At 37.9% G+C, this 277,318-nt stretch overlaps 4 protein-coding genes across 8 annotated transcripts; 3 read left to right on the forward strand and 1 right to left on the reverse strand.

Moving 5' to 3' along the window:
- Positions 1 to 18,870: 18,870 nt before the first annotated feature.
- On the forward strand, positions 18,871 to 40,716 carry PFN2 (profilin 2). Of its 3 annotated transcripts, none has more exons than XM_028103028.2 (3): positions 18,871 to 19,055; positions 21,173 to 21,365; positions 40,547 to 40,716. In XM_028103028.2, exons 1-3 carry the CDS (start codon positions 18,924 to 18,926, stop codon positions 40,609 to 40,611), a joined length of 390 nt encoding a protein of 129 aa, XP_027958829.1. In that variant the 5' UTR covers positions 18,871 to 18,923; the 3' UTR covers positions 40,612 to 40,716. The 3 variants fall into 3 exon arrangements, with proteins under 3 accessions (XP_027958829.1, XP_027958828.1, XP_027958827.1); XM_028103027.2 differs by lacking the exon at positions 40,547 to 40,716 and adding an exon at positions 23,389 to 24,710; XM_028103026.2 differs by lacking the exon at positions 40,547 to 40,716 and adding an exon at positions 23,067 to 23,475.
- Positions 27,628 to 183,149, reverse strand: RNF13 (ring finger protein 13). 3 transcript variants are annotated; one of them, XM_028103024.2, is made up of 10 exons: positions 182,939 to 183,149; positions 157,097 to 157,226; positions 151,432 to 151,512; positions 119,905 to 120,030; positions 96,715 to 96,802; positions 90,207 to 90,297; positions 78,871 to 78,976; positions 68,998 to 69,091; positions 29,330 to 29,410; positions 27,630 to 29,051 (listed from the first exon to the last, which is right to left on the reverse strand). In XM_028103024.2, the coding sequence occupies exons 2-10, from the start codon at positions 157,208 to 157,210 to the stop codon at positions 28,687 to 28,689; spliced, it is 1,146 nt and encodes a 381-aa protein (XP_027958825.2). In that variant the 5' UTR covers positions 157,211 to 157,226; positions 182,939 to 183,149; the 3' UTR covers positions 27,630 to 28,686. The 3 variants fall into 3 exon arrangements, with proteins under 3 accessions (XP_027958826.2, XP_027958825.2, XP_027958824.2); XM_028103023.2 differs by lacking the exon at positions 182,939 to 183,149 and adding an exon at positions 182,316 to 182,462; XM_028103025.2 differs by lacking the exons at positions 151,432 to 151,512; positions 157,097 to 157,226; positions 182,939 to 183,149 and having other exon boundaries at positions 27,628 to 29,051; positions 96,705 to 96,802; positions 119,905 to 120,007.
- A 12,587-nt stretch (positions 183,150 to 195,736) lies between these two features.
- ANKUB1 (ankyrin repeat and ubiquitin domain containing 1) lies at positions 195,737 to 229,502 on the forward strand. The gene is made up of 6 exons (XM_028103048.1): positions 195,737 to 195,826; positions 197,402 to 197,545; positions 210,610 to 210,826; positions 220,881 to 220,995; positions 225,830 to 226,768; positions 229,373 to 229,502. The coding sequence occupies exons 1-6, from the start codon at positions 195,737 to 195,739 to the stop codon at positions 229,500 to 229,502; spliced, it is 1,635 nt and encodes a 544-aa protein (XP_027958849.1).
- A 6,818-nt stretch (positions 229,503 to 236,320) lies between these two features.
- COMMD2 (COMM domain containing 2) lies at positions 236,321 to 243,618 on the forward strand. The gene is made up of 5 exons (XM_028103194.2): positions 236,321 to 236,438; positions 236,530 to 236,607; positions 237,287 to 237,369; positions 238,121 to 238,294; positions 243,028 to 243,618. The coding sequence occupies exons 1-5, from the start codon at positions 236,372 to 236,374 to the stop codon at positions 243,223 to 243,225; spliced, it is 600 nt and encodes a 199-aa protein (XP_027958995.1). The 5' UTR covers positions 236,321 to 236,371; the 3' UTR covers positions 243,226 to 243,618.
- The last annotated feature ends 33,700 nt before the right edge of the window (positions 243,619 to 277,318 follow it).

Raw genomic sequence — 277,318 nt, forward strand, 5'->3', positions numbered from 1 at the left:
GCTTGTGTTCCCTCTGTGAAATAAAAAAATAAAATCTTTAAAAGGATATATCAGAAATTGACTCAGAGATGGTTTCTCTGATTTTTTGTTCAATAAAATCCTTTCCAATATTAATATTGCTAATACCTCTATCAATGACTTATTTGGATAATGTCTTAATAAAATGCAATTTGGAGTTCTGGTCCTGGTAATGGTAGAGAAGCTTATGTCAGACTGCTCTTCCTGCAGATAACAATGGTAAACTTTAGACAAAATATGAAGAACTGCTATATATATATATATATATATGCATATGTAAACATATATATGTGTGTGAATGTATATATACATTCCTCCTGCAATGAGCCTCCAGCCTTCTCTACTAATAAAGCTTCACATACTAACTCTATAAAAGAAACAAAGAGTCCATCCATTTTCACAGAGCAGATACTAAGGGATGAATTTAGAGTTAAGAGACAATAAATTGGTAACAGGCACAATGCAAAGAAATAAAGTGTGCTCTAAAGCTAAGAGGGCAAATGATCAATAGAAGTCAAGCCTGGAATTAAATTCTTTTTTTAAAATATTTTGTTTATTTATTCATGAGAGACAGAGGGAGAGAGAGAGGGAAAGAGAGAGAGAGAGAAGCAGAGGGAGAAGCAGACTCCCAAGGAGCAGGGAGCCCAATGCAGGACGCGATCCCAGGACCCTGGGATCATGACCTGAGCTGAAGGCAGATGCCCAACCATCTGAGCGCCCAAGCCTGGAATTAAATATTGGAATTGGCAGACAAAGACTTTGCAGCAGCTATTATAAATATGTTTAAGGACTTAAAGGAAAAGATGTCATAATGATTGAATAGGTGGGAAATGCCAGCAAAAGAAACGAACACTATAAATAAAGAACCAATGAGAATTCTAAATCTGGAAAGAAACGAACACTATAAATAAAGAACCAATGAGAATTCTAAATCTGGAAATGAAATCAGAAATGAAAAAAATTACTTAATAGCATTTTGGAAGTAGGAGAAAAAAGGGTCAATAAACTTGAAGAGAGATTGATAGAAATGATCGAATCTATAGAACAGAGAGAAAAAAACAAGAAGAATTTCAGTGACCAATATGGCAATACAATATCAAGGGATCTAATATATGTGGGATTGGAACATCAGAGGGAGAGTAGATAGAATTTTTCTGGGACAGAAAACTATATATATATATATTTAAAGAAATAATGATGAAAAACATTAACTTGGAGATCTAAGAGTCTCAACAAACTTCAAGCAGATAGATACAAGAGAAACTGCACCTAGTAACATCATAATCAACTGCTGAAAACTGAGGATAAAGAGAACACCTTGAAATCAGCAAGAAAAAAAAGACATATTACAGACAGGAGAAAAACAACACAAATGACAGCTCACTTCTGCTCAGGAAAAAAAAAGGAGGCCAGAAGACCATGGAATAACATCTTTAAAATATTAGAAGAAAATAAAAACTGTCAACTCAGACATTTTTAGATAAACAAAAGCTGAGAGAATTTGTCACTAACAGACTTGTACTATAGGAAGACTAAAGTAAGTTTTTCTGGCTGAAGTGAAGCAGCATCAAACAGGAATCTGAATCTGTGGGAAGAAACAGCAAACACCAGAAATAATAAATATTTGGATAGCTATAAAAGACTACTTGTTCTTCCCTTAATTTATTTAAAAGACAACTGATTGTTTAAAACAAAAATTTGTAACATTGTATTGTGAGGTTTATAATCTACATAAATGTAAAATATGTGATAATAGCACAAATGATGGGATGGCATAAATGGAATTTTACTGTTGCAAATTCTTTTGAACTGTGAAAAAATTCAGATGCAGATTGTAATCTTTAGAGCAACCAATAAAAAATTACAAAGAGATTTATCTTTTTTATTGAAATATAATTAACATACAATGTTATATTAGTTTCAGGTACGCAACCTAACGATTCAACAATTCTCTGCATTGCTCAGTGCTCACCATAAGTGTAGTCACCATCTGTCACCAAACAATGTTACAATATTACAGTTGTACAATTACAATCTTATTGAGAACATTCCCTATGCTGTGTGTTTCATCTTTGTGCCTTATTTATACTGTAACTGAAAGTTTGTGCCTCTTCATCCCCTTTATTTATTTCATCCATTCCCCCACCAACCTCCCCTCCGGCAAACATGAGTTTGTTCTCTGTATTTGTCTGGGTTTCTTTCTTTTTCTTTCTTTCTTTCTTTTTCTTTCCTTCTTTCTTTCTTTCTTCTTTCTTTCTTTCTTTCTTTCTTTCTTTCTTTCTTTCTTTCTTTCTTTCTTTCTTTCTTTCTTTTTCTTTCTTCTTTCTTTTTCTTTCTTTCTTTCTTTTTCTTTCTTTCTTCTTTCTTTCTCTTTCTTTCTTTCCTTCTTTCTTTCTCTTTCTTCTTTCTCTTTCTTTCTTTCTTTCTTTCTTTCTTTCTTTCTTTCTTTCTTTCTTCTTTCTTTCTTTTCTTTCTTTCTCTCTCTCTCTCTCTCTTTCTTTCTTTCTTTCTTTCTTTCTTTCGTTTCTTAAGTTCCATATATGAGTGAAAGCATATGGTATTTGTCTTTCTCTGTCTGACTTATTTCATTTAGCATTATACCCTCTGGCTCTATCCATGTTGTTGCAAATGACCAGATCTCATTTTTTAATGGCTGAGTAATATCCCATTGTATATAATACCACATCTTTTTATCCATTCATTTATTGATGAAGACATATATCTTAAAAATAGAGAAATCTAGATGGAATACTCAAATATATTTGATTAACTTGTATGAAGGCAGAAAAGGAGGAATAGATGTTGGGACAAATAGAAAACAAATAGCAAAATGTAGACCTAAATCCAACCATATCAAGAAGTACATTGAAAGGCATGGAACTATGGGCTAGATTTTTTAAAAAGCAAGACCTAACTATATGCTTTCTACAAGACATAGCTTAACATCCAATTTATCACTGAATAGATATTTCCTAATTTGTACATCATGAAATTGGAAATATTCCTCTTTTTAACTAAATGTGTGTGTATATATGTGTGTGTGTGTATCTGTTTCAAGAAAGAGAGAGTATGTGAGCCAGGGGGAGGGGAAGAGGGAGAGAGAGAGACTCTTAAGCAGGCTCCAGGCTCAACGTGGACCCTGACACGGATCTCGATCTCATGACTCTGGGATCATGACCTGAGCCGAAATCAAGAGTCAGATGCTTAACCGACTGAGCCACCCAGGTGCCCCTTAACTAAATATGTTTAAGATGTTTAATAGTTTGATTAAAATATTACAGTTTGCTCTAAGAGTCACAATCCACTGAGCAGATGGAATTTGGGGATCTCATGAGACAATTTTGTTTCTGCTGCCAATTGATTATTTGCTCATGTAACTTTCTGCTCCCTCTAAAACTATATGCATCAATATGTCACATTTAAACTTCAGACATGATCTAATATCTAAAACTTCATTTTCAGCAGATAAAGTAATTCTAATAGTCTTTAATGAAGACAGAAGTGATTAAATATACAAACCAAATGATATTAGCAGCACTTCTTGCTAATTTAGAGAGACAATGTGGAGTGTTCGGAGACAGGGGGGCACAGGGAGTCCACAGACCTTGCTTTGACTCCTGCCTCCTCCTCCTCCAAGTAGCTAACTTTTGGGTTACTCACCTGTTTCCTCTTCTGGTTAGAAGGATGACTAGGAGCCAGACTGTTTAGGTTCTAATCAAACCACTTCCTTCTAAGTAATTTTGGGCAAGTTACTTAGCTTTTCTATGCCTTCCGTTCCTCATCTGCAAAATGAGTATAATAATAGCATGGACCTTGTACAGTTTTTGAGGATGATTGAGTGCGTACTTGGAGAGTGCTTAGAACAATGCCTGACACATAGCAAGCATTATAAAACTGCTAAATAAAATAACTTCCTCATTGAGTTCTTATAACAATTAAGATGAGTTAAATAAATCACTTAGCACTATGTCTGACAAATAGTAAGTGCTCGGTCAACAATAGTTGCCATTAGTGTTACCGGAGGTGTTATGGGTGATCATTGTTAACTATTAGCAAATTGTCTTCCTAGTACACTTTCTATCATGCACTGGAAAGAAGTCTCTGCTAATAATGAGTTGGTGATCTTTAGGCATTTTTTATAGACTGCACAATCAAGTATAAAAGTGGAGGTAAGAAAAAATCTGTGTGGAGGGGCGCTTGGGTGGCTCAGATGGTTAAGCGTCTGCCTTTGGCCTGGGTCGTGATCTCCAGGTCCTGGGATGAAGCCCCGAGTCAGGCTCCTGGCTCAGCAGGGAGTCTGCTTCTCCCTCTCCTTTTGCCTCTCTCCCCTGCTCATGCTCTCTGTCTCTCTCTCTCTGTGTCTCAAATGAACTAAAAAAGAAAAAAGAAAATATTTGTGTACAAAGAGATACCCTAAGAAGTTAAATAAAAGTTGGGCAGGTGAAAATGCTGATTTTTATAAAGTTCTGCCCACACTGTTCCATGCTGATGAACATGTTGGGGGAGAACTAACGCTTTAGGAATTACCACCTTTGGAGTGGGTACAATTAATGGAGGAGGAAATCAAGCTTTCAAAGACTGGCAGCAACAGTATCCCCTGGGAGCTTGTTAGAAATGCAGAATCTTGGGCCCTACCAGAATCAGACTTAACAAGATCCCCAGTTGATTCTTATGCAAATTAAAATTTGAGAAGCATTGTAGAATATTTTCACTTTCCATGTTTTTCCCTGGAGTTTGTTTTAATACACCCTATTAATAATATTGAGATTTGGGTAATATTATGTCTCTTTAGAGTGACACATATTTCTCTGAAGATACGACTTTAAAATTTGGCTACATGCATAATTTTATCATATCCGGGGAACAAATTTTTCTAATCAAAAGCCACTTCCGGTTTTATAATGCAAATCAATGTGAGAGGAATCACCAAGCAGGTTTTATAGTAAATGTCATTGGCATTTCTCAGTTTTATTACATGAGAGATGCATGTATTTTAAAAATCATCCTTGAATCACCAGGGTTCAGAATTTCATCACTTCCCACAGTTCACCTTTGCTCAGCCTGAAGATGAGAAATGAAAGATAAAACACGTCCCTGATTCATGCTTTTTCTGTTGTCACGAAGTCATAATTCACCGACTTTTAAAAAAGAATGTCTCAAGACCAAATATTTTATTTGGATGTATCTGAACACTAAAATATTTCTATTGAAACTCTGTAAGAAAACATTCTAGGTATGAAACGTCTGTTTTTGATCATTTCTGTGAAAGACTAATCTTCTAAACTTTGCACAAGTCAAAGAGGCCCCTGGGGTATTGTGTTATCCTAAGTACAGTACTTCTGTGATGTAGTATTCCTCAAGAGTTGGGCAGCAGTAATCACCCTGTAACATGGTTCAAATGTTCCTAACATATTTGGGAATATGTATATCTGCAAATATATAAAACTAGCTTTCTCATTTCCTCCTTCTTTCTTCTTGGGGATAGAGGGTAAGAAGGGCGTGGGTAGATTTTGAATACAGCTATGGAAACACACTAGGGGCTCAGTATGAGAGGCAAAGTGCCTGGGAAGTGTCAAAGGAGACAGGAGTATGGGCCTCAGTATTTCTCAGGTGGGGTCATTACCACCTGTGCCCCTTTCATATGATCCCCTGGCCCAGAGTGAATATGACCAAGGGACCTGCCAGTGACTTTAGTGTGGGGCTGGGGGCCATCCATTCACCACCTTTTGCAGAGTGAAGGGTCTGAGAGTTGCATCCTGTAGTCTAAACTTCTTTGTGCAGGGTACGGGAGCACGAGAACTTGTGGACAAACCTTTACGCTTTCAACCTTGGCTACACTATCAGAATCACCTGGAACAGCTTTTGCTTTTTTTTTTTTTTAAGATTTATTTATTTATTTATTTATTTATTTATTTTTGTTTGTTTATTTATTTTTTGAGAGAGAGAGCACGAACACAAGTGGCAGAGGGAGATGGAGAGAGAATCTCAAGCAGACTCTGCATGCCCAGCACAGAATCCAACATGGGGCTTGATCTTATGACCCTGTGATCATGACCTGAGCAGAAACCAGGGGCCCCTCACCTGGGAGAGCTTTAAGTGTTACTGAAGCCCAAGTCTCACTCCCAGACATTCTGATTCAATTGTTCTGACGTATGCCCTGGCATTGAGATGTCTTAAAGCCCCCTGGTGACCGATGTGCAGCAAGGGGCTTTCTGTACCACAACCCTTAGGGCTCACTCCTCTCTCGCCTTCCTCAAGACACTCCCTCCTGCCCAGTGTCAGCTCCTCTGATTATTCAATTCCTTCTCTCCCCCCCCCCCCCCCCCCGCTAGAGTTGCCACCTCAGCAACTTTTCAAGGCTGGGTCCTTCTGCCTGCAGTGAATGAGCCCCCAGATTCTTGGGTTTTAGAAATTGTTATGGACTGAATTCAGATGTTGAAGCACCTCTGAATGTGACTGTATTTGGTGACAGGGTCTTTAAAGAGGTAATTAAGGTAAGAGGAGTTCATATGGGTGGACCCTGACCCAACGCAGTGAAATTTATAAGAAGAGGTGATTAGGCCACAGGCATAGAGGAAAAACCACATGAAGACAGAGAGAAGAGTGCCCTTCTCTACAAGCCAAGGAGGGAGACTTGTGAAGAAATCAACACTGGGGACACAACCCGATCTCAGACTTCTAGACTCCAGAACTATGAGGAAGCACATTTCTGCTGTTTATACTACACAGTCTGTGTCCTTCTTACGGCAGCCTGAGCTGACGAAGATAGGAAGCTTCCTTCCTGGTGTACAGGGTGTCTTCTCTCCCCAGAGGTGGATTCTGCTGGGCCTGTGGATTAGTCTTTAATATCTGAGAGACTTTTATGCACAGAGAGGAACACCCACAATGATATGAACTTGACTTAATGCTCAGTGGATTGAGCATTTAGGCATTAATGTAAAATTTGATTAAATTCCCTTAATTTTAACTGAAATTACAAATCTAATATGATTTATTCTTTTGAATACTTCATTACCTTAAGTAGCAGACAACATACAGAAATACAACAAAACTTATTACATTTAACTTTATTCTATATATCGAATGCCATATATTGAATTTATTTCTTCATTAAATTTGTTTTATACATTCCTAGGGTTATGGATGATCTTGTTTTGACATCTTCCTAATGTTTCAGTAATATTAGTTTGATACATTCTAGGTCACAATTCTCAGACCCCAAAGCTCACTGGGGTTCTGGATTTTTTTTTTTTACCTTTTCTTAGGGCACAAAACTCAGTTTTTCCCCAAGTCATTCAAATCTAAGCCATTAATTACAATGCTGAACCTCTTTTTCTTACAGCAAAATTTAGTTGTTAGGTTACTTAGACTTTATGAGTCCACTCCCTTCCCTAGAGTTAAGTTTGTCACTAGAACTTGGTGTTTGCCTCTAAAAATAATGTATTTTAAGTCTTGGCCAAGATTATATAATGTATTGCCCTATATTGGGATAGACCGATCTGGTCTGATTAGGGTTATGAACAACATATGTGTCTTTACTGGGGTTTTATTATTAGGGGAACCACCAGCATTTCATTCCCCAGGAGCTGAGTCTATGTGCTCAGCAACCCTCGGCAGGATATTTAGGAAATTTATTACCTTGGAATACACTACCAAACCCTCTTCATATTTGGCTTTTGTGACTGACCCCTCGTGCTGATTAACTGTTGGGCTCTCTGTCCATCTAATTATTTTACACTTTCTGTTAACTCATTGATTAGCAGCTCATACTCCTCCAAGAACTCCACTTGTTTCAATTGACCTTAATATTATATTTTTTATGCTGAAATCATCACATCACGACCAATGCCTGAGCTTGAGTCACATGAAAAGTATCTTCTAATTAGTTACCCTTGAAAAGTGCCTTGTTCAAAGATTTTAACCATCTAAATCTTCTTCCCAGCGTCACTTCAACCATGGGGAGCAGGGAAAAGGGTAGTCTCATCACCCATGCTTGGGATCTTTTTGTGATTAGCAGATAAACAAAAAAAGACAGGATGATTCTCTTCTCCCTTGGCTGATTTTGGATCACTCTGGAGAGGCTAAAAGCAAACACAGGTAGTCAGGCAGGACTTTGTGAGAATGACCTGAGCGGATCTGCTGTGGGAGCTCATGCAAAAAAGCATGGCCCAGAATTGGGAGGAAGACTCCCCTTGCCCATGGTAACGATGACGATGACAGCAATATCGATGAATTAGTATCTATTACTTACTTGTGGCCAGCCCTATGCTCTTATTGTATATATATTCTACACACCATCTTATTTAATAGTCCTCAAAACAATCTTTTGATTAGGTAATATCCACTCAATTAGTATGGCAGGAATTTTATCTAATTGCCAAATGTTGTTTTTCTTTTTTAAACTTTGTCATTAAAGTAAAATATATAAGCCGAATAGTGTTGTAAGTGTACAGATTGATGAATTATTGCAAAGTGAATAACCCATTAAAAATAACCACTGTGGATGAGGGAACTACAATGTTCCCAGCATCCCAGAAGCGTTTCTCCTGTCCCCTCTGGATCTCCAGCCTTCCTCCCCAAAGCTTGAGTACTACCTGGAATTCTAATACCACAGATTTATTTTGTCTGTTTTTTTAACTTTCTATAATCATGTCACATAGTATGTACTCTTTTGTGCCTAGCTTCTTTAATTAAACATCATCTTGTGAGCTTTTTAGCCCTAATGTGTGCAGTGATGTCTCATTTATTATGTTTACGGTATAGTATTCCATTGAGTATAACTATTCTACTATTGATGAGCATTTGGGCTATAACAATGCTACTATGGAGACTCTTGTAAAGGTCTTTTGGTGCGAAATATATGAGCATGCCTTTGTGGATGGAATGGATAGATTCTATACCTGTGGATGGAATGAATATATTCCAGGGTATGGACATGTTCAGCTTTAGGACATTTCATATGCATCACATCATATCAGGGAGTACATGATAGAAACATGACTTATTATTGGTGATATTAATTTCAACTAGCTTTTAAGGTCTTGTCTGCCAGTTTTCCCTACTGTGAAGTTACTATTTTTCCCTTTCCATACCCTATTCAGTAAAAGTGAGTCATGAAGTCCAGCCTGTACTCAAGGGGAGGGAATTAAGCTCCACTTCCTGGAGGAAGGGATATGAAAGACTTTGTAGGCTTACATTAAAACCAAAAGAATTAACAAATTAATAAATATTTGGGGGAAAATAAATATTTGTGGGGAGATACTTTGAGGCTAAGCAAATACCTTGTGTCTTCTAAAAGTTTCATCCCCTAATTTTAGTATTCATCAGTAGATCTTGCTTACAGTAGTTATTATTGTGGTTTAATGGTAATTTTCTATTTCCTTCATTCCTTCTACATTTAAGTACTAGAAATTTTTGTATAAGGAAGATTTGTCCCTTCTTCCTCATTTATTTATTTATATCAATAGGGAGGCATGCATATTTTAAGAGTTATAATACAACACTATCATTATTTAATTTTTTGGCTCAAATTGTTCCAACTTTGGCCATTGGAACCTCTTTTAAATAGTTCTTGTACTTTTAACATGTTCCATCCTTTCTTCTTCTTCTTCTTTTTTTTTTAGCACCTTCTTCCTAAACAGCTTTATTGAGGGTATAATTTATATGCCATAAAATTTCCCTGTTTTAAGGTTATGTTCATGTTAAGTTTTAGGAAATTTCATGCCCATCACATCACATGGTAATTCTATTTTTAATCTTTTGAGGAACTGCCACACTGCTGTCCACAGTGGCGGTACCACTTTACATCCCCACCAACAGTGCACAAACGTTTCAATTTCTCCACCTTCTCGCCAATGCTTTTGTTTTGTTTTTGTTTGTTTTTAAGATTTTATTTATTTATTTTGACAGAGAGAGAGAGAGAGAGAGAGAACACAAGCAGGGGGAGTGGGAGAGGGAGAAGCAGGCTCTCTGCCCAGCAGGGAGCCCGATGCGGGGCTCGATCCCAGGACCCTGGAACCCATGACCTGAGCCAAAGGCAGCCACCCAAACGACTGAGCCACCCAGGTGCCCCTGTTTTTTGTTTTTTTGATGGTAGCCATCCTAATAGGTGTAAGAAGGTGCATTGTGGTTTTATTTACCTTTACTTGGTACTAATGCAGTTGTGTACCTTCTTCTGCCATTATTTAACCTTGGGAACCCCTTTTATAAAGTGCATATTCAAGTCTTTGCTCACTTTTTTTTTTTTTTTTACAGGTTGTCACTCTTTTTCTTATTGGCTTATAGTTTGTTTATATATTCTGAATGAATATTTCGCTAGATATATGCTTTGCAAATACCTTATTCTGTGGGCTGCTTTTTCTAGTAGGAGGGGAAACTGTAGCTTGTGTTTTGTCCATGATTTTGAAATCAAACCTCAGTCCCACCCATTCTTTAAGATTGAACAGTAGTTGAATACCTTTTCTATGAAATACCCTTTTATTACCTTCTTATAACTCCAACCTCCATTAATTTTTTCCATCTCTGTCCTTCTAGAATGCTGTCTGATTTTGTGATCTAATGGTTTATAATCCTACCCTTGCTTATCTCTTACATATCCTCCAGCCAGACCATATTGCTTAACTTCATTTTTTTAAGATTTTTATTTATTTGACAGAGAGAGAGCACAAGCAGGGGGAGTGGGAGAAACAGACTCCCCACTGAGCAGGAAGCCTGATGTGGGGCTCAATCCCAGCCCCCTGGGACCACAACCTGAGCCAAAGGCAGACACTTAACCAACTGAGTCACCCAGGAGCCCCCATATTGTTTAACTTCTTCCCTGCCTATACTTTAAAAGAGAGGGCAGGGACCTTCTTTTATATTCTTAGCATATACCAATATGTACAACCATAGCAAGAGCTCAACACTTGTTACAGGAATTGAAAAAAAATTAATACTGCAAGGAATATCTACTATTCATTAAGAAGAATTGCTAGCAAATAAATTGTTGAAATTAAATACATTGTGTTAAAGAGATTTTAAAAACAGAGCCACAGAAGTATTCACGAAAGGAGTCTATCTCTACAATGTAATGGAAATCCTCAAATCCTCAAAAGGAATTCCTCAAATCCTCACAGTGTAAAGTAATAGTATTGGGAGTGTTCCTCTTTAACTGCCCTAGATGTTATTTGGAATTCCAGTCATCAGTGGTTCTGAATACCACATTCATTATCATAGTCTTGTTTATTTTTTCACCTCTAAAAACACTCACTTTTCACCTAGAGTTGGTATAATTATCCTACTCTCCATTTGTTTTTTAATGCTTTTGTTCTGCTGTTGGTCTCTTGGTCAAAGTTCGCCCATTCATATCATGAGTCTGGATAAGCCTGAACTAGTAAGGTAGCTGGTCCCAGAAACAATTTTCCCTAAAAGTGAAATCTGAGCTTTCTTAGAGGAAACACAAAACTTTAAAGCCTCATTTTAATGCTTTTTTGGAAGACTACTTAATTGGAAAAGGACCTACTGTGAGCCCACTTACATAAAGCTCAAAATTATTCTATGATTTCTAAAAAGTCAGAAAAGTAAATTTTTGAGAAGAGAGTAGTGACTTAAAGTAGGCAAGAAGCGGATCCCTGGGATCCTGATAATCATCCTATTTCTTGATCTGGATCCTGGCTATCTGGGTGAGATTACTTTGTGAAAATTCACCAAGGTATATATTTATGATTAGTTTACTTTTCTGTATTTGTATCGTGCTGCCATAAAAAGAAGAGAAAGTTACAATCATATACTGATGTTACAATGAAGGTGTCCCATCTTTTGTCTAAAGGGCAATTCTATCCAACCATGCTTTGGATCCCAGGCCATTTTTTTTTTAACTGTTCCAGAGCCTTGAGGTATTATTTATCTTCTTTCTCCTATATCTTTAACATCTCCTTCTCTACTAATGCCATCCCATCAGCATTTAATCATGTTTGAGACTCTCTAATTAAAATAACCACCACCACCCCCTCCTCTACCCATATGTTCCCTTTGGCTAATTCTCTCTTTATTCTCCTTTACTGTCAAAATGCTTGAATGAAGAAAAGTCTCAGCTCTTTTGCCTTCCATTTTTTCCTTTACTCATTGCAATCTGGTTTACTTCCCCATCGTTCACCTAATTTGTATTTGTCCATTTCCAAAACAGCCTCTCTGTTGCTAATTTAATGAACACCTTCCAATCCTCCCATTTGACTTTGTAGCATTATTTGATATTCTTCAACCATTCCTACCATTTGGAAAAACTCTCTTCCTTGGACATTTATGACCTAGCTTGCTTCTGATTCTCTACCCAACTTCTCTAGCCACTCATTCGGCTTTCATTGTAAACTTCTCTTCCTCTACTCATTTTTGAAGTGTTATCTCAAGTCCAGATGTCTCTCCTGAACTACCGAGCTGTACATGTAACTGCCATGCAGCATTTTTACTTAGATGTCTCGCAAGTACTGAAAAGTCAACTAAGCTTACATTTTCCTCCTTGATGTTGTTCATCTTGCTATATTCCTTGTCTCAGTGAATAGCACCAACCGGCACCCGTGCCTGAAACTCAAAGTGAATAAAACACAGAAGATTCACAACTGTGGTTATAACTTCTGCTTCTGGCATCATGATTGAGCTAGATAGTGTAGGGGATTTCTCCTGCTTCGAAACAACTACATACTGGATCAAAAACATTTTTTGGTATTTTGCTTGGCTCTCAGAAATTAGAAATCTCTTCAAAGACCCCTCTTCCCACCAAATAAAGAGAAATAAATCTTGAGCAGAAACTAGAGCAAGGGTCTGTATGCAAGCTGGAGAGATGGGGTTGGTCTAAGTGCAAATGCCAGTAGCAGCTCTATGTGAGGAGGTAAATCAGATACTCCTGCATTTAGGGGACATGACAGAAAGGGTTAAAGTGGCCCAGGTTGCTAGTACTCCTGGGCACATAACAGAAGCAGATGTGAATCATCTTTGAAAGAAAGTGTCCTCAATTTAAGCTATCAGAGTTCCCACATATTAAGATCAAGGAAATATGAATTCACAGTCTAAAATCACCAAGTATACAGGAGGCAAGCCACCATGGGTGAGAGAGAGAAAAACGTACAACTTATTTAGATACTGGATTGTCAGATACAGAATATAGAAAAACTAGGTTAAGAGATGTTTGAAGAAACAAAGTATGGAACCACAAAGATAGATAAGCAATTATAAAACCATCAGGAATAAGAAAGATCTGGGTAGCAATAAAATGGAACTTCTGAAAATGGAAAATAGATTTTAAGAAATGAAAACTCAGTGTAGGGGTTTAACAGCAGATGAAACATAATTGAAGAATGAACTGGAACATTTGGCTGAAGAAATTACTGAGAATGCAGCCCAGAGAGAAGATGGAAAATATGAGAGAAGCTAAGAGATATGGAGAACAGAAGAGGAAAAGGAAACAATAATTCTGAATCCCAAAAGAAGAGAGAGAACTGAGGAAAAGGAATAATTGAAGAGATAATGACTGAGAATTTTCCAGAAGGGATCATGGATATAAAACTATTTTTCCAAGGAGAGTAGAGTAAAAGAAACCTAGATATAGATACATCATAGTGAAACTGAAGGACAGAAAAGACAAAAAGATGCCAAAATAAGCCAGAAAAAAAGAACAGATCATTCATAAAAATACAACCAGCAATGCTGTAAGCCAGAATGAATGCCATATTTTCAAAATGTTGGTCTTGTATTGTAAATTCAATCTCTTTTTTAAGAATGAAAGTGATACAAGAACATTTTCGAATAAACAAAAATACAGAATTTACTAGGAGACCTCTATTAAAAGAACTTCTAAAGATTTACTTCAGGAAGAAGGATCATAGAATAATGGTCTGAGATATAAGAAGGAATGGTAAGTTAAGTAGCAAATGTATATGTATACAGTTGACCTTGAACAACACAGGGGTTGGGGCACATACCCCTCATGCAGAAAATCCACGTACAGGGGCTCCTGGGTGGGTCAGTCGGTTAAGCGTCTGCATTCGGCTCAGGTCACGATCCCAGGATCTTGGGATCCAGCCCAGTGTCGGGCTCCCTGCTTAGCAAGGGAGCCTGCTTCTCCCTCTCCTCCCTGCTCGTGCTCTATCTCTCTCTCTCAAATAAATAAATAAAATCTTTTAAAAAAAGAAAGAAAATCCATGTATAACTTTTGACTCCCCAAAAACTTAACTACTAATAGCCTACTATTGACTGGAATCATTACTGATAACATAGTTGATTAACATATATTTTTAGTTTTATGTATTATAAACTGCAATCCTGTGGCAAGCTAAGCTAAATGTCAAAGTAAGAAAATGTCAGATCATAAGGAAGAGAGTACTGTACTGTAAAAAATCCATGTATAAGCGGACCCATGCAGTTCAAATTCATGTTGTTCAAGGATCAACAGTGAATACATATGTATAAACAAACATCTGTGTGAAACAGTAGCCTGAAGAGGAGTGACCAGATTTAAAATGTTCTAAGGTCCTTGGATGGTCTGCAGGTAGGGTTTAAGATATTATTTAACTTAAAGCTTTGTTCTATTAAATATGCATGGTAAAATTTTGAGGGTAACACTAGAGGAATAGAAATTGAACACATAAATTGAATGAAAAATTAAAATATTGCCTATTAGACAAAAAGCCAAATTCCAGTGTTTATAAGAGACATCTAAATTTTAAGTACCGGTAAGGGGGGTGGAGGGGGAAGAAGCAGAAAGAGGAAGAGGGGATGAGGAAGTGGGAAGGAGAGAGAAAAGATCAGATAAATACCAATAAAAAGAGAGCTAGTATAGTTACCTCACTATCTGACAAAAATAAAAATTTTTAAAAGATTTATTTGAGAGAGCAAGCAAGCAGGGGGAGGCAGAGAGGGAGAGGGAGAGAGAATCTTAAGCAGACTTCCCGCTGAGCACAGAGCCCCCACGGGGGGCTCTATCCCAGGACCCTGAGATCATGACCTGAGCCAAAATCAAGAGTCGGCCACTTAACTGACTGAGCCACCAAGGGGCCTTTTAACAAAATAAATTTTAAGACAAAACACATTATTGGTAATAAAGAGGGCCACTACTTAATGTAAAGGTTAAATATGTCAGAAAGGAAATATAACAATTTTTAACTTGTATGCATCCAATTAAATAACCTCAAGCTATAAAAAGCAAAAAAATCACTGAATTTCAGGATAAAATGGACAAATCCAGAATTGTAGGTACTCCATGTTCTTAACTATAAAAATCATAAATAAAACAATGAGTGAATACATTCGAAAGACAACATTTGTACTGCTTGTGTGATTTTTCTCCATTTTTCTAAATTTTATTGTTTTGATACTTTTACAATTAAAACACTTTTCCCAAAAAATAAATATGGGGGTGAAATTTTAGTTAATTGTGGGCTTGGGGTGGGCTTAGTTAATTGTCATTTTACTATATTTGGGGTAATTATGTAGTTTTAGTCTATACCAATGTTTAACAGGGTGAATACATTTTAACACAACTCCTTTTTCTTTGTATTTTTACTAAACTGTCAAATGATTTACTCATGGACTTAAAAAGCTCAGACATTACTTGACTGATACATTGAAGAATCTGATTTACCACATAGTTTTTGTTTTCCTAAATAAGAATTTAAAAATTTTGGAAAGAATGCATAATAACTCACTCCTAATTTAAATATGCTACCACTGATTGTTAAAGGCTGTATCATTCTGGATATTTGTATCAACAGAGCTATGATTTTTCTCTACTTCTGCCCAGACTTTGGTATTATCACTGTAGGGATCAGTTACCCTGAAAACACAACAAAACAAAACAAAAACATACACAAAAAATACCTAGAGAAAGATACAAATTGTTAATTCTTTTTTTCATATCGATACTCCTTTGGACTTAACACATTGCTATTCCTAAAACTCAGTGTTAAGCCTCTATTTACGCCTTTTGAAATGTGTGTGGTACGCAAGTTATATGAAATAGTAACAGATCCTTGTATACAAATAGAAAATAAGACAGCATGCTGGGAAGCTGGTTCTAAAGAAAATAGGCACATGATTATTTTATAATAGTACAGATCTTCCTCAATTTACAATGGGATTACATCCTGAGAAACCCATTGTAAAGTGAAAATATCCTAAGTGGACAGTGCATTTAATATACCTAACTTAGAAACGTCATAGCTTAGCCTTGCTACCTTAAATGTGGTCAGAACACTTGCATTAGCCTACAGTTGGGCAAAATCATCTAACACAAAGCCTATTTTATAATAAAGTGTGGAATACCTCATGTAGTTTATTGAGTACTGAAAGTGAAAAATAGAATGGTTGTATCAGTTGTTTACCCTTGTGATTGTGGGGCTGACTGGGAGCTGACTGCTGACTGGCTGCCCAGCATCACCAATATCACACTGCATACCACTAACCTGGGAAAAGATCAAAATTCAAAATCTGAAGTACAGTTTCTACTGAATGCCTATGGCTTTTACATCATGGTAAAGTTGGAAAATAATAAATTGAACCCTAGTAGGTAGGGGACTGTCTGTACTAAAAAGCAGACAGTAAACAGATTCCTTTGAATATATTATCTAAAAATCTAAACAGTAAAGCCTCATATAATCTATTACACAAAATATGTTTTTCATAGTTTAAATTTTACTGGATGTTATTCTGGGAAAGTAATAACACTATGTTGAAAAAGTAAAATGCTAATGTTGAAGTGTATCAAATTTGGAAAATAAGGAAAAATGTTAGAAATTCTAAATTCTTCGGAACGTATTACCCAATAGATATGTTTGAGAATCTTTTTAGAACCTTTTGAGATTTGAATATCCAGAATATTCAGTTGATCTAATCCTTCTGCTAAAGACAACAAAATAAAAATGGAATGCAGTTATTTCCAACTATTTGCTATAATAGTCTAGAAATGAAATCTCAAAAACTCAGAGTAGATTAATAAATAACAATTGCAATATACTTTAAATTATTTTATCTTTATTTTCTCTCATCTTTCCTGTTTAAATTTATTGAATCATAACATGCATACTAAAAGCACAAATCATAACTATACAGCTTGATGAATTCTCACAAAGTGACCATATTCAGTGCTATCAACACACTGTATTTATTAACTTTTAAGGTGATAAACTGCTAAGATTGAAGGATTAAAACCATCAAAACCACTATAAAGCGGTAAAGTAATAAACCAGTAAGTGTAACTATATCAGGTGGGAGGCACACCTGCAAAAATGAAACAATTTTTGGCACACATTTTTGTACCACACAGGGATTCTGTATCATCAGAACACGAGAAAATACATTGTCTCAATCTGATAGGTTCCTGACTTGGGGGTTCTCCTACTGTGCTTTCCTCCCCTCCCTTGCAGAAGCTGATTTCAGCAGAAAAAAATATAAAAGCAAACAGCAGAAAAAATAAAAACCTCAGAGCCAATTAAATTGCTCAACATTTTTGTCTTTTCATGAGCTACAGCTGTGTCACAAATCGTGCCCTTACGCGATAACTTTAAATTTGAAATTAACTTTTCAACGTTTTAAATGAGCTTTCTTCCTTTCCTTGATTGGCAGATCGTTTTTGTTCACCTAAAATTAAAACCGTTGTAGGTCGTCTCCTAATTCCTTGTCTAGTCAAAGCACCCAGAGGTTACTAAAGAGATGAGAGAATCACAGGGACTCCACCTTGTAAATACAAGCCATTCTCAGACCTGGGACCTGCAATTATTTTACCTTTGAATAGCAGAAATATTATTATACTATATTCATCCGGGGAACCCTTTCTTAGGTCTTGTACTCTTTGTATTTTCAGCGATTTCTTTGACCCGCCAGTAACTTTCCCAGTTAGCCAACAAATAGTTTACACAGATCGCTATTGGTTTTGTTCGGAATTTAAGAGCAATTTAGCCACAGGTGATTAGCAATCTTAAGGGGGTTCTTACTGTCAAAGAATCCAGAGAATGCGAGGCCCTGGTACCCAAATGAGGCAACAATGAAAGACCGGCAAAGCTCAGCTATGTTCCTGAGAGCCCCAAACGCCAGCTCAGATTTCAGGTTGCCGGGACGCGCCCTCTCGGCTGCCTGTACCACCAAAGGGCGGGGGGCTCCAGGGAAGAGGGTCCCATTGAAGACGCCCGAGATGAGCGTGGGCGACCTTGCCACTGCCACCCCCACCACAAACAGGAGTAAACGCTCCACATCCCGTCACCAGGGCAACTCGGCAAGCCAACACCAAAGCTCAAGATTCCGCATCCCCAGCCACCGGACGCAGAAGAGAGGCGCATTACGACCGGGCCGCGGGCACCGGAGGCATCTCAGACGCCCCCGTCCCTGGGATGCCGAATGCGACGGAGGAACAGCCCACTCCGCAGGCCTCAGGCAGCCGCCCCCAGCGACCCCACCGCACCCGGACCTCTCTGGCGCACGTGGCGGCCGTGATTGTCCCAGAGCGGTATCCCTCCGCGCCCCCGCCTCAGTCTCTCCCTCCCTTCCCGGGACCCTTCGAGTCGGGGCGCCGCGGAAGGATCGCACGCACGAGCGCGCGCACGCCCGCCCCGCCGTGGCCGCGGAGAACTGAAAGGTGCCGCGGTGAGGAGCAGACGCTGATAGCACCGTCGCCGCTAGCACAGCCGTTCCGCAGCCTCCCGCTGGTGGTTAGCCCCGCGGCTGCGGGCGAGCAGGCAGGCCGGGCGCCCTCGGCGGCTTGGCCCTCATCACCGTCCCCGCGTCCTCCCTCCGCAGCTCCTCGGGGAGGGGGGCGGTCGGTGCCTGCGCAGAGCCGCCTCCTCCCCGCCCCCGCCCCGCCTCCCCCCGCGCCGCCGCCGCCCGCTGCCGCCGCCGCTGCGCCTGCTGCTCCTCGCCGTCCCCGCTGCAGTGCGAAGGGCTCGAAGATGGCCGGTTGGCAGAGCTACGTGGATAACCTGATGTGCGATGGCTGCTGCCAGGAGGCCGCCATTGTCGGCTATTGCGACGCCAAATACGTCTGGGCAGCCACGGCCGGGGGCGTCTTCCAGAGCATTACGGTGAGGACCGGCGGCGGCCCGGGTTCCCGTCCCCGGACCCGAGCGGGGCCGGCCGGTTGTGGGGGCACGTAGGGCCGCGCGGGCAGGTGTGGTAGGCGGCCGGCGCCGAGGATGCGGCTGCAGGGTTGGCGGGGAGGCCGAGGCCCGGGGACGCCCCCTCGCCCGGGGCTGCGCTGACCCGGCGGGGGCGGCGGCCTGGCTGCCTGACTGCCTCGGCGGCCCCCGGCGTTCCCAGTGCCAGTCCGTGAGACGGGGGGAGGGGGCGCACCGGTTGGGATGGGGGGGCCGGCTTTTTTTTTCCCCTCGTGCGGCTCTCTGGGGTTTTCTGCAAGCCCTAAGGTTTGCTTTGCATGTCCCGGGGTGGAAGCGGGGGCTGGAGGGACCGGGCCGGGGCGCGCGTGGCCCGGGCGGGGGTCCTCCGGCGGCCGGGCTGCCCCTCGCTCCGCGGACAGCGCGCCGCCCGCGCCGCGGGCTGTGGGAGGCGGTGGCTGCCCGGCCCCCGGATCCTCGCAGCGACTTTGCGTAGGTTTGCGGGTGTCCAGGCCTTTGGGGCTTGAGAGAAATGTACGCCGACAACGTAGGTGGATTAGTGAATCTCGACTTCGGCTCTGGCTCCATAGGATTTTTTTTTTTTTTAATTCTCCAAGATGGCGAACTGCCATTGATTTCTCTCCTCCTATGGAGATTCATCGATATACCGTTATCCCCAATTACGCAACATAGCTCTAAAAAAGGGGGTGCTTTTATGGGGCTTACAATCTGTGAAAGCTGAGGGGACACTTTACTTCTCCAAGTCCCTCCCTCTTTAGTGAAGATAGTAAAGGAACTAATGCAGATTTATGCTTTACAGTGCCTCATTTTCTTGTGACCTGCTGGTTTTGACTTGGTTGCCACATGTTTGGGGGATAATTGTTACTAAGCCTCCGGTGCTGCTTTATTGTTTTGCCTCTTTCTGCACTTGACGATTGTGTCAAATACAGGGGCATTCCCTTAATTTCTTAGCCCCACGCTCCCCTCCCATCAAACGCCAAAATTCAGGCCCCCTATTATGAGTGCTACTAATTATTCTGTACTACTTAACATGGCTTAAGATCTGTGTGGAACTCAGCCCTTGATACTAGTACTTTAAGGTCTCCTATAACCGCAGTGGACTAGTTATTATAGAGAATTGGCATCTATCTGGCGATCAACTTTTTTTCTGCAGTCCTCTTGTCTTTGTGTGAGTTCCCGCTGTCTGGCTGGGAAGATTGCGGGAGTGTGCTTGGAAATGGCTGGGGCCTGCTATGACTCTGCAGTTCTGATGGGGGCGACGCCTTCCTTCTTATTCAGGGAATGTTAGAATGCACGTTTTCTCCTTTCCGGTTCTGGTGACTACCTCAGTTTCTTTCCCAGTCTCCATTTTCTCGGGGTTTTTGTTTTTTTTGTTTTTTACCGTTATCTACTGCAGTGCCACCAACAGAATCCTCTTTGCATTTGCCCAGAAAGAAAACTGATTACTGAGGTGGGAGGGGAAGGGAAGTTGGAGAGGAAAAAGAGAGTGGCTAGGAAAATAGGAGGGAGATAGGAATTTGGGAATGTGTTGAGGTCTAGGGTTTGAAGTTCATATTATGGGGCATATTTCAAGCTATTTAAAGCAGAGTAGAAGTGAACAGGTGTGTTAAGCATAGGCATTTTTTCAGGAGACTTTCAAGCAACTTTAAGTTTGCAGCATAACTGTAATGTGACTCAGTGTGACAGGCAAGCAGTTGTTAGAAGAGTTTATAGGTGAATCTTTACCATTACATAAACACCTCAGGTACCCCCTGACTTGAAACAGTTTGTTAAGTTTGCGGTTTATTTAGTGTCAACTATCAACTACATAGATTCTTTGCATAGACTGGTCTTTAGTTAGTACACAGTTAACTGACATGAAGTGATATAAAACATGTAGTCATATAAGATTAATTCTTTAGAAAAGACTGAAACTTGATTCTACATTAGTGAAATGTGCATGTCTTCTAGTACAATACAAACTTGGCATACAGTTTTTCCACTTATATGGAGGCATGAAAAGAATTACAACTTAATGTTTTTTCCATTCTTTTCTGTTTTGTTTTGTTTTGTTTTGGCGGGGGCAGCCAGTAGAAATAGATATGATTGTAGGAAAAGACCGGGAAGGTTTCTTTACCAACGGTTTGACTCTTGGCGCAAAGAAGTGCTCCGTGATCAGAGATAGCCTATATGTCGATGGTGACTGCACAATGGACATCCGGACAAAGAGTCAAGGTGGGGAGCCAACATACAACGTTGCTGTCGGCAGAGCTGGTAGAGGTAAGCAGAGTACTCTTTTGGTTAAAAGTTGCACGCTACATTACAACTTATTAAGCAGTTTCTTTAACATTTTGAATTAAAGTGTTAGTCCATAATGGCTATTAAGGTGGTTTTTGTGAACTGCCCAGCACTGAAGGGAGGCACTGCTTTGCTTTAGATTTACCAACTCTACATCAGCTGCATACACAGCCTCCTCTCTGAGATCCTGACTTTACTAAAAAACAGAATATTCACATATTATTCACATATGTTAAATTGTTTGGTTACTTTGATCCTTTTGAGCCTTTCACCTTTGCATCTCTTCCCTTTCTTGCATTTTAATTATTCACTGCTCAGCATAAAGAAGGAAAAATGAACATTCGCTAATTGTTCTGTTAGAAATGTTGGGGAAGGGGGAGAGAGAAATAATTAGAAAAAGGTTTTGTGTAGTAAGCCACCTGTTTATTAAAGTATTTTCAAAGACTAAGTGTGTCTGTGAAATTTAGATTTGAGAAGTAGGACATTATATTTCATGTATACACTTGGTCCAGAAGTTCTGGTGTTTCCTGTTGTCAACATTGCAGAAATTCTTATTAACCTAAATAAGTCTCACTACTTTTTTGCAAAAAAACTTCCAAGATTGAGGTTTATTATGACATCTAATTGATTTACAAATACATTTAAATGTATTATCCTTTGTAAATATTTTGTAAATTAAGAGGGCTGTGTAGCCTCAGATAGCCGACTTGGCACAGCTGATTTTAAGACCAAATCTACCATGTGAATGAACTTGAAGCTCCTCTGAGCTGTAATTTACTGCAGTGGTTCTGCCAACTCCTTGTGATTATCCTGAAGGTGACTCTTACTCTGATGTGAGTTGATGCATATGAGTATTTTTCTGTAGGAAAATTAGATAACTGAAATAGTAGACATATCTCCAAACATTAGCTGAGTTCAGATAAGTATGTTCAAAAGAAATAGTAACTGATGTGACAGAAAACTAGAATAAGATTTTTATACTCTACAGCACTACTGACATCTAGTGGTAGCGAGTGTAAAATCAGCAATGCACATGTATTTTGGGGCTAGACCTCTGAATTGCAACATAGAGGAACCTGTTGTTGGAAATAGTAATCCTGTTTCAGGATTTCAGACTCACTTAAAAACAAAGTACAGCGAAGATATCAATTAAGCACAAGCCTTAAGTACTTTTTATTTGGACTTTTCTGAATGGCACTGAAAATGCTCTTTAAAATTTGGTCTTGGTTTTCCTCTGGAATTAATAGACACATTGAGTCTCACTGGTAAGACATGATAGTTTGCACTTAATCAAGCCTCTTGAAGTTGGGGAGAATTTTGTAAATAATCACCTAAGTTTTGTAAGTTTATATTTGGGGGGCCAGTCTAATAATTTGTCATACTCACCAGTTTTTTGCCCTAGAAGATAAACGATCATACTTCTTTTTTCCTAGCTAGGGTAAAGATATTTTTATGGAGTGCTGCAGCTGCACTGATTGGGCTTCCAGGATGCAGTTTATAGTGTTTTCAGCATATTTCTAGTTTGAAAGTTCTCCTTTTGGAGACCTAATTGACTTCAGTGCTTGACAGTTTGCGGAAAACTAACTTAATGTTAACTTATTAATTGGGGTTCTGTCTGCTAAAACTTATGTGACTTTCTTGATTAACACTTCTTTTGAAACACTTTTCTTCTTTCTCTTTCAGTCTTGGTCTTTGTAATGGGAAAAGAAGGGGTCCATGGAGGCGGATTGAATAAGAAGGCATACTCAATGGCAAAATACTTGAGAGACTCTGGGTTCTAGCTGCTAGGCAGACTGTTAAGTATTAGGGGAAAATTGCTCTTAAACTTTCCTAGCTGTAAGCTTGAGTCTTAATTCTGGAAATTTTATTAGCAATGCAGGGTGATGGGGTATGAACCTGTGTCTCCTTTGTATCCCTCTGTTGGTGGGGAAAGGTCTTTCTTTCTGCCCTCCCCCCCCCTTAAATAATTCTGTTCACTTTTGTTTTGTTTCCCTGTGTACTCCAGCATTGGTTATAGTCATGGGAAAGGAAGGTGTCCACGGAGGCACACTTAACAAGAAAGCATATGAACTCGCTTTATACCTGAGGAGGTCTGATGTGTAAGCAGCCTCTCCCCATCTACCTAGCAACTGTCTTCATCACCACCCCAATTACGGTCACAGTGCTACCAGACTATAGATGGTAGCTAATTTTTCTTTACCTATTTTCTAATGTCATGATTCCTGTTTGCCCAATGGATCATTTGTATGTTAACCACTGTATGTAACCAACCCTTATCTGGCAACATAATTGCAGCACAACAATGATTTGCATGATACCTTGAAATTTGGGGGGAGGGGGCATGCCAAGTTGGGCATCACTTTGTCTTAGCAATTAATGGGATATTGATAACTAAAATAAGTTAATATTAAGCAAGGTGCCGGTTGTACAATCTCTAATTTGATCAATGTCTTTTCAGCACTTTGAGCATTTACTTAGCTCATTTAGTCTTCCTTTTGTAGCGCATGGTTGGGAGGAAAAAGTGCATGCATCTTTCCTTCACTCCTCTTTTCCCCCCCTTTCCCTTTGCATATAGGTATTTGGTTTGCTTCCATCTTTTATGCAGTGCCTGGTTTATTTAACCAAGTAATAAGCCCTTTCGTTGATGAGCTATTGAGAGCTGCAGTAGTTTGCTTTCAGTATTGTTGCACTTGAGTAGAGACAGACCTTCTGTCTTATAGGGTATGTGAAGAGAGCAACTGCAAAACGAGAGCAAAAGGCACTTCCTCCCATGACCTTACAGTAACCATACAGATCGAATCCCCAGGGACATTCCATCATTGCAGTAGCTCAGATTTGTGTTCCTGTCTTTTTCTTTGCACACCAGCTCTACTCTTTAGTAAAATTGTAAAAGGCTGCCATTATGGACATTAGGTATCCCAACATAACCATCTGGAGTGTGTCTAGTTTGTTCTTCATAGGACCAATTTTTATTTGCAGCTTGAGTTTTTATATGAAGTTGCATTATTGTGGACTTGGCTGTCTTGTGATAAATTTTTTTCATATGTGTTCTGTGCCATACTATTGTTAAAATGAACTGTTGCTATTGTGAGATGGATTTTAACTGACCTATTAAAGGTTTCTTTCGAATGGCACTACTTTAGGGACATTCTAGTATTTGCTTCTATTGTTTGGGCCTTGTGGATAATGTACAGATTTAAAAACAAATCTTGTTGCTGATTTGTCCATTTCTTTCCCTGCACTTTGTTACATCTGGGATACAGTCTAACTCATCTGATTTAATATGCATTTAAAAAAATGCCATAACTATTAAACACCTTGTTTACAGACAGATGAAATAAATTTATTCCAACCAAATACTCTAGACTCCTGTTGTTTATGTAAATTGTCTTACTGTCACAGTTGATTTTTGACACATTGGACTATACAGAATAGGCCTATACAGAATAGGCCAGACTCTGTTGTAAGCATAAAATCTTAAAATTGAGCTCATGGCCTACTCCATATCCTGTAGTATTATAAATAAAATGAGTGCTTGGGAATTTCTTTTTAATGGGCTTTTTCTGTTTTTTTTTAAAAGGCTTTTAAAAGTCATTTTGGGCTCATCTTTGGGCTTGTGAGAGGAAAACTGACTTACCCACTAGAAATTATTTTCTCTTGTAGCTGGTCTCTAGCTGTGAAATCTAGTGAGCAATAAGGAGCCCAATACCAAGAAGGGTTTCTGCATTGTGGATTCTTCTGTGTTGAACTGTCCTGTGACTTTAGATTTGGAAGCTATATTGGCATGCTGAAGTCAACCAGCTGGGCCTCTCACATAAGAGAAGATGTTCCTTAGGCAGCATGTAAGAAAAGTAGGATATTTCTGCAGTTTCTCTGGAGTGACCTATTAGCTCTATGTAAGAGTCAAGTTTAATTCTAGAGGTCATAAGGTCTCAGGGATATATTCAAGTTTAGTAAATGTTAGTTTAATACTCTTTATGAACTGTGAGGCAGAAGCTTGGAGCAGGAGTGCTCAAAAGTTGGTGGGTCTAAGCAAAACTGGGGAGCTGGTTGTAATGCAGATTCTGGGCTCTGGATTTTCACCCTAGAAGATGGAATTCCATAAGCTCCAGAAGTCCCTTTAGAAATAATCAGGTCAGTCAGTCTGATTCACTTTAAGTGGTCTATATGCTACCCTTTGAGAAACAGTGGGTTAGGGAATGGGAATCTCCACCTTATTAAAATACACTGTGCATAACATTTTTTTTGACAGTGTTGTCAGGCATTAGTTCTGAATTAGTACGGACAGGGATGTAAAAGTATGGAAGATAAGGAATTTGGGGCTACTTTGGTAGTTGGCCATACCTTCGAAATTGAAAAAAAAACTTCAACTTCCTGACCTGTTAAGAACCCAGTTACGAATAAAAGGTTGGTCAAATGAAAATTTAGTGGTTGGGTTGTGATGATTTGAGATTTTACAGTAATATACATTCACACTTCAGCTGTAAAGAACTGTTAGGGTAACTGATTAGAAAGCAGTGACCAAATTTGTGAAGGCCTTAAGGAACCTCTTAAGTGAAAAGTGTGTGTTTGGGAGTGTGGATAGGGGAGTAGAAGATGGTAGAGGGCAACTATAACACTAGTGTTTAATGAATTAAATGAAACTAGCCATTGGCCCCCTACCCACAAAAAACACTTATGAAAATATATGTAGGTAACTGTTTTATACTTAGTTCTAGCAATTTAACCTAAGGAAATGGGGCTTAAACACATTTGCATACCAGAATGGGATCATACCACATTACTTAAAATACCTAAACTTGGAACACTACAAGATTTAATTTTGAGGATTATGGGTTGAATGAATTATTGTATGTCTAGAGAATAAATAGTCATTGAATAACATGAGAAAATGCTCACCAATAAATGTCAAATAATGAGGTAATGAACAGATGTTGCATACAGTATAAATACATAGTGTATAATATATACATGTATTTTACATAGGTATTTCTGAAGGCAAAATATCAAGATAAATTCATCTCTGGGGTAAGTTTCCATGTGACTACTTTCATATCAAAGGTTTTAAATTAGGGAAGTATTTTTTAATGGAAATTAGATTTTAATTTTATTTAATGTTCTGTTTAAAAAGCTGTATAGTTACACCATGAAGAAATTATAAAAGATTTCAACTGAATATTAGTGTTGTCGACATACATATATTATATATATACACACACATATATGTTGGGATTTTTTTTTTTTTTAAACACAACTAAAAGTAACAGTTCGGAGTTTAAAAAGGGGGGGCAATTTTGCCTCAGAAAAACTAATACTTAAATTTAAAGGAACTCAAGTCCTTGATCTGATTTATAGATTGAGGACTGAGGAGATACAACATTTAATACGTGTTATAGTGACCTTTAACTTTGCTCTTTAAAAAAAATGGGTTTAGGTATGATGTGTTTAATTATTTACCTTAATTATAAAAGCTATTACTGTGTATTTACGTGGCAAGTACTGAGTGTTCTGTCTTCATACCCTACCTTAGGTTAAATGAAATTGTACAAATGACCACCCAGGTTTGCAAAGGTTAGGGCTGTGTAAGTACATCCAATTCCAGAGTCTGCTTCCCTACCATAGTAAACTGATGACCTGTTTCTCAGGCCTGTGTGTGATTTTTATAAGGAGGTTGGGGGAGGGGACAACCTGGTATCAGACAGTGGATACTGAATTCAACCTTTTATTTTCTTAAGTGTAAATACCTTTTTTTGATGGATTATAAGATTTTTTTTCAGAAAGTAAAATTTCCTCAATAGTGTTAAATTTCTTTTAAAAATAAATTTTTCTCTTTTTACATCAGAAGACTCCTATACATCATGTACTTAACTATTCTCTAATATGCTTTTGTTAACTAAAAAATTCCCAGTCAGTATAGCACTATCTGGATATTAACTTTATTCTTTCAAGGCTGTATAGAAGTCTGCTGTAAGGATGTACCATAATTACACCAGGGTACCACAATGTACATTATTGTTGGGATTTTGGCTGCAGTTTTAACTTTTGGGGGATTACCTAATTGGTTGTAAGCACTCAGTTACCTTGTATAAAATTCTAAGGTGGTTTTATATGACCTACATTACCTTAATTATTATACCTTTATAGCACTATATGTGCTATAAAAGTATTTACAGCATATACCTATATGTGCCTATAAATGAGGCTAATCTGGGTAGTAGTACAGCAGAACAAATATTTTGCCAGTTCTTAAAGTGGAAAACGTGTTTATTAACATTCAAACTCCCTTCATACAAGGCCATATAAAAACTCTTAGCATTTTGATTATACATAAGTCTATATTTTCTACATAGTTACAATGATGTATAATATAATTTAACTCTTCATAATACATTGTTTAAATACATCATTAGTTCTGTTAAACATAAGCAATTATTTTCAAATCCAATACTTGAACAATTTCCTCTATACATAGTTTAGCAGGGCTAATTAGCATAAGATGCTCTTTGTTAAGAGGTATATGATCTGAGTATTAACAGTTGCTGAAGTTTGGTATTTTTATACAGCATTTTCTTTTTGCTTTGATCATAACACAAAACCCTTAAGGATACTGAAATTCAGTAAGTTAAGTCCAGAGACATGTTACTTTAGCTGATGAATCAAATTCATACATAACACTATATAGTATTTAAAACTCTTGAGAGAAAAAAAAAACCCTATGAAATCTGCACTAGTATAGACCATTCCTATCAGGATAAGACTACTTGGGAATAGAAAGGAAAAAGACAGCTCTGAGTTTCTTTGTGGTGCTGATAGAAGGAAAAATGCTAAATTGTCACCTCTCATGAGAGATGGCAATTTAGGGGACAAATCTATTCCAGAACAAATATATTCCAACTCAACAACTCTAGGTAAACTTTATGCAAATGCGAGTTGGCTTAGCTCATGCTACATGGCCACAGCACTGACCTTGTGTGTAAAACACGAAACATTTGCATACTGTGATCTTGGTCTTAATTGCAAGCTATACTGAGGAATTTTTAAAAAATATTTTGGCTATATTTCATTCCAAAAGAAGAGTTGATTTGATGCTTGAGTTACAGCACCAGCCTATTACTAGTTACCAGTGAAATGAAGTACACTCCTGCAGATAAATGCCAGATCAAAAACACCTGTTTCAGTAATCTGATTAAACTGTAGAATACTAAAAAATAAGTTATCTCTACAGGAATCTCTGAAGGGAGCAAAAAAATCAAATTATATACTCAAACATTTGTTAGGAAATAACCCAGTCACCCTCTGAAGGTCAAACAGTATTTGCTATGTTGTAATCCCGTTCACCATTAGGCTGCAGTTGGACTACAATACTATGTGCATTAATTTCGTTTTCTGCATCACTACTGTCGGTATCTTCATTGTCGTCATCTTCATAGTCTGAAGATTCTGTCATGTTCTGATGTGAGCGGGACTCCGACAAAGCCCCAAATGACTGGGTGCTGACAGAAGCCAAAGGTCTAAGTAAAGGGGTATGTTCTGACACTTCATTTTCTTCTTGACTACTGTCTGTGTCAGAGTCTGAATCGCCTTGAGAAGGAACAACTTTTTGCTTGCAGACGGGACACGTTTTTTTGGTTTTAGTTAGCCAGGGGTCTACACACTTGCAGTGGTAAGCTGTTGAAGCAAGATACACATCTTTTAGGTAATATACTGCGGTTGAGAACGTTACATTTTTAGTTTCTTACCATGTTTTTTATTCATGTTCTTCTATATGTATCATGTAGGGACAAAAAAATTTGTAAATTTTTATAAATATACCTCCATCCTTTAATGACACCACTAATTACTACAAGACCTGGCTCACAGTATGCTAGTAACTCTTTTGTCTCCTCTAATATTGAGCCTACATATAAATTATACATAAATTCAAAGCAGTGTGTAATTATTCATACCATGGGAACAAGGAAGGATTCTGAGCTTGTCTCCGTCTTCATATTCATCCAAACAAATGGCACATACATCATACTCATCTCCTGTGACAGACGGTAGGAAATAAATTAAAAGATGTAGAGAAGTATCCTTAATCTTCCAACTCTTCAAGTTAGGTCTTCCTCATTCGATTATTTTAAATGTCTTTTGATTGATCTATCTGTAAATGATACCTTTTTCTTGTTTTCTGTCAGATCAGGGAGCTGCTTTAAGTTCAGAAACCTGAAGTTTTAAATAATTAACCTTTTACTTAAATTAAAAATGGATGTCAAATTTGTTTATTGTTTATCTTATTTTATTAATCACTGCAGTGGTGGTTTTTTTTTTTTTTTAGGTTTTATTTATTTATTTGACAGAGAGACAGCGAGAGAGGAAACACAAGCAGGGGGAGTGGGAGAGGGAGAAGCAGGCTTCCCGCTGAGCACGGAGCCCGATGCGGGGCTCGATCCCAGGACCCTGGGATCATGACCTGAGCCAAAGGCAGACGCTTAACGACTGAGCCACCCAGGTGCCCCTGCAGTAATGTTTTATATGACTATTCAAATGCTAGTTTTGAAATATTTTATACCAAAGACAACAAAATTTCACTGTTTAGATTTCTTAAAGTCTTGATAATTTTTAAAGTAAAAATGGAAACATTAGAACATACTCAAATGTTTTTTTTAATGTTAGTGGAGAAACAGTTGGAATGAGACCTACTAGGCTTCAAATCTCCATTCCAACATTTACTAGCTCTGTGGTGCCTAGCAAGTTACTTAGCCTTTGCTATCCAGTTCCTGTATCTGTAAGAAGATTCTGTCTACCTCACAGGTTTGTGACTGAACAATGGGCCAAGCATATAAGATGGTCACTAAATGGTGTTTATTAATACTGCCTTTTTAATTTATTGTTGAACTTACCACCTTTATAAATCATGAAGGTTTATTCATAGCTTATTTTGGAATTCAAGTGTAGTTAATTTTAAAGGAAGTGGCAGTCTTAGAGCAGCTTAAGTTGAGGCAGTAATGGCAGTGACCACTGTGACTGCTTTCGATTCAGTGTTTTCCAGTAAATGTATATATTAGGTAAAAACTTAAAAATCTCGGGCGCCTGGGTGGCTCAGTTGGTTAAGCGACTGCCTTCGGCTCAGGTCATGATCCTGGAGTTCCGGGATCAAGTCCCACATCGGGCTCCCTGCTCAGCAGGGAGTCTGCTTCTCCCTCCGACCCTCTTCCCTCTCGTGCTCTCTATCTCTCGTTCTCTCTCTCTCAAATAAATAAAATCTTTAAAAAAAAAAAATCAGGGAACAGGACAATTCATTGCCTATCCCACACACAGGGTAACAACCTTGGAAGACAGGTCAGAAATAAAGCCATTGTCTGGCTAGTCTGGATGAACATGACCTATAAAGGAGGGAATGATAGTTCTAGCCAAACAATCCCTTTAACATCCTTTAGTCATTTAAAATAGCACATTCAGGAGGAGTCCTAAAAAGAAAGCTTTCATGAAAATTACTACTTTTTGTTCAGTGTTTTGAATTTGGTTATTATAGTATTGAGTATCAAATACATTCTGTAACAAATACAAACTGCTATGTTAGAACCTGTATGTGGAGTTTGGTGAGACTGATCATATATATCTAAAACTATTCAAGACTAAAGGACTCCAATATATCTAATTATCTGTAATTATACAGTTGATCCATTTACATTGACTTTGAGGACAGTTTTAATAAGCAATTCAGTCATTAGGGATTTCTCCTACAAATCAAACTTTTAAATTTTAGGACTTTGTGAAAATGCCCATTAAACACAGATATAGTTACCAACAGAGGAGGTAATCTGGTGGATAAAGGCCCCAGTTGTCTTCAAAGGGACAGTTCTGAGGCACATAGTTCCTCAGAGGAGCTCAGTACCAGCTGTCCACAGTAACCAGCTCAGTAAGATAACACTCATTCCCCCTCTCTCCCCCCACTCCCTCCCTCTGTTTCCTGAGATTATTTCCCAAAGAAATCACCTGCATCTCCATCCTTGGTATTGTTCTCGGAAATTCAAACTAAGACAAGTTTTAAGCATTGGATTTTTAGTAATAATTTTATACTGCTTTCCTGTTGGAATTTGTTAGATCTTCAGCAAAGAGTAATATGATACTCGTATTTTACTACCAAATGTGAGTCCTCAGATACGTCATTTTTAAAAATAACAAGGGCAAAACATGCATAACACATGGCATAAAATCTAAAGGAAATTCAGTTACCGAGAAAAGTGTCATTGGAAACATCTATTACAGAAGCTAAACTGCAGAATTAAAAATATCAGAGGTTAAATTCTAACAGTATTAAGTATATAAGGCCGTCATTGTATCTGAAAAAATTATTTGTGCCAAACCTATTGATTCTGTATAACTGTACTGACATTTATTTGACCATCTCACTGACATTACAAAATGAGTAATTTCCTATGGCCATTTTTAGCCAATACCTCTTATAAATGACTTTTAAAATGTAATTTGTGTTAATTCAGTGTGTTATATAGATGGCACCAATGATTCAGAATTTAAAGTGAAATACCTCATGATTTATTTCCTTATAAAATGCTATACATTTTTCAGGGGGAAAAATGATATAGTTAATATAACTGAACAGGAACGGACTGGTCCAGAGCTGTGCCCCAAGGCTCTCAGCATCGTTTTATTAAGGTAGGAAGGTTATCCTGCATTATCCAGGTGGGCCCAGTGTACTTAAAAGTACAAGAGGGAGGCAGAAAAGTTCATCGTCAGAGAGGGATGTGACTATGGTTACTGGTCAGGGAGATACAGTTGTAAACTGGCTTTGAAGGTGGAGGGGAAGCTAAGTCACAAGCCAAAGACTATGATGGCCTCCAGAAGCTGGCAAAGGTAAGGAAATGGATTCTCCCCTAGAGCCTCCAGAAAAGAACACAGCCCTGCTGACATCTTGATTTTAGCCCAGTGAGACCTGTGTCAGACTTCTAGCCTACAGAACCGTAAGCTGTGTTGTTTTAAGCCACTAAGTTTGTAGTAATTTGTTACCAGAGCAATAGGAAATTAATACAGGTAGTATTGAGGTTAGTCCTAAATGCATGGACTTGATGCTTCAGAGTCCCTGATCTATCTATATGGGTCAAGTTTCAAAGGTACAGTTTGTGATCGTGACTAGACTGGAACTTAGTGCTCTGTAGAGAATTACTCCCCCCACCCCACCCCCACCCCCAGGCTTTGGACTTGTGATGAAATGGTAAAGCACGTGTTAGAATGCCGGGGATTTCATCCTGACCATTTTATTTATTAGCTATGTAACCTAGTGCAGGACACATCTCCATGTTTTAGTATTCTCATTAACATATCTGTATTTTACGATTGTGGATTAAAAGAAGTAACACAAGTAGAATACGTAGTGTTTGGTGCAAATTGCCACCTGATAAAACTGGCTGGAACCGAATACTGACTTAACGACATGGTGCACTGAAGGCTGGGGAGGAGGCTGCGCTCTCATATCCCCATGTGCTTCTCTCACATCGGATGAACTCTGTATGCTTACAAACAGCGGCAGTAGTCACCGAATCTGTTTGTATTACATAGGTAATTATGTAATTTAATTAAATATTCAGCAGTCCTTGAACTGTGAGTGTAAAAGACTGGTTTTATTTGACAGCTAGGTTGACTGTATTAAGAAAGAACACTTAATAAAAGCTAGTTGCAACCCCAGCCCCTCTCCAGCCAAAATGAGATTAAATGAAGTACAGCTGAGAAATCTTAAGAGAGTGGACAAATTTATGTACCAATAAAAAGCAAGAATGAAAGCAGAATCCAATTTTTGTGCCATTTAAAAATGCCTAAAACTAAAAATGGTAGGAAATGCATCACATACCATGACAACTTGGAAATCCAGTCAGTAGATTCATACTCAAGACCATGGCCCAACATCAAATAACTATTGAGCGCTTAAAGGTAAATTCAAGGCATTTATTTTTATGGTTTACAAACCAGCAGATTTTTAAAATAACCAATTTGTGCATTGGTTCTGGTAGCATAAAAGGGTTTATAAATGGTAATAAACGTTTGTTTTGTTACTGTCAGCACATGCTAGAAAGTTTTGCTTAGTATAAACCAGTAGTTCTTAACTGGGAAGGATTTTGCCTCCCAGGGACATCTGGTGATACCTTGAGACAGTTTTGGTTTCACAACTGGGAGATGGTGCTGTTGGCATCTAGTAGGCCAGGGATGCTGCTAAACATCCTACAACGCTCTAGACGGCCCCTCAAAGAATTACCCCATCTAAAATGCCAACAGTGCAGAAGCTGAGAAACCCTGACATAAAACCTGTCCAGGCTTTGTCAAGCAACGACTTTGGATAGGTGTTAAGTTACAGGAGGGGTGAGATTCAGGTCTATTACTTGAAACAGCATGGAAACGCTTCTGTCTGGAATGCTTCTGGCATGGTCATTTGAATAGTATTTTAGAAAAATTCCATGAATGCACTTTTAAAGTCCCATCAATCTGGGAATGTTATATGAGTAGACAGAACTTTGATTTTTCCCCTGTAAACCTGTTCTTCCTTAGTTTCTCTGCTACACCCTGGGTACAGCAAAGGCACAGAGTAGGAATCACACAGACCTAAGGCCGTCACTGCAGTGGCACGAATAGCTGATCGGGCCTGGGCTTGCCCTTAATGTCGCTTCCCTTAGGGCCTACATTCAGTCTGTCACCAAGTCCTGGAAATTTTATCTGTAAAACACATCCAGAATCTGTCCCCTTCTCACTTCTTCACTTACTCTGGTCTGATAGCCTGGATTACTATTAAGAGCCTCTAGTCTACATTCTGTTCTTGCCTCATGTAGTTCTTCTCCCTAACAGCCAGGGTGATTTTTTCTTTTTTTTTAACACACCCTATCAGTCTCATTTAGATGGTTCCCTGTCTCACTTAGAATCATCTGAGCGTCTTATCATGACTTTCATAAAACTACTTATCTGACCCTCATCTCCCTCCCATCTTCTCTCTCACCAGTCTCACCCCCCCTTCACACGTTTCAACCACAATGGCCTTTCAGTCTTGAACAAACTAATGCAAAAGTTAAGTGGAGACCTGCATTTAGCCATGTTATAATAAAAACATTTGGATGTAACATTAGGTATAGAAAGAGGAATCACCATTTCTAGAGATGACTAAAAAAAATGAACTAATTTGAGAGAATCCAGCCATAGCGCATACAAATTGATGCAGAACTTAATTGTTCAATTTAATAACAAGATAGTCTAGGCCTTAAAGTCAACTAGAATATAGGTTTCCTCAAAGTAAAAGATTTAAGAGTGAACATTCAGGGCTAACTAAACACAGGTTTCATGAAAGATAATAAAAACATTTTTAAAGAATTTACCCAGGGAAGATGTAGTATTGCATTCATGAACTTCAAAGCAAAAATTACTGTTCTTGTGGAGAAAATACCTTGCCACTTATTCCCTACTTCACCAGTCAAGAAAACAATGACAGCTCTTTCTAGCAAATAAACTAATTTTATTTTCTCTCCTCCCCTCCTCCATACCAGTTCCCAAGAATTGTGAACAAAAGACAACAGGGATAGAATATTTTTAAAGCCAGATTTGCTTGAGAATTCTTTGATTATTTTTAATCCCTGGGCAAAGGAATATTTACTTTTAAGGTTACATTAAGGTAGTTAAATGTAGTTATAAAAATTAAGCATGTCTCAGTTGATAGAGTAAAATAAACTATAAAAAGTTTTGTTCCACTTTTACATCTTCTGCTTTAAATGTGCTGTTGCTTTTTTCCAATCTCTGAAATCGTATCTTCTGGTTTTTAGACCTATCTTGGAAAATCTCAACGATTAAGCTATAAAATAAATAAAAGTACCTGGTAATTTAAAGTTTCAAATATGAAACCCATCCCCGCCACCCCCATTTATAACTCTAGGCTCTGGCTCCTTTGCATACTGCAGGGGAGATAGCTCCCACAGAGACTGCCTTAAATGCTTAAGGAATGTGAAGTGAAAACAGGATTTTTCATCTGCTAAGAAACATGGTGTGTAGTAACCAGTCTTTATGATTACAGACTTGGAGAAATACATTAACTGAATGACTCAGGAAACTTCAATCGAAGAGCTATTTTTGAGGGCCATAATGAGTAATGAGCTCTAAAAGGAAGTTGGCTGCTTCAGAAGCAAGAAAACAACTAAAAATGCTATTATTTTATATGTGCTAGAAATTACTAAGTATTTAAATCACCAAGTATTAATCAGCACAGACACTTCTGAAAGAGCTGCCAAGTGAAGATCAATACTATAGGAAGACTTAAGGTGATCATGTCCCCAGAGCACTGTAAACCATTGAGTGTTGACCTGTTTTCTGCTGGTTTCTGTGGGTCTGACTGTAGGCCTGTGGAAAACTTCCAAATGCCAGATTCTTTTTGTTTGTTGGCAAGGATTTCCAAAATACTGTTAACTTGCCCTAAAATTAATGTTTCTACTACATTCTAAAGCCTATGAGAGTTCTCTTAAGACTTCGATGGTTTGGTGCTGTGACTCACTGGAATGGTGAGTACCCACAGAGGTGTTCTACATGTCTTCAATCATCTAGTAGTGTTTATAACCATGAGAAAATTGCAACAATTGGGATCTTTTCCTAACATATATGCATACGTTGTCAAAACCATTAGCATACACTAGAATATGCATCATAGGCCTCTTTTTTTTTTCCCTTTAGATGTCAAATTTCATGATAACCAAAACATTTTAAAATAAAACAACTAACTCAGGATTATTGGAAAGAAACTTCAAGTATAATATTTGTAAAGTTACATATTTTTAAGCTGCTTCATGATTTTGGCAATCTTTTTTCACCTATAAAAGAAATGTTTAATGACTATTTTACTGACACTAATATTTTATTTGATTTTTATGTAAGGTTTTTTTTAATTTTTGTAAAATAATTGCTGTCATTTAAGGTGTTGCAACAAATGTGCATATTTGCACAAGTCACACAGCCAATAAATGGGGATCCAGAATCCCAACCTAGGTCTGTCCCAACTCCAGAGTCCATCCGTGGTCTTTTAACCATTATGCCTGTATTGTCTTCTAGCACATCTACTTAGAATTTCACATTTAAATAATCCCCTTTAATTCACAATGTAGAGAGGATAAGAGGTTAAGAAATACTCCTTTTTTTAAAAGATTTTTATTTATTTATTGAGAGAGAGAGAGAGAGAATGGTAGAAAGCGTGAGAGGGAAGAGGGTCAGAGGGAGAAGCAGACTCCCTGCTCAGCAGGGAGCCCAATGTGGGACTTGATCCCGGGACTCCGGGATCATGACCTGAGCCGAAGGCAGTCGCCCAACCAACTGAGCCACCCAGGCACCCCAAGACCTTAAACTGCCACTTATTAGAAATTAAAATGTTTCCAGTTCATAAGCCAGAGCATTTATTTCCTTCAGATTGCCACATATGGAGAAGGAACAAAGATGGTTTATTTCTCCCTCCCATGGTTTCATATTTTTACAAACCCTTCTCAGATGCTAAAAAATAGCAACATTCTAGAAGTTTAATTAAAGGTCAGATCTTTCTTATGTATTCTGATGATGAAATGATAGTGCATGCACAATAAGGAAACAAATGACTCCACTGAAGGAAAGAGCAGTATATTGGCAACTTTGTTTTTGGAAATGTGTTCATGAATTAGTTCACTAATTACGAATAAGAATAAAAAGTGATTGCCTTAGAGGCCATAAATAAATCCATGTAACAAGCTTAAAATCCAAATCCAAGCATTGGCCAAATTCCACTTTGAGTGATTTTCTTTTTAAACCTAAGGTTTCCCTGTGTTAGTCTTTATTGCTTCTAACCTGAACCTGAATGTCATTATCTTGAAGTTAAAAAATCAAAGTTAAAGGGATTTTATAATGACAAATATTGTGCCAGAACTCAAGTACTTAAAATACTTTGGTACTTTAGGGGCACCTGGGTGGCTCAGTTGGTTAAGCGACTGCCTTTGGCTCAGGTCATGATCCTGGAGTCCCGGGATCGAGTCCTGCATAGGGCTCCCTGCTCAGCGGGGAGTCTGCTTCTCCCTCTGACCCTACCCCCTCTCATGCTCTCTCTCTCTTTCAAATAAATAAATAAATCTTAAAAAAAAGGCAACACACCAAATATTAAAAAATAAAATACTTTGGTACTTTAACTAGTAGTTAACTACTTTAACTACTAAAAAGGTTTTGTTATTCTTTTTTCATTATTTCTTTTCAGGCCACTAGGAAATCAGGATGTTACAACACCCTTCGAGAGCCAACTTCAAGAAACTCAAATTTATATATGTCCTTAAATACTTGTGTGTTCTAATCCAGTAATTATTTTTCCCCCCTCATATAAAAGAAATCAAAAAACTTGAGCAGCCTCAGGTACCCTTGGGGTATAAAGTGTACGAGGCACTGGGCCTACATTATTTTTGCATGTAGCAGAATTACCTCTAGATACTTCTGCCTGTTGACTAGATTGGGCTAGTATTTAATTACCACTCTCAATGCAGCAAAAGCGACTGTAAAAAAATCATACATAAAATTTCCTTCTAAATGCATATAACTGATAAGAAAACACTAAGATCCCAATAGAAATGTGAGCAAAGGACAAGACCAGTTACAAAAGCAGAAATATAAATAGGTAATTTAACTTGTTAAGGTAGAATATGATAAAATGAGTATTCTCATATTTCAGTAGACCTGAAACTTTAGGAAATTTTATCTCAAATACATTTTTTCTCTTTGACACAGTAAATAGAGGAGAAGGGTAAGTGCAGGTGAGGGTAAGGAGAGGACTAGAAAAGAGGAATGGGAAGGATTAAAGCCTGGAGGCAATTTATTACAAAATGGTAGTGACTGAAGTGTAGTATTTATTAGTGTTTGAAGTCAAGAATTTGCATTGCAGCCCTGACACTTATGTTCACCCAATTATGCACTCTCAGGTAATCTACTTAATCTTTTTGAGTCTCATTTTCTTTATAAATGGTCACGATAGTACTTTTCTTAATTGTGCTGTTCTGAGAACTAAATGAGATCATGCATGCAATGTACATGGTTTGCCTTTTTTTTCTTATATAATAGGTGTGATACATGCTCACAAGATCTAAAATGGAAAATTATCAGATTTTTATTGGGTATAATGCCCATCCCAATCCAGTTTAATCCCAATTAACTCATTTGGTATAAATTACACTGACTTCTTCAGTTAGAAGTTAATGGACTGAAGACATGGTTCTCTGTGGTAATCACAGCTACAGGCAAATGATAAAGGTCAAGAGTACTAAGATACAAACCAGCCCTCTCAATCCCCTTCAGTCCACCTCAGAGCTACAAGGCAGCAGACCTTGGGATCTCTATTTCTAAACATGAAATAGTAAGATACTTCACCACCTTTAGGCAACTCAGGAATGCACTGATTTCTCAGAAGCCATAGTCACAACAGTAACTCCTACCCAACTTGGAACGTCATTATATTACTGCTTTGTAGCCATATGTAAAGTGCTTCTTTCGAGAAACTGAGAAACAGTCCCTTTTCTGATTTTCTTAAGAGTAAAATCAGACCAGTCTTCCCTTGAATTGTTGAACACAGAACAAATATCAACTAGCATTGGCTATAGATCCTTAGCCTTATGAAGAGATGAACTATGTCTTTTACTCACCATCATATCCCTAGTGTTTGGTATAGTGGCTGGTATAGAGTGGGCTCCCAATAAATACATGCTGAATAACAGATACCACAAAGTCTTTGTTCATTCAAGGAAGCATCTACCTCTCACCCTGGAACATACCACATGGACTCTCCCTGCTTCACTGTCAACCCCTAGTCTGTTCTCCATTCACCAGCATGAGGGATCCTTTTCCACAGTAATTTGAGCATGTCATTCTTTTTTTTTTTTTTAAAGATTTTATTTACTTATTTGACAGAGAAAGACACAGCGAGAGGGGGAACACAAGCAGGGGAGTGAGAGAGGGAGAAGCAGGCTTCCCGCAGAGCAGGGAGCCTGATGCGGGGCTCGATCCCAGGACCCTGAGATCATGAACTGAGCCGAAGGCAGATGCTTAATGACTGAGCCACCCAGGCGCCCCTTGAGCATGTCATTCTTATGCTCAAAAGCTACCCAAGTTACAGCATCACACAATAAAATCACAAGTCCTTGCCATGGCATGATCTGGGTCCCCATCTATCTCTGATCTCCTCTCTCACCACTCTCCCTCTACATTCCTACCATCCTGGCCACATGCCCTTTCCTGTTCCCTGAGTATATCAAACACTGCTGCCTCAAGGCCTCTGCCCTCAATATTCTCTCCCTTTCACCCCTCCCCCCAAGTTTATTCTCTGTTCAAAGTGTCCTTCTCAGAGAAGTCTTTCCTGTCTTTTCTAAAATAGTATTCCATCCCCTCTCCTGTCACTCATCATTTGTTTTTCTTTATTGCACTTAACTGCTATGTGGCTTTACTTCTTATTTGTCCATTTGCCCCCACTAAGCTCCACAGAGGCAGGGTTGTTTTTTTTTTTAATTTATTGCAGTTTTCCTAGCACCTAGAACAGTGCCTGGCACATAGTAAAAGTACTCAGTAAATATTTATTGAAGGACTATATGAGTAACTACACCCCAGTTATTCCCAGGAAATCTTGATCTCTACCTTCAACTACTCATCAGAAGACCTAATCACATAAATCTAAGTACAAGTAGCTAGACATTTTTATATAATGTAGATAAATTCTATATATCCTGACTGATGGAGTAAAGCTGTCCTCAGATTTTACCATCTAAATCCAATGTTGAATATGCCGGCCAACTCTCAGGACAACAGAAGTACTACACGGATTATAATGTTCGCATAGTGGCAATATTAGATCCTGTGCCTACTGACAATCAGAAGATCTACAAGAAGGAAGAGCTTGCTATACTAGGAGATACTGGAGGAAGGCACTAGGGTCAGGCCTTAAGGGTAACCTGAATTTAGAAAAACTAAGGTGGAAAAGATACTACTGAAAAAGTAACGGTTGAAAAGTATTTGCAAAGAAGAATAAACATAGCAAAATCTAAGTTATGCAAGGTTAGCGATAAGGAGCAGTGGAAAGTAAGGTTGGGTGAGGATGGAGGAGTCAAATCATGAAAAGCTGTGAATACTAAGATGAGGACTCTGATCTGACTTCTTAGGACGTAGAGATCAACTGAAAGCTTTCAAGCAGAGGAATGACCGATGTATGAAAACAGCATCTTAACAATTCTTCATCAGTGTGCTGAAGGAACCCAAGCGTGGGATGTAGAGGTGAGCCTGGAGACTAAGACTGACCTATTTGACACTCCCAAGATGCAAGTAATAAACTGAGGACAGGCTTGCATGACACAGTAAGAATGGACAGAAATGATCAGATCCAATGATCATTTTGAAAGACAACGGGGACTAGGCAGAGGTAATAAAAGGGGGGGTAAATGCAAAGATGGTGTATGCAATTTTAAGTAATGGCTGTTTGCTTAAGTTTTAAGTGTTTCATTTGGCATTATTAGGATACAGCTTGTAAAAGGAGCAGGCAAGGGACTGGAAGCAGATTAACAAACTAGTAATTTTTTTTTTTAAAGATTTTATTTATTTAACAGAGAGGCACAGCGAGAGAGGGAACACAAGCAGGGGGAGGAGGGGAGGGAGAAGCAGGCTTCCCCACAGAGGAGGAAGCCCGATGTTGGGCTCAATCCCAGGACCCTGGGATCATGACCTGAGCCAAAGGCAGACGCTTAATGACTGAGCCACCCAGGCGCCCCAGTAATTTTTTAAACTAAGAATGGGTAAATTAATTCTAAATACTGAAGAGATGGTTAGTATTTTGTGAGTATATTTTATCCTAAAATAATGTGTAACTACTACTAAAGACTAATTATAGCCTGAAGGACATGTGCAGCTTATTTAGACTACAGTGTGTCAGAATATACTACATCTGCAAAGATAGAGTATCTACTCTTCCTCAATGGACCACACATTTTATTGTAATATAAGAAATGTTGTATTGTGGGCTCCTGGGTGATTCAGTTGGTTAAGCATCTGCCTTCAGCTCAGGTCATGATACCAGGGTCCTGGGATCGAGTCTCGCATAGGGCTCCCTGCTCAGTGGGGATCTGCTTCTCCCCCTGCCCGCCCCCACAACTTGTGCTCGCTCGCTTGCTCTCTCAAACATAATAAAGTCTTGAAAAGAAATGTTGTGATGGAAAGCCATACTTTCCACTGAAGTATATATTTGTAAATATATAAAAGCAAATAATATATATAAACACACATATTTTAATATGTATAAAAGTAAATTACATTTGCCCTGTTTCCACTGCATTAGAAATTCTTTGAGAATGGGGGTCACATTTCAGATCTGTAAGTTTTCTTAAAATGTCCATTATAATAACACACTGACATTTACTTGGCAAATACAGAATAAGTGCCTGCTAGACACCATGAACTATACTAAAGCAGAGCCTAAAGGAAGAATAGGGACTCCGAGGTAAACAAAGCAGGGAAAGGCCAAAAAAACTATACAGAGGTATGTGGGTGGCGCAGGAAGTAGCTCATCCGGCTAGAATTTAAGATGCAAGGAAGAGAACAAGATGAGGCTAGGAGTATAAGCTAGGGTCAGACCATAAGGCTCTTATTCTAAAGTATTAAGTTTGAGGTTTTTTTTAGAGGGGGGAGCAGGGGTGGGCAAAGGGGGAGAGAGAGAATCTTAGCAGGCTCCATACCCAGTGTGGAGCCCGACATGGGGCTCAATTTCACAACCCTGAGATCATGACCGGAGCCGAAATCAAGAGCCAGACCTGACTGAGCCACCCAGGTGCCCCTAAGTTTGATTTTATTCTTACATATAAGTGATTCTCAGAATAAACCGTAGAGGTTTTCTTGCTGTGTATAATTATGGACAGGAAGCTCCTACTGCCACCACCAAACACAGTGGCTGGTTAAATATATGCTAATGCAGAAGGAGAAACAGTTTTGGACATATTAAATTTGAAGACTGTATAGGTTATCCAGGCAGAAAGGTCCATTAACTGGAGATACGGGAAGATAGGGACTGAAGCTTAAGAGAACGGTCTGAGTGGGACATAAAAGCATGGAGGTCATCAGGAAACAGCTCGCTAGGAAGAGGCAAGAACTAAGGAGAAGATAATCTGATATAAAACCCACAGATCTGTGTCTAGCACACAGAAAGCTCTCAAATGTTTGCTCTTATTATAAGCAGTAAACCAAACATATGGCAGCAAGGAGATTCCTATTTTACAGAAGATGACGACTAAAAGTACTGATGACTGATATGGGCGCCTGGGTGACTCAGTTGGTTACGCGACTGCCTTCGGCTCAGGTCATGATCCTGGAGTCCTGGGATCGAGTCCCACATCGGGCTCCCAGCTCAGCGGGGAGCCTGCTTCTCCCTCTGACCCTCTCCCCTCTCATGCTGTTTCTCTCTCTCTCAAGTAAATAAATAAATAAAATCTTTTAAAAAAATAAATAAAAGTACTGATGACTGATATAAGCAGTGCTCCCAAGTGCCTGCCTACTCACCAACCAGGACTGAGAAACATGCATATAAGAGAAGTTACTGATGGCAGTGAGTCGCATATGTCAAGTGTATGGAAGCAGAAAGCAGAGAAAGGTTGATAATCTCTGGACCATGCTGTACCTTTTTTACCCCTCCAAGGAGCCGTAACCTAACTTTGTGAATGTTTCATTGCTTCTTTCCGATTATGGCCAACATGGAACCAGTTAATGACTAAATGTGTTTAATGACTAAAGTCACACAGGATGATCAGCCTATGAAAATGTGCTGACATAATACTAATTGGAGAAAAACATCTTTAAATAAAAGTCATAAAATAAGTCATGGATAAAGAAGCCAAATAAGGCAATAGATGTGAAAACACTTCCCATAACACAGAGCTCTAAACAAATGTGATTTGCACCATTGGAAAACAATTGATTCTGAGTAATTGAGAGGAATAACCATCTCGTAAGACACAAAGCAGACACTGTCACATAACAACTACACATTTCTTTTTCTAAAGAAGTTAAGACATTCTGAATATCTAACCTGGCCTATGAGATTTCAAAGATTCTATGGTAACATGAGACTAGCCTTACTTGGTTCTGGTCTACAATAATTTGTACTTGAAAAGTCAAGATTTTGCATTACTTTCTTCTCACATCTTAGGGAGGTACTTACTAGGGCAGGTGGTATCAGAGAGGCAGGTTAAGTGGTTTGGTCAAGGTCACACATCTAATGAATAAAACCAGGTCTTTAGGTTTAAAATCTTGTATTTCCACCACACCATTTTGCTGACCTCCTAAAAATTAACTAACTTCCACATTGCCTTGGGATTCATAAGAACTAGGTACATATTCCCACCCCTCTAATTACTATAGGTATGGTACAAATTGCATAAGTTAATCTGTGCTAGAAAAAATCCTAGGCACTAGCTATAGGAAAGGAAACGACTTGTGATTCCAGTGGAATTTTGGGGCTTTCTTTAATTCCTAAAATGGAACAATTCCTATAGGGAAAAGAAGTAATATAATTAACATTCTTCACTGATTTCTACTGGATTTCCACCACCCCTCTTTTTCTTAAAAGTAGGCTCCACGCCCAGCGCAGAGCCTAACACAGGGCTCAAACTCAGAACCCTGAGAGCTGCGATCAAGAGGGAGACGCCTAACTGACGAAGCCATCCAGGCGCCCCTCTACCGGATTTCCCTTTAGACCCAAACCTAGTAAGAATACACCATTCCTTTCTTCCTTTACTCTTTTAGAGAAGTTTTCAAAACATACACAAAATAGCAATGACCGTTAAGACCACCTCATACACCGTCAGTGAGTTTCAATCTACTATTCTTGTTAGATCCGCCTTCTACGTTTTTTCCTTAAGTATCTTAAAGCAAATATCTAGAGGTAACATTTTACCAATGCAAACCTTTATATAATAATCTCTAAAAGATAAGGACATTAAAAGAACATAATCACAATATATCATATCTAACAAAATGAACAGTATTTTCTTAATATCATCCAATACCCAAGGCATATTCAATTTCCTCAGTTGTCTCAAAACAGTCTTTTTACAGATAATTTATTCAAACTAAAATCTAAGCAGGGTCCAAACATTGCATTTAGCTTGGTAACTTGTTTCTTTCAATCAAAAATACTCTGCTCCTTTTGTGTACCTTATTTGTTAAATAAACTGGATCATCTGTCCTGTAAATTTGTCTGCATTCTGAATTTGGGTGATTGCACAGATGATTGTTCCCTAAAATGGTTATAGTGCTACATCAATCATTCTATGTTCAGACCAGAAATCCTCCTGGCTCAGTGGCACCTTTATGCAAATTAGGAAAAAAGCAGTACTACCTCAAGGCACGTTTTTGCTATCTGCCAAAAATAATTATCACAAATAATAAAAATCTGATGACAAAGAATGAATGATAACCTCCCAAAGCTGTGCAGTATACAACCTGTACAATTTTATATTGCAGCCTGGATTTAGAATTTTGGGTAAGATAATTTCCCACAAGAAAAAGTAGGTGGGATTTCTTTTTGATAAACTGGCTTATTACTTCAGTTTATAACTTGAAAGGCATAAAAAAAATCAGTTTTCCACATTATCATTATCCTTTCATAATGGAGAACCTGACAGCCTTTCATATCTCAGACTGTGTTAGCCCCAAGCATCCAGACTGGGTGTGTGTGGGGGGGTGTGTGTGAAGAAATCAAGTTTAAGGTTTTTGGCAAAAGAAGAACTTTTTAAAAAATTAAAATGGTTTCCAATTCTATGTTCATACAGAAACCATTCTGATATCCCTTTCATAATTATGGCAAAAAAAGGAAAGACTTTTTCACAGACAATAACAACTATCAAAATGTGTTTAGTCTGCCACTTCTAAGAGGAAATTAATCCATGTACTCATTGGTTCTAAATTTTTCTTAATTTGGTTTACAGCAGAATCACAGATATGCTAAGAACAAAGTTTTAAATGGTCTAGTCATTTGTGCAAATTAACAACTCCTGTGTGTCAGTGGCTGAAACCGAGGGCCCGTGAGCAAAGGCTGGGACTCTGATAGCTGCTCTAAGTTCAGTACTTTTAGGGCTCGTGTAACTGAACTTAAATGGCTTGTGATTTAACAGTAATTCTGGGCAAATATAAAATCATATAAAAACTATATAAGTAAGTGCCTCGCTAGGTATGACTGTTTTGTAGAAATTGAAAATATTACAACTTATGCAAAGAAAATATCTTCAAGATGTAGGCTAATAAATAATTTTAAAATGAGAGGCCTAATTTTATGTATTAGGAAGTCACAAAAATGGATTAGGTCAAAATGCTTTCTAAACTATATTCAGTAAAGAAACTCAGTGTGAGATCTAAATTTTATAAGAAACTTAAAATATGACCATTCCTTCTTGATTTATATTCACTATTGCATCCCTAATGTTTAGGTAGAATGGTGTGCCTAGAGCATAGTAAGTGCCTAGTATATATTTATTAAATGCATGAATAGATATTTAAATATGGAATTAACTATATAAGGGAAATATTTTTTAGAAGCATTTTTTTTAAAACAATCTGTATAAACAAACCAGTAATATTAACAAATAATTTTACTGGTACTAAAATACAAAAAACAGACCTCATGTAAGATTGTTGGATGTAATCAGACCCTAAAACTTTCTGAGGATATTGGACTGATCTGGAGATGTGTAAAATAATAGCAATTCTCATATAACTCGTAGGATGCTAAATTGGTGTTTGCCTTGGAGTTTGGCACTATATGTTAAATTTGATGACATACATACTCTATGACTTAGCAGTTTCACTTCTGGGTAAATCAGTGATCCAGAGAAACAGAAACATATAACTGAGGTGTGAAGTAGAAGAATGGAGCCGGAGGAGAGACTTCCAGCATGAAAGGAGCTTGGAAGTTTTCACTCCTGTGCTTACCACAAGGAAAAAACTGAATAGACTGAAAATCAACAACTCTTCTTAGATCTATAGGATTAAGGTCACAGAGAAAATTGCCCCTAAAATTGGACAGTCAGATTGATATTTTTTTTCAGAGGAAAAAAAAACCTACGGGAACCCATATGAGGACAGGAGAACTCATAAAATGTAATTGATAAACTGCTGGAGGCTCGCAGTATGGGCAAGTTTGAGAGAAAAAAACTCTAGAGGAGATTTTCTGGTGCAGCTTGGAAGGACCTTAGAAGTCATCACTCTGTTCTCAAAAGTAAAAAGCTGAGCAAACTGAAAAATAAACAATCCTTAGATCTCTCAGAGAAGTAAACTCGCTGGGCAAACTGCTGCCCCCAAAATGGGAGATAACAGACAGGTAGATACAGAGATCATAACTTACCAGAGCAGAAACCCCCTGAGCAGAAACTTCCATGGGAACCAGCACTGGGGTAGGAAAACCTGAACTGTAACTAAAGAATTGCCAGAGGCTCAGTGTGTACAAATCTGAGTTTAAAAATCCAGGGGAACTTTAACATTTCGTTAGTTTTACCTTGTGGAGCTCCATCAGGTTCTCAGAGCGAATACAGAGAATAATCCCCTTGAACTTCTGACAGGGGAGGGAAAAAGTAGCCATTGTGAAATCGGCCGAGCATACAAGCATACTTGTTCTCAACAAGCCTACCCTCAAGAAAAACCATCTAACCAGATTGTAACCTACTGGGATTTTAATCACAATCTGACATGGCAAAAGGCAAATACTCAACTCCAACCTCTATAGTCATCAGGTCCCACCAAAGGCTGGGAAAAAAATGAAAAGCATTTGTGAAATTCACAGCCCAAAGCCACAGGCTCACTAAAAGACAGACCTAGTCTTGGAACTACAGAACACTTCCCCCCTTCCCAACGCCCCCACACACCTTATGACCACACCAACAACGACCTATTTTCTGGAGTTCCTTTCATGCTGAACATCATGTTTGCCTTTCAACAAAAAATTACAAGGACACTAAAAGGCCAAAAACACAGTTTGAAGAGACAGAGCAAGCATCAGAACCAAACTCAGGGATGTTGGAACTATCAGACCATGAATTTAAGACAACTGTGATTAACATGCTGAGGGCTCTAATAAATAAAATAGACAACATGAAAGAACAGGTGGATAATGTAAGCAGAAATATGGGAATTCTAAGAAAGAATTAAATGCTAGTGACCAAAAAACATGAAGAGAAGAGTAACTTTGATAGGCTCATTAGTAGATTGGACAGAGCTGAGGATAGAATCTCTGAGCTTGATGCATCCGTAGAACTCTCCAAAATTGAAAAGCAAAGGAAAAAGTGGGGGGGGGGGGGAAGAGAATACCCGAGAACTGTAGGACAACTTAAAAAGGTATAACAGATGCACAATGGGAATTATCAGGAGAAAAGGTGAGAAAAGAACAGAAGCAGTATTTGAAGCAATGACTGAATTTCACCCATGTTAATCTAAGACAACAAAAGTCCAGGAATATCAGAGAACACCAAGCTGGACAAAGTCTTAAAAAAAAAAAAAAAAAAAAAACCAACTAGGCATAGCATATACAAACTGCAGAAAATCAAAGATACAAAAAAAGATTTTGAAAGAAACCAGAGGGGGAAGAAACACATGTACAGAAACAAAGATAAGAATTACATCCAACTCTCCTCAGAAACCAGGAGAACAAAAAGAGTGGAGTGAATGTTTAAAACCTTGAAGGAAAAAACCCACCAACTTAGAACTCTGTACCCTACAAAATTACCCTTCAAAAGCAAAGGAAAGTAGTGATGTCAGCAAGATGACAGAACAGGAAGCCCTAGATCTGCATGCAGCCATGGAGACACAGACTTAATAATAACAGACCAAATGTCTCTGTGAGGAATCTAAAAGAACAGTTCAAAGGTTTCTGTACCCCCAGGCATGGGGGAAGCCAACAGCATCAAAGCCCAGTAAGAAAATTTATGACCCTATCCACTTCCTCAGGGCAGAGCCCCCCTTTCCTAACATCTATTTGGGAGGAAACCCCTAACTCTTATCTTCTACCTGGAGAGGGAGAGGTGTAGAATGTATGTCCAATGTCAGAATTTTAGAAGGGTCTGCCCAAGGGAACCAGTCTGTCTTCATGTGTCCAAGTACTGACAGGAATGGGGAGCCAGATGGGGGATCTCTAGAAAAAAAGATAATTAACCATGCACTAGAGTCTGCAGTACTACAGGCACACACTAGGAGAGCTCCAGTACCACAATTTACTCTACCAGGAGAGGCTGCAATATTGTACACATACAACAGGGGGAGTGCCTTGAGTAGAAACTGACAAAACTCTTAAAATTGGCGATTACACACACAAGACCAGAGAGGATGCCAACCCAGAAAGGGCTTGAGAAGTCTCCATATCTCTAGTCGAGGAGAAAGTCCTCTGGTGTTAGAAACCAGACTGTAAAATCTAGGAAAGTTGGTTGATTCTTCAAATGCCAAAATCCCAAAAACAAGTAATAACAAGATACACAAAGAAGCAGGGAAACATAACACATTTGAAAGAACAAATTAAATTTCCAGGAACCAAACCTAAGGAAAGAAATACTTAAGTTGCCAAAGAACCAAAAAATATTGTCAGAAGGACCTTCAATGAATTAAAAAGAACAAAGTTAGACAATTAAACAAAATCAGGAAAATGATGCATGAAAAAAATAACAACAAAGAAACTACGAAGAAGAACCAAACAAATTCTGGAACTGAAGAATACAATAAATGAACTGAAAATCTCATAGAGGGTTTCAACAAGGAGATTTGACCAAGCAGAAGAACCAGTGAACTTGAAGATAGGCCTTTGGAAATTACCAAGGCAGAGGAGCAAAAATAAGAAAGGAATGAAGAAAAATGAAGAGCGCCTAAGGAACATTTGGGACATCATCAAGCAGAACAATATATGTGTTACTGGTGTCCTAGAAGAAGGAAGGGAAAGGGGCAGGGAACCTATCTGAAGAACTGGCCAAAAACTTCCCAAATCTGGGGACAGAAATGACCTTACAAATTCAAGAATCTCAATTCCAACAAGGATAAGTCAGGAGAGACCTACACTGAAACAACATAAACTGTCAAAAGTCACAGATAATTTTGAAAGTGGCAAGAAAAATGTGACTTGTCGCATATAAAGGAACACCTTTTCGATTATCAGATTTCTTAGAAGAAACCCTGCAGGCTAGAAGGGAGTGAGATAATATATTTGAAGTACTGAATGAAATAACTGCCAATATTATAGCCAGCAAAAAAGATTTTCTTCCAAGAACAATGGAGAAATTAAGACTTTGCCAGATTAAAACAAAACAAAAGAAAACAAAACTCATCACCACTAGACCTGCCCTATAAGGAATGCTGGAAAGAATCCTACAAGATGAAGCAAAAGGACAATAAAAAGCAACACAAAACCATATGAAAATATAAAATTCCCTTGTAAAAGCAAATATGTAGACAAATATAGAATCCTATGGTATTGCAATTTCAGTGAGTAAATCACATAAAAGTCTGGTGTGGACTTTTTTAAAGTGTAAAAAGTAATTATAAATCAATGTTAATGGATATATGTGATATAAAAACAATCTGTGTAATCAATAACAAAATGGGAGAAGACAGATTTGGAGTAGCTTTTACACATGCTTGAACTTATCAGTTTACAACAGATTATGTAACTAAGATGTTCTGTGTGATTGCAATGATAATCACAAAGGAAATATAAAATATATACAAAGGGAAATGAGAAATTAAAACATGTTACACAAAGCCAACAAAATACAAATGAAGACAGCAAGAGAGGGAAAGAGACACACAAAAAAGCTACAAGACAGGAAACAAACCAAATGGCAATAATAAGTCCTTCCCCATCAGTAATTACTTTAAATGTAAATGAACTAAATACACCAACTAAAAATACAGATTGGCTAAATGGATTTTTTTAAAAAAACCAAGATCCAACTATATGTTGTCTACAAGAGAATAATTTTAAATCTAAGGACACATACAGGGTAGAAGTGAAAGGTGGAAAAAGATATTCTATGTCAGTGGGAGTCTAAAGATGGCAGAGGTGGCCACAGTTATATCTGATAAAATAGAATTTAAGATAAAAACTGTCACAAGGGACAAAGACACTATAATAATAGAGGGTCAATTCACTAGGAAGACACAGCAATTATAAACATATATGGAACCTAACATTAGAGCACCAAATAGATTAAGCAAACACAGACTAAAGGGAGAAAGAGACAGCAATACAATAGTAGTAAGAAACAGTATCTCACTTTCAGATATGGATAGAACCACCGCACAGTTCAATAAGGAAACAGAGGACATGAGCTCATGTCCTCCAATTATACAAAACAGACAATACAGAACATTTCCAACCAGTAACAGTGGAATATACATTCTCCTCAAGAGTACCTGGAACATTCTCCAAGATAGACCACATGTTAGGTCATAAGGTAAATATTAACAAATTTAAGAAGACTGAAATCATACAGACTACCTTCTCCAACACAAGGGAATGAAACCAGAAATCAACAGAAGGAAAACAGGAAAATCCATAAATATGTGGAAACTCAGCAATGTACTCTTAAATAACTAGTGGGTCAAAAAAAGACATCACTAAGAAAATTTAGAAAATATTTAGAGACAAATAAAAATGAAGACACAGCATACTAAAACTTATGGGATGCAGCAAAAGCAGTACTAAGGAAAGTTTATAGCAGTAAGCACTTATAATTTAAGAAGGAAGATCTCAAATCAACAAACTAACCTAACATCTCAAGGAACTAGAAAAGCAAGAATAAACTAAACTCAAAATTAGCATAAGGATGGAAATAATAAAGATTAGAGCAGAAATAAACAAAAAATGGGAAAAAATCAGTGAAAGTTTACTGAAAAGAGCAACAAAATGGACAAACCATTAAGTAGAATTAGAAGATTCATAGCTAAAATTATAAATGAAATAGGAGATATTATAACTGATGTCACAAAAATAAAAAGGATTAAAAGAGACTGCTCTGAATAATTATAGGCCAACAAACTGGATAACCAAGAAAATAAGGATAAACTCCTAGAATTATACAACCTATCAAGACTGAATCATGAAGAAATTTAAAAAAATCTTAACAGACCTATAACTAGTGAAGAAATTGAAGCAGTATTCAAAAACCTCCTAACAAAGAACAGCCCAAAATCTAGATGCCTTAACTATTAAATTCTACCAGACATTTAAAGAAGAGTAAAACCAATCCTCAAAATCTTCCAAAGGATCAAAGAGGAGGAAATACTTCCAAACTCATTCTGTGAGATCAGCATTACCCTGAAACCAAAACCAAAGATGCAAGAAAATCACAAACCAAATTCCCTGATGAATAATACTGACACAGAAATTCTAAACAAAATACTCTCAAACCAAATTTAACAGCACATTAAAAGGATCATACACTACAACCAAGTGAAATTAATACACGGAATGCAAGGATGGTTCAACACATGAAAAATCAATGTAATACACCATATTAACAAAATAAAGGAGAGAAGATGTGATCATCTCAATGCAGATAGAGCATCTGACAAAATTCAATACACTTCCATGATTTAAAAACAAACCAAATAAACTATCTCAACATAATAAATTAAACCATATATTAAAGGCTCACAGCTAACATCATATGCAGTGGGGAAAGACTGTAAACTTTTCCTCTTAAGATCAAGAAGAGGTCAAGGATGCCCATTCCTTCCAAAGCTATTCAACAAAGAACTGGAAGTTCTAGTGAGAGGAATTAGACAAGAAAAAGAAAAGGAATACAAACTTGAAAGGAAGAGGAAAAATTATCTCAGTTTGCAAATGATGCGCTCTTACATGTGGAAAGCCATAAGGATTCCCAAGAAAAACCATTAGAATAAATAAACTCAGCAAAGTTACAGGATTCAAAATAACAAAAAATCAGTTGTATTTCGTATTTCTATACATTAACAATGATCAATCTGAAAAGGAAACTAAGAAAATCCCATTTATTAAAGCATAAAAAAAATACTTAGGATTAAGCTTTAACCAAGGTTAGAGACTTGTACACTGAAAACTACAAAACACTGCTAAAAGAAATCAAAAAAGTTAAAGTAAGTGGGAAGATATCTTGTGCTCATGGACTGGAAGACTTAATATTGTTAAAATATCCACACCATCCAAAGTAATCTACAGATTCAACACAATGTCCATCAAAATCCCAATGGCATTTTTCACAGATATAGGGCAAAAATAGTCCTGAAATTCATATGGAGTCTCATGGGACACCAAATAGCTAAAACAATCTTGAAAAAGAAGAACAAGAAATGGAGGCCTCAGATTCTTTGATTTCAAAACTTAGTACAAAGCCACAGTAATTAAATAATTAAGACAGGGTATACTGACATAAAGATGGATATATAAGGCAAAAGAAAAAAAATAGAGTGCCCAGAAATAAACCCTTGCACAATGACCAAATGATTTTTGGCTAGGGTGCCAAGACTACAATGGGGAAAGGACAGTCTCTTCAATAAATGGTGATGGGAAAACTAAATTTCCACATGCAAAAGAATGAAGTCAGTCCTATATACAAAAATGAACTCAAAATGGATTAAATACCTAAAAGACAGACCTAAACTCTTACAAGAAAACATAAGGAAAAAAACTTTAGGACACCAGATTCAGCAGTGATTTCTTGGATATGACCCCAAAAGCACAGGCAACAAAAGAAAGAATAGACAAAAAAATTAAAATTACAACAAATTTTAAAACTTCCATGTGTCAAAGGAAACAATCAAAAAGTGAAAAGACAACATGCAGAATGGAAGTAAATAACTGCAAATCATGTATCTGAAAAGTTATTATCCAAAAGAATATATATGGAACTTGTACAATTCAACAGTGACAACAAAAATAACCCAATTAAGAACTCGGTAAAGAATATGAATAGACATTTCTCTAAAGAAGATATAAAAATGGCTAATAAGCACATAAAAAAAGATACTCAGTATCACTAATCATTAGGGAAATGTAAATCAAAACCATGAGATAGCCCCTTCACACCAATCAGGAAAGGTAGTATCAAAAGAACAGAAAATAAATGTTAGGAAGAATGTGGAAAAGGTGGAACCCTTATGCATGGCTGGTGGAAATGTAAAATGGCACAGTCATTATTGAAAACAGTATCTAAATTTTACCTAAAAGAAAAAAGAAAAGATTTGTTACATCATCTGGCAATCCCAACTCTGAGTATATGCCCAAAAGAATTCAAAGTAGGGTCTCGAAGATACCTGCATACCCATGTTCATAGCAGCATTACTCACAACTTCAAATGTCCATCAACAGTTGCAAGAATAAAGAAAACATGGTATATACATACAATGGAATATTACACAGCCTTTAAAAAAAGGAAGGAAATTCTGTCACATGCTATAACAGGAATAAATCTAGAGGACACATTAAGCAAAATAAGCCAGTCACAGAAGGACAAATATTGTATGATTTTACTCATATGCAGTCTCTGAAGTATTCAAAAAACATATAAATAGTAGGTAGAAAAGTGGTTACCAAAAACTAGGAGGACTTGGGAGGGGAAAGAAGTGCTTAATGAGTATAGTTTCTGTGTTACAAGATTAAAAAGTTTTAGAAATCTATAAAACAAGATATTTAACACTGCTGAACCACAGGCTTAAAAATGGTTATGACAGGGGCATCTGGGTGGCTCAGGTCATGATCCCACGGTCCTGGGATCGAGCCCCACATCGGGCTCCCTGCTCAGCGGGAAGCCTGCTTCTCCCTCTCCCACTTCCCCTGCTTGCGTTCCCTCTCTTGCTGTCTCTCTCTCTGTCAAATAAATAAAATCTTTAAAAAAGAAATGGTTATGACAGTAAATTTAACACTATGTGTTTTTTACCACGATAAAAACAAGATTTAAGCACACATACGAAAGTGAAGGTAAAACACTTTCTTGGACAAACAAAACTTGAAGGAATTTGTTGCTAGAAGATCTGTCTTGCAAGAAATGTTAAAATAACTTCTACAGAGAGAAGGAAAAGGATGTAGGTCAGAAATTCGAATATACATAGAGGAAGAATACTAGAGAAGGAATAAATTAAGGTAAAATACTTTCATTTTTTAAAAAGATTTTATTTCTTTATTTGAGAGAGAGAGCATAAGCAGGGAGGAGGGGCAGAGGGAGAGGGAGAAGCAGAATCTCTGCTGAGCAGGGAGCCCACTGTGGGGCTTGATTCCAGGATCCTGAGATTATGACCTGAACCAAAGGCAAACACTTAACTGACTGAGCCACCCAAGCACCCCTATTTTTATCACTCTTAATTGATCTAACAGGTAACAGTTTGTTCAAAATAATAGTAGCAACAATGTATTCAATTATATATGCTTATCTAAATGTTTATATTATGCTTATGTATATATGAAGTGAATGACAGCAATGATACAAGGGATGGAAAGGCAAATAAATTAGGAAAATTTTGTTATAATGTACTTCACTACCTGTGGAGGTGTACATTGTTACTTAAAAGCTAATTGTATAGTGCAAACTCTGGGGAAACCACTAGAAAAAATAAAGAAGTATAATCAGTATACTAAGGTAGGAGAGAAAATGCTCAATTGAAACCACAAAAGGCAGAAAAAGAATGGAAGACAAAAATAGGAACAAAGAACGAAGGCAACAATAAAAAATACAGTAACAAAATGGTAGATGCTAATCCAACTGCATCAATAATCACTTTAAATGTCAATGGTCTAAATACTTCAACTAAAAGATTTTCAGAGTGGTTCAAAAACAAGGGAGAGCCAACAATGTGTGGTCTACAGGAAACCCATTTTAAATGTAAAGACACAGATTAAAAGTAAAGGCTGGAGAAAGGAATACCATGTCACTTTAGTTGAATGTTTGTGTCCATCCAAAATTCTTATGTTGAAGCCTCCTCCCCATCGTAACAATATCTGGCACTTTGGGATGTGATTAAGTCATAAGGGGGGAGCCCTCACGAATGGTATTAGTTACTTTATAAAAGAGACCCCAGGGAGCTCTCTGCCCCTTCTGCCACGAGGACACAGTGAGAAAGCTGACTCTGAACCACACATCAAGTCTGCAGGCACCTGTGTCTCGGACTTCCCAGGCTCCAGAACCATGTGGAGTAAATGTTGTGTAAGCCACTCACTCTATAGTATTTGTCATAGTAACTTGAGCAGACTAAGCCACATGCTAATAACACCAATGAAAAGACAGCAGAGTAGCTAAATTTCAGAGCAATTAAGTTCACAGCACAGACTTTGGAGCAAGGAAAGTTATCAGAGATAAAAAGGGGCATTCTATAATGATAAGGGGCTCAATACTCCAAGAAGACATAACAATTCTTGACGTGTATATGCATAAAAACAGAGCACTAAATACTTCAGGCAAAAACTGATATAACTGCAAGGAAAACAGATAAATCCATTATTAAGTTGGAGACTTCAACACCCCTCTATTAGAAATGGACAGATCCAATAAGCAGAAAATCAGTAAGGATATGGTTGAACTCTAAAGTATCATCAATCAACTGGATATAATTGACATATAGAATATGTCATCCAACTAGAAGCAGAACATATATTCTTTTCAAGCTCACATGGGACATTCACCAAGACAGACCACACTCCAAGCCATAAAACACACCTAAAGAAATTTAAAAGAAATCATGCAATGTCTGCTCTCAAACACAATTTAATTAAGCTAGAAATCAGTATCAGAAAGTGGGCTGGAAAATCCCCAAATACCTGGAAATTAAACAACACACTTCTAAATAACACATGCATCAAAGGAGAAACCTCAAGAGAAATTTTTAAATATATCTAACTAAATGAAAATGATAAATATAACTTATCAAAGTTTGTGGTACGCAGGGAGGACAATGCTTAGAAGAAAAGTTATAGCCCTGGATATGTGTGTATGTGTGTGTGTGTTTGTAAGAAAAGAAGAAAGATCTAAAATCAATAATCTAAGCTTTCACCTTAGGAAACTAGAAAATGAAGAGGAAATTAAATCCAAAGAAAGTACAAGAAAAGGAATAAAAATCCTATTTTATTTTTTTGCAGAAATCAATGAAATTGCAAATAGGAAATCAATAGAGAAAATCAATGAAACAAAAAGCCAGTTCTTTGAAAAGATCAGTAAGTCTCTAGCCAAGCTTAGAAAAAAAGAGAAAAAGCATAAATTACTAATATCAGAAATGAAGAAGGGGTCATCACTACTGATTCCATGTATATTAAAAGGCTAATAAAGAAATAATGTGAACTCTACACCCACAAATTTGATGGCAATAAAATGGACCAATTCCTGGAAAGACGGAATCTAACAAAACTCACACAAGGAGAAACAGTCTCAGCAGACTTACATCTGTTTAAAAAACTGAATCAACAACTAATAACATACCAAAACAGAAAGCACCAGACCCATATGGCTGCATGGGTGAATCCTACCAAACATTTAAAGAGGAGATATCAATTCTTTATAATTTCTTCCAGACAACAGAAGCAGAGGGAATACATCCTAATTCACTCTATGAAATTAGCATTGCCCTAATACAAAAACCAAAGACATTACAAGAAAGGAAAACTACTATCTCTCATGAACACCAGTGATATATTCTCAACAAAATACTAGTAAACTGAATCCAACAGTGTATGAAAAAATTATATAGACCGTGACCAAAGTGGGATTCCCAACCGGATCATAGATTCCATGCAATCCCCACTCCCAGTATTTTTTTTCTTTCTTGGATATTGACAAACTTAACCAAAAGTTTATATGGAAAGGCAAAAGGCCAGAACAGCCAACACAATAATGAAGAAGAAGAAAGTTGAAGGACTAATACTACCCTACTTCAAGACTTACTATAAGGCAACAATAATCAATATAGGATGGAATTGGTGAAAGAATAAATATATAAATAAGCAGAACAGACTAGACAGCTCAGAAACAGACAAATACAGTCAACAATTCTTTGACAACAACAGTGCAAGGGGGAAAGGACAATCTTTTAAACAAATGGTGCCAGAACAATTGGACATGCCAAAAAATGAATCTAGATAAAAGAGAACCGTATCAACATGATAAAGAGCATTTTTGAAAATCATACAGCTAATACCATACTCAATGGTGAATGACCAAAAGTTTTCCTTCTTGGATGAGGAACAGAAAACGATGCACATTTGCACCACTACTATTCAACATTATCATAGAGCATTACTACTAGAGCAGTTAGACCAAAAAGCAAAGGAACCCACATTGGAAAGGAAAAAGTAAAACTACATCTATTTACAGAAGACATGATCCTATATATAGAAAATCCCTAAGAATCCATAAGAAAGCTACTGAAGTTCATAAATTCAGCAGTTGAAGGTTACAGGATCATTATATAAAAATCAGTTGGGTTTCATACACTAGCAATGCACAATCCAAAAAGAAAATTAAGAGATCAATTCCATTTGCAATAAATCTAAAAAAAATAAAATACCTAGGACAATTTTTAACAAATGAAGTGAAAGGCTTGTACACTGAGAAATATAAGACATTAATGAAAGAAATTAAAGATGACCTAAATAAATAGACATTCCATGTTCATGAATTGGAAGGCTTTATATTAAGATGGTAGTAATACTCCAAGCATCTATAAATTCAGTATAATCCCTATCAAAATTCCAACAACTTCTGAAGATATGGAAAATGTGATCCTCAAATTCAAATGTAATTGCAAGGGATCCTGAATATCTAAAACATTCTTTAAAAAAAAAAAAAAAGTTGTAGGACTTATATTTCCCAGTTCAAAATATACTGCAAATCTAAAGTAATCAAAACAGTGCAGTACTGGCATAAGGACAGACATACAGACCAATGGAAGAGACTGGAGAGTCTAGAAATAAACCCATACATCTGTGGCCAATTTTTGTGATAAGGGTGAAAGACCAGTGAGGAAAGAATCTCTTCAACAAATGGTGCTGAGACTACTATATTTCCATGCACAATATATATAAAATGGAGCCCTATCTCACACTCTATATAAAAATTAACTTAAAAATATGGAGGGGCGCCTGGGTGGCTCAGTTGGTTAAGCGACTGCCTTCGGCTCAGGTCATGATCCTGGAGTCCCGGGATCGAGTCCCACATCGGGCTTCCTGCTCGGCAGGGAGTCTGCTTCTCCCTCTGACCCTCTTCCCTCTTGTGCTCTCTATCTCTCATTCTCTCTCTGTCAAATAAATAAATAAAATCTTTAAAAAAAAAAATATGGAGAAATAAGAACCCTTCTGTACTGCTGCTTGGAATGTAAAATAGTGTAGTGACTGTAGAAGACAGTATGGGCAGTTCCTCCAAAAGTCACACATAGAATTTCCAAATGACCCGGCAATACCACACTTAGGTATGTACTCAAAACAACTGAATTCAGGAACTCAAACATATACTTTACAACAATTTTCACTGCAGCATTATTCACAATAGCCAAAAGGTGGAAGCAACCCACAAGTCCACTAACAGATGACTAGATAAACAGAATGTGGTAGAAACACATAGTGGAATATTACTCGGCCATGAAAAGCAGTGAAGTTTTGGGGATCCCAGGGAGAAGATGGCAGAGTAGGAGACCCTAAGCTCACCTCATCCATGGTTACAACTAGATAATACCTACATCAGTGTAAATAACCCAGAAAATGACCTAAACACTGGCAGAACAGACTTTCCACAACAAATGTAGTGACAAGACCACATTGAAAAGGGAAGGAAGGGTGGAGACGATGTCAGGAGCTAAATGGGACTGTCCAGTGGAGAGCAGGACACCATAGGTACAGAAAGGGGAGGACCAGACCCTTACACCAAGTACTCCAGGCACAGGGAACCTGCATGAAAACCAGAGGGGCATAATCTTGTGAGTTCTTAAAATCAGCTGGCTTAACACCAGGAACTTTAAAAATCAGCAGGCTCCACTCGGGAGAGACGGGAGGGTGACAAGAAATGGAATCCCCACCTTTAAAGGGACAGCACAAGAAACAGCCCCACAGAGACACAGCATAGAAGCATTAGTTTGAAAAAAAGCTTGGAGTATACAGGAGGGGGATTTGGTTAATAATTTCAGAGTGCATACTGGAAGAGAAATTTCTCCAGGAACAAAGGAGCTGGAAAGCCCCCATTTCTTTCCCCCACCCCTAAGCCTAGAGACATGGACACCTGCGGGAACCAGTGAAGCACCAACATTTCCTATCTAACTGGCTAACAGTGTGCCCTACCCTTGCATTCTCCTACAGACCTACCTCCTCCAATATGCCCTTGGCTGGAGCCCATCCAAAGAGACTCCTGCCCCAAGGAGAAGGAAAAATAACCACACACACTATTCTGACTACACCCCAGCAGTGGCCTGAGGGCAGATATCTGGTCTGACTGCAGGCTCCACCAACCAACAAAAGCTTCTCAGAGGACAACACAGGGAAAGTGCCCTGCAGTTATGTACTACTGCATCTCTGGAGAATGCCTGGTCTAACTCAACTCAAGGCAAAAGGTGGTCTCAGACTGGCCCACTAACAACATAGGGACCAAACCCTGCCCAGAATGGGCAGAGAGCTATTGTAGATGATGGGACTAAAGGCAGAAGCAGCTCAGCCACAACAGTAGGGCACAGGCAACACACATTGGAGAAACCCCTGAAGCACCAGGTTCTGGTGAGCAGGAGATAATGCACTGCAGGGCACTACAGAACCTCTTCTTCATAAGGCCACTATTTCCAAGAGCAGGAGACACAGCTGACATTCCTAACACAGAGAAACAGACACAGAGATAGACAAAATGAGGCGACAGGGGAATATGTCCCCAGTAAAAGGACAAAATCAAAGCAAACAAAACAGAGATAGGTAATATGCCTGCTAGAGAATTTAAAGTAATGGTCATAAAAATACTCATGGGACTTGAGAAAAGAGTAGAGGACCTCAGTGAGACTCTCAACAAAGACAGAAAATAGAAATGAACCAATAAGAGATGAAGAACTCAATAACTGAAATTAAAAATACATTAGAGGGAATAAATAGTAGACTACAGGAAGCAGAAAAATGGATCAGTGACCTGGAAGATAGATTAATGGCAAGCAATCAAGGTGAAGAAGAGAGAGAAAAAAAATAATAAAAACTGAAAATAAGACTTAAGGAATTCAGTGACACCATCAATTTGCTTAATAGGGATCCTAGAAAGAGAATAGAGAGAAAAGGAGGAAGATAACTTATTTGAGGAAATACTAGCTGAGGGCGCCTGGGTGGCTCAGTTGATTAAGCATCTGCCTTCAGCTCAGGTCATGATCCGAGGGTTCTGGGACTGAGCCCCCCATTGGGCTCCCTGGGAACCTGCTTCTCCCTCTCCCTCTGCCTGCCACTCCCTCTGCTTGTGCGTGTTCTCTGTCAAATAAATAAAATCTTAAAAAAAAAAAAAATACTAGCTGAAAATTTCCCCAATCCAGGAAGGAAACAGAAATCCAGATCCAAGAAGCAAAGAAAGCCCCCAACAAAATCAACCTAAGGAGGTCCACACCAAGACAAATAGTAATTAAAATGGTAAAATGTACAGATAATGAGAATTTTAAAAGCAGCAAGAGAAAACAGTTATAAACAAGGGAAACCCAATAAGGCTATCAACAGATTTTCCAGCAGAAACTTTGTAGGCCAGAAGAGAATGGCATGATATATTCAAAGGGCTGAAAGAAAAAACAAAAACAAAAACAAACTCCAGCCAAGAATACTCTATCCAGCAAGGCTATCCATTCAGAATAGGAGAGATAAGAATTTCCCAGATAAACACAAGTTAAAGGAATGCATCACCATTAAACCAGTGCTACAAGAAATGTTAAAGGGAACTCTTTGAGTGGAAAGGAAAGACCATAGGCAGGAGTGAGAAAAGTAGGAAACACAAAAGCAGTAAAATTATCTATAAAAATCAGTCAGGAGATTCACAAAATAAAAGGATGTAAAGTTTGACACCATATACCTAAAAAAGGTATAGGAGTACAGAAGGGGGAGAGGAGTAAAGAATGGGTTGAAACTTAAGCAATCATCAATGTAATATAGACTGCTATATGCAAAAGATGTTATATACAAAACTCATGATAACCACAAATCAAAAATCAGTAATATGCAAAAAATAAAGGAATCCAAGTATATCACTAAACCAGCAAACTGTGAGAGAAAAGAACAAAAAGGAATAGAGAACTACAAAACCATAAAACACGTAACAAAGTGGCAATGAGTACATAAGTACATACCTATCAATAATTACTTCAAATATAAATGGACTAAACACTCCAATCCAAAAGACACAGGGTGACAGAATGGATGAAAAGCAAAACTCATCTATCTGCTGTCTACAAGAGACTCATTTCAGACCTAAAGACACATGTAGATTGAAAGTAAAAGGATGGAAAAGCATTTACCATGAAAATGGAAGTAAAAAATAGCCAGGGTAACAATACTTAGACAAAATAGACTTTAAAACAAAGACTGTAACAAGGGACAAAGAAGGACACTATATAATTATAAAGGGAACAATCCAACAAGAAGATATAACAATTGTAAATAGTTACGCATCCAATATGGGAGCACCCAAATACATAAAGCAGCTAATAACATAAAGGAACTAATCTATAGTAATACAATAACAGGGGACTTTAACACCCCACTTATATGAATGGCTAGACCACCCAAACAGATTAAAATAAAAAAAGGGGGGGGAACAGTGGCTTTGAATGACACATTGGACCATATGGATTTAACAGATATATTCAGAATATCCCATCCTAAAACATCAGAGTACACATTCTTTTCAAGTACACACGGAACATTCTCCAGAATAGATCACATATTAGGCCAGAAACCAAGTCTCAATAAATTCAAAAAGATTGAAGTCTTACCCTGTGCATCTTTTCTGACCACAACAATATAAAACTATAAAGCAACCAGAAGAAAAAATCTGGAAAGAGCACAAATACATGGAGGTTAAATAACATGCTACTAAACAATGAATGGGTCAACCAAGAATCAGAGAAGAAATAAAAATACATGGAGACAAGTGAAATGAAAACACAGTGGTCCAAAATCTTTGTGATGCAGCAAAAGCTGTTATGAGAGGTAAGTGTAAAGCAATATAGGTTTAACTCAAGAAGCAAGAAAAATCTCAAACAATCTAACTTTAAGCCTACAGGAGCTAGATAAAGAATAAACAAAACTCAAAACCAGCAGAAGGAAGAAAATTATAAAGATTAGAGCAGAAATAAAGGACATAGAAACTAAAAAAAAAACACAATAGAACAGATCAATGAAACCAGGAGCTGGTTCTTTGAGAAAATCAACAAAATTGATAAACTTTTAGCCAGACAAGAGAGAGAACTCAAAATCAGAGATGATAGAGGAGAAATAACAACTAACACCACAGAAATACAAAGGACTATAAGAGAATATACAATTTGGACAACCTAGACGAAATGGATAAATTCCTAGAAACATATACCCTTCCAAAATCAGGAAGAAATAGAAAATGTGAACAAAGCGATTACCAGGAATGGAATTGAATTAGTAATCAAAAAACTCCCAACAAGCAAAAGTCCAGGACCAGATGGCTTCACAGGTGAATTATATGAAACATTTTATTTCATTTTATTTTTAAGATTTATTTATTTGAAGCAGGGAGGGGCAGAGGGAGAAAGTCTCAAAGAGATTCCACACTGAGCGCAGAGTCAACCACAGGGCTCCATCTCATGACCCTGAGATCACAACCTGAGCCAAAACCAAGAATTGGCCACTTAATCGACTGCACCACCCAGGCCCCCTATGAAACATTTTAAGAACAGTTAATACCTATTCTTCTCAAATTATTCCAAAAGTAGAAGAGGAAGGAAAGCTTCTAAATTCATTCTGAGACCAGAATTATCCTGATACCAAAACCAGATAAGGACGCCACAAAAAAAGAGAACTACAGGACAGTGTCTCTGATGAACACATATGTTAAAATCCTCAACAAAAATATTAGCAAAACAAATCCAACTACACATTAAAAAAAAATCATTCACCACGAATAAGTGGGATTTATTCCCGGGATGCAAGGGTGGCTCAATATTCACAGATCAGTCAACTTGATCTGTCAATAAAAGGATAAAAATCATATGATGATTTCAATAAGTGCAAAAAAAGCATGACAAAATACAACATCCATTCATGAGAAAAACCCTCAAGAAAGTAGGTTTAGAGGGAACATACACCAACATAATAAAGGCCATATATGAAAAACTCACAACTAATGTCATACACAACACGGAAAAACTGAGAGCTTTTCTCCTAAGGTAAGGAACAGAAGAAGGATGTCCTCTCACCACTTTAATTCAACGTTGTACTGGAAGTCCTAGCCACAGCAATCAGATAACAAAAAGAAATAAAAGGCATCCAAATTGGTAAGGAAGAAGTAAAACTTTCACTATTTGCAGAAGACATGATACTATTATACAGAGAACCCTAAAGACTCCACCAAAAATCTACTAGAATAAATGAATTCAGTAAAGTTGCAAGATACAAAATCAATATACAGAAATCCACTGCATTTCTATATACTAATAATGAAGCTGTAGAAAGAGAAATTAAGAAAATAATCCCATTTATAATTGTACCCAAAATAAAATACCTAGGAATAATTTTAACCCAGGAGGAGAAAGACCTGTACTCTGAAAACTATAAAACATCGATAAAAGAAACTGAAGATGACACAAAGAAATGGCAAGATATTCCATGCTCATGGATTGGAAGAACAAATATTGTTACAATGTCCATACCACCAAAGCAATCTATGAATTTAATGCAATCCCTACCAAAATACCAACAGCACTTTTCACAGAACTAGAACAAACAATCCTAAAATTTGTATGGAACCACAAAAGACCCAAAATAGCCAAAGGAATCGTGAAAAAGAAGAAGAAACCTGGAGGTATAATAATCCTGAATTTTTCAAGATATAGTACAAAGCTGTAGTAATCAAAACAGTATGGTACTGGCACAAAAACAGACACACAGATCAACAGAATAGAATGGAAATAAACCCAGAAATAAAACCATGATTATATGGTCAATTAATCTTTGACAAAGGAGTCAAAAATATGCAATGAGAAAAAGACAGTCTCTTCAACAAATGGTGTTGGGAAAACTGGACAGCCACATGCAAAAGAATGAAATTGGGTCACTTTCTTACATCATACACAAAAATAAACTCAAATTGGATTAAGGATCTAAATGTAAGACCTGAAACCATAAAAATCCTAGAAGAGAACACAGGCAGTAATTTCTCTGACATTGGCTACAGAAATATTTTTCTAGATACGTCTCCCGAGGCAAGGGAAACAAAAGCAAAAATAAACTACTGTGCTATATCAAAATAAAAAAGCTTCTGCACAGTGAGGGAAACAATCAACAAAACTAAAAGGCAACCTACTGAATAGGAGAAGATATTTGCAAATGACATATTCAATAAAGGGTTAATATCCAAAGAATATAAAGAACTTATAAAAAATGCCAACTAAAAAAAGAAAAAGAAAAACAACAAATCCAAAAAAACCCTCAATGTCCAAAAAACAAATAATCCAATTAAAAATGGGCAGAAGACATGAACAGACATTTCCAAAAAAGATAAACAGATGACCAACAGATATATGAAAAATGTTCAACATTACTTATCATCAGAGAAATCCAAGTCAAAACTACAATGAGACATCATCTCACACCTCTCAGAATGGTTAAAATCAACAAGAAACAAAGGTGTTGGGGAGGATGTGGAGAAAAAGGAAGCCTCTTGCACTATTGGTGCGACTGCAAACTGGTGCAGCCACTCTGGAAAACAATATGGAGGTTCCTCAAAAAGTTAAAAATAGAACTACCCTACAATCCAGCATTCACACTACTGGGTATTAACCCAAAGAATACAAAAACACTAATTCAAAGGGATACATGCACCCCAATGTTTATAGCAGCATTATTTACAATAGCCAATGGGGCGCCTGGGTGGCTGAGTTGTTAAGTGTCTGCCTTTGGCTCGGGTCATGATCCCAGGGTCCTGGGATAGAGCCCCGCATCAGGCTCCCTGCTCGGCAGGAAGCCTGCTTCTCCCTTTCCCACTCCCCCTACTTGTGTTCCCTCTCTTCACTGTGTCTCTGTCAAATAAGTAAATAAAACCTTTAAAAAGAAAAAATAGCCAAGATATATGGAAGCTGCTCAAGTGTCCATCAACTGATGAATGGATAAAGAAAATGTGGTGTATATATACAATGAAATAGTGTTCAGCCATAAAAAAGAATGAAATCTTGCCACTTGCAACAACAGAGATGGAGCTAGAGAGTATAATGCTAAGCAAAAGAAGTCAGAAAAAGACAAATACCATATGATCTCACTCATATGTGGAATTTAAGAAACAAACGAGCAAAGGGGGAAAAAAGAGAGAAAGGCAGACCAAGAAACAGACTCTTCACTATAGAGAACAAACAGAGGGTTAACCAGAGGGGAGGTTGGTGGGGAGATGGGTGAAATAGGTGATGGGAATTAAGAAGTACACTTGTCATGATGAACCCCTGGTGATTAAAATAAAAACTTTAAAAAAAAATGCAATTCAAAAACAGGAAAAATTCAATCATACTGTTTTGGAATGAATACATAGGTGGTAAAACCTAATACAAAGACAGTGAAATGATTATCATAAGCCTGGTTGAATACTTCCAGTGAGGAATGTATTATGATCCAGAAGGGTGCAGTTTCTGGGGCACCAGTACTGTTCTATTTCTTGAACTGGATGGTTCCAGAAATATGGATCTTGGATACTTTTTGTATACATGTTATACTTCACATTAAAAAAAAAAAAAGGGATGGTAAGGATAAAACACCAGTCCACACAGATGAATACAGCTAGAAAAAAACATAGTTATGTTGACTGGTTCATAACCATGAACCCTAAAGGGAGGTTCGGGCTGCCAGGTAATCATACATCTGCCCACTAACTCTCCTAGAAATATTTTATACCTTTCTGTTGTGAAACCTCTAGCATCTCCTCTCCCATTCTCATCTTCAGTTAACTATTGTTTCCTACTTCAATGAGAAAAATGGAAGTAAAGACAACTTCCACAGACTTACCACCATAAATAACCCGTGTCCCAGAATTTTGCACCCACATATTCTACCTTCCCTCAAAACTGAACTCTCCCTGCTACCATCCTAAGGCCAGTCCACCTATTTGTGCACCAGATCCCATTCCTTCTTGCCTTCTCAAAGACAGTATTACAGCAACTCTCCCATCTGTCACCCATATCATCAATTTCCTTCAGTAAACGTGCTATTATCTTTTTTTTAAAGATTTTATTTATTTATTTCAGAGAGAGAATGAGAGATAGAAAGCACGAGAGGGAAGAGGGTCAGAGGGAGAAGCAGACTCCCTGCTGAGCAGGAAGCCCAATGTGGGACTCAATCCCGGGACTCGAGGATCATGACCTGAGCCGAAGGCAGTTGCTTAACCAACTGAGCCACCCAGGCGCCCACGTGCAATTATTTCTTAACCCAACTTCTCCACCAACTGCTACCACATTTCTTCCGCTTCTGGTTAAATTTCTTAAAAAATTGTCTGCAGTTACTGTCTCTGGTCCTTTTCCTTCCATTCTCTCCTAAACCCACCACAATCTCGGGTTTTTGGCTGGTCAAAACTGCTCATCAAGATAATCAATAACTTCTTATGGTCAACTGTCGGCTCTCATCTTCCTTATTTATGAGGAGCATGTGACACAGGTTGTATCACTCCTTGCTCTTTGATACATTTGCATCACTTTGGTTTTTGGTAAAGCACTCTCTTCTGATTTTCCCCTTATATATAAACCAGTCATTCCTGCTCCATCTCCACTGCTGGCTGATTCCTCTTCTTCCTTACTTAATGTTGGAATATCCCGGTATGTCTTTGGTATTCTTCCATCCACCTATACTCATTCTCTTGGTTCTGTCATTCAGACTCATGATTTAAATACATCTTTATACAACACCTCCAGTTCAGATCCTTCTCTTAAACTCGACTTATTTATAATGTCTACTAGACATCTGAAATTCCACATGTCCAAAACTAATTTCCCCAGTTTTCCCCCCAAAACCTGCTCCACTTATTAACCATCCTTATCTCTATTTAAGGCAATGCCACCCTGTTGCTAAGACCAAAAACTCTGGCGTCATCCTTGTTTTCTCTCCCCCCATCTAGACAATTAATAAATCCAGTATATTCCATCTTCCAAATATATCCAGAATTTAAGATTTCTTCACCTCCTCCACTGTTACCACTCAGTCCAAGCCACATTCATATCTCACTTGGATTATTGCAATGGCCTCTTATCTGGTCTGTTTATACCTTTGACCCTCTACACCCTATTCTTAACGTAGCAGCAGAAAGACCCTTTTAACATTTAATTTACATATTACCTTTCCTCTGCTCAAAATCCTATAATGACTACTCATCTTAGATGAAAAACCAACTATGCATGCCTAGGACAATATAAACCTTTTCTTTTCTGGGTTTAGGAAGCATAAAAATAAACGTGATTCCTAAAGCCAATCCTCAAACCACTTCTGGCCTATGAATAATTTTTCTTACTCCACACTGAATGAGGACAGTGCACTACATTTTTATAAATGTCTCTGTTTATTCCTTTTAACACGTGGCTTTTCCTATTTTTTGTTAATGTTATATTTTTAATAAAATAACGGTCATTGTAAATGGAAAGTTTTTAAAACACTTTATTACTTGCAAAATAAAGTTTTGGTAGAACTAAATTTTAATGCCTTCACCATTTCTCCTCTCTATGCATTTTTCTCTGAACTAAAAAACAGAACACTTTTACTGGTATATGGAATTGAACAGTCTGGGGCTACTAGCCAAAAGGATTTAATAAGCATGTACTAAAGCATAGGTAGGAGAAATTATATTGACTAGATTATTAGACCCCTCCCCAACTCTGTCAGGACTGGCTGTGTGACATTAAAGTTTTTTGCCTCTCTGATCCTCTTTCCTCATCCATAATGCCCATTAAGTACCCATTTCATAGAAATAGCAAAATTAAATGAGATGATACATTTAAAATATATTGACACATAATAGCCACATGTGTTTTTAGTTAGTGCAACACTATTAGCTACATATTTAGTTAATGCAATGTTAATACAGTAGTGTATGGTGGGAGAGAGAGTGGAAGGAGGGTTAGTGGGAGTGGATCATATTAACACACAGAAGTATTTTATCAATTTAGGTTCAGAACTGCTGGTGTATGGTGATAATAAAAAGCATTTTGGTCAGATTCATTATTGTTTGTAAATTCTCTGCAGACCATTTACCCCCTTTCTTGCCTTCACCAGCATACACCACAGCAAAAGACCATCTTTCACATTCACTCACTATTAATGGAGTAACAGGCATAGTATATGGCAAAGACTCAGAAGGCAGTATTAGAGTAAGGTCACCTGGTATTCTTAAATAAACTAATAGTGATTATTTAGAAAATAAAAATATTCACTTACCTTTTTTGAATTTATGTACGGGGAGTTTCTTAAGTTGATCTTTACGAAGTCTGTTTCTTCTAGCTCTATGTCTGTCCTGGACGAATTTTGTAATCTAAAAATAAAGAAAAACAAATCAGATATTAAACATGCAAATAGAAAATGGCCATTAAAATAATAGACATGTTTCTGGATAGCTGCTGTAAATCAATTCAATTAAACCCCAATTGCAATATCATTAATTGAAGCACTAATTACATAAGTGAATAGTTTACCTCAAATTATCCTTTGAATTTTTAATCATTGACCTAAGTTATCTTTTAAGGTTAATTTTTTTTTTTAGTATGTTTTTAAATGTTTTTTATTTATTTATTCATGAGAGTCAGAGAGAGAGAGAGAGAGAGAGGCAGAGGGAGAAGCAGGCTCCCAAGGAGCAGGGAGCCCGATGTGGGACTCGATCCCAGGACCCTGGGATCATGACCTGAGCTGAAGGCAGACGCTTAACCATCTGAGCCACCCAGGTGCCCCCTAAGTTATCTTTTATCTATTCTAACAGAAACATTATAAATAACATAGAACTATTTGTTTGCAAATATAAATGATAGACCACAGGTTACAAAGACTCCACTGGATCAAGAGGAAGGCAGAGCTGAAATTCCTATAAGTTACAAACTAATAAAGTTTGCAAACATACATTTATTAGTCACTGCACTTTCAGTTGTAAGCAGCAAACTGAATCGAAGTACTACAAAACACCTGTACTATGAATACTCAGAAATGCTGGATAAAATATGCAAAATATTTTCAAATATAAGTGACTCTGCTTGCAAGAATGAAAAGGAAGTCTACAGGGCCAGAGCTAAATGCCCAAAGTGACATCCATAAAAAGAAAATTTTGATAAATTTGACTGTATCAATGTTAAGGACTTCTGTCCTCAAAAGACACTTAAAAAATAAAAGACAAACCACAGACTGAGAGAAAAGATTTGCAAATTGCATATTTGATAAGAGATTTGTATCCAGAATTTATGAAGAACTCAAAACAATAAAAAAAAAAGCAAACCAATAGAAAAAAAATGGACAAAATATCTGAATAAACACTTCATCACAGAAGACAGCTGCATGGAAAATAAGCACTGGAAGAGATACTCAACATAATTAGTCAATGACAAATGACAATTCAAATCACAAATGCCACTATACACCTATGAAAATGACTAAAATTAAAAAATTAAAAAGACTAACTATGGGGCGCCTGGGTGGCTCAGTCATTAAGTGTCTGCCTTCGACTCAGATCATGGTCCCAGGGTCCTGGGATCGAGCCCCGCATCGGGCTCTCTGCTCCACGGGAAGCCTGCTTCTCCCTCTCCCACTCCCCCTGCTTGTGTTCCCTCTCTCGCTGTCTCTCTCTGTCAAATAAATAAAATAAAATAAAAATCTTGAAAAAAAAAAAAAAGACTAACTATATCAAGTGTTGGCCAGGATGTAGAGGAACTGGCACTGTGATATGCTACTGGTATAACCACTTGAGAATGCTGATGGCTTTTTTTATAACTTTAAACACACATTTACCATATGACTCAATCATCCCACTTCTACTTATAGTTACACAATGGAAATGAAAGTACCAATTCATATAGCAACTTGTACACAAATGTCCATGTCAGCTTTATTTGTAATATCCAAAAACCAGAAACAACTCAAATGTCTATCAACAGGTAAATGGATAAACTGTGATATATTTATATAATCAAATACAACTGGGTTAAAAAAAATGAATCAATATACTCAATAAAATATATGAATCTCAAAATAAACATCCTGAGAAAAAGAAGGCAGACACAGAAAAGTACATAGTATATGAGTCCATGTGTATAAAGCTGAAAAAAATGCCAATATATAATGACCAAAAGCAGGTCTATGTTGGGATGGGGGGGTGGGAAAAGGATGAGGATGTGAAGGGGTGAGAGGGAGGGATGGTTAAGAAGCTTGAGGAAGTTTTTTGAGTTGACTGATATTTCAGTATCTTGATTGTGGTAGTGATTTCAAAGGTAAGCGTGTGTGTGTGTGTCTCAAAACTTACCAAATTTATATATGTGCAGTTTATGTTAATTATACCTCAAAAGTGATTATTAAAAAACTGAATAGTAACCACTAGAAGAATAACCCTATAATTTAAGTTTTTAAAGCAGTAGGAGATAGACTGAGACAGAGAGAGTTGAGTAATCCAAATCTGCAAAGAAGAAAAAATAATAAAAAGTAAGCAATAGAAATTATTCCAAATATATGTATAATCACAAAAATATAAGTAGATTAAATTCACCAGGTTTCTTTTTTTTGAAGAGTACATCATATTGGATAAAGAAAAAATTCCAACCATATGCTATTTACAAGACAAAAAATTAAAACTTAATGACACATTAAGAAAAATATAAAGGTAAAAAATAAAGGAATAAAGATATACCACGGCAATACAAGCAAAAGAAAAACTGATGTATCAAGTAAAACAGAATTTAAGACAAAAATCATCATTAGGAGGTCGTCATGACAATGATTTAAAAAAAAATCCCAGAAAAACGACAAAATTATGGGCATTCACAAGCTCAGTAATTTATAGTTGAAGCAGAGAAAAAAATTAAAGACTACAAACCTATGCTGCCCAATATGACAGCCACTAGGCACTTGAAATGTGGCTAGTTATTATTTGAGATTTGCTGTAAAAGTATAAAGTATACACCAGATTGTAAATACTTAGTAAAAAATAAATGTAAAATATATTTTACAGTTATTTGTCTTAACTGAATGTTGAAATACATTTTAGATTTATTAGGTTAAATTTAGTATTTAAATTAATTTCACCTGTTACTTTTTATCTTTTTAATTTGGCTACCAAAAAATTTAAAATTACAATAAATGTGGCTTCACAGTATTGTTCTATTGCCTAGTATTGTTTTAGAAAACACAAGAGTACAAAAACTATAGAGAACTGTGATGATTGCACAATTCTGTGACTATACTAAAGACCACTGAATTACATACTTTTCATGGGTCGATTTTATGTTATGTGAATTCTATCTTGATAAAGCGGTTTTAAAAATATTTTTTTAAAAAAGACTATACGAAACAGTTGCACAAGTGCAAACTGATGTACATACCTAGAACTTTGCACTCCATAATTCTTTTCACATATGTGGTGGATGTTCACAAAATTTAGCCACAAAGCAAGTCTTTGGAAATCACCAAAGAATCTATTAACATACAGTGTCTTCTGACCACAATAAAATTGAATTAGAAATCAATAGAAAAAAAAGATATGGAAAAAAAATATATATTTTGGAAATTTAAAACTTTGTTAAAATAGTCCAGACATCACAGAAGAAATCATAGTGGATATATGATAATGGAGAAATACGATCATGAGAAATAAGATCATGAACTGGCAGACAGAGGCAGGTGGAGTACCTAACACAGCGGAGAAAGAAATACAACTTTTTTTACTGAACTATAGAATTAGATTACCTTACCCACCCAGATACAAACAAAACAACTCTAGAATGGGACAGGCCTTCCCTTCACCCAGTCCCAGAACTGCAGAATTAGTCCTGGATGAGGTGGAGATAGGTTAATCCCAAGAGAAAGGTGGAGCTGAGCAAAACATGCCCTAGGTTGATTCTTTCCAAATACACCACACAGATAAGATACCTCCTCTCTCCTAAGACCAAATGAGTGAAAGGGTAAGGAAGGGCTAGGAGTTATAGTAATTGAGTTCTCCCTTCTTGATGGAAACATCAAGAGTGGTAAAGAAACATCCTATATAACAAAAAAAAATTTTAATGTAAACCAAATTAAAATCCAAATATTCCTTATCAAAAGCTATGAGTTGCAGCTAAAGTAATTGTTAAACAGAAATTTATAACCTAAATGAGTATACCAGAAAGAAAAATATTAATAAGCATTCAGCTGAACAGGCTAGAAAAAGAAAAGCAATCTTATCCAAACAAATAGAAGAAAGAAAATTATGCTAAGAGCAGACATTCATGAACAAATTGTGTTGGGAAAAGTGGACAGCCACATACACAAGAATGAAACTGGACTACTTTCTTACACCATACACAAAAAATTGTACAACATTACTTGACCATCAGAGAAATACAAATCAAAACCTCAATGAGATACCACCTCACACCAGTCAGAATGGCTAAAATTAACAAGTCAGGAAACAACAGATGTTGGCGGGGATGCGGAGAAAGGGGAACCCTCCTACACTGTTGGTGGGAATGCAAGCTGATACAGCCACTCTGGAAAACAGTGTGGAGGTTCCTCAAAAAGTTGAAAATATGACCCCAACAACTGCACTATTAGGTTTTTATTCACAGGATAAAACAACAATATGAAGGGGCACATGAACCCCAATGTCTATAGCAGCAATGTCCACAACAGCCAAAATATGGAAAGAGCCCAGATGTCCATCAAGAGATGAATGGATAAAGAAGATGTGGTGTGTGTGTGTGTGTGTGTGTGTGTGTGTGTGTGTGTGTACACGTGCATGCGTGCGTGCGTGCACACACACAGGAATATTACTCAGCCATCAATAAGAATGAAATCTTGTCATTTGCAACAACATAGATGGAACTAGAGGGTATTACGCTAAGTGAAATAAGTCAGAGAAAGACAAATACCGTAGGATTTTCACTCATATGTGGAACTTAAGAAACAAAACAGATGAATATAGCGGAAGGGAAGGAAAAGTAAAATAAAATGAAAATTGAGCGGGAGGCAAACCGTAAGAGACGCTGAACTCCAGGAAACAAAATGAGGGTGGCTGGAGGGAAGGGGGTAGGTGGAAGGGATAATTGGGTGATGGGCATTAAGGAGGGCACTTGTAATGAGCACTAGGCCTTATATGCAACTGATGAATCACTAAATTCTACCTCTGAAACTAATGGGAAAAAAAAAAACAAAAATTCAGGAGACAGAAATAAAAGAAAGTGAAGACTAGAATTTAACTTCCACTGGAATCTAAGCTGCTTTACATCAGGCATTTTTACCAGTTTGGTTCACTGATGAATCTTCGGACCCCACAGCAGTGCATCATAGATGCAAAATAAATATTTGTTGAGTGAAAGGAAGAAGAGAAAACCCTCAAGGTCTACTTCTTTGAAAGACAAAACAGATAAACTTCTGATAACACTGTGAAAGGCATGGACAAATATGAATAAAGAGAACTCATTTCACATACAGTAGAAATTCTCTTTAAAAAAAATTCTCTTTAAATTGTTATGTGAGTAGCACTTGATTCCACTATACTTGAAAACAGATAAAATAGACAATTTCTTAGAAATATAATTTAGGGGGATCCTGGGTGGCTCAGTCGGGTAAGCGTCTGACTCTTGATTTCGGCTCAGGTCATGATCTCAGGGTTGTGAGATCGAGCCCTACATCAGGCTCCGCGCTGGGCGTGGTAGTAGAAAAAGTAGACAACCACCTGAATGTCCAGGTAACTATGAAAAAAGTCAACAGGCCTAGATGATTTTGTAAACAACCTTCACCAAAAAGTAATATATAATCCCAACTTTATCAAAAGCTGTTTTAGAAAACAGAAAATAAGGGTTATTAGTTTTATGGGGCTAGTTTTATCTTGTCTAGTTATTTATTTGTAACTGCTATAAGTGGACCCATGCAGTTCAAATCCATGTCGCTCAAGAGTCAACCATATGGCAAAATACACGTAACATTAAACTTACTATCTTAACCGTTTTTAAGTGTATGGTTCTGTGGCATTAAGTACGTTCACATTACTGTGCTACCATCACCGCCATCCATCCATAAACCTCTTTCCATCTTGCAAAACTGAAACCCTGTATTCATTAAATAATTCCCCACCCTCCCCTCCCTACAACCCCTGGCAACTACCAATCTACTTTCTGTCTCTGAAATCTGACTACTCTAGGTACCCCATATAAATAGAACTATACAGTATTTGTTCTTTTGTGGCCAGCTTATTTCAGTTAGCATGTCTTTAAGGTTCATCTACATTGTACATGTATCAGAAATCCCGTTGTTTTTGAAGCTAACATTCCATTGTATGTCTATACCACATTTTGTTTATCTGAAAACCCATTTTGTTCATCCACTGATGGACAATTTGGTTGCTTCCACCTTTGGGTATTGCAAATAATGCTATTACGAACAAAGGTGTACAAGTATCTGTCCAACTCTCTGTTTTCAAATCTTTTGGGTATGACCCAAAGTGGAGTTGCTGGATATAATAATTTAATTTTTTGAGGACTTGCCATACTGTTTTCTACAGTGGCTGCTCCATGTGCTCATGGGATTGTCCAGTTTTGACGTCAAGATTATTCTGGAGGTGCCTAGGTGGCTCAGTAGGTTAAGAATCCAACTTTTGATTTCGGCTCAGGTCATGATCTCAGGGTTGTGAGATCGAGCCCTGCTGAGTATGGAGTTGGCTTAAGATTCTCTTTCTCCCTTTCCCTCTCCCCCTCTTCTCTCGCTCCCTCACCCTCTCTCTCTCTCCCTCCCTAAAAAACAAAACAAAATTCCATTAAAAAAAAAAAGATTATTCTGGCCCCATAATACTAAAACTTTCCCTTACCTGGACATTCAAAATGCTAATATTTTATTTAGGATTTTTGCATCTGTACAAGTATAGAACTAACTGATCCATATTAGAAATCTAGAGTAATCCAAAATACAAAGCTAAAATTTATATATTATAATCAAATACAAGGATTTTTAAACTTTACAAAATAATGTAATCCAACATAAAAGAGAGTAAAAGAGAAAAAAAAACAATGATCATTACAAAAGATAAAAGACATATAATTCAGCACCCATTCATCATTAAATAAGGAAAAAGAAAATTTTGGTTTATTTCTAATCCTTATACAGTTTTTTTCCTCTCAATTTATCAGAAAAGACAGCATACTGTTAAATAGGAGGTTCAACAATAAGTAGCCTTTTTTTGTTGTTTCTGACTTTCAAGGGAAGTCTCCTAATAAGTTAACCATTTAATGATGTTCATTTTCAGTTTTTAGTCAATAATCTTTACTGATATAAGGGTATTTACATCTACTCCTACTCTGCCAAGGGTATTTTTTTGTTACTCTTTCTATTACTCTTTGCTCTATACTGAAAACCTCAGGGAATCAATAAATTCAAATTACTGGAGTAGAATTCAGCAAGTTTGTAGATACAAGATTAATATATAAAAATGAAGTCCAGTGTCCAAATCTTGGTTTCTAAATATAACTCTTCAATAAAAGAAATGAGGGCTCCTTGAAGAAATGTCTAATTCTAGGGCTGGGGCAAGAAAAATATGAGTCTGAAGCTTCTTATAGTACCAGATACTAAGGAAGTGCTTAGAAAAACTAAAGGACGGATCAAATCAAAGGGACACATGACCCATCCTGACAGAGCTCTCCATGGCCAAAGTTCAAAATTTGAACAAGATAAACAAGTAACATGGTATTGGATTATAACCCAAAGAATAAAATAAATATACAGGAGTACATATTAATATAAATAAATGATTGAAGAAATAAATAAATGCCAAGAAGAGGCACATCTTTCTTACAAAAGAATTCCAAATAATGTATATAGTAGATACTCTCTCCTACTCCCCACTCCAGATATTGTCTGCCCCTCCCCACCTTTAGGGTGTGCTATACAAGTGCCTCACTTCCGAAGTAAGAATAGAATAGAAAATGAGAAAATTATTAACTTTATAATAAAGGGGGAAAACCTGGCTTAACCAAGGAAGGAATGTTAATACCATTAGTGATGTTATGCAGATACCATGTACACCTTGACATAAGAAGAAGGGCACTTCACCTCTGTTTTTAAAAACTTATTACCTCCTCCCCAAAAAAAACCTATAACCCATTGTAATCATAAGAAAAGCATCAGATTGAGGGTCATTCCACAGGATACCTGCCCAAGACTCCCCAAGACTGTCAAGGTTATGAAAAACAGAGAGAGACTGAAACTGACAGACTGTCAGAGAACAGAGGAGCCTGGGAAGACATGCTAACTAAATAAAATGTGGTGCCCTATTTTGGATCCTGGAAAAGAAAGAGAGTATTAATGGAAAAACTAATGAAATCTATACAAAGTCTAGAGTTTATTTACTAGTAATGTACCAAGTTTCTTAGTTTTGACAAGTGGAGCAGGGTAATGTAAAATGAGGGAAACTAGATGAGGAATGTACAAGAATGCTCTTTTTTGCAATTTTTCTGTAAATCTTAACATTATTCAAAAATTAAAAGTTTGTTTTTAAAAAACTCAATAATCTTCTTGTATCCTAATAATAACCACTTCAAAAATGCAATTTCAAAAGTCTAACAAAAGGGGCGCCTGGGTGGCTCAGTCGATTAAGCGTCTGCCTTCAGCTCAGGTCATGATCCCAGGGTCCTAGGATCAAGTCCTGCATAGAGCTCCCTGCTCAGCAAGGAATCTGCTTCTCCCTCTACCCCCTCCCGCCTGCTTGTGCTAATAAATAAATAAATTTTTTTAAAGATTTTATTTATTTATTTGACAGAGAGAGAGATAGCGAGAGCAGGAACACAAGCAAGGGGAGTGGGAGAGGGAGAAGCAGGCTTCCCGCCGAGCAGGGAGCAGGATGCGGGGCTCGATCCCAGGACCCTGGGATCATGACCTGAGATGAAGGCAGACGCTTAACAACTGAGCTACCCAGGCGCCCCTAAATAAATAAAATCTTAAAAAAAAAAAAGTCTAACAAAAGACATGCAAAATGTTTACAGAAAAAAAGTTATTAAACTGATGGATATAAAAGATCTAAATAAAAGAAATACCACAGCATCACAGAAAGACTGAACATTTCAAAGATGGCTTTTACTCTCCAAATTAATCTATAATGTCCATATAATAATAAACTCATTGAATGTTATTACAAATATCCTTTATAAAAAATAAAGTGAGAATACGGGGATTGTTTTATATGGTTATGATTCTCTTTTAGTATCTATCTTAATACAGAGGTTTTCTCTTATCTGCTTCTGCCTTCAATTTGTTTTTGTATCACAAACCATGTAGCTTTTAAAAACTTCCACTTTAAACCCTAAGAGAATGAGGGTGATAAAAGGCAAATAATATCTTAGTATTATTATGAAAATAATTCTGACTTTACAGACCCATTAAGAGTCCTGGGACCCCCCCCCAAAAAAAGAGTCCTGGGACCATACTTTGGTAACCACTGTTTTATAGATAATGTGTCATCACCCTTAACCTCAAGCATTCATGCTATTCTTTATTTACATTGATATGAAAATTTTCAAATACAGAGAAGAATTGAAGAAATTTTATAATACCCATATACCCACCACCTAGATTCTACAATTAACATTGTATTACACTTTTTATACCTATCTTTCCATCCCTCTATTTACCCATCAAAACACCTCCTTCTCTTCATTTTTTTTTCAATGCACTTCAAAGTAAGTTGCAGATAGTCAGTATATATCTCCCCAAATACTTTAGTATATGTATCATTAGTTAGAGCTTAGTATTTCTTTTACAGTATTTTTTTTCTTAGGTAAAATTTATATACAATGATATGCAAAGAATTTAAGTGTACAGACATTTGTGCAACCTCTCTCAAGATACAGAACATGACTTAGCCCCAGAAAGTTCCCTCATACCCTTCTCAGTAAATCCCTTACCCCCTTCTTAGCCCTCCAGAAGCAATCACTATTCTGATTTTTCTACCCAGATTATCTTCACCTTTTCTAGACCCAATCATATAAATGGACTCATACAGTATGTACCCCTTTATGTAAGGCTCCTCTCACTCAATACAATGTTTTTTAGAACCATCCATACTATTTTTAAAAATACATTTAACATTAATTTACCTACCATGAAAATGACTATCAAGATGAGACAGATGCCCACTATGATAAGGAAGGGGATTAGATAGTATTCCAGAGGAAGACTAAATTCTGGAACTAAGATAATGTGGCCCCTAGAAGAAAACAAAAATTAGTAATTGAGAAATACTAAGAGTTGCCAAATTATAATGTTAATTAAAAACAAAAACATTGTTTAAAAGGCATTTAGACATTACAATTCAATCCACTATACACATCTCATCTTCTAATACACGATTTCTAAAAATTTAAGAGATACTTTCTCCATCTTTGTTTCTTCTACATATTTGCCAAAATAACTTGCCCATATAATTAAAGAAGCTTTTAGACTGGGTACAGGAAATCAGCCAATCAATACTTACTGTGTCCATCCTGGAAACATGTTACTTATTGAATTTAGTAACCTGGGCAAAATTCTGCATATTTTACATGCAAAATCAGCATTCAAACAATTGTAGTATCTTGGGTACTATGTCAACAAAAACCCCCACCCCAATGTCCATATTTATCCTATTCATTGGTTCCTCCTGTGGTAAAGCTCTGAAGCCACTATTAACAAAAATATCCTCCCTCCTCCCTATATGCTTTACATGAACTTCTTATACCAGGTACAATGGACATAGCCCCTGTACTCTATATTCATCTGTGAGATATGGAATACAAAACTGGTAAAGGAATTAATAAGAATTGTAGCTTCCTCCCTATTCTCCACCCTCCCGATTGCTTGACTGGAAAAAGCTTAAGAAAAAAAAAAAAGGTGTATGTTGTAGGGAAAGGATGGAGAATTCTACCTGCCTTGTTCCCCCTTGTTATTAACCATGTTATTACTTACGGTGGAATTACTATTACAAAAATTGACAGGGACTCGGGAAATGAAACTGTGATCAGAATAGGCACGCTACTGGGGCACCTGGGTAGCTCAGTCGGCTAAGTGTCTGCCCTTGGCTCAGGTCATGATCTGGGGGTCTTGGGACTGAACCCCGCATGGGGCTCCCTGCTCAGCAGGGAGTCTGCATGTCCCTCTTCCCCTCACCCTGATCATGCTGTCTCTCTAATAAATAAAATCTTAAAAAAAAGAAAGAACTGGCGCACTATTTTTGTTGTGTGAGCAAATTTTACATGGCTGCAAAATCCTGCATTAGAAAATATCTTCAGTGTGGGGAAGGGCCTGTATAATGGTAATAGGACTGCTTTCTCCATTGTACTCTTGTGCTACCGACTAGTATGGTGCCAGTAACACTACATTGTAACCCACTGCTGGGTGATTTTTAGGCAGTGAAGCCTGCTACTTCATAACACAAGGGTTAAATGCAAAACAAAAATTCTCAATAAAAGCGAAATAAAAACTGGTCAATTCCTTCCCCCACACAGAGATGTTTAGGACACCATAAGACTTAAGAAAAATAACATGAAATCAAATTAAGCAATTTTTAAGTCTTCATGCTATTATTTATTATATTCATATGTAGGGGGCTCTATCAAGCTTTACCAAATACAAAAACAAATAAAAAAGATAATGCAAGGAATTTCCCCCCAAATAAGTAAAATATTTTCCCAAAACTGCTGAGAATGCTAGAATAAAAGTAGCTTTTTATTTCAATCACTTTCCAGCAGAACAGGGGATGACAAAAGATTTGCATGCGTTTTTGTAGCTTTACATAAAATACTAAAATGACTGATCTATCAGGGTAAAAAGAGAAAAGCAGCAGGGCTGGGCTGCTGTATTTGATGCCATATCCTCCAGCATGAGGCCAGGTCTGGAAGTAATGTCCCTACACTTGGCACAAATCTGAAACCATCTGAGCCACTGCTGAGATAGTAACAGTGGTGCCCTTTTAAGCAGAAGAACCTTTCCGTACGATGCTAACCTTCTGCAACCTCCCTACCCGACTCCTACCAACATGCTATAAATTAACATTGTCAGGGGTTAGAAGCCAGACTACTGCATACCTAAATTCAACCCATTATAGAATCTAAATATTTCAGCAATAGCAAACTTTACATCTCTTACATTGGTTTTCTTCTGCTCCTTTTATGTTAACAACTTTCTAATGTACATGTGGCATGGAGGAGATAAACAAATAAACCCTGTCCTATGAGACAAGCCAAAGGGTTGCTCAGAAATGAACAGAACTGCCGGGTGAGAAGGAGCTAAATGAACAAAGCAGGAAGACTCAGGGAACTAGAAATTAAAAGACTTTATTGAAAACATCCTACATATGTGTAACCACAGAAATGAATCAATTCCAAAATTTTCTTGTAAGCACTGTGTTAGGATTCACAGAACTGGGTTCTAAATCTAGTGTTTTTTACGTCCTATTAATGATTGCCTGCTATACCTCAAACCATTTTAGTTTACTATCAAGATGTACTGTGAGAATTTTTTAAGGGTCTACAACTGATAGAAGGTTTTAAGCATCTTAAAGCAAGAGTTCAATGCACATTCAAGACACTGCCACTTCGTAAGCAAATTGCTAATGGTGGAGGGTGGTGATAGTAATGATCCAGGGCAGGGAACTACAAAAGACAATCAGTCAGTCCTCCAGCTTTATTTCTATTTCCTCTGTCTGTCTAGGCTCCCAGAGCTGAGCCTACAGACTTCTCCCTCATGTCCTAACCCGAGGTGAATCTGTATCTGAAGGAGATACTGAAATAGTGTATTTTACCACACTACCTCCACGTCCACCCCTCCGCACAGTATACTCCATGAGCTCTGCAGCTAAGATTTGTCCATCGAAGCAGAGTCCTAAGTAACTCAGGAAATAGTGTCTTATTCTCCTTTGTAGGAGTTCCCAGGCTAATTTTAAACCAGGTGTCTAGGCCTAAACTTTATAACAATAATCTAACTTCCCAATCCCTCTGGGAAATGACTGCAAATATATATATATATGGTTTCTATTTGGGGTGTTGGAAAATTCTAAAATTAGAATGTGATGATGGCTGCACAACTCTGTAAATATACTAAAATCACTGAATTGTATACTTTAAAATTGGTAAATTTTATAGTACATAAAATATGTCTCAATAAAGCTGTACAAATGTTTGTTTGAAAGAACAAGCACACAAGAATGGCTACGAAAACCTGAAAGAGAGGAGTGGGCGTGGGGAAAGGCTCACCCTATCAGATACTAGTGCGTATGATAAAACCCCATAACACAAAACAGAGTGGTATTGGTGGGCAAAAGATAAAGAAAATTCAGTTATGTATGGAAATATGGCAACATCTAAATTGGATGAAGGTACAAACATCTGAAGTAGTAGTGTTGGGATACCTGGATGGTTATTTGACAAAAGATATAATTGGTTCCATTTCTCAAGCTTTAAATAGGATAAATTACAAATAAGACAAATTTAATGTTAAAAATGAAACCATACAAGTATGAAATGTGGGTAAATTCTTCCGTAACCTAGAAGCAGGGGAAACTTTCCTAAGACTCAAGACCAGCAGCCCACTGGAAAAGATTAACATATTTGCATTTAAAAAAATAACACAAGGGGTGCCTGGGTGACTCAGTTGGTTGAGCGTCTGACGCTTGATCTCAGCTCAGTTCTTGATCTCAGGGTTCTGAGTTCAAGCTCCACACTGGGCTCCCCACTGGGTGTGGAGCTTCATTAAATAAATAAAAATAAAAATAAAGAATAAAGTAAAATTAAAATGACAAAGTATTAGAAAGTGCTTGTAATATATCACAAACAAATGGTTAACATACCTTATAAATAAAGAGCTTCTAAAAAGAAAATTACCAACAAGCTATAGGAAAAATGAGCTAAAGATAAATAGTTCAAAGAAAAGCTCTTATATATAAGAAAAGATGCTCAATTTGCTCATATAAAGAAAATACATACTGAAACTACAACAGGAAACCATTCCTCCACTATCTAGTAAAAACTGAAAATTCTAACATACTTTGTTGATGAGGCTGTGGGAAAAGAGACATCGTGTATCGCTGGCACAACCCTTATGGATGGGAATTTATAGTATCTAGAAAAAATACAATACATTTAACCTCTGACCTAGCAATCCCACTTTTAGAAATCCAAAGGTATACTAGCAAAAGCATAAAAAGACTTCTACATAAGGTTATTCACTATAACACTATTTGTTACAGCGAAAGAATGCAAACAATTCTAATGTCCATCAGCAGAGGATCTGACTGATTAAATAGTGGCCCATCTACAAAATGGAGTTCTATGCAGCTGTTAAAAAGGAATGAAGAATGTATCTACTCCTATGTGATCACCAGGATATACTGTTAAGTGGGGGTGGGAGGGAGGAAGTATATGGTATGGTCTTTATGTATTGAGGGTGAAAGATAAGGGACAAGAGATAGGTATTTGATTATAATTTTAAAGAATTCAAGAATAAACTAAAAACTTTTTAAAAATTGTTACTTAAGAGGTGCCTGGCTGGCTCAGTTGGAAGAGCATGCAACTCTTGATCTCAGGTCATGAGTTCAAAATGAATAAACTTTATTTTTTTTTAAAGATTTTATTTATTTGACAGAGACAGAGAGAGAGAGAGAGAGCACAAGCAGGGGGAGGGGCAGAGGGAGAAGAAGAAGCAGACTCCCTACTGAGCAGGGAGCCTGATATGGGGCTCGATCCCAGGAGTCTGGGATCATGACCTGAGCCAAAGGCAGCCACTTAACCAACAGAGCCACCCAGGTGCCCCAATAAATTTTAAAACTGTTACTTAAAAGGTTAGGATGGGAACAGGATGGACAGAGCAGATGATATGTAGAAGCTGGATTTCTCTGAATATATACTGTGTTTTATTGATTTTGACTTTAAGTTTATATATAATAACAAAAATCACAATGGGGGTAAAAAGCAATCCCTAAAATCTAAAAGCAACATGAATCAAATAGGTCTGTGCTTCCAGCTGATAGCATCAGCACACAGAATATTTTACATGTCTTTAAAGCATGGTAATTTGATTTTTAGATCCTTATGATATACCTTAGAAATAATTTTTTTTTTTAAACAGCAGTAGTGTTGGTATTGTTCTGTTATGTGTGTATTGTGGAACTAAAAAAGAAAACAATTACTTTGGTGTCTCTGAGCACAGAAAAATAAAATATAGATGTAAGATCAATGAAGTACAGTAAAAATCCTTCAGTCCTGAATTTAGGTTGGAAGCAATAGTATGCACTCATGATTTTTTGTATCTTTAAAAAACATATTATTCTACCTGAAAGCCTTACCCTGTAAAACAAAAACCAAAAAATAAAAAAACAAAAAGCATATATATTTCTTAGTTTTATCCTCTGAAAAGCCCTAGAAATAATGACAAACCAAGGAGCAATGATCACCCTTCAGTGTCTAAACACCATATCCAATTAAAAGGAGCCAGAGCTCCTTGAAAAAACGACAGGTTCCAAGTCAGGGGGAGGAAAAGAACAAGATGGGCCTGGAACATCTTGTCATACAGAAAACAAGAGGCAATCAAAAGCTCCAGATTTACATCAAAAGAAATTTGGATTAAACTTGAAATTTGAAATGGGAAAATGTGAACATCAATAAAGATAATAACTGCTGAGTGAGATAAGTCAATCAGAGAAAGACATGTATTATATGATCTTACTGATATGAGGAATTCTTAATCTCAGGAAACAAACTCAGGGTTGCTGGAGTGGTGGGGGGTGGCAGGGATGGGGTGGCTGGGTGATAGACATTGGGGAGTATATGTGCTATGGTGAGCGCTGTGAATTGTGTAAGACTGTTGAATCACAGACCTGTACCTCTGAAACAAATAATACATTATATGTTAAAAAAAAAAAAAAAGAAGATAGCAGGAAGGGAAAAATGAAGGGGGGACATCACAGGGGGAGACGAACCATGAGAGACTATGGACTCTGAGAAACAAACTGAGGGTTCTAGAGGGGAAGGGGGTCGGGGGATGGGTTAGCCTGGTGATGGGTATTAAAGAGGGCATGTACTGCATGGACCTCTGGGTGTTATACACAAACAATGAATCATGGAACACTACATCAAAAACTAATGATGTAATGTATGGTGATTAACATAACGTAATAAAAAAAGATAACTACAATGGGCTGAAGCATATTCAATGAGTTTTAACTCATGAGTTCATTATGATACTTTAAACATATACATAAATCATCTTTGGAAGATGCTAGTGAACCAAATCATTTTGAAAAACAGTAAACGAAGGGAAGGAATTGTTTATCCTTTTTTTTTTTTTTTTAAGATTTCTTTATTTGAGAGAGAGAGAGAGAGAGAACACATGCAGAAGCGAGGGGCAGGGGCAGAGGCAGAGGGAGAGAGAGAATCCCAAGCCGACTCCCCACTGAGTGTGGAGCCCGATGCAGGGCTCAATCCCAGGACCATAAGATTGTGACCAGAGCCAAAATCAAGTTGGACACTTAATCGACTGAGTCACCCAGATACCCCTCTTTTTAAGATTTTATTTTTAAATAATCTCTACACCCAACATACAGCTCAAACTGACAACCCTGAGATCAAAAGTCACATGCTCCACCAACTAAGCCAGCCAGGCACCCCTATCCTAGCTTTCTTAAACAGACTGTATATCAAGGTAATGAAATAATCGATAAGGTGCAAGTTCTTTTTATAGAAGCATCTTAGCTAATAAATGAAGAAGGAATTATAAAATTAGATATTTGCAAACCCTAAAGAACTAATGGAACTAGGCAGTTATCATCAATGATTGCTCACCATAGAGAGAGAACCAAATACTATGTGTCTCCTGATGGAAATACATAATAGCATATATAAAGTATCCTTACATTACCTATGCTTCGTGCCCTGTAATCACACTTGAATTAAAACAAACCTCTAGGGGTGCCTGGGTGGCTCAGTTGTTAAGCGTTTCCCTTCCACTCAGGTCATGATCCCAGGGTCCTGGGATCGAGCCCCACATCGGGCTCCCTGCTCAGCGGGAAGCCTGCTTCTCCCTCTCCCACTCCCCCTGCTTGTGTTCACTCTCTTGCTGTGTCTCTGTCAAATAAATAAATAAAATCTTTAAAAAACAAACAAACCTTTAGAACTATTAGCAATTAATAGGAAAAATAAGTAACAAAGGAAAATTCAATACCCCATGGATGCAATCGGAAAAGTTCGGGTACGTTTTACAGAATAACCCAATTTCTTCAATAAATAAATGACTAGGGGAAAAAAAAAAGACACATGGCAAATTTACGGATTAAAAATAGCATCAGCATATGCCCTGATTTGCCTGGGTGAGTTGTGGTTTATGCCTGTTGTCCCAATGTAATTATTAAAAGTAACTCTTTTCACTCTCAACAGTCACCTCAATTAAAAGAAACTTAAAAAAAAAAACTTAAGACATAAAGAACCATTGCAATGTATGGGCATTACTTAGATTCTGCTTCAAACAAATACTTAAAAAAAAGAATTTCAGACAGTTGGGAAAATCTGAAGACTAAAATATGTGTTGATATTAAATTAATGTATACTTCCCCCCAAAAAAACGATAGTACGTTTTTATATGTAAAAATATCTTCTAGTGATATACTCTCAGATATTTACAGTAGAAATGACAGGATGTCTGGGACTTGCTTCAAAATAATCATGGTGTGGGAAAGAAAGAGGTTGAAGGGGGTGGGGTTTAAGGGTGGACAGTCAAAAAAAAAACTGACCATGTGTTGATAATTTTGAAACTAAATGATCAGATTCATTATACTCATCTCTCTACTTTTAAATATGCTTGGAAGTTTCCATAATAAAAAGTAGAATAAGTACTGGTTAGGATGTTAGAGAAAGGGGAACTCTCGTGAACTTTTGGTGGGAATGTTAATTGGTACGACCACTGTGGAAAACACTGTGGAGGTTCCTTAAAAGATTAAAAATAGAAATGCCATATGATCCAGTGATTCTACTATTGGGTATTCACCTAAAGAAAGCAAAAACACTAATTCAAAAAGAAACATGCCCCCTATGTTTATTGCAGCATTATTTATAATTGCCAAGATATGGAAGCAACCCAAGTATCCATCAAGAGACAAATGGATAAAAAAAATGTGGTATGTATGTGTACAAAGAAACACACACAAACATACATACACACAAAATAATATTATTCAGCCATTAAAAAAGAATGAAATCTTGCCACATGACAACATGGATGGACCTAGCGGGTATTATGCTGAGTGAAGTTAAGTGGACAGAGAGACAAATATCAAAAGATTTCACTTATATATAGAATCTAAAAAACAAATCAAACAAAAACACAGATTCTTAAATACAGAGAACTGGTTGTTGCCAGAGGGGAAGTGTGGGTGGTGATGGGTGAAACAGGTGAAGGGGGTTAAACAGACTACAAACTTCCAGTTATAAGTCGCAAAGATAAGAGTACAACATTAGGAATATAGTCAATAATACTGTAATAACACTGTATCATCACAAATGGGGACTATACTTATCATGGTGAACACTGAGTTATGTATAGAATTATCAAATCACTATGCTGTACATCTGATACTAATAGAACATTGCATGTCAACTATGCTTCAATAATAAATTTTTTTAAGAGGCGCCTGGGTGGCTCAGTCAGTTAAGACTGTGCCTTCAGCTCAGGTCATGATCTCAGGGTCCTGGGACCGAGCCCCGTGTTGGGTTCCCTGCTCAGTGGGGAGTCTGCTTCTCCCTCTCCCTCTGACCCTCCACCCCCTAACTTGTGCTCCCTCTCTCTCATAAATAAATAAAATCTTATGAGAGAGAGAGAGAATGAGTAGGGAGGAGGGGCAGAAGGAGAGGGAGAAGCAGACTCCCCACTAAGCCGGGAGCCCGATGTGGGGCTCGGTCCCAGGACCCTGAGATCATGACCTGAGCCCAAGGCAGAGGTGTAACCGACTGAGGCATCCCACAAATAAAATCCTTAAAAAAGTAATTTTTTTAAGTAGAATAAATTTATGGGTGGGTGGGTAGGTAGGCAGGCAAACATGGAGACAGACAAAGGCCAGCTGACAGATGGATGAGGCAGATGTGTATGCACATGTTTATGGTCCCTTATGCACAATTATGAAATTTAAAAAGCCTTAAAAAATAATGTTGGCGGGCGCCTGGGTGGCTCAGTTGGTTAAGCAACTGCCTTCGGCTTAGGTCATGATCCTGGAGTCCCAGGATCGAGTCCCACATCGGGCTCCCTGCTCAGCAGGGAGTCTGCTTCTCCCTCTGACCCTCTTCCCTCTCGTGCTCTCTCTCATTCTCTCTCTGTCAAATAAATAAATAAAATCTTTAAAAAAAATAATGTTGGCAATTCATCTGATAGTCAACCTGAACTGACATGATAAAATACCCATGCATTCACTGCAGATACAGATAATTTGTTTGATTCTGGGATGCTGCCTCAAATTATGTTTGGAATTGTACTTAACATCTAAAATTCCAAAAAAATTTTAATTCTGCAATACATCTGTCCCCACAAGTTAAGATAAGGGATTTTGTGGAATTGTATTACCATGGAAAGGATCCAAATATTAAGTAAATAAAGCATGCTACAAAATACTATATACTGCATGGTTCTATTTAGTGAGCACATCATCATTAACTAAATGTGAGTATTCAAAAATGGGGAAAATTTAAAGTTTTTTAAAAAGTAGTTGCCGCTGTTAGAGAAGCATAGGGACTTCCATTTTAATGCTTTATATTTCTGAATTTTTCCATATTTTACCAGTATGTATTACTTTTTAATTTAAAAAATAATGATTTTATAATAAAAACCAAAAAAGACTCTTTATGACACATATTAAAATATACAGAATTTTTCTAAATGAGGGAACAATACTGAGGCAAAAGTATTAGTTTACCCCTCTACTAACTAAACAAGCATGGTTGACAAAATAGCATCTTAACATAACTATTTCTAAGCACATTCCAGATTACATTCTGGAACTTAAAAAAGATGTTCTGAGCATATAATATGTGAACAATATTTTAAACATCAAAACTGTGTAGGGAAAATGACAAAAACAATTAATAGAAAAACTTTCCCAGGGCATCTGGGTGGTTTAGTCGTTAAGCGTCTGCCTTCCGCTCAGGTCATGATCCCAGGGTCCTGGGATCGAGCTCCACATCGGCTCCCTGCTCCACGGGAAGCCTGCTTCTCCCTCTCCCACTCCCCCTGCTTGTGTTCCCTCTCTCGCTGTGTCTCTGTCAAATAAATAAATAAAATCTTATTAAAAAAAAAAAAAGACTTTCCCTCTTCTTTTTGTGCATTTTCAAATTCAAATGTTCATAGATTCCCCCCCCAATAATTAAAATTGGATTTCATTGTGCCAGTTTCCTCTTTTGAAAAATGTAGATAATAAGAGATAATAACAACCTCCCAAGGGTTGTTGTGAAAATTGAATGGATAAAAAGTGTAAAAGTCTTGCTTTCATGAGTGCTGGCACTTGGCCAAATACTCAATAAACATTATTGCTTTTATTACTAATATTGTTGTTATTATTCCTCTTAGTCAAAAGCCTGCTCCAGCCTACTATCTGCTCCATGGAAGAAGTTCTGAAGTGTTAATTGTAATGTTTTCTATATGACATGAAACAGCCGGGCCTCAGTTAGTTTTGGTCTATGTTAACCTGGTAATGAGATTTTGGGGGAAATTCCATTTAAAAGTTTTTATTCCAAATGAAACTTTTCAAAGTTGAAAACAAACTTTTTGTCTTTGTAAAAATTAAGTGAATAGCACACTGTGTTTTGGATTGTGTTTATAACAAATCTCTTTTTAATAAAATATAAATATGTCTTAATGAAAAGTGTCATATAAATGTAAATCACACTGTTACTAAATACCAATGATTTGACTGATCTATAAAAGGGAAAGTTTGGTACTTTTTTTTAAAGACATTTATTTACTTATTTACTTACTTACTTTTTTATTTACTTATTTATATTTATTTATTTATTTATTTGAGAGAGAGAGTGCATGTAAGCACAAGCAGGGAGAGGGGTAGAAGAAGAGGGAGAAGCAGGCTTCCCGCTGAGCAGGGAGCCCTCGTGGGGCTTACTCTAATCCCAGGACCCTGGGATTATGACCTGTGTCAAAGGCAGATGCTTAACCGACTGAGCCACCCAGATGCCCTGAAAGTCTGGTATCTTTTTGGCAACACCGGTGCCTTAGGCTTTCTAGCATGAGTATATTTTCAAAATGTAATCATGCACAGACAAAATATTACAATACAGTCTTAAAATCATAATGACTTAAGAGGTAATTTAGCACAGCAGAGTTCATTTTAAAACATAACCTTGGTTACAACTAATATAGTTCTACCCTAATATAAAGAATATTAAGCTACATGATTATTTTTTATATCCATTACTTACCCTTTTTCATATGTAAATTCATCTTTCAGGGAATTAGCTGATGATTCCCCAATAAAGACAGATGGAATGTCAATTTTCTTTAGCACATCAACTGTATAAAATAATAATAAAATTATTCTTAAAATCCCATACTCCGTGTACAATCAGCTTTACTTTCTTCATAACAGCAGTAAATGCAACTGGAAACAATTACAATAAATTCAACTTGGTTGATTTTCCTGATTGCAGATTTATACCATCATCAATCACAGTGGTTGAGAAATACTATTACATTTACAGTAACAAAAGCTAACATTTTGCATACATACATTTTCATACTATCAACAGTCCTATGAAGATTAGATATAATTATTTTTAATATTTCCTTTTGATTTATTCTTCTATAGACATTATTAACTCTTAGAAAAGAGAAAGAAATTTTAAGTTTTCTTTCCACATATAACTTAAATGAAAAAGTGAGAAAGCTTTTTTTACATACCCATTCCCAGGAGACATATAAGCCAAAGAATGTAAGAAAAGACCACTTTACAGAAGTCTCAAAAATGATACCATATATCTATGGCTTTCCAGAGTGAAGGGCTGACAGAAGTTGAGAAAGGGCACAGAATAGGAAAGCCGAGTAAATTTCTACTTCCTCCTAAGCCTGGAGTTCAGAGTAAAGCTTTGTTTTGTTTGAGGTCTTAAGAAACTGGACTCTTATACCTATTTATAAAACCAAAATCAAATGCCAACAAAAGAGAAGTTTATAAAAATTACCCATTACTCAGGAAGATCCTCTTAAATTTACAAGAGAAAAAGCAGCCTTATTTTTAGCTGTGAGTTAATTTAACAAATTTGGCTTTAGAGAAAGTCCATTTATTTTCATTATATTTTTCACAATAACTTTGTTCTACATTTCTTTTTTAAACGCAAATTTGTTATTTTAAAAAGGGGGGGGATACAAGAAAACCACACACAACCATTATCCTTCCCACCCAAATACAAAGGTTTTATTTGAAGTAATAAACAGTTCTATGAGTTTCAACACATACAGTTATGTAACCGCCACCACCACAAACAAGATACAGAATGTTCTCTCACCCCCAAAATTCCCTTGTACCTCCCCCTTTATTTTCAACCCCTCCCCTCCAACCTAAGCACCTGCAGTTGTGTTTTCTTTAATCCTTATAAAAACAAGTTTTTGTTTTTTTAAACATTAGCAGGACTCACTAATTTTTTTTAAAGATTTTATTTATTTATTTGAGAGAGAGGGAGAGAGCATGAGCGGGGGGTGGGGGCAGGCAGAGGGAGAGGGAGAAGCATACTCCCCACTGAGCAGGGAGCCCAATGCAGGGCTCTATCCCAGGACCCTGAGATCATGACTTGAGCCGAAGGCAGACACTTAACTGACTGAGCCACCCAGGCGCCCCACAAAAACAAGTTCGAAAGTTATAAAATCTTGGTATCCTTGGTAGAGTACATTTTTTTCATTTCTAGATTGTTTTTGTTTTATGCAAATATAATCATTCATTCCGCTCATTCTCTCCTTTCCTCCCTCTCTTCCCATCCCTGCCCCTCTTTCATATACACATGCCCCCATATAAGCTCCAGGAGGGCAGGAACCAAAATGGTTGGTAAAGGAATATTTAATCACAATTTTTATATCAGTGGGACCACATAATAATGGAAAAAAGTATAAGCTTCCTTTCACTCAATGATACACCTCAGATATCCTGTCATGTCAATAATTACTGGAAGTGACAGAACTTCTTTGAGTTATGATATCTAAAGATATGTAAAAAGTTCCTCACTTTAGTCAGAAGGGAGAAATGTATGCAAATATGAAAAGCCATCTTGGAGACTTTGCAATATTATTTATCTAGTGAAAACAAAACCAAACATGTTCTAGTTCACAAAATACTTTAAAAAAAATGCTAAATTTTAATTCTGATCCACAAAACAACTCTGTGAAATATACACTGCAATAGTGTTGTCACGATCTCGTAGACAAATTACAATGTAGATGGCCAACTCCAACATCTCTAGATTCACATATCCAACTGCCTGTCCAGTATCTCCACTTGATTGCCTAATAGATGTTTTCAACTTAATGTTTTTCAAATGGAACTCTCACTCTCTCTTTCCTCTCAATCAGCTCTACTCCTGGTCTTTCTCCTCTCTGTAAACAGCGTTCTGTATTCACCTAGTTTCTCAGGCTGTACACCTTGGAATCATTCTTGACTCCTCCCTTTCCTCATTTCTTCTATCAGCAGCAACACTCTGACTTGTCTCTTTGTTGGCACTCCTGCCCACCTTTCACCTTCCATCTATTCTTCAAAGAACAGCCAAAGTGATCCTTTTAAAATAAAAGATCACCTCACATCTCTGTTTAAAAGCTACACATAACAAATTCCAAAGTCCTACAAATACCCAACATGATCTTACCACTGGCCCCTTCTCTAACCTCCTCCTCTGCCACTCTCTCTGCCTTGCTCACTATACTCCAGCCACTGTGGCTTTCTGTCACACCTTGAAAACACCAAATATGCTTTATCTTTGAGCCTTTGCATTTGCTTGCTGTTCCCTTTCCTTGGAACACTGCTCCAGAAATCTGCATGGCTCAGTCTCTTGCTGTAGACCTATGTTTAAATGTCAAAGCCTTATAGAAGCCTTCTCTGGCCACCCTACCTAAAATAGGCACCCTCCTCTCATCCCTGCCACTCTATATCCCTTCAGCCTGACATGATTTTTCTTTTAAAGATTTTATTTATTTATTTGAGAGAGAGAGCATGAGAGAGGGGAGGGTCAGAGGGAGAAGCAGACTCCCTGCTGAGCAGGGAGCCTGATGCAGGACTGGATCCCGGGACTCCAGGATCATGACTTGAGCTGAAGGCAGTTGCTTAATCAACTGAGCCACCCAGGTGCCCTGACATGATTTTCTTTATAGTACTTATCACTACTTGATATACAGCATATCTCTTTGATTATGTGTTCATTTCCTCTCTCCCACCCTAGAATGTAATAATAGCAGTAATAATAGCTGAGTAGCCACAAATTATTATTATTGCTGCCATTACATAATGTATAATAAATAGATGATAATATAATTAGATACTAGCTAAGTAACTTACCACTAAGAAACAGGCAATCTTCTAGATGCTTTCTATGTCTGAATTCATTCAATCCTCAACAACAACCCAATGGGTTAAGTACTATTATCATTCCCATTTTACAGATCAGAAAGGTGAGGCCTACAGAGATGTAAGGTAACATTACCAAGGTCACACAGCTAGCAGGTGATCCAATTGCAATTCAAACCCTAGCAGGCAGTACCTAAAAGCCACACTGTTAACTACTGCATTCTGCTACTTCACTGAAAGATAGGAGAGCAGGGCCTTAAACTGTATCATTCCCTGCTATAGTCATGGTGCCTAAAATAGTACCTAATGAAGAGCAGCCTGTCAAAAAATATTTGTTGAAGGAAGACAGCAAGTAAAAAAGGAGAACAAACCCAGACATATTGATAACCTGCCCTGGTTATACAATTAGGAATTTGCACAGCCGAGACTCAAACTTGAGGCTCTGCCTCCTAATCTAGGCTCCTGCAACTCTGGCATGGGATGGCAGATCTTCACAACCTTGTCAGGCCAAATAAAAACTAAAATTACTCACACCTTTACAGATGAAAGTAAAGGGCTTAAAAGGTTAAGTAGCTTTCCCAAAGTTCATATATTAACTAACCTAGAAGAATAAACCCACATTTCCAGTTCTTAAGTTGGGGTTTTCTCCATCACATTCTGCTGCCTTCTGAAGATGATAAATATTATTGGCTCACTGAGTTAACCCATCCTATGTCCTAGCTGAAATAAAAAAACAGACAAATTCCTTGTGTGAAATGTTGGCTGCAAGGGGCTTTTAAGACTTCCTTTTATTTCCAGATACTAGAATGTCTGCTCTTAGGAGAACATGTGCAATATACTTTGTGGTTGTAGACTAAACCTTAAAAAGGGGGATAGATACATGCCTCTTTTAATGAATCCACGCTTTCCTTTCCTCCACCAAGTAAGAGCAAAGATGAAAATGGGAAAGATCTTTACATTTGTTTCTGAATATATGAAATGTCCAAAACACACATACACAGGGATAGAGCAAAATATCACAGAAAGAATCTAAGCAATAAAGAACCAAAATTCTGAGCAATCTTTGAAATTTAATAGCTCAGTTGGAACATTTCCATGGCAACAACAGGATTACATGGCTATGTGCTACTTTTAACATTTAGCATATTTTCCTTAGCAACTGACATGATTACCACAAAAAGGTATCATGGTATTACAAAGACAAAACAGGTGTTAGAGGGAACAGGCACTTTCTGCTTACAAAATTTTTATTGAAAACATGTAAAAAGAGTAAATAGCTTAGAATATGAATCTGTTTAACTCAAAACGCCTGAGCAGGTCTTGAAGCCTGCTAAACACTGGGCTCAGGCCTTCAGCAAAACACACAAGGAGTTAAGTAGCTTGCTTAAAGTTATACAGCTAATACAAGTGAGAGCTTCAATTTAAATTCACACCTATTTCTTGAGTATTCATGCTTTCCATTTTGCTAGTAATGTATATAGGTAACAAAAGTTACTGACCTGTGTGTGTGTGTGTGTGTGTGTGTGTATTTTTTTAAGAGAGATAGTTAAAGAAGAAAATTGTGTCAACTCTGCAGTGCCAACAGAACTAGTTTATTTGGCAAGTAAAGTACCTTCATCAATTCCTCTAATTCCCAGCAGTGATTGTCAAACTTCTTGTGAAATGCTAGAACCTCCTAAGGGTACCTCATGCATTATAATGATTTAATCATCTAGAATGTTAAATAATAATTTTAAATATATATAGAAATTAACAAAGGAACTTATTACCAAGTTTTACTTTTTACAAATTATAATTTTGCCTCAGATTCTACTAGGGGTAAGAAGAAAAGGGTTCTACTCAAACAACAATGACAAATACTGTCTTAAGCTATAAAAAATTTAGTCAAGGGCTCCAAAATATTTCCTGTTGAGGATCTAGTTATTTAAAGTTTTAAATATATTCCAATGTAGGATACCAGTCCATAGCTTTACGTCTGCCCTTTCCTCCAAGCTCTTTCTTGCATGGGAGACTCAATGGCACTTAGTAGCCAGAGGTATTATGGTTATGTGCTAGAAGAAAAACAAAAATAAAATACTCAATCATGAATGCTGGCAGTACGTTTTGGGTTCTGAACCCAATTTTCAGTGGATATGTGGGGGATCTCCCCCACACCATGGAACAACTCAACTCAATTCTGACATTATCTACTTGGAGATAGCAACAGATTCCACAGGTTAAAGTTTAGTCTCACAAGACTGCCCCCAACCCTTCAGACACCAGTTTTAAGTCTAGGTTATCACCTGTGCTTTTGATCCACCAGCTCTAGGTTAGAGGTTCCATTGACAACCCCCTCCTTGGGTTCAATTAATTTGCTAGAGTGGCTCACAGAACTCAGAGAAACAATCTACTTACCAGATTATCAGTTTATTATGAAAGAATGTAACTCAGGAACAGCCAGATGAAAGAGATGCATAGGGCAAGGTATGTGAGAACGGATGTGGAGCTTCCATGCCCGGAAAGGGCATGGAACTCTCCCCAGATCTCCATGTGTTCACCAACCTAGAAGCTCTCTGAACCCTGTCCTTTTGGTTTTGTATGGAGGCTCCATTACACAGGCACAATTGATTAAACCACTGGCCACTGGAGATCTATTCAACCTCCAGTCCTCTGCCTCTCCCCAGAGATCCAGGGGGGTGGAACTGAAAGCTCACAGGGTTGGTTCTCCTGGCAGCCAGCCCTCATCCTCAGATGCAGTCCCAAAGTCACATCATTAACATAACAAAAGATACCTTTATCACTCTCACCAAATTAAGTGAAAGTGTACAGCTTAAAAGTCACTGCTTAAAGCCAGTTATTTGGTTAAAATTGGCTCATTTTTCCCTATAAGCTAAGAGAATAAGGGAAAATATTCCCATTTTGAATGAAAAGCTACAGGCATGTCAATGTATATTAAGAAGCTAATAACCAACTTTTGTAAGAAAGCACAAGTAGGTGGCTTTGAAATTCTATAAGAATACAGTAGCTACTTAGTATAGACATATATCCTAATATTTAATATTGTAAATCTATAAATAAATCACCAGAATTCTTCTCTGGGATCCTTAACTCAGCATGTTTATCTCTATTTAAAGCTTTGGTTTTCTCTTTGTTTTTGCCAAAATACCAACACATCTTCTAAAATGAAACACAAAGGTAAAAGAAAACAAAACAACTAACTATTCAGAAAAGAATAAGTCAATTCCACTTCAGCATGAATAAAATTGTCCCAAGAGGGTTCAGATGAGTTATCTTTCTGAAAGAAAAGAAATTTTGCCTTTTAAACAGAAAATGGGAGGGGAAAAAATCTTAAGTTTTAGTTTCAAAAGATCTGTCAAACAGGAGAGAAGAAAAGTGATACCTGTACTTACTGTCGTTGGATCCCATGCTAATGAGGTCATCAGAGTCAACATTGTGAACTATGGCTGCTTTGTATCCTGCTCTCTGGGCATTTAAAACCTGCAAGTCAGAAAACAATCACAATATGAGGAAGAGAGTGCTTTGTCATACAGTCCCTCAGCTTCAACATAAATCAGCATGTGTCTAGGACTAGATTATGTATATATGTAAAAACGGATCCCAAGTATGTTCTTGAAACATAACATGTTTTACAACTGATTATCAATGACTTTGGATATCTTCTTGATTTCATTCATGGCATGAAGTGAATGAGAAGCAAATAAAGGACAGATACAAGCTAAAATACTAAAAGGATCCAAAGCAATAAACCCATCTAGCTCCAACAGGTAGAGACTTGCTATGATCAGGCTCAAGAGTCATCAGCCCTTGGGCATTCAAATCTACCTCTGATGCTTCTTAGGGGGATAAACTTGGACAAATTATTTTTCTTCATGTGGATTAATCAGAATAATAGTATCCTATCACTAAAAAAAAAAAAAAAAAACCCAGTCTATAGGAGATAAGAGTGCCTCAAGGAATTAATAGCACCTATGAATCAGCCTCAGAGTAGGAACTCACTGAATATTACTCATTCAAGAGTAAACCTATAAAATGTGCACTCAAATTAATAGCCCAGATTATAACATTAAAAACACAAGAAAGAAAATTAGAAATTTTTTAAAAAACTGATTAAAGTAGCATAGTTTACCAACACAGGACCTACTGCTCTAAAGTTAAGAATGCAGCAAGAAAATTAACCAGCCAACAAAACTGTTACAAGGAATGTTTTGCAGTCCTGCAAGAAAATGTCAATAATCAAGAAAGTTTGCTATTTTTTTATATGTGCACTTTTAAGTATCCAGCTAAAATTGAGAAAATGCTAGCTCCAAAGCTTCTTCCACATAGATACTACTGTTTTTTCAAGGGGAGGGAAAAAATACTCTTAAGAAGATATTATAGTTTTTAAATCTTATTTCTTATTTATTACTTATACATTAATCTATTATTTATTCATTCTATTGCCATAGGAGGAGAGACTTTGCTTAGCTTTTAGTTAAACAAAAGTATACTTGGTTGGTGTTCCTATTAGTTTATTTGATGCTTTAGTGACCATTTTAACTGTTCCCCAAAAGCTAACCCAGTAACTGAGGAGAAACGTTTAAGACATTCAAAAAACAACTGTTCCCAGAGATACAATTTAAGAAATATAAAATTTGTATCAAAAGCTGTTCTCTTCTAATAAAAAAAAACAAGTTTTAGCTTTCTTTTTAAATCCAATTAATGCACAGTCATTGAAATTACATGATTTAACTTGTTTCCCTGCAAAATATATGTTTGTGAGCAAAGATACAACATGATAGGACACAAAGAAAGGTGATCTCAGGAACCATGATAAGAGTAAAGAAAAAATTCAATTCAATTAGTATTTGTTGAGTTTACAAAATAAAATTACATAAGGTACTGTGCAGCACAGTGTAGAACTCAAAGGTGAATCAGAAACAATCATTATCCTCAAAGAGATCTCAATACTCATGGATATCCAAAGAGGTCAGGTACTTTCTTGCCTCTCTATTTGCTCATGCTATTATATCTGCTTGGAACAGGCTTTGTCTTCTGAATGCCTATTGGGCCTTCAAATTCCATTATCTCCATGAAGCCTGCCCTGTTCCATGCCCTGCTGTCTGTGTTTTTTCAAGCACCCATGTAACTCCTCCCTGCTTAGAGTATTTATATCAATTTGTTTTCATTTTTCTTAAAGATGATCTTTAGTGCCTTATATTATACTTACGTATACATGTACATCCCATTTCAAAAAAAAAAACCCAAAAACTTTTCATGGGGTCCTTAAATCTCCTGCCGTTGTCTATGTGTGAGCTTTTCTGGTAAGGGATAAAGCCATCATCAATTTTACAAAAGGCTTTCTGAACCCCCAAATGTTAAGAGCCACTAATATAAGTTATTGGATTTACAACAACCTGCTAATGTGTGTAATTAGATCTAGCCATTAGATTCTTAAAAACTTCATGGAGCAACTGAGGAGAAATGTTTCCTTCACACATCCAAAATGCAATTGTTTCCATAAATACAATATAATATTATATCAATATCAAAAGTTGTTCTCTGCCAACAAAAATAATAAAATTCTTAAAATAGAAAACTTAGAAAACCACTAAAATAGGCAGGAATTTTGAACATACAAGTGTGAATTCCTAAAATTAGAAACATGTTTTCAAAATTTCAATAAGAAGTCTTCCCTAAGGCTTTTGTTGTTTTTATTGATCTCTAAAATAAAGTATTAAAATTAAATCAAGACACACATTAACATATGGACCAACAGACTTATGAATACAAACAAGGAAACTATATCCATGTTTATGAACTACAAAACTCGTGCGTTAGTCAAATTAAATTACATTTTTAACTAAACAGCAGCTGGTTATATTTTTAAGAACACGAGGCAGAAATAAAGCCTAAATCATTTAGTAAACATGTGCAAAGTTACACATTCATAAAATGCAACCTCAAACATGGTATCAGATGGAGGCAAAGAACTCAAAGATTCATTAATAAAAAGCATGCACCATGAACAAACCTAAATTCCAAAAGAGACATCAAAACTGAAAATTTCATGGAAAAGCCTTCTGATTTGTATTGCCAATCTGTCTTTTTAAGGAGACTGATCAGAGCTATTAGCTCAAATTGTGGTAAATGTTCTAAATATTTTACATCTAATAAACAAATTAGATACAACTAAATTATGTAGACCAGGCGGCACCTATCCAAGAGTTCTGGAGAAATATGGGACTGCTGGCTTGTTATATATATATAGTAAGTAGCCAGGATGCCAGAAGATTGCAAACTGCTAATGGAAAAACCTTCAGTAAGGTTCTAAAAGGAACCCTGGAAATGACACAATGGTTCATCTTATTTCTAGACTAGACAAATTGGTAATACTAACACTATTAGAACAAGTCCTGTAAGAAGACTGATTGAGCTGTCGAGATCAATAAGTAGAGATCTTTTACGGGATACAAAGGCATGAGAAGTTGGGGGGAAACTATCAATAGGATACATGTAACAAGGCTCCAGACTAAAAGCTATAATGAATAAAGGAAGCTTCTATATGCTAATGGTTTATATATTATTATCTCTAATACCTAATACACCTCAACAAAGTAGGTATTCTTCTCTACATTTTAGAAATGAGGAAAAATGGGTAAGCGAAAGTGCCCTACAATCACATTTAGGCAGAGCTGAGATTTTGAACATAATTTTATCTGATTAGATAGAGAAGCATGGGGTTTTCCAATGAATCAAGAGGAGAACCAAAATTATGAGTCTTACTTAATGTTTTACAAATGTGTGGGAAAGGAACTGAACTGAGAAATCATCAAAACTTACATACACAACATGATTGTAAAACCTGTGGGTCAAATGAAACCTATATGCAAAACAGAGTTTAAGCGAAAAGAAAAGTGCTAAAATATTGTCATAGAGTTTATGGAAACTTAGTGGGGAAATACTTAGTGGGCTGAAATGCCTATCACAGATTTTATGGGACATGAATTACACTTTAACAAAGAGAAGACATTTGAGCTAACAGTAGAAAAGAGTTGGGGGAAATTTCTCATATGATAGGAAAGAGAAAGAACAAAAGTCAGGACCTAGCAAGGCCTATAAAAACAAAACAAAATAAAACAGAGTTGACGTTACTAAATAAAGAAGAATGTTACTGAAAGGAAGATCAGCGGAGAAGTTAAAAATATAAACTCTTGGAACAAGATTACCTGGATTCAAATTCTGACTCTGTCATATACAAGTTGTATAAACGTAGGCAAGTTAACTTCTCTGTAAGATGAGCCTGATAATATACCCAACTTAAAAAGTTATTCTGAGGATTAAATGATTTAATATATGTAAAACACTTAAAATAGTGCTTAGACAGTACCTGGCACATATTAAATGAGTGCTAGTTATGAGTACTGTCATTGCTATTGATTTTATTGTTACTCTTGGAGAATCTGAGGTGAAAAGAAAGAAAACAAAGGGCCAGATTGTGCAATACTACTTTGAAGACCATTCCAAAAAACAGATATGGGGTCTACTCTCGCAGGGTTCACAGAAGGCAACTGAATAAGGGGCTGACATGGCTGAGGCAATATTTTAGAACAATCTGGTCTACTTAGATTGATATGGAAAGGAGAAACTGAAGATCTGGAGCTGTTACGACAAGGCAGGATAGAATGATGGCAATGATATGAAAGAACACTAGCTTTTATTCTTCATAAACTAAGTTTTGAACCTAGGAAACTTGGGGAATATGCTTAAACAAAAATGGGAAAACCTGAGCAGCAGAGCTTGTCTTCACAAGGAAAGAGAAAGGAATGACTCTATATATAGATTTTTCTAGGTAGATAGAATACAACAGATTAAGACTTGAAATAAAAATTTAAAGATTTTCAGCAAATTAATTCACTCATTCATTCAACAAATATTTGGAATAAATCCAGCCACCTGGTTGTTAAAAATAATTAAACTTCTAGCATAATCCATTCACAGTTTTACATATCCTTTTTCTTTTAAATAGCCACTCATTTTTTAAGATTTCATTTATTTATTTGACAGAGAGAGAGGGAACACAAGCAGGGGGAGTGGGAGAGGGAGAAGCAGGCTTCCTGCTGAGCAGGGAGCCTAATGTGGGGCTTGATCCCACGACCCTGGGATCATGACCTGAGCCAAAGGCAGATGCTTAACGACTGAGCCACTCAGGCGCCCCCAGTTTTACATTTCTTATAGTCTTCAAACCCCTTTAACATCCATACGTGAACTAAGTGTACTTCATTTTTCCTCTGAGAGGAGAGACTACACATAAGCAGACCTATGTATATCTCTAAGCTATATACCTGCAAGAATGGTAAAAATTCAACAGAGCTGACTTTCCTTGATGGAAAATAACCTTGAAAAGAACCCAATTATTGACAGCAGAGACACTTGTAACGAGAACTTTTTTTTTATTTGAAACACATTTTAGTTCTAAAGTCTTTATCTGAATTATAGATGTTTTTTCTTGCATGAAGAATAATTTGTAACATTTGAACAACAGTAAAAAGGCAAGCTCAAAACCAGGATTATTTCAGACAGACAGGTAACATTCCATGAACACCATACACGTATCTCCTACAGTGCCTCATGTTTCTAAGAACATCTGCCTTCAAGTGATGGGAAAAAGATGTTTGATTCAAAATAGTAGCCAATTTTAAATACATTCTCTAATTTTAGTGACAATACAACTTTAAGTTTAGTTCATTATTTCACCATTTTATTAAAAGTATAAAAAGGTCATTTATTTTGAACTAGGAAGCTGAAAGAATATACTGAAATATGTCAGACTGTAATTCATTCAGAATGATAATGTGATTTAGAGGGAAATTTCTATGACATGTTATAATTTTATTTACTAAAACGAGTAAAGTAATAATAGAAGTAGAAAAAAAAAAGATGTAATAAAAATTCTACCTGGAAAGTCTACCTGGCTTGGGTATAAATATAAAAAAACACACTTATCTTAAGATGCATTATAAGTGCTTGGCTACTAGGAAGAGAACGACTACATTTAATCATATGATACTTTCAGTGACTTTTATTTTTTTTTAAGATTTTTAATTTATTTATTTGACAGAGATAGAGAGAGAGAGGGAGAGCACAAGCCAGTGGAGCGGCAGGCAGAGGGAGAAGCAGGCTCCCCGCCGAGGAAGGAGCCCGATGTTGGGCTCGATCCCAGTACCCTGGGATCATGACCTGAGCCAAAGGCAGATGCTTAACCGACTGAGCCACCCAGGCACCCCACCTTCCATGACTTTAAAGCATTTTTTATTTTCTTTTGGCTGTCAATCTACTTTCCTGTCCAAGAATGAACTTGAGTTCACATTTTATACTGACATGTTAAAATATTTCTATATTAGTGTTATCTACAAAAAATCCCACAATCAACATATTTTCTGGTAAAACACTGAATGTTTTCTGAATAACAGTAACAAGACAAAGATGTTCACTCTCACCCACACCTATTCAGCATTGTACTGAAGTTCTGGGCAATGAAATAAGGAAGGTGGGAGGCAAGGGGCAGTGGGGGTGGGGAAGAGAGAAAGAAAGAGTGAACATAGATTACAAAGGAAGATGCTCTTAATTTGTAAGTTGACATAATCATTTACTTAGATGAATTAATAAAAGGCTGCAAGAGGAAACAATTTAGTTTAGAATTCTGTATTCAGCTTAAACTTCCTTCAAAAATGAAGGTGAGGAGCGCCTGGGTGGCTAAGCCAATTGAGCAACCGACTCTTGATTTTGGCTCAGGTCACGATTTCAGAGACCTAAGATCGAGCCCCAGGTCGGGCTTAGTGCAGACTCTGCTTGTACCCCGTCCCCTCGTGCACTTGCTCACTCTCTCTCTCTAAAATAAAATAAAATCTTAAAAAAAAAAACAAAACCACGAAGGTGAAATTAAGACATTTCCAGATGAACAGAAACTGAGAGAATCTGTGTCAGTGGCCCTACAAAATATCAAAAGGAGTCTTTCAGGCTGAAATGAATGAAATGAAGAGTAGCCAATAACTTGAATCTACACAAAATAAGTAGCAGCAGTAAATATAACTACATAGGTTTTATGAAAACAGTATAAAGATATTTTTATTGGGCACCTGGGTGGCTCAATCAGAGTTCCCAACTCTTGGTATTGGCTCAGGTTGTGATCTCATGGGTCCTGGGATCCAGTCCCACATCAGGCTCCCCCCGCCCCCCAAGCAGGGATTTTACTTTAAAATTCTCTCCCTCTGCCCCTCCCCCCACTCATGCTTGTGTGCTGGCTGTAAAGTTTTTTTTAAAAAAGGTATTTTTATTTGTATTGTTTTGTTTTTTTAGGACATCTAATTTTTATTATTAGATTCAATAGACATAGGTGACTCCGTGAAATTGCTATGAAAGTTTCTAAATGCATTCTCTCAATTTCTGCATTCTTCCCTCTGTTGACCAGAACAGTGTGTGAAGCAGCAGCCATTCCTGGCCTGCAGTCTTGAGGAATAATGTAGTCCACACTTTTTTTTTTTTTAAAGATTTTTATTTTATTTTTAGAGAGAGAGCGTGCATGTGGGGGGGTGAAGGGGGGAGGGAGAGAGAGAATCTCAAGCGGTCTCCCCACTGAGCATGGAGCCCAACACAGGGCTCAATCTCACTGCCCTGAGATCATAACTTGAGCCAAAATCAAGAGTAAGACGCTTAACCAACCGAGCCACCCAGGTGCCCCTGCAGTCCACACTTTTGATGCAGGCTGGCTGGGTCCAAGGACCCAGAGTGGGATCCCACAGGGCCAGCCAAGAGGGTCCTTGGCTTCACACAGGATAGAAATCAAACACAAGCTGAGAGGAAGTGAGAGAAGAGTTTATTGAAAAAATAGAGAGTATAGATATGGACAGAGTGTCCAGGAGACTCGGAAAGGTAAGGAGAGTGAGTCTCCAAAGATATTTTTATTTCTAACTCTTTTCTGCTCCTATTTGCTTTAAAAGACAGCTGCATAAAAAAAATAATTTGTTAATGGACTTATATAAAGATACAATTTGTATGACAATAATAGTACAATAGCATGATAAAAGAGGTAGGGAATAAAGGTATATTGGACCAAAATTTTTATATGATATTTAAATTAACTCAGTACTAATCTGAACTACACTGTTTAACTTTAAATGTTAATTGCAATAGCAGGACCATCACTATGGAAATAACTAAAAAATACAGAAGAAACAACAAGGAAATTAAAAAGACATGCTAGAAAATACCCATTTAACACAAAAAAAGGCAGGAATTGAAAAAATAAAAAAGACATGAGATAGAAAACAAATTAAGTGGCAGATATAAATCCTACTTTATAATTACATTAAATGAAAGCAGATTGAACATCCCAATCAAAAACCAGAGATTGGCAGAATGGATTAAAAAACATGATCCATCTATGTGCTTTCTATAAGAGAATCAAACTTTTCAAAGACATGCATAGGCTGGAAATGAAAGGAAAAAGATATATCATGCAAACAGTACAAAACTGAAAGATTAAAATTCTTACTAAGACAAAGAAAGACATTTTATAATGTTTTCCATCAGGAAGATATAGGAACCATAAACATATATGCACCTATCACAGAGTTCCAAAATACATGAAGCAAAACTGAAAAAAGTGAAGGGAGAAACACATAATTCAACAATAGTTGGAAACTTCAATGCCCCACTCTCTCTCATGGATAGAACGAGTCAGAAGACCAACAAAGAAATGGAAGACTTGAACAAAACTATAAACTAACTAGACCTAACAGACATCTATAAAACATTCTACTCAACAATAAACATTGTTCTCAAGTGCATATTCTCCAGGGTAAACCAGATGTCAGGGCATAAAACAATCCTCAGTAACTTTAAAGGTACTAAAATCATACAAAGTTCTTCAACCACAATGAAATGAAGTTAGAAATCAGTATTAGAAGGAAATTTGGGAAATTCACAAACATGTCAAATCAAACAGCATATCCTAAATAACCAATGAGTCAAAAAAGAAACCACCAAGGAAATTATAAAATACTTTGAAATGATGAAAACAAAACATATCAAAACTTATGGAATGCAGAGGCGCCTAGGTGGCTCAGGTGGTTGGGTGACTGCCTTCGGCTTGGGTCATGGTCCCGGAGTCCTGGGATCGAGTCCCACATCGGGCTTCCCTTGCTCTGCAGGGAGCCTGCTTCTCCCTCTCCCTCTGCCTGCAGCTCCCCCTGCTTGTGCTCTCTCTCTCTCTGTCACATAAATAAATAAAATCTTTAAAAAAAATAAATTATAGAATGCAGTTAACACTGCAGCTGACAAAATCAATACCCTTTCATGATAAAAAAACACTCAATAAATATCCAAACAGGATGGTACTGGCACAAAAATAGACACATAGATCAATGGAACAGAATAGAGAGCCCAGAAAGAAGCCCACAACTATATGGTCAATTAATCTATAACAAAGGAGGCAAGAAAATACAATGGGGAAAAGACAGTCTCTTCAACAAACGGTGCTGGGAAAACTGGACAGCTACATGCAAAATAATGCATCTGGACCACTTTCTTATACCATACACAAAAATAAACTCAAAATGGATTAAAAATCTAAATGTGAGACCTGAAACCATAAAACTCCTAGGAGAAAAACATAGACAGTAATCTCTTTGACACTGGCTTTAGTGACATTTTTCTAGATAGGTCTCCTCAGACAAGGGAAACAAGAGCAAAAATAAACTCCTGGGACTACCCCCAAGATAAAAAGCTTTTGCAGAGTGAAAGAAATGATCAACAAAATGAAAAGGCAACCTACTGAATGGGAGAAAATATCGGCAAATGATTTATCTGATAAGAGGTTAATATCCAAATACATAAAGTATACAACTCAACACCAAAGTATGTGTTGACAAGGATGTGGAGAAAAAGGAGCCCTAGTGAACTGTTGGTGGCAATATAAAATAGTGCAGCCACTGTGGAAAACAATACAGAGGTTCCTCAAAAATTAAAAATAGAAATACCATAAAACCTGGTAATTCTGCTACTGGGTATTTATCCAAACAAAACAAAAACACTAATTCAAAAAGATATATGCACCCTGATGTTGACTGCCACATTATTTATGATAGCCAAGATACAGAAGCAACATACGTGTCCACTGATAGATGAATGGATAAAGAAAATGTAGTGTATGCACACACATATACAGAGTAATATTACTCAGCCATAAAAAAAAGAATGAGATCTTACCATCTGCAACAACGTGGATGGACCCAGAGGTATTATGCCAAGTGAAATAAGTCAGACAAAGACAAATACCAAAAAATTTCATTTATGTGAAATCTAAAAGCCAAAGCAAAGCAGAAACAGCATAAGTACGAACAAACTCGTGGTTGTCAGAGGCAAAAAGGGGTGAAATGAGTGGCAGGTACAGGTTCCCGGTTATAGAATGAATAAGTCATAGGGATGAAAAGTACAATGTAGGGCACACAGTCAAAGGTATTGTAATAGTGTTGTATGGTGACAGATGGTAGCTACACTTGCAGTGAGTATACTTTAACATATACAGTTCAAATCACTATGTTGTACACCTGAAACTAATGTAACATGTATCAACTATACTTCAGCTAAAAAAAATGAAAGAAAGGGTGCCTTGGTGGCTCAGTCATTAAGCATCTGCCTTCAGCTCAGGTCATGATCCCAGGGTCCTAGGATTGAGCCCCACATCGGACTCCCTGCTCAGCGGGAAGCCTGCTTCTCCCTCTCCCACTCCCCCGCTTGTGTTGCCTATCTCACTGTCTCTCTCTCTCTGTGAAAGAAAAGAAGAAAGAAAGAAAGAAAAGAAAGAAAGAAAAGAAAGAAAGAAAGAAAGAAAGAAAAGAAAGAAAGAAAGAAAGAAAAGAAAGAAAGAAAAGAAAGAAAAGAGAGAAAAAGAAAGAAAAAGAGAGAAAAAGAAAGAAAGAAAGAAAGAAAAGAAAGAAAAAAAAGAAAGAAAGAAAGAAAGGAAGGAAGGAAGGAAGGAAGGATAATCTTCAACAAATGGTGCTGGAACAATCAGATACCCATATGCAAAAAAATAAAAAAGAATATTGATGCAACCCTTGCACCAAATTCAAATACTAACTAAAAATGAACCACTTAGACCTAAATTTAAAACATTAACACTACAAAATTTCTAAAGAAAATATAAGGAGAAATCTTTGTGACCTTAGGAAGGCAAATGTTTCTTTTCTACAACATCAAAAGCACAATTCATAAAAAAAAATAATAATAGGTTTTCATCAAAATTAAGAATGTCTTCTCTTTGAACGACACTGTTAAGAATAAACAAGTCATGGGCTAGAAGACAATGTTTGCACCATGCATATCTGATAAAGGACTTATATTCCAGAATATATCAAGGACTTTCAAAATTTATTAATAAGAAAACAACCCAATAAAAAAATAGGCAAAAGATTGAAGAGACTCCTTACCAAGTAGGCATATTGGTGGCAAATACGGACATGAACAGTGCTCAGAAAAACCTGCTGGCTGGCTGAATGATGGGGTTTAGCTTTCCTGAAGGTATCTGCTACCTGATTTAACTGTTTAGAATTCATTTTGATGATTATTCTAGTAATGAGAACAAGTGAAACGATTCTAGTGCAAACATACATACTAAAGCAAGATAAAAATAAGTTGTAAATATATCTTCGGACCCTTCTAGTAAGACAAATAATTTTTAAAATGTCAGCTACATTAAGATAAATACAATGGAGTAGGGCTGCTTCTTATGGAATTTCTTAATACAAAATGATGGAATCGTGCCAAGTTCATCTGAGTCAAACAATTTGATGGGGACCAATTTTATTTGATCCATGTCCTCAGCTTTCTAAAGATCTGCCCTGATGCAGGGATGGATTTTAGACTATTCAGTTAAGACTGCAAAAATGACAAATTCCAGGGGCGCCTAGGTGGCTCAGTCATTAAGCGTCTGCCTTTGGCTCAGGTCATGATCCTGCAGTCCTGAGATAGAGCCCCACATCAGGCTCCCTGCTCCGCGGGAGGCCTGCTTCTCCCTCTCCCTCTCCCACTCCCCCTGCTTGTGTTGCCTCTCTCACTGTGTCGCTCTCTGTCAAATAAATAAATAAAATCTTGGAAAAAGAAAAAGACAAATTCCATAAAAAATTCTTCTCTCAGGCCTCTGACAGGTACTATCAGTGAGTTCAGTACTACTAGACAAAGAGAGTGCAGATGGACATCCATTATGACACTAACTAATAAGGGCATGTGTCTGAGAAGTCTACCTCACCACCACTTGGCTAGAGTAAGAGTTTCTGCTTTGTTTTAATGCTAACAGTTTATTTCCTCAGCTCTCTTCATCTGCAGAAAGTATCTAAGAATTAAAAGTTGCTATTACCTTCTTTTCATAAAGACTTTGTTAGATGACCATTAGAGGCCTCTGAGATTATGTGCTTCCCTCTTCACCTCTATTATTTCATATTTTTAATTTTATTTTGCAACCTATCTTATGGTAGCATAAAAATCTTAACTAGTCTCAATGAAGGCTTTTTTTTTCTATTTCTTTTTTTCTTTTTCTGAAGTAAAGGCTACTGACCTGTTCCTCAGCCAGTTCCAAAGGATATCAGTTTATTTTAAACAGTTTAAGAAATTTAAAAGGTGGTCAGGCCTTTGTATTTACCCATATGCTCTGAGTACTATTATGAGAGCATGCCAAAGGTCCAGGAGATAGTCTGGCTACTGAATGCAGCTTAGACTACCAGAAGATAAAATTATGTATAGTTAGCCACAGAAGTTCATCTAGCAAGGTCCAAAGCTTGGTCTACCTCCAAACTCTGCTGTCCTTACCACCCAGCTCTTAGGAGAGCAGGGTAAGTCCAAAGTTGCATGGTAAAAGAGGCCATCCTCCAAATATGGGATCCTTAATGACTACTTAGTATCAAAGTTCAAGAATTTAGTGACTTTGGTTCACTAGACAGGATATAAATTGTTGCACCAAGAACTCTAGCTATTGGTGTACTGCCTTTTATTTATTTTTATTTTGTATTTTATTTTTTTTAAAAGATTTTATTTATTTATTTGACAGAGAGAGACACAGCGAGAGAGAGAACACAAGCAGGAGGAGTGGGAGAGGGAGAACCAGGCCTCCCGCAAAGCAGGGAGCCCGATGCGGGGCTCGATCCCAGGACCCTGGGATCATGACCTGAGCCGAAGGCAGACGCCCAACCAACTGAGCCACCCAGGCACCCCTGGTGTACTGCCTTTTAAAAAGCTGCAGACCTTTAAGAGCAGGTAAGCACAAATTCAATTGGAAGCATCACCACCCTTCATTCAATTTCACTACAGGGAGGATGATCAGGATAAGTACATATGAATTAAGGGACCTATCTGTTTAGAGACAATACACAGAAAAATGCAAAGGAGCTAGAGTTTGCTTCTTTTATTGGTAATAAGAAAGAAGTTATTGGCCACAGCTTGCTAGCTAAACTTATCTCATGCTCCAACACGTGTTTTAAGTTTCCTAGAAGAGATTTCCTAGTTCACGGATTTGCAGATATTATTAGAATTCAACAGGTCCTATAGGCACTACTTCAGGTAGGGTTTCTTCACTGCTCCCTATGAGAAATGTGGAGATAATGCTACAATCTATGAAACACCGATTCCTAACGTAGCCATTATACTTAATAATGATAGCTGGAACTGTGTCTCTTGATTTTTTGGCAAACACTTCAGTGCTGGCATGGGGCAGGCCTTGAAAATGCAATGACCACATTTTTCGATGATATTGTTTGATATCATTGATATTAAAATGATATCATTGAATTAAAAAATTAGAAATAGAAGGGAAATTCCCCATCCTAATAAAGAACATCTTGGTAAAAACATTAATTATCAGAAAACTAAGCCTGTTATCGTCTTGAAAAACAAAGATGATAAAATAACATTTAGAGTACTCCAGACACAATTATTTTATGCTCCTTAAGGAAGCAGCTATTTCTAATACTGCCACTAGTTTGAAGAGGCCTTTAAAAAAAAAAAACCTTTGTAATGAACTTTACCAGTTAGAATTAACCACATTAGTTAAAAGTTCCCTAAATAAATTTTTAGAATTGCAATTTAAGTTTAATAGACATACCCATAAATTATTCTCTAGTTACATATGCATATTAAACTGCATGTTAAAATGAAAATTATCAAAATTCGTATTTTTGATACTACTGGGACTCATATTCTAATCAAATCTTAATTATTTCTCATCCTAATGAGAATGAGAAGCTCCATTTCAACCCACCTACCACTGTAAATAAGGTTGAAAGAACTTTTTGTGTAACAAAAAGATAATTCTGCACTTACTATGAGCCAACCAAGAATTCCCAAGTACTGACAGACTTGTACTACACTTGAAATGTAACTGAGGAAACAATTACAAGGAGCATTTTGATGCTCAACACCACCCAGTGGCAGAACTCTGAGCATACACTCATTCATTTTGGTGCTCCAAGCACTGTACTGAAAACCTCAGTACACAGAACTTCATAAAACGTAAGTTCTACTCCCAAGTAGCTGACGTGAGAAAGTACCCACGGGTTTTAAGGCTAGAATCAAGCTAGGGAGAAATAAAATAATAATATATAAAAAGAGAATCTACTGTAAAGAAAAAGGAAATGCACAGTACTTTTGGGGTTTGGTCCGACCTCAGCAAAGAATTTTTTTCATCACAAACTTTTTCAAATATAAGACAGAAAATGAGCAGCTTTAACAAGCAATCACTTTGTGATACACTTAACATCACTCTATTAAAACATTTGAAATTTCTATAAAAATATTCTAAATAGGAAGCTCCCTCATGAAGATCATATATTAATACTAGTTTAATATGATCTGTAATTAGAATAAAACTTAAAAGAAAAAAAATTACCTAATGGAGACTTAAATGGAATTTGATCAATTAATATTAACTAATGAACATTAGTGACAGGTCTCTTAAACTTGCGTAGTATTAGATTGTATATACATACATTATGGATACTTTTAGTGTATGCCAGTTTCAAAACACAAAAAGGTAAAAAGTCAAAACAAAAAAGAAAACCATATATAACAGATCCTGGGTGGTTCTGGAACCTAGCCTCTTCTGACCATACTGGCTATATACTGGGTAGTGGCGGTCCTAGCAGAATCTGAAAAAAACTGGAGCTTCACTTTATAGTCCAAGCTCTATGGGACTTCTATGGATCTTCTGCAGAAAATGTGGTCTAACTCTGCTTCCAAATGCCAACTGAAAAAATTCTCTGGAAAACTGGTTTTCTTTTCTTTCAGAATTGCCAACACAAAGCCACAGTAACTCAACCATCAGCCTAGCACAAACCACCCTTTTCCCAGCCTAGATGTCTAACACAGAAGAAAAAGTTTTCTTTAAAAGGGAAAGAAATGAAAAAAAAAAAAGAAATTAATGGGAGACTTAAGAGAATAAAGACAGTTCTCAAAACCTGCCTATGATCTTCCTTTTTTGTCTAAGGAAGAAAAAGAATCTAAGAAGTAGAATCTCTTTCTCAAATGATCAAAGCAATGCAGATGAGAATGGAGCAGCACTAGTAGATTCAGATGTCAACGTAAAAACTGTTAATTCTACCTACAGGATAAAAATTCCTATAAATGTTATAGCAGGGAACAATCAATGGTTGAAATAAGATCCATAACTATAGCAAGTAATCCTATCAAAATTAAATCCCATTCCAATACCATTCTCTCCCCTGTGTTATTTTGGGATCACTACAGGCCATGTTGGGAAAAGCTATTCCACAGAAGATGGTACTAGGTCTACTAACATTTCTCTTTCATTCATAGAAGTTCAATGATATAATCCAACTTTTCCTCTTCCTTTAGATCCTATCTTTTCTCCCTCTCAGACATCCTTCATTTATAGTGTATCTGAGTAATCTGAACATCTTGATTTTGAAGCAAAAGAATGTGTGGGGATGAGATATGTAAATAAAGTCATGGGCATTACACATTTCATTAGGTTAGGGTAAAGTACATGTAATTTACTATTTTTTAGGTTTCTTTTGATGAATATTACTGCCCTGGTAAAAGAAGAGTATTTTATCATTTTACTGTTGCATAAACATTAAAAAGGAAACATAAATGTGTATAAAGGAAACTAATTTTTTTTTCATTAGGCTCCATGCCCAATGTGGGGCTTGAACTCACAACCCTGAGATCAAGAGTCACATGCTCTATCAACTGAGCCAGCCAGGAGTCCCTAGGAACCTAATTATTAAAATGCAGATATAAATGAATAAATTAATGAGCTGGTAGCACAAAGCTGTTTGAATCATATGTGGGTAGAAATGTTTCCATCCCCCAGGTATCTTTGAAAATAATTCCTTTTGTAGAATTTTTTAAACATGATTCTGAAGTAGATTAATAACAAATGCTATAAGTTACTTTGTAGGAACATAGAAAAGAGTAGGAAAAATTAAATAATGATATTAAGCAACTTTGAGATAATTTTCAGTTTAGTTTCTAGTCAAGGTCATATCTACTTGCTTGGTACTACTGAAATAAAAGTGAAATCCCGGCAATCCCATATCATATATCAGCCTAGAGGCCTAAAAGAGGATAATAAAAGATAAAACTAGAAAGGAAAACTGGAGGACTATTTTATAACATGATAAAATTTCATTTAAAAATTAGTATGTTTATTATAAGATCATCCAAATAACCCAAAAATGTTTATGGTAATTTCTAAATTTTTTCATAAAACATTGGGACCTAAAGAAAAATGTTTATGGGATAAATGAGTATTTGATTTAGAAATACTTCCAAGAACATTAAGTGAAGTGAACATGGAGCCAATAGAAGGTTCCAATAATACTGTTTATTCCTTAGTCCAGTTAAATGTAATTGTAAGTCCTTAAAGTTTTCTAAATTAGTTCATTCAGCAAATACTGAGCATACACCAAGTGCCACACAATGTATCAGACACTAAAACTATAGAATCTAAAACATTATCTTTTTCTCACAGAGATTAAAGAATATATAAAAGAAAAAGTGATTAAATGGGATTAAGTAATATATTAAAGAAGAAGTGATCTATTCAACTTGGAGAAAAATCAGGAAGGGTTTCAAATTACTTCATCTTAGAGCTAAAAGAAGGTCAGGCTGTCCAGATGAAGAACATGGTAAAAATCAGATGGAAAGGGGGACACTGCTCAATGCATATGCAGACTTGTAAAACTCTTGAAGGTCAAGGTGAGAGGGCAGGAAAAGTACAGATGTGACTTGAGAGAAAGGCATAAGTCAGGTAAAGGGGGTTTGTATGCCAGCTAAGTTTTATAAAAGTCACATTCCAACAGAAAATGAGTACCAACGTATTCCTTATCATTTACAATCCAAATGTAATTCCATCCATGTCAGGAAAAAACAAAAACAAAAGGCAGAAGGAATAATATCTAAGTCCTTTCAGCTTCTTGATAACTGGCCTATATGACTTTGCAGCTGCATCATTCAAAAATAATCATTAGAGCATAAAATGGTAATAAAATTCAGAAGTACATACAGTGCACCATATCTGTTTACTAAGCTTCCCTAAAGTTTAATTAAAATAAAAGGACTATTTGAAGAAATTGTTGACTTAGTATTAAAAGCATATGATGAAAATATCTTGGATGGCAATAGCAATGAACAGACTTCTGATAACTAACCTTTATTTGGTTATAAACACAGAAATTTGTGTAGTTCTGAAAAGTTCTATTTTAAGTGATTTTAGTGTTCTTGAAATAACCAGTTATTTTTACAAAATTAAGGGAAAAATTCCTATTTCCCACTGGGATGCCAATTAAAGTCTTCTGAAAACTGCCTCAGGAGATTATATTTTTCTAATTAAAAAATTTAATAACACCTTTATCAGAGCCAGCAATGTTTTTTAACTTCAAATACTCACCAAAAACTAGCATTCCCAAACAATTACATTTTGTCACAGTAAAGAACAGCATTGTACAAAGATAAACGAAACAACATTTTTTAGCTTTTCCTCTAAAGAGCTGCATTTTTCAGAGGATACAGTTTTTGTCAGTGTGAATAAAAGTGACTTTTCAGAATAAGCAACTGGCAGATAATCAACAGTTCTTACTAGCCTTCTGGACATCCTATATATCCAAAAACTAATTCTGAGTATGGGTTTTGCCACATTTCTTTAGAGCAAGATAAATTAAAGGGCTCAGATGGGCTTCTCTCAACAGAAGACAAAAAATTAAAACAGTGCTCTCTTTAACTTAGAATGTTACAAACAGTGCAATTTCCTACCTTCCAAAAATTGCTAATTGCATTTCTCCTATCTTATTGGCTATCTGAGTCAGAAAGCATTTGGGATAGTTTGTATAGAAAAAGTGTGCCATTTTCTTTATTGTAGAACACAACGTCACTTCATCATTGACTTCTAAGGAAGAAATAAGAGAAGTCTAGGTTTCTTCAATTATAGGACAACACTCATCTTAAAAAAAAAATCTAAAGAATTTCAAAAAGTAAACCCTGAAATACCCACCCCATCACCAAGATTACCGCCATCACAATTACTGAAAGATCCTGATGAAATTTTACTTCTTTTCCCTTCTGCTCTCCACAATGGCAAGGGTTCCTTTCTTCAAGGAAAGCTTTGTAAAATACAACTAGCTGATTTTCATCTGTCTGAGATAATATGGGTATCATTTTTAATAGGAGGCATGACAAAAAATATAACCTTGCAATTACTATCAACTGCAGCATTCTGTATAGGGCTGAATTAAACATTTCTAGTACTTGGTCCCGGGACGGTACATTGTAATAAGAAAGTTATTTTTTTAACTAGTTTCTTAAGTCAATGCATTCATACAGAATTGTAGATATATTATGAATGAACCCCTATTTTATACAAAGAGCTATTTTTTTTAAAGATTTTATTTATTTATTTGACAGAGAGACACACAGAGAGAGGGAACACAAGCAGGGGGAGCAGAACAGGGAGAAGCAGGCTCCCCAGGGAGCAGGAAGCCCAATGCGGGACTCGATCCCAGCACCCTGGGATCATGACCTGAACTGAAGGGAGACACTTAATGACAGCCACCCAGGCGCCCCAAGAGCTATTTATTTTCAGTTCAGAAAAGTACTATAACATACATTCTAAGTGATTAGGTTCTATAACATACCTAATAAAAAACTATATATAATCATCAATTTGGAAGCCCAGAAAATAGAGGCATAGGTTTTTGATCTGAAGATTATAGCTAATAAAGCTAACAGTCTATCAACCAATGACTACTCTTAGAAAAAGAAATGCTCTTTGGGATGAGATTCCAGTTGTTTTTCCAGTAACTATGATAAATTTATCCTTATTTCATACTACCTTGATAGGTGATCCATACTTCTTACTCTTGTGTATTCATGAAACTTATATTTTATACATTATATGCTGGCATGACTGAACTGTCCTTTATAAACCACAATAGAAATTTCACACTCAACTGTCACTGAGTTATTGCATCATAGTGTGACTTATCAGTTAATAATTTAGTTTCTGAAAGGTCCATGTGATGGTTAGTTGTATGTGTCAACTAGGCTAGGATAAGAGATTCCAGAGAGCTGGTAAAGCAGTATTTTGGAGTGTGTCTGTGAAGGGGTTTCTGAAAGAGATTGGCATTTGATTCAATAGACTAAAAAAAACATCTACCACTCTTATCAATGTGGGTGGGCATCATCCAATTTGTTGAGGGCCCAAATAGATGGAAACGTAAAGGGAAGGCAAATTCCCTCTCTCTTGCTGATATCCACCTCTCCTGCCCTCAGACATCAAAGCTCTCGATTCTTGGACCTTTTGACTCCAAACCATTAGCTCCCTTGGTTCTGAGGCCTTGGGACTCACACTGAATTATACCACTGGCCTTCCTGGTTCTCCAGCTTGCAAACAGCAGATTATAAGAAACTTCTAGGCCTAATACAAGTAAGCATCTTTGCCATCTTTATTCTTACTCTATTTTACACCACTGATAAGAAGTGTAAAACATCAATGGCTATTACCTGCTGCTTACTTACTGTGTGCAAGGCACTGTTTGATAAGCATTTAACATTGATTATTTCATTTGACCCTCACAACAATTCTATGATGTAGGGAACATAACAATTCCTATTTTACAGATAAAGAAGTTGAGGCACACGGGTAAAATAACTTTCCTGAGGTCACACGGCTAATAAACAATAAAAATGGGATTCAGTTTAGTCAGACAGACCAGAGACACTTCTGGAAGCAACAGCATGATAGCTGCCCAAGGAGAATCCCAAGTCCAATTCATACTTGTATTGGTTGGCGATCGTGGTACTAGAAAAACTATGTTTGTGAAACATCATCTGACTGGTGACCTTGAGAAGTACATAGCCACCTTGGGTGTTGAGGTCCATTCCCTTGTGCTCCATACCAACAGAGGACCTATTAAAGTTCAATGTATGGGATATGGCTGGTCAAAAGAAACTTGGTGGGCTGAGGGATGGTTATTATATCCAAGCCCAGCATGCCATTATAATGTTTGATGTAACATCAAGGGTTACTTATAAGAATGTGCCTATTTGAGAGAGAGAGTGGGAGAGAGTATGGGGCAGGGGGGCGCAGAGGGAGAGAGAGAAAATCTGGAGCAGATCTTATGCTGAACAAGAAGCCTGACATGGGGCTTGATCTCTGAGATCATAACTTGAGCCAAAACCAAGAGTTGGATGCTTAACTGACTGTGCCACCCAGGCGCCCCCAAAAGTCCAGCATGCTTGCCACTTTATTATATAGCTGAGCAGGACTTGTGCTTAATCTTTGGGATGCTGAAGGAGATGAATGGGCTTCGAAGCAAATGTGGCTGTTTAAAAAGTACCTTCATTTTTTGGACCTGCATATTTGGCTGTTTTGGAATGCAACTGTTTCCTTCCTGAGTTTCAAATAAAAGACTGCTATAGTCACATCACAATATCCACTGGTAAAATCTAATTTGTTGCTGTCATTCCCTTTCTTTTTTTTTTTTTAAAGATTTTATTTATTTATTTATTTGAGAGAGAGAATGAGAGAGAGAGAGAGAGCACATGAGAGGAGGGAGGGTCAGAGGGAGAAGCAGACTCCCTGCTGAGCAGGGAGCCGGATGCGGGACTCATCCTGGAACTTGAGGATCACGACCTGAGCCGAAGGCAGTCGCTTAACCAACTGAGCCACCCAGGCGCCCCTCCCTTTCTTTTTAGTTTAGAATCAGAATAAAGCTGTATTTCAAATGAAAAAAAAAAAGGGATTCAAAAGTATGCAGTATGCAGTATTCCAGACCTTAATTAAAATTAATGTGTCTTCCCTGTAAACTGAGGTCTCACATTTTTAACACAACTGAGGCAAGACAGAAACCATTAGGAAAAACATGAGTAAAGAATCTTTAGCCTTAAATGGCTACTCTGTTGTTAATTTGTGAAGGAAAGATAGCAGAGTTTAAAAACATGTACAACAGAGTGGAACCATATTCATTAAAACTGTCTACATGGTGAGGTATAACGAGAAAATTTCTAACATTTTTCTTTCTAAGATGAGAATCCTCAATTTAAACATTTTTACATGTACATGTTTTTAAAAATGCATTATACACATAAGTAGAAGGTTACTACTATACTACATAGCTTGATTTAACAAACCTTTATTGCTCTTCTACTATGCACTATGATACAAATTAGGTAATAACTATAATTAAAACATGAACTCTAAACACAGTTCACAAGTGAAATATATATATAATAAATAATAATAATGTGATAAAGGGTAAAGGAGATATTTACAAAGTGGAAAAGTGGCAAATTGAGCTGGAATGATTCATTCTATCAGGGCAGAAAAAAAGTTAGGCTTCCCAAAAAGATAATATCCTCAGCTAGCACTTAAATGTCATCTTGGACAGAGGAAATAGTATATATAAAGGCACAAAGGTATAGTCAGCATTGTTACAACAAGCTGAGAGACTTCAAGGAGGTGGAATGGCTGCAGCATAAAATTCAAGGCAGGAACTAGGAAGAGATGAGCTGGAGTACAGCTAATCATAAAACTCTATTAGAAGCACTCAGACTCATGATGAGCATCCACTAAAGGGACAGGAGGACCAATAAGCCTACCTATTCATTCCAGAGTTGTGTTTTCACCATCAAAAATAAACATTCAATGACGGTATTTCCTTAAATTTTGCAGTGACCCAACTTCGATCCCCAAAGAAGAAAGTTATTAAAAAAAAAAAAAAGGATTGTAGTTTCTAGTTAATAAAGACTGGACTGAGCCAAAAATTACATAGCATAATAATGCAATAAACCTTAGAATCAGCAAATTTTAGTTTACTTTTAATTTCTTAGCAGCAAGAAATTAATGAAATATTACAATAATGTTTCCTTTTTGTTGAGACAATCTGCAATTATTACAGTTTAGTTCTGGATCAAATCTTAAAATGGCTTAAATTCAAACTACTATAAAAAAGACATATAATTCTGAAGAGCAGGAAATCTACATTTGACTTCCAGCTCTAATTTATTTCCCATTTAAAGGCAACTAAGAGTTTAGGATTTGGAAATGATATACAACAGTAACAACACCTATCATTTACAAAGTGCTCTACATTTCCAAATGCTTTTTCAGTTATTATTTTATTCCTTTAATAAGTTTATTATGGAAGTGTCATTTCTTGACATGAAATGCAAGGAGCAGAGACAAAAATTCAGGCACAACAGGGGTCTGTTCCTACTGAACAAATCATCTAAGATAAAGCTATGTCAAGTCCATGAAGTAATATTCCATGTCTATTCTCTAACATACAGGCAAGAAACTACATGACACTCAAGTCTGAGGTAGTTCAGTAAAAGTAACATCAAGGCTTATTTTATACAGGCCTCAATGTGGCTCTTCGGTCAAGACCATCCAAAACCAGATTTGTAAAGACAGTATTAAAAGTATCAAAAAACCACACCTTTAGAACAGCACTGATGATAGTGAGGGAAGTCCTATGGCAAACTTTGTTTTACTATCTGACCTAACCCACACCAGGAGACAAACTTTGTATAGGTGACAGAGTTAGCTTATTGCAAAAGAGAAATCCCAATGTCAACATAAATATATGTGTAGTATTGGTCATGGAAGAGTAAAGGCATAAAACCGAAGGTTCATGTTTCCATTCATAGATTAGATCAAGCAATATTCTACTATTAAACCACAGTTCAAGATTCCCAACAACCACCTGAAAATTTTTAGAACCAAGAGCAATCATTCTTATCCTTGTCAATTTGTTTACAATCTTGTAAAAACTATGAACCATGAGCTGTCCTCCTTTTTGTACTGGCTGCTAAAAGCTTAGAGTCAATTTTGTAGCAGATGAATAAAACTTAAATAAACCTGTTCCTCTCTTGCTTGCCTTCACCAACTTCCCATTTTCCTTTCGTCCTCACCTTCTTTTTTTAATCTGGATAAACTGTATAAACCTTCTTAAAGCCTTTCTGAAACAAGGGAGAATTTAAGGTAGATAAACTAAAAAAACAGTTTAAAAAAAAAGGAAAAAAGCAAACATTACCTTTACATCAAAATTACAATCAAGTCTTCTAATTAACACGATGAAAGTGCCAGATGAATTATCTTTTAGTGGTGGAGGCACTATGGGTTCACAGGCATTCTCCGGTTTTGAGTTAATCAAAAAACCCTGAAAAAGAATTGGCAAGAAGTTTTTTTTCTCCGTCAAACTCAAAAAATCAATTCAACTTACTTCTACATCTTTTAAATTTGCTTCATGTATTTTGCATCATGCTAGATGAATTATCTGGGAGCTATGACAGTTCCTACCCTCCAAATGCTAACAATCCCAGGACTTCTAAAGTAGTATTTGATTTCATAAGCACTTAGTTTTTTAAAGTTCATTCCAATTCTCCCATTAAAGTTTGTTTTTGTTTTTGTTTTTAATCACACATAAGCCCATTACCCAAAAGACAAACCACTGTTAGCATGTTGGTATATTTTCCGATGATCACTGACATTTCTAAACCAAGTAAATACTTCTTAAAAATTAACTTTTACATTACTTTCGCGTTATCAAACAATGAAAATGCACAACCTTTCTAGGTATTTGTTCTAAAGAAATATCAGCCTGAGTATATAAAGATATAGAAAAATGTTCCCTGCTACATTGTTTTTAATAGCAAAAGCTGGAAATCATACACATCAATACGGCAGCCATTTAAAAAAAGATTCAATAGGGTGCCTGTGTGGCTCAGTCCATTAAGCGTCTGCCTTTGGCTCAGGTCATGATCCCAGAGTCCTAGGGATCAAGTCCCACGTTGGGCTCCCTGCTCAGCCGGGAGCCTGCTTCTCCCTCTCCCTCTGCCCCTCTACTCGTGCTTGCTCTCTCTCCCTAGTGCTCTCTCTCTCTCTAATAAATTAAATCTTAAAAAAAAAAAATACAACAGAAAAACGGAGCCATTAAAAAGAATGAGGTAAATCTATACACTCTAAATTAAAAAGATATCTGCAAAACAACTATTAATTTAAAAAGTTAAATCAAGTCACTTTCCCAGAAATACAGGATGGTTTGACATCAGAAAATACATTACATAAAATGTTAATTAACAGGAAAAAAAAGTTAAATTTACAGATTAGAAAAGAAAAATCAAATGACTATCTCAACAGATGTAAAACACTGAATAAACACATAAAAAGATCACCAAATTCAGTAAATTTGTAAGAAGTGAACAATTAAAGCTATGACACAGTGCCTTAACAATATGGCATCCTCCTATATGGTATGTGAACTGGTCACACCAACCACCTATCCACAGGATATGGCAATTTCTCCTGCTTAAGCTGCCATTGATTGGCTTGTAATGGGAAATGCTTTTGAATGTTTCAGGAATAAAATGCAGCATACCTTCATTTATTCATAAAATAGATCCCCTTCTTGATTCCACAAAGCACTTGGTTTTTATTTTGCAGAGAAACAGAACTGTGGTTATCCTTCCAACATGAATATTTGCTTCAATTCATGTTAAATTTATACCCTGCTGCCTTTTCTGTGCCTTTCTGTGCACTAACTTTTTGCTTTAATGACAAATCACACAGTGCAGTTCTTTTCAAGATACTTGTAACAGCGATTAAACTCAACCCATATAGTACCAACAAGGAATATAACTCAACTGAAGTGAGAATAATATGAACAGCTATGGCCTAATTTCCCATGTCTGGCAAAGTCAACTCCATTATAATTGCCACCTAGTGGAGAGCAATTGAAAGACACATCCCAATTTCAGATATGTTAAAACACAGGGTAATAAAATAAATGCATTGTAGCATCAATGAATTTATGGTATGTACAGATACAAAAAAAGATCTACAAGTGAAACTGGAAAAGGGGTTTTGCTTTTTAGTAACTGTTTTGTTATATCTGTTATGACAAATGTGTATTATTTTTAAACATAATATTTACAAGGATCAAATAAACATAAGCTAAAAGTCCATAAAACAATCTAGTTGCATTAACAGAAAACTGAATGAAGTCTTAAAAAAAACAGTTCTTAAATTATTAAATATCATCTTTCCTGTAGACTATGCTAAAAGAATAACTTTCTAAATCAACTTACTAATTCTTATCCTTCCCGGAGATGTGAGTCACTTAAAACTAAGTGCAAACTTACTTTGTATCATCCACAAAGTCTACAAGGTAGTGTAATGGGCTTTGTTAATTAATTTGGCACAACTCCCTGGTCCCTTGAATAAGAATGGCCAAGAAGGTGCTACCTTAAGCCCCATCCACATGCCTACTATCACCTCTCAGAGCCAATCTCTTCTTATTGAAAGGATGCTTACTCTGTAACCAAAGATCCTCCTCGTCTCAACCTTCTGACAGGGGCGCTTTATGCCAACATGTGGGAAGCCCAAGAAAACTACCAAGGCCTCGGAGACTTAAACTAGATGCCCATCTATCCTCTCTTCGTTGCTGTAATTCTCTGATGTTTAAACAAGAATGCCGGACAAAAATAATGCATGCAGACTGGCACCTCAATATCATCAAATGTATAATGCAACAGGCCTACAATATATAAATATGTTAATTTCTTTTGAAAACTTTTGTGACTATACATAAAGCAAAGTACACAAAATATAATTTTCCAGCTTGATGAATTTTCACAAACTGAACACACCTGTATCAGGAAATAGAACATTAACAGTACTCTGGAAGTTCCCTTCATCCTCCCTGCCAGTCACTATTCCTCAAACCCCATCCCTAATGTCACTACATTGACTTCTAACAGCTTCATTTTGCCTAATTTTACTTTTGACATAAACAAAACCATATAGCATAGTAAATGGCCTTTTAGACTTCTCTCTCTCAACGCTGTATTTGTGAGATTCAGCCCTACTGTTGAGCAACTATACTTGGCGGATCTTTTACTGCCATTTCTATATAGTATTATATTGTGTGACTATGCCAAAATTTATTCTACTGTTGATGAGCATTAGGGTAATTTCTAGTTTAGGGGCTATTACAAATAGTGCTGCTATAAACATTCCATGGACATTAACACATGTACACATCTGTTAAATATATACATAAAAGTAGAACCATAGGATATCAAACTGGATCATAGGCTATCAAGCTTTAGTAAACACTGCCAAGCTTTCCAAAGTAGTTTGGGTTACTACTTTTTAACTGGAATATTCAAAATAACCTAAACATAAAAATCATACTGAATATAATTTTGCTTTAATGCTTCAGAAGGTATTTAGAACTACAATATTTTAGTAATTTCAGTATTTCAATAAACATTATGGAAAAATTACTTTTGATAAATTACACTGGTTAATAAGTGCACAAGGAGGTAGATAATTTGATAAAGTGGTTTTGTTTAAAAGATTGTTTCAGGCTGAAAAGAGCCTTAACCTTCCTTCCCTTCAGTCTGCACTAAATGTTAAACTATATAAACTGTAAAATTAAGGGGCGCCTGGGTGGCTCAGTAGGTTAAGCGGCTGCCTTCGGCTCAGGTCATGATCTCAGGGCTCTGGGATGGAGCCCTGCATCTGACTCCCTGCTCAGCAGGGAGTCTGCTTCTCCCTCTCCCTCTGTTGCTCCCCCTGCTTGTGCAAACTCTCTCTGTCAAGTAAATAAAAATCTTAAAAAAAAAACCAGTAAAATTAAGAAAAGCATATGCAGTTATAATGTCAACAAAAATGTTGAAAGCAAGGCAGCAGTACATCTTTCCCTTTGTAAGAGTATAAAAGTTAAAAGCAGAACAAGAGAGACAGAGAGGGGTGAGTTATTTTGTTAGTATCTGAGGTTGTAAATTAACTAATTAATTGCAGTAACAGTAAGCAGTTAACATTTGTCGAGCCATGGCACTCAACACTCTGTGTTGGGCACTATGTTCTAATTCAGTTAATCTATGCAATAACCCAAGGAGGTAACTACTATTACTATCCTTATTTTGAAGATGAGGAAACTAAATCTCAAAAAGGTTAGGTAACTTGCCCAAAGTTACACGGGAGGCATGCAATACCAGGAAGTCTGACTCCAGAATCTATGTTCTCAACCGCTATGCTATACTACTTTCCATAAGATGACAAGACAGAATAAAACCCCACTAGGTGAAAACCAAAATGGGCAACAAAAACAAGAATGAACATTTACAAAAATGAACAAGCCAAATTGTTAGTCTAAATGGCAATTAAGGCTGATTCCAAAATCTGATACAAGTATTTCAAACAACGAAGATGTCAAAGGAAACTCTGTCATAATTTTTACATTCAAACATAGACCAAAGAGTTACACTGATCAGACTTTATTAGCTAACATTTTCCTAATGTGAGACAGATGGATTTATTTATATCAACAACTTTCTACGATTTTAAAAATATCCACTGCTCTTTTCCCTAATTTTTTATCAGATCATTCTGACAAAATGTACCCATAATTTTCACATACAGGACACATTTAATTCCTTTTTCACAAATAGCTGGAAATTATGCTCTTCTTATACAGTAAAATGGCCTTTAACCACTACTCATGTTACTTTAAGTTCCTTTAACACTATGCTCTGAATACACTGGTCTCATTTCCTAAGGGCTCTTTGTAAGAGGATGAATAAGATTGAGTTCTTTCCAATATTAATTATTTGGCTAAGGACTAACAGATCCAATAAGAGAAAACAAAGTATAAACAACATGCAGTACAACTGCACACAACAGAGCAAATCAAACTATGGGAGGCAGTAACAAAAAAAGTGGCATTTGACTTGGTTCTTAAGCCTTACAATATTTTAATTTGGGGCCAAAACCCAAACATACTACTATAAATGATCTGACCAATATAACAACAGATAGCCAGGATTGGATCCTGGAATACAAGAAGGTTATTAGTGGAAAAACCTGTGAAATCTGACAGAAGTCTGTACTTTAATATATTGTATAAATTTTAATTTCTTAGATTCGATAAAGGCACCATGGTTATATAAAATTTTAACATTAAAAGAAACTGAGTAGGGGCATCTGGGTGGTTCAGATGGTTAAGTGTCTGCCTTCGGCTCAGGTCATGATCCCAGGGTCCTAGGATTGAGCCCCACATCTGGCTCCTGGCTCGGCGGGGAGCCTGCTTCTCCCTCTCCCTCTGCCTCTCCCATGCTCATGCTCTCTCTCTCTCTGTATCAATGTGTCTCAAATGAATAAATAAAATCTTAAAAAAAAATTAAAATTAAAAAAAGAAACTGAGTAAAGAATATATGGAAACTCTCTGTACTATTTTTTGTAGCCTTTCTATGTCTAAATTTATTTCAAAAAAAATTTTTAATAAATCAAACACATCAACAACAAGAAGGTAACAATAGGAACTATCACTCTTTAACCTGCTCTTGACTGTACACTTCTTTTGATGCACTGTAACTGATGTATTGATGTTTCTGGCAAACACACTGCAGTTTTTTTTAACAAATTTTTGACAGATGCTGCTACTAAGCTATTTTTCCCCTTTTTTCAGTACCTATCTTTTAGGACTCAAGGGCAAAACATTAGTATTTTAACCATTCCAAGCTTCATGCCATTTGCAAATTTAATAGTCATACCTTCCATGTCTTTCTGCACATCACTGAGGAAAGCACTGAATAAGACAGAAATTTGAGGGTTATATAATAATTAAAGGTTAAGCCTTTAACTAAATTATAAGAAAAGGTTGTTTTACAAAAAAACAAATGCACAAATCTAGATATTACATTTGTGGCATTTTTTAAATCACTAACCGATTATCTTTCATCTCAAAGTTACATCTCCCCTTGTATACTGTTAGAATTCTCCTCAGTAACCTTTTTCGGTTATATATTTTACCAATGAGTTAGATTTTAGGTCTTAATAATATCTGATTAAAAGATGTCAAAAAATACAATAAGCCCATAAATAACTGAAAACATTAAATACTTAAAAGTGCTAAGTCAGCAAATACTATTTAGACCAACTATATAATTTTTAAAACATATTATTTCTCAAGAAGTTCAAAAAGCATTAAAAACAAAATTTGGCTCATATTAATATTCTAGGAATGCCAAACCTTAAAAAAGAAGTCCCAGACTACTATATTTATTAATTGCACTGAGATTAAAAACAAAAAAAGAAAAAGCATAAAAATTTATACAATGTCAATACAGTTCTAAAATCACCCATCTTGAGAATTTATTCCAGTAAGAATTTTTGAGTGATTTGTTTTAAAAAGATTTGATAATTAGCATGTATAATTACCTACTAAGATGCTAAAATTACTTCTACTTCCCAGCCATGACCAAGTAACAGGGACTAGTTTTATCCTCTTGGTTTAAATAACTAGAAAATTAAACAGAGTATGAAATGTCAGCTTTCAAAGAATGGATAACAACACAAGACAGCAATTGCTGAGAAGAAAGAAATAAATGCAATGAGCCTTGCAAATACCTCAGCTCACTGCCTGGAAAAATTCCAGGCCTCAGAACAGGGCAGGAGAACCCAGAGTCTCGTGGTCTCAATGAGTTGAGGAGACAGAGTTCAGAGTATGGAGAGGCCAAGGCAGCTAAGGTTTTCTGGGACACCATATTGGGAATAAGGGAGCTACAAAGAGAGAACTCTAGATACATGCAGAGGTGTCCACTCAAGTCCTTGGCTGAGTAATAATCTGCATTTTGTGGGAGGGAGCTACCAAAACTGAGAAAGAAAGGAGTAAGCAGAACAACCCCTGGAGTCTACACAGGGCTGGGAATTGTTGTATTCTTAACAGCCAGAGTGGGAAAGCTTTCTAATACAGAACACCAAATAGTCCTCAGAAAACTATTGCCTCAGAAATGGGCCAAATGAGCCCTAAACATTTGAAGTGAATGAAAATAAAAACACAACTTACCAAAATTTGTGAGACACAACTAACATAGTACTTATAGCACTAAATATTTATATTAGAAAAGAGGAAAAGGTCTCAAATCAGTGGCCTCAATATTCATCTAAAGAAACTAGAAAAAGTGGGGGAAAGCAAACAAAACCCAAAATAAGAGCAAGAAATAAATAACAGCTATTTTCCCTACCCTAATGCTTTGGATATGTATTACCACAGACAAGTGGACAGACTTAAAGAAGTTGAAAAAAAAAAAAAAGTTGAATAACTCGTCCAGTGATAGTACCGTAATTTGAAGTCTAGTAACACTGACCCCAAAGCCAATGTTCTTCCCATTTTAGCACAGTACTCATCTCCACAAATATAGGGATTAAACCAGCACTAAGTTTCAGGTTTCCACATTCTCAGCCTAGCACTCTAATAATTTTATCATTGTGCTAATATAATCACCACCTTTATGGCAAAAGTTCACATGCACTTATTATTAAAATTATTAGCAGTCTAGGTCACCTTTTTTTCTTCTTCCTCTTATACCTTTCTATTATCCTATTAATCCCATCTTTCACTGTATTACATAGAAGTTTGATATGTGGTTTATAGACAACTGGTTTTTCGACTCATTTGTGGCTGTTGAAGTTAACTATCATAACTAAATTGAAGTCCTAGAACACACAGACAGCTTTATGCTCATAACTGAGGATCAGAAATCACAGGTATTATCATCCCTGTTTTAGAGAAGAAAATACTTAAGCTTCAAAGAAGATAACACACCCAAGATTCAGCTGCTAATTGATGGTGCTGTGAGTCACACTGACTCAAATACTCCTAAATGAGACATATAAAACAAGCTAGTCATAAAGGTGTGAAGGTGACCCCAAGATGTTGGTATATCTCCAATATACTTCCTACTTGTCAGATAGCAAAGTAAACCCTAAAGTTGGAATTTTTATCCTCAAGTTTTTTTCCACAGAGCTTCTGAGGGCAAGCAGAAAACAGATGGCATAAATCATCCTAAAAACAGCAAACATCAGGCTACCAGATTCTTAAATATGGTTTTTCTTTCTTTTTCTTTTCTTTTCTTTTTTTTAGATTTTATTTATTTATTTGACACAGAAAGAGACAGCGAGAGAGGGAACACAAGCAGGGGAGTGGGGGAGGGAGAAGCAGGCTTCCTGCTGAGCAGGGAGCCCGATGTGGGCTCGATCCCAGGACCCTGGGATCATGACCTGAGCCCAAGGCAGACGCTTAACGACTGAGGCACCCAGGCACCCCTTAAATATGGTTTTTCATGCTCACTGAAGAACACTAATGAAACCCTGAGATGGCAAACTGCTCAATATATTTATGGACATTTTGGTTATTTCCTACTTCATAATTTATTCCCAACAGGTCAACCTGAAACATTAATTGCCACATTTTGATTATTTTATTGATACACTGGTTCACTGAACAAATTTGCTGAATCCCTACTATAACTCAGGTACTCCCAGAGATAAAGATTATGCCTTCAAGAAATTTACATTCTAGGGCGCCTGGGTGGCTCAGTTGGTTAAGCGACTGCCTTCGGCTCAGGTCATGATCCTGGAGTCCCGGGATCGAGTCCCACATCGGACTCCCTGCTCAGCAGAGAGTCTGTTTCTCCCTCTGACCCTCTTCCCTCTCATGCTCTCTATCTCTCTTTCTCTCTCTCTCAAATAAATAAAATAAAAAAACCTTTAAAAAATATTAAAAAAAAAAAGAAATTTACATTCTATGCCAGACACTGTACTATAACAGAAATGAGTATGATAAAGTATCTATTGCTTATGGAGACCTCTAGTGTAACATTCTCCTTCCTGGTTTTACATTTATCAACTTTTCAATTTGTAAATTCTGAATATAGCTCTTATATCTATACATATTGGTAAAATTGCTCAGACAGGACTGAGAAAATACTCCCACAAAATTGCAATCATTTTGAGTACACATACTTCCCCAATATTTAACATAAAAACTGAGAAGCTACCAACTATAAGATAAATCATATAAGTAAGTCTCAAATTAGAAGTCCTCTTAATAACCAAACAGTATCTCTATAAAAGCAGAGGATATAGGGGCACCCTGCATCGGGGTCCCTGCTCAGCCAGGAGCCTGCTTCTCCCTCTCCCACTCCCCCTACTTGTGTTCCCTCTCTGTCTCTCTCTCTGTGTCAAATAAAAATTAAAAAGAAAAAGCAGATGATATAGAAGAATATTCTTATTATCAAAGAGATTATTTTAAAAGACTAGGAGAAACTGTTCCTTCAAAACAACTGCTCTGTTAAACCAAGAATGGTAGTTATTAGGTTGATGAGAAATTTATGCTAAAGGAGAGCTAAAGTAAGAAAATCAAAGTTTGTGGCATTTGAGCCACAACCCACTTCCCCGACACCATTAGGTCAGTAAGATGGAAGCTCCACTCTGGACTGCAGTGGCAAAGACCACAGGGCTCCTTCTCCCCTCAGCTCCCAGTTGAGGAATATGGTATCTCAGCAGGAAGGGAAGGTCACCACCATTTGTCATCCTCTCCAGCTCCAAATTGCAAAGGCTAAATCCTGGTGAATATGGCAAAGCACACAAAACCAAGAACACTGGGGCCCTGGTCAGTCACCTTCACCCTAGCTCACCTTCAGGACAAAGGATCCATGCTGAGAGGGGCAAACAGTAGATGAGAGACAACTATCCCCAACCAGCACACTGCACATAAAGCCAGGGAGTCACCAAAAATGAAAACGTGGTTTGTGCTAGGAAATGATTCAAGAGATACATAGATTTTAGTAATAAAGAAACAAGCACAGGAAACAGTAAGTACACAGTCATTTCCTAGATTAGAAAACCAGTGAGGCTGATGCATTTTGAACGGAGCCAATTCCAGATCAATGGTTCAGAAAGTCTGCCCAGTAAGAGAGGCAGTCTGTGAGAAAAGACCTCCAAAGTTCTTCCTAAAGAAACTTACTTTATTTGAAACAGAGTGTGGGAGGGGCACGCCTGGGTGGCTCAGTAGGTTAAACGTCTACCTTCAGGTCAGGTCATGATCTCAGGGTCCTGGGATCGAGTCCCAGGTCAGGCCTCCTGCTCAGTGGGGAGTCTGTTTCTCCCTCTTCCTCTGCCCACCACCCCCCACTCATACACTTGCTCTTTCTCTCTCTCAAACAAATAAATAAATCTTTAAAAAAGAAAAAGAAAGAGGGAAAGAGAGTGAGTGAGTGTGGGGTAAAGTTCAAACCTAAGGGCATTTAAAAGGAGGTAAAAGAAGAAATAGCAAGGACAATTAGAAAACACCTTGAGACAAATGTAAATGAAAACACAACATACCAAAACTTAGGTGATGTAGAAAAAGTAGTGCCAAGAAAGAAATGTATATCTATAATTGCTTACATTGAAAAAGTAAGAAATATTGCAAATCAACAACCTAACTTATACTTTAAGAAACAAGAATAAGAAGAACTAAACCCAAAGCTAGAAGAAACAAGGGAATAATGATTATTACAGCAGACATAAAGTGAAATTATAAAAAAAAATATTAAAAAAAAATAGAGGGGCATCTGGGTGGCTCAGTTGGTTATGCATCCAACTCTAGTTTTTAGCTCAGGTCATGATCCCAGGGTCCCGGGATCCAGCCCCGTGTCAGGTTCCCTGCTCAGTGGGGAGGCTGTTTCTTCCTCTCTCTACCTCTCCCCCTGCTCGTGCTCTCTCACTCACTCACTCTCTCTCAAATAAAGTCTTTAAAAAAAATTGGAGTGCTATATGTGTGGCCCAACTCTTTGCTTCTCAGAAGGAAGCTGGGAATTAGGGGTTCCCTCTTGATTGTATGACGCTGTAGTGAGGGTAGGGTTTGTGGCAAGAATAAGTCTCAGTCTTTCCTGTAAAACTATGTCAGTATTTTCTTAGTTGCTTGATGTATAGGAATCACCTAGCTAGTTTCTGGATTTCTCTCAGAGGGAATTACTCCATGTGTAGCTGTATATTCTGTGCGTTCATGGGAGGAGGGAAATCCAGGAACTTCCTATGTCAACATCTTGGTCTGGAGTCTATATTCATATCGTTGTACAAGCATCACTACCATCCATCTCCAGAATTTTTTCATCTGCTCAAATTTAAACTCTGTACCCTTAAACAATATCTCCATTTACCCTTCTTCCTACCCACTGGCAACTACCATTCTATTTTCTGTCTCTATGAACCTGATTACTTTAAGCACCTCATATAAGTGGAATCATAGGGTCCTTCTGTGTCCAGCAGGTTTCATTTTACAAAATACCTTCAGGGTTCATCCATGCTGTAACATGTATTAGAATTTCTTTTCTTTTTAAGGCAGGATGTTATTCTATTGTGTGCATATACCACATTTTTTTTTTATCCACTCATCCATTGATGGATACTTTGCTTGTTTCTACTTTCTGGCTATTGTGAATAATGCTGTTATGAACATGGGTGTACTAATATCTGTTCAAGTTCTTGCTTTCATTTCTTTTGAGTATTCGCCCAGTAGTGGGATTGCTAGACCATATGGTAATTCTATATTTAATTTTTTGATGAACTGTCATACTGTTTTCCACAGTGGTTTTTTCATTTTAAGTTCCCACAAGCTATGCACAAGAGTTCCAATTTCTTCACATCCTTGGCCATATTTATTATTTTGTTTGATTATAGTCATCCTAACATATATGCAATACAGTTTTGATTTACATTTCCCTAACGATTAGTGATGCTGAGTATCTTTTCATGAGCTTGTTGGCCATTGTTGATCTTCTTTGGAGAAATGATTGTCCAAGTCCTGTGTGCATTTTTAAATCAGGTTAACTTATTTTTATTGAATCCTAGGAGTTCTTTATATATTCTGGATATCTGATATATGATTGAAAAATATTTTCCTTCATTCCATGGGTTGTCTTTAGGGTCTTTTGCCCTTTGATGCAAAAAGTTTTTAATTCTGATGAAGTCCAACCATCTATTTTTTCTTTTGTTGTCTGTGCTTTTAATGCCCAGGAAATCATTGCCAAATCCAATGTCATGAAGCTTTTCCCTTATGTTTTCATCTAAGAGTTTTACATATTAGCTCTTACATTTAGGTCTTTGACTCAAATGTAAGGTCTTTAATTTTTTATATGGTATAAGATAAGGGTCCAATTTTATTCTTTTGCATGTGGTACATGTGGATATCTTGTTTTCCCAATACCATTTGTTGAAAGAACTATCCTTTCTTTGAATGGTCTTGGTGCCCTTGTCAAAGTCATTTGACTTATATGTGTTTATTTCTGAGCTATCTATGCTATTTTATTGGTCTTTGTGTCTGTTTATGTTAGCAACATCCTATTTTGATTACTGTAGCTTTGTAGTAAGTTTTAATTTTTTTTTTGGAAAGAGAGAGCAAGGAGTAGGAGGACCCTGAGCTTGTCTCAACCCTTGAACACAGCTAGATAGTTATCAAATTATTCTGAACACCCAAGAAGTCAATTGGAGGTCTGAGAAAACAAAAACTGCAATTCTGCAAGTAGAAAAGCAACCACCTTTTGGAAGGTAGGAGAAGCGGAAGTTCACCTGGAGGAGACATAGCTGTAGATGCTGCAGCAAGGAGGGAGTCTGCTTACTGAGGCTACCACAAAATATTAGGAGGGGCAGAGCGTGAAAATCTGAACTTTTAAATTTGCTACCATGGGGGACATGCCTGGATTAAAGGTGCTCAGCTGGCGAAGAGGGGCAGAATCCCAGGAGCGACAGGGTGGTCTGAGGATCCCCTGCGTTGCAGGAAGAATGGGTGGCACCAAGTTGCTGCACTGTTCCCAGGCATAGGAGCCAGGAAACCAGCAGAGAGCAGCAGATCTTGGTGCTGGCTTTCTGCTATAAACTGCATACCGCCGCTGGTCATGCGACTGCTTTCCTGGGACAGGCGACAAATGCAACAAGACCCTGCCCTGGAGGGAAGAGTGCTGGTCAGCCACGTAGGCATCCCTAAAATTTGGAGTTCTGAAACTCAGTCACATACCTGAGATAAAAAGGCTCCACTGGGGCAGGGTGAATGCAGGGTTCAGATGGAAACTGGTAGAAACATTGATTGCTTTTCTGTGAGGGTTCACTAAAGAATAGGGGGCGAACTTTCAGCTCCCAGGTTAGACAGCAGGACACAGCCATTTTCATCCTGCCCATCAGGGCTGAAAGCCATCAGGGAGCAAAACAGCCCCACCTAGTGGAGACCAAGCAGCATACACCAAGCCCCACCGGCCTAAGCACTGGAGAAGCATTTGGGCTGAAACAAGTCAGCCTGAGAATCAGTGCAGAAGGTCTCTCCCCCAGAAGGCCAGCACAAACAACTAGCTTACACCAAGTTTATTGATCATTGAGTGCTACAAAGCTTCAGCTCTAGGGAAAATAGGATCAAGTTTCTTTTTTACTTTTATTCTCTATTTCTCTTATTATTTCATTTTTCTTATATTTTCTAATTTTTTTAATTTTTTAAATTTATACATATATATATACACATACTTTTCAGATATAGTTTTTATTTTTGTCTACTTTTATTTCATTTCATTTTATTTTGGGATCTAGATTCTTTTAACAAGCAGACCAAAACACACCTAGGAGCTAGGGGGTTTTTTTGGTTAGCTTGTTTTGTATTTTTTTTCCTTGGGTTTTTTTCTTTTTCTTTGTTTTGTGCTTCATTTTTGTTTGTTTGTTTTGGTTATTCTTTTTTCTCTTTCTTTTCTTTTCTGGACAAAACGACAAGACTGAGAAATTCACCCCAAAAGAAAAAACATGAGGTAGAACTCATGGCCAGGGTTTTAATCAATACAGATATAAGTAAGATGTCTGAACTAGAATTTAAAACAACAATTTATAAGGATATTAGCTGGGCTTGAAAAAGGCATAGAAGACACCAGAGAATACCTTACCACAAAGATAAAAGAACTAAAATCTCGTCAGGCCAAAATTAAAAATACTATAACCAAGATGCAAACACAAATGGAGGCCACAAAAATAAGGATGGACAAAGTAGAGGAGCAAAATCAGTAATACAGAAGATAAAATTATGGAAAATCATGAAGCCAAAAAGAAGAGGGAAAGAAAAGTAATGGACCATGTAGGCAGACTTCGAGAACTCCATAACTTAGTAAAACGTAATAACATGTGAATGATAGGAATCCCTGAAGATGAAGACAGAGATAAAGGAGCAGAAGGTTTATTTCAACAAATTATAGCTGAAAACTTCCCTAATCTGGGGAAGGACACAGACATCAAAATCGAGGAAGCACAGAGAGCTCCAGTTAAATTCACCAAAAGCCAGCCATCACCAAGGCATATCATAGTCAAATTCACAAATACACAGACAAGGAAAGAATTCGGAAAGCAGCAAGGGAAAAAAGGTCCTTAGCCTATAAGAGAAGACAGATCAGGTTTGCAGCAAATCTGTCCACAGAGACCTGGCAGGCAAGAAAGAAGTGGAAGGAAATATTCAACATGCTGAATGGGAAAAACATGCAGCCAAGAATTCTTTATCCAGCAAGGCTGTCATTCAGAATAGAAAGAGAGATAAAGAATTTCCCATACAAACAAAAACTGAAGGAATTTGTGACCACTAAACCGCCCTGCAAGAAAGTTTTAAGGGGGATTCTTTGAGTGGAGAAAAAAAAAAAGACCAAAAGCAACAAAGACTAGAAAGGACCAGAGAAAATCACCAGAAACACTAACTCTACAGGTAACACAATGGCCCTAAATTCATATTTCTCAATAACTCTGAATGTAAATGAACTAAATGCTCCAATCAAAAGACAAGGTGTATCAGAATGAATTTAAAAAACAAGATCCATCTATATGCTGCCTATAAGAGACTCATTTTAGACCTAAACACAGCTGCAGATTGAAAGTGAGGGGATGAAGAACCATCATGCTAATGGACGTCAAAAGAGCCAGAGTGGCCATACTTATACCAGACAAACGAGATTTTAAAACAAAGACTGTAACAAGAGATGAAGAAGGGCATTATATCATAATTAAGGGATCTACCCATCAAGAAGATTTAACAATTGGGGCGCCTGGGTGGCTCAGTCGGTTAAGCAGTTGCCTTTGGCTCAGGGCATTATCCCAGGGTCCTGGGATCGAGCCCCACATCGGGCTCCCTGCTCCGCGGGAAGCCTGCTTCTCCCTCTCCCACTCCCCCTGCCTGTGTTCCTTCTCTCACTGTGTCTCTCTCTGTCAAATAAATAAAATCTTTAAAAAATAATAATAATGAAGCAGCAGAGAGAAATCAGGGAACTGATCCCATTTACAATTGCGTCAAAAACAGTAAGATACCTAGGACTAAATCTAACAAAAGAAGTAAAAGATCTATACTCTGAAAACTATAGAACACTTATGAAATAAATTGAAGAAGACACAAAGAAATGGAAAAGCATTCCATGCTCATGGACTGGAAGAACAAATATTGTTAAAATGTCTACAACTACCCAAAGCAATCCACACATTTTATGCAATCCCCATCAAAATACCACCAGCATTTTTCACAGAGCTAGAACAAACAATCCTAAAATGTGTACAGAATCACAAAAGATCCTGAATAGCCAAAGCAATTCTGAAAAAGAAAAACAAAACTAGAGGCATCATGATTCCAGAATTTAAGCTCTATTACAAAGCCATAATGATGAAGACAGTATGGTACTGGCACAAAAACAGACACATAGATCAATGGAACAGAAAAGAGAACCCAGAAACAGACCACAACTATATGGTCAACTAATCTTTGACAAAACAGGAAAGATTATCCAATGGAAAAAAAAGCAGTCTCTTCAACAAATGGTGTTGGGAAAACTGGACAGCAACATGCAACAAAAGAATGAAACTGGACCACTTTCTTACACCATACACAAAAATAAATTCAAAATGAAAGAAAGACCTTAATGTGAGAAAGAAAACCATCAAATTCTTAGAGGAGAACACAGGCAGTAATCTTTTTAACATCGGCCACAGCAACTTCTTACTAGATACATCTCCTGAAGCAAGGGAAATAAAAGCAAAAATGAACTATTGGGATTTCATCAAGATAAAAAGCTTCTTCACACCAAAGAAAACAATCAACAAAACTAAAAGAGAGCCTATGGAATGGGAGAAGATATTTGTAAATAACATATCTGATAAAAGGTTAGTATCCAAAATCTCCAGAGAACTCATCAAACTCAAAACCCAAAAACAAATAACCCAGTTAAGAATGGGCAGAAGACATGATTAGACACTTTCAAAAAAAGCTATCCAGATGGCTAACAGACACATGAAAAGATGCCCAACATTTTTCATCATCAGGGAAATACAAATCAAAACCACAATAAGAGACCACCTCATACCTGTCAGGATGGCTAAAATTAACAAGTCAGGAAATGACAGATGTTGGCAGGGACGCAGAGAAAGGGGAACCCTCCTACACTGTTTGTGGGAATGCAAGCTGGTGCAGCCACTCTGGAGAACAGTATGGAAGTTTCTGAAAATGTTAATTTAGAACTACTCTATGACCCAGCAATTGCACTACTAGATATTTACCCAAAGGATACAAAAATACAGATTCAAAGGGATACACGCAACCTGATCCTTATAGCAGCATTATCAACAATAGTCAAACTATGGAGAGAACCCAAATATCCATCAGCTGATGAATGGATAAAGAAGACACACACACACACACACACACACACACACACACACACACACACACACACTGGAATATTACTCAGCCATCAAAAAGAATGAGATCTTGCCATTTGCAACTACATGGAAGGAGCTACAGGGTATTATGCTGAGTAAGATAAGTCAGTCAGAGAAAGATAAATACTATATGATCTCTCTCATATGTGGAATTGAAGAAAAAACAGATGAACATATGGGAAGAGGGAAAAGATGAAAAGTAGAGAGGGAAACAAGCCATAGGAGACTCTTACCAATAGACAATAAACAGGGTTGATGGAGGGGGTTGGGAAGGAGAGGGGCTAGATGGGTGATGGGTATTAGGAGGGCACTTATGATGAACACTGGGATGAATCACTGAATTCTACTCCAGAAACCAATATGCACCATATGTTAACCACCTAAAATTATAAATATATAAATAGATAGATAGATAAAATAGGCAACAGATTTGAATGGACATTTCTTCAAAAAGATGTATGACTAGCCAATAAGCACATGAAAAGATGCTCAGTATCACTAATGATTAGGGAAATGCAAATCACAACCACAATGAGATAGCACTTCACACCAACTAGAATGTCTATAAAAAAAAAAAAGAAAAGATTAAGAACAAGTCTTGACAAAGAAATGGGAGGACTTGGAAACTACACACACTGCTGGTGGGAGTTGAAAATGACGCACCCACTTTGGAACAATCTGGCAGTTTCTTACGGGGTTACAGAGTTACCATATGACCCAACAATTCTACCCTTAAGTATATACTCAAGAGAGAAAAGGGGCACTTGGGCAGCTCAGTTGGTTGAGCATCTAACTTTTGATTTTGGCTCAGTTCATGGTCTCAAGGTCATGGGATCAAGCCCCACAACAGGCACTACACTCAGCAGGATGTCTGCTTCTCTCCCTCTCCCTCTGCCCCTCCTCCCACTTGTGCTTGCTCTCTCTAAAAATAAATGGGTGAATCCTTGAGAGAGAAATAAAAACAGACATAAAAACATGTACACTGATGTTCATAACAGAATTATCCATAATATTCAAAAAATAAAAATGCCCAAATGTCCATCAACTGATGCAGAGATAAACAAAATCTCATATACCCATACAACAGATTAGTTACCATCAAAAGGAACAAAGTACTAATATATGCTACACAACAGATGAACCTTAAAGAACTAAGTGAAAGAAGCCAGAAACAAAAGGCTACATATTATATGATCCCATTTATAAATGAAATGTCTAGAATAGACAACTCTATAGAGACAAAAAATAAATAATTGCTTAGGGTTGGAACTGGAGGGGTTGGGAAGAAATGGAGACTAACCGCCAATGGGTATGGGGTTTCTTTTGCAGGGGAGGAGAATGTTCTAAAATTGACTGTGATGATAACTGCTAACTCTGAATATACTAAAAGCCAATGAAACATACACTTTAAATGGGTGAACGTATGGTATGTGAATTATATCTCAATAAAGTTGTTACTAAAAAAAAAAAACATGGGGTGTTTGGCTGGCTCAGTCAGAAGAACATGCAACCTTTGATCCTAGGGTCATGAGTTTGAGCCCCAAAATGGGTATAGAGATTACTTAAAAATACAGCAAACTTTAAAAAAATGAGGGTATGAGGCTGGTCAATGAACTAGATGGTTTTTAGTATAACTCCAGGTTGTATCTTAAATATTCCTGTTTTTACTATTAATGTTGTTGGTTAAATTCTTACCCAAAAAAGTATTATCTGTTGAATATATATGTATTACCTAATACAAGGTCATCTGGAAACACTTGTTTCAGGAATGCTCTTGAAGGGGACAGCCTTTTTGCGCAGGCTCCAGTCCACTGTAACTAGTATTATTTTTGCAGACAACAAGAAAACAAGCTTTTATCTTATGGAGATTTTTTTTGGTTTTGTTTTTCTTTTTCTATTGTGTTTCCTAGATCACACTGGGTAAGTGGAAATATATTCCAAATGCCTATCTGATCACCTCTTGGTTTTAGAATACTGGCTGTCCCATCTAAATATAATTTAACTTGTTATATATCTACTATACCTTTCTTTATATGATCAAAATAAGATTAACTTGATTGCAAATAGAATTTCACATTTATATGTAAATTAACAAATGTCTTCTCCCTAAATTTACCCCTTCACAGTAATCTGCAGACATAATAGCTTACTAAAGAAAAGGGGGGGGGGGGGAAGGACAATAAATCATGGTGTCCAGGATAAAGCTAAGAAAGGAGATGAATAATTCCCTTTTCACTCAAATTCATGTTGAAATAAATAAAGAGATATTTTAACAGATCAGGTTGACAATCCTTTGGTTTTTCTATTATCAAATCTAATTCCTAAAAACAACATTATTGATAAAGATTTAAAGATTATTGCCTTGAGTTTTAACACAAAACTAGTTGTCAGGATTCTGACTTTCTGATATTCAAGCTCTATGAAGAAAAGACATCTGTTATGTGTTTCCCATTCAGCACACACAGATAATGCTTCACTCCATAAACCATATCTTAACATTTTAAAAAACAAACTGTGCCCTCTGGTGGCCAATGCCTTTTAGTAAATTTGTTACATGCCACACGACCATCATAACCACATCATTGTCTTAAGAAAAAAAATCCAGTCAAACACTGTCACTCCAATCTAAACACTGCACCAAGTAAAAAATCAAAAGCTCAAAAGACTATGGTGTACTTGTAGGATCTGCTACATACAACAAGACAGAATTCCTGTTGTTTTTAGAGAAACTAAGTGGATTGAGCTGACATTGGAAATACATATCCTCTAAGATCACCTTCTAAATTGACAAATCATCAAAACAAGTCAGTAAGGTATATTTATTCATATTTTATATTCTGTAGTACTTTACAGATCCTCTAAGAACATAAAAGCTTTAAATGTGTTAATCAATTACAAAACTCCTAACAAAATCTTTGATAGCAAAAGAATTCAGAAATAAATACAGAAAGTAAATCTGTGAAAACTTAAGAGCCAGCAGAGAAATTCCTCAGTTTTGCAAACAAAAGTGAATCCTGACTAAAAAGAATTCTTTGATAATGAAGCCAAAAACATACGGTTTTGTTTTTTTTTAAAGAAACAGACCTTCAATCATTCATAACTCACATTGTTTGCCATTTGCAACTTCTCATAATAACTCAGTCACTGTTGAACATAATCCGGTTAACTGAAGTTGAACACAAACCGGTTATCAATCTGATTAAGGGGACCAGAACTTAAAATTACTAATGAAAATGGTCATATCCTAGCTACAGAAATTATTTCAGTATTAAGTATTCAAAGAGAATAGTGACTGGCAAAAAGGGATTGGATCGCACAGGTAAACAGATAAAAATAGAACAGGACAAAGTAATAAGGGTGGTAATACTGGTAATTAGTTTTTCCTGTTAATTTCAAAGACAATGATCACAGATTCATTTATTAAGCAAGAAATATACTGAGTGTGGAAAAAATGAATTATTTCATTATGGCAAGTTATCACTCAGAAAAAAAAGGTATTATTACCAAACTCTCCAGAGTGGTCAGACACTCATATACCAGCAGTATATAAGACTACCTGTTTTTCATATCCTTGCTGGCCATCGACATTGTTAGACTCTTTATTTTCACTAATCTGATGAGTGTGAAATGACATCTAATTGTAATATACACAAGGAGAAATTTTTAAGATATAACAAAAAACTGACATCTTACATATTAATAAAATATTGAAAAAATGATATATTCATAAAATGAAGTACTATACAATAGTCAAAATGAATGCAGACAATATAACAATGTAGATAAAATTCAAATATACTGTTGGGTAAAAAAAAAGCAAGTTTAAAAACAAGAATAAAGAAAATTTAAAAGCAGGTACAACAATGTTTATAGATTCATATAAGATAAAATATGTTTTGTGACATAAATGGGAAAGATCTAAATTTCAGGATAATGATTATCTAGGAGGAGGAAGATAGGGAATGGAATCTGGAAGGGAAAAAAATGTTTCAATGGTACTGGTAACATTTTATTTCTTCTTTAAAAAAATACAAAACATGAACATCCAGGTGGTAGGTATACAGGATGTTCTAGTACTCCCTTACTCTGTGTTTGAAATATTTAATAATTTTTAATAAGTGAAAGCAACGTAGGGCGCCTGGGTGGCTCAGTCGTTAACCGTCTGCCTTGGGCTCAGGTCATGATCCCAGGGTCCTGGGACAGAGTCCCACATTGGGCTCCCTGCTCGGCGGAAAGCCTGCTCTCCCTCTCCCACTTCCCCTGCTTGTGTTCCTGCTCTCACTATCTCTGTCTCTGTCAAATAAATAAATAAATCTTTAAAAAAAAAAAAAAGAAAAGAAAGCAACCTAAACACAATGACAACCAATGACACAGAGGATTGGTTACATTATGATGTAATTCAAGTATTTTAAAAACTGCGTGATGACATGAATACATATATATTTACATGAAAAGATATCCATGATATTGGATATGCCATGATTTTGCCAAATTTTAAGCTGCAAAATAGCATAAACACTTAAAATGAAGGCATAAATAGGTCTATAAAAACTCAGTTATACCCAAGTCTACCACTATAACCTCTTCGTTGTAGAATTATGTATGATTTTCATATTCTTCTTTATACATGTCCTTTATCATCTTAATTTTTATAGTAAGCATATATTGCTTATAATTAGAAAAATATTTTTTCACGGGAAGAAAAATTAAAAATTACTTTTACCATATCAAATTGAGAAAGCCAGCAAGGAAATCTAATGAAAACTACTAAATGAACAAACAACAAAGATGCCCAGTAATGAAACAGGGAAGTGCAGGGAGTGTGCGGAGTTAGATCAGACATCTTCGTCTTCTTTGACTTACAATGTGGTTGGAAACTAAATAGGACAATGTGGGTGGGTCCAAGGATGATGGAAGAGACTACCCAAACTGTGGAAGAAAAAGAGCCAAGGTTGGATTTGGGGAATTATACATAAGATGGGAGGGTAGACTTTCCATGCTTTCCTTCAGGCCCTCCTCCCCCTTACTCTCTCTCCCTACCTTCCACACTTCTTCTCCAAGTAATAAATTGTCATAATGAAATAATTCATTATTTTCCACATCTAATGAAACGCTCTACTCCCTGATAAAGGTAAGGAATGAACGAGCAATCATTACCTTTGAAATTAACAGGAAAAGATTTTAAAAGCTCAAAATTCACTGAAGATGCATTCTTTTTATACCTTCGTGCATTTGAAAAATGTCTTTTGATTTTAGAATTCCTATTTTATGTATAAACAGGTGTGGTGTTACTTCTTATTTTAATGGTTCCATTTCCTATTCATCCTTTGAAAAAGGAACTCTAATCTTTGCTTTAGTCTACAAATTTAAGGTGATATTATGACAGTTAACAGTTCCTAGGAATGAGGAAGCTAAGTATATTCAGCCTAACCAAGACTTCATATCATAAAACTATCGAGTGTTTTGGGAGGGAAAATACAATAGTGCTATTAAGCATCTTCCTTACAAAGAAAGCAAAGGAGGCATTACAAATAAGGCATCCAAACAAGCATATTTCCTTGCTGTATTTGCATTTTCCTTCACTAGAGAAAAAAAAATTTCTCTTCTAATCTCAAGCCTTTGTATTAAACAAAATCATTTCTTCTGAAAGAATCCAGAAGAAGTTACTAGTAAATTTTCAAATAATAAGTCTAGCTTGTGGGAAGTTAACTAGTGATAACACAGGGTGCTAATTTAAAAATAATGATTAAGAGAAATCATATATAAGGATACATATCATAAAAGGTACAAATTATCTAGAATACATATTAAGAATGATACAGTCCAGGACAAATCTGCATCTCATGACCTTCATCCTCTGTCTTCTCATCAACATGAAAAACATACACTAAGTACTAGATTACAAAAACATCATATACAATGATCATGATATATCTAGCCCAAAAGGTATTTTGCTGAAAATAAGATTTGCCGTTGATAGCTATACTCAGGAAATCTGATGCTAAGCTTATTGATTAAGGCTTCCTTAGAGATAAATCTGGTTTTCAATTTTTTAGTAATCATCATTATGATGAGGGAACAGAAGGCAAGCTGAAGACAAAGCACAAGCTGACACCCTACAATCCCCATCCCCACCCCTGGATGGGATATATGTGACATTCCTCAACCACTTCTGGTTGCCCTAAAGCTAAGGGAAGGAAAAACAAATGGTTAAACTTCTAGAGACTATAGTCCTGCAGGACCTAAGTCTCCCTCAGTTTACAATTTTTTTTTAACAAGAAAAACATTCTTATCAATTACCTACAGGAAATGTGGATGAAACTGGATGTCCTTATAACCTACAGCCCATTAACAGATACTCAAGGCAGGCAGAATATAAGGTTCCCGGCCACCTGGGTGGCTCAGATGATTAAGCATCTGCCTTCAGGTCAGGTCCTGCTCTCCAGGTCCTGGGATCGAGCCCCACCTCAGGCTCCCAGCTCAGCAGGGCATCTGTTTCTCCCTCTCCCTCTGCCACTCCCCTTGCTTGTGTTCCCTCTCTCTCTCAAATGAATAAACTAACGTCTTAAAAAAAAATAAAATAAAAAAATAATAATGTTCCTCCAGGAAGCTCCCAGTGGTCTTCACTTTAATGCCTTGCTAGAGGGAAAAACCTTAGCTTGACAAGGGCAAGGCCTCTGGTAACTTGTAAGTCCTCTTTAGTGTATGAAAGTTTTTTTTTTTTTTTTAAGATTTTATTTATTTGACAGAGAGAGACACAGCAAGAGAGGGAACATAAGCAGGGGGAGTGGGAGAGGGAGAAGCAGACCTCCCGCGGAGCGGGGAGCCCGATGTGGGGCGATGTGGGGCTCGATCCCAGGGCCTTGGGAACATGACCTGAGCTGTAGGCAGACGCTTAACGACTGAGCCACCGAGGTGCCCCATGAGAGTTCTTTTGAAAAACTCCCTTTTCCTTACCTCCCCCAACTCCCAAGTATATAATTAGCCACCCCTCACAACCCCAGTGCAGCAGCTCTTTCTGCCCACAGGTCCTGTCTCTGTGTCTTCATAAAACCACCATTTTGCACCAAATACATCTGAAGAATTCTTTCTTGGTCGTCGGCTCTGGACTTCACCCCACCGAACCTCACCTATATTCCAAAATCCATATCAATTATCTCCTCTATTTATCAAGTCACTTCTGAAAAGTATATAAATAAGAAACCTAGATAGGTCTGATCCTCCTGATGATGTGGTATTGGAATACAGATGAAGTTTGGTGTTGAAAAGGGTGTAGAAAAATGGGTATTCTCATGCACTGTTAATGGGAACAAATCAGTATAGCCTTTTTGGTTTTTTAAATTATTTTAATTCAATTAATTAACATACAATTTATTATAGGTTTCAGAGGTACAGGTCGGTGATTCATCAGCCTTATTTAATACCCAGTGCTCATTACATCACATGCCCTCCTTAATGTCCATCCCCCAGTTACCCCATCTCTCCACCCTCCTCCCCTACAGCAACCCTCAGTTTGTTTCCTAGGATTAAGAGTCTCTTATGGTTTGTCTCCCTCTGTGGTTTTGTCTTGTTTTATTTTTCCAGTACAAACTTTTGGAAAGGTAATTTAGTATATCTATGAAAATTTTAGATGTATAAACCCATTGACTCATCAGCTATACTTCTAAACCTCTATCTTAGAGAAATAACTTAATTGTGGATAAGAAACAAAAATATCTGTGAATGGGAAATGACTAATAAACTATGGTCCTTTATATTAGAATACCATGCAGTGCTTAATAGGAACATGCTAGATCTATAGGTGCAGCTGTGGAAAGCTATCAAGACATAATGCTAAGGGTGGGGATGTGCAGGGAGTCAAATTACAAAGTTAACACTGATGAGGGAACAGAAGGCAAGCAGAGGACAAAGCAGAAGCTGACACCCCAAAACCCCCCCCTCAGGGGAACTGTGTGACATTCTGCAGACACTCCTGGCCACCCTAAAGGAAAAACAAATAGTTAACTTAATAGAGTCTCCCTCAGTTTACAAATGTATTAGCAATCTACAAGAACAAAGCATTCCTATCATCAATAACCTAGCTTCCAGAAGGAAATGTAGATACAATTAAATGTCTTTATAACCTGCAGCCCATTGATAGATACTTGAAGTGGGTAGAGTATAATGTTCCTCCAGGAAGTTCCCAACTATCTTAATGTTAATGCCTTACTAGAGGGGTAAACAACCTTAACTTCAAAATGTACGGAAAGGCCTCCAGTATCCTGTGAGTCTTCTTTAGCATATGAAAATTCTTTTGCAAACCTCCCTTTTTCCTTACCTCCCCCAACCCCATAGTACCTAAGCTGCCACCCCTCACTACCCCAGTGCAGCAGCTCTTCCTGCCCACAGGTCCTGTCCCCATGCTTTAAGAAACCACCATTTTGCATCACAGATGTCTTAGTCATCGGCTCCGGACTCCACCCCCCTGAACCTCACCTATATTCCAAAACCCCATCAACATCGTAGTGCGTATCTGTCATTCATAATGCCCCAAATTTTCTGAATCCACTTTCCCCACACTACGAACTCCACCTTTACAGAGCAGACTAAAACAACAAAAACAACAACAACAAAAACTACAACTATATTAACCAGCTTCCATTATAGCTAGTATTTCACTAAAGTATGTGGCTTGTTAACTAGAGGGCCTACAGTCAGAACAGTCAAGGTGTGAGATTTGAGAAAACAGTCTGGCAAAGGGTATTTCTTCAGCTTGGGTGGCAGTCAAGGCAGAATGTTCTGAGGTAAGATCACAGAGGCTTCCTGATGGGAAAAAGGTGCTATGTTTTGGGGGTCAATGGCTGCATCAATCCCTTATCAAACAAGGAGGTTCTGTGTTTCGTTCCTGACAATTTGGAAACTGCTTCTCCAGGATATGATACTGAGTAAGGGACAGGTGGGGCTAGGTAGGGAGAGACAGGGAGGAGGCCATGGGATCAGGATGACAAAATTCAAAAATGTGGGAGAGGAAAGGAGACCAGAGCTAAGGGAACAAACCAGACCATGCTGTCCTAGGGGTCAGAGGTGGGCCTTGTTATAACAGCTCCTGTGACCAGCAAAATTACTGGGACCCTAAAAAGGTAGTAAAGCCATTGAAGGTGTTATCACTAGTCCTTGCTCAATGGTGCCATGAATAGAGATGTTAAAAGGACTTAAGTTCCCTGGTTAGCTTTCTATAAAAGACCATTCCCAAAAGCCCCCGATGACAACCCTGTTAGGACCCCTCTTACTTCTGAGAGCTTTTTCTGTATCCTCGCTTAATAAACTTCTATTGCTTTACTCACTCTCCTTTGTCCATGAGATTCATTCTTCAACTCTATGGGATAAGAACCTTGCTCTCCTGCTTCAATACTCTAGACACCTGTATCCCTTCATAAATCCCTTTCTGGGTCAATTAGCTAGAATTGATTCCATTATAAAAAGTAAGAAACCTGGACTGCAAGGCTGGTTCAACATCCTCAAATCAATCAATGTGATACACTACATTAATAAAAGAAAGGACAAGAACCATATGATACTCTAAATAGATGCAGAAAAAGCATTTGACAAAGTACAGCATCCTTTCTTGATTAAAACTCTTCACAGGGTAGGGATAGAGGATACAAACCTCAATATCATAAAAAGTCATCGATGAAAAACCCACAGCAAGTATCATTCTCAATGGGGAAAAACTGAGAGCTTTTCCCCTAAGGTCAGGAACATGGCAGAGATGTCCACTATCACAACTGTTGTTCAACATAGTACTAGAAGTCCTAGCTTCAGCAATCAGACAACAAAAAGAAATAAGAGGCATTAAAATTGGCAAAGAAGTAGTCAAACTCTCACTGTTTGCAGATGATATGATACTTTATATGGAAAACCCAAAAGACCCCACCCCAAAATTGCTAGAACTCATACAGGAATTCAGTAAAGTGACAGGATATAAAATCAATGCACAGAAATCAGTTGCATTTCTATACACCACCAACAAGACAGAAGCAGAGAAATTAAGGAGTCAATCCCATTTACAATTGCACCCAAAACTGTAAGATACCTAGGAATAAATCTAACCAAAGATGTAAAGGATCTATACTCAGAAAACTACAGAATACTCATGAAAGAAATTGAGGAAGACAGGGGCGCCTGGGTGGCTCAGTCATTAAGTGGTTGCCTTCGGTTCAGGTCATGATCCCAGGGTCCTGGGATCGAGCCCCACATCAGGTTCCCTGCTCAGCCAGGAGCCTGCTTCTCCCTCTTCCGCTCCCCCTGCTTGTGTTCTCTCTCTCACTGTCTCTCTCTCTCTCTGTCAAATAAATAAGTAAAATCTTAAAAAAAAAAATTGAGGAAGACACAAAGAAATGAAAAAAACATTCCATGCTCATGGATTGGAAGAACAAATATTGTTAAAATGTCTATGCTATCTAGAGCAATCTACACATTTAATGCAATCCCTATCAAAACACCATCAACTTTTTTCACAGAACTGGAACAAATAATCCTAAAATTTGTATGAAACCAGAAGAGACCCCGAATAGCCAGAGGAATGTTGAAAAAGAAAACCAAAGCTGGAAGCATCACAATTCCGGACTTCAAGCTCTATTACAAATCTGTAATCATCAAGACAGTATGATACCGGCACAAAAACGGACACACAGATCAATGGAACAGAATAGAGAGCCCAGAAATGGACCCTCAACTCTAGGGTCAACTAATCTTCAACAAAGCAGGAAAAAATGTCCAATGGAAAAAAGACAGTCTCTTCAACACATGGTGTTAGGAAAACTGGACAGCCACATGCAGAAAAATGAAACTGGACCATTTCCTTACACCATACACAAAAATAGAGTCAAAATGGATGAAAGACCTAAATGTGAGATAGGAATCCATCAAAATCCTTGATGAGAACACAGGCAGCAACTCTTCGACCTCGGCTGCAGCAACTTCTTCCTAGACACATTGCCAAAGGCAAGGGAAACAAAGGCAAAAATGAACTATTGAGACTTCAACAAGATAAAAAGCTTTTGCACAGCAAAGGAAACAGTCAACAAAACCAAAAGACAACTGATGGGATGGGAGAAGATAGTGGCAAATGACATATCAAATAAAGGGCTAGTATCCGAAATCTATAAAGAACTTATCGAACTCAACACCCAAAGAACAAATAATCCAATCAAGAAATCGGCAGAAGACAGGAACAGACATTTCTGCAAAGAAGACATCCAAGTGGCCAACAGACACATGACAACATAACTCGGCATCAGGGAAATACAAATCAAAACCATAATGAGATACCACCTCACACCAGTCAGAATGGCTAAAATTAACAAGTCAGGAAACAACAGATGTTGGCGAGGATGCACAGAAAGGGGAACCCTCCTACATGATTGGCGGGAATGCAAGCTGGTGCAGCCACTCTGGAAAACAGTATGGAGGTTCCTCAAAAAGCTAAAAATAGAGGGCACCTGGGTGGCTCAATTGGTTAAGCGACTGCCTTTGGCTCAGGTCATGATCCCAGAGTACTGGGATCGAGTCCCACATCAGGCTCCCAGCTCAGTGGGGAGCCTGCTTCTCCCTCTGACCCTCTCCCCTCTCATGCTGTTTCTCTCTCGCTCGCTCTCTAACAAATAAATAAATAAATAAATTTTTTTAAAAAAAAAGCTAAAAATAGAGCTACCCGATGACCCAGCAATTGCACTACTGGGTATTTACCCCAAGGATACAAATGTAGTAATCCAAAGGGGCATGTGCACCCCAATGTTTATAGCAGCAATGTCCATAATAGCCAAACTATGGCAAGAGTCTGGATGTCCACTGACAAGTGAATGGATAAAGAAGATGTGGTAGATATATATATATATATATATATATATATATATAATGGAATATTATGCAGCCATCAAAAAATGAAATCTTGCCATTTGCAACGACGTGACTGGAACTAGAGGGTATTACGCTAAGCAAAATAAGTCAATCAGAGAAAGACAATTATCATATGATCTCACTGATATGTGGAATTTGAGAAACAAGGCAAAGGATCACAGGGGAAGAGAAGAAAAAATGAAACAAGATGAAACCAGAGAGAGAGACAAACCATAAGAGACTCTTAATCTCAGGAAACAAACTGAGGGTTGATGGAGTGGAGAGAGGTGGGAGGGATGGGGTGGCTGGGTGATGGACATTGGGGAGGGTATGTGCTATGGTGAGTGCTGTGAATTATGTAAGACTGATAAATCACAGACCTGTACCCCTGAAACAAATAATACTTTATATGTTAATTTAAAAAAAAATTAAGAAACCTTTCATATATACAAATGGTAATCACTTATGAACTTTTTGAGTTCATAAATTTATGAACTAAAAAGCACCACATATTCAGAAAAATAGTTCTGAAGGTCTATAGGATCACATAACACCCTGATATTTAATGCTAAAGAGGGAAGTAGGATTGACATGTATAGATGAAGAGGAGGTAATGGAAGGCTTTTCCTTTTTCCTCTGTATACCTCCTTTCTGTTTAAGTATTTTTACAATGAGCAACAGTCCTACAATGCTGGAAATTTAATAATTTAAAATCTTCAAAAAATTAAAAATTAATATGCCCCTCCGAAAGGTGCCTGCCATCCTAAATGATAATAGTAGTTTTATGGAATTTTAAGAAAGAACAACCTGAAAACATTCTGTAGTACATACACACAATTTCATGTATTCTAACTTATATAACATAAAAAATTCATCTTGCAATGGGGAAAGACTTTCTAACCGTGACCCTAGATGTAGAAGGAAAGCATAGTAATTTTTAACTACATAAACAAAATTACTGAAACCTTAAACAAAGTTAAAAAATGAAAGACAAACCAGAAAAAAATGACCTGAAACACATATGATATGGCAAATAATAGATTAATATTTCCAGTATATAAAGAATTCTTAGAAAGCAATAAAAATAGACATTTTAATTTAAAAATGGGCAGATAGGGGCCCCTGTGTGGCTCAGTCAGTTAAGCATCTGCCTTCAGCTCAGGTCATGATCCCAGGGTCCTGGAACCAAGCCCCTCTTTGGGTTCCCTGCTCAGCTGGGAGTCTGCTTCTCCCTCTCCCTCTGCCCCTCCACCCCTGACCCATGCTTGTGTACACATGCTCTCTCAAATAAAAAAAAAATCTTTAAAAAAAAAATTAAATAAAAATGGGCAAAGAAGCAATGTCCACAATAGCCAAACTGTGGAAAGAGCCAAGATGTCCATTGACAGATGAATGGATAAAGAAGATGTGGTATATATACACAATGGAATATTATGCAGTCATCAAAAGGAATGAGATCTTGCCATTTGCAACGACGTGCATGGAACTGGAGGGTGTTACGCTGAGTGAAATAAGTCAATCAGAGAAAGACATGTATCATATGACCTCACTGATATGAGGAATTCTTAATCTCAGGAAACAAACTGAGTGTTGCTGAGTGGTGGGGGGTGGGAGGGATGGGGTGGCTGGGTGATAGACATTGGGTAGGGTATGTGCTATGGTGAGTGCTGTGAATTGTGCAAGACTGTTGAATCACAGATCTGTACTTCTGAAACAAATAATGCAAGATATGATAAGAAAAAAGAAAAAGAAGATAGCAGGAGGGGAAGAATGAAGGGGAGTAAGTCGGAGCAGGAGACAAACCATGAGAGACGATGGACTCTGAAAAACAAAACTGAGGGTTCTAGAGGGGAGGGGGTGAGGGGATGGGTTAGCCTGGTGATGGGTATTAAAGAGGGCATGCTCTGCATGGAGCACTCCATGCTCTGCATGGAGCACTGGGTGTTATGCACAAACAATGAATCATGGAACACTACATCAGGAACTAATGATGTAATGTATGGTGATTAACATAACAATAAAAAATTTAAATGGGCAAAGAGCATCAACAGGCGCAATTCACTCTCGCATTCACATGCATACATTCAAACACACACACACACACACACACACACACACACACACACGGCAAAAAGTAAGATGTTCAAGCTCACTAGATTTTTTTTAACAAATAACTAAAATTTGGTAATATCTAGTATTGAAGAGGGTGTAGGGAAAAAAGACAGTCTCAGACACTATTGGTAGGATTCTAAATTGTTCCAAACTTTCAAAGGGCAACCTGGAATATACAATAAAATTTTAAACATGTATTCCATATACAAAGCAATTCTACATTTGGAAATGTATCTTTTTTTTTAAAGATTTTTTATTTATTTATTGAGAAAGAGAGAGCATGAGAGGGAGGAGGGTCAGAGGGAGAAGCAGACTCCCTGCTGAGCAGGGAGCCCGATGTGGGACTCAATCCTAGGACTCCAGGATCATGACCTGAGCCGAAGGCAGTCGCTTAACCAACTGAGCCACCCAGGGGCCCCTGGAAATGTATCTTATGCAAATAAATAGACAAATACACAAAAAAGGAGACATTCACTGTAGCAGTGTTTATAAAAGAAAACACTGGACAACCTAAAAATCCACATGAAAAATTAAATAAATGTTCAAAAACCCATAGTATTTCACAATATTGCAAAACCATCCAGCCATTGCAGATTCTTCTCTAATACCATGAAAAGATGTTCTAGATAGAGAATTAAGTAAAAAGGCCTGGAAACCAAGTAGCATGTTTCTATTTAATAGTGTTAAAATATAGATTCATTATATAAGTAAACACATAAATATATGCGTACATATATATCTATAAACACACTCACACACACACACACCTGACATACAGTACATATCTTAGAAAACAGGTCTGAAATACATACCAAAATGTTAACAGTGGCTAGTTCAGAATGATACAATCATAGGTGATTTTCACTTTCTTCTTTATATCTTTTGAATAGTCTGAACCGCTTACAAATGAATGTGTGGATTTTATGATAATAGTAAGAAATATTTTCATTCTTCAAACAAATAAAGAGCAATAAAAATGACCTTACTAAATACCTTGTGCTTTTACTACATATTACTATTTGCTTACCTTTAAACCTTCAGCTGGAAGTCTGTAACCAAATCTTGCTGGAAGGTCATCAAATGTCTGAGATGCATTTTCAAAATTATACTAAATATAAAATTAAAAACAATCAAGTTACACTCAATTTACACATAACATTAAAAACAAAATGTTTATTACTTACGTTGTCATTTCCACAATTCTGATCCACTATCACAGCTCAACACAAATCAACTTTGTAAATGTATATTCACTAAAATAGCAAGGAATATATACAATTTACTACATATACAACTGTTTAGATTCTAATTTCACATAATTATTATTAAACAGCAGCAATTCTATAACATTAAACCACTTACTGCTTTCTGAGTTTTTCCCACAATTCCCTAGCAAAGAATTTTCTAATTAGATTATTTTCCAGCAAGAGTTCCATTTGACTTTCTCTAAAGGGTCTGATTTAGTAGAAGAGATATACAGGATTTCTGGCCCTAGCTACAAAAGATGCCTTTCCCCAAAGAAGAAGCATCAAATCATTTTCTATATAATCTGGACATTTTCATCCACAGCTGAACAATGAAAGAAGGAAACTCAATATATCCATATAAAGAACTGAAGGCATTCAAACTCAACTTTCCCCTTCCTTATAGGTATAGATTCCTATGCTACAGGATTTATTAGTTCCCTACCAAAATAGAGCAAAACAAAGCAAGGGTTCTCTGTAATTGTAGAAGATAATATTAATGATAATTGTGAAATGAGTTTGTTGTATTATTTAAGAATGTTCAATCTGCTACACAGAAGAGAAACAAGGAAGATAGATGAAACTAAGCAAAGATAGTAAACAAGTAACTTCTGAAACACAGGCAAAGCTTACATGATGTATTAGAAGTGAAGATAGCTTTTTGCAAACAGTAGGCCAAAAGTACAGAAAAACAGAACACAGTGTTTTGAAGATAGGTAAAATGGATGACACAAAGCAAGAGTGTTACGTATAGATAGCAAAGGACAGTACAAAAGATCAAGCAAATTTTAAATATTCACAAAGCATGGATTAGGTCACAAATCCAGATTGAGAGCTTTGTCATCCCTCAATCAAACGCCCACTGGGGATACCCATTCTAAACTCAAGTGTCATCTGCCAGAGACAAGCAGAAAAATAGCTCTGCAGGTTAACAGCAAGTTATAGCTGTGTTCAAATGTAAATATCCGGAGTCTCAACAACAGAGCAAATTTTGGTTCCGAAAACCTTCCATGTTAATTCCCCTTGCTCACCCTCAACTCAGGTCCTGGTAACCACACTGTGACCAGAGAAAGCTGATGCAGCACTGAGAGAGACTGGACAAACTAATAATGTGCAATATAGGATTTGGGTGGTATGGCTCTGGCATTTCACTTGAATCTTATCCTGAGTGTCTTAACATAGCCATCCTTTAACGGTACTTGTCATTGTATGTTTGTGATTAATTCAATAAAATGTGTGATTCGAGCATACGAATTTGGTCACTGAACCTAACCATTTTGTTACTTCTGGGATAATCAGCGTGGTAGTATACTTGGAAGCCAACACTGCTTCAGGGTAATTTCCTATTGTAACAATAACTCATTCTTACAGACTACTCTATGGTTTACAAAGTGCTTTGGAGTCACAAAGGGCTTTTTATAACCATTATCACAATGTGTCATTTAATCTCTTAATTAAAACACCTCTCTCTAATTGATTCCAAGTGTTAAACTTGAGAAAGTCACTTAATCTCTCCAAGACCATAGACACTACTGTAAAATAAAGAAATTGATCCAGATCAACAGAGACCAAAGAAAAAGCACAAATGTGTGCAGGCAGTACTTTTTAAAAAACTGTACTTTTAAAATCAGGAAATGGAAAATCTACAACTGTACTAAGTATTTTTTTGTGTGTCACTTCCTATTCCTGAAGAGTTTCACTCTTTTAGCTAAAATTTCAGAAATAAAAGGTCTACCTTGAATAATAATGCTCGCAACACTGGTACTTGGAATAAGTTCTGTTACTGAGTGAGACCCATTTTGAAATTGTTTCATCTTTCCTTAACAGCAAAACATGGATTATCCTACAATGCCTCTTAAAATCACATTGTTTAAAAAGAAAAAAATATTCCAGGGTGCCTGGGTGGCTCAGGCGGTTAAGTGTCTGCCTTCGGCTCAGGTCATGATCTCAGGGTCCTGGGATCAAGCCCCGCATCGGGCTCCCTGCTCAGCGGGGAACCTGCTTCTGCTTCTCCCTCTCCCTCTCACGAATAAATAAAATCTAAAAAAAAAAAAAAAAAGAGAGAGAAAATATTCCTATCATGAACAAGACAAACAGAAACATCTTTAGCATAAAAGTGCTTTTTAGTATTGGAGGGTGGACTGCTGCTCATGAAATTAAAGAATGCTTACTGTTAAAATCCTTGAAGTAGAAAATAAAGTTATTCCTCTATGGAATCCCATCCTCAGTGATTGCCATATAACAGTTTTAATCCATCTCTTTTGAAAAAGGTCTTTTCTTAACTAATTCTCTCCTCCGACAGCAGCCTTAACAGAAGGTTTAATTTAATTTAGAAAGTAACAAATGCTAACAATTATTGAGCATTTATGATATCATGCTAAACACCAGACAGGTGTTCATTTATTTAATCCTTACAAAACCCTATAAAGTCGGCCACTATTTTATCATCCTCATTTTACAGACCGTCCACAAAATGTTGAAAATAACTTGCTCTAGTAAGTAGGAGAAACCAGGATTCTCACCCAGGCAGTCTGGTCCCAGAGCTCTAGCTCTTAACTCATTGCCCCACACTCTCTCATACAGTCTCATTTCATAAGTAACTTAAGAGATGTTAAGCTATTTGTCCAAGAGTGGCAGAACTGGAATTCAACTCACATTCTAACTCCAGTGCAGGAGCTCTTAATAACCACGCTATATAATCCAATCCATTCACACCACTAACTACTGGGTGCTTCTCTCCTACTCTGGCCACTGACCCTCATAACCACCTACCAAGCAACAGATTCTCTGACAAATCCCTACAACAGAATCAAAAGGTAGATTGGGAGTAAACCAAAATTGGGTTGTTTGACTCTCTCTGAAGCTACATTAAGATGGATACTAATTCTCAGTAAGATCATGACACAGCTCAAGGCTAATTAATAATTTCTCATTTCATTTTGGGTCAAAAGAGAGAAATGATAAAATTAGAGATGATGAGGATGAACTACTAACAGAAATAACAATAATCTAAAGTACCAAAGAATAGGTGCTATTAAAAGAAAATATGAAAATTAAATCTCCAAGGAAAAGCTATTAATTGGTTCATTTATTGATTTCTTACTGTATAACTCTCACTAGGCACCAGAAACAAAGTGCAGTAAGACACAGTCCTGCCTTCCAAGTACTCACAATCTAGGGGGCTTACTGACAAGTCAGCAACAAACTATAGTAGCACCTCCATATTCTCTTAGAACTCTAACTAGTTGGACAAACACTGTTGTCAGGGAATTAACAAATGGGAGAATTCAACTGCCAAAAATAAAATCATCTGAATTTTATCTTTTCAAAAGCAGCATCCTAATACCAGTCCAAAATGGAACAACCTGATGCCCAATTTATTTAAATCTGTAATACTACACACTCAGATTTCAGGATGCTCTTATTTAATTAAAAGGAAGAGCTAAACATTTTCTGGCTTTTGACTCACTTCCTTTTAATGCTTGTGTTACCACATCTAGTTCCTCGGCCTTGATATTTAGTTCCCCTTTTTACTAGTTACATGCCTTCACAATCTACTCTCCTCCAGCTGTTTCTACACCGTCAGCCTTCTATCCTTTAGTGTCAGCATAAAGACCCCCATTTAAGCAACTCCCATGCTGATGGTTCCTTCCCTAGATGATATCAACATATATTCCACACATTTACTTGCCTGAAACACGGGGAACACTGCTGGCAAAAACTGACTGTACTTCTATACCTAATATTTTATTTTGTGTCTATATTAAAAAGAAAAAGGGGCGCCTGGGTGGCTCAGTCGGTTTAGCGTCTGCCTTAGCTCAGGTCATGATCCTGGAGTCCCAGGATCGAGTCCCACATAGGGCTCCCTGCTCAGCGGGGAGCCTGCTTCTCCCCCGGACCCTCCCCCCTCTCATGCTCTCTCTCTCTCATTCTCTCAAATAAATAAATAAAATCTTTAAAAAAAAAAAAAAGAAAAAAAACACTTCAGGAAGTCTCATACACTGTTGGAGGTAGTGGGTGAAGGATGAGGAGAATGATAATTATAATGAAGATAAAAGAGATAAAACTTCTACTATGTGTTAGATACTGTTCTAAGCAGTTTATCGTATTTAAAACATTTACTATCTGTTAGATACTGTTCCAAGCAGTTTATCTTATTTAATTATCACTACAACATACCAGTTTACAAATAAAGAAACTGAAGTACTTAGAGTGGCTAAGTAATTTGATTAGGATCACACAGCTGGTTAAGTTCCCAGAGCAGGCCACTGAAACTTATTTAACCCATCGCATAGCTGAACCATAAAATAACAATCCACTTCAGGTAAAAAGAAAAGAAGGAAAACAAGGAGTGGCAGATGTTACAAACAACAGAGGAAGAGGAGGGGAGAATATGGAAGAAATCAAAGGGGAAAAGGGACACACCGAGAACTTCATTCCCTGATCAGTCCATAAATCCTCTATTTCATTTCAAAAGTCATCCCAAGAATATTCCAAGGACTCTGAGGACCAACTTAGAGGAAAATTTGCATGTCAACGGACTGTTAGTCCTTAAAGGTTCTACTTTTACTCCATCTACACTATTCCGGAAAAAAATCTAATCAACCAGTTCCCTACTACAGAGGGTAACAGAGGGTGACAAATTTCATGAATTATAGAGTTGCTATGATTCAAGTTAGGATATAGAAACAAGCCTGGCTCTCCCAAATTGTGCAATGATTCTAGACACTTCCCCAAATACCACAATATACAGAAACATGGCTGAGGACCACATGAAGCTTTGGTCAGCAACAATTCTGGCCCTTCTGTCTCCAGAATGACCTACTGTCATTAAGCAAATCACTTGTACCCAGAAACTAAAAATAATAAATCTTTAACATAGTACCTAGAGTACAGATGTACATACATACACACAGTTAAATTCTTCCTTTTCCGGCTTCACAGAAAATATACACTTCCCAGGGTAGAGGACAGTAAGACAACCTAGAAAGAACTACTAAGGTTTTGAGGAGCAATGTTCTATAAAAACTTTTCTCAAAGACAAGATTGTTGTGCTTTCCTTCTCATTAACACTAATCTGAGCTTGAAATTTTCTATAAGCATCTTACATAATTTTTCAAAATACCGTTATCAAAGTCATTAGAGCTATGCTAATTACCAAGAAAAACAGTAAGATTCTACACAAATACACAGCATGTAGATACATGCGTGCATGAGCACTCCTGAGAGTGCACACAGTCTCAAGAGCAACATTTATCAGGTACCTATTGTGAGATCTTACTTTAGATATTAAGCAATAAAAAGATGAGTAAGGTCCTCCACTTTCAAATAACAACTATGTATACGTGCCTGTATGTTCATAGGTAAATGTCTTTATCATTTAGGACTTTATAAAAGCTTTTCTCTGAAGGATGCTTTTTAAACATGAATAAATTTTACTGTACTTACTGCTAAAATGTCTGCTTCTACAGGTAGTAGGTTTAAGAATGCAAAGAGCTGGACAGTCAAGATGGTATAGACTTGTGTGGCCGACAGCATGAGCATCCCTATGGAGAGCAGCATCTTGCTGTAAAATCACCTAGAAGACAAGTAGGTAACAATGAGCTCTGGTGCTTTGTCCCTGAAAACAAGTCATTTCATATATTAATTCCTGATGTCCAAAAATCTCTTTACTACAAACATGGGTTAACATTAAAATTAAGCCTATTTCAAAAGCCTAAGAATTTACACAGATTTGGACATTTAGGTAAACACCCAAAGTTAGTCAACAACTACCTAACTCATGGTGACTAAGTTCTGTGTTTTAACCACAAAACAAATGTCTTCCCGCAGTTGTCAGTGTACATTACAGCTTGTCTACTAACTCAATTATGAAGGGAACTAGATTTTAATCTAAATAATGGCTTAAAAACACTTCACAATTTTTACAATTTTAAGGAATTTTTATACTTCTTTGAATATAACATAATTTCTCATGTAAATTTACTTATTTATTCTTGCATATTGTACCCACTTTAGAGAATGTAAAAAAAATAGTCATATATTATAAAGTAATATGCTTTGCCCTTTCCCTCTTAACAATATATATCTTTTTCCCTCTCTACATCCCAATGTCAACAGTGCAGCTACCTTTTCCAACCTCAGCCAATTTTCTACGTTGAGTCCTTATCTATCTTGAAGCAAAAAGATACCATTAAGGACTAAATAATAACCAAGTAATAAGTATTAAAACTCTCTTGGTAGGCCTCAACCATTGGTATAGGATATTTTTTTAAAGTTGAGAACAAAGTTTGCAAAGACAAGGGCCTTTATAATGAATTAGTTCATTAAATGCCACCAACTCAAGTAAGACCAATTTTGATGATGGTTACTGTTGATAAGGCTCTGTATTTGGAGACTACCATACAGACTCAAACTGTGACTCTTTGACACACACTGAAAGAGGAAGACCTCTGAATACTTTTTGAACTACCTTCTTACAAAGCCATTAAGATCAAAGAAGAAATAAAGTTGAAAACATGTCAAATGTATAGCTCTATTCCACAGAGACAGAAAGTAGATTAGTGGTTGCGGGGGTGGGGGGGTGCTGGAGGTGGGAGTCAAGGGAGGGGTGGTGGGCAGCTAGGAATGGGGAATAACTGCCCATGGGTATGGGGTTTCTTTTCGGGGTGATTAAAATTTAGATTGTGGTGGGGCGCCTAGGTGGCTCAGTCGTTAAATGTCTGCCTTTGGCTCAGGCCATGATCCCAGGGTCCTGGGATTAAGCCCTGCATCAGGCTCCCTGCTCAGTGGGAAGCCTGCTTCTCCCTCTCCCACTCCCCTTGCTTGTGCTCCCTCTCTTGCTGTGTCTCTGTCAAATAAATAAAATCTTCAAAAAAATAAAATAAAATTTAGATTGTGGTGATGGTTGCACAACTCTATAAATATATAAAAATCACTGTGCTGGGACACCTGGGTGACTCAGTCGGTTAAGCATCTGCCTTTGACTCAGGTCATAATCCCAGGGTGCTGGGATCGAGCCCCACATCGGGCTCCCTGCTACGCCTCCCTCTCCCTCTCCCTCTGCCTGCCACTCCCCCTGCCTGTGCGCTCCCCCGCCTGTGCTCGCTTGCTCTCGCACTCTAACAAATAAAAAAATTGTTTTTAAAAATCACTGTGCTGTTCACTTTAAATGGGTCAATCTTATGGTGTGTGAATTCAGTCTATAAAGCTTTTTTTTTTAAGTATAGATTTGTTGATATTAGTTTCTTAGGTAAAATATATAATACACCTCTGTGCAGAAAAGAATTACCATGGCAGGCCTGAGGCTGCTATCCTTAGAAAGCCCTGCTTGCAGGGTTGGCCCTTCAAAGGCATCTGGGAACTTGGATTTCAGGAGGGTTGTATCATTCCCTCATAAGAACAGCTCATTGTGTCTGAACTCTGCAATGTGATTATGTTGAAAACACATTTTCTTTCTGGGAATCTGAAATTTTAAACATGCTAGGCAGAGGGTATATACAGAACAGTCCCCAATAGAAATCCTTGGCACTGAGCTTCCCTGGTAGACATTTCACATGTGTTGTCATAACTCAGTGCTGAGGAATTAAGCATATACTATATGACTCCACAGAGAGAGGACTCTTAAAAGCTTACATCCAGTCTTCTCTGGACTTTATCCCATGTGCCGTTTCCCTTTGCTGATTTTGCTTTGTATCCTTTCACTGTAATAAATCATAGTTATGAGTACAACCAGATGCTGAGTCCTTTAAGTCCTTCTAGTAAATCACTGAACCTGCAGGTAGTCTTAGAGATCCCCAGCACAACCACGCTAGATAATTTCTGGCCAGAAATCATATCATAACAAATATGCAAATCCTCATAAAATAAGGTACAGTTACTACTAAACCTTGTTAGAATATGCAGTATGTTGACTATTAATGTGTTTGAGAAACTTCATCTGAGTAAGAACTATGACTTTCTTTGTAAAGTTCTGGAATTCCCAGCCAACTTTGGGGGTAAGGAGAGGGAGAAAGAGTTTAGAGGAAAAATAACTCTAAGGGTATAATAACCACAACAACTATTACTGATTACCAAGTGCCAAGCATTTCTCTAAGCATGTTATCAAGTTAAACTCATCTAAACCTAACAACTCCCTTTTCATAGATAGGGAAAACTTAAGTATTGTTAAGTAACTTACTCAAGTTCAAACAACGAATAATGGCAAAACCGGGGTTCAACAAACCCAGGCAGCTTCCAAAACCCACACTCCAAAGGCCAATGGACAATAACATCAATAATCAAGGTTGATGTTCAAAAGGTAATGACCCTATGCTTAAACAGGTACTCAAAGGCTTCGAACCAATGCTCAAGGCACAACAGCCACTGAATTGTTTCCTTCTTTTACTCTGGATATGAGGGGGAGGAGGGGGCTGGGAGAGAGGGAGTGCATATGTGTATATTTAACAATATGCAGTGAGTTTGGTTATACTTATTTTTGCTTTTATTGCCTTTTTAAAAATAACACATTCTGGAGTTTTTATAGTCTCTATTTACAAAACTAGTTCTTGTTCATTGTAAAAAATGTACAAAAAATTTAAACCACTCATAATCACCAAAATAAGGAATAACCAGTGTATTTTGATATATAACCTTCCATTCTTTTAGTTACATGTATGTTCAAATATATATTTAGCAAAATTGGGGATATACGTATGTACATGTTGTTTTGTCAAATGTATTCTTTTCACTTCATATATTGTGAATATTTTCCTAATTCATTAACTATACTTGAAAAAATTAAAAATTTCAAACCCTGTACCACAACATGTCCTGGAGAACCATTGCCGATAGCAGTCCAGGAGGCCTTCTGGGGCTTCCACACCTTCTAATCATTTTTTTTTTTAATGTATTTCATACACTGGGTTTCCACACATGACTTTGTTTATACAAAATGAAAACTATTGATTTAAAACAGTGTATAATGACCACACATCATTCCATATGAATGTGCTATAACGGATTTAATGGAATTTCTATTGTTGGAAATTTTTTTTTACCATTATAAACTGCAATAAATACTCTTGTAGTTAAACCTTATAGGCACACCCTTAGTTTTTTTAAGGTCATAGGAGTAGTAGTATTAAAACTGTGCCAAGAAATAGGAGATCTAGTATTTGACAAACCTAGGTTTATGTCACAGTACTGACACACACTAACACTGTGATTTTGAGACAAAATGATTACTTCATCTGTAAAAGCAGATTATCCAGGATTTAAAAAGACAACTCTGGAATAAATACAAAAATGCATATAAGGACTTAACAGCAGCGGAATATAGGAGGAAGAGAATTTGAGTGGTGCTGCCAAAAGACAAAAGAGGAAATACTAAAGGAGAACTACAGTTAGTGGAGGTGAGTACAATGTGGGAATTTTTTTTGCTTAATGTGTGTGAAATATTCTGGTGGACATGTAAACAGATAGTGATAAATAGAAGTCAGGAGCTCTACCCAAAACATAGAGAGATTTAGGAATCATCAACAAATAGGTGATAACTAAAGTGGTCTTAATGTAAAAGCGAAAATTAAGAAGAGAAGAGGGCTAAAGAAAACCGAAGAATATCTAACGTTAAGGGTCCAGAGAATGTGAAAATAAAAAGAGATTGATTTCACAAAAGTCAAGAAAGAATTTTGAAATCAATGTGGGGGGGGAAGGCAGGCAGTTAGTCAAAAGAGGTAAATTATAAAGAAGTGGCAAAAAGTCTAAAATCTTCAGAGTCTGCCCAATCTAAACAATTTTATTCCCCAGCAATCCAAAAGGTATCCTTACTCTGATCAACTCACGACTTCCAAGAATGCACCCTGCTGTCACCAGCTCTGTATCTTCATTCGTGTTATCCAGAAATTTAAAATATACTCCACTATCTTCAAAGGAAAATTTAGGAGAAAACTAAGAATCCTATGATATCATATGCAAAATTTTATGTGTAAATATACACCATTTCTGTAAAAAAGATCCATGGTTATTAACACACATTCAAAAAAAAAAAAAAAATCACACAAATCTCCAAGAAGGGGCGCCTGGGTGGCTCAGTTGTTAAGCATCTGCCTTCGGCTCAGGTCACGATCCCAGGGTGCTGAGATCGAGTCCCACATTGGGCTCCCTGCTCTGCGGGAAGCCTGCTTCTCCCGCTCCCACTCCCCCTGCTTGTGTTCCTGCTCTCGCTATGTCTTTCTCTGTCAAATAAATAAATAAAATATTCAAAAAAAAACAAATCTCCAAGAAGGCTTCCAGAGAGAAAGGTTAATAAGCTTAAATGCTCAATGCTTTCCTTGTAACACTTAAACTACTGGGTTAAAATATAGACTGTCAAACTGTATTATTAGGCAACATTATTTATTAGAAAAAGGACTTCCTAATTTATGAAAAGCATGACAAGTGGAAAAACTATAAGCTAATTATAAAAACTTGTCACCAAAACAAAAACATTCCCTGAAACATTTTGAAATCAAGTGTGACCCTTAAAGAAACCTGGAAGCTACTCATGGACTATTACAAAAAGTGGTTCCTTTCCCAAAGGAGACTTTCCTACGCTGCCCTGATATACACCCACACATGCTTGTCTCTCACAATCCAGTATACTCTTCGTTGAGTACAAAAGCTGCACCTGGATGAATATAAGGTTCTCAGTGAAGATATATGTTGATATGCTAGGTTCCCAGTCTGTATTCTTCTACAAAGCTAGTGGAACCTGGTGTCAGGTTATGCCCATTTATTGAGAGTGTTAATGTCAACAAGAACCCCTCACTGCTCATGCAAAGTGGGTATTATACCTTTCTTCCCCATTACAATTCTCATCAGCCTCTTATCTTTAAATTAATTCAACTACTGCGGCTTCTAGAGCAGATTTCAATAAAAGTATTGTTTGTTGTGACTTTTATCACCCCCAAATAGAACACATTCTATTGAGGACATTTCTTTAGAACCATGTTTAGAAAGAGTACACAGAAGAGCCTTCTAATAAAACTGAAGCCACCACCTTGGGCCCTCTGGCCAACCAAGTAGTCTTAAGTTTTAGCAAGTACTTTTACCCTGTGTGATTAACTAAACCTTTCTTGGTGCATCTACAGATCATGCATTGTTTTCAGTCTGGGAACCAAACCCTCTTACACAACCTGCCCCACCTCCCATTCCCTCAGGCACCAATACACAACCTCCAGGCACCAGGATGTCTGTAGCTGCACGTAATCTAGTGTTATAGACCACTGTGCTCCCCTTTTACTGATTAATTGCCCTAAAGTTCTTTTTTAAAACTCTTTGGGCCAGGCAGAAACCTCAGAGCTGGTTTTTGGACAAGAGTAAGCCTTCTTCCCAGGTGGTAGGCATCCTGAATAAAGCTCATATTTCTTTCTTCCCCGCCCCCAAGTTTTTTGTGTTTTGTTTTTTTTTTTTTAAGATTTTATTTATTTGTTTGAGAGTGAGAGAGAGCATGATCGGTAGGGAGGGGCAGAGGGAAAGGGAGAAGCAGACTCCCTGCTGATGGGGAAGCCAGGTGCGGGGCTTGATCCCAGGACCCTGGGATCACCACTGGAGCTGAAGGCAGACTCTTTCTTAACTGACAGAGCCACGCAGGCACCCCTTTTTCCAAAGTTTTTATTTAAATTCCAGTTAGTGGGGTGCCTGGGTGGCTCAGCTGGTTAAGTGTCTGAGTCTTGACTTGGGCTCAAATCATGATGGCAGGGTTGTAAGATCGAGGCCCACGTCAGGGCTCCATGCTCAGCGTGGAGTCTGCTTATCCCTCTCCTACCCACCACCGCTTTCGTTAGCTCGCTTTCTCTCAAATAAATAAATATTTCAAAAAATTTAAATTCCAGCTAGTTAACATACGGTGTAATATTTGTTTCAGGTACAGAATTTAGTGATTCATCACTTACATACAACACCCAGTGCTCATCACAAGTCAAAATTTTCCAGTCAAAACTTGTCTCTTGAGTATTGGCTTTTCAAGCAACAAGTAGCTGAACTTCGGTTTTTGGTAACAAACTCTTGCTAGTTACACATACCTACCTCTTTTCTTCCATACCACCCTTTCTCTCCCTTTCCATATCTTTCCCTCTTTCTCTCTTTCCTTCTCCTCTCCCTCTCTCTCGATAATTACCAAAATAGAACACGACTCTATATTCATTCTAAGTATTCCTACGATCAGAGTAAGGCTGCACTTCTTCAAAGGAAGTATATAGTAGAGAATATGCTAGAATTCCTTGAGAACTACCAAGCAAATTTCGTAGAGGTATAGCCATTACCATGATTTCTGATCATATCTAATTGTACTAATTAGGCATAATACTAATTGTGCCTACTACTTGACAGAATTTGGTCATTGGTGCTGTTGAATTTGGTTTACCAGGATTGAGAATTTTTGCATCAATATTCATAAGAAATACTGGTCTGTAGTTTTCTTGTAGTATCTTTGGCTTTCATATCAGAATAATGCTGGTCCTATACAATGAGCTAGGAAGTATTCCCTCCTCTTCAACTTTTTGAAATAGTTTAAGAAGGATTGGTATAATTCTTTTTTTTATTATGTTATGTTAATCACCATACATTACATCATTAGTTTTTGATGTAGAGTTCCATGATTCATTGTTTGCGTATAACACCCAGTGCCCATGCAGAACGTGCCCTCTTTAATACCCATCACCAGGCTAACCCATCCTCCCACAACCCCCCCCGGAACCCTCAGTTTGTTTTTCAGAGTCCATCGTCTCTAATGGTTCATCTCCCCCAGGACTGGTATAATTCTTTTAAAAATATTTGGTAGACTTCACCAGTGAAGCCATTTGGTCCCGAGCTTTTCTTGCTTGGGAGGTTTTTAATACTGATATGATCTCCTTACTAGTCATAAAATCTATTCAGATCTTCTATTTCTTTATGATTCAGTATTAGTAGGTTGTGTGTTCCATTTCAACTTGGTTATCCAATTTTTTGCTTTACAATTGTTCACAGTATTCTTTCATAATCCTTTTCATTTCTGTAAAATTGGTAATAATCGTTCCTCTTTCATGTCTGATTTTAGTTGAGCCTTCTTTTATTCCTTAAGTCTAGCTAAAGGTTTCTTAATTTTGTTGTTCTTTCCAAAGAACCAACCCTTGATTGTTACTCTTCTCTTAGCCTTGTTTTTCAGAACTTGAACACCTATTGTCGTTGTAGTTGTTGTTATCTGTATGTTGTTGTTATTTTCTGTATGGCCAAACAGAGCAAAGATGCCAGTTATTCATCTAATGCTGGTCCGGTATTTGCAAAATTTAAAATTTAAAATTTAAAAACTTCCCCAAGCATCACAGTAAATCCTAACCTCACATTTAAATCTGTGACAATACCATACAATTCATCTACACAAAATTACATCCTAAACCTTCATTTTACAAATGGGGATACATTTAATAAGTTTTTAAGGCCAACAACTTTCAGGAAATTCCCTTCCAAACAACTTTTTATTCTGAAGATAACTCACATCCTGACATCAACTAGTTCAATGCCAAATAACACTCATGAAACAGCTAATCATCTCCATAGGAAAGCCTATGAATAAACTCAACTCTATTGGTTCTCAAGCTACTTTCCTGCGCATGACCAGCATTCCAAAAATGGACCAAAATACCCCACTGCTAAAATAATGGTAATCTTTTCCTAGTTTGCCAAAAGATTTAATGGATAGTAATTTCAATTTGCTTTTCTCTATAAATGTATTTTATATTACAAAATGCATCAAAAGAATATATGCTATAGCAAGCACTAACAAAAGAAAATAAGTGAACAACTGGGGTGCCTGGGTGGCTCGGCCATTGGGTGTCTACCTTCGGCTCAGGTCATGGTCCCAGGAATCAAGCCCCGCATTGGGCTCCCTGCTCTGCGGGAGGCCTGCTTCTCCCTCTCCCACTCCCCCTACTTGTGTTCCCTCTCTCGCTGTGTCTCTCTCTGTCAAATAAATAAAATCTTTAAAAAAAAAAAGTTAAAAAAAGTGAACTAGTTAACTACTTTAGTGCAAAATTTATAATATCCAAATCACATTTCATAAAATAGATTTTTTTAACAAAATGTGCTAATGGTCATGTACGTATATTGTATATATATATGGTACTATGTTTTCTCTAAAATACTATAATCACTTGTCGTATGAATTGAGAACATCAATAACTTCACAGTATTCCCTAAAAAGCATCATGACTTCCAAGCGTTTTAACAGCTGAGAACGACTAATATAAATTAGATTCCCATTAAGCATGGTTTTTTAAAGAAATGGTTGAGAGGCTGTCATGAACAAAAGAAGTGTTACAAAAGAAAAAAACAACAGGCTTAATTAACTTTTTAAGCAAAAATAAGATGGCTAATAGTTCTTTGCAAGGAAACCGTAGGTTGCCCACCTAATTTCTCTAATGAGAAGCTATCCAAACTAAAAAAAGGCTCATCTAAGATTTTTAACCATTACCATCAACAAAAGAAAATTTTTTCAGGTTCCATGATGATGCTCTACAATTTGATTTTTCCCAACAAATGAAACAAAATGAACAAATTTTTAATTTCAAAAGGTTAGTAAATAGCAAAACATCAAGTCTTTCCAACCTCAGGGCCTCATACAAACTATTCCCAATGTTTAGTATGTAGTCACATTGACTTTTTTCCCCATAGAAACAATACTATTTCCCTCCAAATATCAACTATAATAGAATCAAGGATATTTCTACTGTTAAGTGACAGAATTCATGTCCTGTTCTTGCACAACATATACCCTCTCTTAGTCTTACGCAAAAATAAACAATGAGTTCTCCTTTTTTATATTAAACATTATTGAGCATTAGGCATAGAATTAATCAATTGTGGTATGTACATATAATGTAATTCTCTACACCAATAAAAATGAACAACAGCTATATAACACAGATGAATTTCACAACAATAACCCCTAAGCCAATAAAGCCACAAGGAATGCAAACATAACTGCACTCATGTGAAGTTCTTTAAAAAACAAAGCAGATGACATTTTGCAGAGATTCACTCTTAAGAAGTTAAAACAAAGAAAAATGAGGAAGTTATCATAAAAATATACAATGGGTACCTCAAGGGTAAGAAAGGGGACTGTGATCAGGGAAAGGGTGCTTCTAGTATGCCACCAATATTCCATATCTCAACCTGGGCTGTGGCGAGATGGGAACTGGCATTATCATTATTGATTAAAACCATACAGAAATGTTTAATGCACTCTACTGTTTCTAGAATTCTAACCATTTTTTTAAAGAAAAAAAAGAGAATAAAGTAGTCTGCCATTTAAAACAAGACTTTTTTGTTTTGTTTCTCTGGCTACATGGAAATGTTATAAAAGCTGGCAAATAGTAGCTTACCGAGATCACACTCACACTAAGCACGTCAACAAATAAGCAACTATTAAAATCCAGACTCATATCCAACCCCAGTTAAAGCTTCTCCTTCAGTGGACAGGAGATGGTATCTGGTAATGTGTACTACTCATATTATTAACATGTACTCCAGCTGTTTCTTATCACCAAGGAAGTTTGGAAAATAGGCTTTAGTCCAGTACAGCACTTATCACCTAGGGGCCTGCAATAAAAATTTTAAACAATGTCCCCTTGTGAATCCTTAGATCAAGCCAAATTTGGAAAACATGGTTCTCAACCATACATTGGCAACTGGCATACTAAGTCATTATTCATAAACTTCAAGTCAAAGAGGTATGGAATAGAGGGAGTGAATTAGAGGGAGAAAAAAAAAACAGAACAGGAACGCTAACAAAAATACACTTCATAATTCTCTCAAATACCACTGTTGTCACCAGTGCCATAGGTTGCCAACCCAGCCATAAGCCACCCAGCAAACAAGAAAAAGACAACAATGAAATTGCTTTCATGGATATCAGAATCTTAGGCACCATTTAAGGAAACATGGCAGGAAATTGTTTTCTAGGTTATCAAAAATACCATGCTCGGTATACTTCAAAGTATCAATCTCCTGAACCAGAATATTTTTTTAGGATGCTTCACACAAAAGTCACCACCATCTCTATAGATACATCAGTAGAGAACTTAATTTTAAGCCAGGTACTCTGCTGAGTATCCGACAGGACTGTTTTCCCCATCTAAACCTCAGAATAACCTGCTCAAGTAAAATGAATATTTCTTTGTACTATCATTCCAGTTTCCCTATTTTAGGGAACACGATTTCTATATGTACTAGAGACTGAATAAATGAACCAATTTCCATACTATTATCTCAGCCCCTAGCCCTCCCTCTTTAATTTATGCAGAATTTTTGAACAAAAAGCTGAGCACGCCCGCTCAATGACCCATACAGTTTAGATGATAAGCATGAAATCTGGCCAACTATGTTAATTGTGGAGGAGCATGGGACACCAGATTTAAGTTATACCATTCCTCCTGATAACTGTTTCTTTAAAATATCACCCGAGGGGCGCCTGGGTGGCTCAGTTAGGTCTTGATCTCAGGGCCGTGAGTTCAAGCCCCACTTTGGGCTCCACACTGGATATGAACCGACTTAAATGAAATAAAATAAAAATAAATAAAATACCACTCCAGAGCTCTATTCCTGGCCTTCTTTTCTGTACACCCCACTCTCCCTTGGCAAATGCCTGCAACCTGCCTCTGTACCCACCATGCCTCACTTAGTCTCCTCCACGTTTTTTTTTTTTTACTCCTCATAATATTCATTACTTTCTATCATATTATAGTTTCCTTAAATGTCATGTTTATGGTTTAGTGTCCATCTTTGCTGTAAGACTATAAACTCCTCCAAAACAGGAATCTTTAATTTACAACAAATGTATCACAAGTATCTAAACAGTACATGGCATGTATTATAAGTTCAATATTTGTAGAATGAATGCACACATGACCTCCCTTGGTATTATCTTCTACAGAGCCTCTCAATGTGGCCACCCCTTAATCATGGTAAAAAAAAAAAAAAAAATTAAGACCTTAACACTAAAAGTATTTTATGTGTACATTAAAAAGAATGAATAAATATTATAAAAGAAAACAATTTGCTAATATATATATAAACTCTGAGTGATAGAACTCTATATTGTTTTTATTTTCTTTATATTTATCTGCATATTTTAAAATAAAAAAAATTAGGGGTGCCTGGCTGGCTCAGACATTAAGCATCTGCCTTCGGCTCAGGTCGTGATCCCAGGGTCCTGGGATTGAGCCCTGCATCAGGCTCCCTACTCTGCGGGAGGCCTGCTTCTCGCTTCTCCCTCTCCCACTCCCCCTGCTTGTGTTCCCTCTCTGTGTCTCTGTCAAATAAAATCTTTAAAAAAAAAAAATTGAAACTTTTCTAAAAGTCTATTTCATTTATATAATGTATACCAAACAGAAGCCTAAAAGAAAATATACAGAAATCTTAACCAAAATCCATTCCACTTTTTCAAGTTTTCTAAGTGCGCATTACTTTTATACTCAAAAAAAAAAAAAGTTAACGAGCAAGCAATAAGGTCTTACAATTCACAAGTCTATTCACAATTTAAAAATGAAATGATTTCTTCTGAAGTGAAATGTACAATTAAAAAAACAAAAACAAAAAAGTGTGAAGAAAGGGCATATCTTAAGCCAGGAGTTAAGAAATCCTTTGTCGTTTTCTCTCTGTAAAACATTCAAAAGGTTCCATCCCATGCCATAGTCCTTTTAGATATTATTGCCATAAAGTTGAAAAGTAGCAGCCATTTGGGCTCCAAGGAATGTACATCAGTTGGCAATAAATCACGATGAACCACAGGCAATAGCTTAACTGTGATGCCATGGATTACTAGCATCCCACTTCCATTGCCAAGGAGCTCAGCACTGTGTTCACAACCAAAAACACGACCAAACCAATACCAAAACTTCAAATTTTTAGTTCTAGCTCCTGGAACCACTCCAGGGATCAATTTTCTATCAGCAGGGGTTCAATTACGAGACAAACTATAAACAGAGAATAGTTTGACAGAAGTAATTAGTAAACAATGATGGAGTAATTGTAAAGATCTAAGGGATGGCAAGGAGCAAGAGAGAAGGAGTCTACATTTTAAATACGTACAGTTTATAATATGTCAATTATAAGTCAATAAAGAAGTTTTTAATTTTTTAAAAGAAACATAATTATTAAACTATAATGAGAAATATTTTTTCCCTTTTTTTCCCCCTTCTTTTTTTTCCCCTTGGTCCCCTCCCCAAGGCTGGGGTTTCTCATTGGAGAAGGTATGGTTGCAGCACACTAGAGAGAATTTCACCAGGCTATCCAAACCAGAGTTGGTCCAGTGTTGCCAGGCAAGCAGGAAACAATGCTTTAGAGTGCAGGCAAGGTGAGGCTGGTGGGCAGGTGTGCATTGGTACTCAGGACACTGCTGTAGGCACAAGGCCAGGAATGCACAGTATCCATGCCAAGGGAACTGCAGGAAACAATTCCCTGAGGTAAAGACAAGCCAAGACTGGTGGGCCCATATGCAGAGGTAGTCAAGGCACTGAAGGCCCGAGGTGCAAGATAGCCACTTCAGAAGGGCCGTGGCAAATAGTCACCACATCTGAACTGGGGCTGCGAGATCACTGGGGGCCTTTGCATTTTTGGGCACATGGCTGAGGCAATCACTAGATGTCCTCAACCATGTGGACTGCTTGATAGACCATGCAACAAGAGCAAGAAAAGGAAAACACAGTTCACAGGAACATGGAAGAAAAAAACCCTTTTTCTAGTAAGTTCCCTCTAGCACTCTGTCCCCTCCAGCACCCTGTCCCCTTCAGGGCCTGATAAAGCTTGACATCCTGCTCTTTGTAAATGAGAACCAGTCCTTTATTGCAGAGCAGGTATTGATGGGGAAGTTTGGAGCACAGAGAAAATAAATTGGTAACTGACTCAGTTATCTTTCTGTTCATGACAGTATTTAAATAAGGCAGTGTTTCTCTCACTTAACAGGAGAAAAAGGAAAATAAATATATGGCCGTTAGCATGTTATTAAGGCCAGAATCTGAAAGAACACTGACAGTCTCTTTGAAGTATCATTTATTTTTAAAGGCCACACATATTTCATATTTTATTCTAGGCTATTATCCATGTATGTTTTAAAATAAAAATGTTCTCAATTACATAACAATTGATTGTTATGTTATCAGCTTCCAGAGGCAGCCCACATTCCCTGACTGGTGGGCCCCTTTCTCAACCTCCAAAGGCAGCAATGGCAGATGACCCTTTCACATCACCTTATCCTAAACTCCTCTTCCGCTTCTTTCTTCTAAATACCCTACCTGGACAATCGAGGATAATCTTCCTACCCCAAAGTCCTTAACCATATCTGCAAAGTTCCTTTTATCACATAAGATAATATATTCACAGGTTCCAGGTATTAGGATGTGGACATCTTTGGGGTCACTGTTCTGTCTACCACAATAATTATTTCATTTCTCATCAAACCTTCAATTTATTAATTTACATCAGTATAGAATCATGGATTACTATTTTGTTCAACGGGTTATAAACTGTTACAGTAATTATTTTGATGCCTAATTGTCCCCAACTTGGCTCAAACTGGCTTGTGTCTTTTTGATAGGTCTCCATCATTCTTGAGCCCTTCCTTGTTTTCTGACAAGATTTTCCAGTCTCACAGTTTTTCTGCCTCTGCCCAAAACCAGCCATTTCTTCAAGGAGAATATCCTTACAACTTTTCTGGAACCGTGTGATTACTTCAAAATAAAAAATATATATTATTTTATTTTAATCATGCCTTCTAAAGTTCACAATAAATTATTTGAGGCTAGTCTAAATATTAGTAGTACAGAGAATAGAAAAATTACCAGCTATAAAAAAATCACTGTGGGGGTGCCTGGGTGGCACAGTTGGTTGATTGACCGACTCCTGGTTTCAGCTCAGGCAGTGATCTCAGGGTCATGAGATCGAACCCCGTCTCAGGCTTGGTGTTCAGGCTGTTTGGGATTCTCTCTCCCCCTTCCTCTGCCCCTCCAACTCATGCTCAGCTCATTCTCGCTTTCTAAAAATAAGTAAATCTTTTTTAAAATAGAAATCACTGTGGTTTCTCTCAGAAACCCTGACAAATTGAATTTAATTTTTTTTAAAGATTTTTTTTATTTATTCATTTGACAGAGAGAGAGACAGCGAGAAAGGAAACACAAGCAGGGGGAGTAGGAGAGGAAGAAGCAGGCTTCCCGCTGAGCAGGGAGCCCGATGTGGGACTCAATCCCAGGACCCGAGGATCACGACCCGAGCCGAAGGCAGACGCTTAACGACTAAGCCATCCAGGCGCCCCTGAATTTAACTTTTAAAGTGTTATTGCCAAGACTTATAAGAAGAGTTGTAATACAGGGATCAAAGTTCTAATCCTGGTTCCATTGTTTACTGACTTAAGTTAATACCCTTGCAATTAGCCCCTATTCTTTATACATTATTCATTACATTACCATCTACTAAAGTGTTAGATTTTTTTTTTCCTAATGCTAAAAATAATGCTCACTGGAAAGTATAGAGAAAATATAGAGGGCGCCTGGGTGGCTCCGATGGTTAGGCATCTGCCTTCAGCTCAGGTCATGATCCCAGGGTCCTGGGATGAAGTCCCGCGTTGGGCTCCCTGCTCCGCGGGAAGCCTGCTTCTCCCTCTCCCACGACCCCTGCTTGTGTTCCCGCTCTCGCTGTGTCTCTCTCTGCCAAATAAATAAATAAAATCTTTAAAAAATATATACATATAGAGGGGCGCCTGGGTGTCTCAGTCAACTAAGCATCAGACTCTCGATCTCAGCTCAGGCCTTAATCTTGGGCTGTGAGTTCAAGTCCTACATTGGGCTCCATGCCCAGCATTTAAAAGAAAAAAGGAAAAGAAAAAAAAATTGATTACCCATAATGTTAACATTCACAGATAACATTAGTGTTTCTCCTCCTGTGTTGCAGTTAGTTCTCACAGTTGGTTCTAATATATCCTTGATCTCCAAACCTCACTTTCAGCTCTTCTTTCTGCCACCCAGTTAACCCATAATGAACCCCAGATCACCCCCAGATACAAGGCACAAAGGCAAAAACTTTATGATATACTCCATAACCAGTTGCCAGAATTTCTTAAAATCTAATTCCTTATTCTATATCATTCACTTTATTCACAATGGTTCTGCTTCTCTGATCCAACCATGACAGTGTTTTTTCCACGCATATTTTACATCATTTGCATCATGTTATATTATGACTTATATTTTTAGCTGAAAGTTGTATCAAACATTTCCCCTTTGTAATAAAACTTCTCACAACATGTTAATTGTTGTTTATTATTCCATTATATAGCTCAATCATGATTCTGTCTAACCATTCCCCAACTGTTAAGATGAATCCAACTACTGCAATTACAAATAATTCTATGATAAATATAAATATCTTCACACATTTCTGATTATTTTCTTAGGATAAATTCCTAGATGTCGAATCACTACACCAAAGAAACATTTAAGACTTTATACATATTGCTTAACTGCCTTCTAGAAATAATGTTCCATTTATATTTCTAAATAAGTGTGCATTTCATTGCACTAATTATCCTTTCCTCATCTTAGCTGATATTAGGTAAAGTTATATGATACCAATAGCTAATGTTTATTGAATGCTTATTAGATTCTTGGCTAAGTACTTAATATGCATTATTTTTTTAATCCTCACAATACTATCAACAGATAGAGGTCAATTCTACTATCTTTCCATAAAGAAACTGAGACTTAGATCAGTAACATAAAGTGCTTATAACAGTGCCTAACATATAGCAAGCACTTTATAAGTACTCTTATTTTTAAGTAATTTGCCTAATGATGCCTCTTATACAGTAGAGCTAATATTCAAATACAGATCTGTGTCACGAAATCCCAGCCTTTCCAGACGATTTGATTGTTGTATAAATTTGTACTGCTTTAATTACTTATGAGGTTGAAATTATTCATAATAAAATTTTAAGGCTAAATATTTGAAAACTTTCAAGAAAAACAGAGAAAGGTAAACTGATGTATATTAATGATAATTTATATAATCACATTAGCTTTGATTCCAATCTTATTTTTATTACTCATGGATCTCTAAACCAGATTCAATGATAAGTATGGTTTATCCCTAAGGCTTTCTCTGTAACATCAGAATTAAGTCCCCCTCCAAAAGTTTAAAGATAATAAAACATTCTATCTTCTATTATAATGGCCAAGTTTGTGTAACAAGATACCAGGAATTCACTAGTATAATTAGAAAATCATTCAACACTATGCTGGAAGGACACCCCAAACTATTCAGATTTAGGATAATCTCACATCAAAAAAGTAAAAATTCTTTAATGTTCCACTTTCCAATTTCTTATCTATCTGATCCAGTTCACATAGGTAAAAAAGTAAATGACTATTAAAAGCAATGAATATTACATAAAAAAATCAGTTGTTTCTACACATCAGCAATGAACAGTCCAAAGATGAAATTAAGAAACCATTCCACTTAGAAAGGTACCCAAAAGAATAAAATACCGAGGAGTAAATTTAATCAAGGAGGTGAAAGACTTGTACACTGAAAACTATAAAATATTGCTAAACAAAATCAATGACTTAAATAAACGGAAAAATACACCATGTATTAGGAAGACTAAATATTGTTAAGATGGCAATACTGCTGAAAGCAATCCACAGATTCAATACATTCCCTCTCAAAATTCCAATAGCCTTTTATGCAGAAATGGAAGTCAATCCTCAAATTCATATGGTATGGCAAGAAGTCCCAAATAGTCAAAACAATTTTGGTGAAAAGAGAACAAAGCTAAAGGACTCACACTTCCTGATTTAAAAATCTTACTGTAAAGCTACAATAATCAAAACAGTGTGGAATGGGCCTAAGGACAGACATACAGATCAAAGGAATAGAATTAAGATCCAGAAATAAACCCATACATCTACGCCCACTTGATTTTTGACAAAGGTACCATGACCACTCAATGGGAAAATAACAGTCCCTTCAAGTGGTACTGGACAACTGGATATTCACATACAAAACAATGACGTTATACCCCAAACTCAAAATATATATAAAAATTAACTCAAAATGGTTTTAATGACCTAAATATGAGAGCTAAAATGATAGAATTCTTATAAAAAAGTTTTCATGACCTCAGGTTCAGCAATGTAATCTTAGATAGGACATCAAAAGCAAGTGCAACAAAAATAAACTGGGCTTCATCAAAATTAAAAACTTCCTTACATATGAATGTTCACAGCAACAATATTCACAATAGCCAAAAGGTAGAAAGAACTCAAGTGTCCATCAACAGATGAATGGATAAAGTGTAGTATATACATACAATAACAATTACTTAGCTGTAAAAAGGAAAGAAGTACTGACCCATATGAAAATGTTGCTGCAACAGGCAGAACCTTGAAAACAGTACGCCAGATACAAAGGTTACACATGGTATGATGGATTTCTCTAAGATTTCTATAACGAACAGGAGTTATCCAGTACATCCAGAGAAATAGAAAGCATGGTGGCTGCCAGGGATTTGGGGCAGCAGGGAATGGGGAGTTACTGCTTAATGGGTATAGGTTTCATTTTGGAGTGATAAGAATGTTTTGGAACTAGACAGAAGTGGTAGTTGCACAACAATGTGAATATATGAAATGCTGCTCAATTGTTCACTTTAAAATGGTTAATTTCAGGTTATATGAATTTCATCTCAAAAAATTTTAAGCCATTAATATTTATAATAAATGTTGGACAAATGTGTAAATTACAAGCACAGTTCTTTTTTGAAAGTCAAACATGTAAATTACAAGCACAGTAACTAGGCCAATAAAGTATCCTTCAACATGGGTGTTTTAAGATTTTATTTATTTGTCAGAGAGAGAGAGAGAGAGAGAGAGAGCACAAGCAGCGTGAGCAGCAGAGGGAGAAGGAGGCTCCCTGCTGAGCAAGGAGCCTGATGCAAGACTCAATCCCAGGACCCTGGGATCATGACCTGAACCGAAGGCAGATGCTTAACCGACTGAGCCATCCAGACGTCCCTATGAGGTGTTTTATATCTAAGCAAAGTAAAAATTCAATTCCTACTCTCTCATGACTTGATTTAGAAATATTCATCTATCACAAGGTGGTATTTCTCCCTCGAAATCCATTCCTCTTTAAAGTTTAACAGGATATTTCAGTCATTAGAAACTAAGCCTGAACTACAGTCACATTCTATCAAACTTCAACAAATTTCTAGCCCTTTAAGAAAGGATTCTAAATCAAATTCTTATAACTGACCAGTTCTTTTACTTCAATAAGCAGATATCCCAAAATTTGTCTTTTCAATATATATTAATGTGGCTATGAACATTTAAATGTTCTAATATCCAAATATTTATAGTTATTGATACCCTAAAACCACAAAATTAACACTGGTCCTCAGACTTTGTTGAAGATTAAAAAGAGTTAAAAGACTGATTTCCTCAAGTAGGACTATACCATTGAAATAACATAGCTTCCTTGTGTATCATTCTCTTAATAGGAATGTAAAGGTAGATATGCAAATGCCTGATAAGGTTACTTCCTGCATAAAATTCATTAACAGATTAAGCAACTTTCAGAATAAAGTTCAAAACTAAATTGTAGCTTAACAGAGAAAGTTTTTCAAAAATTGCCTTTACGACTCCAGCTTTGTCCCTTGCGGTTCATTGCTCCTCAGTCTTTCTTCTCTAACCATACAAACTTTCTCTTTTCACAGACCCTCATTATGTAAGTGCCTTCTCTATGCCACCACAATGTAACAAAACTCCCATTATCTTTAAACTCTTTGAAGTTAGGGATTATACCTTTTCTGATTTATATACTTAGCACCTGGCACAAAAATCAAAGGCTGTTATAAAATTCAAGTATGAAAGTATGAATAACTATTAAGATCTATTATTAGAGTCTAAAATACTATGGCTTGTTTATCCTACATAATGGCAAAAAGGGAAACTACATATTAGGCTATATTTTGCTTTTTTTTTTTATTATAATGCAGTCACATTAGTAAGTAACATAAATAACATTAATTTTGTAGACATCTTTTTTTAAATATCTAGTTCATTAAGTATAAATTTAGTCTGATCACTAGACAATGGGAGCACAGGATCAGCTCTATTTTATCTTCATTAGTAAAATGAAACATTACTGCAATAAATATTTTGTAAGTCTTAAAAGCAGATTTTTCTTTAACTAGAGAATTCCAACATCATTTTATAAATAAGGAAATGAACTGAGAGGTACAGTTATGTAAAGTCACCTAGCTAATTAGTGGGCAAGTTTGGTACACCCAGATTCCGTTAATGTTGATGCTTACAGCTTCAATATAATCTTATTTCCATTTCAACCTCATAGGCAAGCCAGGCACCTTCTCTTTTTCCCAATCGTCAATCTAGTGAGTACTTGGGCCCTTAATACTTGCTACATTTAACTGATTGCTTTAAGATCTGGCCCCTGCCTTCACACAATTCCATCTCCCTATCATAAACATTAAATGAATACCCACATTTGCTGTGTATTAAATAGATCTAAGCCATTCCATTGGGAAGAAGGGGAAATGGGGAGACAAGCATGAGTAAGAATAATACAGTCCCTTCTTTCAAAGTGCTCTACAATATTAGTTACAAGCTGGTATAGTACTCTTATCTATTTAAAATTATGATTTGGGGGTGCTTGAGTAGCTCAGTTGGTTAAGCGTCCCACTCCTGATTTCAGCTCAGGTCATGATCTTGGGGTCATGAGATCAAGCCTTGCGGTGGAGCCCTGCATCAGGCCCTGCGCTCAGTACGGAGTCGGCTTGTCCCTCTCCCTCTACTCCTCTCCCCTCTCATGCTCTCTAAAATAAATAAAATCCTTTAAAAAATTACAATTTTATAAATACATAAGAAAGATCTAATTACTTTCCATTATTAAAATAGACCTTATTTGTCCCACTAGAAGGTAAGTTCCATGAGGGCAAAGATTTGTGTCTCTGGTTCACTGATGTACTCTGAGTGCCTAGAACAGGGCCTCTATAAAAGGTATTTAAGTATTTATTGAGAGCATAAATGATATAAGTATTAGGATCCAAGTAGTAGGATGCAAGTTGTTTCCAATAATGTGACAAAATCTGTAAAACTTTCCTTACCCTAGTGTGTGTGCCTAACATTCAATTTTTTCATTGGCCATTTACTCAGACCTTGCATTAAAGAGAACTAAAATTAGTTCAGAGATGGATAAACTATACTGTTTAATTTAACATCATGCCCTACCCAATTGCTCCAAACCCTAGTAAATCTGTCAAGAGAAGAAACCTACGAGTCCTTCTACTACTTATACTTTTTCGAGTATAAAGGGTCTCCAGATGTTTCCTTCTTTTTTGCAATAGGTCAGAATCGGTATTATCATCATTTTACAGAATGAGAAACTGAAGCCAGAGAATGGCGGGCAGAGGTATTCATTCACAGAATTTCTATTCTTCCTACACATCATGCAGCCTTCTCCTCTGATCCTTTGAGATTCTTCTCCCACAATCCTGGCTATTAATACAATCTCTCTGGGTCCCCTCATCCTTGCTGCCCCCATAACAAGTGCACAGGCTCCCTGAATTTAAAGGTTTTGCTATTAATTCATGGTAAAAAGATGACAAAAATAACAAATCTGGAGATATTACAACAATTCAGTGTTCAACATGTGTGTATAAATGCCTATACCTGGCACTATATAAACATCACACCATCCTTCCAGGTTCTTACTGTGAGAATCCTGAGCCTCCGATTTACTGCTTCTCTTTTGAAATAATAAATGTGAGCATTGCTAGGTTTCCCAAGTTTTCCCTCTCTACTACCATCCCTCTCATCCTCCCAGGACACAAAATATGTTACAGGGAAAAATAGTGGGTACATCTCTATTAAGTGAGAAATCTGCACTTCTGAGGACCTTTAAGGAGTTACATCACTCCTATGAAACTGACCCACGGGAGGGTGATTGCCTCAGACCACCTCCTCACAAAGGGCTTTTCCCTTTTGGAATACACAGAACTCCCAGCTCCCACTGTATATTTCCAAACATCTGAACAACTCCTCAACATTGAAACTAAAATCCCTATCATAAATTCTCCTCCTAAATTCCCTTCCACCAGAACCTGTTCTTCATCATAACATCCTTACTCTCATAAATAACATCACTATCCTCACCAAAATGTCTTAGGCCCATACTCAGGTCAGTTCCCAATGCTGATGTCAACATTTTCCAAATCTATAGCCTTCCTTACAATCCCACCATCATCACTTCTTGCCTCAACTAACTGTAATTAAACTCCATGGTATTCCTACCTCCAGGCTTAAACTCCTTCACTGCACTCCTGTTCCAGATTCATATCCATAAAGAGGGCTTCTTCTCAGCTTAGAATCATCTACAAAATTCTTATCATGGCATTTAAGATCTCCATACTCTATATCACTCAATCTACCTTTACCAGCCTGTTCCTTAAACATACAACCTTGGCAAATTTTCTCTGCTTTCCTACCTCTATCGCTCAGCTTGGGTAGCATCTTTATGAGGAACAATCTTTCTTCTCCCATCCTCCTCCAACTGCTAATAACCTTTCAAATGATCATATCCTCAACATAAAAGGAAAAAGGCTGAGGCATATATCATTTATTGAACACATTCTGTCTAGTCCTTTACAAATTATCTTAATCCCCACAAAAACATAATGGCTTAATACTGTATTTTTGAGGAAGGAGCTGAGGAAACAGAGGGCCAATGGAGCTAACCAAGATCATCTAAAGAAGCAAGAATCCAAAATAACCCCATAGCATTCTGTATTTTTTTTTAATTTTTTTATTTAGGAAGGGAGAGACAGAGGGAGGAGAGAAGGAGAGAATCTTAAGCAGGCTCCACACCCAGCATGGAGCCCAACATGGAGCTCAATCTCACAGCCCTGAGATCATGACCTGAGCTAGAATCAAGAGTCAGATGCTTAACCAACTAAGCCAACCCAGATGCCCCAGCATTGTTTTTGTTGGGTTTTTTTGTTTTGTTTTAATAAAACATGGCACAAGATGGACAAGCTTTATAGTCAGGATGCCTAGGTTCAAACTGCAGTTACTCCACTAAAAATCTGTATGAACTCTTATGTATTTGTAAGGTCTTCATTTCTCCTTCTATAAGAAGGGGACAATTGTACTACTTACCGCATCAAAAACAGAATTATATGACATAATGTAAAGTGCTTAGAATTATATTTGACCATAGTTAAAAAAAAAAAGTGTTAGCTATTAATACTGTTGCTGTTATTCATATGTTATAATATGTAAACTGACAATACCAATTATATGTTCTCGTTGTTTCCAAATAAACTTTTGGGTAAAAGCTTTGTAAAGTTTAACGATGTACTTTTGATATATACTCAATAAATATTTATAGAATACACAAATTTTTAAACAATTATTAAACCATGCTTTATTAAAAGAAATTCACTTGTCTATTAGTTCTGTTTCCTCTTTTGAGAAAACTAACAACGCTTACTAACTTTCTTCCCTTTTTCAGGTCATATGAAACTACCATATGCAATGCCTTACGGTAGTAATATGTCAAATGGTACAAAATACTCCTTTGACTCAAATTCATTTGTCTTCTGCTAAACATTATTAACTCCCCGGTATTTAAATGTCCAAAATGACACTTTTTATTTAAACACCAGCTATTCTTAGGTCACAGCAACATGAAGTGTATACCATGATATCTAACCAAGCCACTTCATTTTATACATCTTGATGGCAAGAACTATAAAACATAAAATGCTTTAACTCAAAGATACAAACTTATCATACCCTTAGTCCTGCCTTAACTTTGTTAAAATTAGTGCCTGAAAAACTTCTGATAAATATATCAAAACAAGGGTGTTGAATGCTAGTAACAGTTTGAATGCTTTAGGGAAATAAGCTTTAAACAAGGATAGATGAGAACTTACTCCAAACCCTTCAGTATTAAACCTCACAAACCAAGATTATGTCCACATGATTTACTATTACACATGGAGACAGCAAGCTGGCTGGCTTCAAATAAAGACAAGGTAAAAATATGTATTAATAAAACAGTTATCATTTCTGACACAGAAATAACCGGGCTTCTACCCAATCATTTCAAAAACAAAACAACCAAAAAACCCAAAACATTTGAGGCTTAACTATGTAAAAGATATTTTATTTCAAATAATTCCTATAATTCTTCCCTTACTCAGAGGTAATGTCACAGAATACTGCCACACAGTTAAGTGGCAGAGCTGAAGGCTGGACCCAACGAAATCTGGGATCCACTGGTTTGCCATAATCCACAATAATATGGTATACATTTACATCTTCCTCTTCATATACACATTTTTAAAAAAACTGAAACAAAAGCTTCATAAAGTAATATTTAGTCTTACTCCATAGGATGTCCTCTGATTTTTTTTTCTTTCTAACGTTAATGTCAATGCACTAACTTGATTCCAAAACCCATTAATAAATCCTCATGGGCTCCAAACTACAGCACTGTACTACACTTTTTACGGTCTGTTTAAAATTCTTTTAACTGCTATGATTCCAGTTTTGTTTCTCTTCCTTGGAGCTAATCTCCTCAACCCATTAAAACAGGTACTTAAACAGATAAAACCCTTGAAAAGCCCATCCTTAAATCTTGAATTGATCTGTTTCTCTACTACAACCCTCTGGAGGCACACCCATCTTACTTATTTATATTGTATCAAAAACTGCAGATGTTCTCCTTGGAGAACAACAGATCATTGTTGAAAGGAATGCATTCGTTTTCACTGTTCTGCTGCATCACTGAGCAACATTTAACACTCAGGCAAGTTTGCGACAACCGAAACGGACCTAAGCAGCTGCCCACGGTGCTGAAACGGAGGGATGGAACAATAATTTTGGAAATTTACTACTGCCAGATTAAGACAAAATAGAGGAATTCACCAAAAACTAGCAGAAAACATTCAGTGGCCGCCACTGAAGTTGCCTGAGTGCTTCTGGGATCGCTTGGCTTCTGTGTCTGCCCACTCCCTCACTGGGACAGAGTTCTTTCATCAGTGGGGGTCAACTCCGTAAGTGTCCTGGCAGAGTTGCTGGCTTTAAGAGGGCAGGGACATGGAATCTGTCCCTACTAGAGTCACGTCCCACCTTCAACCTGAGCTTCCAGCGGGGGATGGAGGGAGACTACAAAGAAAGGAGGTGACTGCCCTCCTTGTTTTCAAAGGCTACAAAGTCCCCGCAACTTAAGCGATTTCGCCCAGGGACTTTGCGGCAGGTACTTGACCAAGAAATGCCTTCCAAACATCTTCCCAGGCTCTAGCCACCGCAGGATGGGAATGTGAGAAGCAAAACAGATAATACAACAACTTTAGATACATACAAACTTCAAAGAGTGGGGGTGGCGGTGAGCGGGAATCGGGCCCTCCGAGGACAGAGGTTTTTTTGTTTTTTAATCTTTTGCAAAAAGATTTATTTCATCCGCACCCAGCCTGGGGAGGAGCAGCAAAGACCTCAGCAGCGGGGCCGCCACAGAGGGCCGGCGAGGGGGTGTGTTCTCCCGGCCAGGCCCCGAGGGGGGACAATCCCCTGCCCGGCTACCGAGAGGCCAGAGAGGCTCTTACCTGGAAGCCCGACCCCGCAACACAAATAGTCTCGCTCACCGCGTAGCTGCGGAGGTCCCTACCCTGACTTCATGACTGAATATCCGCACCGACCCCCACAGCCGGAATCCGAGTGGGGACGACAACACCGAAGCTAGACGGAAGTCCCGCCCCACACGCCTCATTGGCCGGCACCCGAAGACAAAGAAAAGCCATTGGGCCACAGAGCTGTTTGCTAAGGTCCCTTCCCACTCTCACACCGCGTCTAGCTGCTTGCTCCAGCTGGCAGGGAAAAAAGCCCAGTTCGTGGAGTCGCGTTCTTGGCCGCGTGATCCGTCTTCCCGGGAAGGGAAGAGAAGGGTAGGGCGGGATTCTGCAGCGCAGCTGAAGGATCCGCTTTTTGTCAGGGGAGGGGGGCAGGCTGGCCGAGGGAACTGGCTATGGAAGCCTACCCCCCCCCCACCACCATTTGCTCCCAGGAGTGGAGGCCATGGGGTCTGGAGGGGACCGTACCGAGCGGCCAGGGCCGGCCGGCTTGGTCCGCTCTGGCTTTGGGACGAAGCAGCCCGAGACCCAGCTGGCGGGCTGCCCTTGGGCGGGGCTGGCTCTGGCACCGACAAGGCTCTTCCCTGCACCACACTCACCCGACCGGCTGAAGGAGCGAGGACAAAACCTCATCCCCTCTGCACGGTGTCCAGGCTGAGGTCCGGATGGATGGGACCGAGACCCACCAACGCCTTAGATAAAGTCCGGGTCGCGTTGTTAGAGATGCCAGCAGCCCGAAGGCTGAAAACGAGTACCCGGACGCCCGGCTCGGAGCCGTGCTGACGTCAGCACTCTGGGCCTGACACGCGCCATCCCCGGGACTCAGCAAAAGTCTAACCGTGTGATTAAGCCCTAGGTCAGCCTTTTAAAACCCGAGCCTCCTTTTGGCAGCCAAAAAATCCCGCCCCCTACTGCCCTTCTGATTAACCTTCTGCCTACCGGGTATTCCAATCTTAAACCAAACTACTTTGAAACTTAAATTGCCTGGATTGGAACCACAACACTGATTAACCAGTTGCAAACTAGCCACCTTAAAGAGGCAATGTGGCTTATGTGACGATTGCAAAAAGTCCTGAATTAGAATGCAGGAAACCAAGATTCTGGTCCTGCTTCTGCTTCAAAATAAGGTGCCTTTAAAAGTCCATTACAGACTTCACAATCTTCGACCTTATCTTTTAAACAACGGAGGTGCTAGAGAGGGTTATCACATAGAAATCCCTGTAGAACACCACTGATGTAACTTGTAACCCTGATTGCTCTGGGGATACCTGAGTGGCTGGGACACAGGAATGGGAGGAAAACTTTCCCTATTGTGTATGCTTTTGTGCCCTTTGAATTTTGAATATTGTGAATATCATGTACTCAGATAAAACTTAAACCCCCTTATTTTAAGTTTAATAAAACTTAAAATAAAATTACAGTAAAATAAAATTCAGTAAAGGCCAACAGAGGTACTTTGCCCTCTTAATGTACCTTATGACTGTATGTACTATATATTCTTAGGTTTTCATCAGTTGTGAAGACATTCAATACTTAATACACAGACCTGCCTTTAAGAAAGTCAAAAAAATCAGAATTAGGAGGGAAGGGGAGGGAGGAGCAAACAAAATCCGAATTGGAAATATTACATAAAGGCTAGTGTAATTAATGTAAATATAAGTTGCAATATCTCTATAAGCATTTCATTCAATCATCTCAAATTGGTTTTATGTTAAATCAGATTTTTTTTAAGATTTTATTTATTTGACAGAGAGCGAGAGAGGGAACACAAGCAGGGGGATTGGGAGAGGGAGAAGCAGGCTTTCCGCTGTGTAGGGAGCCCAATGCGGGGCTCGATCCCAGGATCCTGGGATCATGAACTGAGCTGACGGCAGGCACTTAACGACTGAGCCACCCAGGCGCCCCTAAATCAGGTTTTTTTGAATGACATCAAAAAAGCAAAAAATAATAATGTCCATATTCTACATGTTAAAAAAGGAAAAAACAGGCTTTGTTTATTCCTTAAAGTACCTTGAGTACAGAACATTTTTTTAAGATTTATTTTAGAGAGAGAGCGAGCACATGTGCACATGAGTGGGGGGAGGGGCAGAGGGAGAGAGAATCCTCAAGCAGACTCCATGCTGAGTTCAGAGCCCCACTAAGGGCTCCATCCTAGAACCCTGAGATCAAATATAAGCCGAAATCAAGAGTCGAGGCTCAAGGGACTGAGCCACCCAGGAGCCCTGAGTACAGAACATTTTAATCTGACTTTATTCTTCTCTTCAGATCACAATAGGTATAGTTCTCCCAGTTATGAACAAGGTAATGTGCTATTTGTACTGCATTTACGCAGAAGAATTGTGCTACACCCTGCAGAAGCAGTTACTCTCCCCACTGTGATGAATGAAGACAAACTGGAAGAAAATAGACTGGGAAAAAGTACCAATTTTTTTTTAAGTATGTTAGTAAGATTGATAGATATCTTAATAGTGGTTTTCAAGAACTTGAAGGGTTAACATGGCACATGATACTAATAGTCGCTAATTATCTCCTTATAAAAACAAATAAAAGAAAATGAGCTTTTAGAACTTTGTGTCTGACAGGTTTTATTTTATATCCTCCTAAAAGTATAAACAGATAGCATGTGAAATTGTAGCATTTCCTACCTCCAAAATATTGTAAGCAACAACAACTAAAAAGACAGAATACTAAATAATTGTCTAAAATGGCTTAGAAGTTTTCTCCCTAAATAGTGGCAAGAATGCAGTGTTTTAAGTGCTGAGATCAACTAGAGATGTTAAAATGACTCTAAACATTATACTTAGAATCAGAAAAAAATGGTAATTTTAGAATCAGATAAAAATCTATATTCATTTTGAAAAGAAAATAAAATTATTACTGTGATAAAAGAAGGAATAGAAGCCATAAAAAATCCAGAGGAATTCGTATATGTAGGAGTAGGCACCTTTGAAAAAGTACCAAAAAGAACTAAAACTGTTTCAGGGAGTTTTGGTCCAAAGATTAGAAAAGACTCCCAATTCTTTACCAAGTTCTAAACTAATAAGTTCATCTTGTAAGATAGTAAGTGAAAAGTTCAGACCACAAAAGAACAAGTATCAGTCTGAAAGGCTTTTCAACAAAGCTTATTTGTTTTCAAGGGAATTGAAAAAGATTAGACCAAAGAAAAGTCTGTTTCAGGTTAAATGCCTTAAAAATGATCTGGTCATTGTTTCCCTTGGGATGAGTTGCCTCCCTTTCTTTATCTAGATGAATGACAGGGACAACTGGGTGGCTCAGTTGGTTAAGCACCTGCTTTTGGATCAGGTTATGATCCCAGGGTCCTGCATTGGGTCCCCACATCAGGCTCCTTGCTCAGCGGGGAACTTGATTCTCCCTCTGTCTGCTGTTCCCCCTGCTTGTGTGCTTGTGCTCTCTCTCTCTGACAAATAAATAAAATCTTAAAAAAAAAAAAGATGAATGAAATACAATTTGAATTTTTCCTTTCCTATTTGGGACACTGAGAAGCAATCTTCCTCTATTTGCTAACAACGTTTTTACAAAATAAGCAAAAATTTATGTGACATAATGCTATATAAAGATGTAAGAACTCAGGAGTGTGAATTAAGGCAGTCATTTTTGGAAATAATTTGGTATTATCTGGAAAGGCTGAAAAAGAACATTTTCTATGACACAGCAATTCCAGCCCAGGAAATACACCCTAAAGAAACAAAGGGCGCCTGGGTGGCTCAGTCATTAAGCGTCTGCCTTCGGCTTAGGTCATGATCCCAGGGTCCTGGGATCGAGCTCCACATCGGGCTCCCTGCTCAGCGGCAAGCCTGCTTCTCCCTCTCCCACTCCCCCTGCTTGTGTTCCCTCTCTAGCTGTCTCTCTCTCTGTGTCAAATAAATAAATAAAATTAAAAAAAAAGAAAAGAAATTTACATCAAGGTATTGTGAAATTTAGAGAAGATCGAAGAAAAACGAAAGTTCTGAAGTAAAAAAAAAATACAAAGGAATGGCAGCTGATTTTCTCAATAGCAACAAAAGAAACTAGAAGTCAATGAAATAATATCTTCAAATACTGAAGTAAAATAATTATAATTGTCAACCTAGAATTGTATGCTGAAGTAAGCTAGCATTTATCTTTTTTAAGATTTTATTTTTCATTTATTTGAGAGAGAGAGGGTGTGTGAAAGAGAGCACGAAAAAGAGCATCGGGTGGGGAGGGCACAAATGGGGGTTGGGGGTGTGCAGAGGGAGGGACAAACCGATTCCCTGTTGAGCTGGGAGCCCAACATGGGGCTCAATCCCAGGACTCTGGGATCAGGACCTGAGCTGAAGGCAGACACTTAACCAACTGAGCCACCCTATGGTAAACCTATCATTTAAATAAGAGGGCAAAGTAAGAGACTTTCACTGAAAGAACTTCTAAGGGATGTCTTCAAGAAGTCAAAAACTGAACCCAGAAAGAAGGGTTGAGATGCAAGAACATATGGAGAGCCAAGAAATTGAGTATAATTTTCAAACCAGTAGATGTAAAAAAGGGAATAAAGCAAACATAATTACTGCATAGACTGGTGGGAAAGTGGAGGTGGGAAAGGGGCATATTGTAGGTATTGTACATGGCAAATACAATATAGAGACACAAGAAATATATCAATCACCCTCTAAAAGAGATAAATGGGATAAACTTGTCAGCTAAAAGACAGATTATCAGCTATATTCTTTTTAACAAGATGTAATAACTAAAACTGAAAGGGCACCAAAAGGTTGATAGTAAAAGGAAGGGGAAGATATACAAAGCAATTAACCAAAAGAAAGCTGGTATAGCTTATTCTCAAGGCTTTCCAATCATTCCTTTCAATATTGCTATTTCCCATATCTAGCTCTTGATCCCCAGGTGATCGTTGCTCTTAAAATATTCCCAGACTTTTCCTTATCTCCCATTCCCCTAACTAATAATAACCAACAGCAGTAGCAATCCTGTACTGAGTTTTTTACACATTATTTGATTAATCCTCATGACAACCTTTGGTCCTACTAATGTGTTTTATTCTTACAAATCAGGAAACCATGGTTCAAAGAAATTAAATAGCTCATCCAAACTCATGCAGCTAGTGAGAAATGGAATAGACTTCTTGAGCTCTGGAACTGGGATTTGAATGCAAGTTCCATCCATAATCAGAGGCTGAGTTCTGAGCTGAAATGACAAACAAGAAGTAGCCAACATAACATGAAGGAGAGGGCTCCAGGTTGGACCCAAATAACTCTCCTGGGTGAAGTTGGGCAAGTAAAACCTCTTGTTCATCAGTTTTATCATATTCTATCTCCGTATGGCTGTCCTGCCTCAACAACACCACTTATCCGAGCCTATCCTTCATTCTCCAACACCTGAAATTCACCTGTCTTAGATCTCCAAAGCTGTTTCCACCTGTCATTTAGAAAATTTTTAAATAAATGAATACAAGAGCATTAGTCTTGTTAAAAGTATATATCTTATAGGTTAGCTTCCAAAACCACAATGTCTTAAATGAAAATGAAATTTTAAAGATTTGTTTTTATTTATTCATTTGAGAGAGAAAGCGAGCAGGCATGCGAGTGAGAGCAAGAGCAGGGGGAGGAGCAGTGCGAGAGGGAGAAGCAAACACCCTGCTGAGCAGGGTGCCAAACACAGGGCTCGAACCCAGGGCAGCGGATCATGACCTGAGCCTAACGAAGGCAAACATTTAACTGACTGAGCCACCCAGGCACCCCGCGGCATTTTAGATACTAAAATGAATGAGTGGAAAAATGGCAGTCAAGCGAAATCTTCCTAGTATCCCTCAACTATGATGTCATGTAAACTAGGGCTTCTCAAACATTATTATGCAAAGGAACACCTAGGAGTGTGTTGAAAGGCAGATTCTGATTCAGTAGGTCTCTGATGGAGCCTGAGATTCTAAAGTTCCAGCCAAGTACCCAGGTGATGCTGGTGATCCTCAGACCAAACTTCTAAATCGTCTGTTCCTTTTACAGGTTAAGTCCATCTTCTTTAGTCTATTCTTTCTTTTCATGTGTTTCTTTGCTAAATAGCAAGTTCAAGAAACTGTAAAATCTGATTTTTAGTTGCCTCTTTGGTTGACCCAAGAGGGTATCCCTTACTTTCTGGCAAACTCTGCTATGCACTTACGAAGATATATTTAACTCAATGTATCTAGGTGTTTAAGATTGTCCAAACCTGCCTGGTTTCTTTTCCAGTTAAAATTAAAATCACAATAAATTACTTAAAAAAAACCAAAAACCTAACTAAAACTGTACCTTAAATGAATCAGGAAAGATATGAGGACAGGAAGTATATCGAGAATTAAGACTTCTACTTCCTTCTTTCAAATTTGTTTTGATTCTCAAAAAACTGGCCTATTGCAAAAAGGTCCAACCTGGCACTACAGACAAATGCTTTCTATGAAAGGCTTTCCAATTACCAAGAACTATTTAGAAGTGGGAGACAACACAGTAAATCATTACACCTAATTCATATTCAAAATAAAGACTACTAGGGCACCTGGGTGGCTCAGTCAGCTAAGCATCTGCCTTGGGCTCAGGTCATGATCCTAGGACCCTGGGATGGAGTCCCAAGTCCCACATCAGCCTCCCTGCTACACAGGGAGTCTGCTTCTCCTTCTGCCCCTCCTCCCACTCATTCTCTCAATCTCCTCTCTCAAATAAATAAAATCTTAAAAAAAAAACAAGAAAACAAAATAGAGACTACTAGTTCTTAAACTTTCGGTAGATTGAGAAATGTGAAGCAAGGTTTTTGGTCAAAATAAACTTGCCTCTTTTCATTTGCTAAAAAATTATTTTTTACTAAATCTAACTTTTAAAAATTCATGAATTTTAAACTGAAGGTAGCTCACATTACCTTTATTACTCTACAGATGAAAAATGCTTAAAGATATCTATCATACCTCAATAGATTGTTTTGTTTAGATATTTTATCATTTTCAAGAAAATTAGGGATTGCAAGCTTGAAATCACTATTTTGTAGGACTATTCTTCATGGAAGTTTAGAGTATAATTTTCCTTTGATTTTCTTTATATTAAATTGGGAAGCAATTGACTCAAACTCTCCTTCTCTTTACAACAGTGTAGAGGTTCCTCAAAAAAATAAAAACAATTACCATATGATCCAGGAATTCCACTACTGGGTATTTACCCAAAAAAATGAAAACACTAATTCGAAGAGATATTATGAACTCCTATGTTTACTGCAGCATTATTTACAATAGCCGAGTATGGAAACAACCCAACTATCCATCAGTAGATGAATGAATAAAGAAAATGTGGTATATATGGTGTGGTATATATATGACGCAGTATATAAATGTATATACATATATATACACACGCACACACATACATACATACTTACATACAATGAAATATTACTCAGCCAAAGAAAAGAATGAAATCTTGCCATTTGTGACAACATGGATGGACCTAGAGGGTATTATGGTAAGTGAAGTCAGACAAAGAAAAACAAATACCATATGATTTCACTTATATGTGGAATCCAAAAAAAAAAACAAAAGAAATGAACAAACAAACCAAACAGACTCAAACACAGAGAAAAAACTGGTGGTTGCCAGAGGAGAGGTGGGTGGGAGGATGGGCAAAATGGTAAAGGGATTAAGAGGTACAAATGTCCAATTATAAAATAAATAAGTCACAGAGGTGAAAAGTATAGCATAAGGAACATACTCAACAATATTGTGAAAGCATTTACGGTGACTACACATGGCAGTAAGCATTGAGTAATGTATAGAATTGTCAAATCACTATGATGTACACCTGAAACTAATATAATATTATATGTCAACTAACCTTCAATTAAAAAAACAGATGCCATCAATTCTCTCTCAACACATCAGTATTGAGCATACCAAAGCATATACTCCTAAGGTAATTAGTATTGTAAAGGATCATCAATCATTCAGTATTCTTATGCAGTACTATTTACCATGTGACATAAAGTTCTATTTCTTCTTGTTTTGTATATATAACACATATGACATGTATCAACATTTCATAAATCAGAAAATGTTTTAAAGTCAATGTAAACATGTGACTATTTCAGAGTTTTTAAAAGGAACCTGAAGTAAGGGGTTAAGCTGTAATAGAGAGAATGCCATGACTCTAAATGCAGAAATAAGAATCAAGAATCATAGATTTCCATCTATGAAATATATGATAGATCAGAGGAATAAAATATTAGTCACTGATTGTGTCATAGTCGTTTCCTTTTTTACCCCTGTATAGATCTGTAACATTTTTTTCTTGCTCTTTCTCCTTGGTATGTGTCATCTTCCTATTTACTTGTTTTCCCTGTATTGAACCTAATTCTTTCATACCATTATTCCTAACAAGCACTTCCTTTCCTATTTCGCTAGATTTGTCTTTACTTTTTCCATGCTTATCCCTACTATGTGACCATTCTCTTTAAACAGAGCTTAGCTATTTATTGCTTATTAATTATTGTCTTTGTCCCTCCCCACTATTCCTTACCTACCCTTAACCTTTCCTCCACTCCAAACACACGCACACATTCACATTAAACTGGAAGCTCCGTATCTTATTCACTGCAATGATCCTGCAGAGAACAGTGCCTGATACATACTAAAGGCTCAGTATATATGTACTGAATGACTAAAGTGAATGAACAGCATATCTTTATGTCGGATCAAATGTCTCTTCACTTCCATACCATCAATTTTGTTTGTACATCTCTTACCACATTTCATCCTATAATACAATTCCTGGTCCAGGTGTGTTGGACAGCTGCCATTTTTCTATATTCATGGCAAAACCCTTAAGATCACATTCATCATCAAATCTTCCAAAGACCTAGCATATTCCATTGCATATAGGAGGCACCCAGTAGGCTAACTACATTAATTAAAAACTCCTAGGGGAAAAAAACTCAGAAAGAGCTTCTAGATCTTCTGGATGCTAAAACAGGTTATTCCTAGATTGCAACTAAGAAAAATTTCAAGTCTACTCTTTATCAGTTCAAGTTGTCCCTAGATTGCTAAGAGAGTTTCAAGTCTACCCATCATTTCATTATTACAAGGTAACTTTTAATGATATCAATCTACAATAATCTAGCTTGTTTATTCACACTGCAAGGCACTGACCACTGGGGATACAAAGGTGATTAAGATACTGCCCCTCCATGAGGAAGCTCACAGTCTAATGGCAGAGGGTGACACTGACATAATAAATGGAATGCAGTATAAAAGGTCCAATAGTTTAAACACGTATGATGAAGTGAAGGAAGAGAGGAAGAGGTCAACTTTCCTGGGGAGATCAAAAAGGTCTCTTGAAAGGACTGAGTTGGGCTCTTTTTTTAATTTTTCTGTATTTCATCTAATTTAATTTTTTGAGTAGTTAATGCCTTCACGTGGTTCGAAATTTGAAAAGAATAAAAAGATAATACAAACACAACGGTGAGGATGTCGAGCAATAGGAGCTCTCATTCATTGCTAGTAGGAATGCAAAATGGTCAGCCACTCCAAAAGATAGTTTGGTAGTTTCTTACAAAACATAACATACTTTTACCAAACCATCCAGCAATCATACTCCAGGGTATTTACCCAAATGAACTGAAAACTTACATCCACACAAAATCCTACACATGGATGTTTATAGAAGCTTTATTCATAATTGCCAAAACTTGGAAGAAACCAAGACATCCTTCAGTAAGTGAATGGATAAATAAACTGTGGTACATCCAACAATGGAATATTATTCCATGTTAAAAAGAAATGAGCTATCAAGTCATAAAAAGACATTAAAAAACCTTAAATGCTTATTACTGAGTGAAGGAAGCATATCTGAAAAGGATGCATACTGTATGATTCCAACCATATGACAGTCTGGAAAAGATAAACCCATGGAGACGGTAAAAAGATCAGTGGTTACCTGAGGTTAGGGGAGAAAAAGGGATAAACAGGCAGAGCAAGGAGGATTTTAGGGCAATGAAACTGTTCCATATGACACTATATCAATGGACACATGTCATTATGAGTTTGTCAAAACTCATAAAATGTACAACACCAAGACTGTACCCTAATGTCAAATATGGATTTGGGGCAATGATGATGTGTCGGCGTAGATTCATCAGTTGTAATGAATGTACCGTTCAGTTTGGGATTTTGATGGGGGAAGCTGTAATGTGTGGGGCAGGAGGTATAAGGGTATAGGAGAATACTATGTACTTTCCGATTAATTTTGCTGTAAATCTTTTTTTGTTGTTTTTTTTATTTGAGAGAGAGAGAGAGACAGATAGTGACAGAGATAGCAAGAGAGCACAAGCCGGGAGGAGAGGGCGAAGCAGGCTCCCCACTGAGCAGGGAGCCCAACGCGGGGCTTGATCCCAGGACCCTGGGATCATGACCTGAGCAGAAGGCAGACGCTCAACCGACTGAGCCACCCAGGCACCCCAATTTTGCTGTAAATCTAAAAGTTCTCTAAAAAATAAAGTCTATTTAAAAGAAAATACAGTGAAAAGTATTGTTCTTGTCCTTGACACCTGGCTGCTCAAGTCTCCTCTCTATAGGCACCAAAGACTCTAGTTTCCTGAGTATATTTCCGGGGATTTTGAGGTCTATGCAAACTATCTGTACCATGTATCATATCTACAGATATGATTTCCCTCCTTCTTCCTCAAATGGTAGTATATGACACATTCTGTTTTGCACCTTTTTTCACCTAATGATTTACCTTGGAGATTTTTCCATACTGGTGCATGGTTTATGTCTCTTACCAAAACATTTTGGCTAATATCTTGGCAATGACATTAAACAACAATTGTGGTGATAATGAATATCCTTATCTTGTTCCAAAGGAAGCTGAATCTTAAAGGATAAATATGAATTAGAACTCTTTTGATTTTTTCTTTTAATATTTTTTGTTTTTTGTTTTTAATTTTATTATGTTATGTTAATCACTATACATTACATCATTAATTTTTCATAGAACTCTTTTGATTTTAATTAACAGAAACCAACTAAAGCATGTTTAAGCAAAATCGGGGGCATGTGTTATATTGAGAGATGGTGTCTCACAATTCAAGGGCAACAGAAACCATGAGAGTGCCCTCTATGTCCTGTGCTCCTCTTCATATGTCTGTTTCGGGGCACCTGGGTGGCTCAGTCGTTAAGCGTCTGCCTTTGGCTCAGGTCATGATCAGGGTCCTGGGATCAAGCCCCACATTGGGCTCTCTGCTTGGCAGGAAGCCTGCTTCTCCCTCTCCCACTCCCCCTGCTTGTGATCCCTCTCTCGCTGTGTCTCTCTCTGTCAAATAAATAAAAAATCTTAAAAAAAAAAGCATATGTCTGTTTCATTCTTTCTTCTTAGCTTTGTCAGCCACTCAGTCACATTGGAGGAAGATGATTCACTCACAGTTGCTAATTTGCATGTTACAGATCAAACCGCAAAGTCATATTTTCCTTCAGTCCCAAAAGAAAGGATTCTGACAGTTCCATTCTGGTCCAAATAACTGTGATGATGAGAAAAGGGTCACATTACAAACCTCACTGCTGGGGACACAGGTAAGGAACAAGTTCTTAATGACATAATTTTGAGCAGGGCATTTACTCTAAAGGCAAGTCTACTACAGCATAGAAAAATACACATGTAAAAATAAACATGTATTTCAGGAAGCTACAAAGCAGTTGGTTGTGATTTCTTAAAGCATATGAACAAGCTTCTTTAAGATCCTCTGCCATAGGTTGGTTTCTCTGGAAGCAGAGCCTGAGACAGGGATTGAGATGCGTATCAACTACTGAGGGAGTGCACAAGAAAAACTAGTCAGGGAGAGAGTTCAGCAGTGCTGGGAAGAAGAAAAAGTGAGAAAGAATGTAGTCTCAGGTAAAGTCCAGCTGCGGCCTGATCTACAAGAATCCTCTGCAGAATTTTCTCTCCTTCAGATGAGAAGGCAAGCCTTTTGTAGTCCCTTGGCCATCAGTTACTGATGGGGGTGACCAGCTTTTTTGTCAAGGCAGCTCCCATCAGCAGAGGGCAATTCCTTGGAGAAGGAGCTGTAGCTATGAGCTTTCACCAGTCAACAATCACACTAGCTTTTGGGGAGACACTAAAACGGCAGCAACCACACCCTATGGTAATAAACTTTCTACCAAACAGTGACAACATAAGGAGATATCATGATGTTGCAACACTTGAAAAATATGCAAAAAGAGTTAGCTCTGTCGTGAAATCCTCTGCCCTTTTTATGTTTTCCATTTTTTCACATTTCTTGTGGTTAGAACACAAGTTGGAAATCGGAACAGAATCAACCAAGAGGTTAACACTTACTGAGCACCTATCATGTGACTTACATTGTGCTAAGTGCTGCTAAGAACAAAAAGAAATGCAAAATGAGGATTCTGTCATAGATCAGGAGGAATTTGAGGAAGAAAAGATTTAGCAAGCGAATAATCAGACATAATAGGACTAAACCAAGTGTATCATACCAGGAGAGTCTTAGAATTAAGTTCCAGTACAATGCTTACTCTATAAACTTTGAGTAATGGTGCTTAATATCTTTGCTCATTTATTGAGTGGAGTTTGAAATATTTTCCACCACTGCTAAGGGAAGTTGAAGAAGATAACAATGGTAAATTGTTGTAAATAACATAAAGGCAAGGACTAAAAGACATACCAAGTATATGTTGTTACTGGGCAGATTCTATTACACAGAGATGGCAAGGGAAAACCACAGTCATTTGCCTACGCATTCATTTCCCCGGTGCAAGTGGGCATTGTTCTATACCCCATGGCAGGATTAGAAATACCACCAGGGAACAAGTACACAAAGTTGTTATGGAAACCAGAATGCTTCAGCTCAGAGTTATTTACAGAGAACTTTCAGGATTATCACATTCAATAAAATCAAATCTGTTTTGCTTCACTCTGTGCTAGTACATCCCAATCACATATCTATTTTGAAGGGTCCTTCGATCAGCTGCACTTGAGTGAATACAGATTCAAGAGTCCCTGGATGGTGGTCACTTCACAAAAGTATAATTTATGTGTGGCCTTTCTGCAATACATGTTTGGTGCTTGTTCACACTTGCCCCAACCATTGTCAAGTTTGCTGGCTTCTGTACCATAGGAACAAGGTGGCTGTTGACTGCCATCGGCAGGGAAACATTTCCTCCAGTACAGCTGCTGTCTGTGTTGCCCAGTACTCATACAGCAGGACTTGTCTCTTCACTTTCTCTCAGCTCGACTTTCAAGCTAGATAGTAATAGCTGCCTCTGGCCATCATTTTTGTTCATAATTGTGAATTGGAATTTTTCCAGCTATCCAATTCTTTGAAAAAAGTTGTAGGGTTGGGGTTTTTTGTGTTTGCTTGCTTGCTTTGTTTTATTTTTTGAGAGAATGAGAATTTTCATAGCCTTTGAGGGATCTTTTGAACCATTTGATGTTTCAGTAGATGAGACCGTGGAGGCTGTCAAGCTGATGATAAAGGTATGTACTTTGTACCTAGGCCACTAAGATGTATACTAATTTTAACTACACAGTGGCTTTAAACTGTACATGAGGTAGAGATACTATTAGGCACATTTTCAGCAAACAGGAAACTAAAACTATTTGAAAATATCATTATTTGCTTACACAACAGTTTGATAAGAAGATAGTAACTATGGAGGGAGGTGTCAGACAGGAAGCAAACTGAGTCAGGAAATACTCCGGAAAAAGAAAAAAAAGTTTGACATCTCTTTATGAAATGTGTGGGTTGAGCACTGGCCAGAGTATTACTGCAATTCTCCATAAAAGGACAAAAACAGGACATTAACTCTTAACTATGTAAGTAGAGCATGCCAGTTGTCAGATGGCACGTTTGGTGAGCAAGCAACTATAAAGATACAAAGGATTTTGGAGATGGAGAGAACTTTAAACAACTTCTGAGCTACAGCCTCATTTTGCATCCAGTGAAACTGAAGCTCAGAGAGGTTGACCATCTTACCTACGATTATAGAACCAGAATAAGAAATAATTTGGATTCAGTAGCTTTCTTATAAATTTTTAGAAATATTCCCTCTATGGGGTGCCCGGGTGGCTCAGTCGTTAAGCGTCTGCCTTCAGCTTGGGTCATGGTCCCAGCGTCCTGGGATCGAGCCCCACATCGGGCTCTCTGCTTGGCAGGAAGCCTGCTTCTCCCTCTCCCACTCCCCCTGCTTGTGTTCCCTCTCTCGCTGTGTCTCTCTCTGTCAAATAAATAAAATCTTTGAAAAATAAAAAGAAAGCAATATTCCCTCTACAATGGGAAACTAAGACAAATATTTAGGTCTCAACCATCAGATGGTATGTAACTCGGAGATGATCATTCCCATTTGCTAAGGCTCATTTATTGAATCACAGTTACATGATATTTGGTAAATCACTATGATTACTGAAATCTAGATCTTCTAACACAGAGGCTCTTAACCTTTCTATGTCATGAATCCCTTTGGCAGTCTGGTGAAGCCTATGGACTCCTCAGAATGTCTTCAAATGCATACAATAAAATACATACAAAGAAAAGGAAACCAGCATATTGAAATACAATTTTCAAACATTAAAAAACAAATTTGTGATATAGTAACATGTGGGCTTCTTTATTAACACATTATCAAATTTTAGCAATGTATCTAATAACTGTTGTAATTTCAAAGTGGTGATCAGTATAATATTTTGAGATTTCTGCAGCAACTATAATGTGATATGAAAATATCTGTGATTTCTATTGGTGACAAAGTCATAGGTATAGCCAACTACTGCTTCTTTAGTTTGTTGCCTACATACATAATTGAAAGAAAATCTCAGTTTCATTTAGAGTTAATAAAAACAAAATATAGTTTTTTCCCATCTAAACTCTATCCATAAACTTTTGGAGAGGTGTATAGGCTCCAAGTTAAGAACCCTTGTCCTGTACTTCTTCACCTGTCCAAAACAATTTTATAATACTCAGTGAAAAAAAAAAATGTAAAAGAAAAGAGATTATATTACTGGTCTAATAATGTCAAGATACACTGTTTTTATAATATGCTATTGATTTTTAAGGATTATTTCCACATTCCTCTCTCTGAAGATGAACAAGGCAGGTGGTATCTGGAGCTGATGTATGCTGGAGCAGCCCTAAAGGACAGCTGGAATCTTGCTGATATTGGAATATCTTTTGGTTCAACTCTCAAATGCTTTGTTAAGGTATGATCAGAATAACAATTGTTCCAGATACCTACCTCATTTTGAATAAAGTTGTGGATAAGTCAACAAAAGTCATTTCATAACTTAGGAAGAAGTTTTCTCTTCTTGGCTTCTCCTCTCTTCCATTCGTCTAACTTGTCTTATGTATGATCTCTGCTGTATGGGGAAATAAGGTATAGAGACTGGATGGAGTTCCCTTTGTTTACTCCTTATGTCCTTTCCCTTCTCTATCCCCCTTGTTGCTGCACCAGTCATCCCAGAACATCCCACAAACCAATATTGGAATGAGGGCAAGGGGTGGATCTGAAATATTGATGTAGAAGGAAAATTCGATCACTTCCTCGGATTCACAATGGATTAAGGGCAGGGGAGTGAAGAGAGGGAAGAAATTCTCAGTAACAATAAGCATGAAAAGGCAATTTCTACATCCAAATCCAGCCAAAGTAGCCATTCATGAATTAGGGGTACATACCTACACCTGGAGATAGCCTTTTCCATTTATAGCGTCCTTACTTAGTGGTATTTAATTGGGGGTCCATGGATGGGCTTTAAGAACTTTACAAAACCCTAAAATTATAAAATATGCAAAATTATGTGCCTAGAGATTTTCTGGGTGGAGGATCCTTAATTTCTGACAATTTTTTTCTTTTCTTTTTTTTAAACTTCTGACAATTTCTTAAAGAGACAGGTGGCCTAAAGAGTTTAAGAGTTGATCAATAGGTAAGAAATGTTATTCAATACTAGTTCTTTATCCTATATGAAAACATGAGCCACAAGGAACCAAGAAACTAAGTACACATTCTCTGCTAAATGGGGCACTAATTTTCTCATATTTAGCATTAAAAAATTTTTACGATAGCCAAAGCTAACTTTTTTTATTTTTTTGGGGGGGTTTTTTTTTTTGGTTTTTTTACCATTTAATTTATTTCAACCTTTATTAAAACCAAATTTTTTTTGATGTAGTGTTCCATGATTCATTGTTTGCATATAACACCCAGTGCTTCATTCAATACATGCCCTCTTTAATACCCACCACCAGGCTAACCCATCCTTCCCCCTCTCCCCTCAAGAACCCTCAGTTTGTTTCTCAGAGTCCATAGTCTCTCTTGGTTCATCTCCCCCTCTGATTTCCCCCCTTCACTTTTCCCTTCCTACTATCTTTTTTTTTTTTAACATATAATGTATTATTTGTTTCAGAGGTACAGGTCTGTGATTCATCAGTCTTACACTATTCACAGCGCTCACCATAGCACATACCCTCTTTCATTGACTAAGTGAGAAGTTTTTGTTTTAAAAAAATCTAAAATACTTACTACTAACTAGCAAAAACAGGACACAGAAAAATTAGCATTGTGTGATCCCATTTAAGTAAACAAAAATAACATATTTGTACATGTGTTTGTAATGTTTTATGAGCATTTATTCATGTATTATTGTTATATTCTTAAAGGATGTTTAATTATCAAAAAGGTAAATAAAAACAACTCTGATTTCTTGTTTCCTCCTTCTGACACTAAGAAAATTATAGTACAATACTCTTTTAGGCAGACTAAATTCCATCTCATTTCTCTTTTTTTCATCTCATTTCTTAAATGTCTTTTCTTATGTCTTTAAATATATATACTATGTTTTGGGTGCTGTATAGGATAAACCCTTTAAAATAGCCTGGAGTTTTCCAGCACCAATAATGATGTTCGAGACCTTGTTCCTTGCTTACTTGGAGATAGTGGCATAAGTTTATTACTGATATTTGAGCTGCTGGAGGGATGGGATTGAGCCACAGCTATTGAGGGATGTAGATAATGTGTGTTAAGAGTATGAATAGGATACTATTATTTAACTCAGCCCTGGTTTTATTTTCTTTAATTAAAAAATTCTAACTTTTATTTATTTTTGACTAGGTAGTACATTCACACTGATACAAAAGACATAAAAAGTATATACAGTAAAAAGTCTTCCTCCCAACTCTGGCCCCCAGTTTCCCTCCCCAGAGGCAACCTATTTCATAGATTTACTTATAAAAATATTTCATAGGGCATCTGGGTGGCTCAGATGGTTAAGCGTCTGCCTTCGGCTCAGACTGAGTCCCGCATTGGGCTCCCCGCTCAGCGGGGAGCCTGCTTCTCCCTCTGCCTCTCTCTCTCTCTCTGTCTCCTATGAATAAATAAATAAAATCTTTAAAAAAATAAAACAAAAATATTTCATAAATTCTGCCAATAAAGCATCATCTATCGTAGTGGTGCAAGTTGTCTTTGCACTGAACTCTAACCTTCCCCTGGAGTTAAACTCCTAATGGAAAAAAATAGAGTATAGAGGTAAAATGGGTTTACTCAAGAGAGGCAGAATATAATTATGCATCATAGGACTGGCCAACACACAGGGTTTAAATAAAAACTCTCAAGTTCCATGGAAATCTTACTGATCTTAATCTTCACCTTCTCCAGATTCTCCAGTAGAATCACATTTAGAGAATTTCATGACTGGATTTGGGAAGAAAAACAGTATCTTGAATCTGAAGGAAGAGAATTACCTGCAAAGACCATAAATACTGGTTTTCATCCTGACTTAATTCCTGTTTAGATTAGATGATAAAAGAGGCCTATTTCAAAAGTCCACACTATTTACTGTGTATGGATAATCATAGCCCAAAGTGGGCTTACAACAACAAAAATACTTCATGAAAATATCACATGCCTCAGAGAATGCAGTCAGATCAGTTCTAAGCAGTCTAATCTATTTTAGGTAACAAAAGGCTACATTCTAAGTCATGTTGTTGCTTTATTGCATAATTAGATATATACAAATTTAAGTAGTACCTTTCTTCTTAACTATGTTAGTTCATGCAATTAATTCTACCTACCGAAAATCTTGAAGAGCTTGTCTCTTCATTTATTTTGGTACAACTTAGACATATCAAGATGTAAACCAATGCTTTTGCAAAGTTTAAGAATTTGCCAAGTAAGCAATTTTCTTTCTTGAAAAAAATGCAAGTAGAGGGGCGCCTGGGTGGCTCAGTCAGTTAAGCATCTGCCTTCAGCTTAGGTCGGTCCTGGGATCAAGCCCCGCATCAGGCTCCCTGCTCGGCGTAGAGTCTGCTTCTCTCTCTCCCCTGTCCCTGCCACCCCCAGCTCGTGCGCGTGCGCAAGCTCTTGCGTGCGCTCTCTCTCTCTAAGTAAATAAATAAAATCTTTAAAAATATATAAGTACACATTATGTGATGCAAAATAAATCCAAAATATTTGGTTTCTTTATTGTCCTTATATTGTGTGTGAATTACAAGGGTTTTTTTTTTTGTTTTTTTTTTCTTTTTTAAAATTTTATTTATTTATTTGAGAGAGAGAATGAGATAGAGAGAGAGCATGAGAGGGGAGAGGGTCAGAGGGAGCAGACTCCCCGCTGAGCGGGGAGCCCGACGCGGGACTCGATCCCGGGACTCCAGGATCATGACCTGTGCCGAAGGCAGTCGCTCAACCGACTGAGCCACCCAGGTGCCCGAATTACAAGGTTTTGCTTGTGTGAAAAGAGGGAAAGACTTTAGATAAATTAAAAGGTGATCTGCTCCTAAATACATTTTTTAGATAGTTAATATATTTTCCAGTTTCCCTGTGTATTATACCTTTTCCTTTAATAGTAATGTAGACATATTTGGAAAAGTGAATGGGGGAGTGATATGAGAATAGTGGGGAAAGAATATCGCATTAATTTTTCCTTCTCAGGGGAAAAAGTCCTATAGAAACCATAAGAAATACCTTCTATAGGATATACATCCAAGTTCTATTAACTCAGGAATCAATCCTGCCCATTCATTGCTGCTGCAGGGCACTGTGTTCTATAAACCATGGCATGATGCAGTGGAAAGTCCTAGGTTATTGCTGGGCATGCAGAAGTACTATCCCATTTGCCCCCTTTCCTCTAACCAGTGTTACTGTGGAAACTATTGCTTGAATCACTGTTGACACCCAGTGCCTAAAATAGTACCTGGCATATGGTAGGCTCTCTATAAAAATGTGATGAATAAATAAGTTGACAAAGGCCTTGAGAGGTAAAGTTTGAAAATTAACAAGAAGGTACATGATTGTTATCAGAAACGTCATAGCAAGGTATTGAGATGCATTTCAGGGTTTGGATTCCCTCCCTTACTGCAGCATCTCTCCACCATCTGTACCCTCAAGGCAAGGTGCTCCGGCATCCTTGCCCTTTTTCCTTTCCAGCATCAGGGTTCTTAATTGCAAACAGCAGCAGAAACAAAGCCTGGACAATTTAAGCGGAAAATAAACATATTGAAAAGCTACTGGGTAGTTCACAGTCTTGACAGGAAGACTAGAGAATCGGGTTCAGAGAGTATGCAGCCAAAAACAATGTCTTCATCATGCCCAGAAGTAGTCAGGAAGGCCACCCCTGTAGCCACCTCTGAGCCCTCAAAGCCTGCACTGGACACTGCCTCCAGCCCTGCCACCAGACCAGCAATGCATCATCAGATCTGCTACTGCCAGGGACAATGCCCTGTGTCTGCCGCTTCTCTGACTTACTGTCTCCTAATTCAAAGTAGGGCTGGTGGGTAGGCCTGATTGGCAGCACTTTGGCCACATGTCCAGCCCTTGCTGCAAAGGGGGCTAACAAGTAACTCTCTGACAGGTCGTGCCTTCTAAAGTATGAGGTGGGGGGGCACCTGGGTGGCTTAGTCAGTTAAATGTCTGACTCTTAATTTCAGCTCAGGTCATGATCTCAGGGTCATGAGATCAAGCCCTGTATCAGGCTCTGCACTAAGCATGGAGACTGTTTGGGATTCTCTCTCTCCCTCTTCCTCTGCCCCTCTGCAACCTCTCTCTCGTCTCTCCTTCTCTTAATAAATACATACATACATACATACATACATAAATAATAAAAATAAAATTAAGTGTGAGGTGGGCTCAGTTTCCCTAACACTCCTGCTGGGTTCCCTGCCTCCTTCTCTCACCATATTTCCACCAACCAAGCAAGGACTGGGGTTAATACTTAGTTAATCCTTTCTGGCATCCTTGGAATGTTGTTCTATGGTGAGAGATTGAGTTTACTGTTCTAATATTTTTTTTTTTTTTTAGATTTTATTTATTTATTTGACAGAGAGAAACACAGCGAGAGAGGGAACACAAGCAGGGGGAGTGGGAGATGGAGAAGCAGGCTTCTCGCAGAGCAGGGAGCCCGATGCGGGGCTCGATCCCAGGACCCTGGGATCATGACCTGAGCTGAAGGCAGACGCTTAACGACTGAGCCACCCAGGTGCCCGGTAGTATTTTTTTTTTTTTTTTAAGATTTATTTATTTACTCTAGAGGGACTGCAGAGTGAGAGAGAGCACCGGCGGGGCGGGGAGAGAGAGGGAAAAGTAGGCTCCCCACTGAGCATGGAGCCCAATGCGGAGCTTAATTCCAGGACCCTGGATTCATGACCTGAGCCAAAGGCAGATGCTTAACCAACTGAACCACCCAGGTGCCCCTGTGGTAGTCTTGAGTAGATGTCTATCAGACAAGTTGGAGACTCTTAAACGAAATTAGAAGGTCTAAAATTGGTTCAAAATAATATAGCTTTAGCTTTTGAAAGACACAGTTAATGCATAAACACCAAAGTACAGGAGACACATAATATGTGACTTTAGATATTAAATATATTTTATACACACCCCAAAAAATGTATAAATATGCTTCTAAAAAGTATAATTTAGGGGTGCCTGAGTGGCTCAGTCGGTTGGGCATCTGACTCTTGATTTCTGCTCGGGTCATGATATCAGGGTCGTGAGATCAAGCCCCACATCGAGCCCTGCGCTGGGTGTGGAGCCCGCTTGGGATTCTCTCTCTCCCTTTCCCACTGAGCCTCCTCCTACCACTCATGTGTGCTCTCCCTCTCTCAAAAAAAGAAAAATGTATAATTTACAAATGAAGGATGCTTGGCTGGCTCAGTCAGAGATACATGGGACTCTTGATCCTGGGGTCCTTGTTCGAGCCCCACGAGGGGTGTAGAGATTACTTAAATTAAAAAAAAATTTTTTTAACATAAAAACAATGTATAATTTACAAATGAAAACATGTTTCTAAAAAGAAATAGCTATCTTGGGGCACCTGGGTGGCTCAGTTGGTTGAGCGTCCAACTTCAGCTCGGGACATGATCCCAGGGTCCTGGGATTGAGCCCTGCATTAGGCTCCCTGCTCAGCAGAAAGCCTACTTCTCTCTCTCCTTCTGGTGTGCCCCCCTGCTTGTGTGCTCATTCTTTCTATCAAATAAATAAATAAAATCTTTAAAAAATAATTTAAAAATTTAAAAATGGCTATCTTTTCTAAAATAAGCCATAAAGAATAGTATGTAAGAAAGTTGTCTTAATTCAATGTCCTAGAATCCAAGTATAACCTCTCCAGGATGACTTTCATACAAAAGAAGGTTATGAGGTCAAGATGTTTATGAAGACATCTCAACTTGAACTCATTCGGTTTAACAAAAACAAATACTATTTCCTCTTTTCATCTACTCTGGAATAATTGAGGCAAGTTTCTGCTTATTTAGTGCTGCAACTCCAGAACAGCAAAATATAAAAAAACAGAACTTGTGAAAACTGTACAGCAGTGTTCAAAACTTGCATTAACTTCTGTTTTCTTTCCATCTGTTTCTCTTTAACTTTTCTTATTTTATTTATTTTTTACTTTTTTTAAAGATATTATTTATTTTTTTTTGAGAGAGAGAGAGAGAGAGAGACATCCCAAGCAGGGGGGGAAGGTTAGAGGGAGAAGCAGACTCCCCGCTGAGCAGGGAGCCCAATGTGGGGCTCAATCCCAGGGCCCGGGATCATGACCTGAGCTGAAGGCAGACACTTAACCGACTGAGCCACCCAGGCACACCTCCTATTTTATTGTTAATGCACATGTATTTATTTACAATGAGTTTGCACATGGGTTTTTAAGACAAAGTGGGATTCTTATCATGAAATAGACCTATGTATTTGTTTTTATTGAAAAGTAAGACACGGGGGTGCCTGGGTGGCTCAGTCATTAAATGTCTGCCTTCGGCTCAGGTCATGATCCTTGGGTCCTGGGATCGAGCCCTGCATCAGGATCCCTGGTCAGCGGGAAGCCTGCTTCTCCATCTCCCACTCCCCCTGCTTGTGTTCCCTCTCTCACTATATCTCTCTCTGTCAAATAAATAAATAAAATCTTAAAAAAAAAAGAAAAAAAGTAAGACATGAAGGGTACTAAAGGACAAAAATATGCAGCCAAGAATACTTTATCCAGCTAGGCTGTCATTGAAAATAGAAGGAGAGATAAAAAGCTTCCAGGACAAACAGAAACTAAAAGAATTTGTGATCAAACCAGCCCTACAAGAAATACTGAAAGGGGTTTTCTAAGCAAAGAGAGAGCCCAAAGGTAACATAGACCAGAAAGGAAGAGAGACAATATACAGTAACAGTTACCTTACAGGCAATACAATGGTACTAAATTAATATCTTTCAATAGTTAACCTGAATATAAATGAGCTAAATGCCCCAATCAAAAGACACAGGGTATCAAATTGGATAAAAAAGCAAGATCCATTGATATGCTGTCTGCAATTTTATTTTTTTTCCTTTTTTTTTTATTTTTATTATGTTATGTTAGTCACCATACAATACATCACTAGTTTTTGATGTGGTGATCCACGATCCATTGTTTTCATATAATACCCAGTGCTCCATGCAGTACGTGCCCTCCTTAATACCCAACACCAGGCTAACCAATCCCCCCTCCCCCTCCCCTCTAGAACCCTGTTTGTTTCTCAGAGTCCATAGTCTCTCATGGTTCATCTCTCCGTTCAATTCCCCCCCTTCATTTTTCCCTTCCTTTTCCTAGTGTCCTCCATGCTATTCCTTATGTTCTACAAATAAGTGAAACTATATGATAATTGACTTTCTCTGCTTGACTTATTTCACTTAGCATAATCTCCTCCAGTCTCATCCATGTTGATGTAAAAGTTGGGTATTCATCCTTTCTGATGGCTGAGTAATATTCCATTGTATATATGGACCACATCTTCTTTATCCATTCATCTGTTGAAGGGCATCTCAGCTCTTTCCACAGTTTGGCTATTGCGGACATTGCTGCTATGAACATTGGGGTGCATATGGCAAAGAAGTAGTCAAACTCTCACTGTTTGCAGATGATATGATACTTTATATGGAAAACCCAAAAGACCCCACCCCAAAACTGCTAGAACTCATACAGGAATTCAGTAAAGTGGCAGGATATAAAATCAATGCACAGAAATCAGTTGCATTTCTATACACCAACAAGACAGAAGAAAGAGAAATCAAAGAGTCAATCCCATTTACAATTGCACCCAAAACCAAAAGATACCTAGGAATAAACCTAACCAAGGAGGCAAAAGGATCTGTACTCAGAAAACTATAGAATACTCATGAAAGAAATTGAGGAAGACACAAAGAAATGGAAAAATGTTCCATGCTCATGGAGTGGAAGAATAAATATTGTTAAAATGTTTATGCTACCTGGAGCAAGCTACACATTCAATGCAATCCCTATCAAAATACCATCAACTTTTTTTCAAAGAAATGGAACAAATAATCCTAAAATTTGTATGGAACCAGAAGAGACCCTGAATAGCAGAGGAATGTTGAAAAGGAAAACCAAAGCTGGAGGCATCACAATTCCGGACTTCAAGCTCTATTACAAAGCTGTCATCATCAAGACAGTATGGTACTGGCACAAAAACAGACACATAGATCAATGAAACAGAATAGAGAGCCCAGAAATGGACCCTCAACTCTAGGGTCAACTCATCTTCAACAAAGCAGGAAAAAATGTCCAATGGAAAAAAGACAGTCTCTTCAACACATGGTGTTAGGAAAACTGGACAGCCACATGCAGAAAAATGAAACTGGACCATTTCCTTACACCATACACAAAAATAGAGTCAAAATGGATGAAAGACCTAAATGTGAGACAGGAATCCATCAAAATTCTTGAGGAGAACACAGGCAATAGCCTCTTCAACCTCGACCACAGCAACTTCTTCCTAGACACATTGCCAAAGGCAAGGGAAACAAAGGCAAAAATGAACTATTGGGACTTCATCAAGATAAAAAGCTTTTGCACAGCAAAGGAAACAGTCAACAAAACCAAAAGACAACCGATGGAATGGGAGAAGATAGTGGCAAATGACATATCAAATAAAGGGTTAGTATCCAAAATCTATAAAGAACTTATCAAACTCAACACCCAAAGAACAAATAATCCAATCAAGAAATGGGCAGAAGACATGAACAGACATTTCTGCAAAGAAGACATCCAAATGGTCAAACAGACACATGACAAAGTGCTCAACATCACTTGGCATCAGGGAAATACAAATCAAAACCATAATGAGATACCACCTCACACCAGTCAGAATGGCTAAAATTAACAAGTCAGGAAACGACAGATGTTGGTGAGGATGCAGAGAAAGGGGAACCCTCCTACGTGGTTGGTGGGAATGCAAGCTGGTGCAGCCACTCCGAAAAATCATATGGAGGTTCCTCAAAAAGTTGAAAATAGAGCTACCCTATGATTCAGCAATTGTACTACGGGGTCTTTACCCCAAAGATACAAATATAGTGATCTGAAGGGGCACTTGCACCCCAATGTATATAGCAGCCATGTCCACAATAGACAAACTATGGAAAGAGCCCAGATGTCCATCAACAGATGAATGGATAAAGATGTGGTATATATACATAATGGAATATTATGCAGCCATTAAAAAAATGAAATCTTGCCATTTGCAATGATGTGGATGGAACTAGAGATGAAATCAGTCAATCAGAGAAAGACAATTATCATATGATCTCATGGATATGAGGAATTTAAGAAACAAGACAGAGGATCATAGGGAAAGGGAGGGAAAAGTGAAACAAGAAGAAACCGAGAGGGAGACAAACCATAAGAGACTCTTAATCTCAGGAAAGAAACTGAGGGTTGCTGGAGTGGAGGGGGTTTGGGGGATGAGGTGGTGGGGTGATGGACATTGGGAAGGGTATGTGCTATGGTGAGCGCTGTGTGTTATGTAGGACTGATGAATCACAGACCTCTACCCCTGAAACAAATGATACATTATATGTTAATAATAAAAAAAAACCCTCATAAATAACTGTGCTCAAACAATACAATTCAGTCAGAAGCAAAAAAAAAAAGAAGAAAGAAGAAAGAAAGAAAGAAAGAAAGAAAGAAAGAAAGAAAGAAAGAAAGAAAGAAAAAGAAAGAAAGAAAGAAAGAAAAAGAAAGAAAAAAGAAAAGTTAGGGCGCCTGGGTGGCTCAGTTGGTTAAGCAACTGCCTTGGGCTCAGGTCATGATCTCAGGGTCCTGGGATAGAGCCCCACATCGGGCTCCCTTCTTGGCGGGAAGCCTGCTTCTCCCTTTCCCACTCCCCCTGCTTGTGTTCCCTCTCTCGCTGTCTCTCTCTCTGTCAAATAAATAAATAAAATCTTTAAAAAAAAAAAAAGAAAAGAAAAGTTAGACATGTACCTCCTACCATGGTATCTTGGTTTATTTGTAAAGGGGAAAATCGAATTTTACATATGTTCAACAATGATTTGTGATAGTATTGTTTATTTAATAAGATCTGACTTCCTTGAGTGTAACTACCAGTGTTCCTTATTTAGAATATTCGAGGAGGGTTATCATATAGAGAGATGCCTTTTCTTATGTACATAAGGTGAGTTGACAAGTTGCTGTTAATCCACATCCATCTGCTTGCTCTCCAAATAACCAACATGAAGAAGTGTCTCCAACTGGTGTGCCTCATTAGAACATACAATGAGTTTTCTCACAAAAATAAGATTTATGAAATGGTGGATAAATAGAGTTAAAATAGTAGAAAGAGAACTATTTTCAGATACATCATGAATTAAATGGGCCTGGGAAGTTCCTGGGGGCTAAAAAAAAAAAAAAAAAAAGAAAGAACAAACTCTGTAGGTGTTAATTTTCTTGCAATTTAAGAACCTAGCTCCATTAATTACTAACATATTTTCTTACTTGCACTTTTGATTTTCATCTAAACATTCCTATATATTTTGCAATTCTCCCTTATTACTTGTTTCAGAGTTTTATGTATACCAAGGTCATAGTTGCTTATGTTTATTCTTATTCTGAGAAGCTCCTTTTTAACTTACTCTTCTAACATCACGTAGTTTCTAGTTCGCTATGAAGAGTGACTTGGGCCTTTGCTACTTTGTTTGCACATTACACATTTAATTTTAAGTATAAATTTGTATCTGTACCAAAGGCTAAGAAGAAATCAGAGTAACCATAAAAGAAATAAGGAAAAGCTATTGCCTAAAATATAATTTGTCTCTCTTCCCCCCATCTTTTTCTTTAGTTTTCATAGGAATTTCTTCCTGCCTATGAATATCACATAGATTAGGTTGGACTTTAATGGAGCCATAGGAAAGCTTAAGCAGGTTGAAAGGGAAAGGGTAAATTCTATGTCTTTTCAATTTTTATTGCATGGGTTTATGAGAAGCTGTTGAGAAAAACTGTCCTAAGCAGTTTGGACTCAGGAAGCAGAGGGTCGGAAACTGCTTTTGGTGATTTGAGTCACTGAAGTGGGCCCCAGATCAAAGCACTGCAGCCTAATCGTTCAGCAATAATATTCATTACTCTTTAAAGGCTCTTTCAAAGAGATCTGAGTGTTGATTATGTTATGGCAATGTGTGATCTGGGAGGAGGGGAATGAAGTAATGTATTATAAGCCTGCAGCAGGGAGGGGCTCCTGGGGAATCTGGAGGCAAATTTTGTTTTTGTTTTTGTTTTTGTTTTTGTTTTTTAAGTTTTTCTTTCTTTTTTTTCAAGATTTTATTTATTTATCTGACAGAGAGAGAGAACGAGAGAGGGAACACAAGCAGGGGGAGTGGAAGAGGGAGAAGCAAGCTTCCCGCAGAGCAGGGAGCCGGATGTGGGGCTCAATCCCAGGACCCCGGGACCACAACCGGAGCCTAAGGCAGACGCTTAACGACTGAGCCACCCAGGCACCCCTGGAGGCAAATTTTGATAGGAGAAGGGGAGGACTGAACAGGGCTGAATAAGAGAGCAATGACTGCCTGGAGCCCCCTTGACAAACCCATGCCCACTTGTCAGTTTGCTTAAAGCTCCTCTCCAAGACTCCCACATTACAATGGTTACAGTGGTTACAGTGGTTACAGTGACAGCACCCTGCACCCTCATACCTGCCAAGCCAAAAAGAGGCCACTGAAGACAAACATGATTGTCCTGAATCCAATAAAGAGGACGTAAAGCCAGCCTCATTTTTTGGTTTGAAAACTGAAAATGTTAATAGTCTTCTCTCTGCCCCCTTCCCATTTTCCCAGTTTGCTGTGTTTTTAGTTTTGGTTTGGCTTAATTCTTCTGTTGTTAACAGGAGGATTAATATTTTTCCCAAACTTTCCATCTTAACTCGACTTGAGATATATCAGTTCCACTTGCTTTCCTATTTAGATTGCAAAAGAAAAAAAAAAGGAAAATTTTGTCACTTATATTTAGAACTTCCCTTTTTAAACAGCAAAAATACATGTTTTTTTAAAGTCAAACCATACAAACAATGAAAAGCATAAAATGATAAGCAAAACATTCCCCCAACTTGAACTCCATTCCACTCCCCAGAGATAAACTCTCAGAAAGGATTTTAAAAATTGACTGAAGATTTAGAAACCATAGTGCTTCCAAATCAAGTACATGATGGTAGAATTGTTTCTCAACTAACACATCCATAAGTGCAGCTTGTATATAATTATTAACATTCTTCTTGTGTTTCTGGTCTGTAGACTAAGAATAAGGGTCGCAAAACCCTGCCAAGCCTCCTTCATTTTACTCAAACAGGAGGACTCCTCAATAGTCTCAGGACAGATGAACAGGAGTCAGACCAGAAGTCAGGGAACTTAACTGGCCTTCGCTTTCATCCTTAGCACCCATGTCATGGGAGTAGGAGGCACTCAGAGCCACCCTCCAAAATGTTTCTCCCTTGTTCCAACCCCCAGACAGTGTTTATTCCTGAGTTTCCTCCTTTTCTTTTCCCTTAGGAAGAAGACAAGCCAACTCTCTATGTGTTTAATGCTGTGACCCAAGAGACAATGCCAATGATGGAGAACATTTCCCTTCTTGGTAAAAAAGTGTCTGATCTGAGAACCCTGGTAGCTCTGAGATGTGGCTTCCCTGTGAGTGTTTTCTGTCTCCGGACCCCAGAGGGACTGGAGATGTATGACTGCAACACCCTGAGGGACTACCAAACAGACATCGGTACTGCACACGATATTCAGTACTGGCTACTGCTCAGCACTACAGTTCTTTTTTTTTTTTAAGATTTTATTTTTTTATTTGACAGACACACAGTGAGAGAGGGAACACAAGCAGGGGGAGTGGGAGAGGGAGAAGCAGGCTTCCTGCGGAGCAGGGAGCCCAATGCGGGGCTCAATCCCAGGACCCTGGGACCATGACCGAAGCCGAAGGCAGACGCTTAACGACTGAGCCACCCAGGTGTCCGGCACTACGGTTCTTTGATACCAGATTGGCAACAAATGGAGTTCTTTCCAAACCAAAACTTCTGTAACCTCAGTGGGGATGTAAATTATCAATACCCCTCTCTGGTATCTAGGTCAGTAGACTAAAAAATAAGAAATGCCCCATGGACCTGCCATGTCTTGTTCTCCTTACTCAAAGCAGGATAACTTGTTAATATCCTCAGACTAGAAGAGCAAGACTCAGACCAGTTTATATTTTTCCCTTTCAAAATATATTTCAAGAATACATAGAAGCAAGTTCAAGTACACATTCTTTTTCTTCCTTTTAACACAGAGGTAGCATATGATACACAATGTCCTGAGCTTGCTTTATGTAATCTCATTTTAAAATACTGTCAGTTATATCAATATTTTAAATAGTGTGAAGCGGCTACTGTGCAGTATATCTGATGGATAGATTAGTGAGCTGGCATTCATCTCTGACGGACAGATTACAACCTTTCTTTACATATTATACTTCCAGGTTGTGTCTACTGTAGCCATACACCATTAAGACAAACTCAAAAGACTTTCAGATTGTTTTAACCCTATTGGAAAATAGTTCAAACCTTATAGAGATTCTTGCTTGAGGTGAATGAATCTTTGCCGACAATCAGCAGACCCTTATGTAATGTTGTGCTGTCACATTTGTTGCAATGGAATATGAGTTCTCCCAATTTATAGTAGGGCTTTGTAAACATCCTTGAATTAAGCAGTTTTGCTTTTTACAACTGCTAAATTTGCATCTATTGTTACTTCTCCTGACTATTATATTTGCTTATTCTTTCATGATATTTTTAACTGAGGCTCTCAAAACTTTGACAACATTTATCATCCCTGTTTTTTTGTTTTATTTCGTTTTAAAAATTTTATTTATTTATTTGACAGAGAGAGACAGGAGACAGGGAACACAAGCAGGGGGAGTGGGAGAGGGAGAAGCAGGCTTCCCGCCGAGCAGGGAGCCTGATGCGGGGCTCGATCCCAGAACCCTGGGATCATGACCTGAGCCGGAGGCAGACACTTAACAACTGAGCCACCCAGGTGCCCTCATCCCTGTTTTTGATCAAAGGAAGTGATGTTCTAGGATTTGTCCCCAGGGTCCCTCACAGGAAAGCACATACTGCTTTAATGCTTGCCAGGGAATCAGACCTGCCCAGAACATGGTGGGGGCTTATGTGAGTAAGGACACACAAGAGGGATTTGTTCCCAAGCAATTTATGATCTAGTTATTTACTGGAACACAAAAGAATACATAAAAAAAATTAGGGTGACTGCTCTTTAGGCCTATGCTGCTTAGATCATGATGTAACAGTTTAGAGCTAGAGCTAGAAGATAATTTAGAAATGGCTTGGCCCAATCCCAAATTTTTACAGATTTAAAGAAAGTAAAAATGTTCCAGATAGTTAAGGGTGTGTGAAGGACAACACACAGGCCTCCTAAAATGACCCTCTAGGAATGAGGGTTTTCACATGTCAGGTCAGGGGCTCAAGCATGACCAGAGTAGACTGCTTTGGCCGCCATGAGAACACAGGCCATAGGAGGGGAGGCAAGAAAAGAAGAGCCTCAAAGAGAAGGAGGAAAAGTCTTTGGTTGGCTTCATATCTTCACCTAAAGCAGGCCTAGCATTCCTCAAGCAGCCAGCCCACCTTTTTTTTTTTCAGGATTTTACTTATTTATTCATTTGAGAGAGAGAGAGAGAGAGAGCGAGTGTGGGGAGGGACAGGGGTTCTGTCCTAGAACCCTGAGATCATGACCCGAGCAGAAGGCCGATGCTTAACCGATTGAGCCACCCAGGTGCCCCAGCCCACCTTTTTTTAACTAGAGGGTAAAGAAGTTCTTGATTAGACTATCTTCCAGGTTCTCCCCTTCCCAGTCAATGAGTCATCCCTGATGCTTTTAGGAGTTGAAACTTGATGCCTTTCCAAAGGCAGTGGAAAATCAGAAGGTCTCTGAGAAGCAGTCAAGTTCATACTGAAAATCAAGGACTTCTGTAGCTCAATTAGTCACTGGACATATTAGCTCATATAGAAACACACAGATCTGCCTCTGCACTCTGAGCATTCATAATAAAGTGATAGAAATAAGACATGCACATATACTTAGTTACAGTAGTAAGTCAGCTCAATGTAAGCTGAAGGGCTTAAGGAAGGTATTCTGGAGAATGCTGGGTGTGAGCACACAAAGAGGTGGGAAATACGGAAATTTGAAAGGGAAGGCATTGCAGGCTTCTAAGCCAGGAGAAAAACACAAACTACAGGTTCATGAACATGGGCTTACTCCAGAGAAGACAAATAGCAGGAGACTTCTGAAAAGTGGAGGAGCCTCACTGAGACCAATCGGAAACACAACTGGGGTCAGATTGAGAAGGGTCTTAGGGCTGAGGCGACAAAGCACAGGTTTCATATGCTCGCAACCAGAGCCATGTACATTCTGGAACAGAAGTGTTTTAACAGAAGTTTAATCTGGTAGCAAACAGCATGAAATACAGAAAGGAGTGAGGGGGAGAAGCAAGGTGATACGCCAACAGGCACCTTTGAGAATCCCAGTATTAACAAATTCCACTAGCAATAGAAGAGAGAGACACATCTGAGAAACCCAGAAAGTAGAGACAGGATGTCAGGCTGAATTACATTTAAGAAGAGGGAAGCACCAAGGCTCTGACACTAGGACTATGGTGGTGAAATTGGGAAAAAGAGCTTATGCTTTGGGTACTAAACTTTAGATATAAAGAAATGCAGAGAGTATTTTTTTTCCCCCTAAAAGTTACTCTGCTAATTAGTGGCAAAGCTGTAAGTCCAACTGACATCTTCTGATTCTCCTCCATGACAAACGTGGAGTGAGGGCTTAGTGATGGGTCCGGTTAGCAGACGTTGCTGTAGGCACCCAGCCATGGAGTCGGGGACTAAGTAAGCCCTGTGAGAGGTGCTTTCCTTAGAGAGTATATACAGAGAGAAACATGTCAAGGGCCAAGCGCCAGTAGTCAGGACATGCTGAAGTCAGGGCAAATAGACAGAATAGGAGTCAGAAACTGGGACATGCAAAGCTGTCAGAGGTGAGAGGAAACGTGGGACTTTGCATTGTCACAGATGACAGAAACTGTTTTTAGGGTGCTGGTAAAAGGCCAAAGACAATGTCTGAGAAAAACCTTTTGATTTGGCCTAAAGGTCATTGGTGAACCCGGACAGAGCAGTTTTAATAAAGTGGATGGAGACAGAAAGATTGCAGGGATTGAGAAGATATGTAATAAGAGGATAAAGAGATTTTTTGGTGGTAGAATATTTAATGATTAACTTATCAAGAATTTATCAAAGCTAAACATTCCCTAATATATGTGATTTTGTGACCTGAGGCTTAGTGGCACATCATAGAGGTCCAACACACACACACACACACACACGCGCACGCGCACACACTTTTTCTCATACCACCATATATGGGACAAATATTCATTTTAGCCTCATTTCGAGTTCTTAAATCTCTATCCTGACTTTCACTTTCTTCTTGCTTATCTACCTACATGCTTGTCAGCTAATCACTCTGTCTATATTTTCTATATGCTTAAAAACTGACATTAATCCTTTCTGGAATAAGGTGTGCCTTATGTGCCTAACGAATGAATGAATGAATGCCTTTCCTTTACAGAATGCTGTCATTGGTATATGCCAATGGTAAATGCCTCACGGCACATATTCATGGCCAGAATGAGCAATCACATCTGAGAGACTATTCCAGGAGCAGAGTCCTGGCAGTTCAGACCTTGAAATCTCAGCTGGCTCCAAGGCCCCTCTACCAACCTTTAGGCCCCTTCGAGATTTACTATGTTATTTTAATTCCTTTTACAAGTAAGAAAACAGGCTCAGAGAAGTGACCTGCTCAAGGTCATATTGCCAAGAAATGGTAATCACACATTCAGGACTGGGTTCTTTCCAACAATTTATACTGCCAACCCAGAATGCTTTTATCGATATCTACTTTTATTGGTACTCTTAAGTTCTGATCAATGTTTTGTTTCCCATTAGGGGAAACCCACACCAGAGAAACAATTTCCATATTCAGGAAGAAAAAATCTCAAATCCGATAGGCAGATATTGACCTCAAAGTATGTATCCCCCACCAGGGATACAAGGACCACATGGGTAGAGGTTGGAGACAATTCCCTAGAATGGGTATTGTTGCTCATACCTGCTTTCCTGCATGGCTTGGCACAGTGATGGTTTGCAAGTAGAAAATGAGCAGATCCAGGTTTTATAGATATATACAATCTTGGGGGTCTTCTTTAAAAAAAAAATCCAGGGCGCCTGGGTGGCTCAGTTGGTTCAGCGACTGCCTTCGGCTCAGGTCATGATCCCGGAGCCCCGGGATCGAGTCCCACATCGGGCTCCCTGCTCAGCAGGGAGTCTGCTTCTCCCTCTGACCCTCCCCTCTCTCATGCTCTCTCTCTCAAATAAATAAATAAATAAATAAAATCTTTAAAAAAATAAAAAGAAAAGAAAATCCAAAATTAAGAATAGAGAATTAAAAAACTCATGTAGTGAAAGGCCCTGAAGTTTAAGTCTCATTAGTTTTACTTTCCTTTCAGTTATAGATTTTAGTTGTATTTTCTGCAGCAATGTAGCATTTTTCAAGTAAATTTCTATTTTCCAACAGAATTCCTAGGCTTACAAAGGAATTTAACATGTGACAAAAGAGGCATTACAAACCAATTGGGATGGAAGGATTATCCAATAAATGGTGCTGGTTAACTTGCTTAGAAGTTCTCTGGATAAGGTACCTGGGTTGCTCAGTCAGTTAAGCATCTGCCTTTGGCTCAGGTCATGATCCCAGGGTCCTGGGATCAAGTCCCCCATCAGGTTCCTTGCTCATCAGGGAGCCTGCTTCTCCCTCTGCCCCTTCCCCCGCTTGTGCTCATTCTCTTTCTCCCTCTCTCTCACAAAAATAAATAAATAAAATCTTTAAAAATAAAAAAAAAAGAAAAGAAGTTCGCTGGATATTCAAAAGTTGAGCATTAAGAGAAAAACCAGCCATTGTTACCTTTGTTCTTTGAGAAATTAGGACTGCTTCATTGCAAGGAACTGAAATTGATAGTTACAAAACCTGTAACAATTGCTCCCAGATAGGGAATTAAAGCAGAATAAAATACAGAGCTCGATGGAGGTGTCCTCCTGCTGATGTGGATTTAAATCGTATAGGCTTCTCTGGAGTTTTCAAAATCAGGGTTCATCAATAGTGGACAGGTTGAGCTAGGAAGAGCTGAGATCCTGAGACTAGACAACCACTTAGGGCAGGGCAGATGGGCCAGGAAGAGGGAAGTTAGTTTCAAGTAAGTCCTGCTGGAGGGAGCCCTGTGATAGGCCAATCAGTCTGCAACTAGATGCAGGAAGGCAGAGGTTGACCTCAGGGAGACCTAGCAGGGACCTGGTGGGTGAATGAATCATAACAGAGCATCAAGGTAGCAAATGAATAAATAAATGAATGACATAAGAGATGAAATACTAGACAAGCTGGTTGTTGATATCAGAGGCTCTGACAACATGTAACAGAAATCTAATCCCAGAGATTGGGGTTCAGAGTAGGAACTTCAGTTCCAGGCTCAGAGAACGGATGGACCTCAGTTCTGAAACCCAAAAGGTAGGGTAGGATATAGGCACTCATGTTCTGGGGTACAAGGTGAGAGCTTGGTCAGGAGGAATAGGGCAAGTTATTAGAACTGAGACAATATCCACACAGGATGGACAGGAACACCAACTTCCCACGTGACCCTGGAATCTTAACATATTCCCTCTTACTGGAATTGAGATTATTCTCTGGGCCTAAAGCTTGGCTGGTTCTTCAAAATGGAGGCTGTGTGGCCTCAGCTGTGGCGGACCAAGGAGGCTGGGGTACAGTGCCAAGCAAGGTTTTTAATACTCATCTGTGGGTAATTTTTATAGTAAACTACAAACATAGCAAATCGTTTAAGTCAGGAGATGAAGTAAATGCAATTTGAACAGTGTTTAAAGTCCCTTGTTTCCAATGTTACCCATAAGAATCAAACCTTTAAATAAGAAAATTAAGTACAGCAAGAAGTTTTAGAGAAACTAAATCTATGGTGTCAAGGATGATAAACAGCAGCAAGTATTTATTATGAACCTATGTCTGAGTCTGAGGATATATATGGATAAGCAAAGTCATGAATATACCCCCAGGTTCTACTGCCAATGTCATCATACTGATTCAAAGGCAGCCGGCCAATCTACAGATTGTTCAATGACATCAGTCAATTAAATTCTTGTTCAGAGACAAAGATAACTTAGAGGACAGGAATGTAGGCACAAGAGCCAGATTGCCTAGGTACAACTCCTGATTCCACTACTTACTGGGTATGTAAAACCCAGGCAAGTTACTTAATCTCATAGTGCCTCAGTTTCCTCAACTGTCAAATGGAGAGAATAATACAAACCACACTTAGGATTGTCATAAATTTTAAATTAGCTTATTCATATAAAGTACTTAGAATAATGTTGAGCATATAATAAGCATTCAGTGAATATTAGCTATTCATATTCAATATATTATTATTATTATTAATTATCATTAGTCTTGTGAATTCAAACTGGGAAATATAGAGAGACAAAACTGGTTACCAGTATGGGCAGAAAATGCATGGTGCCATGAAGAAAGGTTGGGTCATGGCCAAAGCAATGTTGCATGCAGACCTCAGTTACGGTAGGACAGAACCTGTAAGGGAGCCACAGGGCTGCCTGTCAGCAGAGAAAGGGAGAAGACACAGAGATATAGAGGGCTTGAGAGAGAGAGAGATCCTGGAGCCCATGGGAGAGAAGGGGAGTGGCCCATCTTGAGAGGTGCCTTTGTTCCTAATGTACAACAGATCTGGCCATTGTCTCAGTATAATAAATCCCATTTTCTTGAGGGCCTCCTTGCAACCCAAAAGCATAACTAGAACAGAGCCCACAGACTGGATGAGACATGATGCTTGGGCTCAAAGAGTTCTCCATTGGTGTTTACAAACTAGCAATTCCAAAGCAGAAAGGTACTTTCCTTTTTTTTTTTTTTTTAAGATTTTTATTTATTTGACACAGAGAGAGAGAGAGAACGCAAGCAGGGGGAGCGGCAGGCAGAGGGCATAGGAGAAGCAGGTTCCCCATGGAGCCAGGAGCCCAATGCCAGTCTCAATTCCAGGACCCTGGGATCATGACTTGAGCCTAAGGCAGACGCTTAACCAACTGAGCCACCTAGGCAGTCCTAGAAATGTATTTTCAATGATAAACAGTTTTTTTTTTAAAGATTTGTATTTATTTGTTGAGAGAGAGAGAGAGAGAATGGTAGAGAGAGAGCATGAGAGGGAAGAAGGTCAGAGGGAGAAGCAGACTCCCCGCTGAGCCGGGATCCTGATGTGGGACTTGATCCCGGGACTCCAGGATCATGACCTGAGCCGAAGGCAGTCGCTTAACCGACTGAGCCACCCAGGCTCCCTGATAAACAGTTTCAACATACATTTTCAACATACATTATGGTAGCCAGTTGAGCGATCCTTTTAACTATTTGCAGAGGTGAGACAATGACATAGTTAAGAAGAGTTTCCCGGAGGGAGTGATACCAGTTTATGTTGCATCATAAACTACTGGTAGAAGGGTGTGGGGAAGAATCACAAGAATTCAGACACCAAAAGAGCAGCAAAAGAAGCCCCAAGGCCAGATATAGCCTGGTGTGCACACAGAAGTGCAGGACAGCCTGCTGGGCTGCTAAGGGTGAGGAGGGCAGTACATGTCCAAAATGGATTTGGGGACTAGGGTAGAATTTCATTCAACAAATATTTATTGATATCTACCATGAGCCAGGCAGCATTGAGGAAAGTGGGCATAACAGTGTGAGCAAGAACAGCAAGATATCCTACCCTCTTGAAGCTTGCAGTTCAGTGGGAAACGTAAGCATCATTAAGGAAACAGAAAAACAGTGAATTTTAAATAGAAACAAGAACTCTAAAGTAAAAAAAAAACAAAACCAGGATATGGTAACAGAGAGTTATGTGGTAATGCAGTGGGGGAGGCTATTTTAGATGGTTACCCAGAGGAGGAGATGACATTTGAGCAGACTGGAATAAAGAGATGGGGAGGCTGGTGGGAGCTTCCAGAAGTAGATTTATGTGAAAGATCATGGAGGCCTGAAGTAGGGTGGAGCTAGTAAGACAGAGGAAAGGAAGTGGTTCTTAAACCTTCATGAGATAAACTTTACAGGCCTGAGCTATTGTACAAACGTAGGGCACGAGAAAGGGAAGGACAAAGACCAACTCCTAAATGTCTACTGAGGTAACAAGGAAGATAGTGGTGCTACCACCTGAGATAAAGGATGACGAGTTGTCTTTCAGAACAATGGGGTCATAGTGCAATCCCGTAGATGGTGATGTCCCAGCAGGGGGAATCTGGAGCTGGAGCAGAAGCCTGGTGTGGAGGTTTGGACTTGGGAAGGAATACACGTGGGTGGCCAGTGAAGCCAGTAGGGTCACTGAGATTGCCTGTTAGTCAGCCAACAAGTACTTAATGAGCACACCCCAAGTGCCAGGTTGTGTGGCAAGTCTTGAAGGAGCTTTCTTTTTAGTGGGGATATGAAAAAAAAAGTCTCCAAACAAGAAAAATGATTTCAAATACTGATGATAGGAGCTATGAGGAAGTTAAAATCAGGTCATAGGATAAAAAATAATGCCGTTGGGGAAGGCAGTGGGGGCCAAGAGGGTCCTCTATGAGGACATGATGCTTGAATTGAAAACTGAATAAGGACACTGTCCTGTGAAAATCTGGAATAACACTCTTTGAAGCAAAAGAAATTATATCCTTAGGTCTTGAAGTGGAGTGGACTTGGTGTATCTGAAGGACAGGTGAAAGGTCAGAGTGGCTGGAACGAGGGAGTGAGGCAGGCTGGAGGGAGGTGAGAGGTGAGGGAAGGCCAGATAGGAAGGAGATTGGGTTTTATCCTGAGGGAATGTGTAAAGAGAAGAGAAGGCTGAAGAAAGAAGACTCCTGAAAAACACCACCCAGAAGAACAAAGGGAATGTGGTGCCACAGAAAGTAGACCAGGAGAGGGTAAGTGATAAATTCTCCAGCAGCAATGAACATATTCCTTTTGTGTAATTACACAGAATGGCTATTCTGCGATGGATAAAATGAAAGGATTAGGGGCGCCTGGGTGGCTCAGTCAGTTGAGCGTCGGCCTTCAGCTCAGGTCATGATCCCAGGGTCCCGGGATCAAGCCCTACATCGGGCTCCCTGCTCCTTAGGGAGTCTGCTTCTCCCTCTGCCTCTGCCTGCTGCTCCCCTCTGCTGTGCTCTCTCTGTGTCAAATAAATAAATAAAATCGTTAAAAACAAAAAAACATGAAAGGATCATTCAACTCCACCCACAGCCTGCTTGTGAGCTAAAGACCCCAAAAGCCCATTAGTCCTGCCACAGTTTCTTTAGTTTCCTCTTCCAATATAATGGTTTTAGTTTACATGGTGATGTATATATCAGCATGGGATCAATGTCCACAGGACTGTTTTAAGGTAGCTGTAGAAAACATTTCAGCATTATATGCAATCACCGTGCAGATGAGAAAATGGAAGCACACAGAAGCTAAATGGCTTTTCAAGTCAATGCAATCCTAAGCTGAAAATAGCATCCCTGTCTACTTATTCCAAGGTTACTTCTCAGTTTGCATCGAGCTTATGCCTCTGCTTGGAAAAAAGCTATCCTTAGAAGTTTTATGGATTGCCAAACCACAGTGAGGGACTGGAACCATTAACGGCCTCTCTTGATCCACAGGCACGACACTTCGTTTGGACGTCTGGGATGGATGGAAGGAATTTCTGATGGGTTGTCTTCTGGGACAAAAACTTAAAGTCCAACGCTATTTATCGAATGAAGGACCAGTACTCAAGTATGGAGATAAAGCAAATGCTAAATTAAGTACTTTTTACTAAACTTCTTTAGGATGTTGAGTCTGCAATTCACTCTATAGCTGGGTTGCTGCACCATGCTGGTGCCACTGAGCATGTCTCAACCAGACATTATTATTGAGATATTTGCTGAGATAAGATGACAGGATTGTCACCAGGGCCGACAGCCTTTGGTGATGTATTGCAATTCAGGTAGACTTTCTTCAAGAAATGCTAACTATTTAATTGAGTGACTTCAGTTTGTTTTGGAAATCAGACACTTCACAGCACTTTTATTTTTTTTATTTTTATTTTTTTAAGATTTTATTTATTTATTTGACAGAGAGAGAGAGAGAGCACAAGTAGGCAGGCAGGCAGGCAGAGGCAGAGGGAGAAGCAGGCTCCCCGCTGAGCAGGGAGCCCGATGTGGGGCTCGATCCCAGGACCCTGGGATCATGACCTGAGCCGAAGGCAGACGCTTAACTGACTGAGCCACCCAGGCGCCCCCACAGCACTTTTAAAGCCTCTCCGAATAAGTACCTTGCCACCTTCATATTCGATTATTGTAAAAAGCACTAATTGCTAACTGATTGGCTGAAAATTCTGGCTCCCTCTTCCTAAGCTCCCAAGTAATTTTTCAAATATCTTTTAGTACAAGCTTTTTGTATATACTTTTGCCATACATGTGTGGCTGGGGCACTGGGCAGTAGGCCCAGAGTAGCAGGTCGTCATTTTATTTATTTATTTATTTTTTAAGATTTTATTTATTTATTTGACAGAGAGAAACACAGTGAGAGAGGGAACACAAGCAGAGGGGGTGGGAGAGGGAGAAGCAGGGCCCTGCAGAGCAGGGAGCCCGATGTGGGGTTCGATGTGGGGCTCGATCCCAGAACCCTGGGATCATGACCCGAGCCGAAGGCAGACACTTAACGACTAAGCCACCCAGGCACCCCGCAGGTGGTCATTTTGGCATAACTCTGCAGTCAGCAGGGTCCCAAACGTGTAAGCTGCATTACTCTTAAGGTTTTAATTCAGTGGTACTTTCGGACAGTGCTTCCTCCTGGTGATTTCATCATGCTTTACAGAAGCCCACAGACGCACCAAGAGCTCTAAGGGCTCTAAGAAGTAACAGATTAGAGGGGCACCTGGGTGGCTCAGTGGGTTAAGCAGCTGCCTTTGGCTCAGGTCATGATCCCATAGTCCTGGGATCAAGCCCTGCATTGGGCTCCCTGCACAGTGGAGAGCCTGCTTCTCCCTCTCAGCTCCCCGCCCCTACTTGTGTTCCTCTTGCTGTTTCTGTCAAATAAATAAATAAATAAAATCTTAAAAAAAAATAAAATAAAATAAGAAGTGACAGATTAGAAAACCAGGTTTTGCGATTTTACATAATATTCAATATTTTAAAGTAATTTCTATTTGGGGATAGTGATGATTCCCTTTTTTCATGCTCTAAGTCCAAAGAAATTGCCATGTTGTGTTACTTTTAATAGTGCGTATTTATTGAGTACGTTTTAACATGACACTGTGCTACATGTATTACCTAATCTTATACTTATGACAATTTTACAAGGTAGATACTCTTTTATCATGTTTTACAGATGAGGAAACTGACATTAAAATCTGACCAATGTCACACAGCTAGCCAGGTCACAACTGGATATGGAATCCCAGCAATTTAACTCTAATGCTCAGATGCTTAACCATTCCACTTGACTTAACCTTTAGATAAAATCTAAGGAGGGTGAGCAGCAGGGGTGTGCCCACATGCCTGCTTCAGACCCTGTCCCCAGCATGCACACATGCACACATGCACACAGCCCAGCTGACCCAGCTGGGCCACGTGCTTACTCTGCTCCAGGCCTTATCGGCTCTGGTGATCAGTTCCCAGGCTGAAATCTCCCTGCCCACACAATCTGTATTTCTCATCATCCTTAAACACACACACACACACACACACACACACACACACACACACACACACACACACAATGGAGAAAGGCACAAAGGGAGGAGAGGAAAAAGAGGGAAAATATGTCTAACAGCTCAGAAAATACACACAAACAAACTAAAAAGCTCCTTTTATTCTGTCACCCAATCAGCCAATACCCCATTGAGCAAGTACTATGCAAGATCCCAGGAACACAGCAGTAAACAAGATATGGACCCTGCCTTCAGCAACTTGCAGTCCAGCAGGGGCAACAGAAAACAAGTAACCAATTCCTTCAGAAGCAGAATTGCAAAATGTTTAGGGGCACAAACTCCAGTGCCCTTCTGCCTAGCTTCAAAGCCCCATCCCTAAGTGTTTAGCTGTGTAAACTTGGGCAAGTTATATAATCATCCTGTATCTGTTTCCTCTTTGCCAAAAAAGAGAATAATAATTGCATCTATCTCATAGAACTGTTTTAGAGGTTGCATGACCTAGTAAACATAGGAATTTAGAAGAGGGGGCTGGCACATGGTAAGCAGGACGTAAATGTTAGGTGTTGTTGCTGTTACCATTCAGTGTGAAAGTGTTAGGACACGGAATTAATGCAAGACGATATGGGACTGTATAGTATGGACAACTAACTAGACTTAGGGGTTCAGGTGAAGCATCCTGAAAAAAGGCAATTGATGAGATCTAAAGGGTTGGTTCTTAGGTAAACAGTAGGGAGGAAAAAAAAAGATATTTCAAAACAAATGGAACCACATGTACAAAGCCCCAAGGGGCAAGAGAATAGATTCAAGGAACTGAAACAAGTTCCACATGGTAGATCGTAGAGCGAGAGGGAGCTAGTGGCCAGAGGCTAGAGCTCTTGCAGGTACCCATAGGAATGTAAAGGAATTTGGACATTATATTTTCAGTGTTGGGAAGATATTGAAGGTAGAGAAAAGCCAGGATGAGATCTGAGTTTTAGAACGTTGGCCCTGGTTGCAGTGTAAGCAATAGAGGCAGGCAGCGGACAGGGTGACAGTGAAGAGGTAACAGTGGCCCAAACTAGGCTTATGACAGCATAAACCACTGTGCCAAGATCCATTTAGAAAAGAGAATCAGTTTGTCTCCGTAACAAGAGTGCCTCTAGCTCCCATAACATCAGTGCTAAGGATGAAAGCAAAGGCCAGTTAGTCCACCCAAAGAGGGGCTCTTCTCCCCAAATCAAGAAAACGGATCACATTCAGACGCTGATTTGCATTAATGAATTTTGGAAAAAAACTGATGTGTGAACCAAAATGCCAGTGTATTAATGTAATCGCTCTAATTAGTTATAATGTAACCACCACGATTATAATCTAACTGTGAGTCCTGGAGACCCACATGTTCTGGGCAGGTCATCTTCCTTACACAAGAAGCCACATACACATCAAAAGATGGTGTGGCGAGCATGTAATCAGAGAGAGGATAGTCAGTTATATGCAGTGGATTTTGGATGATAGCAAGCAAGTTTGCCTCCATCCCTACGATGGGGTCAGATAGCCGTGCCCAGATATATCCTGCATATATATTACTGTATACCTAGTGGACCCTGTCCAGGTTTGCCTCCCTAATTCTTACCCCTCTGAACGGCCTGCACCAGTCATTCAGTTTATGCCTTATGGGGTATTGTAGGGATAGTAGGAAGGCCAATGTGGCTGTAGTGTGGTGACAGGGAAGGGGGGTTGTGGGAAGTGGGGCAGGGGCCAGACTGTGAGAGGCCTTGTAAGCCAAAGTGAAGAGTTAGGATTTCAGTTGCAGGGGGAAGTTACTGGAGGGGAGTAAGAGGAGCTCCAGTTAGACTATGGCACTGGTGGTAGTACTGGCGGGGGCGCAACCTCCTGGTTTAGCTGAGAATAACAGTAGAGACTTTGAGAAGCCCAAAATAAAGACTGTTGTTAGCAAAGACAAAAAAACATACAGAACTTTCAAAGTTCTAAAACATACTGGACTTCTTCCAAAACTTTCCCAGTTAATATAAAGCTTGAGGGGGTGCCTGGGTGGCTCAGTCATTTAAGGGTCTGACTCTCGATTTCGGCTCAGGTCATGATCTCAGGGTTTTGAGATCAAGTCCTATGTCAGGCTCTGTGCTGGGCTTAAGATTCTCTCTCCCTCCCTCTCCCCCAGCCCTCCCTCCTCTCTCTCCCTCCCTTGCTAAAAAAAAAAATATAGATAGATAGATAGATAGCTTGATTTTTTTTTTTAAGATTTTATTTGTTTATTTAATTGACAGAGAGAGAGACAGCGAGAGAGGGAACACAAGCAGGGGGAGTGGGAGAGGAAGAAGCAGGCTTCCCGCGGAACGGGGAGCCTGATGCGGGGCTCGATCCCAGGACCCTGGGATCATGACCTGAGCCGAAGGCAGTTGCTTAACCAACTGAGCCACCCAGGTGCCCTGACAGCTTGATATTTTTCCTGAGCATCTGAGTTTCTTAAGAAAGAAAACCACTCTGGGAAAAGCACTTTGATCCATTTACCTGTGCATAGTGGGATAATGTGGGTAAGCAGGACCTGTGCAGTTTATTTTTTTAAAAAATACTTTATTTATTTATTTGAGATAGAGAGGGAACACAAGCAGAGGGGAGGGGCAGAGGCAGAGGCAGAGGGAGAAGCAGACGCCCCACTGAGCAGGGGGATCCATCCGAGGACTCTGAGATCATGACCTGCGCTGAAGGCATCTGTTTAACCAACTGAGCCCCCCAGGCGCCCCAGGACCTGTGCAGTTTACCTATATATTACACTATGCCTTTTCTGAAGACATTTTATGTAAAAGTTAGGAAGAAATAAACATTATAGCTCATATGTTTTGTGGGTATTTAGTGTAACTACATTTATCAGTTTGCTGACTTACTAAACACCCACTCCTACTTCTTTCATTCATTCAGGTATCAGAAAAAGGTGGCCCTGTACATCGCCGCCTTTTATGGGTACATTGAGCTCACTGAATGGGCCCTGAAGCAGGGTGTGAGGCCCGAAGAGGCTGTTGGTGTTCACCCCTGTCGAGCATGGTGCCATGAAGCCCTTCATGCAGATGTCTCTAAATGCCCCATTCATGCAGCGGCAGAAGCGGGCCAACTGTTGATTCTGAAGGCCTTTGTCAACTGCAGCGTGCTGTGCCTGGGATGTAAAAATGCAGCGGGACAAATTCCCCTGACTGTTGCGTTTAAACACAAGCATAAAGATTGTGCATTATATTTATTGAGTAAAATGTGGTCCACAGTTTCTTTTCCGAAAATTTCAGTCCCCATGAGGATTTATATTAAAATAAAACAATGGGTCCTCAGAGCTCAGAGTCACAACCTTAATAAAAGCCAGCTTTGCGGAGCAAGGGTCTTTGGGGCAAAAGTTGGAGACACCATGATGGTGGATGGTTTCACCACACCAAAAATGACCTCCAAGAGCTGGCATAAGGCTAGGTACAAGGACTCACAAAGCACTCTGGGCAAGTTACCGCCTCTCAGGGAAGACACTGCAAGCAGGAAACCTGTCAGTCCTTTGGCAATTTCACAGCAGGACGCAAGACAGCAAACCTTGAAATTGCCTCCGCTGGTAGATGCAACTACATTCTCTGAATTACAAAGACATCAACAACAGCATTGGAAAAAAATTACTGCCACAGCTGGGATAAAAGAAAAGCTCATAAAAAATACATATCTCCCTCAAGTCCCCCTCCCCCCAGTTTCCAGAGTGGGATACTCACACCCATCTTTTTACTGTGCAACACCCAGAGCTGACTTTTTACTCAAATCCTCCTTGGCGTGTTTCTCAAAGCACAGTGGTATGACTCCAAGGGAGAACGCCATCTACTGCTTAGCAGTGGCCAGGTAACGTTTTCTCTTTAAACATACAAGGGCAAACCTTTCATAGGGCAGGTCTAGGGCAGGGAATGGTCCATGAAGCCCTACCATGCCATATAATGTAACGCAGGTTGTTCCAATGCCTCTGTATCCAGCTTGAAGGACCTCATCTTAGCCTTATGTCTAGGACCAAATGAACCCATTTTACTGGCCAATCCAATCTGTGTAGCACCTGATTCCTCAAGCTTTCAGAAAGAAAAGAGATACAGTGCAAAGAGTCGTATCAAAAAACAAGGTCTCTTGCTTGTTCTTCTTCTTTTTTTAACTAATAAGAAATTGTTAATTATAATTAAAGGGAGAAGGGGGGAAACTTGAAATGTGGGAGAGAGGCATCAAAAGTGTCATGGAAGACTGGATGGTGATGAAAGTGGAAGGAGAGAAAAGAACAACCATAAAGACTTCCCTTGACTTACTGGGCAAGTCATACTGGTTGGGGAAGATCTAGACAGGTCAGTGTGATAGAGTTGATATTAATATTTTAGGTCAGTTTAAAAAGTAATCCATTGTCACATTTAAAGACAAACACAAGCGTTATCAGGAGTGGACTTTTCAGGCATATTCATTTCATAAGATAAACTTTTGCATATTGGTCATCATATTTCACTGAAAACACAACTCTGATCAGATCTCAGGTCCCATCCATTACTTATGAGGTCTTACTGGGTGTCAATATTACAGTAGAAATATAGAGTTATGAGCCGCTTTTCACTCTACTCAATATAATGAAAAGGAAAGAACAAAACAAGGCTAGATTGTTTTCGTTGCCTATCTGTATTGGTCTTTAGTTCAGCTCTACCTTATTTCAGTGAAGCTGTTGCCACCTAGTGGTCAGAGTAATTTGGGCTCTAAAACTGGTAAAATTCCGGACAGCAAAATGAGGTTGACAGAAAATGAAGAAAACTGCTTACCAACTTCAACCTTTGTAATTTGTGAGATAGCTCTGACTAGAATGTATAAAAAGAGATATTCTAAAATTCTAGAAAAAGACTAGAAAATGATTGGTTGAAAAAATTATATAGCCATCTTAAAATCAGGCTGTAAACATAGGAAACTGATTAGTTTTATCAACAGATGCACATTAGTAATCTAAAGATGCACTTTTGAAACATTCTAAAGTGCTTATTATGTCACAGTGAAGTGCATGCAAAGGTAAAGCAAGGAGTTAATCCAGAACATTAATGATGAATTGGGCAAACTTGGACAGAGTTCAAATATTTGAAACACTAAGGTACTTTAATGCAAGATTGCTTCTCATAGATTTAGTGAAAGCCCTTTAAATTTAAAGGACTTTGTCAGACAAAAGGAGCCAGGTAGAAGTGGCAACATGGTCAAGGGCACTGTTTTGTGAAGGAGTCAGAGAGAAATTTAGTTTTCTATGAAGTAAGTGGATCTGCAAAAGGCATTTTAGGGGACAGGGAGAAACTGGCTGAAGATGAGACTGGCAAGGTAAATTGCACCTACACTGAGAAGCATCTTGTGTGCCCAAGTGGAGAGTCTGCTTCTTAGGAGGTAGGTAGGAAGATCACAGAAGTTGTTTTTGTTTTGTTTTTTTATCAGGCAAGTCACATAATCAGTTTGTGTTTCTTTTTGAAGACAAATCTGGTGGAGATGGAAAGAAGTCTTATTGAAGCTGTGGAGGGCCTACAGTATATTAAGGAGGCTGTAATAAAAGAATCAAGGAATGATAAAGACCTGGACTAGAGCAGAAGTAGGTAGGGAAGAGGAGAAAAGCCAAATATGACAGATATTTCTGAGCAATGATCTGCAAAACTAGATCACTAATTAGATGTAGAAGCCGAGAGAGAAGGAGGAATTGAGGTTTGTTTCCAAATGGAGAGATGGTGAGGAAATAGCAAAGTGGCTCTGTTAGAGCAGGGATACTGAAAGGGGGCAGGTTTAGGAAGAAGATAAAAGACATGGAAATTGGAAGTGTGGGTCAGGATTTAGGAGTCAAGGATATGTGAGTTGAAGCAATTAGTAAATAAGGCCTCCCAGGATGAGGGTGCAGAGAGAGAGGAAGACAAAGGATAGAATCTCAAAGGACCCCTCTGTAGTAAATCACATTTATACCTTACAAAGTAGGAGTCATCATATTCAAATCTATAAGTCTTTATTAGCATATAGCCAGAGAATAGCTACCATAAAACATGAAATTTCATTGCATTTTGGTAAAACGCTATTTAATATTTTATCAATGAACAAAATATCTTTTTGTGTTGGGGGAAAAGGAGGAGAAGGGAGACACGTCAGGGAATATATGATGTATAAGGATGCCTGGGGAAACAGACAGAAAAAGTTTCCATCTAGAGAATTCTATATAACATTGAATGGTTTTCTGTTTCTAGGTGTGGGTGACAAATTTCTAGTATTGCCCTGGTAAAATATCATTTCCACTACTTCACAAGGAACTAGTTTGAGAAAGATTCCTCTTTTCTATTTTTACAACCTATCTTGGGTGACAAGATAAGCTAGCAGCAGCTACAAAATCAGCCTAGAGATTTCTATCATTTCAGCAATAAATAGGGACAAGATTGGACTTCCTTACAAATTATCTGTCTTGTTTTCTTGCAGTGCCTTTAAAGAGAAACGATGGCTTCAGCAGTTAGGAATAGCAAGAGTTCTAGCCAAAAAGAGCATTTCTAACCTGACTACACAAGGAAGCTTAACAGCATGTGAAAATCCTCCAGAAATTGTGCTTTGAAAAGTCACGACAACCCCAGTTTGGACAAAGACCTGGTCAAACAGAAACTTCAGTTCTAATATTATCATTTCAAGTAACTAATGCTATAATTTCTAATAACTGTTCTAATGCTACACAACTGTCAACAGGATATTTAATGTTTAACATCATGTTTTCTTGACCCCCATCACTGTAAGTGAACATTTCAGGCATGTGTTTTTACATAGTTTATTGAAGGATTCTTAAAAAATTGAGAGGAGTAGTCGCCTACAGGGTAGGAAAACTAGAAGGATGGGAAACAGGATGGGGGGGTGAGAATTTTTACTCTTTCTTTCTCTGTTTTTGTTTTCCTGGGTTTATTTTTAATGCTTTTTGTTTTTTAAACCGTATGAATGTTAGTACATAGTAAAAATAAATAAATTTTAAAACTCTCTATAGAGAAAGTCCCTAGGAGAGTTACAAATACCATTTCGGTCAAGTACTGGTCTTGGACATCTTTTGAACTTCTGCTAAAATATTTTTTATTAATTTTTAAAAATTGATACATATAGAAAATAGAGCTACCCTATGACCCAGCAATTGCAGTACTGGGTATTTACCCCAAAGATACAAATGCAGTGATCCAAACGGGCACCTGCACCCCAATGTTCATAGCAGCCATGTCCACAATAGCCAAACTGTGAAAAGAGCCTAGATGTCCATCAACAGATGAATGGATAAAGAAGATGTGGTATATATACACAATGGAATATTATGCAGCCATCAAAAAAATGAAATCTTGCCATTTGCAACGACGTGGATAGAACTAGAGGGTATTATGCTAAGTGAAATAAGTCAATCAGAGAAATACAAGTATCATATGATCTCACTGATATGAGGAATTCTTAATCTCAGGAAACAAATTGAGGGTTGCTGGAGTGGTGGGGGGTGGGAGGGATGGGGCGGCTGGGTGATAGACGTTGGGGAGGGTATGTGCTATGGTGAGCGCTGTGAATTGTGCAAGACTGTTGAATCACAGACCTGTACCTCTGAAACAAATAATACATTATATGTTAAAAAAAAAAAAGTTAGTAGGAAGGGAAAAATGTAGGGGGGGAATCGGAGGGGGAGATGAACCATGAGAGACTATGGACTCTGAGAAACAAACTGAGGGTTTTAGAGGGGAGGGGGAAGGGGGGATGGGTTAGCCTGGTGATGGGTATTAAGGAGGGCATGTATTGAATGGAGCACTGGGTATTATATGCAAACAATGAATCATGGAACACTACATCAAACACTAATGATGTAATGTATGGTGACTAACATAATAAAATAAAATTTTAAAAAAAGTCTATAAAAAAAGTTGATACACACAGTGAATTACACAAATCTTAAATGTAAGATTTAATGGCTTTGACAAATATATACATCAGTGTAACCAATACCCCACATAAGATGTAAATATTTCCATTACCTCAGAAAATCTGTTCAAACTTCTATAACAAAGTCCATCCCAATACCGTAGAGGCATCCACTACTCTGATTTCTGTTTTTTTTACAGTGAACTATTACTTTTAATTCTTTCTATTGTATATTTGCTTTCTTATTTGTTAATTTCTTTTTTCTTTTTTTACAGTTTCTACTTCTCTGATTAAATTTTTCATCTGTCATCTAATGTTTTGGACATATTTATTCTTAGTTTTTTTGGAGTCCAGATCTAATAACTCCAACATCTGTACTTCCTTCATTCAGATCTTTCTTAAACTTTTTCTATTACCTAGCATATTCCATTGTATGGACATACCATAATTTATCTGTTCAACTGTGTATATATATTTGGGTTGCCTCCAGTTTGTGTTATTGTGAATAAAACTGCTATAAACATTATTGTAAAAGTCTTTTCCTGGACATACACTTTCATTTCTCTTAGGCAAATACTTAGGAGTGGAATTGTTGGGTAAGAGGGTAAATGTACATTTAATGTTATAGGAAATTGCATAACAGTTCTCCAAAGTGGTTTTATGATTTTATACTCCCATTAACAAGGTACAAATGTTCTGGTTGCTCCACAAACTCATCAAAATTTGGTGTCATCAGTGTTCTTGATTTTTGTTTTTCTGGTGGGTTTGAAATGACATCTCATTGTGTATTAATTTCCATTTCCTTGATGATTAATGATACTGAATGCTTTTTTATGTGCTTATTGGTCATTTGTGTATCTTCTTTTGTGAAGTATCAACTCAAGAGTTTTGCCCATGTAAAATATTGGGTTATTTATGTTTTAATTATTGGTTTATTGGAGATTTTTATATACTCATGATACAAATTCTCTGTCAGATACATGTATTGCAAATATTTTTTTCCAGTCTGTGGCTCACTTTTCCATTTTATTAATGGTGGCTTTTGATGAATGAAAGTTTTTAACTTTGATGAAGTACAATTTATTGTGTTTTTTTTCTTTTATGGTTCATGTCTTCTGTTTCCTCTTAAAGAACTCTCTGCTTATTCCAAAGTCGTGAAGATATTCTCATATGTTTTCTTCTAGAAATTTCATATTTTAGCTTTTTTTTAAAGATTTTATTCATTTATTTGTCAGAGAGAGAGAGCACAAGAAGGGGACCAAGGGAGAGGGAGAAGCAGGCTTCCTGCTGAGTGGGGAGCTCGATGCGGGACTTGATCCCAGGACCTTGGGATCATGACCTGAGCCGAAGGCAGATGCTTAACTGACTGAGCCACCCAGGTGTCCCTCATGTTTTAGCTTTTATGTTAGGTCTGTAATCTATATTGAATTATTTTTGTGTATGTGATATGAGGTGAGGGTCAGGATTCATTTTTTTCCCAAAGGTTTATCAAATTGTTCTAGTACCAGTTGTTGAAAAGACTTTCTTTTCTCTCATTGAATTACATTGGTATCTTTATCAAAAATCAATTTACAATATATGTATGGATCTATTTTGACACTCTCTTTTTTGTTCCACTGATCTATTTACTTATGATTATACTAATACCACACCGTCTTAATTATTATAGCTTTACAGTTGGTCTTGAAATCAGATAGTATGTCTACTCTGGCTTTATTCTTGTTTTTCCAAGTGTGTTTCAGTTATTCTCGCTCCTTTGCATTTTCATATAGATTTTTAAATAAACTTGTCATTCTCTATAAAAAAGCACAAATAATATTTTAATAATATTGAATCTTACAACCCATGATATATGTCACCATTTATTTAAATCTTCCTTTATTTCTCTCATCAATAGTTTTAGTTTTTAGGGTAGGGGTCTTACAAATCTTTTGTTAAATTTTTCCTAAATATTTTATATTTTTTGATGGTATTTGCTAGGGTTTCTAAGACAGACTTTGTTACAACAATCAAAGGCACCTAAAACCTAAAGCTCATTTTTAAAAATACTTTGAAGTTTCTAGTTAGATACTATGGGATTGGGGCACATAAAAGGTTAATGTAAAAGCAAATACAAAGATGATGCCGAAGAGATGTTGTAAGCAGCATGTGTACAGGTGTCAGTTCACTGTACATACAGTAAGAGGAGATGGTAACTGGAAAAGGGCCCTGCAGAGGTTCTGGGGTACTGGCAATATTATACTTCTCAATCTGGGTTAGTAGGTGTGCTCAATGGGAGGCAATTCAACAAAAAGTATTTTTTATCTTCCCCAGTTTGTTTGGATTTTATAATCCAATTGAAAAAGTGAATTACAATAATGTTTTAGGGGCGCCTGGGTGGCTCAGTCTGTTTAGCGTCTGCCCTGGGCTCAGGTCATGATCTCAGGGTCCTGGGATCCAGCCCTGAGTCCTTCTGTCTGTCCGGCTCCCTGCTCATCGGGGAGCCTGCTTCTCCCTCAGCCCCTACCCCCTGCTCATGCTCACTCGCATGCTCTCTCTCTCAAATAAATAAATCACATAAATAAATAAATAAATAAACCAAAATAATTATTTAAAAATCTAAGGAACTAATTCATGGAGTTTGTGGCTGCCTCAGATTCATGAGAGGGCAATTTATGTGAGTGATGGGTATCACCAGGCTTTTATCCTCCTCATAGTATGCTGAACTGAACTGCAATTCCTTGCAGAGGATGATAATATTTTATGTAACATTGAAACACAGCCAAGGAAATGCTGGTGCAAAGATTCTGAGGCTGGAATGCCTAAGAAGGAAAAAAGAAGGTGGGGAAATCTAAAGGAAAAGGAAAGTGGATGAGGTGGAGGGAGATTGAAAGATAAAGAGAGAATGTGAGAGGACAACTGATATGAAGCCTTGTTCCCTGCCAGAATCAACAGAAAAAATACCGAGTATTTATTCTTTCTTCACTTTAGCCCCAGAAGTAAAATAGCGTGAAGTGACTTTACGACCTTATATACTTACAAGGTTATACAATTGTAAAACATTAGTATTAGCATGCACAGGCATACCCTGGAACAATTATTCTAAACCTGAATCTATTGGAGTCATAGTCAATTGCTACTTTCTTTATGGTTCCATATAATTTTGTTCAACCCTCAAGAATTATCACTCCTCATACTGTATTGACTTCACTTGATTGTCTCCCTCACTTTATTGTCATCTCCTAGAAGAAAGGTCATTGTTTTATTCATCTCCAAATTGCCAAGGCATAGCATATGCTTGAACCTCCGAGTAATTGCTCTATATATTTGTTGCATTAGATAAATGGATTAGCAGATATTTGTTGCATTAGATGAATGGATTTTAGGATGATTATGCACACGGAATTCTCAATGATTTGGGCACATAAAATCTTCTATAAAATATAAATGCTTCCGTTAAAAAAACTTTCAAGTGTTTAACACTAACTTATTATTTCATTTGATCATTAAAATCAATTTCCTTTTTAAAAATTTTATTTATTTATTTGCGATAGAGTGAAAGAGAGAAAGAGAGCACAATGGGGGGGGCAGAGAAAGAGGGAGAAGCAGACTCCCAACTGAGCAGGGAGCTTAATGTGGGGCTGGATCCTAGGACCCAAGCTGAAGACAGATGCTTAACTAACTGAATGAGCCACCCAGGCGCCCCTAAAATCAATTTTTTAATGTGAATTTATTAGTTCATCTAAGCACGATAACAGCCCTGCATGGCACATAAAGGCAATAATCATTAAAACACCCATTTACAAATGAAGAGGCTAAGTTTATAACATATAAAAAGAACTTGTTAGCAACCTCACAGGTAGTAGGTATGAGAGCCAGATCTGGAATCTAGACTTCTGATTTTTCATTCAGGTAATTTCCTCTAAACAACTGTATGGCATTTGGTAACAAAAAGTTGCCCTGCAAATTAACCCAGAGAGTTTTAACTCCCAAGCTGTTTTCCCTCAGCTATAACTTGGTTTCTTGACCACCTTCTTTGGTCACCCATTCTGTTACTTCTATTCCCTATCTCCTTCCCCTGCTCCCATTTTCAGTTCCTGAGATCACAGGAAAGAAAGACTATACCATATTGGCATAGCATTATGTCTATCTGTAGATTCATTTCAGCATTCCTTATTCCCTATGGATGTATGGTTCTTGAATTATCTTCTTTGTGCCAGTTGAAACTGGTTCTTACTGTAATCTTACTGATCCCCTCATTAACCCATGGGTCCAACACAATCTTTGGCATGTATTCATTATATATTTGTAGAAGAATCATGGTTTTACCTTTTCTGAAAATTATTCTTAAATAATGGACATTTTCTCAATAATGTATGAATAAAACCTCCTTCAGGAAACGATGCCATTTTTCCTGATCTGCAACTTAGAGTCTAAGAAAAGATTGTGCTCTCTCTGCAAATGCTGTTTCATGACCTAATTAACAAGTTTAAGGACGCACCTTTCCGTGCAGCAGTGGAGGAAACAATGTGAAGGACAAGGTATACACAGTGAACAGAGCTGAAAAACTTCCAATTTTCATTTCTGCCCAAGAGAATCAGAGCATAGAAAGAGTTATCTCAATCCTTAGATATAACAATAGATATGAAGTCTCTCTCCCATCCCCTTCCCTTCTCCCCCAACAACTCCCCCACCAAGGGATTGAAATTAGGAGAGTCATATTCCTATCCATTAGCAATTCTGTACTCTGATATTTGAACCACAGCAGGTGAGAAGAGAAAGCTGGGAAAAGAACCAAATTTTCACCCTGTTCTCAACACATTAAAATAAAGATATCGTTCTGAACCCTGCAAGCATCATTGTTGTTGTCATCACCATCCTAATTCATAATCATTCACAGAACTTGTTACAAACCTTCAGTTTTCAGCCTGCTGTGTAGAATGATGGGCTTTGGAGCAGGTCGTCAAGGGATCTGACCTCTCCAGTTCTGTCTCTGGCTTATTATGTAATCTTTGGAGCTTTGATTTTTCATCTGTAAAAACGAGGTCATAGCTATTGAGCGAATTAAATAAGGTCAATCAAATAAAATAACATATACAAAAGCTCTGTGCAAACTAATAGCTCTATAAAAGTTAGTTTCAATTGCTTGACCTTTCTCTGTTTCCTTATCTCTAATGGGAACAATAATGGTATCTACCTCAGGGAATTCTTTTGAACTCTAATAAACCTAAGAACATTTCCTGACATAAGTGCTTAATAAATGTTAGCTATTGATATTATTAATGTAAGCCCCACAAGGGGACGTGTCGGATTTTAAACATCTTTTCCTCTTCCACAGAGCATAGCACCGAGCACCAGCAGGCTACATCTTTTCAAGATGATTTGCGAACGGAAGAATCTTCTGACCCCAGAATACACCACCCGCGGGCGTTTGCATGTAGGACTGCGATAGACCGGAACCCAAAAGCTGGGGATGTTGAGGAGCCGGAGCCTCTTTGCGCTTGGACGCTGGCCCCGGAAGTGGCGAGGGCGGCGTCAACGCTGTCAAGAGAAATCCTCCGCCTTGCGAAGATGCTGCTGGACCTGTCGGAGGAGCATAAGGAGCACCTGGCCTTTTTGCCGCAAGTGGACAGCACGGGTCGGGGGCGCGGCAGCAGAGGGTGGTGTCCTGTGGCTTGGGGGATCAAGGGGTACGCCCAGCGCTCATGGTCTCCTGGCTTCCCTTGCAGTGGTCGCGGAGTTTGGGCGGATTGCGGTGGAGTTCCTGAGGCGAGGCTCTAACCCCAAGATCTACGAAGGCGCAGCCAGTAAGACGGGGAGAGTTGCTGCACGGGGAAGTGCGGGCCATTCTTTGGCACCCTGGAGAGGAAGGGTTTTTTGCAGCTCCAAGGGTCTTACTCTCATTGTGGTAGAATAAAAGCAGAAAGGCTCTCCTGGACGCAAATCCTGCCCGCCCCCTGAATAGTTTTGCGATTTTTAAAGCTTCCACTGAGTCGGTTTTGTCACGCGTAAAAAGCACATAATACCATCTGCCAGAGATACTATGATGCTTAAATGCACCCAAGTATGTGGAGTGGCTGGGTGAGGCATTAATATCCTGCAAGTGTTTGGTTACAATTAGTTGTTCAGACATCCGCTTTTGCTGCAGTATTGTTTTTTCTCTGCTGGACGGGGGTGGTTTCTGAGCTTGTCAGTCCTTGGAGTTCCTCTTATGCCAGACTTGAAATAGCTGAGCATTGAAGAGAAGGACTGTACTGATATTAGACTCCATGGGTCTGCATTTTGTAAAGAAAGTTACACAGCGGGAAATACTGGAGGCAGCTGCCTGGCAGTGGAAAATGAACAGGAGACGATTACCAACTCATTATTTTTCATTACAGTGCCTGAAAATAGGAATAATGGATAATATTTATGCCTAAATAAGAATTTGAATAAAAGGATAAATATCACACAATAATTTATTGGCTTATTTTTCCATTTTCCCAGGAAAACTCAGTGTGAGCAGTGACACTGTCCAGCATGGTGTGGAAGGATTAACATACCTCCTCACTGAAAGCTCAAAGCTTATGGTAAGGGCTTCTGTGGACTGTTTTGTATTTCTTTGACCTTAAAAAGGTCCAGTATACTCTACATCATAGCCCTGGCAGGCACCTGCTTGTTTCAGTAATGTTGTTAATGGTTTATAATTGACTTAGTGAAGCCATGCATAAACAATATGACTATAGTGTGATCTCCTGGCATGAATGCCTCTTCTAGTATAAATTAGAATTACTTCTAATTCTACATATTATTAAACCCTATACAATAGTATGTATCCTAGGAGGAGGGAGAATTAAATGACTTTTTTTTTTTTTTTTGCATATTAGCAATATCTAGCTTGATGGAAAATAGGAGAGAAACTGTCCATTTTAACAATTCTTTTTATGTTTTTTTAAAGATTTTGTTTATTAGAGAATGAGAGAGAGAGAGACAGCACGAGAGGGGGAGGGTCAGAGGGAGAAGCAGACTCCCTGCTCAGCAGGAAGCCCGATGTGGGACTCGATCCCAGGACTTCAGGATCATGACCTGAACCAAAGGCAGTCACTTAACCAACTGAGCCACCCACGCACTCAACAGTTCTTTTTATGTTTTAATAAAAGTATTTTTATGTATCAGAGACTCAGATTTTGAAATAGTGGGCAGGAGTTACTTTTAAATATAAAGAATGTTATTTCTTTTACCAGGCAGAAAAGAATTAGGGGATAGCATATTCTTTTCAAGTATTTTAGCATTTACTAGACAAAGAAATTTAATGTTCTGTTAAACTTGATTCACTTTCAGATTTCTGAACTGGATTTCCAAGACTCTGTTTTTGTTCTGGGATTCTCTGAAGAATTGAACAAATTATTGCTTCAGCTTTATCTGGACAACAGAAAAGAGATCAGAACTATTCTGAGTGAACTGGCACCAGACCTTCCAAGTTACCACAGCCTTGAATGGCGACTAGATGTACAGGTATGGCTTTTTTTTCCCCACCTGACATAGAATATAAGATTAATTTTAGTTCCATGCTCTTAAGCTTATTTTATTCTTTACCACCTTAACCAAACTTTGGTTTGAAACTAATTTTTTTAATGTTTATTTTGAGACTGTTTCACAAATAGTTCATTTTCTTATATGCTTAATGTGTTTAGATTAGCTTAATTTGCAAAGTTTGTAAGAAATAGGTGATTTTGGAAAGGAGATGGGCATGCAGATTTTTAAAGTTGTATTTGATTTTATGAAACTTTTATGTTTAAACAAAACACACATATATTAAAGTGCACAGGGCATTGTAAAGCTCAGTGGATTATCACATGGTGAAAACATCCATGGAACCAACACTTGCCCATGACAGGCACCCCAAAAAGCATCCTCTTTGCCTCCTACCAATTACTTCCCCTTCCTGCCTTTGCAAAGGTAACCAGTGTCCTGACTTCAGATACATAGATTGCTTTTGCCTGTTCTTTAACTTTCTATATATGGAATGATTCAGTAAATATTCTTTTGTGTCTGGCTTCTTTTACACATCCTGTTTATTTAGTTGTTTTAAAGCCACACAGATAACCGAAAGGGAGTTCTCAGACTCTTGCATGTAGCCCTTTATCAAGCAGTGACAGATAAGTTAATAGATGTTTATTGAATGTCATCCATTTGCTGATTAGAACTGTGCTAAACGCTTTAAAGAAGCATAGGACATTTTCTCAGATGGAAAAGATGTTATCATCTAGTTAGGGATATTAGATGTTCTCAAAATAACTAGTACTTAAAGATAGTTGTGAAATAGATTTCTGGAGGGGGGAAATATAATTGTATAAATGAAGGTACAACTGAGTATTATATTTCAAAAACCTATAGCTTAGGTAGTTCAGTGTATGCTTTCACAGTCCAGAAAAGTTTCAACAAAAGGAGGTGAAATTTCAGAAGGATGAGTGGAGAAAACCAATGTTAATATTCTTGGAAGAGGAAGCAGCGTAAGTTGTAAAAGCCCACATGGATGTGGGAATGAGAGTTGAATATGTGGTATAGCTCACTAGTCCTCAAACTTGACTGCATATTGAAATGGCTGGGTAGTTTTAAAATATTTTCATGTCTGTGTTCTACCCCCAGAGATTCTGATTTATTGTTATGGGGTTTGACCTGGCCATCAGGATTTTTTAAACATTGTTACCCAGGTAATTCTAGCTTGCAGTTTATAAACCACTGTTACAGTGGATTCTTACTGATTTGAATGGTGATAACATGATCCAAACAGGTTACAGAAATTCAGTTAGAGGGTTTAGCAAGTATAATCCAATGTGATGAGTGCTTGAATAAGTACAAACACAGATATGGTATAAACCAGATTATAGGCTTCATGAGGGCAGTCACTATGTCTTGTTCACTGCTCTGTCCCCAGCACAATGCCTGGTACATAATAGGCATTCAGTGCTGAATATTTAAAAGCTTCGTGTACAGTTATAATGTGCTAGGTGATGTGGATTCACAAAGAACCAGACACAGTTCATGCTCTTGGAGACATCGTAAGAAGCAAATCCTGTGGGGTTCCCGGGAAGGAGATCACTATTGCTAAGCTTTTACGTTTCAGTCCTCTCATAATAACCAGGTAGAGGAGGTGTGGGATGGTCATGTTCATGACATTCAGCAGTAATTTATCTTGTACATCTTTCGAATGGGGATAATTTCTGAATTTGGGGTCTGGTAGCCATTAGAAGTTATTTTTTTGGCTTTGTGATTTGCTTTGAGTTTTTCCATTATGAATACATTTTTAGAAATTAGAAACTTAAGCAGTCGTATTTTCTAAAACTCAGGAGAGCTCATTTACCCAGGGAAATGGGTTTGAATAGCCGTGTTATTGCAAGGACTAATAGATTTTAAAGTTGAGGGTATACTGAATGAATGTTGCTTCATATGGTGAAATGCATCTATGGCTAAAAAGCTACTTAAAGAACTAACTGATTTTCTGAGCTCATTAGTCTTAATTATTACAAGGGATTTTAACTGGAGTAGATTCTTCTGTTTATGGGAGGAAGACTTTTCAGATGAAGATCAGCTAAATGGCTGGGAAACTAATAATAGGATATAGGACCTTTCATTTTTGAGTAATTGATTTGTCTCATGAACACTGGTAGTGAATGGACAGTTACCATCTAATTATTGTGCAGTTGCTTATGAGAAATACATTAATCGTCATAGTTTAGTTTCTAATAGAAACATTTCCCTTCATAAATTGCCACCACAGTTAATGCATTTGATAGCAGCAGTAAATTGAATGCATCTGAGATTGGTGTGGGAAGATTTACCTTTAGGGCTGGTCCATTTAAATTGCTGTTATTTTTACAAGAAGGACAGAATTCCCTCCCTATTAAAAAATAAGTCCATATCAAGAACCTTGTGGCCTACTGTTCTTTATCCTGTATTGTCCTCGAAATTTCTTGCCGAGAAAAAATTAGGTCTGATTATGTCTTACTAGCTGTTTGTTAGGGATGTTATGTAATCTTTATTTAGAAATTTTAAAGAGTGGTACGGATACTTATTTGTAAAGGATATTAATTTAGGTGTTATGTTGTCTAAAAATTTAAGGATAGATTGAGTGACCCTAAGTCTTTATTATATGTGCTGCCAAAGCGAGCACTGACCTTAAGTCTCTAAACAAAAAGTTGATGGCTTAATTACACACCTGGATACATTTGGTCCCTATCTGTCAATGCAGATATATAGAAAAAAAAGAAGTATAAACAATGCATAAGTGAATCAATAGGTGGTATTTTCAGTCATCATACTTAATAGTTTATCTATCTTTCATACCTATAATTTTCTGTACTAGAGAAATGATCTTAAAGAGATACTTTAACTTAAAAGTACCTGTATTCTGTTTGGGAACTGGCTCACTCAAGGGGATTGACTTGTTTCCAGATTATTTTTCGACATCAAATTTCAGCCATGGGTCAGTATATTAGGTTCTTTTGGAAGCCAGATCACCTAGAATTAATTGGAAGAAGTTATTAGTCAGAATATTCTGTGTTGTGGTGTGAAATTAATCCTGAAATCTCAGGTTTAGATTTGTTACTGGAAGTCTTTTCAGTTTGGCTTCTTGTCCTTTTGCCATGACTCCAATAGTTTTAGGTAACAGACTTGCTTTCTTGTATAACAAGATGTTTCAGGTTCATCTTGTACAATTGTTGTCCCAGACTTCTAATCACTTATTCCTTTAAGAAGGTCCGGTTCCTTTTAAGAAAGAATAGTCTTTAGAGAACAGTCTTGTGCTAGGACAGTTAGCCACTGTTTCTAGTATTTGGATTTTTTTTCTTTTGAAAATATGTCAATTGTACTTTTTAAAAAAAATTCAGAATATATCATTCTGATATATTCTATATCAGAATATATATATCAAGATTATAGATACTCAGTTTAAAGAATAATAATAAAACAAATACCCACTGCCAAGCTTAAGAAACACAACAAAACCATGTATGACCTCCCCCAGTTACAACCGCTCCCACTCCTCTGGAGGTAAACATTATCCTGAATTTTCTGTTAATCCTTTCTTTATAGTTCTTTTTTTACACATGTTTTTTCATTTAACTTTAGTTTTTATGTATTACTCTGCAACTTGATTTTTTATTTTTTTAGATTTCTCCATAACAATTTATATTGCTGCAGTTCATTTCTTTTCATTGCCATTTAGTAAGCATTTTATTGTATGAGCATTCTCAGTGTATCCATTCTATTATTAAAGAATATTTGAGACATTTCTAATTTTTGACTCTTGGAAACAAAAACAATTACTATTATGAATGTAATGTATGCATGTAAAAATGCAAGGTGTATACCTAGGAGTGGAATTGATGGTAATGTATATTTTCTGAAGCCATTCTCTTTTCACTCTCACCAGCAGTGGGAGAGTTCCCATGACTGTTGCTCCCAGTGCCTTCATTTGGACAGGTTTTTAATTCTTGCTGGTCTGATATGTATAAAACAAAACTTTATGGTTTTGTTGGCCATTTTCCTGATTTCTGATAAAGTTGAACACGTTTTCCTATGTTTATCTATTTGTGTTATTTCCTTTGTGAAGTGCTTACTTAGGTCTAGTGCACATTTTTCTCTTGATCTTGTAGGGGGTTTTTTTTTGTTTTTAATCAGAACCATTTTTCATACATTCTGAATACTAATCTTTTTTTTAGCTGTATGTGTTACAAACTATCTTCTCTAAGTTTGTGGTTTGTTTTCCCACCATCTTTAGGTATCCTTTAGAAGAAAATGTAACAATTTGCAGTTCAGTTTACCGGTTTTTTTCCTTTATGGTTTTATGTCTTTTATATCATGTTTAAGAAATCCTGTATGGCAAGGTTGTGTATATATTCTTTTTTCTTTCCAGAATTTTTTAAAATTTATTTTTCAGGGATGCCTGGGTGGCTCAGTCGGTTAAGCGGCTGCCTTTGGCCCAGGTCATGATCCCAGGATTCTGGGATCAAGTCCCACATCAGGCTCCTTGCCCAGCAGGGAACCTGCTTCTCCCTCTCTCTCCCTCTGCTTGTGCTCTCTCTGTCAAATAAATAAAATCTTTAAAAAAAAAATTATTTTTCATTTTGAAGTCTATGATTCATGTAAAACTTGATTTTTGTATATGATATAAGGTAATTATAAATACTGTGTGTTCAGCATGATTGTTAAATAGTTATTATGCTCTTATTCCATTTAAAATGAAGCTTGCAAGCAGAAGCCTCAGGCAACAGATTAAACCATCAGTGACTATAAAGCTACACCTTAATCAGAACGGAGATCACAACACCCAAGTTCTGCAGACAGACCCAGCCACTCTGCTCCATTTGGTTCAGCAATTGGAACAAGCATTGGAGGAGATGAAAACAAACCACTGTAGGAGAGTTGTGCGCAATATCAAGTAGTTCCAGTTTTAAGGATTTATTCCCTTTGAATCACTTGTGAATTGATGCTAACAGTTACTTTTCAAAATTAATTTTTTATTAATTGACAGTGATAAATACATATCGTTTAACCCATGCAATTTCTTTTCCTATGACAAGATATTGAAGTCATGATCAAAAGCTAAAGTAAAGTTTCTTTCCTGGTGCTAAATGTGGTCAGTTTCTTGACAAATTAAGATGTATTTTATATTTTAAATGTGTAAGTAGAATTGAATCAACTGGAAGTGAATCTATACTGTTCATATCTTTTGTGTATATGAGTGTCTTTTTTTGGTACTTCTTTTGATTGCTTAACTTTATTATTTTCTTCTTTATTGGCCAAAATTTTAAAATAAAATTCACAATGTAATTCCATTGCTATTCAGAATATTTTTAGACAGTTCATTGTTTTTGACCTTTAAAAGCACCCACAATGTTAATGGCCACAGAATAGCTGGAAGTAAATATTAATTTTTTTAAATGCTGCATTGTTTAGGCAGTTCATGCATTTTTCCTTGCTAGTGAAGGTAATAATACCATGTTGCTTAAGTTTGAGTTGTCATGGATAATTGCTTACATAGTACTCAAATCTGTGTGATAATGTTGCATTTTATCAAGGACTACTTTTTTCCCCTAGTACTCAAAGCATCTAAAAGATGCTGTCATTTACATTTATATACAGTGGATGCAGGAGTAATATAATCACTTCTTAATTATCTGAATATAAATTACAGTCCCTTTTTATAATTTTATTTGAATAAAGTATAAAGAGGGCAAAGGGAGGCCATGGTTACTATATGTAAGTATCCCTACTTTACAAACTTGATTTGTTTGTTTTTTAGTAAGTAACTATAAGCTGTTAGCTTGAAAAACTCAGATGCTGATGTGTCACGTCAGCCTGATAGAGTACAAGGACACAGGGAGACTTAGGGGGACAAGGAGACTTGAGTGGCAGACTTAAGGAGAAAAATCATGGAAGGGTGGAAATGGGGGTTCAGTCTTAACTATGTATCCAGGGTCTTATTCTGAGAGCCTCATCCCCATGGAGCAACTCAGGAATGCCTTTAGAACCATCAAACTCTTAAGGTGCACTCTAGGTTCTGTCAGTACCTTCCATCCTAAGAATTAGAGATTTTTGGGTCAGAGTGACATCGTGTTTCTTCTCTCTTAAGTGAGAGCCTAGCAGGGAACAGAGGCCAGTGGAAGGAAAGCACAAGTTTAATTGCCATCCATTTAATTGCCACTGCAAGCAATTGGGCCACCCTTTCCCAGAGGCGTATGTTCTATAGTGGCAAAATAACTAATATTACATATTAATTGAACTCTAATCAAATAAATTTTAATTATAATAACTTGATTAATGAAGCTGTCATGTTAACCTTACAAACAAAAAGGAACTTTATATATTACATGAAATTACACACATACACACATATATATTATGTGTCATCAGGTTTAAAAGCAATATACCTGCCAAGCTTATATGATAAAAACAGCTCTATGAGGCTTCTTATTTATCCACATTTGGTGGAAGATAAACAGGGCTGACCCCAGCCAAGATTGAAATGAGAGCACTGTGTTGCCTTCAAGGCAACCTTTCTTCTATATCCACCGGTCTTTCCCTAATCAAAACAAGAAAGCGGCTGTTAGTCTTTATTTGTGTCAAACTCCCCTGGCCTCCTTTCTCTACTCCCATTATTCTTTCTGGTGGTCTGCCTTCTTCACCTTTTTGGGCCAGAATGAGTTGGGAGCAGTCTCCTACTAACTTCTTTTTTGTTTGTTTTGTTTTAAGATTGTATTTATTTATTTGACACAGGGAGAGAGCAAGCACAAGCAGGGGGAGCAGTAGGCTCCTGGCTGAGCAGGGAGCCTGACGTGGGGCTTGATCCCAGGACCCTGGGATCATGACCTGAGCCGAAGGCAGCCGCTTAACTGACTGAGCCACCCAGGCGCCCCTCCTAACTTCTTTTTGAACCTGAGGCTCATTTTTTAGTACAGGGCATTGAATGAGCCTCTTTCTTTTCTTGTTTAAACATTCCTTATCCTTAGGAACTCCTCACCTGCCTTGTTTTATGGCACATTTGATTTTTTTGTAGCTTGTATATGAACATATTTTCTGCAGATGTAGTCACTGTTCCACTCTGCTGTATGAGCAGGTTTCTTGACTGGGTAATGTGCCTTTCCATCTATAACTATCTAAATTTTTATTGAATGATTTTGGATTATAAGTACGTTGATTTTTCAAGATTGGCTAATGCATGTTTAGACTTAAATGTCGTATCTTTCATGTCTCAAAGCCAGAATAGTAACATCTCTTCCATCAGAACAGAACTATGAGTAGGGAATGACCAATATATATATATATATATATCACAAAGTCTATATCTACTTCATCTATTGGAAGTCTTTTTTGTGTTTCACAAGATTTCAGTGAGCTTGTTTTGTTATGATGTTTCCAAGCTTAAGCAAATTTAAAGCAGCAAATTGGAAAGGTGGTGGGGATACCATAAAAAGAAAATATATCTTTGAAAACTGAAAAACGAGAATCTGATGCTAGGGAAAGTTTGAAAAATTATAGTGTCAAGGATGCATGTGTGGGAGCTCTTAAAATTTATAACAATATGTGGCCTTTTAGGGCACAAGCCTTGGAGAAGGTTAAGAGGTTAGTCTTTGGAGCTGAACAAAAAGGGTTTGAATTTAGCAGAGTAACATAGATAGCATAGTAGCAGGCTTTAGAAAATACTTATGTAGATTTGAGGATCTCATTTTACAGCCTTGAATTACGTTCTGTGTACTTCCTGGTGGTTTCTGGGTGGTAAGATTATGGCTGTTTCTTTTCCGTTTTAATTTCTATAAGTTTCAATGACTCACATAGTATTTTTAAAAAGCCTTTGAGGGCGCCTGGGTGGCTCAGATGGTTAAGCGTCTGCCTTCGGCTCAGGTTATGATCCCAGGGTCCTGGGATCAAGTCGCGCATCGGGCTCCCTGCTCCTTGGGAACCTGCTTCTCCCTCTGCCTCTCTCTCTCTCTCTCTCTCATGAATAAATAAATAAAATCTTAAAAAAAAAAAAAGCCTTTGAAATCTGAAGGGAAGAATAAAGATCATGATATTTAAATACAATTCTAGTAATATTTTCATTCAAAATTTTAATTCTTGGGATGATATACACATACCTCTCCAGAAAACTCAGCTATTCAAAACTACTCAGTCCCTAAAGAACTCAGGCTGAGAGTTGTACATATGGATTTGGTCCAGAGTCCCTTTTTTCTGTCTTTTTTACCTTCATACTAGTGAAAAAAAAAATGAGAGTGTCAAGACATTAACTAAACCAGTTCTCTTTTCTATATAATATTACATTTAAGGAGAATTATCTGTGTTCCCACTTTCCAAAGGAAAACACATTATACCTCTTTCAGTTTTTCACTGCCCTTATGGTTGGGAAGTTCTGTCAGCTGCTGTATTAAAGTCTTCCTACTATAATATACTCACTCTTCTCTGTATTTTTTTCTTTCTTTAAATTTTATTTAAATTTTGTTAGTTAATATACAGTACAATATTGGTTTCCAGAGTACTCTTTTCTATATTTATTTTTTAAAAATATATATTTGATTAAGTCCCTCCTTAACTTACCCTTCCACAGTTTACATAATCATAGGTTATTCTCATCTCTTTTCCTTTCTTTCACAAATGGTAGAAAATATTTTGGTGAAAAGAGTATCATACTACATTGCTTCTAATACCAGTATTTACTTTTAAAACCACCACGATTGTTGCGTTCAAACTTAAACACTTCCCTTAAGAACAAAATAAGCAAGCTCAATTCCACCATTACTGTGGTTAGTTCAGTGAGCTTTACAAACTTTGAAAGTAATGTTTTAATTATAAAAGCAGAATAAACCCATTATTTCTCAACCTTGCAAAAACAGTATACTACAGAGGTAAAACGATACACTTTATGGCAATAAAATATATATTTTAGTGGTTTGATCACTGAATAGTAATGGCTCTTTTCCCCATGTTTATATAGCTCCACTCCTCTCTGCCCAGGAATTCAAGTGACTTAATTCTGCCTGATAGCCAAGAATCCATAAGATTCTACTTACCATATGGGAAAATCTAGGAAAAGTAATTTTATGTTCTTAATGGACTCAAAGTACAATGGAGTATCAGGAATTCAAATAGCTGCATCAACGTACTCTAAGGTTGTACTAAGGTTGTTGTTTTAAACTCAAGCAACTTTTTGTAGGATGAATTTTTTAATAATTGTAGTGTAAATTATGTTTGTTATCATAGGAAATATTACTAATTATATAGCCGTCAGTGTGGGAGGCCATGCTCTTTTATTGTTCTTGAGACTGAATTGACCCTTTTTAGTGGAAAGACTACAATTTTCATTTTCCTCTCTTAAGATTATCACATTTTCTCTTGTAGAGCAGTCTGCCCAACAACCAGCTAAAAAGAGCAACACAAATAGGGTGTTTGGCCTTTCTCACAAACCATATGAGGTGTTTCACCTCTTTTATTCTTAATCTTTCTTACTCTTTATTCTCTTACAGTGAGCTCTAATTCACCCATTTATGTTTGTCATTGTGTTGATAGAAAAAACAAAGCAAATTTTAAAGCCTTTTCTAACTCTTAGAATGTTACTGACCAATTCTGTTAAATATTAAGTGTGATCCGTGTTGTGTGTTGAACAAAGGATAAAGTCCTAATCTCAGTTTAGAATGCTCTCAGGCCATTCCATCCTTGAAAGTAGTTTAATCCATAAATTTATTAGATTTAGAAAGGAATTTCCTAAAGAGGCTATTTGAAGAAGGGAAGTTCCTCTGGGCTGCTGTCCCTTTTCCTTGAAACGCCACCTTTTTCTGAAAGGCAAAACTAATGATTCAATACTAGAGCTCTAGAAGTGTGCAGAGGAAAGGATAGACAACTGAGGAATATTGTGGAACACTTGGACGTGGTTAGGATGGCATAAATCGGCCTTCCTTCTTTCCCATCAAAGTGGGGTTCCCTGAGGTAACCGGAGGTGTGATGGGAAAAGCAAATTGAATTCTTTTTTTTACCTGCATGCCAATGTTGTGATTGTCATAAATCCAATGAGAAGTGGATGCCTGTGGTTTTGAAGGAATGTGCTTAGTTCACAGAACGAAAAGACTTCTTAGTTAACTCAAAGACTAAAAACACACAGATTAAAATTCAAAGAATGAGGAAAAGAAAATCCAGGGAAGTCTTTGAGTTTCACTGGGGCAAGTATAGATGGGTAGGATATGATTTCCTGGCATGGAGTACAAACTGTATGCTTTTATTGCAAATAAATAAAAAGTTCTTACAAAGCTCAAGTGATTTTAAATGATACAACATCATAACGTTGCTTGATTTGCAGCTGAGACTGTTGCACAATTCATAGCCTAAAAGAACTAAGGAATGCTGCTGGTAATTTTTTAGTACCTAAAAAAAAAGAACAAGTCACCATATACTTTCCCAAAAGGGGAAAATGATTTGTCTCATGAACACTGTAATTAAAACCTTTATTTTTAATGTTTAGACTCTTAAGGATGTAATTACTGGGTATTCTTATCTATGCTTTCTTTCTTCCATCCTTTGTCTTTGCCTGGATATTAATACCAAATTCCATGCCTTTCTTAGGCCTTTACAATATCTTTTCATGCCAAATCTCATAAGCCTCCTCCCTCCTTTAAAAAAAATTTTTTTGAGAAATAATTCACATAAAATTCACCCTTTCAAAGAGTGGTTTTAGTATGTTCACAGAGTTGTGCAACCATCCCCACTGTCTGATTACAGAACCTTCTCATCACTCCAAAAAGAAATCCACATCCATCTGCAGTCACTTTCCATTACCCCCGCTTCCAGCCACCCCCCCCCCCACTCCTGCCTCCCCTGGCAACCACTAATCTACTTTCTGTAGATTTGCCTCTTCTGGACATTTTGTATACATAGAATTATATAATATATGACTTTTTTTGTGCCTGGCTTCTTAGCATAATGTTTTCAAGCTTCATGTTGTAGCATATATCATTACTTCATACCTTTTTTATGGCTGAATAATATTCCATTGTATGGATATTCAGTATTTGACTTTTACAGTATTTGAGTCTTATTCTTGGTCTTACAATGGAATTAATCTATTGTATTCTATTTTATAGTGTTTATAAGAGAGACTCTGACAGATTTAATCATGTATTTTCTACCATGGTGGTTTTCTAGAATTACCTTCCCAAATACAAGTTAGAAAAGTCAGAGAACAGTTTCTTCCTAGCCAGTTAATAGTAGAATTATTCTCCAGTGAACAGAATGTTTTATTTTTAGCCTTATTCAAAAGTTATACCAGATGTTATACCAACAGTTAAATTGTTGGAGAGACTTTTAGCTGAAATCAGCTGCAGAGAAAATTAGATTAATATTATGTCTTTTTTATTTTAATATAAAAGATTTCCAACTAAAAGGAATGTTCTGTGAACATTTTATATATTTAGAGAAGATAGGAAAGGAACTAAGGAGGATTTATGTTTTCCCATGTTCATTGCATGTATTTTCATATTAGGTAAAACTTAAAAATTTATAAAAATTGTCTATAATAGAATAGAGAAAAAAGGCATTTACTTCTGCTTAAATTTACTCCTCAGAATATTTCTTTTTTTATTAATTTATTTTCTGAAAGATTTTATTAATTTGACAGCGAGAGAGGTAACATAAGCAGGGGGAGTTGGAGAGGGAGAAGCAGGCTCCTCGATGAGCAGGGAGCCTGATGCGGGGCTCAATCCCAGGACCCCGGGACCATGACCCGAGCCAAAGGCAGACACTTAATGACTGAGCCACCCAGGTGCCCCTCTCTCAGAATATTTCTACACTAATTTTGGGGAATCTCTAGGATACCATTCTCTGGATAATGCAACTGCTGCAGCCAGTTGCCATCTGGGCTCATAAGCTAGTAGATGAAATGGAAAGGTGCATAAACATTGATTCAGAGTGTGATAAGGCATAGGAAGAGATACAGCAGCTAAGGAGCTCTGCATACGTAGGAGAGGGAGGGAGTGGTTCTCACTAGGGGCATCAGCTTGGTGCATTTTTTCCCTTGATCATTTTTGTTCTTTTGGTAATTGCATCCCAAGTTACATTTGGGAAATAATCTCTTCCCAGTTGGATATTGTTTGGTGGGACTGTCAGAAGACTCCACGCCTTCTGTTCTTCATGCTGAGCCTATAATATAAGTCTCTCCTGGGACTTTGAAACCTGAGGAGTCAGAGAGACTGGTTGACAAAAATTCATTTTATTATTTTATTTTTTTTTAAGATTTATTTATTATTTTAGGGGGCAGCAGGGGCAGAGGGAGAGGGAGAAAGAGAATCTCAAGCATACTCCCCACTGAGTGTGGAGCCCGACGTGGGGCCCAATCTCAGGATCCTGAGACCATGCAAGACCTGAGCTGAAATCAAGAGTTTGGCATTTAACCAAATGAGCCACCCAGACACCCCACAAACTCATTTTAGTGACAGCCTTGCAAGATGCTTGAGACTTGTTACAATAAAAGTGTTCCTGTCCTTTAAGGACCTGCTCAGAGCTGCCCTTTTATTCTGTAGGGTACCTAATATGTCCAATAAATTTATTCTCTGTTAAAGTTAGGATCTAATGAACCCTAAGCATTACAGAGGATAACACTACAATTAGATTAATTTTGTAAAATTGCATACTTTATTTCATAAAGTGGGATTTTTGTAAAATAGCTTTGCAAATTGTCATGCATCTAAAAGACATTATTTTAAGATGTAGGTTGACTGTAACAAACTCATGTTAGGATTTCACCATCTGATTAGTGAGACAAGATTCAAAACAAACAATCTTAATTAGCATTTTTCTTTTAATGCTCTATTACTATTTTATTTGCTTTCTGTATCTTCTCTGTTATGGCTGTAAACTGTTTCCTTAGAACTTACAAAATTTGGTGGTTTTACTGTAATCCTTTTAGTTAGTATATTACAGTTTGCTTGTAGAAATAAGATGAAAACATAAAACAGTAATTAATCAAATGAAACAATGCCTATATTAGTTGCTGGCACATAATAGTTAAATTAATGAACAAATCAATGAGTAAATAAGAGTGATGAGTGAACAGTATATACAATATGTTCTGTGGAACTTCAGAGTAGGGAAAAAGCACTGCAGCTTGGAGTGGTCAGAAAAATGTTTCTGAGTTGTTGAGAGAAGAGCAGGATTTGAGCAGATATGTTCCTGGGTCTCTTTTAGGTGCTTGGAATACAGTGGGAACAAGAGAATATGACTGCTCTCAGTGAGCTTATGTCCTAGTGGGGTGATGGATAATAGGGAAAATAAATGTGAACTATAATTTCAGGTTGTGCTAACTGCTCTGAAGAAAAATAAAAACAGATTAAGGGTCAGAATGAGGAGTCAGAGTTGAGAGCTGCTATTTTAGGTAAACTGGCCAGAAAAATCTCAGAAGAGGTGATGTTGGAGCAGAAACCTGAATGAAGTGAGGGAGTATGCAGTGGAATATTTGGAAGAAGAGCATTCAAGGCAGCAGGAAAAGTGTGCAAATGCTCTGAGGTGAGAATGAGTTTGGTATGTTTAAGGGAGTGCAAGAGGTTGGTGTGGTTGGAGTTAAGTGAGGATAGAAGTGATCAGAGGACTGGGCAGCAGCAAGATACGGGGCCTTTAGCTTCCATGTTTTCTTCTCGCCCAAGTCCTTCCACCAAACTGGGTTTGTGGATGATCAATTCAACATCTTGGCTTCTCATTTCTTTTTTTTTTTTTCCAAAGATTTTTTATTTATTTATTTGAGAGAGAAAGAGAGCCGTGTGCACGAGCTAGGGGAGGGGCAAGAGGGAGAGGGGAAAGCAGACTCCCCACTGAGCAGGGAGCCTGATGTGGAGCTTGATCCCAGGACCGTGAGGTCATGACTTGAGCTGAAGGCAGATGCTTAACTGACTGAGCCATCCAGGTGCCTGGCTTCTCATTTCTTTGGTCTCATTTCCCAAGGGGTCCTCTGTTTCTTTCAGCCACTTGCCTCCACTGCTGCACTCTGGACCTTGTCCCCACCTGAACTGTGCTGTTTCTGAAATCAGTTTCAGACATTCCATCCTCTGAAATTGATCCCACTCATTGGTCAATATGACGTCTAACTCCCCAGTTCTTCAGCTTCAGATGGACCTTCAATTTCCTTGCACTGCCCTACCTCTATTTAAAAGCCTCTGCCTATCTATATTTCCCTCCTTATCCAGCTTGGATTCACAACCCATCACTGCCAGTATTCCAGATCCTTTCTGTTGTACCTTGCATTGCACCTATCTTGTCTACCATATATGAATTCAACTGTCCATCTTTTTTTCTTGCTAGTATATTGGCTGCTGAGACCTACGGGAAAGAATATGCAGAAACCACTCAGACTACCAGGCTTCTGTATTAATGGTCTTTAATCTCAAGCCTTTAATACTGCCTGACTAGCCACTGTTTCCTTAGTCAGCTCTCTCATTTTCAACAACTATCTCAAGCTTTCTCTGCTCCCGTTAAGCCTCTGACCCACTCACCACCCCTTCTCATTTTCCATCAATAACTGTCTCCTTCACAGAACAAATAGAAGTGATCAGATAGGAATTTTCTCCACTTCTGACCAACAAACTTACTGTTCTGTGTGCTGATAACCCTCTTTCTCTCCTATTCCAGTAGAAGAGGCACCCCTCATGTTTCTGGATTCTGTTTTTTCCAGTTATCTCACCACTTTTGTATTTTCTATTTATCCATTTTCCTGATTTCTTCTCATAAAAAAAAAAATTCCAATCTGTCTCATCTTAATATCCCTTGACCCACATCCCTCTCCAGTTACCACACACTCTCCTCCATTTCAGTAACTTCTGAAAAAGTTCACCTTCCCTTCCCAAGCCACTTCTGGTAACATTTCCAGGACCTTCCATGTTGCTAATCCAATGCACAGCCTCATCTTACTAGATGTTACAGCAACATTTGACATACTCAATCACTCTCTCTTTCTAAAAAATACACTTTTTTGGAGGGGGAGGGATGTCAAACACTCTTCTGTTTTACCCTCTGCATCTCTAGCAATGTTTTTCAATCTTCACAAGACTGTCCTCTTAGCTGTACATTTTCCCCAGAGCTTTGCCCTTAGCCATTTCTATCCACAGACATATGCCAGGTAATTTGGTTCATTTCTTTGGCTTTAATTACCATCAGTTTGCTGATGACTATCCACTTTAGATCTCTAGCCCTTTTTGCTCTCCCAAATTTGAGACACATGTAACTATCATCTGTTTGTGCTTAGATGTCTAACAGGTACTTCAAACTCAAGATGAACAAAATTCAACTTATCTTTTACAAACTTGCTCTTCCAGTATTCTTTATTCAAGAAATAACATTGCTTTCCAACCAGTTGCTCAAATCAGAGATATGTGTGTCACTCTTGGCTTCTTTCTCTCCCTTTCACTCACCACAAATGATCTATTACCAAGTCCTGTCAATTCCACCTTCTTAAATATCACTCAGATTAGTCTACTTCTCTCCATTCCCATGGCCTCCCTGCTCATGCTTGGGCTACCTTCTCTGTCTCCAGTTAACTGGTCCTTTGACTCCCTCTTATTAAGCTCCCCATTCTCCTCACCCTATGCATTCCCTACACAGCAGCCAGAATTATCTTCCAAAATAGAAATCACACCCTTTGACTGCTTAAAAGCCCTCGGTTGATTTGCATTGCTTTTGGGATAAAGCCTCGGCTCCTGCCTTTAGCTCCAGTCTCATTTCTCTCACATTCTCCCCATCCCATGCTATGTTCTTTCATTTCCTTCACTTCCACTGTCTGGATCCTATTCCGTCAGCTTCCAGGGTAACTCATATGCATTCCTCTGGTTTCAGCCTTAAACATCATTTCCTCCAGGAGGTTAGGAGAGCTGTTCTGTTTACATTGTACCCTGTGCTAGTCTTATCATAGATTTAACAAATTTTGGTGTAATTACTAGGTTAATTACCTTTTTTTCTGGATTGTAGGAACTGTGTTTTTCTTGTTTTCCTCTGTATCACTGGTGTCTGCCACTATGACTGGTACATGTTAAGCTCCTATTAAATGTTGCAGAGAGAGAGAAAGGAATATAAAATGGAGCACAGAACAAAATCTGCACACATTTTAAAGGTAAAATAAGACTCCAAACAAATTTTGCTTTTCTGTCACACAAGTATGGTTTGCATTAACCTCACAATACAAGTTATATATCAGCATTTCTTTTTTTCCTTTAGTGGGAAGACATGTTTAGAACATTTAGTCTGCAGATTCTATTGAATGGACAAAACCAGATATTTACTTAGAACAGTGGTTTTCAGCCTAGGCTGTCCTTTGGAATCACTTGGGGAATTTTTAAAAATTCTGTTTCCTGAGTCCCATCCTTGTAGATTGTCATTTAGTTTGAGATTTGTGAAAGCTATCTGCCTGATTCTGATCTACAGCAGAAGTTAAGAACATGACAGGTACTAGACTTTTTTCTTTGTGACATGCTTCATTGACTGATATTTGAACCTGTTGGAGAACAAGAAATTCAAACAATCCAGATTCAACAGTGCCCCGATCCACCCACTGGAGTTTCAACTGCAATTAAAAATGGCCGAAACAGTAAAAAGAATTTGCTAGGACAAAAAACTGTCAAGTCCAGAGGAAGTGTTGGCTTCAGGCAAACTTGATCCAGTGGCCCAATGATGGCCCCAGGGACCCTATATCCTTCTGTTTCTCTTACTTGTCCTGGTGTTGGCTTGCTCCTAATTTAGACCCTCCTCATGGCCAAAGATGACTGCCAAAGATGCCTGGAAGGTGAGCCCATCTTTGTCCCAGTATCATTATTAGAAGAAGTTCTTAGATTCACTCTAATTGGACTCGTTTAAGTTATAAACCAATGGCTGTGTTCAATGGGTTGGAATGTGCTAGAACAAAAGTGGAGCTCTCTTGCCAGGAATCATACCAATTCCCAAACAAATAGAAGGTCTTTTGGGAAGGACGAGGGGAGAAAAATCAATGCTGAGACCACCAAATAAATGTCTGCTATAACTTCACAGTGGTTTGGCCTACATGCAGAATTTATTCACAAAACTGTAATAGTATTTTATAGTATTATACCATATACTCTACTATAAAGTACATAGTATGTTACAAGTAACAGAGATCATTTGTATTTCAGAAACAAAAAATAACTCAAAAAGATAAGTAACATAGATATGTTTCCGCATCAATTTCTGCAGTTAGTGACTACTAATAAACTAAATATGATTTGTATTCAATACAAAACCATTTAGTGAGAAAGAACTTAAGAACAGAAAATTTTATTTGGATCCTGCAGATGTAAAGTTGCCTCATGTATGGTGTTTGCTTAGTGCCTCAGTGAACAATGGTTTTTTTTGCCTCATTTTGAAAAACAAAACAAAAAAAATCTTAGACCCTCCAGAGTGTCTGATTTGTGGATTCCCACCCTCCAAGCTGAGTGTTACCAGCCAAAAAGATTCTGTTGAGCTTTGCTTTTTATAATTTTCATTATGAAGGCAGTAGGGTTTAAATTTCCCCCGAAATATATTATTGAATTATAATATTGGGTAAGCCATTCCTAATGACACATGCTAAAAAAGAAACACCACACACACATACACACCCCCCCCACACACAAATTCCCCTAAAAGCCCTCCTCCCTCTGCCTATCCCCCAGGGGCTGCTAACTCTCCCTAGTTGGAAACTCACAGTTCTAGAGCTTACTCTCACCAAATATCCTTCTAATTATAATGCGGCTTTGCATAAAAAGTTTCCCATAGACACAAAATGTGCTAACCAGCAGACATAACCAGATTTGGAGTCTGCTTATAGTTACATTTCTCATTGCAAGTTAATTCACTGGGGTTCATCAGGACTTGGACACCACACATTGTGTCTGTGTGCTAACATTTAAGTTTCTGAGTTTATAAACCTGAAGACCACATTCCAGAACAAAAACTTTACTAAGACCAGAGATGTTATCCTGTCTTGGTGGCCTGACAGTTGTCGTCCAAGCCACCCTCACCAGACTCTTTTCTGTTCAAATTGTACCAGTAAAATCCACTTAAAAGAGAGGCATAAAATAGCACAGGGAGAGTTTCTTTTACCATTTAGAAATGCAGTACTTGATTTCTGTTTGTATACCTAGCAAGATAGTGAAGAGAGAACAAGACCCTCTGGTATCATCATCAACCTAGAAGTTCCCTGAAACAGAGCGCTTGTGGTGAAGAACTCAGTAGCTAGAATGTGAGCATTGAGTAAATACTGGCCATAAAATCTTTGGAAACATCCATGCAGGGAGAAAAGAAGCTTATTTGCAAGAGGTGGAGACCAAATTCATCTGCAAGGCTTCAAGTTCTGCTCTTCTTTAAAACACTTTGAGGGTCTTCCAGTGATGAAACATCACGGGCAAACCCTCTGCAGAGATGCAGTTGTTGTTTTTAGCTACAGGGGATTTTTTAAACATATACAAAAGTAGATTGAATAGTATAATGAACCCTCATAGGCCTATCACTTAATTTTGGTAACAGTGAACTCATGGCCAATTTTGTTTCATTGAAACCCCACCCACTTTGCTCTGTGGCACCCAATTCCACTCCCACGTAATTTTGAATAAAATCTCAGACATTTCTGAGATGGAGATTTTTTTAGTCGAAGAGCTAACTTGTTTTCGATGGTAATAGGAAAATGGTCACTGCAGTTAGGAAACTTGCATTTCTTCAGATTATGATTCCCTTACAGTAATGTATGCTTGCTAAGTATGGGATTTGGCTGCATTATCCCAGTAAAATTTCATTCGTTCTCAGTGGAGTATAAGGCGTGCTGTTATTTAAGTGGCTGACCACAGGAAATCTAGGGCAAGTCTGAGGACTGCAGGAAAGGTGCACGGGCCAGGTCCTCACCTTGAGTCTTAGGGAACCAGCCTGGGTTTGACTCAGCACAGTGGGCCATGGGAGACTCCTGCTCCCACACGTGGTTTTGTTCTACCACTGAAGATTCCAGACTGTGGAAAACATGTCATGAGTTCTGACTACCTTTTGAGTCAAAAACCACAGTTTCTTCTAAGTGAAAAGGTAAAGGCATTCCCTGAAGGGAGTATAGACATTCCCATTGTCATTTGGAGGTAGATAGCCACGGTGGGATTTGACTGACATTAATATACATGCCTTTCTCTCATGGGCTGAGGGAACTTGAGGGCTCATACTCCAGTTAGGAGAAACAGGCTAGAGGGCCACCTGTGAGAGGCAAGAGACCTGGCCCTTGCGTTTTTCAATCTGGCTGGGAGTTAGGCAGAGAAGGTCTAGGATCATAGGCTAAACATTCTGATAGAGGCCACATCTAGGAAGAATTATAGGTTGTCTTCTGTGTTGTATTTTCCTTCTATAATCTCTGAATCTTCAACAGAGTCATTATTAAAAGTTGTGTTTGGTTTCACCAGGCTGGTATGAAATTAAGAAAAGAGGCTGGGTACACACATAGGACAAATCAGTACAATAGTAGCAGCAACGTGCCATGAGAGACTTGTCCTGACATTGCAGGAGGCATTTGCACAGAGGTCCGTCCCTCACCCCTCAAAGCCAAATGCAATGACTATAATGGTCCTATGGGACAGTGGGGTATTCCTAAGGATTCTTAGGGTTACTAGGGAAGGGAACCTGATGAAGACTGGACTTCTGTTACCCCATGGGTAGGACAGAAGTAAAGGAAATATGACCTGTGAGTCCTGAGCCTACCAGAGATAAATATTAACATGTCATATACATAGTTGTTGTGGAGAGCAAATTTGTAGGTTACATAAGAAACTGTTGGGGGGGGGCAGGCGGTGCGGGGGTGCCTGGATGGCTCAGCTGGGTAAACATCCAACTCTTGATCTTGGATTAGGTCTTGATCTCAGGCTATAAGTTCAAGCCCTACGTTGGGCTCCATGCTGGGTGTGGAGCCTACTTAAAAAAAAGAAACTGTTAACAGGGTTCCCTTTGGAATTTCACTTTGTATTCTTGATACATTAAAAAAAATGTTTACAAAATATATGTATTACTTTTATAATATAAATTAACTAAGATAGAAATGTATATTTAAAAATATATATTACCTAAAACCATTTTACAGCTGAGCCAAGAAGTTTATGCTACATTAGGAATTAAATAAGGGAGAAAAAATAGCATATTTTAATATTACCCCAGGGTGGTTTACATTTGCCAAGTTCCTTCTAAATTTTCCTTCCGAAATTCAGCCCCCCCTTTTTTTTAAACAAAAAAAGACAAAAAAAAAATCTATTATTGAACTACAAGCTGTGGAACAATATTAGCATTCCCCCAGGCTTACACCACTAGTAATGATGTCAATTCCTTGCATGCAGCTTAGACCAGGGTTCTCATCCCTGGCTGCACACTCGCAGCCAGGCCCCAACATCAGTAAACCTGGAGTAGTAGTCTCATGTGAGCCTACCTCTTTTCTTAATTTCCAAAATTCTACAGGTGATTCTGATGTACAGCCACAGGTGAGGTCCTGCATTAGAAGAACTGGGGAGAATGTACAGGGAACACCCTCAGAGGACTCAACCCAAACTTCTACACAATGTGAGTAAGCATTAGTTGACTAACCCATCCCGAAGTTTCCCTACAGATTAGCAAATAGCAGACCCAAACATAAATTGAATCCTGACAACGAAGCATGGACACCCTTGTAGTTAAAATATACTTGTTAAGAAATTATTTTGAATTAATCTTTAAATTAATCTGTTCTGGCTTTTGAGCCTATTAATACTTTTTTCCCCCTTGCATTTCATGAAAATGCAACGCAGGTGAATGAACAGGAGAGGAGAGAATAGGCTATGCTACAGAAGATATTTTTAGGGTGGGTTTTAGGGTTATTTTGGAGTTGTTCTTCAAAGGGGCAAGCAAATAGTAGCATATGGTTAGTGTGAAAACTGTTGGCGAAGCCTCTAGTTCTGTTGCTCACTCTCCAGGATTTGGGGCCAGCACATTATGTCTAGTTGCCTCAATAGAACAACGAGAAAGAGCTCTGAGCGTCTGTGAAAGGGCACCCTGTGAGAAGGCAGGGGAGGCCGAGGAAGGGGGACTTACCTTATAGAATAAACTAAACTGGGATTCTTAACCTGCAATCTTTGGAGGGCTTCGAGGTATTCAGGAACCTCTGGAAATTGTAAGCAAAATTGTGTGTGTGCCCTTTTTTTCTGGAGAAATGGTCCAAGGCTTTTATCAGATTTTCAAACCATTGGAAAGGATTAAATAGTGCTTCCTTTTTCCTTATTTATTTTTTTAAAACAGTCTGGAGGGGCACCTGGGTGGCTCGGTCAGTTAAGCGTCTGCTCAGGTCATGATCCGAGGGTCCTGGGATCGAGTCCCACACCGTCCTCCCTGCTCAGTGGAGAGCCTGCTTCTCCCGCTGCCTGCTATTACCCCTGCTTGTGCGCTCTCTCTCTCTGACAAATAAATAAAATCTTCAAGTTAGAAAAATAGAAAAGAGGGCATATTGATTTAGTCAGCTATCTGGAGGGATCCCATTGGTTCTTGAAGCTGGAGCAGAAGGCAGGTAATCACATTGTTTGAAGCCTGCCATGGGGGGAAAGGCAAAGAAGTGGATAAGAAACCATAGATGGAAATTCCAGGTGCGAGAACAGGTAGTTGGTAATTGTTGAAACTGCATGACGGTCCATAGGGATTAATTAGGTTTGAAATTTTCCACAATAAAACATTTTTAAAAAAATAAAGCACCCCAGAGAGAATTCTGGGAAGATGCCAGAGTAGGAAGCACCAGAAATCTATCTTCCCACCTAGACAATAATTGCACTGGCAGAATCTGTCTGATGTAACTATGGTAAAACTCTCAAGTCCATGGAAGGCTTGCAAATTCCAGGAGAAAGGTTGGATGGTAAGTTGAGGTTAATTTTGGTCAATTTCAGCTCTGAGTAGAGTAGCAGCAACTCATCTCCCACCCCTCAGCCCCTTGGCAGGCCTCCCAGTGTATGTTTCTGGAGCAGTTTGCACAGAGTCTTTAGGAGCCAGGGTGGGAATAAAGGACTCTGTCCTCCAAATACCAAGGATCTGTGCTCTGATTATAGATTGCTGTTTCTGATCACAGAGGTGCAAAGAGGCAGGCAGCCATTGTTGTACCCTGCGCCAACCCCCCACCCAGTCCCCCTGTTGTTGCAAGCCCCTACCCTTCTGGGGCTTACGTAACTTCCAAGGGATTTAGAGAGCTGGCACCTTCCTCCCACCCTTCAGTTTTTCTTTTCTCCCTTTTGCGAGCCAGGCATTGAAAACTAGGACATTGAAAAGCAACTGCATATAAGGGGAAATGAGAAAGTCACTGCACATTCTCAGGGTAAGACACAGGCTCATAAAAAACTTGAGAAGACCTTAAGCTTACACCTCAGGCTGATCCTTGGCACAGAGACAGCCTACAACAAAAATGAAAAACAACAAAAAACAGTAAGCCTTGGGGAAGGGGGAGAATCTAATTGTCGGAGGTATCACATTATCAGATTCAAATGTCCCATTTTCAACAACATCAACAAAATCACAAGGCATACAAAAAAAAAAAAAAAGACACACAGGAAAGTATGGCCCATTCAAAGAAAAAAATAAAACAACCAGCAGAAACTGTCCCTGAAAAGGACTTGATGGGGCATTTGGTAGACAAGGACTTTAAAACTACTGTTTTAAAGATGCTCAAAGACTAAAAGAGATGTGGAGAAAATCAAGAATGTGATATATGAACAAAATGGAAACAAATAAAGAGACACCTTAAACAACAACAAAAAATTCTGTAGCTAAAGAGTACAATAACTGAAATAAAAAATTTGTTAGATGGATCCAAAGGCAGATTCGAACAGGTAGAAGAGTCAGTGAACTTGAAGGGAGGACAATAAAAATTATAGCATCTGAAGAACAAAGAAAAAAGATAGAAAGAAACAAAGCCTGTGGGACATCATCAATGGACCAAAGTACACATTGTGGAAGTCCCAGAAGAAGAGAGAAAGGAGCAGAGAGAATATTTGAAGAAATAATGGCTGAAACTCTGTGAGAATTCTGGAAAATTTACACATTTGTGGAAATTAAAGAAGAACTCACACAAGAAATTAGAAAACACTTAGAGATGAATGAAAACAAATACACAACATACCAAAACTTATGGAACACAGTGAAACAGTACTAAGGGGGAAATTTATAGCTGTAAATGCTTACATTAAAAAATAAATATCTCAGGGTGCCTGGGTGGCTTAGTTGGTTAAGCGTCCGACTCTTGATTTTGGCTCAGGTCATGATCTGAGGGTCATGAGATCCAGCCCCACGTCGGGCTCTATGCTCAGAGGGGAGTCTGCTTGAGATTCTCTCTCCCTCTGCCCCTCACCCTGCTCATTGTACGTGAGTGTACACGTGCATGCATCTCTCGCAAATAAATATTAAAAAAAAAACAAGAAATATCTCAAATCAACAACATCACTTTACAACTTAAGGAACTAGGAAAAAAAAGAGCACACTAAACCCAAACCTAGAAGAAGGAAGGGAGTAATAAAAGATCAGAGCAGAAGTAAACAAAATAGAGAATAGAAAAATAATAGAGACAAAGTAGAATGGTGGTTGCCAGGGCATAGGGGCAGGAAGGAATGGAGAGTTACTGTTTAATGGGTATGGAGTTTTGGTTTTGCAACATGGAGAGGGTTCAGGAGATGGATGATTAAGTGAAGGTTGCGCAACCATATGGTACTTAATACCACTTAAAAACAATATGGTACTTAATACCACTTAAAAATGGTTTAAGATAATAAATTTTATGTTTATTTTACCACAATAAAAAAAATTAGAAAAAAATTAAATAAAGGGCCCCAGATGAGATAGCAAGAAGACCCTGAGAGCCAGAGTTTGTCCTGAGAGCAGAGGTGAATCACCCATGTCACCCTGTGGCTGAGTGGTTGGTAATGATCTCCCCACCATCTGCTTCCTTTTCTTCCTCAATTCCCTTTTTCTGATCTGCTTTTCTGAGAGAATAACCCACTTTCTTGAGATCTTAAATGCCAAGTTTGATGAAATGATTATGAAAAAAAAAGGTGTGAGGTTACTAATGGAAAGTAATTTTCTGACAGTCACATAGACTTAAAAAAAAAGTCTCTAGGGCCTAGTAACTTAATAGTACTGATACTGAGGCATCGTGTAAAAGAGTAAACAATTTTATGATATTTTTGGGTTGATGGTCTAGTTTTCCTGAATAGGCATTTTAGGGATAGAATTTTGTTTAATTCCCCCTGTTGTTCCCTTATTTTTCCATATAAATCCAGCCTTCATGATATGACAATTTCTGTTCTTTCAAAAATGAGTATAATAATGTTGCTTGTTGGGGCCCCTGGGTGGCTCAGTTGGTTAAAGCGTCTGCCTTTGGCTCAGGTCATGATCTCAGAGTCCTGGGATCAAGCCTCATGTTGGGCTCCCTGCTCTACAGGGAGTCTGCTTCTCCCTCTGCCCCTCCCCCCATGCTCACACGCTCTCTCTCAAGTAAGTAAATAAAATCTTTAAAAAAAATAATGTTATGTATTTTATTAACAGTGATATAAAATCTTGGAGAGAAACATCAATGCTTAGAAAAAGTGAATACTCACAAGTTACTACAGTCTTTTCCTAAATTTCCACTTAAGTCAGACCTTCCAAATGTATGAATTTTTATGTCTTTACCTTTACCTGTGAATACCCTCTTTCACTACCTCTTCTTCACACCTAATCAGGGAATTAAAGTCCTTCAACTAGTTTCACATTTACAAACTGGTTACGTGAAAATTGGCACCCTGTCCTTCACCTCTTGGGCACCAGAGGGCAGACATCTTAAATCTCACTTACCGAGGACACAAACCCTTTTCCCCTCCACTGCAAAGTTTTCTCTGGATTTGCTCCAGCACCTTGCAGAAGCCTAAAGGAACAATTCAGTTTTGCTCTTCCCGACAATATCTTTCCAATGGCTAGTTGGTTCAACACACCCAGCAGAGACAGAAAGTAAGGATGACTCAGGAGGCAGCCCCACCACTCTTTATCAATCTGCACAATCAAAAGTGTCCTTGTAAATAGTCTTTGTAAACAATCAGTTCATAATCTTCTTTTTTGTTCTTGTTAACTTTTAATTGTTTTTAGGCTAAAGACAATCTGAAATTCAATTCATTACTCTAGCCTTCAAAGCTTATGAAGATAATAGAAGTGAAACTGCTTTCAAAGGGGAAAGAAGAACCATATAATTGCAAAGTAGGTTACCTCCAGGAGATATGTTAACAAGACAAGGTCGTTTGCCTAATAAGTAATTAATAAATGGTCAACAATGATTGCCAGGGATTCATTTTTAAAGGAGTAAAGTTAACTTTTGGTCCTTGTGAATGTAGTCTTATAGTTTGTTTTTTCTTGTGATTTTGTTTGTTGTTGAGCTTCCTTTTTGAAAAAAAATTTCATTTTCTAAAAAAAAAAAGGAAGAAAAAATTTTCATTTTCTAAACCTGTTAACTCTTGTGGACTTATCCTAAACTTCACATTCAGAACCACTCAAATAGACATTTATTCATTTACAGAATATTGTGGATTTTAAGAAATCTAGAAATTGAATTTAAAAAGTAAAATATGACTTTTTGTTTACTGTGAGAAATCAGGTCTCAACCATCAATAAGTAAATAATTCCAAGAGAAAATGTAGAAGTACAGATATGTAGAATATCTTTTTTTCCCTATACCAAATAAGAATATTTTTATTCTCCCTTGGGCCATTCCTCAATCAGTATATTTAGAGTAGTTTTAAATTTCTTAGGATTGTTTTTAACGTCTTTTTCATCCTTTGACAAGTATGATCAGATTTAACTGAAGGGATCAGAGACTTCACAGAGTATCATAACTGGCAGTTCCTATTTTTTTTGTAAGATTATTTATTTATTTGTCAGAAAGAGAGAAAGAGAGCACAACCTGGGGGAGTGGCAGGCAGTGGGAGAAGCAGACTCCCCACTGAGCAGGGAGCCCCATTTGGGACTTAATCCCAGGACCCTTGGGATCATGACCTGAGCCAAAGGCAGATGCTTAACTGACTGAGCCACCCAGGTGCCCCACAGCTGGCAGTTTCTAAATTCAACACAAAGAGCCCTCCCTGGATAAAAAGATTTTTTTGCTCAACGTTTTGTCAGTGTTTTGTCAATTTACTTTAACTGTTTTTGTGATTACTGTAAGCAGTAGGAAGAGACATTAATACTTATACAGCCCTTATTCATACATATTCACACTCATCCATCTCCCAACACTCATGTGAAATACATCTCCACTTTATGGGATGGACAACTGCCTCAGAGAAGTTAATATTCACATCCTTACAGGAAAATTAGTGTTTCGTTTTTGTTTTCTATTTTTTTAGAATTGGCATAGACCATAGTCCCGTATTTCTAATGGTTTATGTATGAAAAACTTTTTTTAAGTCAAATATTTGAACTTGAAATATATTTTAAAATTAATACTGAGTACATGGGAAAATATATTCTGAATTTCAATTCCCCCAACTCCAATCCAATCCCAAATCATAAGTTCCAGGCTCCTTCTCATTCTTCAGATCATTAGTCTTGCTTATACACAGTTTTGTCTTCTGCGGCTTCAGTTATCTGTGGTCAACCCTGCTCTGGAAGCAGATGATCCTCCTTCAGAGGAATCAGCAGAAGGTCAACAGTAGCCTAATTCATTCACCTTGCCTCATCCCATCCTAGGCATTTCATCATTCACATCATCACAAGAAGAAGGGTAAGTACAGCAAATAAGATGTTTTGAGAAAGAAGAGACACCATGTTCACATCACTTTTATTACAGTATACTGTCATAATTCTTCCATTTTATTACTAGTTACTGTCGTTAATCTCTTACTGTGCCTACTTTATAAATTAAACTCTATCATAGGTAGTGTATAGAGGAAAAGGCATAGTATATATAGGGTCTGATACACACGTGGTTTCGGGCACCCACTAGGGTTACTGGAACAGATCCGCTGGGGATAACCAGGGACTACAGTATTACCCTTCCTTTGCATCCACATACCCTCCTCACCAGGGTAGTCATTCACATCACAGGATATGTCAAATCTGGATGTTTGCTTGAGAGGCAGTGTGGGTAGAGAGGAAAATGTAGCCCTGGGCATCAGACACCTCCTTTCCCTACTCATTGACAGCATGACCTTGAGCAAAGGTGGTGATTTGATTGAGCCTCAGTTCCCACCTCAGCAATCACACAGTAATAATATATACCTCTTAGAGTTATTTTGAGGATTAAATGAAATATCATTTGCATTGTCCTAGAGTGTAATTGGTTCTAAAATACTTCCATCCTCTTTAGAGTTGAATTGGGTAATAACTACCAGTTAATTATTTTGCCATTTCAGTCATGGCTTAGAGTAGTGAGTACAGTCAGGAAACCTAGGGCTGTTACTATGCCAAGGGAATTAGCTTTGGATTGGCTTCACCCTAACTAGTGTCTAATTTTTAAAAATGTCTTATTCATAAATTTCAAGAATGTGAAGGTGGGGGTACACAATCCTAATGTGCAGGGAAGCTTGCTTTTCCTCTTTTTTTTTTCTTTTTAAGATTTTAAAATTTTTAAGTAATCACACCCAACATGGGGCTCAAACTCACAACCCTGAGAACAAGAGTCACAGACTCTACCAAGGGAGCCAGCCAGGCGCCCCTGCTTTTCCTCTTGATACAAACTTTTTTTTTTCTAAAGATTTTATTTATTTATTTGAAAGAGAGAAAGCACAAGCAGGGGGAGAAACAGGTTTCCCGCTGAGCCGGGAGCCCAATGTGGGACTCGATCCCAGGACCCTGGGACCATGACCCGAGCTGAAGGCAGACGCTTAACCGACTGAGCCACCCAGGTGCCCCTGAAACAAACTTTTATCAGCAACTAAAACACCCAAGCTGAGTGGTCAAGAAGTGGGGTCATGTCATATCACAACACAGGAATTGTTGTGAATTCAGGAACAAGAGAATGTTGATTAAATGCCAAACTGAGGACTGAACATGAAGAGAACCATGGCTAGGAGAAAATCTGACTTGGGGAATTGATCATTATTTGTGTTTTTGCTCATCCCTTCTTCTCTTTTCTTTATCAAAGTTACCAATAGTTTTAAGATTTCAAACAGCAAAGTAAAATTCTGCCTTCCTCCCCTCCCCTTTTCTTGCCTTTTGGTCACTTCAACCTCACTCAGCATTTATTCAATCAAGACATATAAACTGAGCACCTATTGCATAATAGACACTGTGCCAAGCACTGAGAATACAATGATGAGCAAAACAGCCATAGTCTTTGATCTTAGGAGACTCATATTGGTTAGAAATGCAGACAGGAAGTAAGCAACAATGAATAAATGAGCATAAATAATACGATGATTTCAAAGAGTACTAAATGTTATGAGGAAAATGAAGCGAACAATATAACAGAGTAACTGGGAAGCCTCTTTAGATGGGTTGGTCAGAGGAGGCCTCTCTGTGGAGTGACCTTGAACTGAGACCTGCCTAATGAGGTCTGAGCCATTTGCAGATCTGAGAGAAGAGCTTTATAGGTTTGGAGGACAGCAGGGGTCTAGGCTTTGTGGTGGGAATGAACGTAGTCTGTTGTAAGGAACAGAACTGGATGAGTGATGGGAGAATGGTAGGAGAGAAGGTCAGAGAGGTGCGCTGCGGGGAGGGACATTTTGTGAAAGACTGTCTTGATGGTGGTTAGGTTTTAGATTTTGTTCATAATTATCTTAGAAGGTGACAAGTGTTCTAAAACAGGTTAGGGTAAGGAGGATTAGGATTGTGAAGGTGGAGCTGGTTTGTGATTTTTCAATAGGGAAGTTGGGGAAACCTCACTGACAAGGTGACCGTTAAGATTTCCAAGAAGGGAGGAGTTAGCGCTGTGCATCCCTGGAAGGAGAGTGTTCTAGGCAGAGCCAGGGCAAAGCTGGTATGGAAACAGCAAGAGGGCCTGGAGAGCTGTGCACTAGGCACTGGGAGAAATCCCCGTGGGCTGTAGGGCCCTCCATGTTGAAGAGGTCAGACGGATGGCCAGGAAGCTGTCAGAGAAGACTGAGCAGGAGCAGCCTACGCAGTAGTTGGAAAACCAGGAAAATGTGGTGCCGTAGAAGGCAAGAGAAGAAAATGTCTCAAGAAAAAGGGACTGGTTGGCTGGTGCTTCCGAGAGGGTAGGTGAGATGAAAACCAGGAGTGACTGTTCGAGATAGGTTTTGGTGACCTGGGCAAGAGCCGGGTCAGTGGATGATCTGGATGGAAGCCCAGCTGGCGAAGGCTAAGGGGGAGAAGTCTGCAAAGAACAGAACCAGTGGTCAGGTTGTGTATGCCCAGCCTCTGAGGTCGCTTTTTCTCTCAGAGACAACAAGTTCCAATGCCCTTCTCTCATGAAACAAATGCATCTTATAGCTCTCTTGGGTGTAGCTGCACAGCCTTTGGTGGCACTCAATGAAACATCTGGCCGAGCTGAACTACTTTCATTCAGAATGACCACACCACCAAATTTATCCATGAGCTCATCTTCATGAAAGCCTAGAGTGTATTACTAAGTCTCTCTGAACAAGTAACTTACTTAATCGTTCTGTGTAATTTCTCCACGCGATAAGCAGGGTTGCCAGAAAACTTGTTAGCCACTTCTACGGTTTTTAGAAGTGTTGCTATGAAGAAACGTTAAGTACTGAACCTAAAGCTATGGTTTAGTTGTAAAATATTATTATTAAACATCCTTCTCCCTTCATTTTTGGCATTTATTTCTTATGAAAATGGCCTTCATATAAACCCCTAAGAAGAGACGAGAAAGAGAAATAACTTCATAGTGAGTGTCCCATGGCTGGTGAGGTGAGTGGAATCTGGGCACAATAATGTCCCCCCACTTTCCAACACACATACACTCCCTCACACCCTCACTCCTGCTCACACACACTCTAGAAGTTGCTGACGCTCAACTCAAAATAAACAGAAGTGACTCTACTTGGTTTATATCACTTCTAGCAAGTCACGCTAATAATAATAGAATTATTTGTTATGATTTTACTACTGATCTCATATCCTTTCGGGAGTATATCAAGATTCGGGTGATTCTTTTTTTCTGGTATGTAGGGCTCCCTCTTCTACCCTTTCTTATTTTCCTCGCAAACTGTGGCCGTGTAAGTGAATCAGTACATAATCAGCTTAGGTGGAGTTCATTAGTAAAAGTGTCCTGGAACTGGGGAGTGAAATCACTTTGGCAGAGTGGTTAAGAGAACAGAGTTCAGCTATGAACCTGGGTTAATATCCTGGCTCTGCTCCTTATGAGATATGAGAACTTGAGCAAGTTCTTTAACTTCTTTATGCCTCAAATTCTTCCTTTGTTAAAAAGGGATAATTTTAATGTTTTATAAGTGCTTTGCAGGTATTAATTCTTCTAATCTTAACAATAACCTTATAAGGGTGGCTCAGGCGTTAACCGTCTGCCTTCGGCTCAGGTCATGATCCCAGGGTCCTGGGATCGAGTCCCACATAGGGCTCCCTGCTCAGCGGGGAGTCTGCTTCTCCCTCTGCCTCTCCCCCTGCTTGTGTTCCTTCTCTCGCTGTGTCTCTCTCTGTCAAATAAATAAATAAAATCTTAAAAAAAAAACAAAAAACAATAACCTTGTAAGATAGGTGCTATAATTAAATCTTTTTTTACAGATGAGGAAACCAAAACACAGATATTAAGTAATCTATCCTAGGTTGCAACCTATTAAAAATAGATTCACCATGTAATCCAGCAATTCCACTTCTGGGTATATATCCAAAAGAATTGAAAGCAGAGTCTCAAAGAGATACTTGTACACCCATATTCATAGCTGCATTATTTCACAATAGCCAAAGGAAGACACAACCCAAGTGTCCATCAACGGATGGATAAACATAATGTGGGATATACATATAATGGAATATTATTTAGCTTTTAAAAAGAAAGAAATCTGAAACATGCTATGACATAGATGAACCGTGAAGACATTATACTAAGTGAAATAAGCTAGTCACAAAAAAAGACAAATACTGAATGAGGTACATAATACTATATGAGGTACTTAGAGTAGTCAAATTCATAGAGAAAGCAGAATGGTGAGTGTAGAAAATGTAGAGGCTGGGGGGAGAGCAAAATGGAGAGTTGTTTAATCAGTACAGAGTTTCAGTTTTACAACATGAAAAGAGTTCTGGAGGTTGGTTGTACAACACTGTGAATGTACTTAAAACCATCGCACTATACACTTAAAAATGGTTAAAATGGTAAATTTTATGTTATGTGCATTTGACCGCAATTAAAAATAAAACAAATAAAAACCAACCAATAAAACAAAATTAAAAAAAAAAGAAAACTAGAAAAAAAACCCCACCATAGTGGGACTGAGAACACAGTGATTCTCTACTGTTCAGAGTAATAGAGTTTAAAAGGCTGGCTGCCCATTGGGTAAGGAAGGCATGAACCCAGTCACTGACCGGTTCAGGTACAGTGTTCCTGAGTGAACCAAGTAGGAATGTCCTGTCATCAGTTAAGGATGCCAGTCTGAGGCTGGTGATATGTACCCATGGAAGCGTTAGGAAGACGAAGCAGTAGCCCTTTACTGCAGGGTGGATTAGATGGGGGAAGGTGAAGGTGAGGACAAAGGAAACATGGAGGATGACTGCCCTAATTCTAGTTTAGGAGGATGTGATGGTACTGCATAACCCAAGAAGGGGAAGCTGGAGCCTGAGCAGGTGGAAGAGGCGATTGTGAGTTCAGTAATGTGTGTGTTAAGTTTGGGATATGCAAAGCTATTCAGGAGGCACTTAGTTTGACATCTGAGAAGGTGACTGGGGCTGAGAAGCCACATTGCCTCTTGTCTTCATTTTCTCACGAGGACTCAGTCCTCTGAAAACTGGTTCCCTCTGATATTCCCAGTGCCCATGAACATATCAGAGGCCCTGAGAGTGCTTTGGGAAAGAGAACTGCTTAACTTTGTTTAACCTAGGTTTTTCTAAACTCATTTGACTGCCCAGCCCTTTTTTTCCATGAGACATCTATTAATTTACTAAGGACTACACAGGAGGGAATTGTTCTCTGGTCTATGCAGATATTTTTCTGTTGAGAAAGTAGAGCAAAGGAGAAACTGGTTAGAGGGTTGGTAGCTCTGCGGGTAATCAGTGTGGATCTATTAAGTCACCAAAATGGAGTGAGGAAACTTCCAGAAATCCAGGCCTGACCTGGGAACTGAGGACACTGACCTTTCTGCGTGGGGAGTGGTGGTGAAGGCTGCTGGGGGTTTTGATCAAAGACAGCTTGCTGTCTTGGCTTTCTACCTACATTACATGTGCCAGTAAAGCCCTGGTCCAATCCCTCCCCTGGTTCTTTTTTATCCTCTACATTGGCTTCTTGTCCTTGCTTTCACATTTGCATAACTAATGCACACAACACAGAGTTCCTGCAATTTTAAAGACAGCTGGCCAGCACGTCTTGGATGCTGATGTCAGGAAACATCTGGAAGAGGGCTAAAGTTACTGCAGGCCCAACTGAGAACAATGGAAGCACATTAATGTGGAAAACTCAGTATGGGGGGCTTGTGTACATAAAAATGGCTGCCAGGCCAACTTATAAAAGCCTTATGCAAAACGGTCTTGTAGTTTGGGCATTAATACCACTAAGCAGTTGAGGGGTAAGCCAGCTAAAACTGAAACACTCCTACTCTCTTTTGGGCCCTTATCTTTGAGGCTTTCCTTTTCTTAAAAGCTTTCCTAGAAGTCCTGCCAGTTAACCAAGATACTCTTTTCTGAAGAATCACAAACTAGTATTTTATTTTATAGTAATTTTAAGCTAATCTCCATCTTTCCTTTTTGTTCTCTCTCAAAATATAAAGATATAGTTCTGGTACACATATTTTTGCTGCCTCTAAGTAGTCAGTGTTGGCAGAAATACTGAGCTTTATAAAAACTGTGACTGAAATATTTAAATATGAACATTACTTCCCAATGCTGCATGGCATCGTGGTTGAAAGAATGGGTTTTGGAGTTTGGATTCTAGATTGTAGGTCTGTGTGACCTTGGGTAAATTACTTAATTAGCATAACCTAATCTGTAAAATTGTGGTAATTATTTCTGCCTATTTAGATTGTCATAGAGAGTATACAAGCTGGGGTGCCTGGGTGGCTCTGTCGGTTTAGCGTCTGACTCTTGATCTTGGCTCAGGTCATGATCTCAGGGTCCTGAGAGGGAGCCCTACGTCTGCTCCACACTGCTTAAGATTCTCTCCCTCCCTCTCTCTCTGCCCCTTCCCCCCACAAAAAAAAAAAAGAAAAGAAAAAAAGAGTATACAAGCTAATGTGTGTTAGAAGCACTTAGTGAGATGCCTGGCCCAGGTTAGCTATTATGATTGTGGTTTTGTTGATATCCAAGGATTAAGAAGAAATCCTAGCTATAACCTATTTCTCAATCCAACTCCAACAAAACATGGAGTATTTGCTTTCAGTTTCTGGCCTACAAATGTATGTTTACAGATTAGGGTTTCTCCCCAAGTATTCTCCTAGAGTTCTACCTACTGTTTCACTTTATTCTGTAGAAACGGAAGTGGTATTCTGTCTCTTATATAAATTAATAATTCCCATCTCATACGGTTTTTCAATATTCAGACTCCTGGTTCTTTTTGTTTTGTTTTGTTTTAAGATTTTATTTATTTATTTGACAGAGAGAGACAGCGAGAGAGGGAACACAAGCAGGGGGAGTGGGAGAGGGAGAAGCAGACTTCCCACTGAGCAGGGAACCCAATGTGGTACTCGGTCCCAGGACCCTGGGATCATGACCTGAGCTGAAGGCAGACGCTTAACCCACTGAGCCACCCAGGCATCCCCAGACTCCTGGTTCTTTGTATGACACCTGTTTTTTCCCCTCTGAAAGCTTGTTGGATTTTCTCCTATCTCCAGGGTTCTGAAATTTCACACTGATGTGCTTTGGTGTTGGTCTATTTTAATCCACTGCACCAGGTATTTGTTGGGCCCTATCAATCTGGCAGCTTGTGTCTCTTGGTTTTGGAAGTTTTCTTGAACTGTTGATTTATTATGAGTTCCTCCACATTATTTCTGCTCTCTCTTTCTGGAACTCCTATTTACTAGAATATTGGGCCTTCTAGACTAATCCTCTGATTGTCTTCTCTCTTCTTTCCTATTATCCTTTTCTTTGTCTTTTGGCTTTATTTTTCTGAGAGCTCCTCAACTTTGTCACCTTAAACCTTCTGTTAAGTTTCTAAATTCTTTTACCATATCTTAAATTTCCAAGAGTTCTTTTTTTCTCTACTGATTCTTTTTATAGCGTTCTAGTCTTATAATATCTATTTTGCTTTTCTGAAGATATTAATATTTGCTTCTTTTTGAAGCTTTTATTTTGCTCCATAGTCTCTGTTTCCTCTCTAGTTTTTTTCCCCCCCTTTGTGATGTTTTGTTTTGTTTTGTTTTTTGTCTCTATATTTCCTGGTAGAGGCTTTCTTCAGATGTCTGGTAATCCCTGCCCTTTATTAATATTTTAGATCTGATGGGAAGTTCTGTGCCATAGATGAAGCTTGTTGAGTTTAGTCTTTAGGATGATATGCCTGGGCCATTTATATTGGGGGTGGGGAGAATGTCATTGTCTTTAGGTTTTTTTTCTTGGTCTGTTTAAGTTTTTCAGGGGAAAAAAATTTACTCTTTTCCTGTCTACAGGGGTCAGGTATATCAAGCTGCCAGTATTCTGGAAGTGGACTGGGGATCATAGTACTTCATTATATAAACCTTTTTTCCACATCTCTCTTTCAGTATAGCATTCCCAATCTTAATCGTGCCTAGTGCCCCTAATTCTGACTTAGGGACCTTTATTATACCCTTTATAGAAGAAAACCTCAAGTGTTCCCATGGGACTGGGGAGAGGCAATTAACTAAGCTGCATTTGGGAGAGGATTTTTGGTGTGACCTATCCTGGGAACTCGGTTACTTCCTGGTTTTCCTCTCTGCTAGTTTAGGACTTAGCTTTCTCAATTTACTAACTCAGATAACAATTGTCCTATTTTTCAGCTTCTAAAATCTCATTGCTATCATTATGTCCTCCTCCTTTTAATTTTTAAAAAATCCCTTTATTTCTATTTTTAATGGATATTTGGGGGAGGGGTAAAGACATTTGTTCAATCATCCATCTTTAATCAGTATTTTTCATAGAAGATATTCTTAATTTAATGATTTATTTGAAAAATTAAGGGGTGCCTGGGTGGCTCAGTCGGTTAAGCGTCTGCCTTCAGCTCAGTTCATGATCCTAGGGTCCTGGGATCAAGCCCCACGTTGGGCTCCTTGCTCAGCAGGAAGCCTGCTTCTCCCTCTCCCACTCCCCCTGCTTGTGTTCCTGCTCTCACTGTCTCTCTCTTTCTCTGTGTCAAATAAATAAATAAAATCTTAAAAAAAAAAGAAAAATTAGATTTTCTCTGCCAGAATCCTAGATCAAAGAATTCTGTTGAGATCAATCTACTTGAATATTTTTATAAATGTATTCATTAATTTCTAACCAGTTTTTAATATTTTGTCCATTACAACTGCTGTGTGGTAAATGTTTCTATTTGTTGGCAAAACCTTCTTGGGTTGTTCATCACCTTTTATGTGGTTGTAGATGTAAGCAACATGTGTGCCCCAGATGGGCTCTGAAATCCAGGCTCCCACTTTGTGACATACTCCTTAACAACACCCGAGTCTTCCAAACACAAGTCCCTAAATCTACTCATTTCGGCTCATGTCCTGGCAACTCTCAAGGGAGAAATCTCTGATGACTAAAATCTCTATAATGAGAAACTCTTACATTTCAATATCTTTTTTTTAAAGATTTTATTTATTTATTTGACAGAGAGAGACACAGCGAGAGAGGGAATACAAGCAGTGGGAGTGGGAGATGGAGAAGCAGGCTTCCCGCTGAGCAGGGAGCCGGAAGCGGGGCTCGATACCAGGACCTGGAATCATGACCTGAGCCGAAGGCAGACGCTTAACGACTGAGCCACCCAGGCGCCCCTCAATATCTATTTTGATAGGAAACTTCATATTCTACCTTCTTTCTATAAAGTGAGGTGTGGGTAGATTTGGACTTAAGGTATCAGGGGTCAAAAGTAACCAGGTGAGTAACAAGATAAGCAAGGATTTAGGTCCGTGGTAAATGTTAACACCTTCTACATTTTAAACCTTGACTTTATTTGCTCAAGTAAGGATTCCTACAACTGATAGCCCTCCTGGCAGAGCTGATTTCAGGGGTAGGGGTAGAATGGTGGCTGCCAGGGGCTGGAGGGTAAGGGAACTAGGGAGAGGTTAGTAAAATGGTACAAATTTCATTTATGAGATGAATAAGATCTGAGGATCTAAAGTATATCATGATGACTGTAGTTGATAATACTATTTTGTATAACTGAAATGTGGTAAGAGAGTAGAATTTAAATGTTCTCAATAACCACCACAACAAAAGTACACATGTGAGGTGATGGATGTGAACTTGAAGATGGGATCCTTTCACAATGCATGCATACATCAAAGCATCACATTGTACACCTTAAATATATTTAAATTGTATTTGTTAATTAAACCTCAATAAAACTAAAAAAAATTTTAAGTCAATTGGACAAGGAATGACTGCTTGATCCAAATTGTGCCAATGAGCCCTTTCATCTGGGACCTTGGAATTGGTATTAAGAAATTTCCAGTTCATCCACTGGGTGTGATCACCTTCTGCTAAGTGAATAGGGAAACTGAGAGAGCTGAACTTCAAGAGAAAAATAAAACAAAAAAGAAGAGAGATGAGAAAGAGAGGGATTTGGGGGTTCCCTCCAGCATTTCAGACCCTAGATCTAGAGGGCTACTGAGGCCTAAATCCATCATCTAAAATGCTCTTGGTTTTTATGAGTTAGCCATGAACCTATGTGTTCATTCTCTGGTTTGTAAAAACTAAACTAAAAATAAATTATTTCAGTCAGAGCAAGTCCAAGTTTCACAAATTCAGTTTGTATGCCATGATGCAGAAGGTTTGGAAGCATAGGATTAGAGAGATGTTTAGACAGTAGAATTGCACTGGAACAGAGGGCTGGAAACTGTGAGGATGATGTACAAATTTCCGTTTTCAACAACCAGTTGGCTGTGATGGCCCTTCTCAAGAGAGGGAATGTGGGGTGAAAAACAGATTGAGGGGCGAGAGTGAGACGATAAGCTCGGTTTTGGACACATTGTGTTTGAAGTGCCTGTGGGAGCACCATGAGGAGATGGTGTCTGGAGCTGGAAAGGGTTCTATAGCTATACGTTTGGGACTTGTCAGCATATGAAAGGTAGTAAAAGCCATGAAAATGGATGAGTTTGACCAAGATAATCATGTAGTGAGAAGACAAAAAGGCAAGGACAGAACTCTGACCACCATCTCCAGCCCTAGGGCTATTTGCATCTACAGTGCAAATGGTCTCTTTCATCAATGGTATTTTGGGGGAAAGACATTTTTAGCAAATAGGAAATGGCTCCCTGGAGTATCACACTGCCTTGGGACTGTGCTCTCTACAAGAGTCTTCAAGTCATCCAGGTGACTTTGGAGACTGGATGGTGGTAATAGACTTCAGGGTTTAACCCTCTTTTAGGTTGTTCCTTCTTTGACTTTTTAGCAGATTTCTTCCATTAAAAAGTGTGCGCACTCCAAGGCCCATTGCCTTTCTGCTCAGACTCTCTGCCTTAAAAAAGTGGTGTGTGGCAAAATGGGTATATGCCTTGGCAGCAGGCTGGCTTGATTGAGAATTCCAGCTAACTGTGGCCTTGGACAAGTTAATCTGTCTAATTCTGTATTTTCCTCATCTGTATATCTGACTACCAATATCTCCCTGGTAGGGTTGCTGAGAGGACTGGAAACAATACATATGTAAAAGCATCCTACACAAAACCTGACATACTAAAGAAGGGCCTTTTATCATCAAATAGGGCATCTACTCTAATGGATTTTTTTTCTTGTTTCTCTTTTCCGTGAAAAACACAAAGAATCTAATTAAAGACTATGCTCTGATTAAATAAGAATGAGACTGAATTTTCATATTGCTGAGGTGATGGTAGAGGATTGGGACTCCCCTTTAAAACCAGAGGTGCTAAAATCCTTAAACTATCTAGAAACACTCCCATTAAATTTTGCTGATGAAGAAGTAGTGCTGAAAATTTTTTTGTTTCTTTCCTTTCCCTATGGAGAAAGAAGATTCCTGTTCTGGAATATGAATAGATCTTTATTGTAAGCATAGGTTGGCAGGGCTCTCTCTCTCTTCTTTTTCTTTAAGCAGATGGTAATTTATTATTTTTCCTCCGATGTTAGATTTCCCTCAGGGGATTTAGGTGTGGGACGTTAGAACAGGGACAATGCTCCTCCCTACTTCTTTCCTTTGCAGATACCAGTTTCTGCAAAGAACTCCACATTGACACTTGGGGCTCTGATTTCACCCCTAAGCTCTATTTTCATGCATCTAATTAGGTGCTGGCCATTTCCACCTTGAAACACTGCCTCTCTTCGTGTTCAACATTTATAATACAGAGTTTCATTGTCTTCCTCCAGATCTTTCCTTAGCCCTGACCTTCCTTATTTCTCTCATCAGTGCCTTTATTCTTCTAATAATACAAGCTCAAAAACTGGGAGGCTTGGTGGCTGAATTACATGATCAAGGACCTCAAATTTTCTTGATATTCAGGCCCTCTGGTTGTAAGATGGTTTCCGGAGATCTAGGCATCACAACCAGACACGCTGATGTGCAGATAAAGAGAGGACACCATCTCATGTATGTCTAGTAAGAATGATGAAATCTGTCCTAGAAGTCCCTTAGCAGACTTCTCACATCTCATTGACTGAAACTGGGTCATATGCTCATTACCAAAACAATCAATAGCAAGAAGTATAGGATTCTCATGATTGGCTTCGACCAATCAGGATATACCCCTGAGCCAGGCATAGAGTCATCTTCTGTTGAGATGTGGATACACAAATAAAAGTTCTACTAACAAG

Source organism: Eumetopias jubatus, unplaced genomic scaffold, assembly GCF_037043125.1.
Source record: "Eumetopias jubatus isolate StellerSeaLion01/CBP00866 unplaced genomic scaffold, mEumJub1_p1.0 scaffold_1, whole genome shotgun sequence".
NCBI lineage: Eukaryota > Metazoa > Chordata > Mammalia > Carnivora > Otariidae > Eumetopias > Eumetopias jubatus.

Excerpts from the sequence above, each read along its gene's own strand:
- PFN2 (XM_028103027.2), top strand. The coding sequence starts at position 18,924 with ATGGCCGGTTGGCAGAGCTACGTGGATAACCTGATGTGCGATGGCTGC. Across the intron at positions 19,056-21,172 it reads GCGTCTTCCAGAGCATTACG|CCAGTAGAAATAGATATGAT; the intron begins GTGAGGACCGGC and ends TGGCGGGGGCAG. Across the intron at positions 21,366-23,388 it reads TGTCGGCAGAGCTGGTAGAG|CATTGGTTATAGTCATGGGA; the intron begins GTAAGCAGAGTA and ends TGTGTACTCCAG.
- RNF13 (XM_028103024.2), bottom strand. The coding sequence starts at position 157,210 with ATGCTGCTCTCCATAGGGATGCTCATGCTGTCGGCCACACAAGTCTAT. Across the intron at positions 151,513-157,096 it reads TAGAAGCAGACATTTTAGCA|TATAATTTTGAAAATGCATC; the intron begins GTAAGTACAGTA and ends TTTTATATTTAG. Across the intron at positions 69,092-78,870 it reads TCTTGATAGTCATTTTCATG|ATTACAAAATTCGTCCAGGA; the intron begins GTAGGTAAATTA and ends CTTTATTTTTAG.
- ANKUB1 (XM_028103048.1), top strand. The coding sequence starts at position 195,737 with ATGAGAATTTTCATAGCCTTTGAGGGATCTTTTGAACCATTTGATGTT. Across the intron at positions 197,546-210,609 it reads CTCTCAAATGCTTTGTTAAG|GAAGAAGACAAGCCAACTCT; the intron begins GTATGATCAGAA and ends CTTTTCCCTTAG. Across the intron at positions 210,827-220,880 it reads GGACTACCAAACAGACATCG|GCACGACACTTCGTTTGGAC; the intron begins GTACTGCACACG and ends CTTGATCCACAG.
- COMMD2 (XM_028103194.2), top strand. The coding sequence starts at position 236,372 with ATGCTGCTGGACCTGTCGGAGGAGCATAAGGAGCACCTGGCCTTTTTG. Across the intron at positions 236,439-236,529 it reads GCCGCAAGTGGACAGCACGG|TGGTCGCGGAGTTTGGGCGG; the intron begins GTCGGGGGCGCG and ends CTTCCCTTGCAG. Across the intron at positions 236,608-237,286 it reads GATCTACGAAGGCGCAGCCA|GAAAACTCAGTGTGAGCAGT; the intron begins GTAAGACGGGGA and ends CCATTTTCCCAG.